Source organism: Myxocyprinus asiaticus, chromosome 38 (genome assembly GCF_019703515.2).
Source record: "Myxocyprinus asiaticus isolate MX2 ecotype Aquarium Trade chromosome 38, UBuf_Myxa_2, whole genome shotgun sequence".
Lineage (NCBI taxonomy): Eukaryota > Metazoa > Chordata > Actinopteri > Cypriniformes > Catostomidae > Myxocyprinus > Myxocyprinus asiaticus.
Genome location: NC_059381.1, coordinates 34499081 through 34746984, shown reverse-complemented (window position 1 = coordinate 34746984; position 247904 = coordinate 34499081). Strand labels below are relative to the sequence as shown.

Below are 247904 nucleotides of genomic sequence, written 5' to 3'. Positions count from 1 at the left end.
CACAGTAAGCATTGTCCTACATAAAAACATTGCAGTGAGTAAGCCATTTGGGGATTTTCATGTTGCCAACTAGTGGACCTGTCTCACTGAACATACACTTGCCTGATCGAGGAAACTGGGCGCCTTTTTCGTTTCGCTTTGTGCTGGTTCCGCCTAGCGGTTGGAATTTGTTTTGTGTAATATAATTTCTTCTGGACAGCTTGTGGATGAATCTGCTCATTTTGGGTACTTATGCCTCCTGTTGCCTGGAGTTCGTTCTGTACAATACTTCTTGCAGGACATTGGAGTGAGTTTGACTGCCTGTAGAACTGAATGGCCCATTCTTTTTTTGTTTTGTTTTTTGTGCTGGTTCCGCTAGAGGCTGGAGCTTGTTTTGTGGAGGAACACACCTTAGAGACAATTAAGTGGATGTATCTACACTTTTTTGTGTGTTTATTCAGCTTATGGGCTGGAGTTTGTTTTATAGATTATCTTCTGTTGTGTAATTATGTCTTACAAATTTTTGCATAGTAGCACCAGACTTGAGCAATCAGATGGCAAAGTTGTCGCGGAGGCTCTCATAGGCGTACATGCACTATTTGAGTTTGGAGGGATGGACGCCGGTTGGCGCTGTCGTGCGCGGGGTTAATTCACACATTTTTCTTTTTTCTTTTTGTTTTGTTCTGGGGAAAGTTCGGGGGTTGATTGTTGCACCAATGTGGAATGTGGTCTTTATAATTTTATTATTGACACACAATCTAATTTTTTTAATATGTCAAAATGTCAAATGTTAATATGAGTGGATTATCTCTCTACACGTGGAATGTGAATGGGTTGGGGCACCCCATAAAAAGAAGGACGTTCATTTATTTTCTTAAACGCAAGAAATATGATATAGTGTTTCTTCAAGAAACACATCTTTCCTCGCAGGAAGCTGAAAAATTTAGGAAGATATGGGGTGGACATGTTTTCTTTAGTGCTGGCTCAAGTAAGAGCAGGGGAGTCATTACACTGATAAGTAAACATCTACAATTCAAATGTCTCAAACAGATTAAAAATAAAATTGGGAGAATCATTAAAGTTTTAGTAGAAATTCTGGGGCAAAGGTTGGTTTTGGCTAATATTTACACGCATAACGTTGATGATCAGGGCTTTTTTATTGATCTTGAAGGGATGTTGCAAGCTGCTGGCTTGTCCCTCATTTCATCTGTTGTGGATTGCTCAATTGGAAACATCTTAGTCTCAGATCACGCCCTAGTGAGTTTAGAGGTGTTGCCACATACGGAGAAAAAGAAATTATATAGTTGGTGATTTAATGTATCCCTTTTGCAAAATCCAGATTTCCAACAAATGTTAAAGACTGAAATCAGTGTTTATATGGAGACCAACTGGTCCTCAGTATCTACTGTGGGTGTGGCTTGGGAAGCACTTAAGGCAGTTCTTAGGGGTCGGCTCATACAGTATGCCTCATTTACCAAAAGGAAGGGAATATTAAAAGTGCAGAGGCAGAGCTGAAGCGCCAAATGTCGTCTGATGTCCTCAGAGAATTGACCCAATTGAAATACAAATATGATACTATTTTGTCACAGAAAGTGGAGTTTTGGCTATTCAGGGCAAGACAGTCATACTTTGAGTCGGGGGACAAAGCAGTGAAGCTTTTGTCTAGCTATATAAAGCAGAGAGAGTCTTTTTCTATCATTCCCTCAGTGAAATGTACTGGTGGTGAAATTTTTACCTTGGCCATTGATATTAATAATGCTTTTAAAGAATTCTATTTTGATCTTTACAGTTCCACATCTTTGTCTACTGATGAAGATATCAGAAACTTTGTGGAACCATTAGAACTCCCTAAGCTCAGGAACGTTAAAACCAACTGTATGACAGGGGCACTCAACTACGGGAATTCGCACCAGGAGATAAAGTGCTTGTATTACTGCCCACATCAAGCTCTAAATTACTCGCCAAGTGACAAGGTCCCTTTGAGGTCACACGGCGAGTCGGAGATCTCGATTAAGAGGTTAGGCGAACGGACAGGGGCAGAGCACGTCAAATTTACCACCTCAACCTCCTAAAAGCATGAAGGGAGGCGGTCCCTGAATTGTGTGACTGAAAGGAGGAGAGCGCATCCCACAGGCCCTTATCAGCGAAAAATCAGTAGTGCAGTACAGCTACACAGCATCTTGTTCTCTCCTTTTAGGGAACCAAGGTTACATCAGTAACCAAGACGTTCCCTCTCAAGTCAGTCACTTCAGCGTTGAACCCGTTATCCGGTCAGAGTGCCCATGATAACCACCGTTGAAAGCACCTACAATGGGACCATGGAGCAATGGAAGAAGGTCGCCTGGTCCGATGAGTCCCGTTTTCTTTTACATCACGTGGACGGCCGTGTACGTGTGCACCGTTTACCTGGGGAACTGATGGCACCCGGTTGCACTGTGGGTAGACGACAAGCAGGTGGAGGGAATGTGATCCTCTGGGCAATGTTCTGCTGGGAATTCTCCTGGGTCCGGCCATTCATGTGGACGTCAATGTGACACGTGCTACCTACCTAAACATCGTTGCAGGCCAGGTACATCCCTTCATAGCAATGGTATTCCCTGATGGCAGTGGCCTCTTTCAGCATGATAATGCGCCCAGCCACACAGCACACATTGTTCGGGAATGGTTTAAGGAGCATGATGAAGAGTTCAAGGTGATATCCTGGCCTCCAAATTCCCCAGATCTCAATCTGACTGAGCATCTGTGGGATGTGCTGGACCAACCGGCTCCACCTTGCAACTAACAGGACTTGAAGGATCTGCTGCTAATCTCTTGGCACCAGATACCACAGGGGTCTTGTAGAGTCCATGCCTCGGCGGGCTGGCACTGTTTTGGTGGCATGCAAAGGACCAACAGCATATTAGGCATCATTATTCTTGTAAAGTTTAAAGTTTTACAATGTAAGAAACAGAGCAAAAAACAGATGGCACACAAAACTCAATATGAACTTCTGTTAAAGTTTTTGTGGTCACTAAACTTTAATGTGTAAATCCAATAAATTAAACTCTGACAATCGTGTTCTCATAAGGAAATGTGCAGTAAAAACAGAGAAAGAATTTGAAAAAGTGGCAAGCCGGACTGTTACACAACAACATAATGAATATGCAGAATACACAATTTTAAGCAAAAATATTTTTGAGCAAACAAGCAAGATCAAAATAGAAAGTACAATTTTGAATCACATTAAAAGGTCTATTTACATTAATATACACAAATAAGACTAATAAAATTCAGTCAAAGAATATAGGGTTACAATTTGGTGAGGCGTGGTTATACACAATCAATAACTGTTGGAACAATCATCAGCTAATGAAAAAAAAAGAAAAAGTCCAGATCAACATTATTATTATTATTTTTTAAATATCTTTTCATAATGATGAAGTATGTCTATAACAAGCCTTAGTGCACAAGTTCCAGCTGGTTAGATGCAAAAGGTAAGACACCACTGACATAATAGGCAATGCCAAGTGAGAGCAGAGCGATGATGAGGAGCAGCAAGAGAACTCTCCAGAAACCAAGATCTTCTACAAACTCCTGCCACGTCGTTCGGAAGCTGAACAGCACACCATCACTGTGATGTAAGTCTGGGTTGAGAAGAGAGTGGCTCTCCATAGCACTGCATCGGATAAAAACAGACAATAATAAGTGAGGACACTTACAGAGAAAAATAAAGTGTCCTGAAAGATACTAATTATCTTCCAAAGACAGGATTTTACCATTAAACTCCAGAGACAGTGGACATGTTTATAATGGAATACTGGAATACTACTACTTACTGTGCATTGTACACCATATACTGCCTACTATATATATTTTAAATAGTTTGTGAAAAATAATGCATTATGCAATGATTAACCTTATAAAAAGTAGCATGCTACATTGTTGTGATGTGACCTCACTATGTTTACTTCAACGAGTGGTGTCCAGTTACCATCTCAGATAATGAGACAAAGAGATGTTAAATACTGAGGTTGGCAAATGTAGTAAATCATCCGGGTAATAAATACATACAGAAAATGTGCATACTGTGTGTAGTGTTCATATTGTATACTGCAAAAATAGTAAGAGCAGTATGGTTTTAAGCTATTCCAAACATTTTCTTCACAGGCTTAAAGGAAAATCTGGAATTCTGTGGAATGGATCTAACAGAGCTGAGAGTACTAGACTCTTATTTGTAGATGAAAGCATGATCAGAGTAGCCAAAATATTAAATAAATGAACACACAAAATACAGGGGATTTGTTAGATTTTATGAATGACAAGCATTCCACTTGTGTGGAAATCTGAAGATCTTTGTTGAGGGGAAAAATGTAATAAAGGCTTTAAATGTAATAAAATGTTGTCCTAAATCTAATAAAGGCCCTGAATGTAATAAGATTTGGCCCTAAATGCAAATACCTTTGGTCCTAAATATAATTCAAGGAGTCTAAATGTAATGACTTATTTGGTTGTAGATGTAATAAATACATTTAATATAATCACCGCTAATAAATAATATGTTTGTAATGTTTAGTAAGGTTCTAAACATTTTTGGTCCTGAATTTTATCTTGAATTTCATTACATTTAGGACCAAATGTTAGTACATTTAGGGCCTTTATTACATTTAGTACCAGATGTTATTACATTTAGCCTTTAATACATTTGAGAACAAAAGTCATTACATTTAGGGCCTTTCTTACATTTAGAACCAGATGTTATTACATTTAGCCTTTAATACATTTGAGAACAAAAGTCATTACATTTAGGGCCTTTATTACATTTAGAACCAGATGTTATTACATTTAGGGCCTTTATTACATTTAGAACCAGATGTTATTACATTTAGGGCCTTTATTACATTTAGGACCAAATGTTATTACATTTAGCCTTTAATACATTTGAGACCTAAAGTTATTACATTTAGGACCTTTATTACATTTAGAACCAGATGTTATTACATTTAGCCTTTAATACATTTGAGACCTAAAGTCATTACATTTAGGGCCTTTATTACATTTAGAACCAGATGTTATTACATTTAGCCTTTAATACATTTGAGACCTAAAGTTATTACATTTAGGACCTTTATTACATTTAGAACCAGATGTTATTACATTTAGCCTTTAATACATTTGAGAACAAAAGTCATTACATTTAGGGCCTTTATTACATTTAGAACCATATGTTATTACATTTAGCCTTTAATACATTTGAGACCTAAAGTTATTACATTTAGGACCTTTATTACATTTAGAACCAGATGTTATTACATTTAGAGCCTTTATTACATTTAGGACCAAATGTTATTACATTTAGCCTTTAATACATTTGAGACCTAAAGTTATTACATTTAGGACCTTTATTACATTTAGAACCAGATGTTATTACATTTAGGGCCTTTATTACATTTAGAACCAGATGTTATTACATTTAGGGCCTTTATTACATTTAGGACCAAATGTTATTAAATATACTGTAGAAGTAATAAACACACTTAATGAAATAACTGTTTGTTCTAAATGTAACAAAGGCTCTAAACACTTTTGGTCCTACATTTTATTACATTTATGACCAAATATTATTACATTTAGCCTTTATTACACTTGAGACCAAACGTTATTACATTTAGGACCTTTATTACATTTAAAACCAGATGTTATTACATTTAGCCTTTAATACATTTGAGAACAAAAGTTATTCCATTTAGGACCTTTCTTACATTTAGAAGCAGATGTTATTACATTTAGAGCCTTTATTACATTTAGGACCAAATGTTATTACATTTAGCCTTTAATACATTTGAGACCAAAAGTTATTATTTAGGGCCTTTATTACATTTAGGGCCAAATGTTATTAAATATACTGTAGAAGTAATAAACACACTTAATGAAATAACTGTTTGTTCTAAATTTAACAAAGGCTCTAAACACTTTTGGTCCTAAATTGTATTATATTTATGACCAAATGTTATTATTTAGCCTTTATTACATTTGAGACCAAACATTATTACATTTAGTCTTTATTACATTTGAGACCAAATGTTATTACATTTAGTCTTTATTTCATTTGAGACCAAAAGTTATTACATTTAGGACCTTTATTACATTTAGAACCAGATATTATTACATTTAGAGCCTTTATTACATTTAGGACCAAATGTTATTACATTAAGGACCATTATTACATTAAGGACCAAAAGTTATTATATTTAGGACCTTAATTACCTTTGGGACCAGTTATTACATTTGTGTCAACAGCTTGAACATTTCATTTTCGGGTGCATTTTTGGAGTTATTTGAAATAAGTACTGGTTATAAAAACTCACCTCTCATTCTCAGCCATGTGCATCTTTTCTAGGCTAGAATGGGAGCCACGGTTGAAGCCCTTCACTTCCTGTTCCTCCAGCCCCTCCAGCAGATGGAGCGCGTCCTTATTCACTCCACGCCTCTTGGCCAGCACCAGCGGAGTTGCTCCATTGTGATTACTGCTCAGATATAAAAAAAAATAAAAATGTTGCATGAAGCATGGACTTCAACAAAACAGTCTCTTGTGCTCTTGTGAAAGATGCTTAACCTCTGGGAGACTGTCCTGTAGAAGTGTCCTGAAAGTCACTTTGAATAACTGCTTTAGCAACAATGGCAACACAAACAAAAAACTTGCATGTTATTGCCATAGTTCCCTTACGACTCAGTACACCTGCCACTGTGTTTATTAATACATATGGGAGTGCCTTCTTACATGGCTTAGTTGAAACCTCTCTACAATAATGCCAATATTCTAATATTGGCCATGGTGTTTCAGCCTCGCCTGTTTTGGAGCGAAACTGTCCGCTATAAAAACAGGTACACAAGCACCATTTCCTCAGGATTTCTTCCTTCAAGACAGTGATCATCTCTTGTCTAGAAACCCTCTACCTTTGCCATCAATATACACGAGTCCGCGGGTGGAATCTTCACGGGAAGACTTTCTGCTCCCCTGCAGTGCTCCGGCGAACATCACAACGCCTCGCCACTTCGCTGGTGAACGGGCCTCAGCATCATGATTTGTGTATCCTTACAAAGCAGTTGTATATTGTATATTGTGTGATATAAATATAAACATATTAATTTATATATTTATATATCAAAAAGAGTCACTTACGTGTTCGTGTCTTTTTAAAGATGTCGTTCTGTAAGTGTTCCTTGTGAGAGAGGCACATCCCACCGTCAGATCAGCATGAGAGCTGCGTTTACTGTCTGGGCCATGCCCACGCAGAGACAGCTCTCATGGAGACAGACTGTCCTCACTGTGAGGACATGAGTCTCAAGGCGCTTCGCTGGTGAAAAACCCTCGTTCTGAGGGACGATTCAGCCTCACGCGCCCTCCCACCGGCCTGTTCTGTGATACCCGAGGATTCACACAAGGAGGCACGGCGGGGCTGCCAGGTTGAACAGGATGACATTGAGGTGGCCCTCAATCTCTCCGTAGCGCATGTTTTCCGATAAGCTTTGTGTGAGACGAGCTCAGACCTTCTGAAAGAGCGGGCGGCCTCATCTCGTGCAGCAGTTCTGACGCTGGGGATGATATTGACAAAGTCATGTCTCTCGCTGCATCAGGCGAGTGGTCAGTGGATGATGCTGCCGCCCCTCCCCCTAGCAAGGGAGAAGAACGTGCATGCGCCACTGACAGGGAGATGCTCCGCATCCTTACAAGGGCAGTCGAAGAGCTTCACCTTGAATGGTCTCCCCCAGAGGAACCTGAACAGTCTCACCTTGATGAATGGTTCCTGCAGTCCGGTCGCCGTCAAACGGCAGCGTCCCGCAAATCTGCCCCATTCTTCCCCAAAGTTCATAACGAACTAAGTCCTGGCGTGCGCCCTTCTAGGAGTGCTCGCGCAATGACACCATCCTCTTTAATGTGGATCACGGGGAACAAAACGATTATGACCAATTACCCCCTGTGCGGTAGCAACACACCTCTGCCCAGCAAGTAACTTGGTGTGGAAATCATGCCCCATACATCCTTCCAAACCGTGTCGACAAATGTCCGCACTGGCGGGGAAAGCTTGCTCGGCGGCAAGACAAGTAGGTATTTCAAGCCAAGCTCCTCAGGCAAATGGACGAGCACGGCTTTGATCCAGAGACATTCAAAGAGCTCTGCACCACTACAGACTTAGAGCTGCATACCATGAAAGTCACTGCGCAGGCCATCGGCAAGTAGGGTTGGGGAGTAATGGAATACATGTAACAGGATTACATATTTAAAATACAAAATGTAAGTAACTGTATTCCACTACAGTTACAATTTAAATAATTGGTAATTAGAATACAGTTACATTCAAAAAGTATTTTGATTACTGAAGAGATTACTTTGCATTTTATTGTCATTTGTTTCATTTAATATTTAGTCCTTTCAGATGGAAAACATTTATACATATAAATGATGCGATCCAAAGTGCATTTGAACAGCAGTGAAACACTTTCTTATGATGTGTAACATTCATATGAGCAGACAGAGAAGTAAGTTTGAAGTAAGTCTGGAGCAGAAGAAATAGAAATAAACCTTGTGTAAATTGTCAGCTTTACGCTAAGCTAAAATGCTATTTCTAGCCATTTTACATGGACGTTACCAGACACGATCATATTTTTTTATCAAGAAAATTCACGCTGGATAATTTCTTTTTTTTCTAGTAAGACCTTTGATATTAGGGCAAAAATCATATTCTTGATAAAACATTTTGTATTGTTTTCTTGTAAAAATATCAAAAAATCCTTAAAACAAGATCAGTTTGATTTATCTTGTTTTAGAAACAACACTGCATAAGATATTTAGGTTTTTCAGAGAATTTATTTTTAACATGTGTATTTTGTCTTACTGTACTGGCAGAGTTTTTATAGTCAAAACAAGTGAAAAAATCTACCAGTGCTGAAGAAGTAATCCAAAGTATTTAGAATACGTTACTGACCTTGAGTAATCTAACGGAATACGTTACAAATTACATTTTACGGCATGTATTCTGTAATCTGTAGTGGAATACATTTCAAAAGTAACCCTCCCAACCCTGTCAGCAAGTCCATGGGCAACCTGGCAGTTCTGGACCGACATATATGGCTGACCCTCACAGAAATGAGTGATAAGGAAAAAGCCACTCTGTTGGATGATCCAGTGTCTCCAGCCGGCCTCTTTAACGGCTCTGTGAATAAAGTTACTGAGCGTTACGTCGAGATTCAGCAGCAGTCACAGGCTATGAGACACTTTGTCCAAACGGAGTACATCACAGCCAGTACGCCCTCGCTCTGTTTCAAGCCAACACCCGACAAAAAGCCCCATACCTGCTGCCTCACCGGCACCTGCATATCAGCACGTGCAGCAAAAGCGCTCCTGACGGGCACAACCTTTGAAGTGGAAAGCAGAGCCCACGGTTCCCTCCGGGTCTATTCCAAAAAAGGCTTGGTTGGAGACACAAAACATTGTTCCCCATCTCACCACTACTGTTTGCTGGGAAAGGAATATTGTTGTTCACAATATTGTTCAAAATGTTATTTTCTGTGTCTTGCACTCAAAATGCAACAAGTGCAAAAAAGAATACAGCACTCGTTGCAAATGCACGAGATGCTCATACATTCTCAATAAAGAGCCTTTCTCCTCTTCAAAGCACAAACATTATGCCAGCACAGAGACTTACTGCTTCAGCATCTAAACAGCTTGGGCCTCAATGTGAACTGGGCGAAGAACACGCTCCCCCCCAGCCAAAAAACTCCTTTTTGGGAGTTCGCCTCGTCTCCATGAGCGGGAACGTGCACGCGCACCTCACGAGTGAGCATGTTCAGGCGATTCTACAGTGTCTGTCTCAGTTCAAACTGGGGAGAACACTTCCACTGAAGATGTTTCAGAAAGCACTGGGATATATGGCAGCGGCATCCGGCACCTCTTCAGTGCTGGCTGAAGCACCGTGTGCCACGATGTGCTTGGCGCCAAGGTCGCATGCGCATCACTATATCCCGCCACTGTATAGCTGCTTTAGCACCACGGACAGGCATGTTGTCTTGCTGGGGCCAGTTGTCACTTGGCGCCTAGAGCTTTCGTCTGTATTTCTAGTCTTAAAGGCTTTTCAGTCAGAAATAGCAAACTGTCATGTCCTGGTTCGCTCAGACAACATGACAGTTGTGGCATATATAAACCACCAAGGCGGAATTCAGGAGACTTCATTCTCAAACTGTATTGAGGATTTGGGAAATATTTGGCAAAGCAGAAATCGATCTATTTGACACCCCTCTGGTACTCGAAGTCCCATGCCTCACTGGGAGCGGGCGCAATGGCACACAAATGGCCGGTGAAATGCAAATATGCGTTTCTAAGTCCTGGCGTGCGTCCTTCTTGGAGCACTCGCGCAATGACGCCATCCTCTGTCATATGTAAAGTCCGAGAGAACAAGGAAACGGTTTGATTAGTTGCACCGAAATGGCCCAACCAGCCGTGGTTTCCGGAAATGATAGAGATGCTATACAGCTCGCCATGGGAAATACCGCTGAGGAGGGATCTACTCTATCAGGCAAAAGACACAGTCTGGCATCCACAGCCCCAAATGTGGAACCTGCATGTACGGCCCCTGAACGGAGCACGCTAGAAGCGTCAGAACTGACGCGTTCAGTCATGTACACCATTTTACAGGCCAGAGCGCCATCCACGAAATGCCTTTACGTCCTTAAATGGAAGGTGTTCACTGATTGGTGTCTCTCACATGGCAAAGACACAGTAAACTGACCCATACATGAAATTCTCAAATTTCTTCAAGAGCGATTAAAAGCAGGACTCACCCCGTCAGTGCTCAAAGTGTATGTGGCAACTATATCTGCGTATCACGCACATGAAGCCGGCGCCTCTATAGGCAAGCATGATTTAATCATAAAGTTCCTTAAAGGAGCAAAACGATTAAACCCACCTCGGCCGGCTACAGTCCCGACTTGGGACTTAACTTTAGTCCTAAAAGCTCTCGCAGGGCCCCCCTTCGAACCTTTGGACTCTGTTGATTTGCGCATGCTCTCCGTTAAGACTGCACTACTGCTGGCTCTGGCCTCAGTAAAACGTGTCGTGACTTAAATGCACTATCAAGCGACAATTCATGTCTGGAGTTTGACCCCGGTCTTTCAAGAGCCACTCTCAAACCATGAAAAGGCAATGTGCCTAAGGTCCTAACCACCTTAGCTCTTTGTATGCTATGGAAGACACACAAAAGGAATGTCCGTCTCCAAGCAAAGACTTTCTCACTGGATTGTCGATGCAATTGCCCTGGTTTTTGAGTCACAGGGTAAGACTTGCCCAATTGGTGTTAAAGTACACTCAACTAAAGGCATGGCCTCCTCATGGGCATGGACGAATGGTGTGTCCTTACAGGACATATGTTTTGCAGCAGGATGGTCCTCTCAAAACACATTCGCAAGGTTTTACAACCTAGACGTAACGTCGCTCTCTTCACAAGTCCTCTCTGTTTAGAGCGCTTGCTATCCATTGACCAAATATATATACTTATGCTCCTCCCTTTTAGGATGAGCTCCTCATCTTTTCACAACCCCCTTCAATAGACCGTTGTAATTTACCATAAGCCACAAGCACCTACATTATAAATAAACTCCCTTCCCGACTGGGTTCGTGAAGGAGTTAATTCATACTATATGACTATAGTTCATATATTCATCCTGAGTGCTCTCCTCTTGGCCCAACACGAGGGTCACTCACTGCGGCATACTCTTGTCGGTCGCCGTCCCATGAGACTGCGGCGTCATGCTTCCTTTCTGGAAGGTTATGTTGTGTAGTGCGGCTTGATGGTATTCTGTTCCCCATATGCATTAATAAATGCAATGTCAAGTGTACTGAGTCATAAGGGAACATCTCGGTTACGTATGTAACCTCGGTTCCCTGAGATGAAAGGAACGAGACATTTTGAACACTAGCCGCACTACAAAACTCAGAGTTCTTGTTCTCATTCAGAAATTATGAGGAAATGGCATTTGTGCACCTGTTTTTATAGTGGACAGTTTCACTGCCAAAACAGGCGGGGCTCAATCACCATAGGCAATATAAGAATATTGGCGTTATTGTAGAGAGGTTTCAACTAGGTCGTGTAAGAAGGCACTCCCATATGTGTTAATAAATGCAATGTCTCATTCCCTTCGTCTCAGGGAACCGAGGTTACGAATGTAACTGATACGTTTTTTGGAAATATGCCATGATATGCCCTTTGTGTTATTTCATGTTAATGATGACTTTACTATTATTCTAAAATGTGAAATATAGTAACAACACATAATATAAACTTAGTATAGTATAAAGAATGAGTAGGTCCAAACCTTTGACCTTGGAAAACCATACAAATTCAGTGCCATGGTATTCATAACAAAGTAACATGGTATTACCATCTGATTCCATCAGCAAGGGCAAAAAGACACTGACCAGATGTCAATCTTGAGGCCGTTAGACACCAGGAACTGGATGGTGTCTACATGGCCACACATGTGCAGTGCAGTGTTGCCCTGTGAGTCAGTGGCCAGCAGATCAGCTCCGAACTTGTGCAGCAGGCGGCAGATATCCACGTTTCCCCGAGCAGCGGCCAGATGCAGTCCAGTCCGCCCACGGCAGTCCCGGGTGTTTGGGTCGAAACCGGACTCTAGTAGGCGTTTGGTGTGGGCCAGATCTCCGTCAATACAGGCCTGCAGCAGCGGCACGGTGGTCTGCAGCGAGTCGCTAACGAAGACGTACGACATTTTGCACTTGGTATCTGAGTTTAAAAAATAAAAATCACAAATTTGTTTAGTTGACATGACGTATCACATTACTGAAAGCAGTGCCCTCCAGTGTGACAAGCTATATTGCATCTAAAGCTATTTAAAACAACATTTTTAAATTATTATGCATGTTTTTATGACCGCATAATACTACATTTAAATACTACATGAAATATTTGTATTTTAAAACAAATACTATTTTTCTCACCACAGGACTATTGAAGTGAACTGAAAAATTAATAAATTGTTAATATTCTATTGTTAAAAGAAATGTTACCCAATACATTTCAAGCTAAAATCTTGAATAATCTGCTAAAACTACCACTTTAAAACTAGTTGGCACTACAAAGCAAGCCATAAATGTTTCACAAAGCAAACACGCAATATGAAAACGTTTATTATTATTATTTTTTTAAATTAAGATCAATATAAGTGTTTATTGAAATATAGTTATTAAATTATAATGGTAAAAATCATTTAGATCGCATAACAATGTAAATAAATAGCAGCTAGCCAGGCTAGCATACATCAACGAGAACACAAACAAACATGACCGTGATCAATAAAAGCAACATATTACATACTTTCCAAGACAGAAGATGGGTTAACAATACCTTAGAGTGATTTATCAAAAGTATCTTATAAAATCTGTTGCTTTCAGACCTTCTGATTCTTGGCTGCTTCGAGAAAACTGAAAATAAATTACGTAAAAAGATGGGGCGTTAAAAAAAACTACAAAAACCAGGATGCCATTCAATGTTTTGTTAACGTCATACTTCCGCGTCTTTGGCTAGAACTGGTCAATGTAGTTTGTGTGGTACTGTGAAATAATATGGCGACCTAGACGAAAACTGCATTCGCCACAATGCACCGCGCTGTGACTTTAAATACCGATGACAGCCCAGGATGGAGGCAGGTAGGAAATTTAAGGATATAAAATACAAAATTCATCATGATTTATCATTTTTTTGGCCGATGACGTTCAAGGGATGTTTTAAGTTAGAACACCGTTGCAACGAGTCGATGAAGGGAAATGATCCTAATATATTTTTCATGGAGAATTTCGCAACTGAGTTACAAGTTTTCTCATTGTTCTTCAGTGGCCTGTGTTTTTCTTTCAGTTCTTATCAGTAGAGTTCTAAGTCCACCTAATAGAGTTGTCTATCCTATTGTTTTGTTTCTGATGACCACAGTTATTACTCTGTGCACTGGATAGATCACTAGCAAAAATATACCATGGTAATAACATGTTTTTTGGCATGAACCATGGTAATACCATGAATATGGTAATCATACATAACATACCACACCATACCATAACATCAAAGTACCATGGTAGTACCATCTGAAACCATCACTGTGCCATGGTACAGCCTCAGGACTTCTTCGTAAGAGATGTTGATATGCATCAGTGTTGTTATACTACTGCCAGTCTACTTATTTTTGATGTGCTGATGATGTTGATTTATCAGGATTTTAGGATATAATGCAAATAATGACTGTTGACAGTATTGCTGCACTAACCTGTCTCCTCTTATTCCAGTTCTAGCCAAGTATGAGAATCAAATCAACGTGTTCTTGGAAGACTTGCCAGACACAGATGAGCCAGTATGGATCTTGGGAGCATGTTACAATGTTAAAACAAGTAAGACAGGCCAGATTTGCCTAATGCGATGTTGACATTTAAAGTTAGTTTTAATGTAGAACATGTTCATTTAATCGATTTACTCCCACCAGTCACATTTGTGGGTCTAAAAAGAGTTAATGATTTATTTAACATTTACATTTCATTCACAATATAAAATTGTACAATTTAAAGTATTGTTACATTAATTGAAACAAGTAAATATGCATTTATCCATGGTCAATCACTTGCTTGTTTCTCCACAACTGTCTTGTTTGCCTTTTTTTAAATTTGTATTATTATTATTTTTTAATATATTCCTTTATTGCTAGCAGTTTTCTGTTAAATCTTACTGATCAACTGACAATTTTTGTGTGACCAAGAATGAAGCACATACTTATACTATCCTTTTTTATTATTAATAATAACCTTAATTTTTTTAGGAAAGACATAAAGTTTGTTTCAAGTAAAATACATGTTATCACTTAGGATTCAATGGACTAAGACATAAAAAAAACTGTGCTCAAATTTTCCCCCTCGTTCTCTTTCAACGTTTCTCTTCTCACAGATAAATCGGAGCTGCTCGCAGATGTGCGATCACGACTGTGGTTCACATATAGGAAAAAGTTTTCTCCCATTGGTAAGTGTTTTGCCCTATTGTTGAGAATGCAATGGAACTGAAACACAACATAACCAGGGCTTGATCAGAAGTTGTTGATTAGAGAATGCTCAGGAAACTAAATGAAATCTAAATGAAAACATTTTCATTAATAGAAAATTTTTTTTTAAAAAATTTAAAAAATGCTTTATTATTGATAGATAGTTCAAGGTTTTGTCATCATTTACTGACCCTTTTGCTCTTAACATACAGTGCATTCAGAAAGTATTCAGACCCCTTCATTTTTTCACATTTTGTTATGTTGCAGCCTTATGTTAAAATGCTTTAAATTATAATTTTTCTTCACAACAATCTACACTCCATACCCCATGATATCTTTGCAAATTTATTAAAAAGAACAAACTGAAATATCACATTGACATAAGTATTCAGACACTTAACTCAGTACTTTGTTGAAGCACCTTTGGCAGCGATTACAGCCTCAAGTGTTTTTGGGTATGATGCGACATGCTTTGCACACCTGGATTTGGGGATTTTCTGCCATTCTTCTCTGCAGATCCTCTCAAGCTCTGTCAGGTTGGATGGGGACCGTCAGTGGACAGCCATTTTCAGGTCTCTCCAGAGATGTTTGATTGGGTTGACTAGGCCACTCAAGGACATTCACAGAATTGTCCCTAAGCCACATTTGCACTGTGTGCTTAGGGTCAGTGTCCTGTTGGAAAGTGAAACTTTGGCCCAGTCTGAGGTCCTGAGCGCTCTGAATCAGGTTTTCATTAAGGATATCTCTGTATTTTGCTGTGTTCAGCTTTCCTTCAACCCTGACCAGTCCCCCAGTCCCCCAGTCCCTGCTGCTGAAATACACTCCCACAGCATGATGCTACCACCACCGTGCTTCACCGTTGGGATGATATTGCGCAGGTGATGAGCAGTGCCTGGTTTCCTCCAGACATGACACTTGGAATTGAGGCCAAACAGTTCAATCTTCATTTCATCAGACCAGAGAATCTTGTTTCTCACAGTCTGAGAGTCCTTTAGGTGCTTTTTTATGTGTCTTGCACTGAGGAGAGGCTTCCATCTGGCCACTCTGCCATAAATCCCAGATTTATGGAGTGTTGTAGTGATGGTTTTCCTTCTGTAAGTTTCTCTCATCTCCACACATGATCTCTGGAGCTCAACCAGAGTGAACATCGGGTTCTTGGTCACCTCTCTTACCAAGGCACTTCTCTCCCGATTGCTCAGTTTGGCCGGGTGGTCATCTATAGGAAGAGTCCTGGTTGTTCCATTTAAGAATTATGGAGGCCACTGTGCTCTTGGGAAACTTCAATGCAACTGAAAAATGTTTATAGCCTTCCCCAGATCTGTGCCTCGACACAATCCTGTCTCTACAGGCAGTTCCTTTGACCTCATGGCTTGGTTTTTGCTCTGATATGCATTTTCAGCTGTGAGACCTTATATAGACAGATGTATGCCTTTCCAAATCATGTCCAATCAATTAAATTATCCACAAGTGAACTCCAATCAAAGTGTAGAAACATTTTAAAGATGATCCAGAGAAATGGGGTGCACCTGAGCTGCATTTCAAGTGTCATAGCAAAGGGTCTGAATACTTATGTCAGGGTGATATTTCAGTTTTTTCTTTTTAATACATTTGCAAAGTTATCAAAAATCTGTGTTTAGCTTTGTCATTATGAGGTATGGAGTGTAGATTGATGTGAAAAAAAATGAAAGCATTTTAGCATAAGGCTGCAACATAACAAAATGTGGAGTCTGAAAACTTTCTGAATGCACTGTATATAACTTTCTTTCCTCTGTTAAATACAAAAGTAGATGTTAAGGAGAATGTTAGTTTCAGTCACCGTTTGCTTGAATTGCACCTATTTTCCATACAATGAAAGTGAATGGTTACTGAGACTAACATTCTGCATAACAAGTGCTTTTGTGTTCCGTGATGGAAAGAAAAGGCAGAAACAGACGCTTCTAGCTACACAAGCTCGATTTTGAACATCGTTGCATTCTGAAATGTGTCAGACCGCAATTCATAACACAGCGCAAGTATGCATTGCATTCTCAACGTTGCCACAAGGGGTGCTAAAGTGGACATTAGTGTGAAGTGTTCACTTTTACAATGAGTTTTCTTTTTCAAGTCTACTACTGTCATGGCGGAGCAACAGTTTGAAGTGAATATTGTTAAGCAAGTAACAATACATTTATAGTAACTTACCTGAATACTAACACATCTAATCTACTGGCACAGACTTTTAAATGTAACTCTATCGCTTCATTGAGTACTGAGGTTCGTTACCGCTGCAGTAACGGAAGAACGCATGTTAAGCATGTTCAGCCATTGGTCCTCTGTGTACACATACTTGCGTGAGGTATGTGTCTGGCCAAAGTCATACGGGTTTGAAACAGCATGAGGTTAAAGGTCAACTATCCCTTTAACATAATTGTAAAAACTGAAACTAAACTAAAATATACGTTCCTGACTCCCCCCCCCCCCCCAAAAAAAAGAGAGAGAGAAAAAAAGAACATATATATATGTGTGTGTGTATATATATATATATATATATATATGTGTGTGTATATATATATATATATACACATACATACATACATACATGTGTATATACAGGGCTGGGAAATTTAACACGTTAATTTCTGCGATTAATAGTCAATTGCGTTTATCAAAAATAAACGCAATTAATGCAGTATCCATTTATTTCACTACCTGAAACTTCACTTATGTTTTTCCAGATTTCCTGTGGCTAAAATTGATATGTATAAATTTCCAGTAGGTACACGCTTGACTCGACTTGACACAGAAGCATAGAACTGATTGTGTGGAACAGTGCACGCTTATTCATTACGCTTATTCTTTCCCTGCAAGTGGTGAGCCAGGTGTGGGAGAGATATGGGCAATCTGCCGTATGTTTTCGCATCGCCCTAAAATGCTCACTCACAAAAAAACAAAACAAAAAACAAAACAGAAACTACGTGAGAGAGACTGAACCGCAGCCAGAGAAAATAATAATTTAAAGATTTAAAACTTCTGAAAATGAAACTTAATTTTTCAATATGTTTTATATCTGTTTGCATAATGTTTAATAATGCATTGGCAATGTACACCTTTAGTTTATTTTGCCAGCTTGATATAAATTTTATCTGCCCATTTGTTTCTATTATTAAAAAGGTTTACTGTAAAATACCAGAGGATTTTGCCCAACTTTTAATTACAGCATGTCCACTTATTTTATGGCATGTATACATATACTTGTATTAAAGATTTATACCTATAAAATTTGGTTTTAATTAACTCTATCCACAAAAAAAACTGAACATTTATTTTCAATAATTAAAATAAATGATGACTAACCAATTACTTTCAAGTTCTTTGAGACAAAGTATAAAGTAAATATATTTATAATTATATTTTAATGTTTTAATATAGGTCTCCATGTACCATGATTAATCGTGATTAATTACAGAAAACTGTGCAATTAATTAATAAAAAAATTTTAATCGGTTTACAGCCCTGATATATATATATATATTTATACACACAGGTGGCCAGTCCATCACAGCAGCCCTAAAATAGTAAAACTAAAACTAAATGTACTGAAAAGCTAAAACTAAACTAAAACAAACATTCATAGTGTAAAAACCTAGCTAAATTGAAAGGACAAATTAAAAAATTAAAAAGAAATGCAAACTAAATTAAAATTCTAAACTATATTAACCTGCTTTAAATGGCATTTAAGGGCCCTTTGCTTGTGTGTGGTGTGCAGGAGGAACAGGCCCGTCATCAGATGCAGGCTGGGGCTGTATGCTACGCTGTGGACAGATGATTCTCGCACAGGCTTTAGTATGCAGGCACCTTGGACGAGGTACCTAAAGGTTTTCCACAAGATGTGGAGACTTCTTATAGATAAATGGAGTGTTCGGAATAACATACCACCATACTACGTACTTATAGTATACTGTTTTAGCAGTGTGCAGAATGTATACTGTATGTAAGTATGTACAGTGTGCCGATTTTCGGTTTGCATGGAGTAACCGTATGACCTACTGAATTTTCCTAAATGTGCAGTAAAGAACAAGCACACTTCGCTAAGTGTGACATCATGCCCCACTACTGGGGCAAGTTGTCTCAAAGGTCAACATGTGTTCAATTAATAAACTATATTGCTTTTTCCTGGACAAGAACAGTGAACATGTTCAGTAGCTTTTTTGTAGTCAAGACTTTAAGGTATGTGTCTGCAGAAATTGACTTTCAAAAATAAACCTGAGAAATATTCACTGGATTTAAAAGTGTGACAACTAGCCCCGGTTTCTTCTATAATTATAAATGTTTTGATTGTATAATAAAGTGTATGTTTAATGTATCTGATTTGTTAAAGCGCTGTACTCCATTTTATATTGTAGACTGGCGATGGGAGCCAGAGAAAGCTCAGCCCAAAGAGTATCATCGTATCTTAAACTGCTTTCTAGACAAGAAGGACAGCTGCTACTCCATCCACCAGATGGGTAAGAAATATACAGTGGGATGTCTCAGTCAGCTCCCTAGTTCAGTAGTCAGGACACTGATCGGTAAGTCAGACATTTCTAGGGCTGTCTCAATTGCAAAATCGTTCCAGTACTCCCTAAATATTCCCAGAATGCACTGTAAAAACCAGGGAGCATCATTGCTCACTATGTTCCCTTACCACAACGTCGTTGTGACGAGGAGGGGGGCGTGGCCAGGCCGTGATGACTAATCAGTTGGAGAGAGATAAAGGGGGGGCTGGAGACGCCAGTTAGAGAGAGAGACGGACGAAGCTGTGTTTGCCTCTGTTTTGTAGTTTATGTTATGTTTGAGTTCAATTTGTTATTAAAGTTTTACGTTGACTGTTCAGCTGGTTCCCGCCTCCTCCTTGCCCATCTTAAGGACCTTTTTACATTGGTGCCGGAAATGGAGGAGCCACTGCTGTCCGCCAGGAAGCGGAGGAGCTGCTGATGTCTGCCTGGGGGGAGAAAGAGCTTGCTGCTGTCCACCAGGAGGTGAGGTCCAGTGGCATCGCCTGGCGTCGTGGAGGACCGCTGCCCAGCTGGTCGAGGACCAGGCGACAGCGTGTCCGGGGACCGGCTAGCCACTTTTTTCCTCTCTCTCTCGTTCTGTCTCTCCCGCTCGCTCTTTCTCTCTTTTTCCCCATCCTCCCTCCCCTCGTCTCTCAGTTTCCCAGGAGGCTGGGAAGACCAGCCGGAGGAAGGATGGCTGAAAGGGCAACACCTCCCCTCCAGGAATGGAGGGGGGGAGTAAGTCAGGCCGGAGGTCTCCCTGGCCTGAATCTGGTGGAGTAATGTGACGAGGAGGGGGCGTGGCCGGTCCGTGATGACACACGCCTGGTTCTGAGTTGACTAATCAGTGGGAGAGAGATAAGGGGGGGCCAGAGATGCCAGTTCGAGTGAGAGAGAGAGACGCACAAAGCTGTGTGTGCGTCTTTGTTTGTTTTGCAGTTTATGTTATGTTTGAGTTCAGTTTGTTATTAAAGATTTACATTGACTGTTCAGCTGGTTTCCGCCTCCCCAATGCCCATCTTAAGAACCTTGTTACAGTCGTCAACGTTCTGAAGTCTCTCAAGTCATTAGAAGACGAGCACAAGCGTAAACTATGAAGTCAAAGCCTTATTTTCTCTTTAAAAGAGATGTTGTTTGTAATGTCTTTCATCCATAATGACCATAAAATGGGAAAAATCTTTTAAATATTAGAGTACACTCCTTTATATTTTAATTTCTTTATTTACTGTCATTTATCTTTCATTATAACACTGTACGTTTGAATATCTTCAACAAAAATGCATTTATAAATGTAATTTATACAGCGATGTTGTTGATTAATAACAGCTGTGTTTCAGTGCGCAAGCTCGTAATCGTGTAGCAGGTGATTGAGTCATAAGTGTCCCAATGTTCAGTGGATGAACACCCTTACCAGTGCCTGAATACTGATTCAGGACATAGGGAGCTAGGGAGTGAGATGAGACACTCCCTAAATTTTTCCTTTCCCAGATTTCCGTGCTTACATTAAAGTATACAAGAGGCTCTTGTAAAAGTGATCATGTTTACCTGCACGTTCTTTAACCGATCCTGTTTAATAAGCCAACAACATTAAACGGCTTGAAGTAACGGAATACATGTAACGGGATTACGTATTTAAAATACAAAATATTATTATTATTTTATTTTTTATTTTGATCCCCTTTTCTCTCCAATTTGGAATGCCCAATTCCCAATGTGCTCTAAGTCCTCATGGTGGCGTAGTGACTCATCCTCCGGGTGGTGGAGGATGAATCTCAGTTGCCTCCGCGTCTGAGACGTCAATCCGCGCATCTTATCATGTGGCTTGTTGAGTGCGTTACCGTGGAGACATAGCACGTGTGGAGGCTTCACGCTTTTCTCTGCGGCCTCCACGCACAACTCACCACGCGCCCCACCAACAGCGAGTACCACATTATAGAGACCACGAGGAGGTTACCCCATGTTATTCAACCCTCCCTAGCAACCGGGCCAATTTGGTTGCTTAGAAGACCTAGCTGGAGTCACTCAGCACGCCCTGGATTCGAACTTGCAACTCCAGGTGTGGTAGTCAGCATCTTTACTCGCTGAGCTACGCAGGCCCCCTAAAATACAAAATATAAGTAACTGTATTCCACAATTTAAATAGTTGGTAATCAGAATACAGTTACATTCAAAAAGTAATTTGATTACTGAGGAGATTACTTCGCATTTTATTGTCATTTGATTCATTTAATTTTTTGTCTGCTTAGTTGGAAAACATCCATATAAATGATGCGATCCAAGGTGTATTTGAACAGCAGTGAAACACTTTTTTATGATGCATTACTTACATTCAAACAAGCAGAAAGAGGGCGCTTTCACACTGTTATGAATGAAAAGGAGGATGTGATGTTATACTATCAGAAGATGATGTTGTTGTGTATACTCTGTGCGGTTTTAATATAAGTTTGGGTCAGCAGAAACAGTTAACCTTGTGTAAATTGACATGAACACTTAAAGGGGGTCTCACACCGGACGCGTCTGGCGGAAGACATGCTGCATTCAAAAATTCGAAGCAGTTGTTTTCTATGACTGTACGCACACCGCTGCCGCTCGGCATCGCCCAGCTATGACTCCACAGGCTGCTCAAATTTCTGCCATGCCACTGAGCACAACTGGCATAGTTTTCCATGAAACTCGACCCAAATTATCATCAAAGGACATAGATCATTTACTCTATGTCTTTTAATAGATTATAGCCATCACTGGATGATATATTGTGTATATGTTTCTTTCATGTAGCCTACACAATGTGTTTTCAGTTACAAGAATGTAGTGGTTTGACATCTTGAATGAAGCCCATTCAATGATACAGAGAGAAATTGCATAATTAACGTCACCATTTCTAATCGTTCGGTTTGCATTGTTAAACCAGTTTCATACACTAACCTGCAAACTCATAAACGTCACTTTGTTCATTCTTAAATAAGGGGAAAACCTTGGTAACTTTTGAATGTACGGTCTGCCACCTGAACCGCATCGACGTGCCCTATGTTTGATACCTGTGCCCTGTCCTACCCACGACGCACCATTTTTACATGCACCTGTTATCAGGCACGATTATATTTCCCTATCAAGAAAATCCACATTATAGTATTATTATTTTTTTCTCTAGTAAGATATTTAAAATTAGGGCAAAGATGTACTGCAAAAAGCTTTTTTTGTATTGTTTTCCTGTAAAACTATCAAAATATCCTTAAAACAAGATTAATTTACTTTACCTTGTTTTATAAGCAACACTGCATAAGATGTTTAGGTTTTTGTCTGAGAAAATCTTTTTAATATAAGTGTATTTTGTCCTACTGTACCTGCAGATTTTTTGTTTTCAATTGTTATTAACCTGTTTATTGTCAAAACAAGTGAAAAAATCTGCCAGTGCTGAAGAAGTAATCCAAAGAATTTATATAATGTTACTGACCTTGAGTAATCTAACAGAATATGTTAGAAATTACATTTTACAGCATGTATTTTGTAATCTGCAGTGGAGTACATAAACAGGGTTGGGAGGGTTAATCGTGTACGGTCACAAACCACTTAAGAATAAACTGATCGACACGGGTAGAAGGGTCTCTCTGCGTCCTGCAAGACTGCTACATGACACACCCTCTACAAGCCACGTCTAGTACAAGTTACGCCCCCTTCAAATAACCGAGAAAAGATGAAGTCTTAAAACAGTTGGATGTCACATTCATACACTGTGCTTGTTGCGTTTATTAGGAGTGCTGCAGCAACCCTACACCTACACCTTTCCCTACCCCTTAACCTAACCACAAATATGTATGAAAATGAAGAGGAGAAGAAACTGTCTGCTTAGCTAATAGCAGAGATTATTTAGCAGAGACGGGCCACTTCTATTAAAATGAATGGAGGAAATTGAACGCTCAACCAAGAAGCTCTAGCGCAAAACGGTCAACGGATGAAGAAAGGAAGTCCCGCCTTACATTTAAAAGAGCCAATCACCTTTTAGATACAGACATCATCTGTCAATCAACTCTAGAACGCACATGCGCATTAGCTGCACAAGCCAGATAAATGCCTTTTTTAGGGTAATATGGGGTTAAGAATCACAGTTTATGATACCAGTATTGTCAAATTTGATTGCTGATTTGAAATATGTTCTTTGATCGTAATCTTGACCAACCGTTGCTGGAGTCTGGAATTAAGAGAGAGAAGAGGATTAGTGTCATACCTTGGAGTTGATGATCACCATCTTCCTCTTCCTCCGGCATTTAAATCCCCTCCAGCTGATTGTTCGCAGGTGACGCCGATCAGCGTCTGCATTCCACGGTTTATTGGCAAATGAGCTCCAATTCCAGGGCGACGCTGAAATGCATGGGATACTCGCCACATTCCCCCCCCTCCCCCCAAGCGACATCCTGGACCTGGAAGCACACAGAGGGGATGGGTGGAGAGAGTGAACTTTTACAAAGACCTGACCATCCTTTGAACATCCTGGACAAGACATCTGCATTGCCGTTGGCTGCCCCCGCTCGATGATGTACCTTGAAATGGAAGTCCTGGAGGGCGAGGAACCAAAGGGTTACCCTGGCATTAGAGTCCTTCGCTTGTGCCATCCATTGCAACGGGGCGTGGTCAGTCAGCAGAGTGAAGCTCCAGCCCAGTAGATAGTATCGTAGCTCCAGGACGGCTGGGGTCAGCTTCCGGCTGATGTACACTACGGGTGTTCTTCTCCCTGTTAGACTTGGGACAAGATGTCCCCCAACCCCGTAAGGCGTCTGTTTGTAGGAGGAAGGGGCAGCTGAAATCTGGGGCGTGTAGGACCGGAGCTGATGCCAGGGCGTTCTTCAATTTCTGGAAGGCTTCCTCTGCGGGGCGGCTCCATTGCACCTTCTCAGGCTGTTAGGGGACAGGCTATAGTGGAGAAGTGAGGTATGAAGCATCGATAATATCCGTTGCACTTCCTCCTCTATAGCCTGTCAGCGAGCCTCCGGGAATGGTAGGGACGCTGCCGCACGATGGTTCCAGGAGGTGTGTGAATTTCATGATGGATCATGTTGGTCTGCCCAGGGCAACTGGAAAACACGTCACTGAACTATCCGACCAGGGCATCTAATTCCTGGTCCAGCGTTTGAGGAGGTTAATATGGTAGATCTGCTCCGCTCGAGTTCGTCCCGGCTGCCGGATGCAATACATAACTGGCCCTGTCCGTTCCACCATGGTGTAGGGACCCTGCCAGGTGGCCAGGAACTTAGACGTGGCACAGGGATCAGCACCAGGACCCGGTCTCTGGGGTGAAATTCACGAGCTCGGGCAGGGCGGTCGTACATGTGCTGCTTGGCCCATAGGGCCTCTGCCAGATGTTTGCGCACCAGGGGCATCACTTTATCGATCCTCCCTCTCATCTCACGTACATGCTCAATTACTGTTCGGTGCGGTGAGGGCTGTTGCTCCCAAGCCTCCCAGGCGATGTCTAGTAGGCCCCAGGGCTGGCGACCGAACAGTAACTCAAAGGGTGTGAATCCAGTGGATGCCTGAGGCACTTCCCTGATGCCGAACAGCACGTAGGGTATCATGAGGTCCCAATCGTGCCCATCCTCGGTTACCACCCGCTTCAGCATCCGTTTTAGGGTCTGGTTGAAGTGCTCCACTAATCCGTCCGTCTGGGGGTGGTAAACCGAGGTGCGGAGTTGTTTCACCTTCAGCAGCTTGCACACGTCAGCCATGAGCCGGGACATAAACGGAGTGCCCTGGTCGGTGAGGATCTTTTTGGGATGCCGACTCAGTGAACAGCAGGAACAGCTCTCGAGCTATGTTCTTGGAGGTGTCTTTCCTCAGTGGCACTGCTTTGAGGTACCGAGTCACATAATCCACTATAACCAGGATGTGCTCATGTCCCCGGGCAGACTTCGGCAGCGGTCCCACCATGATGGGCAGGAGTATGAGGGGGCTGGGGGAAGGTCATCGTGGAGCCATTGTTTGGCAGACTGCGCAGCTCTGGCAATAGCGCCTCACTTCCGTGTCCAGTCCGGGCCAATGGAACTGGTCCCTAATTCATTGGGTGGTGTTCTCAATCCCTAAGTGCCTGGCCATGGGATGTGAGTGGGCCAATTCGAGCACGGTCTCCGTCTTCCAACGCAGCACCACCAAGAGGCGTTTCTCCTCCCCTCGCCTGTGAGCGACACAGTAAAGCAGATTATTTTCCACAATGAAGTGAGGAGAGGGGTGGGGGGTGGGAAGTCATGCCTTGCCGTTGATTACTCTGACCTGGGACCAGCAGTTTCTTAGGCGGTCATCCTCTCATTGTTCCTTGCCAAATGCGCCCCCCTCTGTTATCTGTTGGAAGAGGTCAGAATATATATTAGGAGCAATCACTCTCAACTCACCATCTCGCTCACTGTCAGTGGCCAGCAACACCGGGCGTCTCTGTGATCTTGGACGGGGTCCCCTGCGGCGTTGCCCCCGGCGGCTAGTAGGTTGGACCGCTTGAGCCAACAGCTGCTCGAACTTGGTGTGCATATAAATGGACTCGTTGATTATCAGGTTTAGTCCATACCAGCTTGAGTACATGCTGTCATTAAAGCAAAATGGGGAACAAATACAAAGAAATTCTCAAAATCATAAATTTTTTCATTTAAACTTTTCACTCAAATTGTTATGCTGATAATATAATTTGTATTAAAGTGTGTGTGTGTGTGCTCCCAGTCTTTTTACTTTAGCTGGGAGAACTCAAACAAGCCATTATTTAGCACAGAATAGCCCAACTTTTCAATGTCCTTTGCAAATATTTGGTTGTAAACATTAGCTCAGAGCAATCATTCTCACTGTATGATATGGGTGGACTGAAGTCAGTGTATTGTGTGTTTTGTTTGTGTAGCTCAGATGGGAGTCGGAGAGGGCAAGTCTGTTGGAGAATGGTACGGACCAAACACAGTGGCACAAGTGCTCAAGTGAGTATCATCTTGAAAAAAATGTTGTTTGAAATGCCCACGATGCATAATCATCAACTGTCCAATGTTGTAAAGGGATAATTCACCCCAAAAAGAAAATGCTGTCATCATGTACACACATTCATGTTGTTATAAACCCTTATGGCTTTCTTTCTTCTGAAGAACACAAAAGGAGATGTTTTTGCATGTTTTTTTGGTGAACTATCTCTTTAATACCAACCTGGACCCTTACAAAAAATCTAAACTTTACAGCAAATTTGCTGCTCGTTATTTTCGCATGCAAATGAGCTTTTGATTCGCCGCAAATGTTTGTCAGAAGTAGTGGTGAGCCTTTGGCAACAATGGACAATTTGCTTCAAGTTTGCGGCAAATTTGCCATGAACTCTATTTTCTAAGGGGTCTCATAGAAACACATTACTATACCTACATTTTTGCAAAATTATTTTTGCATGGCTTGTTGTATGTATCGCAGCAGTTTCCTGGTGTTTTGGACACTAGAGGCACTACAACAACAATGACAAGTAAAACGGCAGATTATCAGTTTATAAATACTTATTTTTCGCCACACTTTTACTATAGTGCATGACTTTTGATTTTTGATTTTAACTTTTGTAATACATAGCTTGTTCGATTGCGATCAAATTGCACAGTAGTTCAACTGATAGAGAATTGTACTTGTGATGTCAAGGGCTGGGGAATGAGTCCTGAAGAGCACGTGAGTCAATACATGAGCCGAAAGTCTCATAGAAGTGCCAAAAAATGACACGGTTGCTTCAGCAATTGCGTTTTTCATCTCACATACCTTTATGACACCACTGGTTAGGTTTAGGTTTAAGGTTTAGGGTAGTGTGGTAGGTAGTTTTTGTTGATTTAAAACTCGATAGAGCATTAACATTAAAAACCACATCTGTTAGGGAGAACATTTAACTTGCTTTTAGCACCACACAGTGGACATTTCACTTTAGAACTGCCGCAATACATGTAATGAACCATTTAATATAATTTGCAAAAATGTCACCACAGTCCGGGGATGCCATGCGAGAAGCAGACGTGTGAGACACGAGCTCTGCGAACTTTGCTAGTTTTTTATTATTTTCATGTTATAATCTGTTGAGATTCGATACACCCAGTTACATACTTACTCTTTGAGGTAAACATGGCAAAGAAGTCAAAATCCTCAGACTCTGGAGACATTAAAAGATATTTACGTGTTCAAGCTGAGGCCTCTGACGGGACTGCGAGATGGGGACTCGATTTGGATGGCAGGTCGGTAGATGAAATTCAGCGTCAACTGTTCAACATGTCGGTGATGTTGACGAAGGTTGTTGCTGACTTGGAGGATCTTGCTGTAATACGTCGATCGATTACGGCGATGGAAACAAAATTCTCTGAGTTCTTTTCAAGAGTGACAGAAGTTGAAAAATGAATCGATTATCTTGAGTCACTGGAAAGGGAATTATCCGCTAATCCGCCAGCGTCCAAAACAGATTTGGAATTAATTTCGGAAAAACTCGAATATTTTGAAAATATGAGCCGAAGGAATAACATACGAATTGTTGGAATACCTGAGTATGAAGAGGGCAGAGATATGGTGAAATTCCTGGACGAGCTCTTCCTGAGTCTGCTCGACATAACAGGCCACAAGCTGGAAATCGAGCAAGCTCACAGAGTCCCTGCTCAGAGATCTGCTGAGGGAGACAGGCCCCGATTGATTTTGGCCAAATTTCTGAGATCATCCGATAAAGATCTCGTGTTGCGCCAGGTGAGGAGCAAAGGGAAGCTTTCTTGGAAGAACCATAATATTTTCTTGTTCCCGGACTTTGCGAATTCGACAAGAGAGAAACGCGATCGGTTCAAGGAATGTAAGAAACTCTTACATCAGAAAAAGATCTCGTTTGCTATGATGTTTCCAGCCAAACTGAGAATAGAAACGAAGAATGGTCGCAAAGTATTTACATGTCCAAAACAGGCACTCTCCTTTATAAATACATTGGAGTAAGCCATTTGATGTTTCTTATATTAGTGGATTGACTCGCGGTATAGGTACTCTATTATTTGAGGAAGCTGGGTGCCATTTTTGTTTCTTTTGCACTGGCTCCGCCTAGCGGCTGGAGTTTGTTTTGTGGCATGACTCCAAGAAACTTTTGCATTGACGGAAGATCTTTTTTACACTGAAGTTTCCGGCCAGATCGAGAATGGACACTTTGGATGACCACAAAATATCTACATGCTCACATAAACGACATCTTTTATAAAGTTGACAGGCTGAGTAAGTTATGGTGTATTTTTATTTTTTTATTTATTTTTTTTTTTTTTTGCGGCCTCCAAGTTAGTTTGGCTCTTGATCATCCGAGGCACCGGGATGCCGGTTTTGTTTTTCGTGCTGGCTCCGCCTAGCGGCTGGAGCTTGTTCTGTTGAATATCACTCCTTTGGGCCAGCTGTGGATAAATCTGTTTGTTCTTTGTGCTTATTCCTCCTGCTGGCTGGAGTATGTTTTGTTGAGTATTTTTATGGGATATTGGAATGATTATGTCATCCGCTGAAATCATAACAGCTGGCTCACTGAACAATTGTTTGTCTGTCCGAGGAAACTGAACGGCTTTATATCAGCTGGAGTTTATTTTGTGGAGGAACACACCTTCAAGACGGTTCTGTGAATGAATCTACATGTTTTTTCTGTTTTTCTGCCTGTTGGCTGGGGTCTGTTTTACAAAGTATTTTCTGTTATGTAATTTTGCCTTACAAAAATTTGTATAGAAGCACCGGACTTGAGTAATCCGATGGCAAAGTAGTCGCGGGGGCTCTCGTAGGCGTACATGGACTCTTTGAGTTTTAAGGGATTGACGCCGGTTGGCGCTGTCGTGTGCGGGGTTAATGCGCACGTTTTTCTTTTTTCTGTTTGTTTTGTTCGGGGGGAAGTTCAGGGTTTGATTGTTGCATTAATGGGGAATGTGGTCTGTATAATCTTGTTTTTGACACACAATTTATTTATTTTTATTATATCAATATGTCAAATGTTAATATGAATAAGTTGTCTCTCTCCACATGGAATGTAAATGGGTTGGGGCACCCCATAAAAAGAAGGAAGGTTATTTCTTTTCTTAAGCATAAGAAATATGATATAGTGTTTCTTCAAGAAACACATCTTTCCCCGCAGGAAGCTGAAAAATTTAGGAAGATATGGGGTGGACATGTTTTCTTTAGTGCTGGCTCAAGTAAGAGCAGGGGAGTCATTATATTGATTAATAAACATCTACAATTCAAATTTCTCAAACAGATTAAAGATAAATTAGGAAGAGTCATTATTGTTTTAGCTGAAATTCAGGGGCAAAGGTTGATTTTGGCTAATATTTATGCACCTAACGCTGATGATCAAGGCTTTTTTATAGATCTTGAAGGGATGTTGCAAGCCGCTGGCACAGCTCATGATATAATATTGGGAGGAGACTTTAATCTTTTGATGGACTCAGTCCTTGATCACAGTGAAGCAAAAGTGTGTAAGCCCCCTAGAGCAACACTGACACTCCACAGGATGTGTAAAAATCTTGGTCTTGCAGATATTTGGTGACTTCTGAACCCATCTGGTAGGGACTATAATTTTTTTCATCAGTCCATAAGATTTATTCTAGATTAGATTTATTTTTGATATCTAAGTCCCTCATTTCATCTGTTGCGGATTGCTCAATTGGAAACATTTTAGTCTTGGATCACGCCCTGGTGAGTTTGGAGATGTTGCCACATACGGAGAAAAAGAAATCACATAGTTGGCGCTTTAATGTATCCCTTTTGCAAAATCCTGATTTTCAACAAATGTTAAAGACCAAAATCAATGTTTATATGGAGACCAACTGGTCCTCAGTATCCTCTGTGGGCATGGCTTGGGAGGCACTTAAGGCAGTTCTTAGGGGTCGGATCATACAGTCTGCCTCATTCACCAAAAAATCCAAAGCACGAGAACTTGTGGAGTTGGAAGAGAATATTAAAAGTGCAGAGGCAGAGCTGAAGCGCAGAATGTCATCTGATGGCCTCAGAGAATTGACTAGATTGAAATACAGATATAATGCTATTTTGTCGCGGAAAGTGGAGTTTTGGTTATTCAGGGCAAGACAGTCATACTTTGAGTCAGGGGACAAAGCAAGGAAGCTTTTGGCTAGATATATAAAGCAGAGAGAGTCTTTTTCTACTATTCCCTCAGTGAAATCTGCTGGTGGTGAAATATTTACCTCGGCCACTGATATTAATAATGCTTTTAAAGAATTCTGTATTGATCTTTATAGTTCTACATCTTCGTCTACTGATGAAGATATTAGAAACTTTGTGGAACCATTAAAACTTCCTAAACTGATGACTGAGCAAAGAAATTATCTTGATTCTGAGATAAACTTGGAGGAACTTGACGAGGTAATTAAGGCCTTACCTACAGGCAAAGCTCCGGGGCCAGATGGTTTTGCTGCTGAATTTTTTAGATCTTATGCTACAGAACTGACTCCACTTTTGTTAGAAGTTTATACAGAATCATTAAAGAATGGAGGGCTTCCTCCAGCCATGGCACAGGCCCGGATTAGTCTGATTCTTAAAAAGGACAAAGATCCATGTGTGTGTGGGAGTTGCCGACCAATTTCTCTGATCCAGCTAGATGTGGAAATTTTGTCAGGAATTTTGGATAGTCGTTTAAGTAAGGTTGTGACATCTCTTGTACATGTGGATCGGGTGGGGTTTGTTCGGGGCCGCGGCTCTTCTGAGAACATCGGGCGTTTCATTAGTATCATGTGGTCAGTGGCGAATGATCAATCTCCGGTCGCTGCCATTTCACTTGATGCCGAAAGGGCGTTTGATATGGTAGAATGGGATTATCTTTTTAAGATTTTAGAAATGTATGGGTTCGGGAGTACATTCATTGGTTGGATTAAGTTGCTTTGTGGACACCCTGTTGCAGCGGTGCGGACAAGTGGACTGATTTCAGATTGTTTTGCTCTGGATGGGGGCACTCGGCAGGGTTGCCCTCTTTCCCCATTGTTGTTCTGTCTTGCCCTGGAGCCATTGGCAGCTGCGATGGGAAAGGAGGATGATTTTCCAGGGGTGGAGGCGGGAGGTGTGGCGCATAAGCTTCTGCTTTACGCAGATGATATTTTATTGTTCGTCTCCGACCCCACTGGATCTATGCCTGCCCTCCACAGAATTGTTCATTCCTTTTCCAAGTTCTCAGGATACAAAGTCAATTGGTCTAAATCCGAGGCTTTGGCTCTGACAGCATGCTGCCCAGTGGTGGCTTTCCAGCCGGGCGCCTTTCAGTGGCCCAAACAGGGCATTAAGTATTTGGGTATTTTATTCCCAGCAAATTTGTCTGATTTAGTTGGAGTTGGTTTTGGCCCTTTGATAAAAACGTTTTCGAGCGATGTGGACAGATGAGCTTCATTACATTTATCGATGATTGGGAAGATTAATGTTATTGAAATGAATTGTATTCCAAAGTTCAACTACTTGCTACAGTCTCTCCATGTAGATGTCCCCCTCTTTTATTTTAAGCAATTTGATAGCATAGCGAAGTCCTTCATTTGGAATGGTAAATGTCCCAGACTACATTCCAACAAATTACATAGGCTGATTGACAAAGGTGGGTTAGGCTTACCCAAGATTTTGTTTTATTGTTACGCATTCGGTCTCAGGCATTTGGCTCATTGGTCGCTTCCACCTGAAAGAGCCCCTCCCTGGTTTTCTATTGAACAGGAAGTCCTTGCCCCTATTTCACCATTGCAAAGTCTTTCTATTAAACTAACCGGAGAAGTTAAGTCACACCCCGTTATTTCACATTTGCGCATGATTTGGACAAGAGTGGCCAGAGTATTTAATTCAGATGTTTATTTAAATGTTGCCTCAAGCATATGGCTGAACCCAAAATTATGTATCAATAAGTCCCCTTTCTGTTGGTCAGAGTGGATTGTGAGAGGGGTTGTTACACTCGGCGACCTGTATGAGAGTGGAGTGTTGAGATCTTTTGAGAATCTGGGTCATCATTTTGGGATTCCCAGATCTCAGTTTTATAGGTATTTACAGCTGCGCCACATGCTCTGTACTATTTTTGGGAGTAGCACACACCCCCCTAAAGCAGCAGATGCTTTGGGAGAGGTGATTACTGCTTTTGGAAAAGGTCATGAGGCATCAGTGTATTACTCCCTGCTGGTTCGGAGTCTGGGGGATGGAGCTTTAGCTTCTATCAAGAGATTATGGGAAAAAGATTTGAATTTAGTATTGGAGGAAGAAGTGTGGACTAGGACTCTAAAAAATGTCAAGTCTGCATCTAGAGATGCAAGGGTTCGCCTTATGCAATTTAAGATTCTACATAGATTTTACTGGACCCCCTCTAGATTATATAGGCTTGGTCTTAAAGGCACACCCAACTGCTGGTGTTGTCAGTCAGAAGTTGGAGACACAACTCATGCCTTTTGGGAGTGTGTTAAGATTCAAGATTTTTGGATGAAGGTGCAGAGCTATTTGTTTGATGTTTTGGGCACTCAAGTTTTGCTTTGCCCCAGACTTTGTATTTTGGGTGACAGAGCTGTCATAAATTTGGGGGACACATTTATAACAAATTGGGTTTTAAAAAGTGTTATGATTGGCAGACAAGTCATTATAAGGGGTTGGAAGTCCGACAGAGCACCATCATTTCTAGAGTGGTATACAGAGATGGGGAGGGTGGCAGCGTTTGAAGAAGGGGTATCTAGAGGATTGGGTAATTTAGACTCGTTTATGGAAAAATGGGGCAAATATTTGGCATTTTTGGAGGGCTCTCGGAGAGGGACAGTGGAGAGAGAAATGTAGAATTTATGTGTGTGAATAATTATATTTTAATAATTATTTAATTTTTTAATATTTGTTTTTGTGTGTCTATAATTATGTGGGACCACTGGGATTTTATTTTGGGTAGGATTGGGGGGGGAGGTAGTAATAGAGGGGGTTAAGTATTGATTCTGTTTGTATATGTTTTGCTTGTATGTGTTAATATAGAAATCAATAACAAATGTTAATAGGAAAAAAAAAAAAGAAAAGAAAATGTCACCACAGTCACATAATTTTCATGAAATCAGGCTGTTCAATATTTAATGTCACTTTGCCTGCAGGAAACTTGCCCTGTTTGATGATTGGAATTCTTTGGCTGTATATGTGTCAATGGACAACACGGTTGTAATTGAGGACATAAGTAAGTGTTTTTCTCTAAATAGAGTTTTGAAAGTAAGCCTTTATATGACTAATTATCAACCTTAATTAAATCTTTCATCTTTATTTCCTCACCTACTTCCTCTCTATCAGAGAAACAGTGTCAGCAGCCAGGCCAGGGGAGCAGACCCAGGGCAGGCCCCTGTGGCTGGGGTGACATCTCTATGTCCGGCCAGAGCTGTTCAGAGGGTCAGGAAAGGGCCCCTAACCCTCCTGCACAAGGGCCCCTGGACTGGAGGCCCCTGCTACTGGTCATTCCTCTCCGTATGGGCATCAACACCATCAACCCTATCTATATCCAGGCCCTAAAAGTACGACACTTATCTGTTTCTGTTGTTCAACAGAACAAGTGAGATAAGCAATCTTGATGGAAAAATAGGATGTTGATTCCTCAATAAATTACTCTTATGAGCCGGTTCTTTTGAATCTATACCGCGAAACACAGAGTGCATCCAGTGCAGTTCGATTCCTGAATGAATGACTCTTATGAGCCGGTTCTTTTGAATTTAAAGCGTGAAACACAGAGTGCGTCCAGTGCAGTTCGATTCCTCAACTAATGACTCTTATGAGCCGGTTCTTTTGAATCTAAAGTGTGAAACACAGAGTGCGTCCAGTGCAGTTCGATTCCTCAACTAATGACTCTTATGAGCCGGTTCTTTTGAATCTAAAGCGTGAAACACAGAGTGTGTCCAGTGCAGTTCGATTCCTGAATGAATGACTCTTATGAGCCGGTTCTTTTGAATCTACAGCGCGAAACACACAGCGACCTGTGTTGTTCGATTACTGAATGAATGACTCGCTCAACTGTGGCTCTTTGAAACTTTCAAAACATAACTCTGTTTGTTTGAGCATCCTGATCAGAAGGCAGTGGCAGACAGTTCATATACACACATTTCTTACACATAACTTCTTTCCCCAGGAGTGTTTTATGATGCCTCAGTCATGTGGTGTTTTAGGAGGAAAGCCCAACCTGGCCTATTATTTTATTGGATTTATAGGTAAGTTCTTAATCCCGATTCACACATTTTTGTTGTCTTAGAAAAATGTTGGAAATTGGAAAAGATTTAGTTTATCGTAGGGTAAAATTGTTCACTAGTCCATGTTCGCGTAGTGTGAGCTGAAGGCTGATAAACTGCTGTTGCGATGAACCTTTGACCAAATAAATAAAAAAATTAAAAATATTAAAGAAATCGTTCACCCAAAAATGTCAATTCTGTCATCATTTACTCACCATGTCGTTCCAAAGCCATATGACTTTCTGTCTTCTGTGAAACACAAAAGAGAAGTTTTTAAGAATGTTCATGCTGCTCTTATCCATACAGTGAAAGTGGATGGGGACCAAGGGGTGTCAAGGACAAAAAAGGACGTAAAGCAATATAAAACCACCATAAAAGCAGTCCGTATGATCCGTTTATATTCAAAAACTTCTGAAGGCATATGATTGCTTTGTGTGAGGAACAGACGTTATTAACTGAAGTCATTATTAACCGAAAATCTTGCCTAACAGTTGTGGTCACCATTTACTTTCATTGTATGGAAATGAGAACATGAGGGTGAGTAAATAATCAACAAGAGCCTTTCTGTTGGATAATTTGGAAATGAATGTTGTTGTTTACACATTGTAATGTTTGCTTTTCTGAATGAATGACAGCTGCTTTTGACTGTTTTTCTTGGTCAGATGATGAGTTGATTTATCTGGACCCTCACACCACTCAGCAGGCAGTGGAGTGTGACTCAGGCAGTGCGGTGGATGATGGGAGTTATCACTGTCACAGAACTCCTCACCGCATGAAAATCACAAGCCTGGACCCTTCTGTCGCACTGGTGAGCCCTCAAACCATGTCAATGTGTTTAGGATATGTGTGTGCGCATTTCCCCTCAGCCTACATTTACTATCTATCTATCCATCCATCCATCCATCCATCTATATATATATATATATATATAAATATAAAAATGGGTGTTTCTTCAACTTCAGGCACTTTTAGCACTGTAGATTTCAAGAAAGTAAAGTCTCTCAAATTCTCACATGTTGATTTAATTTGTCTACTAACAATGTCCAACAGTGTATGTACATGCATCACAGGAGATTTTTGTCACTTTTTTTGTCATTGGAAATTTTTTGCAGTGTCATATCCAGCACATTTCATATTCTGTATTGTGTTCAATAGTATTCTGTGGTGGAAATGATGCTGATGGAAATTACATTTTTAACGTTTTTGAGACAAAATAGCCGACTCCTTTGCTAACATTTTGTGTATCATAAATACACACACTTAAATAATATTTTCACACTTTGGAAAATATTATAACTCTAACCCTATCCTAACCCCTGTCACTTTTATGAACTTGGTTAACAAGTATACCAACTTTTGAAAAAATTTAATTAGGGGCAAAATTGTTTGGTGTGGTGGAAATGACATACATTTTTGAAAAATTGATAGAAATAATTTTAACAAACCATATAAATATTGAAATGGTTTGTTTTACACTTTGTTTTGATTAAACGTAATAATTTGTATTATTATAAATGGTTTTCATAGTTTAAATGTCTCCTTGGCAACGCGCTCAACAAGCCACGTGATAAGATGCGTGGGTTGACGGTCTCAGACGCAGAGGCAACTGGGATTCGTCCTCTGCCACCTGGATTTAGGCAAATCACTACGCAACCACGAGGACTTAAAAGCGCATTGGGAATTGAGCATTACAAATTGGGGGAAAAAAGGGGAAAAATCCCAGCTTAATATGCAGACAACTGTAAGTGAGCCATTCATAGGTTTATTTTCTCGGAAACTGTAAACACTGTGTCTCTGTGGCGCTATGAAAATTTATTTTGACTGACGCGCCCCAACAATGTTACTCAACCAATGGCGTCTATCTCTTTGTTTGACCAACGGCAGACAGGGGTGTATTCAGAAAGCTGTTTTGTAAACAAATTTTTATTTTTGCAATTCCGTTTGGTGATGCTAGTGTTGCAGAAAATACATACCGGCACTTCAGCTTTAACCTCGAGTGACCCCGGTTACACATATGTGGACATTGTATTTTGGCTTTGTTATACGCAACACATAATTTAAATTAATTTAAACTGACTGATCTCAGTTCAGAAGACTCTGTGCTGTCAGTAAAGGGTTAAAGTTTCGACGCACGGAGTCATGTGTCAAAAAAAAACATGGCGTCGATCACAGCAGAGTTTGTCTTTGGGAGAAATGCCAACAAAACTGCATCTGGTTACCTAAATAAAGTTGCACTATGTAAAAATGAATAAATTGCCATTATTGACTGAGCACATAAACAATCAGTGTTCAAAACAATGTTCTTATTTTAACCCAAATCACTACGGTAAGCCTATAAAAATGATTTGTATTTGTATTTTTATTGTGTTGGGTTCGATTTGGCACGAAATTGCTATATATGACTTCTGAAATTTACTTCTTTTAATTGTTATATTGCATATTTAAGCATATTATTTTTACGTTTAATGAAGTACATTTTATCCCCATCATTATTGAATCCTCGTTTTATGTTTTTAGTTTACGGTGTTATTGTGTGCATTGCATAGACATGCTATTGTAGAAACTGAGGCTGGACAATATAGTATAAAAATAAGTCTTCTATTGAACTCGTATCAGCCATATCACGAGTTTCACCTCTTAAATTGAAAATTGTAGTACAAACACATGAATAATCATATTAAGATCTTCTGGTGGTGGCTGAGTAAAGTCCCCTGTTCTCTATTTAAAAGTGCTTTGAGTGTAGTGTCAGAAAAGTGATTTAAGTGTAAAATTCATTCAAATATGTAAATAAGAGTGTTGTTTACCTTCATCAAAACAAGTAATATTTCCGTTTCACATTATGACTCTGGCTCCAGTCATGATAACACACAGGCGATGTCCAGGTAAGCTCAAATTGGGAGATTCATCCGCCAGAAGAGCAGTGCCAGAACACGACTGACGTAATGTATTCTTCCGCAAACTGCTTGCAATTTTAAATTTCAACCACAGATATTGCATGCGAGCACAAAGTTGCATAGTGCAGCTTTAAGGTTTTACATTGAAACCTGTTTGAGTCAGAAGTCTGATTTATAATTTTGAGTCTCTTGTTTCATCTGATGTGCCGTTTTACACTGCTAAACACAATGTACACTTATAAACCCTTTCCCACGGCAGGTACTAAAGCCCGTTTTAGGTACTTTTCTTCGCATTTGCACCTAATAGGCCCTTTCCCACCTATAGTCCTGGTACTTTTCCTTTAGCAACTTTTAGATGAGGACTCGTATGAGGAATGGGACACCTGAGGAGACTTTCCCCCATTGCATTCGCATTCACATTGTAACCACTGTAGTGACGTCATCTAATATCGACCATTTTTCTTCTGACATGGTTGGAACGTGCGATTCAATATCAGCAATACCGAAATCAACAACACCGGTGGAGGATGCCGGGATCGGAGTTACACTTTTGTTTTTACTGTTTTACATGAGCTTTGGCTGCATCTGAAAATGTAGGCAGGGCCGTGACCACAGTATACTTTGAGGGGGACAAGTTCCCCCCCAATTATCTGATATGGCCAGACTGTCCCCCTCAATAATTGATATTCTTGTTGCTGTTCTGCTGCAGTCCATTATGCACCACTGTCTAATTGTCATTAAGTTGTTGCAGGAATAACATAATGGTTTAAAAAAGTTTAATTTTTACCACGCTCAGTAGTCTAACACCGCTCGTCACTGTCATCTGAGATAGCCAAACAAATCGATGTAGGCAGGACTCAAGTTTAAGACGCTAAGCAGGAACCTTGCGGATTATCCCAACGCCGCACATCAGCAAGCAGTTCAGGTTAAGAGTGTTTGTGTCATGTGAGATGTATGTATCTAAATAAGCATGCAATATTTGACCACTGTTTTATGATTGAAATGTTGTACCGACTGACATTAATTTCCAAGGGTGCAAACTATTCACCATTTGGCGTTTGCACTTCAGCTTTAACCTCGAGTGACCCCGGTTACACATATTAATTCAGTTGGGATTCAGCAAACTATTCACCATTTGGCGTTTGTTTTGAATTTAAAATATGTCATGTACAGTACATGATTTGTATGTCATTCATACAGTTTACATACACTTAGGTTGAAGTCATTAAAACAAATTTTTTAACCACTCCACAGATTTAATATTAGCAAACTATAGTTTTGGCAAGTCGTCTAGGACATCTACTTTGTGCATGAGTAATGTTTCCAACAGTTGTTAACAGAAAGGTTTTTCACTTTTAATTGACTATATCACAATTCTAGTGGGTTAGAAGTTTACATACACTAAGTGAACTGTGCCTTTAAGCAGCTTGGAAAATTCCAGAAAATTATGTCAAGACTTTAGACAGTTAGCCAATTAGCTTCTGCTAGGAGGTGTACTGAACTGGAGGTGTACCTCTGGATGTATTTTAAGGCCTACATTCAAACTCAGTGCCTCTTTGCTTGACATCATGGCTAAATCAAAAGAAATCAGCCAAGACCTCAGAAAAAAAAAAATGTGGACCTCCACGAGTCTGGTTCATCCTTGGGAGCAATTTCCAAATGCCTGAAGGTACCACATTCATCTGCACAAACAATAGTACACAAGTATAAACACCATGGGATCACGCAGCCATCATACCACTCAGGAAGGAGACACATTCTGTCTCTAGAGATGAACGTAGTTTGGTGCGAAAAGTGCAAATCAATCTCAGAACAACAGCAAGGACCTTGTGAAGATGCTGGAGGAAACAGGTAGACAAGTATCTATATCCACAGTAAAACAAGTTCTATATTGACATAACTTGAAAGGCTGCTCAGCAAGGAAGAATCTACTGCTCCAAAACCACCATAAAAAAGGCAGACTACAGTTTGCAAGTGCACATGTGGACAAAGATCTTACTTTTTGGAGAAATGTCCTCTGATCTGATGAAACAAACAAAAATTTAACTGTTTGGCCATAATGACCATCGTTATGTTTGGAGAAAAAAGGGAGACCATTCCAACCGTGAAGCATGGGGGTGGCAGCATCATGTTGTGGGGGTGCTTTGCTGCAGGAGGGACTGGTGCACTTCACAAAATAGATGGCATCATGAGGAAGGGAAATTATGTGGATATACTGAAGCAACATCTCTAGACATCAGCCAGGAAGTTAAAGCTCGGTCGCAAATGGGTCTTCCAAATGGACAATGACCCCAAGAATACCTCCAAAGTTGTGGCAAAATGGCTTAATGACAACAAAGTCAAGGTATTGGAGTGGCCATCACAAAGCCTTGACCTCAATCTGTTAGAAAATTTGTGGGCAGAACTGAAATAGCGTGTGCGAGCAAGGAGGCCTACAAATCTGACTCAGTTACACTCAGTTCTGTCTGGAGGAATGGGCCAAAATTCCAGCAATTTATTGTGAGAAGCTTGTGGAAGGCTACCCAAAACATTTGAACCAAGTTAAACAATTTAAAGGCAATGCTACCAAATACTAGCAAAGTGTATGTAAACTTCTGACCCACTGGGAATATGATGAAAGTAATAAAAGCTGAAATAAATCATTCTCTCTACTGTTATTCTGACATTTCACAATCTTTTTTTTTTTTTCTCCCCAATTTGGAATGCCCAATTCCCAAGTTTTATGGTATTTTTATAATGATTTTTTTTCTCTTTGGACCTTGACAGCAGTGGTCAATATGAACTGTTTTTGTATGGAAAAGAGCAGCTTTAGGATTCTTGAAGAAAATATTGTGTTAAGATTCTACTGGGAGGAAAAAACAATGAGGGACAATTTGAGGGCAGTAAATAATTCTGAGTGTTTTCTTTTTGCTAGCCAGCTGACACAGTCATGTCATTTTACAGATACAACAATGATGAAAAGAAATTCAAATTATATTCATCTTTTCTTTGAGACAGCAAGAAAAGATGACAGAAACAGGTGAATTGCTATGAATGCAGACACAGTGTTTGTCTTGTGCTGTGTGAACTTACATGAAAATACATGTATCTTTTAAAACCAAAAATTATACAATTTTGGGCCTGTATCACATTTCAAGCCTTTATTCAGAAAAGTATTGCATTTAGTGCCTTTACTAAAGGACCAAATATTAAAGGACACCCATGACCCCCCCCCCCACCCCAAAATGGTTTGGTCCCCCCCCAATATTCAAGAAATGGTTATGGCCTTGAACGTAGGCAGCTGCCTAATTAGTTAATGGTTTAAACGTCAGTGTTTTTGGATGAATGGAACTCTAAAGGAAACTGGTCTCTGAACAGTTGCTATTGAATTTGGCATTCCAACCAAGTCAGAAAAAAATAATTGATACTAGATGACATCACTACAGTGGTAACTATGTGAATGCGAATGCATCAGGGGAAAAGTCTCCTTGGGTGTTCTGTTCCTTGTAAGAGTTCTCATCTAGAAATTTACTAAAGGAAAAGTACCATGACTGTAGGGGGGAAAGGGCCTCGAGTAATTTAGCAAATGTTTTCCTATATTCACAGTGCATTCACATTGAGAATCAATGAGTTCATCCAAAAGCTGAAAAATGTTGCATTCAGAGGCTTTATATGGAGTTAGGATAAAAATACTGTGCATTTCGAACTGTTCTGAGACCAGTGCAGACAGACAGCACACTGGAGGTTAAGTCATTCACTAAATAGGAAGCAAGGGAGCATCCTGTTTCAGGCTGTAGATGATGTTTGGAACACTAAACATGTTTGGCAGACATGGGACAATGAAAATCAGTACATAGATTCAGAATTTAATAATGTATAATTTAATTTTAACATGGTTGGCAGTGATTGGATGACGCTGGACATTACTTTGAATCAGAATTATTTATTCAGCTTTATAGGAATATATAGCTGTAATGTCTGTAATGTCTCAAAAACATGAATAACCAACACTCCTGGACACATAATACATTTTATGAGACTTTTAATGAGACCTTCATATAACAAATTAGTTTGTTTCAATAAAATTCCACCCCTGGAACATGAAAGTGCCAGAAGTTGAAGAAACACCCACATTCAATATATATATATATATATATATATATATATACACACACACACACACACACACTCACTAAGCACTTTATTAGGAACACTAATAAAGTTCCCGACGTGGTCCTCTGCTGTTGTAGCCTATCCGCCTCAAGGTTCGACGTGTTTTGCATTCTGAGATGCTAATCTGCTAGAGAGTGGTTATCTGAGTTACCATAGACTTTGTCAGTTTTAACCAGTCTGGCCATTCTCTGTTGACCTCTCTCATCAACAAGGCATTTCCATCTGCAGAACTGCTGCTCACTGGATGTTTTTTGTTTTTGGCACCATTCTGAGTAAATTCTAAGACTGTTGTGTGTGAAAATCCCAGGAGATCAGCAGTTACAGAAATACTCAAACCATCCCATCTGGCACCAACAGTCATGCCACGGTCTAAATCACTGAGATCACATTTTTCCCCATTCTGATGGTTGATGTGAACATTAACTGAAGCTCCTGACCTGTATCTGCAGGATTTTATACATTGCACAGCTGCCACACGATTGGCTGATTAGATAATCACATGAATAAATAGGTGTACAGATGTACCTAATAAAGAGCTCAGTGAGTGTATATATTAATTATAATGAGAGCGAGATATAACATCACTTATCAACTAAAAAATTAGAGAATTAGCCAAACATTTTCAGTAACAGGTGTTGAAATGTATCTAGTTTAGGTTTCATTGTTTTGAAATGGAAATCACAGTGTCCGTAAACGTGCGTGTTTGTTTGTAGGGTTTTTTCTGTAAGAGTGAGGAGGACTTTGACAGTTGGTGTGACCTGGTTCAACAGGTATGACTGTCACATACTGTTCCTGTCAGTTGTCCACACTTACAACCTGTCAATAACATGTCAGGCTCATATTTCACCCCAAAATAACAAGATTATATTGAAATCTATAGAAGAAAATGAAGTCATGTTATTTGTCTGTGATTTCAAGGAGCTTCTAAAGAAAAGAAACTTGCGGATGTTCGAGCTGGTAGAGAAACATCCCTCTCACTGGCCTCCGTTTGTTCCCCCCACCAAACCGGAGGTGCAGACCACTGGAGCAGGTATTGCTGAGTAACACTGCCAGAGCACTATGGCATTATGCATTAGTATTTTGTCTACTGATTATCCTCTCATAGCATTTTTTCTCGTTGAATATCCTGTGTCACTCTGAAGTACAGCATATTACGGTATTAAAATGAGTTGCAAATGCCATTTCATGTTGACTTTAAGAGACGTGGATGTGCTAGATAATTTGTGTTTGATGACCTAATGATCATTACTAACCTCTGCACTTACCTTCTAGAGTTCATTGAGTCCCCAGACAAGCTATTTGAGTCAGAGGAAGAGTTTGAGATCCTAAATGTGTGATCTCCACCCACTCGGCTCAATCAACCAACGAGAGTCCAGGATGAGGAGGCGTCAGGAGCGTTCCTCTGCTCCACACTGCACAAGTGCCTCGGATCAACACCAAGCACAACACGGTGACAATAAGCAAAAATAAGCAAAGGATAGCAACACCACAACGCATAAAACGATAGCCAGGCCAAGACTGTCTAAATGAGCTTGTGCTGTGCTTTTAACTGTAACAGGAATAAACCAAGCCAAGGATCCCTGTAGCAGCTTGTGATGTTTAGCCTCATTCAGAAGTCATTTAAGAGACTTGTGTTTTTAATTATTAAAAAAAACAGAGGACTGTCGAGTTGCATGTACTTTATCATACTGTATCATGGAGCAGTGAAGACCTGCATGAGGACGATTTCTTCACAACCTCAACACTCTCTACCTCCTGATCGCAGGAGATGGCGAATATGCAGACATCTTTTATTCAGTGTTATTCAAGGAAAAAATTGACAACCTTATTGGTTTAAAAAGTGCCTCTCTCTCTTTGACATATTTATGTATCTGTCTGGTAAGGGTGATGTTTTCTTTCCTTTTTACCATGTAATAATTATTTCACCCTCCCCTGCACACATGTAAATATGGCTTCAAATTAAGATATTTAAATATGTTTAGCAAGTTTTGGATTTCTTCTGTCACTTTTTTAAAAGAATAAATAGTGAAGCAACCTGAGTATCCTGTGTTCATTTCATTATGTGTTACTAGTATTCCTTTTATGTCTTTGTATCTATGTAAATGACAAATCTGAACAAGAATCTTGACTGGCCGATGTAAGAAATAAGAAAAAACATTTAATACCATTTAAAATTTGTTAATATTGTTGTGTATATAAATGTATATACAGTATATATACACTGGCGGCCAAAAGTTTGGAATAATGTACAAATTTTGCTCTTATGGAAAGAAATTGGTACTTCAACTGATCACAATGTATAATCAGGACATTAATAACGTGAAAAATTACTATTACAATTTGAATAAAATGTTCAGAACTTCTTAAACTATTTCAAAGAGTTCTCATCAAAAAATCCTCCATGTGCAGCAATAACAGCTTTACAGATCCTTGACATTCTAGCTGTCAGTTTGTCCACATACTCAGGTGACATAAATTCAATGAAGCTGTCAGCTGAGGACATGTGAGGCGTCTATTTCTCAAACTAGAGACTCTGATGTACTTATCCTCTTGTTTAGTTGTACATCTGGCCTTCCACATCTCTTTCTGTCCTTGTTAGAGCCAGTTGTCCTTTGTCTTTGAAGACTGTAGTGTACGCCTTTGTATGAACTCTTCAGTTTTTTGGGCAATTTCAAGCATTGTATAGCCTTCATTCCTCAAAACAATGATTGACTGATGAGTTTCTAGAGAAAGCTGTTTCTTTTTTTGCCATTTTTGACCTAATATTGACCTTAAGACATGCCAGTCTATTGTATACTGTGGCAACTCAAAAACAAACACAAAGACAATGTTAAGCTTCATTTAATGAACCAAATAGCTTTCAACTGTGTTTGATATAATGGCAAGTGATTCTCTAGTACCAAATTTTCAATTTAGCAAGATTACTCAAGGATAAGGTGTTGGAGTGATGTCTGCTGTCTAGATTTGATCAAAAATGACTTTTTTCAAATAGTGATGGTGTTGTTTTTTTTACATCAGTAATGTCCTGTCTATACTTTGTGATCAGTTGAATGCCACTTTGGTCAATTAAAGAAAGCAAAATCTGTACATTATTCCAAACTTTTGGCCTCCTGTGTATATATGCCTATATTTATTAGTTAATATTATTAGTCATTTAACTCAGTTGTTCAGAGTAAGATCATAATAAAAGTATTTTTTATTAAAAATTAACAAAATAAATATATTTTGTTTATTATTTTATATAATACATGTATTTATGTATACTGTAAATATTTATTAATTGATATGTATAAAATGTAAATGTCCAAAGAAAGGTCTTCCAAGCAAGAATCATATACAGTATAAAAAGAATGATTGTATTTAAATAATATCTAAAATACATAATTATCAGTAGTAGTTATATATAATATTTGTTAATATTTAGTTGTAAATTTTGTTCAAAAGTAGTAGAAACATTATATATATATATATATAATATATGAAGCATTGAAGATCCAAGCATGGTTGCATATCTTCAAATGCTCAATTTGCCCAGTGGCGGGCAGAATCTCTAACCACAAGCTACAGGGCATTCAAGAAATCTTTCACTGGGTGCAAGAAGTGAAAATGCAGGGTCTTAACATGTCCACAGCAGTGTTGCATCATACTGCAAATGATAAATCACAAGCACACACATGACTTACAGTCAGGGATACCTTGGCACTTTTTTATTGCAATAGCTCTATTACAAGCAAAAAAGCAATCTGATAAATATACACCAAAAATAAAATATAAAAATGTAGAACTGACCAAAAAAAAAAAAAAAATCCCAACACCCTCATCCTTAAATACAACCAAAGGAGGTGCCATGTAGCATGTTTGACAAGAGAAGAGATATCAAAAATTACAATATTTAAAAAGGAAGACGGCGCTGATAATGGTCTGCTTCAGTCGATATTACCAACATGTTTCAGCCCGATCACAAACTTTCATCACAAGTGAGTACTGACCAAATGAACTGTGAATCTTCAACACAGACTCCGTCCATTTTGATTTTTTTTTTTTTTGTCCAATGCTTCTGTTCAGTCATCGAAAAAAGGCAAACAACTTGGCACAATTCCAAACAATATCAGTATCCCCAAACTATAACCTCAGTGGAGCCCCTAGTAAAAAAAAACACAAGCTTGATTACTTTTCCAGGCTGTCACGGTAGTTATTGTGTAGAAAAAGTCCCAAGAAACGGTATACTACGTGTTTTTTCTCCATTTCACATTTTACTTACATTAAAGCAACGCAATATCATGACACAATAGCATGACACAAAAGCTAGTCAAATAAAGAGAAGCAGCCACAGGTGGGCTGCTACCGAAAACGAATGGAGGAAAAGTCACTGACGTACGGCGTCGTCCCAACATCATCTGGACTACTACTGTAAAGCTTACACATCATACTACACAGCTTTCAACCACAATCTCGACCCAACATCTCTTTATATAAAGCTTTCAGGTACAAGCAAAAAGGGACTAATAATTCTTGGTAATAAAAAAAGGCCCAAGAGACGAGGGAAAACAGGTGTTTCGAAGTGATATAGACACTGAAATCCCCCTCTCAGTGAGTACTATATTCGTACAATTGCAATCACCAGCGATGCACTATACAAACTGTCCCGTTAACAGTGAACGTCAATGCATTGGATTCAATAAATAAACACAATAAATAAATAAACAACAAACAAACAGGGTGTATCATGTAGGGAATGCAGAGTACCGTGATTTATACATTTGAACCAGTGTCCTGGCATAATGTGGCAGTTTGTAAGACTAGTTGTGAAACGCTCAAGAAGTAGTAAAAGTATCTTTTTATTTTGTCCAATGGCTACATCCAGGCCTAAAAGTACTCCAAATCTAAGTAAACAATGCTGCATTGCATTTTAAATAAACCATAAGAGTCTTTGTTTATGGAAATACTATTTCGCATCTCAATTGACCTCAAAGTCGACAATACGTTGTTTCCCAATGGCATAAACAGGAGGTAGCATATCCAAGTAACTTAAAAACACTGTGTTATCTAAAAAGTGCTCTTAGAAAAGTCTTTATACTTGTTTCGAAGCTTTGCATTGAAACATTCCAATGTTACATCATTCAGATTCACAGACACTACGGCAAGCCCTTTTGACATATATTTTCAATTCAATTTTCACTAATTAAAATGCTAATTCTTGATATCAGCAATGGAAGTACTAAAAGTGAAAGTGCTAAATTCTTGATATCAAAAATGGGTTTTTCGTCGAATAATGATGTAATTTTTGATATCAAGAATTTAGCACTTTCACTTTTAGTACTTCCATTGCTGATATCAAGAATTAGCATTTTAACTAGTGAAAATTCAATGAAAATGGAATATCCACTTATAAGTTTTGCTTTCTGTAACTGCATTTTCACTAGTAGAATTTCACAATCTGTCATTCAATCCTGTTCCAAAAGCAGTTACAGATATCTATAATTGTTTTCTTACAAGAACTTCCTACTAGTAAAATTGATAATTTCATAGATTTTTTAATAATTGCATTTTTACTAGTACAAATATCCATTCCTGATGTTAACAATTGAATTCCAACTAGATAAATGTAATTTCAGATATCTATAATGTTATTGAAACTAGTAAGAAAAACTTCTACCAAATCTAAAATTTTGAAATATATTTACAGATATCAAAAAATAGCATTTTCACTAATTGCAATTCCATTGTAATTCAATCAGATCACTGTGAAACTGCAGTTACATATATACAAATTTACGTCATTTGCTACTTGAAATTACATTTTTGAATGGGTATTTCTGCGAGTAATGACATCATTTTTCATATCAAGAATGAATGTTTTTACTAGTGCAAACTAATATAAAAACTATTATAAAACTAATATAAAAAATAAGCACTTTCAATAGTAGTAATTCCATTGCTGATCTTAAGAATTAGCATTTTCACTAGTAAAAATGAAATTGAAAATGTCTATATTTCAAATCCTTCACGATTAAATGTTAAACGGGCTTGCCATACAGACACTCTTGTAGGGAGATGTTTTCATGCATCAAAAACATCGATTGAGATGATATTATAGACTGTACAATTAAAAAAAAGTGGTCTTCACAGAAGTGGTCCGTGCGGTAAATAAAACCCTTTTACAGGATATGCACTGCATGTGTAGGCAACTCAATGCTCCCTGAAATAATATTAATTGACATTATATAAATAGAAATCAACTGTAACGTGTTAAGGAGTGGTGGGGGGTTACGGGAAGGTACCCGACTCATTATAAAAAATGATTTTCAATATACAAGCTCCTATTTACACAGATCTATCCCATTTTGTGTGGAGAAACGTAAACCTGTAACGTAAGAGCTATGGCACGATTTAATACCGTACACACAAAAATATAAGTGCTAGATGTTTGGAGCTCACAGTTCTGATGTAGCGAACCCGCTCTAGTAAACAAGACCAGAAAACATTATTGTTCCTTCAAAAACAGACCAATGAAACCAGTTGTTGAGGCAGTTATGTGGGAAATACAGAGCATAAGAGGTTGTGCAGTCTCTCAGTATTGGTTGTCGGAGGTCTGAGGAGGAGGCAGCCTTCTCTTCGGTGTTCCAGAGTTCATTGGATTCTGTATGTCCTGATTCCCCTGGGCATCAGCATATGACTCACTCAATCTGCAAGGGTGAGGAGATAGAACGCATGTTATAAAACACTTAAGCCTTAGATGTATATATCCATTTTCAACACTTGAATTAAAGGGACAGTTCACTCAATTTTAATTTTGTCATCATTTACTCCCCCTCATATGTTAGGCAGAATGACAGCCTCAGTCACCATTCACTTTCACTGTATGGAAAAAAGATGCAATTATAGTGAATGGTGATTGAGGTTGTCATTCTGTCTAACATCTCCTTTCCAAGGAAGAAAGGTCATAAAGGTTTGGAACAACAAAAGGCAAATGATAACAGAATTTTCATTTTTGGGTGAACTATCCCTTTAACACACAGTTATACCCCATTTTCTGTCAACTTTCTAATAATCCACATCAATTGAAACTCAATAATGCTTTTTTTTATCACACACATTGTCAGCTTGCTTCTATTCAGCTCTCGACAGTTGGCTACAGTCATACTGACATCCCACAAACTATTTGGACTGATTAGGATGTAGGTAACAACAGATCAATCAAAACACTCTATGCGAGCTTGGGTGGGGCTTGATTGGGATCCAGATCTATTTTTTGCCCATTAGGGTTCTTATGCTATTGACACCAAATATCTTATGCAATTTTGTTGTAAGAAAAATATAACTATCAGTTAGAAATCAAGAGGAAGATGATGTTTAGACAGTAAAAACGGTCTACACACATTATAAAATAGTACACACATATATATATTTCTTTAGTATCACCAAATTGTTAGAGGCAGAATCTCGGGCTCTTATTAACATACATAGGTTTCTAAGAGAGAAATACTGATTTAAGCCATTTTTCTAAATGTATACCAACTCTTAAAGGCACCTTTTATTAAAAAATGAATGACTCATTCTGGCATCATTTACTCACCCTCACTTCATGACTTTCTTTCTTCCGTGGAGCACAAAAAATGATGTGAGGCGGAATGTTAGCCTCAGTCACCATTCACTTTAATTGCATCTTTTTTCCATACAATAAAATTGGTGACAGAGGCTGTCGATCCCTAAAATTATGCCTAACATCTCCTTTTGTACTCTATGGAAGAAAAGAAAGTCATACAGGTTTGGAACGGCATAAGGATGAGTAAATTAAGAGCACATTTTTATTTTGTGGTGAATTTACAATTTTAACCATTGTAAACTAGCTTATATACTAGCTTAGAGGAATTTTCCTTTTGTTGTTTGATAATAACAGGACAGATAATATAATTCGAATAATTTAAGTAAATTGGCTGAAAAACAGGTCTTTTGCTAAATAAGGGTTAGGTGTGTTGGAAAAAGACACTTTTGAAAGAAATCATAAGCAATCCTAAGCAGAATGTCTTTAATAAGACAAGGAATTCAAATCATCATTAAAAAACAAAAAACATTTTTACAAATTTTTAGATCTTGGTGGAAGGTTTCTAAGTACTTGTCTGTCAAAAAATGCATAAGTTTTGCCTTACAAAAGCAAACTGGTGTGAAGACAAGCGTATGTAATGGAGCGTGCGGCTTTCTTTAATTTCAAACTTACACATCGTTGCTCTGTGTGCATGAAGTGCTCCTTTTCCCAGTGCTAGTGAACAACAAAATTTCAAATAATTTTCAATCTGTTCAGTTCAGAAAAAGAAAAAAGAAAAAAATAATGTCTTTGAAGGCAAAAGCAACACATGTCCGTTTTTTTTTCTCACTACAACTATGACATGCAACTATGTCGTGCCAAATGGATGATTCTCTTCCAAAGACTCTCCTTGGGACTGTAGAAAGACTCTTTTAATTTAAACAACAGGGAAACAATTAAGGTGGTGCAATTCACACATATTAACAAAAAAGTTAATAGCAGTTACTATATATCACATATTGCACCCTACACTAACCTCTGGTGTCTCCAGTCTCAGTATTTTTGGATTTGTACAAGACAAACACAGAACAATGAACACCGATGCAGAAGCTTTAAGGGTGTCAGTTGCCATCATTGATTTTGTAGCATAAGGGGAGACAGAGATACAACCAACCTTTTGAGGCAGTGGAATCACCTCCAGACACGGAGAAGTCTATACCAGCATAGGCTTCACTTCCTTGGAGGTTACTATGAGCTGGGTGTGGAGTGGGGGTGTTGCGCGTGTCCCTGGGCACTTCTCTCATGTCCAGGGCGATATAGCTGAGGTAGCTGGATGAGGTGTTCTGGTGCATTCCTCCTGTTGCGGAGTTTACCGAGTCAGGAGAGGCCTCTGTGCGTGACCACACGTTATCAAAGGAGGTGGAGTTCTGCCACCTGCTAGCTTCGGGGAGATTCTGGTAGGCCGAGGGCCTGATGATGCAACCGTTAACAGAGGAACCAGATGAGGGGATGAAAGTCTCTGAACTGTGTCGTCTCCTGCCCTGCGGGTCCACCCTGATAACCTTGGGCTGCGTTTGGCCAAGCGGGAGCCATTCGGAGATACAAAGATGCTGCATCATTCGCAAAGGACTGTTGGCATCACCACATCCACCATGCATCTTCTCAGGATCTAAATTAGTCGATGCCTGGCCGTAAGAGCATCCTAAAGGCCGGGCATAGTTTGGGGGGTTCCACGGAGCAACAAGAGAGTGTCGAGGAGGGCGGTCTTTCAGGAGGCTGTCCATGTTCAGACCCAAGTAGTCATGATCGGGTGAGGAGCAGCACAGCTGATAGCAGGGCTGGGAGGGGGGCGGGGTGGAGGGGGAGTTGATGGAGGGTGGCGAAACAGTGGCGTGAGTGGGTCGGTCCCCAAAATCCATTTGGATGTACTCACCCGGACTAGGAGGGCTGGGGGTCTCAGCAGGGGACATGGGAATGTATTCCGTCTTGCCACGTTTCTCTCGCGATGGGGCTTTGTAAGAGCGCGGAAGAGAGAAGTAGGAGGCGTGGGATTTCTGGCTTTCAGGTGAGGCCTGGGAAAAGCCTTCAGCCATGGTGATTTGAGACATGTCCATGTAGTCATCATACTCAGCCTGCTCCCTGCTGGATGGACAGTCACCAGGGAGCATCATCATGTAGCCATATCGGTCCGCTTGCTGCGAGGAGCACGGGTGTATCTCCATGGTGGAAAGGTGGTTTGCTCTGGGTTGCATAGGGATGTAATCTGCATTGCTGTACATCTTGGGAATGTAATTATCGTCTTTTGGCAGTTTCTTTTGACACTCAGAGCTGAGCAAGGGAGGTTTGTTTGGGTGATGTAACTCAGAGTAAGACTTATAAGCTGACTTCAGCAGACACGAGCAAACCTGACGCCGTTTGGACTCCACAGGGTTTGATTCATCTAAAGAAGTTTGCGTGGCTTTCTGCTGCATGACGCCCAAGCCGCCACCCGGCTTTGGTTTGGAGGAATGTGCTAGCTTGAGGAAAGTCCTTTCCATGTAACTGCTCTCTTCCTCAAAAGTCCTGGCTCCATCTTTATGCCAATCCATGGCCATGTACTCTGTCAGCCGGTAATCATCCCTAATAGGAGGGGTGTTGCCATGGGATTCGGGGGTGGTGCAGCTCGCATGAAAGTACCTGAATTCACAAGGGCTGGGACAGAACTCATCGGACGAGTTGAAGCCGCCGTCACTAGGAGAGCCACAAATGGATGAGCTAGAGGGGCGAGTGTGCGTGTCAGAGGCTGAGCCGTGCCCGCTGCTGCTGGACACACTGATGGGACTGGTGGCAGACAGGAAGTGAGATACGGGAAGCGAAGCCGAGCGGGTGTGCTGGGTCGAACCAGGCGAAGCGTGGGCACAGCAGCTGCCGGTCTCTTCGCGGCCCACACTGAGAATAGGCGTGTTCAGGTGCACCAGGCTGCCCGTTCCAGAGCTCAGGGCCCTGTCCTGTGTGCCTTCGCCCTCACTGGACGTCCGATAGCGCTGACCCCTCCCTCCTTTACTCTTCCCTGTTGGTGGCGTGCCCATAACTGAATCGGTCCTGGAGGGGCGCTGCAGCCCAGTCTGGCTGGGGGGAAGTTTGCCAAGATGCTGGCATGTGGTGATAAACGGGATGGGGTTTGACCCGGAGGACTGGCTCTTGCTCCGCGGTCTAAAGTCGGGAAAGGCCTTCAGGGCCTTCATAGTGTCCAGAATTGTCTCATGCATGTTCTGCGCCACCACAGAGTCCTCAACTTGTACCCAGATTTTACCAGGGCCAATGGAAGAGGAGCGGCCCACCTCAATAAAGAAGAAGCTCTCTGAGTGGCCGCAGCGGCGGATGTTCATTAATGGCAGGTTCACAGCGGGTGTCTCCGAGTTCAGCTTCACAAGGTGAATAGTCTTGGCGGAAAGGCACAGATGGTACACCCCCATTAAATTCTTGGTCTGACCCAACCCTTTGGGTTTGACGTTCACCTGCCACACCTCCTTGAATATAGTACCTGGTGAAATCGTACCGTAACCGTCATCAAGTTCGTCGGTGTCAAGCAGCCCCTTTTTGCCCTCCGTCATTAGTTCGGTGAGGGCCAAATACCAATCCTCTTGCTCCTGCTCATTCTCCGCCACCACAGAAAAATACTCATCTTTAGTATAAAGGGCAATGAGGTATTTGTTTTTAGCATCAGCCCTCTTGTTTACCGTAAAACACTGGGACAGGTAAATGACCCTCTTTGCTGGGCATGCGATACCGGAGGCAGCAGCTTTGAGGGCACTTCTGAATTTCTTTTCGCTGTCGTAATACTCCAACCGACTGGGCCCCAGATTGCCGGGGCCCCTCAGTACAAAGAACCGCTTGTGGCCATGTTTCTGTTTTCTCAGATAGCCACACTTCCAGATGTCCCTGTCCACGCCACCGGAACACACGGCGGCAGCAGCCAGGGCAGCAGCAGTGGTGTCAGCGCTCAGGACGCGACAGAAGGCAGAGTCATGCACCTTATACTGGAGAGGTGGCAGGTTTTTCCTCAATACAGCATCTTGAGGGCTCTCATCCGGGAACAGATGATGCACTTTGAAGTGGTAAGGCGGATGGTATCTCCTCTGTGGCTGAGAATGAGAGGAGGCCGTTAAGTGCATTGGCAAACGGGAGCCGCTGTTATTGATTGAGGTGGTGGAGGAGGAGGAGGAGGCGGAGGATAGAGGCTCCCTGGCAGCACAAGAGATGTCGCCGTTGGTCGCGCCTGATTTCGTGACAGCGCGACGCGGTTGCGCCTCCAGTGTCAACATAACGCCGTGATTCGGTAAATGTGGCCGATCTTCCATGGGACAATGCGCTGAAAGGTCACTTTACCTCCGCTTTACGCCGATGTACGGCCCATTTTGTTGGCTGTAGGTTTGTAGCTCCAATAGAATCACTGCTTCAAGTATTCCGCGCTGCCTTCCGATGAATCGCCCTGGGAATTATTCAGCACGACGAAACGGTGCGTCTTCGCAGAGCCACCATCATCGCTCGCTGCCATTATAAACCTTTATTTCCCCGCGTCACTCATGGTGTCTACACATCACTACAGCCCAGCGAAAACATCACATGACGCGCACGTCAACGCGCGGCGCGGGGTGAACGGCGGCAGCTGGCGCTCCTGATTGGTCCGATAGCGAAAAGCTCCGTGACTGACATTGCTCTAGACCAATGAAAGCCGTCGAAGCAGCAGCCGCGTCCTGTCGATTGGACGGGGAGATCTCTCGTCTGCCTCTGTGTGCAGACAGTGTAGTGCTGGAATAAATATATTTGTAATGAGAATGAAGATGAGTCCAGAGGCGAGAAATACAATGAAGAATGGGATGAGCTATGGATCCAGATTGCATTTTATTCACTGATATTCACTCATCGGTCTCTCGCGTTGGTAGAAGGATTATTAATGAATGAATTAATTATTATTTTCTATCTATCTATCTATCTGTATCTATCTATCTATCTGTCTGTCTGTCTGTCTGTCTGTCTGTCTGTCTATCTATTATCCGTCTGTCTGTCTGTCTATCTCTCTATCTATTCTAGATACCACTTCATGGTTGACAATCACAATATTCCCTTCTGACATGTCAAAACTGTTTTTTTTTTTTTTTTAAGTGCCTTGAAGTGTATATTGTTAATCTCTCACAAATTGAAGCACCTATACTATTATTTTGATCTTCGAGACGATGGAGAGAAATTTAAGTTGTTTTCCCTTCTTTTTGTTGTCCTCCTGTCTGCTGTATATCAAAAACATTCATCAGGATCATACTGCCCTCTCCTGATAATGTGATTTCAAGTGACTGTACATTGAATTATTATTATTTATCACTTCTATGTTGACACCCATGGATGCTCCACACACAGCCATGAAGGTCTTCTGTTTTTTTTTTTTTTTGGATACTACACACTGACTTTTTAAAAATATAAATAATATTTTAATACAAAATTGTTTCACTGCTTATTACTTTTAAGAAATGATAATAAAATATTATTCCAAATTACTTATGCCAACATTCCTTTTTTCCCCCAAAAAAATTCAGCTTTTAATGATAATTATTATTATTATTTTATTGTCTCTGGATGGACCACTTAGACATTTTTCTTTTTATGTACTTCTAGTTGAACAAATATAAAGACATTAACAGAAGACTTTGTATAAGTTTCATCCTGGTCTTGAACATATAATGATCAAGAAATATTCTTATTGTAAGGATATTATTTCATTTAAGCTTTCTTTTCATTATGCATAGAGAGATAATGTGGCTCAATTTGTTGAAGGAGAATCAAACAATAAGAATCTGTAGCTCTTAAATATGATCTTGACCCATATCCTCTTGTACTTAATGAATTAACAACTAACCAGCACGTGATCCTCTCAATCTTACTAAATCCAAAAGGCTATTTATAGACATCCGAGGCAAATTCACCTGAAGATCCTCTTACTAACAGAACTGATAGTCTATGAACTGGATTCTCTTGGATTGTTTGGGTGTGCTGTCATGTCTGTAGGTCTGAAAACAACTTGAGCAATGTATCTGGTTAGTATGTCTTATTTAAAATACTTTAACCAGCATCTAGGGTGGATTACAGACCAGGCCAATTATTCAAAGTTATACACTGCATAAACCTTCATGCATTTTGTTTCCAAATACTTTGGGGCCCTCTGTATGTGTCCAATACGTTGCTCTATCCTTTATGAGAACAGCCAGACTTTAGTTTAATGGCATTTGATTGCAGGTAAATGATTGATGTTTCCTCAGGAAAGAAGACAGATTCTGAGAGACACACTTCCATGATCTTACACTGGTCAAATGAGATGTTTTATTTCTTTTGTAGTTCTACTACAGTACAGTACACAGTCAAGACTTCTCTAATGTCCACAGTGGTACTCGCATCAGTGATGGTGGATCAAGACATTTTCCTCGTTGCATTCAATGAGAGACAGCTGAGCCACGTGTCGGGCAGTCGAGAGCTTCCTTACCACCTTCTTCAGAAGCCTCTTGAAGTCCTTGTGCACCTCTGGCCTGCAACACATCAGTTCAGAAGGCATGTGGTTTTGCTTTGAGTCTGGGCTGCACCATCTATTGCAGTGCAAAATAATAATTGTCTTAATCTGTATTTTTGTCTTGTTTTCCAGTCAAAATATCTGAACATTCTTAACCCTCCTATTCTGATGAAGTAGGGCTGCTTACTTTGCTGTTCACGGTCATTTTTGACCTGACACATAAAGATAAATAACATGACTTGAAAATCATGTTATGACAATTATAGCCAGTAGATGGATGCATTGTTCTATGCAGCCCCTTACTGTGTAGTAAATCTAAATGTTACCACACGTTTTGCATTTAGATATATATTTAGACATTATAAAACAATAATTTGCATTTTTTTTTTTTTTTTTACTGTTTTGAAGTGTCATTTTTTGCAGTAAAGTCGCATTATGCTTACAGTCAAACCTGACCTGGTGTTACCAAGAGAAGACATAAAATAATAATTTAGTTACCAATCATTTATTACTTAAAACTTAAAATAAATTAAAAAATAATGTCAAGAAAATGAACAGAAATGAACAGCAATGGTCTGTGAAAATTCAATTAGTGCATAAAACAGAAGGCTCAGACCTTGTTTTTGTTCTCTGTGTGTGCGTGCGTGAGTGTGTGCATGCGTGAATGTATGCGTGCGTTGTGTTCTTCCTTCTGTGTTAGTCTCTCCCATTTATTTCTATATCTGTGTGTGTGTGTGCTGCATTGTGGGTGTGTTATGGTCTTACCGTGTGTTTTGCACTGTGGCTGATTTATAGATTTTATAAACATAAAAACATAAAAAAAATTGCTCTGTGTTATAGTATCAACAATTCATTTTTTGTAAGTGTAAGTGTGTGTGTTGGGGGCTATGTTTTGCACTCTGAATGTTGTAAAGTCTCACCACTTAATTTCAGTGTGTGTTTCTTCTGCAATGTGGGTGATTTATATAATGTATTTGACAAATAAAAAAAACTGCTCTGTTTTTCAGTCTTTCCCAATCATTTCCTATGGTCAGTCAATTTTGACCATGAACAGCAAAGGTGTCGTTTTTTTATTTATTTATTTATTTTTTTTTTTACAACAACTTAGACTTATCCAATCAAGTCTAACATTTTTTTGTGTGTTCAGATGGCAAGTGGAGGAAAAGTCACTAAGTCATGTATCGCTCAGATAAACGAAACCATTTTTATTACATCAGAAAATGTATTTAGTTAAAAAATTATCGAACAGAATAGGAGGGTTTAAACAAGAAACATTTACTTGAGAAGCAGAATGACATAAGATATGGAGCGTTGTTTTCATAGAAATATGATTTAATGAGGTTTGTGTTTAAAACAAGTAAAAAGTTGCCTGGGCAATTGATTTTTTATTTTCTTGATTTAAGCATAAACCTCAATAAATTTTACTAGATTTCTCAGAACAAATACTTCATGTCATGTCATTATGCTTCTCAAATGTATCTTGTTTTTAAGAATTTGTATTGAAAACAAGACAAAACCACTAAGAAAATTTTTTTTTTTTTTTTTTTTTTTTTTGCAGTGTAGGCCTAAATTGCAGAACTGTGTAAATTAGGCAGTCAATATTATAGAGGAAGTGGGAAGAGTGGACAGTTAGATGGAGGTGAGGAGAAGAGCATCCACAAGGGGTCCTTATTGAACAAAAAGCATCTTGATTATTTCATGAAAACCTAGGTCAATCTAGGCCAATGACACATAAGTATGTCCAAGGGCTTATTTACACTGTCACTTCATGCATCTTTATTGATCGGTTTGCTATCTGACTTGGTATGTTCATTCCATTTACACTTGGTCACATAAATGTGTCTTTTGCAAAGTGGATAAAAATTAGATTTACTGGTAACACTTTATAATAAGGTTCCATTTGTTAACATTAGTTAACATGAACTAACAATGAACAACACTTCTTCATTTGTTTTTTTTTTAACCGAAAATAATAATAATAATAATAATAATAATAATAATAATATTAACAATAATCTAAAAGGTTGTGCCATAAATTACCTTTATGATGCCTTTATGTGCTTTTTGGAGCTTGAAAGTGTTGAACCCCAATGACTTGTATAGTATGGTTATATTCACATATCATATCTCCATCAAAATATCTTCGTTTCTGTTCCGCAGAAGAAAGAAAGTTATCCGAATCTGAAACGGCTATACCATTATCCCAAAATGATCATCTTGTATCATCCTAAGAAGGTTTATTTTGTGATAATGACCGGCTGACTGTACATTACATTTACATTTATTCATTTAGCAGACGCTTTCTTTGTAAGCAACTTACAAAATGAGGAATACAGCAAAAAGTATTCCTCAATACAGCAAAATTAAATACATTATCCCACTTATTACATGTCTACTTACCAAATAAATAAAATAAGATGGACATGAAATATTGACTTAGTTGAAATTATTATTATTACTTGTAGAGATTGCAGAGTGATTCAAGAAACAGAACAGGAGCTATGTAGAAAACATACATTGCCCGGATGAGGCTTCAGTTGTGAATCACAACATTACACACTCTGATTTGAAAATTGAACAAAAAGACAAAGGCACAAGACTGTGTACTTACCATCTTTCATGAGGTAATGAACTACAGTACATTCCCATGAAGCACCGCAAATGACTTAATCAAATTAAAAACGATGGAAAAATAAACTATTTATTTAAAGTTGTTGATTATAGGGGCCTGGATAGCTCAGCGAGTAAAGACGCTGACTACCACCCCTGGAGTCACGAGTTCGAATCTAGGGCGTGCTGAGTGACTCCAGCCAGGTCTCCTAAGCAACCTTTTTGGCCCTGTTGCTAGGGAGGATAGAGTCACATGGGGTAACCTCCTCGTGGTCGCTATAATGTGGTTCGCTATCGGTGGGGCGTGTGGTGAGTTGTGCGTGGATGCCGCGGAGAATAGCGTGAAGCCTCCACACGCGCTATGTCTCCATGGTAACGCGCTCAACAAGCCATGTGATTGACGGTCTCAGACGTGGAGGCAACTGAGATTCGTCCTCCGCCACCCGGATTGAGGCAAGTTACTACGCCACCACGAGGACTTAGAGCGCATTGGGAATTGGGCATTCCAAATTGGGAGAAAAGGGGAGAAAGTCAAAAAAAGTATAGAAACAATATATTTTAAGTTTATTGCAAAATATTCAGATATATACAAATATATAAATAGTTTGTGACTCGATTGTGTCATTCAGTCAGTCAAGCGAATGGGAGGTCGCTGCAGAGCAGCTTTCACTCTGTTTGTTTGCCACGATTATCTGATTGGTGGATCTCTGTTTAGGATTATGGGTAGTGTAGTTCCACACTAGGAATTCCGCTATTTAAACACATTTTTTTTAAAAAACAGCTGAAATATTGTGGACTGATGGCTTCAAGAGAAGCATTCACTATTGATTAACAACCTCAGAGCTCACAGTAGGTCTGTCTTTAAAGTTTTATAAGTTATCGTAAATAATCAATTCCCCTATGGATACAATTAATGAGATTTTTTACTTCCAAAACCAGACTGTTGCGCTCTATAAGGTTGGATAGATGACAGAATTTTCAGTTTAATGCAAACTTCTGTGGAAGATGCAAATTTTGATTTCACATTAAAATCCTCTTGGCTCATTAATCTGAGGAAGCACTTGTTCTCTCAATTTGAATGGGCAAAATGCTTCAGCACATCAATGCCATTCAAAAATAAAATACTGATGTGAAGATGGCTGGGAAATAATGGTATGACTATTTCTCCAAGACACGAAGTGGAAGCCATGAATACCATTTAATGTTATACATCGTCCATGCATAACACTACCTCAGTTCTTCATGGCTAGCTGTGCCTCAGCTTTCTTCTGCTTGTATCTGGCTATTTCCTCCATCTGCAGGCCGTGCGCCATTTGTCTGAAAGATACATTGAAGACGCCCAATAAACAAGCCAAACACAGCACACAAGCACGTAAGTCCAGAGGCGACCCACTTCACTCCTTGAGAGCCACACATTGATTCAACTCCAATTCATCTCCCTGTGGATATAGATGATTTTTCTGTCTATAAACTGACAAGTATTCAGTTGTGCACCAAGAACCAGACCAGGTAAGTGCTATCAAACTGGTTTACAGATAGCCTCCAGGAGCAAGGCTGGCCACCCCTGTGTAGGACTTTAGTGCAGGTTTCTTACCCTGACTTGAGGTTTGGTGGAATCGGCAGTGGTTTGGTGAAGCCCTCTTTGCCCACTAGCCAGTAAGTCTCCTCCATTCCTTTGCCCTGCCATGAGAATGAGTTAGAGTAATTTAAAAATGTAGTATCCAGTTATCACAAGATCAGTAATAAGAAGGAAACCTTCCTCACCTTAAGTTCAGTTTTTCCACGGAGTTCGACTTTATAGCCCTCTTTGAGCTCCAGAAGTATCTTAACAGTGCTGTGACCGACATGAATTCGATATGCTGTGGACAGCAGATGATATATGAACACAAACGGCCAATTAACTTTTTGCTTCCCATACTGATGGCAATTATAAACCTATGTGGTGCACAAAACACTGCAAATGATGCCACTGCATCTGTGGAAACATTATTTTTAAGTATGTGGTGAGACTGAGGTACCAGACAAGGAATTGCTTGTTTCTTTTAGTAAGCCACACATGCAGTTGTTTGTATGTGATTAGCCTTCAGCGTGCCTAAAGACCCAAGTAAGTGACATCAAATTTTGTATTATGACTCTGAAAATATTCAGTTTCATGTTTGAGGCACTTAGTAGCAAGTACATTAGATATCCATGAACAGATCTGTATATTCTCCTTTCTTATTTATGCCTGTGGAAATAGTAAGCACTTTCTGTATTGTATTGTACTTAGTCTCTACCAGGGTGGGGCAAAATTCAGACTTGGCTCTCTTGCAATTCTTGAGGTGGAATTTGAATTGAGTTGGTCATGCCCCACAGGAAGTTGAATTTGAATTGGAATGATAGGAAGTGGAATTTACTGAATTGCATTTCAAAGAAATTCAACACAGTTATTTATTTATATAGTCTATTTATTTCTATGTTGGTAGAATTACATTTTTTACCTATTAGACAAAATATTTCTCTTATATTAAAATTAATGTAAAAACCTAATCTTTCTCTCATATCTAACCTATTAAAATTAACATCAGAGCAGATTTAAATTGTGCCATACAACACCAGAAATGGTCCACCACATTGTTTTCAGATAGCTTCATTAAAATAAATAGATCAAAATTTGTATCAATTGATTGTGTTATATATTTCGTAAATTAAAGCTTTCCAGAAAATGAGGTCCACCATTGTCCATAAAATAAAAATGCATTAAATATAGTGAAATAAGTGTAATTCAAATGTCAATAGGTGGCACTTCAAACATTATTTACTATAATTTATTATTTTTATTTTGTTTATTATATTATTCATGCATAAAAATGTAAAATGACTAACAATCTTCCATCTTTGTAACAAATATCTGAGTCTTTACATATTTCCCGGTATTTATTTTTGAGTGTTTTCTGTATAATTATATGCAGAGACTGCCGCAACATTATTTAAATCTTTTTTTTTCCACACTAGTCTATTGTTTTGGTAACCATGCCGCTAAACGGTACTTAAAAAAACTACCAACTGTGATTGATGGCATTATACATCAGTCAGACTGTTTCTTCCAGTTGAACTGGGTGGATCTTGGCCAGAATAAGCTGTAGTATAGACCAGAACGTCTGTCGGCCCCACGAGACTAGTACACAATAGACTGAGTGACTTACGCATCCCAGTGGACTCCATTCTGGAGGCTGTGTTCACTGTGTCTCCAAACAGACAGTACCGTGGCATTGTGAGGCCCACCACACCAGCCACACATGGACCTAGAGAACAATCGGAGAATGCCTGAATGAATCAACACAGTACAGAAGAAGCTCTTTGGCTGAGCATGTGACTGTTTTAGGCAGAAGCTATTTACACTAAGTGCAAATAAAGATAGATGCTATGTACACTAAGGGTAAATTCAATGAATATGTTTGGAATAGCATACTACTTTTCTATTTATGTAGTATGCATGTATACTGTGTGCAATATCCACATTTGCTGTATTGCTATTATGTTTGCTAAAATGTGTAGTATGCAACCAGAGAACACAATGCAATGCAGTCAATCTGAACTTCCATTTCTCTTTCTTGACTCTTTATATGATCAGTCTAATTTCACAAAATTAAATAAAAAATACCCATTTTAATATTTGAGAGGATAACTGGAGACCATTCACTGAATTAAACATGCAACGTGATGAGGTCATGTGACAACAATGTTGGATACTACTGAAACATTATTGTTGTATAATGCGTACAGTTTCACATACTATTTGTAAAAAAAAAGTATGCAGTATACAGTTTATACTGTACAGTGTGTAGTACAAAGTACTGTAGAATTCTATTCCGATCATAGCCGCTGTCTTCAAACAGGTTTGATTTCTTCTTAATGGTACATTCAGTAATGTTATGTTCGGAATAGCATGCAATATACAGTGGCAAGAACAAGTATGTGAACCCTTTGGAAGTAGCTGGTTTTCTGCATTAATTGGTCATAAAATGTGATCTCATCTTCATCAAAGTCTCAAGTATAAACAAACATAATGTGCTTAAATTAACAACACACAAAATTTTTTAATCTAATGTCTTTACTGAACACATACCATTAAACATTCACAGTGCTGTGGAAAAAGTAAGTAAACTCTTGGATTTAATAACTGGTAGATGATGTTTTCATGTTGGTATGTGGTGCCCTTTTTATGCCATACATAGTACTGGGTGTTCTTCCCAATCAATTCAACCTTAATTTCATCAGTCCACAAAACATTTTCCCAGTAGTGTTGTGGAGTGTCAAGGTGGTCTTTGGCAAACTTAAGGCATGCAGCAATGTTTTTGTTGGAAAGCAGCAGCTTCCTTCGTGGTGTCCTGCCATAGACACCATGCCTGTTTAATGTTTTACGTGTAGTACACTCATGAACAGAGATGTTAACCAGTTCCAATGATTCCTTCAAGTCTTTAGCTGTCACTCTAGGGTTCTTTTTGACCTCATTGAGTATTCTGCGGTGTGCCCTTTGAGTCATTTTGGCTGAACAGCCACTTCTAGGGAGAGTAGTCACAGTACTAAATTGTCTCTATTTTATAGACAGTTTGTCTAACTGTGCACAGATGAATATCTCAGTTCTTCGAGATAACTTTGTAACTCTTTCCAGCTGTATGCAATTCTTATATGCAACAAGTCTTCTGAGATCTCTTTTTTGCAAGGCATGGTTCACGTCAACAGATGCTTCTTGTGCATAGCAAACTCAAAACTTTGAGTGCTTTTTATAAGTCAAAGTAGCTCTAACCCACACCTGAAATTTAGTTTCATTAATTGGATGCCAGGTTTGTTAACTTCTGACTCTAATCAGCTTTTGTTGACCACATTAGCCTAGGTGTTCACACACTTTTTCCAACCTACAAAGTGAATGTTTGAATGATGTATCCAATATGTACAAGAACTATACAATAATTTGTGTGTTATTAGTTAAAACAGATTTAGTTTGTTCATTATTGTAACTTAAGATCAAACCAGATTTTAAGACAAATTTATACATAAATGCAGGTAATTCCAAAGGGTTCACATACTTTTTCTTGCCAATGTATGGCAGAAATAAAAAGAGTATTATGGTAGTATGTTATTCCAAACATAGCATAAGTTTTGTGTATGTTTTGCAGGCCAATCCGTCAATAGGTCTTGGACTTTATACTGACACCTTGTGGTGTGGATGCAGCATCATCCAAAAACAAATGGATTTTTTGGTTACCAATGCTGTTGTACAAACAGGCTATTTACACTCAGCCATGATTAATTTATCCCAGGGGCAAAAGTATCCGATAATAGGGGGATTCTCGAGATAAAATAAGTAGCATTCGGCTTATGATCTCAACATGATATATGTAAAATAAAACAGCTTTTTACTAGACTAATGATAAGACTGGATTCTTCAACTCATGTGAGTGTACATCATGTTAAAGATATTTTTCAAGAGTGCTACTCATTTCTTATATGCAAACCTTTTTAATAGAGCTGTCAAAGTTAACAAGTTAACGCATACGATTACTACAAAAGTTTAACACGTTCATATTTCTTAATCGTGAGTAACGCATTTACTATTAATACAGCATAAACACTGGTGAGAAGGGTGGAACCTTTGTAATATGTCCGCCCGGAGTCATTACACTGACGCACACACCACAAACACACACAACACTGATTTCATGTCAGTGATGAAATAATGGGGAAAGGATGTCTTAAAGCTATTTGTGGTACAAAACAAGCCCAGACTGCTCTTGTGACAAAAATTAAGTACTTTGTAGTACTTTCCTCTGTAAGGCACAAATTTAATTACCACAAAGGCATGTCAAGTCTTAACTATCACGAAAATGCAGACTGAAAAGTTGTTTGCAAGGACTTTTCATGTGGAGTTCAAAGCAGCGCTTGACGTCGGCACTGACGCCCTGACGTGAATCATGAACGTGGCTTCATGATTGCTGTATCAAAGCGGATAGCCACAGTCTGCTGGCTGATTAATATTGGGGAGGATGAGATTTTAAGAGATTTAATGCCCATTGCAATGAAAAGTCAACCTATGGGGAGACTAGTTCTTTCAATTAGTCAAACTCCCACTTAGACTTTGGGAAACGTTTCATGTTACTCAAATTTGTGCTATTTTACTGCATTTCTCTCTTTATATTGTGGAAAGCTTTGTTTGGAAAATGTTAATACAACATTATGGTTACATATTGTTTTGTTTTCATTCCTAAGAAGGAAATAAATGCATTTTGACAGGAAAAGAAGAATATTTTGAGTAAAAGCTCAGCACTTTCAAAATCTTTGATTAATCGCTATTAACTATGAAAAATAATATGATTAATAACAATTAAAAATTTTAATCAACTGACAGCACTACTTTTTAATAATGAAAAAATTACTGAGTTCACCTGTAAGAGAAAAAAAAGACACAGTGGACATTAAAGATTTATTTGTTGAAGTATGTAATGTTTAACACATATCCATACAAACATTCTCAACCACAAGTACACTGACCAGTGTGCAGGCCTATGCGAATACGGACCGGTACGTCAGGCATGTGTCTCATCTTAAAGGTGCCAACAGCACTGAGGATATCGAGTGCCATGTTTGCTATTTCTGCAGCATGCCGGTTGCCATTAGGAACAGGCAGTCCAGAGGCAACCATGTATGCATCTCCTATCGTCTCCACCTGAACAAAAGCCAAATCTGTGTTGGTGAGACTGCACATAGTACATTTATAAGTCTCACTCTGTTTTCAACAATTGTATGTATGTTCTATAGAATTATCATATTAATGTGAGTTTGTGTGAATACATGCGATTGGAAATCATGTACTTATGATAATGTAAGCAGCACCTATTGTTATTTATATTTAAAGGTGCACTCAGTAATTTTGGACTTACAGTGACACTTAGCGGTTTGGATGCAGCATCATTTAAAATCAATAGTTTTCAGTTTCAGATGCCATTGTAGAAATGTATATTCACAGTCAGTCATGATTGCTTTAATCAGTGAGTGAAAGTGTCAAATAACAGGACGGTTATTGAGATTAAGAGAGTAGTATTCGGCTGGTCATGTGATTCTAACATGGCAGCCCCCATGTGCGGACCCTCTCCATGTAGAATAAAACAGCTTTTATAAGGTTACTGATATGACTGGAGTCTTTATTTTAATGTGTGTGCTCATGATTTCCTACTTAAAATTACAATTACAAAAAGTTAAACTTTTTTAATGAGGAAAAAATTACTGAGTGCACCTTTAATTTACTGTAATTTTCAAAGCATATTCACATATGAATGGACATAAAATGATGCAACAAATATCTGTGTTTTACTGTTTATCTCAGTCTACAACAGTGTGGCAAGTATCAAGTACCTTATAAACATCATGGTTTCCAATAATAGCATCAAATAGGGTGTACAGGTCATTGAGAAGGTCAACCACCTCGATTGGCTCACTGTTAGCAGAAATTGTGGTGAATCCCACAATGTCACTGAAGTACAACGTCACACCATCAAAGTACTCTGGCTCGACAGTGCTGCCGAGCTTCAGTGCTTCAGCAACGGACCTTTCAGAAGAGAAACAGACCAACAACTGGAAAATCTTAAGAAAAACAAGATGGTTGTGTTTGTTTTTTTTCCAATATTCATTCACCCTCTTGTCATTCCAAACCTGTATGACTTTCTTTCTTCCATGGTACACAACTGAAGAATTGGATTAGTAATTTTTTCCATATAATTACAATGAATGAGGACTGAGACTTTTTTTAAATTCAAATCATTTATATTGGTTTTGTGACCTTGATCGACCAATTTATTGAAAAGAACTCATTCAATATACAGTACTGTGCAAAAGTCTTATTTAACAAAAAAATTTGTCTTAAGATGGTTATTTATATCTTCAGCTTTAGTGTGTCAACAGGTAATATACATTTTAGACGAAAAGATTAGAATAGAAGAACAGGGAGCCCTGCAACAGATGGCATGGTCCCCACAGAGACCCCCACTGAACATCGTGTCTGTCTGAGATTACATAAAGAGACAAAAGCAATTGAGACAGCCAACAACCAAGAAAAACTGTGTCCAGGTGTACCTAGGAAAATTGGTGCTGTTTTGAAGGCAAAGTTGGTCATGCCAAATATTGATTTAGCTTTTTTTATGTTTACTAGACTTTGGATGTGATGTTTGGGGTGATGTCTAAATTTTAGTGTGAATAATGACTTATATTTTTATCAAATGTTATAATATGGCTCCAGAAGACTGCATTTATGATACTTGTGACACATATATTATGTTTTATGGTGCTTTCTCATCCTTTTTGATGCTTGAAACCTCCAGAGACTAGGGATGTCCCGAAACAGATCCTGTTATCGGAATCGGGTCCGATACGTGCTCATGTACTTGTACTCGTGCTTGTAAAAATGCTCCGATACCAACTGACCTACGAATGTCATTACGTAAACATTCGGCGCACAAATTAAAATCATGTTATGTCCTAGTGTGATTATTAACCCGCAAAGGCTGCAATTTAATGAGATAAATATATAGTTTGCATGTGCTGTGTGTTTTTAAAGTGAATTTGTGGAGCCGGTGTTGTGCCAACACATTCTGCTCATACTTTTTAGAGCTCCTTGTCTCATTCAAGGAACAACATCATGAGCATTGCATGCTCTGTTTGTAGCAGATGACAGGGAGCAGAGTGCTAATTCACTTTGTAGCGCAAGGCACATACAGACTACATATTTATTTAATAAAATGGCAGCCTTTTGTGGTTTAATAATCAACATTGGGTCACGTAGCAACCTGCTTTTTCAGAGATGAGAAGCTACCATCAAAAACACACAGAAACTGAAAGGGCTTTCAAATAAAATTTTCCGCCAAAATAAAAGCGCCATTTAAATGGAAAAAAGTATGAGAAAAATATATCACTGCTGTATAGCTATGTTATATTCACTGTAATACTACTATTACTACTACTACTAATAATAATTGTAATAAATAAATAGTAATTGCATTATAATTATGCTGTGAGGTTTTGTATAAAAGCACCACATTTGATAATAATAACACAACACAATGTTGAAAATGTATTGTTCTATCTTCATTTCATTAACATTTTTAATTCATTCATTTATTTAGACACCATTTTGATGAAAGAATTTAAATAAACTGTTGATATGAAATTCAGAGAGAGAGAGAGAGAGAGAGAGAGAAAACTTGGGCAGGATATATCAGCACTCATACTCGTTCTCAAAAGAAAAAAAAATTATTGGGACATCCCTATTAAAAATGTTTAAAGGGGTCATGTCATGAGGAATCAAACTTTCCTTGATATTTTGACATATAAGGGGTCTTTCTACACTAAAAACATATTGTAAATTTCATAATTTAATCCCCAATGCAATAAAAGCATTTATTGAAACCAAGCTGCAAATATGCCTCATTCTCTACTTCTGTGACTTTCCTACATCACTAGGGGGCCTATCAATTCATGACCGCCTCTACAGCGAAAAAACATCAATGCCTACTTTATGTCATTGCATCCTTGGTCCCGCCTACTGGTGCTCAGTTTGTAAACGGAAAGCTTAACAAACAGGCCTAGTGTGGCCTAACTATTCCTGAACACCAAAGGGCACCAATATGGACTATTTTCAATTATTTCTGTATTTAAACATGCACAGACAGACATCTTTGACCGCTTGATACATATCTAGCGCCGCTTTTAGAATCCACTCTCTGTCATTCAGCTGCTGCCTCTTGCTGTTTGAGCACAAGTGTGTCTTGGACGCATTCTTTCGCCCATCTGTGCTACTTTTAATTGTTGGTGGATGAAAACATGCACTGGATGGACGTCTTTGACAGTTTAGATGCATTTCCGGCGATGTGCATTTCAGTGCAGGATGAAACTGTAAACTGGATGTTGATATGTCGTCAGCGTATTTCAGCATATATTTTAAGTTTTTTCGGTCATAAAATGATTCAAGCTTTGCAAAGGAACTGTTATTGAAAGATGGGGCAGTTAAAAATACTTGGACCCGATCACGAAACAGTAATAAACAGTTTCATTCATGAATATTTCATGACTGTTTGATAGTTTATGTTGCTGACACCCTGTTTACACCGGGTGCGTCCATTGACGTGATGCGATGCAACAGCTTGAGACTGTATACAACGAGTGTGTCGACACAAACTTTCTAAACCACTTATTTGTGTTGTTGGCAGTAGTAGCACCAGCGGGTGCAAAATGGAACGGCACATCTGTTTACTGTCAGCACAATGCGACACGCTGCAACGGACGCTTCCATGGTAGACAGCATCATTGATTATAATGGGTTCTATTGCTTTTGAGTCTTGCGTCTGGTGTAGACAGGGTGTGAGTGTGAGTGACAGTTGTGCATGAGATGAACAGTCAGGGACGGATTGATCACCGGGATGACTGGGCCATTGCACAGGGGCCTCTAACCCCGAAGGGCCCTGAGCTCCAAATTATTTATTTATTTATTTTGAGATACCTATTATAAATCCACATAAATGTCAACTTTATGTGAAATACCATTTGTTCTGCCGAATGCGTGCTGGACGACAGCAGCGCGAGCACAGGCACTCGAGTGTGCGCTCATGGAATCTGCATCTCACAGGTGCAGCGCGTTTATTTGAAGGACTACAGAGAACAGCGTCTGATTTACAAAACGCTTCCAGACACAAAGATAAGGTGCCCTGACTGTGTGCAAAGCTGATGGTTTGAATTCATATAAGCGACAGAATTTGTGCAACAGTATAGAAGACTTCAAAATGTTTAAGTCCTGCATGCATTTAATGTTTAATTATAAAGAGAAAGGTGCCTTAATACCCTAAATATGTGCACGGTAATCTTTTGTAATATTTGGTTAACCGCGAGAGTTCACAAATGGTTATTGTGTTATTTGTCAGGAGTCAGGACTCAGGGAATGAAGAACTTTTATTGCCATGGATGCGTCAATCATAATCTCAGATAGCAGGGAATAAAGTGCACAGTGAGCTATGAGCCTAAATAACACAATACATATCTTCAAATGATAAAATCACATTGAAGCCAAACAAAAATAATCTCACTGCCTGCAACATAGGTCTATTCTTAATAAATGCGTAATTCTGCCCAGGCAGGTTCACTTTCCATGAGGCAGTGAACGCTACGGATTATAAGACTTCTTCGGGATGATTTGATTTTAAATGATTCAGCATTTAACTTGTGTAATTATTGTCTGCACACCAGAGCAAAAGTGGGAAAAAACACTGGTTCACCATTTATCAAGTGCTGAAACTTTGCCAGATGGAAAACAATCTGGAATCATGTGTAACAGTCACATTAATTCCTCTTTGCAATCTGAACTTCATCAGAATGTTGATTTATGTCACCAGCGCTGAAAAAGCTTGATGCAGCGCAACAAACTGTAAAACAGAACGCAAGTGTCTTGAGATGCGATTATAAATATTAAAGTTCTTTTAAACTTAACAGTGAGTTGTGGCACAACGATCAAAGATGTCCGTCCAACGCATGTTTACATTGCCACGACGCACGTGTGAACAGCCCCTAACTCGCCCTATAGCCTACTTGAAAAACTGACCCGAACCTGGCCCAAAACCTGTAGGTTTGTTGGGTACTGTTGGACTCAGATCGGGTTGAAGACCTCTAAACACATGCAGAATAACCGAATAGTGATTCGGTATTTGAATACCGTGGACATCCCTATTAATGCATGATTTTGGATCGGTTCATAATTAAAAAGTACATATAACTGGCTGTGTAAGACATTGCTCCAAACTTTTCTTCCAGCAATTTGAAAAATCCAACCAAATCTGGCAAGCATCCTGTAGTGCAAAAAAGTGAACATAGTCATGTGACACGTCATGGGGGGCCTCCACGGTGTACCAGCACATGGGCCTCTCAGTTCTTAATCCGTCCTTGTGAACAGTTTAATATATTCGGATGCAATGTATTAGATGTGCGTTATGTGTAAACCCTGAAATTTAGTTTTATAATGTTGTGGAGCTTGTTCATTCTCTTCCGTTTGAGTTTCAAAAATGGTTGTATTTGTGGGGCTGCATAATGTTAGCCAATCATAATAGTGGCCATTTACGTTGAAGTTTTAAGCAGGCGCTTATGCAAAAAATGAGCTTTTCAGACAGAGGACCAGAGACAGGGTGCAAAATGATCATATATAACAAAATTCTGACTGTTTTAATGTAAAAAACAAAACAAAAAAACGTTACTAACATTATCAATGGACCTCAGGGAAGATAATAAAACTATATATAAAAAAGAGCATTTCATGACCCCTTTAACAAAGAGATAAAAAATAGAAAATGTGTGTATGAAATGCTCACGGTGGCAGCATCTGTGTGAGCAGCTTCTCTGTCTTCTGCTTCTCTATTTCCAGTTCTTCTGTCCTCTCACGGATGAGCTCCTCCAGGTTAGAGGAATACTGCTCCAACATGCGCAACATGGAGTCTATGATGTTAGTCTTCTTTCCCTTATTAATGTTCCTAAACTGAGGTCAAAACAATGTCAACACTTTAACCCTTTCATAAAACCTAACATTTTGTTTCAGTTGGTTAATACATTTTTTTTTAAACGTTTGAGCTCTTAACAAAATCAGAATATGTCTCAGATAGGTTAGAATCTGGTAGACTCATTAGACGTTGGCATTTTAGCTTCATTTTCCTGCTAAGCTGTGTTTTGAACGGGGTAGCTAGTTTCTAGCTGGTCATTAGCTGGTTCATACAGGTTTTGATGGTTGACCAGCTAGATTAATCTCTTGGACTAATTTTGACCAGTTAAGTTTTACAGTCACATATACTGTATTGACACGCAGCCTTCTGTAATGTTCAGGAGAGAGAAAAATCTAAGAATTTCTGCTCTTAACAATGAATGAACTTGGGAAAGATTTAAGTAACAAAGCTATGGAGTTACATTTGCTGGTTCAAAATAATGTAAATGATGCCACAACCTAAATACTATTCAATAGCAATGATTAACATACGATGATTTAACCATAGACATTTATTTAATATAATCACTTTTAGGTTCAGCTCACTGGTTCCTCTTCATGCACCATTGTTGTCATTGCCAAGGGTCGTCACAATTTCCATGTTAGTAAAATGTTTAGCTCTAGATTTACATTAATATATATATATATATATATTTAATGACTAAAAAAGTGTCATTTTAAATTAGAATATTTTAAATGCTTGTTTTATCTAAATAAAAAAATAACTACAGTTATTTGCAGTTATTCCCCATTATTAAAAGTTCACTCAGTATTTTTTCCTCCTCATTTAAAAAGTTTTACTTCTATAGAAAAGAATAGCAATTTTGAAACATTTGTATAAAATCATGACCACTCGTGTGAGATGAAGAGTTCAGTCATATCAGTAAATGGTTTTATTCTACATGGGGTAGGGGCGCCTCATGGGGGCAGCCATGTTAGGATCACATGACCATCTGAATACTACTTGCTTAATCTCAGTAACTGTCCTGTTATTGGACACTTTCATTCATGGATTAAATTAATCCTGGTTTACTCTGCATAGTGAATTTCTACAATGGCATTGGTAACTGAAAACTGCTGTGTTTGAATGATGCAGCATCCAGGACACTAGGTGTCAGTGTAAGTCCAATGTAAGCCACTTCGACCTACTTCAAAAAACGACTGAGTGCACCTTTAAGGAAATGTCAAAAGAACATTTGGGTTTTGATGGTAAATTGCTTTTTTTTATTATTTTATTATTATTATTATTTTTTTTTTTTTTAAGTGGAATGGCTGCATTTAATCTAAATAATATTTGAAATGTATATGACTTTTATTGATGAATGGATGTGTAGTTAAGTGACTGATCTCAAAAGTATAATCAGAAGGTGCAATAAAATTAGTATCAACCTGCTCATAGATGTCATCAAAGTTGGGTCGTTTATCTGGCTGCTCATTCCAACACTGTCTGACCAACTGAATGCACTCCATGGGCGCATGATCAAGACTGACTACAGGTCGACACAGAGGAGGAGGATTCTTAATCTTCTGGATGATTTCTGTAGGTAAAATTAATACATTTTAAAGAGGTATACACACACCAGACATGTTTACAAGTCTCAGTCAAGTCTAAAATCTTTTGTTTGCTACTTAAAGGGGTCATGACATGCATTTTGTAAAGTCAGAATTTAAGAACTGGCTTTCTTTTAATTCATGATTTGGAATTTGAATTGAATTGGGCACGCCCCACATAATTAGATTGGATTTGGAATGACAGGAAGAGGAATTTACTGAATTGCAATTAGAAGAGATTCAACACATGCAGGGTTTCCATCCATATATTTTAATGCATAATTTGGGATATCACATAAAAAATGCTTGATAGAAACACCAAGATGCGAATAAAAACGCTCTCTTGAGTTGGATACATTTTTATTCAGTAAGAAGACATGGTCGTAAACTATAATGAAAACACATTTACTAAATAAATTCCAAGATGTGCATCATAATATCATCACCAATATTATTGCACATCATCTCAATGTTGCTCTGGCCATTCTGAGAACGAAACCGCTTATTACATTTCACCTCGTGTGACCCCACGTCCTCCTGCATTAACAATATCTTCATTCTTCACTATACACTATGTATAATTTAATTTAATTTAAACTGACTGATCTCAGTTCAAGGAACTCTGTGCTGTCAGTAAAGGGTTAAACTTTCGACGGATGGAGTCATGTGACAAAACAACATGGCGTCGATCTCAGCGGAGTTTGTCTTTGGGAGAATCACCAACAAAACTACATCTGGAAAGAAACCTCATTAAGTTTTTACAATGAAACCTGTTAGAGTCAAAAGATTAGAGCCTCTAGTTTTATCGGATATGGCGAAACGCCACGCTGTTAAACACAAAAGCTATTTTCTCCCAAGAAGTCCTATATTCACAGTACATTCGCATTGAGAATCAATGGATTCATCCAAAAGCTGAAAGATGTTGCATTCAGAGACTTTATGGAGGTAGGATAAAAATACGGTGCATTTCGAACTGTTCTGAGACCAGTGAAGACAGACAGCACACTGGAAGTTAAGTCATTCACTAAATAGGGAGCAAGGGAGCATCCTATAGCTTTCCTATAAAGCCAAGTGCATTCACTCCTAACATCTAGTCAAATGTTCAGTTTCAGGCTGCAGATGATGTTTGGACCACTCAACATGTTTGGCAGACAAGGGACAATGATAATCAGTACATAGATTCAGAATTTATCATGTGTAATTTTATTTTAACATGGTTGGCAATGATTGGATGATGCTGGCCTTTACTTTGAATCAGAATTATGTATGCTAATTTCAGATTTAATGTCTGTTATGTCTCAAAAACATGAATTACCAACACTCCTGGAAACATCAACAATTTGATTAAAAATCAGACTTTCTATAGCTTGGTATCATATAAAACTTCACAACATAGTCTCGCTGTCCACATATGTGGACATTCATTTTTAGGAAATCTATTTGCCTGACTACAGTCACAACAGAGGAATTTCATTAGCTTTGTGACAAAACATAATTTCGTTATTAATTGTAACTAATTATGCCTAGTTATTCACTGACATGTAGTATACATTTCTCTTCAACTGATTAGAAATATTTTTCTAAAACTAAGTTTAATAAGAAAGAAAATAGCGCTTGTCAAGCCATTTCATGGGGTCTTCAAGTCAACTTTGTTTGCAAGCTAATGTCCTTGTGCCCTGGTTTTACCATGTGCAGGAAGATTGAGCATGTAGAATGGAGGACCTCTGAGCACCACCTCCTGAACTATGATGGAGAAGCTGTACACATCACCCTCTTGAGAACCTCCCCGGATGGGGTTTGGACCACGCAAGATTTCTGGAGCCGTCCAAAGAAGCTCTGCAACAGACCTTTATTTGTCAATGGCTGGTGTTAATATTTTTGGGAATTCACTAAGAATGATTGCATCAACTGATAGCATGGTTTATTTGCATGCACTGTTTGCATTATTTTATTTTAGCACATAATGTAAGGTGGGTAACGGCATTAACAAGGCCTGAAGGCCTAGTACTGAATGCAGTTTGCATGGCAATTAAAGGAATAGTTCACCCAAAAATGAAAATTCTTTCATCATTTACTCACCCTCATACCATCCCAGATGTGTATGACTTTCTTCCTTCTGATGAACACAAACACATTTTTTTAGTAGAATATCTCAGCTCTGTAGGTCCATACAATGCAAGTTACATTACATTTACATTTATTCATTTGGCAGACGCTTTTATCCAAAGTGACTTACAAAAGAGGAATAATACATCATCATAAGGAGACAGTGGAACGAAAAGTGCTGCATTACAAAGTTTCACTTGCATCAGAATAGTAGTACCCAAGACAGATTAGAGTGCAACAAGAACATACATTATTTTTATTTATTTATTTATTTATTTTTAATAATTTAAGTTAATGGGTACCAAAATTGTTAAGCTCCAAAAGCACATAAAGGCAGCATAAATGTAATCCATAAGACTCCAGTGGTTAAATCCATGTCTTCAGAAGTGATATGATAGGTGTGAGTGAGATACAGATCAATAATTAAGTCTTTTTTTTACTATAAACCTCCACTTTCCCTTTCAAATTTTCCTTTTGTTTTTGGTGATTCACATTCGTTGTGCATATCGCCACCTACTGGGCAGTGAGGAGAATTTACAGTAAAAAAGGACTTAAATATTGATCTGTTTCTAGTCCACACCTATCAGATCACTTCTGAAGACATGGATTAAACCACTGGAGTCTTATGGATTACTTTCATGCTGCCTTTATGTGCTTTTTGGAGCTTCAACATTTTGGTGACCATTCAATTGCATTGTATGGACCTACAGAGCTGAGATATTCATCTTAAAATCTTGGTTTGTGTTCAGCAGAAGAAAGAAAGTCATACACATCTGATATGGCATGAGGGTGAGTAAATGAGTAGATTTTATTTTTGGGTGAACCTTCCCTTTAAAAGTAACTTATATAAGGATTTAAGTTATCATGCTCTTCTCCATCATTTGATCATTGTATTGCTGCCATGATCAATAGGAATTACATACAAACTTCTCTTTTAAATAAAATTCTGTTCACAGCCTGCCTTTCAGGGGCAGTAATAGTGCAAGTTTTGTGAATAAAGTGCAACCCGCATAATTTACATATTAGTGCTGAAAAAAAGACAATGGCTTAGTTGAAATCCTCATGGCACAGCGCTATTTAAACGCATTTCCTGCCTCGTTAAACTGAATTTCAGGTTGTTAGTGACTAAGATGCAGGTTTTTGCTCTGAAATATCCCTCACAAAAGTGCCACAACTTTTTAATGAATTCACCCCTGAATCTGTGTAAAATTCCTAGGTGGTCTGTATATTGGATAGAATTCCTACCTTCCGCTGGGGGATCCATGGATGGGAATTTCTGGGTGTCCAAAACCTGATTGTAGCAGTAGTCTGTGATCTTCAGCACAAAGCGTCCATCCACAACACAGTTACGGGACTTGAGTCGGCCATGACACACATCCCTGTGATGTAGGTACTTCATGCCCTAGTACAAATGTGGATGCAATTTAAAATGTAATTCATTATTTTGGGATTTATTTTGTTATAAAGTCAGTAAGAGCATGCTGAAAGTCAACATGCAATGGCATTCGCAACTCATTTTACTTCTCAGTGTGACACAAGAAAAAAATCAGGGCAGGACTTGATTGTGAAAAATGGGAAGCTAAAAGTCAAGGTCAAGTTGAAATATCTCAATATTAACACTTCTTTTTCAAGTTTATTATTATTTGCTATATTGCTGTAACCTTCATTACATTAAACGGCATTAAATTACTGTCTAATCTCTTGCCAAGATTTATGAAGGCTGCATTGCATACAACAGTAGCCCAAAACAATGCCCAAATTGCTATTTTGCTATTGGTTAACTGGAACGAAAGTGTTTGTAGCCTACAGTTGCCGAAAAGTCATTTCAAAAGTGGAGCAAGTTATTACATTTTGATGAAAGATTACGAAGACTGATAAGTCATGTAAGACCAGAGATGTGTTGTAGAAAGTCAAGTCTGGAATCTGGAATACCGTTCTCAGCTTGTTTTTGTTGTGTTGCCTACATAGAGAATATGCCATGCAGTCACACACAAAAATATTTCTTTATCAAAAATAATAATTGTTAACACTTTACAATAAGGTTGTATTCGTTAACATTAGTTAACTACGTTAGTTAAAATGAACTAACAATGACCAATACTTTTACAGCATTTATTAATCTTGGTTAAAGGTGCTGAAAGTGATTTCAGCCATTCTACTTTCACGAGACTGAGTTGTTGGATTAGCCATGCCCCCTCTTTCCAAAACCCGGAACTCCAAAGATAACAGATTAGCTTTATTGAGACCGACATTGTGCAGAAACGATTGTTTAAAACAACAGCTGCAAAATAGCGTCCTCAACTGACAACTGTTATGAACAACATGGCATAAAAATGCATATTACCTCAATAATTTGCTGCAACTACAACACTATGAGAACACGCAAAATAATTGTCAGGCAGAAATATGAAGGTAAAATAGTGCCTAAATGATTTGCATGAGCAGAGGAAGATTTGTAAAATCGTAAATGAAGTTACAAGCATAATAGAAAAATTAGCATGCACAGAGTAAGATTTGTGAAAGCGAAAATCAATTGCAAGCGTAAAAAACAATATTAGCAATACTTTAATGCTTTGCATTAAAGTCAGAGTCGTGTGGATTACTTTTATGCTGCCTTTATGTGATTTTTGGAGCTTAAAAGTTCTGGTCACCATTCACATGCATTGTATGATTCAAAAAATCATAATATACAGTATGTTGTGTTTTGTAACCTTTTTACTAAACAGTCTCACTTAATCATGTTGGTCACATTGCACATTTAATAAGCAAAAAATTCTTCACCACCTTGATAAGATCCATAAGCAGTGATGACTTGAACATCCAGTCCAGTTTGACATCTTCACTTTGAAGTAAGTCCTCCAAACTTCCACGAGAACAAAACTCTGTGACTAGAGCAAATACTCCACAATCATAGACGCACCCCAGGAATGAATTCATGTTTTCATGACGCATGTCCTTCATCTGTTATAACAACCATTATGGTTAGGAAATATGTATTTATCTTGGCATCAATTGGCACAGTAACCGCTGACTTTTTTAGCGGCCATGGTTCCGGAAGTATTTTTCCCATTAATATTCTTCATAGGGAATTCAAATTATTATTCATAAAATAGTTGTAAGCCATGAACCAAACCAACCAGCTCTGAGATGCATCACAACATTACAAACATTGATTTGAATCAAAAAATTATATAACAATTCCGAAAAACTATAAACTGTATAACAGGCTGTTAATGTTATATATACTGTACACCGATGAGCCAAAACATTATGACCATTCACAGGTGAAGCGAATAACGTTGATCATCTCCTAACAAGGCCACATCATGTCAAGGTCTGGGTAGATTAGATGGTAAGCGAACAATCAGTTCTAGTAGTCAACATGTTGAATGCAGGAGAAATGTGCAGGAGTAAAGACCTGAGCGACTTTGACAAGGGCCAAATTGTTATGGCCAGATGACTGGGTCAGAGCATCTCTGAAACGGCAAGGCTTGTGGGGTGCTCCCAGTCAGCAGTGGCACCTATCGACAGTTCGAGGAGGGACAAACCACAAACCGGCGACAGGGTGTTGGGCACTCAAGGCTCATCAATGCGTGAGGGCAACGAAGGCTATCCAGTCTGGTCCAAACCGACAGAAGGTCTACTGTGGCACAAGTCACAGAAAATTTTAATGACGGTTACGTTAGGAATGTGTCCCAACACACAGTGCATCACACCCTGCTGCATATGGGGCTGTGCAGCCTTAGAGTGGTCAGAGTGCCCATGATGACCCCTGTCCACCGTCGAAAGCACCTACAGTGGGCACGTGAGCACTGGAACTGGACCTTGGATCAGTGGAAGAAGGTCGCCTGGTCCGATGAGTCCTGAGATCTCAATCAGATTCAGCATCTGTGGGATGTGCTGGACCAACAAGTCCGATCCACAGTGGCTCCACCTCGCAACTTACAGGACTTGAAAGATCTGGTCTTGGCGCCAGCTACCACAGGCATAATGTTTTGGCTCATCAGTGTATATATGTATATATATATAGAGAGAATTTTACATAAATAAACATACCAACTCAAAGACATCATTGGTCTTTGGATTAATAACCCCAAAGTTTCCAGACGGAAGTTTCTTCAACCAAGCCCAGTCACCCTTTTAAAACAATAACAGATACAAAATTTACCAGGCAGACTATTTGTAGAAACAAATTTAAAATGAAGAGAAGATCAACTAATTTACCTCATAAATGACCACATTGGAGTTTTCATAAGTGGGTGTGATAGCACTGGAGACTGATATAGTAGACTTCATTATGCTGTCTGCTCCTGAGACGTGTCTGACTTCAGTTTTACTGTCATCAAAGCTCACCTTCTAGAAAGATAAATCAATAGCATTAAAACATCCATGAATTTGCTCTTTTATTTGGACATTTGGGACTGACATGATGTCATCAGCATTAGACTGACCTTATGACTAAGGGAAGGGATGATGAAAGTGACATCATCCAAAGTTAAGAGGACCTTATCGGGACCTTTGACCTTTTGACTTTGAATGAAGTGGCGTCTGAAGACATAAAGGAGATTTGAATACAGCGCAATTATACACTGATACACAATTTAAAAACTAGATTTTTACTCTACTATTCGGTAGAAAATGCGAGCGCCATGTTAGGGTAGTTGTGGGTGGTTGCCACGGCGTCCTGTGTGGTTGCTAAGATATTTTGGGTGGTTCTTAGCGCCTTGCACCGAAGTAACTGCTTGGGTGTTCTGTGTGGTTACTAGGTAGTTACTTACTGGTAAAGAAAATAAAAAAACTCCCCCAAGTTTCTATTATAATAATATGGTTTTCATGTTAGATTAAGGTATCATTCATGTCTATAGCGCAGTGCTGGTCGAGTTCCACACCAAAGTTTAAAATTATGAGTTTAGCTTAATACAAAGTTTAAAACTAATATGAACAATACTAATAGTGATGCTTTCCTTAGCAAACACCACTAAAAATGTCAAGTTCTGTGCAACTTTGTTTCAGAATTAAATATAGAGTCATAGCTTATGTGTCAAAACCCCACATATGTTTGACAAATACCTACCGAATGAAATATCCGAGACAAGTAATGAGGAATGTTACTAAAAGTGCAGACATGAACACTTGGAACAATAACAGAGGCTCCACACCTGAAACAGAAAATATGGCATAAACATTTTTCTTTTTATTGATGAAGGCATCCTTAATATTTATTTAATTAATCTTAAATGATTTTTGTCTGTCACAGTTTAATGAACAAATTTACCCTTGACCCTCATTCACATCTATCGATGACAACAGGTTTTTACAGATGAATTAGGCCCTGTAAGTCTAATCTTGATATCAAATTCTTCTTTTCCTAAAGCTCTACAAAAACTACTGCTTTAGTAGCTTTCAAATGCTGTTAGCATAGGCTAGCAAACATTAATTCTGTGAGAAAAGAAATATACTGTAAGCAATGTTAGCTGTTCTGGAATTTCAGCCAAAATTCCAAAAGTTCCCCCTCTTTCCAAAACCCTATAAAGTTACTGTTGTACCATCAAATAATTTTTAGCCCAAGATGGACCACTTGTATTAAAATGAATGGGAGAAATTGGAACGGCTAATATGGTGGATGTAGAAAGGAAGTCCCGCCTTACAGGTAAAAGAGCCAATCACCTGTCAGTCAATTTGAGAATGCGCATTAACTGTACCGGCCTAAAAATAGTGTTTTTAAGCATAATCTGAGGTAAAGAAGCACAATTTATGATACCAGTGTTGTAAGGTTTTACTGCTGATTTAAATATGTTCTTTGATCGTAATCTTGACCAACCGTTTTGGAGATTTCTTTCCCCTTTCAAGTAGATAGGAGCTGCTCTTTTATGCCACTTGTATCCATAGAAAAATGACTGCTTTAATAACTTTAAAATATTGCTAGCATAGGCTAACTTGTGAGAAAAGTAATGTGTTAAATGTGCTGTAACAAAGTCCCTTTCAAGACAAGTCAGTCTTCTTGGCGGCCATCTTTGGAATGCTCCTGTGCAGCTATTTTCGATGTAAACAAGCGGCATAAAAGTACAGCTCCTATCTACTTGAATGGGGAAGGACAGAAATCTCCAAAACGGCTGGTCAAGATTACGATCAAAGAACATTTTTCAAATCAGCAGTAAAATCTGACATCACTGGTATCATAAATTGTGCTTGTTTAGCTCAGATCAAGCTTAAAAACATTATTTTTTCAGGCTGGTTCAGCTAATGTGCATGCGTGTTCTCGAGTTGATTGACAGGTGATATCTGTAACTAAAAGGTGATTGGGACTTTTACCTTTAAGGCGGAAATTCCTTGGCTACATCCGTTGGCTGTTCCAATTTCTCCCATTCATTTAAAACCAGTGTTCTGTCTCTGCTAATCTGTCTCTGGCTGTAAGCAATGTTAGCCGTTCTGGAACTTCTGTCAAATTTAGCCACTAAATTATCCACGCCCTGTTTTTCCAAAACCCCACCTTACAAAGTTAGTGTTATAATCAGAGATGGAGCAGGAGAGCAGCAGCATGTTATCTCAGTGTTTTCAAAGTTGTGAAAAGCAAAATAGTGTTCTCGCACAATAAGCGATCAACAGACAACTACTTACTAAGCTGTAAATGCTGATTAATTTAAGCGAATGACCACACTCAGATTTCTGCTTACCATATTTGGACTACATAACACACAAAATTATTAACAGACAGAAATACCTAAAATTCTTATGACTGGCTATTTAAACAACGAATCTGACAAGCGCTGTCACATAGAGACAGGTGTGATATTTCAGGACACCAACTGCAGTGATATCTGTCAAATCATATGGACATTTTCAGTGTGTCATTCTATATAAAAAAACAATTAAAAGCACATTTAAGATGGTCCATTTACCTCTAGTACAGAGAGCACCAACTGATGTAAACCAGCATCCAGAGTCAGCTTTGGGCTGAGCTCCCCCGGGAAAATGGATTGGCCTGCCTAAATATCGAACCATGTTTGCCTGTAAATCCACAGTGTAAGTAGGATACAGCTCCCAGGAGTGTCCGTCTGTATCCAGAACAACAAAATCGATCAAGCTAGCTCCAGAATCATTGGTGCGGATCCTCTGACTGAAACCTTGGAATACCATATTACCGGTGTTGCGAGCCAGGCCGGCCCCCGAGAGCCAGGTCGCAGAGTCTCGCACATTCTGCAAAGTGTTTGCTATGAATATGATGGAAGTGTAGATGGTGCCAAAAAGAGGAGATACCTGCATGAGAAATTGATGCTACAGATTAGTTTGACTGCATTTTAATATTGTAACAATATTTCGTACATTTTCCTGAGAAAATGTGAGTGTTGCTCCCCAGTACCAAATTCGCAGACATGATGCTATAAGGTTGCTAAGGTGTTCTGAATTATTTTTGCACATTGTTTTCCGGTTGCTAGGTTAGTCTTGGTAGTTGCTAGGGTGTTTATGGTGGTTGCTCTGGCTCAGATTCCTCCTTCAATATAATTATATGATTTTTCACCCGTTCATTCAGTTGCTTAGAAAAGTAACAGCACACTTTTCCTCAGTAAGCCTACATTTTTCAGCAGCGTGACAGTGGCTCAGCTATTTTCACAATAGTGCAGCTTTTCCAGTAACAAGCTACATTTTTGAACGAGAATCGATGTACCGTAACAAAACGCTATATTTGAGGGAGTAAACAAACACATTAACCTAAACCGTCCACTATCTCTCATGTAGCGCTGGAAAATTAAAATAATTTAAAGGGATAGTTCACCCAAAAATGAAAATTCAGTCATTGTTTACTCACCACTGTGTCGTTATAAACACATATGAATTTTCTTTCTTTTTCTTAACACAAAGGGAGAAATTGTGAAAAAAAAAATTGTGCTCAGTGATGTCATACAATGGCAGTTTATGGTGACCACCTCTTCAAGCTTCAAAATTCAGAAGACATAAATTATTGTATGTGACTGATGCCTGGTTCTGAAGGCATACCATAAGGTTTGGTAAGAAACAAACCAAAATCTAATGTACTATTTAGTGAAATTCTTGACTGACCGTTGCCGTCCTGTGCACGTTCACGAGGGTGTACGAGAGCAACAGAATACACAGCCTCCGCTTGCAAGATGGGCTTTCAGATGAAAACTTGTTTTGTTTATCTAAAAAAGTTCCGCCACAGTGAGAGTAACAACAGAACACAACACAGCTGCACAAAAACCAGAGAACAGAACTTACTAAACACTTCTGAATAGTTTGAAGTCGAAGAGATGCATTTCAATGCCCAGCCTTATTTGTTTGAACCGGAGTACTCTGAAATCAAACTGAGAGAGATGGAAGAGGCTGATGCTGTCAGGATCCTGTAACCATTGTCAGTCATGTTTATTGTGGTGACAGGATCCAGACACTTATGTTCTGTGTCTCTGTGTGAGCGCACGGCTTTGGTTGTTTTCCTTGCCGTGTGCTCTTCTGTCTAATCTGTGTTCCATGTTCTGAGTGTGGTGTCTGGATCCTGACTCTTCGGTCAGGTTCAGTCTTGTTTCTGAGTCGGGATCCAGACACTCATGCTCCATGTCTTGTCTTTTGTTGGAGCACATGGCTAATAATGGCTTCGTTGCCATGTGCTCTATTGTCTTGTTATTGTGTTTGTCTTGCCATGTGCTTCCCTGACTCCACCCCCTTTTTTCCCTCATTACTCTCCCTCGTTTAGTCCTTGTTTATGTAATTAGTTTCTGCTCCTCATGTGTCTTACTGCCTATATATTGTGCCTTCTTCCCACATGTCTCTGACAGATTGTTTTGTGCTATTGTGTATGCTACTTCCTGTAAGTTGCTATGTTTTGTTTCAGTTGTCCAGTTGGACCTGTATTGGTTTTGTTTTAGTTTGCTGGTTTTCTCCTTCGTGGGAATTGATTTATTTATTTTTTGTTAATAAAAGCTCTCAACTTGCCTTCTGTGTTTTGGTCCTTTCTCAACAAACCGTGACAGATGCAGCCACATAAATGCACTCAGAAGCTCCAGTCAGAGTATAGGAAACCACAGTGTTTTGGATGTTCGCTTACCAAAAATGAATATGAAGCATTGGAGAAAAAGGCGGGAGGAGCGGAAATGTCTATCACGTCTTCATTCTGAAATGGTGTGTATGTGCAGTATGACAACTCCGACTGAAGAGAACGAGACCTCGGCAAACAATTGGTAGGTGTGACACCCTCTGCCCAAATCAAGTAGTTTTCAAGCAGCTAGTGAGATGTTAGCTTAAATATAATGTTATGAGAACAGGCTCACCGGGGCGACAGCACAAATAAAAACCAAGCGATCGACAGAATATCCTGTCGCACGTCTCGGTGGTTAGGATGTCAGTTTGCCTCTGGTTAGGACACCGTTTTACTGTGGCTGCCTTCAGCCTCTTCAATCTCTCTGTCTGATTTCTGCTCTGCTTCAAACAAAGCTGGGCACAGAAATTAATCTCCTCTCCTATTTTACTAAGTTGGTTGTCCGGTTTGTGTGCCATTGTATTCTCCTTTGTGAATTTCTCTGGTCCGGTTGCACCAACAACAAAGTGGTTCTCGCTTGAACACCCCATCTTTTGAGTGGGGGCTGCGCAAACTGTTGCTCTCATGCACTCTCACGAACACGCACAATACAGGGGTGAATAAATAGTGACTGAATTTTTGGGTGAACTATACCTTTTAAGTGACTGTTCTATCAGACACTTCATGTAAGTGAACAGTTATTAAACAACGATTCACCTATATTTAGGATTGGGAACTCAATTAAAGTAAATTAGTTAATTCGGACGGTTCGTGAATGAACTAGTTTACATGAATAATTCACTCTGTTAAGTGCTGCTGTTTATCATTATATTCTGATAGGGTGTTCTAGTTTATATTTAAAATTTAGTTAAGTTATGAGTAGCTTGTAGCTTACAGTTTCAAATTAGCTTCCCCAACACTGCGGTGAAGTCATCAGAACTGAAATAATACAAATGAATGTGAATTATGCAGTAACCAAAAATGTTCATTAAATCAAAGTTGTCTTATATTTGACCAACTGTACTGAAGACACTTGTTGGCTGTTTTTCCTTAACTCTCTGCCCCAACTTAACCATTTAAAAAAATTAATGAAATCATGTTTTGTAAAGAAATTCATGTACACATTCTTGCTTCTGTCAAAAAAATGAATATGCCTCATGATCGGAACAATTTAAGGACCTTGAAAAACAAATTTGTTTACGTGTGTCCAAACTTTTGACCTGCAGTGTATGTATAACACTTCTAGTGTGTGTGTGTGTGTGATAATGTTTTACAAATATTTGATTTTGCAAAATTTTACAATATTCTATATGCGATACCTGGTAAGGCTTGACAGAATCAGGTAGGCCGGTAGTCTTCACTGCCTCTTGGTATGCTCTGTAGAAAGAATTCTCTGATGAGTCCATGCTAATTGTAAGCACTGCATCGTAGGCCCGTCGTAACTTGCTATTGCTGTGTAGGACTGGGTAGTTGACGTTCTTATATGGCAGGCTATAGAGAAGTGTGTCGTAGGGCACGAAGACCACAGAGCCACCTGCCAAATGCATGTCCAAAGCCGTCTCGAGCACCAACCTCTGCGTTATTCCACCAACCAAGACAGAATGCATGCAGAGGATCACCACTAGAGAAGGTGATGCAAATATCAGCTATTAAAAAAGTTTATTCTTTTTAAAAAAAAAATTTTTTTATCCTTTTTCTTCCTATTTGGAATGCCCAATTCCCACTACTTAGTAGGTCCTCGTGGTGGCGCGGTTACTCACCTCAATCCGGGTGGTGGAGGACAAGTCTCAGTTGCCTCCGCTTCTGAGACAGTCAATCCTTGCATCTTATCATGTGGCTTGCTGTGCATGACACAGCGGAGACTCACAGCATGTGGAGGCTCATGCTACTCTCCGCAATCTATGCACAACTTACCACGTGCCCCATTGAGAGCGAGAACCACTAATCATGACCATGAGGAGGTTACCCCATGTGACTCTACCCTCCCTAGCAACTGGGCCAATTTGGTTGCTTAGGAGACCTGGCTGGAGTCACTTAGCACACCCTGGATTCGAACTCGCGACTCCAGGGGTGGTGGTCAGCGTCAATACTCGCTGAGCTTCCCAGGCCCCATAAAGTTTATTCTTGAAACTTTCCATACAAAATTAGTTGCATATGACAAAATTCAGATTCATTGCAGGCACTCTCCAAAAATAGGCTATAAATTAGAACCTGAAAATAATTTTTCAACAAATAGTCAGTGAAAGGAGGTGCTTCAGAAAATGTTTGTGATTTGTGTTACTGTGTAATTTTCTACCAATAAACATTCACTATCACTTTGGAAGGACAGGCTACTTTGGGAACAGATGTTGGTTTTTGATTATTGACAGTTAAATTTCCCATAAATCAAAGTAAAACATTTAATCTTTTTTATTTATTTTTTTACATTATCATAGGTAACGATGTTGAATGGTTGAGCCTGATGAATGCAGTAACCACATACTGTATATTGGTGTAAAAACAATGAGAAAATGGAAAAAGTTTCCTATTATGCTGTAAAACGAGTCCAAATGATGCTACTTCTTGAATGTCATAATTTTAAGGAATGTTGTATTTTTGTAATTGGGGGGAAATCATGCGGTAACAGGGTTGCATGAAAACAGACTGATCAAACTGAATTCAGCAAAATTCTGCTGCTGAAATCAGCCTGTGATTACTGAAATTTTAACCGGTGCCCCCCAGTGACAAAAGCTGGAACTGTTGTTGAAGTGATATGTCCTCAGGGTGGTGCCAAAAGCAGGATGTATTTTTAGTTGTAAATGATATAATACAATTAACAGGAAGGCATATTTATTAACTCTACCCCAAACCCAGCCCTAAGCCTAACCGTCTGTGGAGTAAAAATGCAATTTTAGAATGAAAATATAGTCACCAAATTGTGCTCACCATCGTTTGTGAACACAATTACTTCCTGGTTTCCATGGGATCAGAAACCATGTCTCAAAGACTGCTTATGCAACACTCTTAAGCCCAGTTCACACTGTACAATTTTCACTACAATTCTGCTGTCTAAGACAAATTTCAGGAATCCAAAGGGATTTCTGTTGTCGTATGGTAAAATTAGCAGTCTTGCATCATTTAGTGTGACCCGCTCACTGATGGTCGATTAATTGCCCTAACAATGGTGTTTTAGGGCTGGGCGATTAATCAAATTTTAATTTCAATTACGATTTTGTCTTCCAACGATTATGAAAACAAGATAATCGAGATAACACGATTATTGTGCCGCATTCCGTTTTGCACCCCGGCGTTATATCTTTATAGCATACTTTATTAAAGTTCAAATAATAAGGAAAAGGGTTGTGAAAATAAACTCCAAAACTGGCATTTCTCTGTGCGGTCAGCGCCGCATCTATGAGTTGCGTGAAGTGACCAGGAAAGAGATTGAATCTTCTCCTGGCTGATGCACACTCTGGCGCGGGACGCTCGTCACTTGCGCTTGTTTGTTGCAGCTAGATTATAACGTGATGGCTCACGATGTAGTGAATCATAATATATGTGTCACGTTCACTGTGTGTATGTTATCATGAAGAAAATCGGCCATACGCAGCTCTATTAAGAAGAGAAAGTTTGTGTTTTGTGAGTTAAAGATGGATCAAAGTGAACATAATGGTGAGAAAGTGTAGTCTTATCCCATTATACACTGGAACAAAATATGTTTTTGATTAGTCTTTTTTTTTTGGCTTATTTTCCAAAATACCATCTAAAACTCCTTTAAAACAATGTACATTTACTATACTGCAGAAGAAAAAATTGCTATCAGAGAATGTTGAATACAATATTTGATCAGGACTCGACATTAACGTTTATCCGGCACAAGTGGATTTTTGAAGGGGCAAGTGAAAGAGAATTTTACTTGCCCGACCGGACAAGCAGATTGATTAAAACGTCAATAACGAAAAAAATAACTGGCTATATTTGTGATAGCCTAGGCCTGTGTCACTTATTAGAAAGTTCATATTCTTATTCTGCTGTTGAAAGTAAACCAGAGCATGTAATTTTATAATTCACAAGTGATCTAGTAACAGCTGCGACCTGTTTGATTGACAGGAGCCGTATGTGTGTGTGTGTGTGTGTGCTGAACATGCTCGTGTGTTCTGATCGAAAATGCTAATGCACAACTGAACGGTCAAATACATGTAAAAATTCTGCCATAATGCCTGTCTTGGTGAGGTGAATACTCTGTGTTTACATGAATATGTAAACACATAGAGTTACGTCTAAAGTGAACGTAAACAGCGGAGAAAAAAGCAAATCTGTATTAAAATGTCGGACTTGTAAGTATAAATGTAAGCTAATAGTCCTGCTGCTGTCTAGTGTGTCATTATAATAATCAAACAATCATAACAAGAAAACGAGAAAGCACTCACTGTTCTTGACTGCGTAACTTTAGTAGCTTTAAAAAGTATTAATGTATTATAATCATACAGTGAAGACCAGTAGTAGTTTTATGTTGTATTTCATTCTGAATGTTTACTTGGATACTTGAAACTGCTGTTAAAAACGGTTAAAGCTGTTAAAAAAGCAATGCATTTTCTTAATTTGTATTATTTTTAATCTATTTCTATTCATTGCTGTTTTTTAATGTTATTTTATTATTGACTGTTTATTAGTCTTGAATAATTAAGAACTTGAAACCATTCTTCTATAATTAACATATTTGTTAGTGTTATTTATTGTTGTATTGAAGCTGGTATTGAGAATCGTCAAATTTCACTAACGACTACTGAAATTTTGGTATTGTGATAATGTGTATCCTTTATTGTACATGGTAGATGTTGCTGCAATAACATGATGAAAAAGTAGATCTCATTCCATAAACTATGATCACCCCTGCTGTAAATGATGGTGATGGCGGTTTTTCTTTGACTACCATACGTGACATAAAATAATTATCATGTGACAATAGTCTCCCCCCCTACCCAGTGCAGTTTACATTTCAAGCTCAAAGAAAGTTTTTTTTTTTTTTTTTTTAAAGTTCAATAAATGCATGATGTTTCCAAAGTCAATGAGTAATCATGTTAAATAATCGTGATCTCAATACTGACCAAAATAATCGTGATTATGATTTTTGCCATAATCGAGCAGCCCTATGATCTTTAGCCTCCGACTATGTTCTGAAATTTTGGGTCTTGCAGTGCTATTACTTATACGATGCCTGACTAATAAAGAACCAATAGAAACACAACATCTGATGAAGCAGTCAATGCTTCAACTACAATCAACAACAATAGACCATATTCACAGTAGCTCTTTGATTTTGGTACATGAACATAAGAAAGCAGCATGTCGATTTACAGTGTAACCATGTTGTTGCAAAATGTTTGCCATATATACAGTATATTCATCCCAGATAGCGTGTGTGATGCTCTGGGCAATGTTCTGCTGGGAAACACTGGGTCCGGCCATTCACGTGGATGTCAGTTGAACACGTGCCACCTACCTAAACATCGTTGCAGACCAGGTACACGCCTTCATGGCAATGGTATTCCCTGATGGCAGTGGCCTCTTTCAGCTGGATAATGCACCCTGCTACACTGCACACATTGTTCGGGAATGGTTTGAGGAACATGATGAAGAGTTTAAGGTGTTGCCCTGGCCTCCAAATTCCCCGGATTTCAATCCGATTGAACATCTTTGGGATGTGCTGGACCATCAAGTCCGATCCACGGCGGCTCCACCTCGCAACTTACAGGACTTGAAAGATCTGCTGCTAATGTCTTGGTGCCAGATACCACAGGACACCTTCAGGGGTCTTGTAGAGCCCATGCCTCCGCGGGTCAGTGCTGTTTTGGCGGCGCGAAGAGGACCAACAGCATATTAGACAGGTGGCCGTAATGTTTTGGCTCATCAGTGTATGTTTAATAGACATATTGCAGATGAGTGTACAGTACGTGTGCTATCAGGGATATATATATATATATATATATATATATATATATATATATATATATATATATATATATATATATAGATAGATAGATAGATAGATAGATAGATAGATAGATAGATCTGTTTCAGTTAATTTTTTCCTCGCAGCAGCCATATTTGTAACCATCAGTAGGAGGAAGCGATGGCAGTGAATGGAAAAACACCAGTGAAACGAAGGTGAAGACTTCTCAGGTAGTACAAGGAAAAGTCACCATTTTAAGGGGGAACAATTGTATTTATTTAAAGCTAGCTACTTTTCATGATTGGTTCATTTTATGGTAGATAAATTGTATGTTAGCAACAAAACAACATGGAATTTATTACTCTAATACCATACTTTAAAAATGTCACCAAATTGTACCATTTCCGTGGAAAATGCCTACAATTTATCACTTTTAGTGCCTTGGTTTTTCTGAAATAATACATTTACTACAGTAATAATACAGTTTTAGGTAACATAATCCCTTTTAGATCCCTGCAAAAAGGTAATGTCTGTAATTGATTGGCACAGATTTATTATACTCATTTAATATTTGTATATTTAAACACTGAGTAACTGATACGTACTGCGCAGGTCTTCCATCTTCCTGATCTTGGCCAAGGTGTGACGTACACTTGCAGGGTCATTACTAGTAGAGAGTACCATCCTAACTGGAAAACCATGGTTGCGTAGGCCATCAGCCACCTTGTTGGCCGTGTCTACCCACATGTCTTCAGCTGACGCAACAATAGCCATGTTTGCCCAGCGAAAGTGCCGGGAAATGGTCAGCAGGACCCATACGGGGGAGGGCATGGTGCGGACAAAGGTGGGGTAGCGCCATGTGTTCTCCAGTTCATAGTTCACGCAAGCCCAGGAGAATAGAGCCTTATTCCAGTTCTTAGTAAGCAAGGATGCAGCTTCACAGTATCCGGGGTTCAGTGGACCCACGAAAGCTGAAGCTCGGGTGTAGTAACCCATGAAGCCCTTCAAGGCCATGGAGGTCTGGCAGTCTTCATCCAGAATTACATAGTCGAAGGTGGTACCCAGGGACAGTGTGGGGTCTCGGTTTACCCTCTCTACCGCTAACTGAGCTGCAACTCTGGGCATGGCCTTTGCAAAAAGAGGGTCGCAAGACCATGGTCCTACCACGCCGACTTTGAAGACCGCATCCCTGCACATGCAAGGCAGATTGAGGGTGACCAGGAGGAACCAGAAGAACCAGGCTCCATGTGGCAGATGAGGCGTCTTAGCCTCCTTCACCACCGAGATTAGCATGGCCAGCCAAACACACAGTGGATAAAAGTGGTTTTGCGGCTCAAGCACTGTAAACTTGAACTAACTGCTTTCCCAATGTCCAGTTGTCCTGTGGAAAAGAGCAAAATGTTTGCTCACTGGATTTATTTTAAAAGAATATTCAAGGTTCAATACAAGTTAAGATCAATCACAAGCATTTTTGGCATAATGTTGATTACCACAAAAAGATTAATTCGACTATAGCCCCTTGTTTTCTTAAAAAAGAAGCAAAAATCGAGGTTATAGTGAGGCATTTACAATGGAAGTGAATAGGGCCAATTTTTGGAGGGTTTACAGGCAGAAATGTGAAGCTTATAATTTTATAAATGCACTTACATTAATTTTTCTGTTAAAACTCATGTATTATTTGAGCTATTAATCATTGTTTAATCATTATTTATGGATGTTTAGGGTTTTAAGGTTTATAGCATTTTGTCGCCATAGCAATGAAGTTGTAAAATTGGATATAAATTTACACAGAAAAGGTTTGTAAGTGATTTTATCACTCTAAAATCATATTAACACACACATTGTTTACGTCTTGTGGCTATACTTTTAAAACAGTGAATATTTTAACGTTAAAAATTGGCCCCATTCACTTTCATTGTAATTGCTTCACTGTAACCCAGATTATTTATTTTTTTTAAAGAAAAGGAGGGACAAGTATTTTTATACAATGTATTTTTTCGGTGGTAATTAACATTATGCCACAAATGCTGTTGATTGAGCTTAACTTGTATTGACTTGTATATTTCTTAGATAGCATTATTTCTAGCCCCATAATGGAATATTTGTAATACTATTCCAATCAAATAAACAGGATTCTGATGTGTAGATAAATATCAGCTTTAATCTTGGAGGCTACAATTGTTTTTTTCATGTATATACCCAGTCACCTTCATTTTTTAAATCCATCACAGCAAATTAAACCTCAGAATCACCTGTGAGACATTTAAAGGTTTAATACAAGTTAAGCTCATTTGACAGCATTTGTGGCATAATACTGATTACCACAAAAAAGAAAAAGAAAGAAAAAAAGTAATTTTTACAGTCATTTTAGGATTTGTTGACATTACATCATCATGGCAATGAAGTTGTAAAATTTGCTATAACTTTACACAGAAAAGATTAGTAAGCGATTTTATTACACTAAAGTCATGTTAACACACATAGTTGCTGGGTTTCCATCCAAAATGTTTTGCATTTTTTTAAGTGCATTTCAAAAAATTCAAATAGGAATTGTTGTTCGTTTCCATCCACTACGTAATGTGCATTGTCATGAGGGAGGCACTGAATGACCTCTCCTTGCTTTGAGGACAGTTTTATTTGCAAGATTGGAGCAAGTATCTCATTTTATTAAATGCATCCACGAGACACCACAGAATAAGTGTAATATCTGATATAATAGCTGCAATGCACACACACACCGCCAGTCGCCGCATACCTGGGAGCGCCCGCTCTCAAAACTGTTCTGGCGGATTTCGAGGACCCACTTTATCTTAGTATACTTCTGAATGACAAGCACTATGTTCAAAGAATTGTGTGCCAAGGTCGGACCTTTCAGTGGGATGGTCACATCAAGCTATCGCACACTCATAACACATGCACGAATGGTCAAAACACGTCATCGTTTTGCGAATAAACCGTTTCCATCACCTTAATGCGCATTTTAACTAATGCAAAACTCTAGAAAATCCACCTCCTCCTAGCGCATTAAATTTTTAGCAAATTTAGAAAGTTTATTCGCATATCAAGCGTTTCCATTCAGGATTTCTATCTTTTGTGTCTATACTTTTGAAACAGTGAATATTTTAACGTTTATGGATTGGCCCCCATTCACTTCCATTGTAAGTGCCTCACTGGAACACAGATTTTTGCTTTTTTTCAAGAGAAGGAGGGTCAAGTCAAAATACATTTTTGTGGTAATCAATATTATGACACAAATGCTGTCGATTGAGCTTAACTTGTAATGAACCTGCAACATCCCTTTAAGGTTTTTTTATGCAGTGATAGCTAAACAAATCGACATACTGTATCAAATGGTTTTTACATTTTTTTATATGGTTGCCCTCTAGAAAGCTGCTCGAAAAAATTTGAAAGCGTGTAAAAAAATGTATTAATGAAGAATTTCTAGAGCAGTTTCTGCAAAGGAACAGTATAAATTAATAAAAAAAATAGAAATAAATGAATAATAAAATTATTTATGGTACATTGCTTAGGGGAGTATTTTTTTTGGGTGAACCATACCTTTAACAAATGAAAGTCAAAAAACAAAAAGGTACAACTTAACATCACTTGCAGTGCCTTTTTCTAGCTGTTTGAAGAGTTTGAAGTGTACTGTATTATCGTGGCGCAGTCAGTTGTACATGTACTGTATATGACATCTGTAGTTAAAGGAAAGTTTCAGGGCCCGTATTCACAAAGATTTTCTTAACACTAGTAGTTCTCCAAAGAGTTCCCCGCTAGGAGTTTTTGCTTAAAACCTATTCACAAAATTGCTAAGAGCAGGTTTTACTAAGGAAATCTTAAGATAAAAGTAAGACAAAGTTGACCTCATTGCCATGGATGACGTCATGTTTAATGAGCTCGCTTTTTTAAAATAGCCCTCAGTGATTGGTAGACAGGGAACTGCTATTTGTCAGCTAAGACAGACAACGATATATATATATATATATATATATATATATATATATATATATATATATATATATATATATATATCACACACACTAGGCTACATAGATAGATAGATATAGTTTGATAGATAATTTTACTAATGGATGACAGAAATTCCCAATCCATCTGTGCTACACAGTTTTATTTTGATGTGGCCAATGAGTGCAGAGTTGTCAAAACCCTTATCTCTGGTGTAATTGTTTTTTTGTTTTTTTCAGTTGTGGGAGAGGTACCTCTCTTACTATCTCTAATTAGTTTACAATAATAAAAACACCCTCGTGACTCAGGTCAATGTCAACATTATAATATTTATAATATTATAATATTAAAATACATTGATTCAATTGTGATTCAGGCGATACCTATTTAAACGGTCAATGGCCACGTTTACATGCACCCTCATAATGCGATTATAATGCGATTAAGGCAATACTGTGATTAAACTGTAGCTCATGTAAACAGAATATTGTGATTATACTTATGATAATTGCAGTAAGATATGTGGAGTACTCCTATTTTAATCGCTTTATCCACCTTAGTTTTCAGCGAAACTAGGGCTCCGCCATTATCAACCTTGAATGTGGACCACTTCCGGTATCAGCCACTTCCAGCTATTTTAGTGATACAAAAATACTGTATTATGCTGCTTTATATTACAAACTGGCAATAAATGTCGACATAATATTATCATGAATTAATTTTTATAAACTCATTGGTTTTAAGCGCATATAGTTTTACCGTTTATCGCATTAAATAAGAATGAATTAAATCAGGCGCTGACAGGACAGTCCTCCACAAAATATACACAACCAGCAGAGAGGAGTAAGCTGCCGGGAAAATGCTGCTTCAACTTTCTTTGCATTAAAACTGCATCTTGTTTCATCTTGGCAAAATAATAAACACATTTTACTCTCCGTTCTTGTCAGAGAGCATTCTCTTTTTCTTATCGGTGTATAGTAAACAGACACGCATATCAGTATTCAGCATGGCTTATGAAACATCGCTTTTGGAAATAATAAATGAATAAAGGCATCATCGGAGGTTATGCAGATACATACAGTATGAATGGAGGTTTACATGGAGACAAGAAACACTGCATCGCTACGATCTCGGTAAAGTAAGAAGCAGATTTTATTATCGTCTCTTCAATACAACACACAGCAACAGGTGAATGATTTACTTACTCTTTTACTATAAATGCTGACATTAGAAAATGATCCGACATTGGCACTTAATTCTGCTGTATATCCTGTGGTTGTGTGATAGTTTATAAGCCCATATTACTAGATTCTGGTATTATAACCTTCTAGTTATTTACACTGCAGTCAATGCCAGCGGAACTTTGCCACATTCGCTGGAAGTGCAGCCGCTGCTTACTTCTGCGTTGCAAAATAAGGTGGATACTGGCATGTAAACACTTTAGTAGCATTTTTTCCACACCGACCAAAGTGCATCTGCACAAGTGATGTTCGATTCTTGAACGAATCGTTCTTTTGAGCTGATTCTCAGCAAGTAACCTGTCAAGCTGGTTCACAACATTGAACTGAATCAAACTTTAGTTCCGTGTTGATGATGCAAGACACACAGCTGAAGTAAATGTACTGGCTACGCAGCACATCGAACTGTCCGAATCGAAAAGAACTGAATGTGCCGGTCCGATGAACCACGCGTTGGATGTTCACATTGGCTGCGTCAAAATGAAATTATCTATGGGGTCCTACGCCAAACATTTTTTTTTAATAAGGTCATAATAAGCTGAGGTTATTGCTGCTTCAAGGACAACAGCGGGCAGTCACGTGCACTTCATCTTTATCAGCACACTTGGTTGTGATTGGTTAATGTTGTGTCTATACTGTACACCTATATAAACAGAATGGCAAAAGGTCTGGCAGTTTATTAATTCTTTCCTTAATTAAGTTATTTTATTGTGTTTTCTTGCATGCAGATATATAAATCGTAGTGTACTATAGGTTCGGTTTGAATAATTAGGGCCCAAGCATTGAAAGTGCGGAAGCCCTATTGTTCTTCTAAGGATTATTATTAGGGCCCAAGCACTGATAGTGCGGAGACCCTATTGTTCTTCTAAGTATTATTATTATTATTATTATTAAGGCCCAAGCACTGAAAGTTTGGAGGCCCTGTTGTTCTTCTAAAGATGATTAGGGCCCATGCACTGAAAGTGCGGAGGCCCTATTGTTCTAAGGATTATTTTTATTATTATTATTTTCAAAGTTTCCAGGGCTTTTGGGGCACTTAACATGCTCAAAAACTCACACACGCATCAGAGTCATCGCCCATTAGGGCTTGGCAAAAGTTCATACATGAGTGTGTAGAGGGGGCTCTGTAGCACCACCTAGAAGATGGGCATGGTCGGGGGGCTCTGTAGCACATCCCTTTTGAGCTACAGTCACCAAACTTTGTACATATATAGATCTCATCAAGCCGGACAACTTTCACGCTGATAGTCATAAGCACCGCCCAACAGGAATTCGGTCATTTTGGATTGTTTGAAAAATGCATGCTCTGGAATTTGAAATACTCCTCCTAGTATTTCATGTTACAGATAATAATTGTGGGCGACATCATGCAAAGACATTGATGATGCTAAATTACGAACAGATTTTTTATATATCGAACAGTGTTGCCATGGAGATGCGGGCTGATCACATTGATGTGGCTATTGTGGGTCACGGTCGTAGCGCCACCAACTGGTGGAAGGTGGAAGTGTGGCACTTTAAACAGACTTTGAAATATCCCTCTTATGTTTACCTGAATTGCTTAAATTGTTTTTTTGAATAATGTCAAGACAGTGCAGATTTAAAATTCTGAAGGGATTCTTGATATCTTGATATCATTGGCAATGCATTTAATGTCATTATTCCCTTTTATGTATATTCACATGTTTTTTAGGTACTTGGCATGCTTGAATTTTCATGATATTTTGCACACACGTGAGAGTTGTCGGCCATTAGGCCTGGGCAAAAGTTAACACATGGGTGTGGCTGGGGAGCTCTGTAGTGCCACCTTTTGACAAAAGTTGTGGGGTCAGTTTCTTCAATGGTCTCCAAACTTGCTACATATTTTGTTCTCATCAAGCTAGACAACTTTCAAAATTACAGTCATTAGCTCGCCCAACAGGAAGTCAGCCATTTTGGATTGAATGTGCATTTTTTTAAATTGCAGGCTCTGAACTTTTAAATACTCCTCCTAGGGGATTCATGTGACTGGTTCCAAATTTATGCAACATCATGCCAAGACATTGTAGATGCTAAATTGCGAACAGATTTTTTATATTTTGAATGGTGTCGCTATGGCGAAGCAATACATTTATGGTGAAAAATGGTAAAAAGGAAGTGCCTTGTATCTTCTGTGTGCATTGTGTAATTTTGATGAAAATTCAGCTGTATGTTTGGTAATGGAGGCTGATCACACTGATGCAGTTATTATGGGTCACAGTCATAGTACCACCAACTGGCAGCAAGTATGGCACTTTTAACAGACTTTGAAATAGCCCTCTTATGTTTACATGAATTGCTTCAAAATTCTTTAGAATAATGTCAAAACACTGCTGATGTAAAATTGTAAAGGGATATTTGATATCTTAAATACTGTTGCCATGGCAATGCATTAATTGTTATTATTCCTTTCTTCCTATATTTGGGTGTTTTTGAGGCACTTGGCATGCTTAAAATTTCATGAAATTTTGCACACACATCAGAGTCATCAGCCAGTAGGACTGGGAAAAATTTCACACATGGGTGTGTGGGGGGGCTCTGTAGCGACCCCTTTAAAATGGGCATGTAACGGGGTCTCTGTAGCACCCCCATTTTCACCTAGAGTCACCAAACTTAGTACATATATTGTTCTTATCAAGCCTAACAACTTCCATACTTACAGTCATTAGCTCACCCAACAGGAAGTCGGCCATTTTGGATTTTCTGAAAATTGCAGGCTTTGAACTTTTAAATACTTCTCCAAGGGGATTCATGTGACTGGTACCAAATTAGTGCAACATCATACCAAGACATTGTAGATGCTAAATTGTGAACGGATTTGTAAATTTTTTGAATGGTGGTGCTATGGTGAAGCAATAAATTTATGGTGAAAAATGGGAAACAGGAAATGCCTTATATCTTCTGTGTGCATTGTGTGATTTTGATGAAAATTCAGCTGTATGTTTGGTAATGGGGGCTGATCACAAGGATGTGGCTATTATGGGTCATGGTCATAGCGCCACCAACTGGCAGCAGGAAGTATGGCACTTTTAACAGACTTTGAAATAGCCCTCTTATGTTTACATGAATTGCTTCAAAATTCTTTAGAATAATGTCAAGACACTGCTGATGTAAAACTGTCAAGGTATATTTTATATCTTAAATAGTGTTGCCATGGGGATATGCTCTGTAACACCCCCTTTAAAATGGGCATGTAAGACGACCTCTGAAGCACCCCCATTTTCACCTCCAGTCACCAAAATTGTTACATATATAATTCTCATCAACCCGGACTACTTTCATAATTATAGTTATTAGCTCCGCCCAACAGGAAGTCAGTTATTTTGGATTTTTCAATATTGCAGTCTCTGAACTTTTAAATACTCCTCCTAGGGGATTCATGAGACTGTCACTACATTTAGACAACATTATGCCATGACATTAAAGATGCTAAATTGTGAACAGATTTTTGATATATCAAATGGTGTTGCCATGGCAAGCCATTCAATTAATGGTGAAAAATGGGAAACAGGAAGATTCTTCTGTGTGCAATGTGTGATTTAGATAAAAATTGAGATGTATGTTTAGTATTGGGGGCTTATCACATGGATGTGACTATTTTGGGTCACGGTCATAGCGCCACCACCTGGCAGCAGCAAGTGTGGCTCTTACAACAGGCTTTAAAATAGTCCTCTTATATTTACCCAAATAGCTTCATAATTGTTTGGAATAATGTCAAATACCAAATGCATGTGTCCACCTTGCATTGTTTTCCGAAAGCCACCGGGTGGAAATGGAACCATGGTACTTGGGCTCGTCATTGCTGCTTGCAGCTATACTTTTTATTTGCTTTTGTGTCTTTTCAATAATCTCCTGGTTATTTTAGTGTTGTACTGCACCCAGAGCCATTGAGCTCAGTGTGAGCCATGCGGCAAAAATAGGCACAAAGCCGAAACTATCCGCTCACTGCCGCATCTGGGACGCTTCTGGGACGCGTCACCTCGCGACTCATGCTTGCAGTGTAAATGGTGTGATCTGTTAATATGGGTGCTGAAATGAAAACGCGATGTGTGAACCCACCGTAAGCTTCTTTAATGACAACCAAAATGTACTGGAAATATTCTTATGACTAGTTTTATTAAATAAACTTTAAGACACGTATAACATATCCGCGTTTGTGCATCAGTGTCTCTATTGGGTGCTTTAGGTGCAAAACTGTAATGTAGGAAACGTATCCAAGATGTTATCAGTATCAGTCGTATTCGACATGCAGGATCACAGAATGAAACACTGATGACAATAAACGGCATTATTATTATAACTTAACTGAATAAAATGTAATAATCAGCAATGTGCATTCACATATGGCTTTATTTAAATGTTTGAGTGTGAAAACCATGACTGAGAATGTTAGAATTACGTGCTAGAGATGTCATTACATGATGACGTAAAAGAACCGCTGAATCGGTTTTTGAACCGGTTCATGGAAACTAACTGTCCGAAAGAATCGGTTTGCGGAAATGAATCGGACTTCCCATTCCTAGCCTGCACCAGTGCTGCAGATGGATCATGTTCCACTCAAGCACAGGTTCGAAAACATCGGAAAAAAAAGCTGCACTTAATTTTCGGCTTCATTTAAAATGGCAGTTCCATGCACTGTTTTCCAGCACTGGTGCTACCCCACCTACAGCCCCACAGCAAAAGAAAACATATTTCCCCGAGTTGTGGTTGTACGGTTGCAGTCTGAATTGAATGTTGGGGAGATAAAAAGACCATATGCTGGTAGCCATTATCATAATAATATTTTAATATATTGTGTTTAATGTGGAATGACGACAGCAGTCATGCTTTGGATCGTTTGTGTGTCACTCTTAGGGAGTTAGAAGTGCTCAGGAGGACTTCTAAGCTGTCATGGGTTTAGGACCTACTTTGCTTCATGAATTACTCTTAGATGAAAATTTATCTCACTAATCCTAAAATTAGTGAGTGACATGCTCCTAATTTTTAAGAGTTGCTCCTAAATTTCCACGTTAGGAGATACTTTTAGCCTTAAGATTTTTTTGTGAATACGGCCCAGGTTCAATGCAAGTTAAAATCATTTGACAGCATTTGTGGCATAATGTTGATTACCACAAAAAATAATTTTGTTCATTAAAAAAAGAAGAAGCAAAAATTGCGGTAACAGAAGTGAATGGGGCCAGTCCATAAACATTAAAATACACATAAAAAGTATAAAAAAGTTTCAAAGGTATAGCCACAAGATGTAAACATTATACACATTAACATGATTTTAGTGTGATCAAATCAGGGATTTACTGGTGTAACAATGTATACCAGATTACAGGTTTTACCGGCATTACGGTATCACGACTGCAAAGTTATAATATTGGATATAACTTTTCACAGATGAGGTTAGTAAGCGATATTATCACATTAAAATTATGTAAACACGAATAATGTTTATGTCTTTTAGCTATACTTTTGAAATGGTGTGCATATTAACGTTGACGAACTGGCCCCATTCACTTCATTTGTAATTGCCTCCCTGTTTTCAAGATAAGGGGAACAACTTGGGATTAACAGTTGTTAAATTATCTCGTAAATGCATTTTGCACACTGTACTGTCTGTTATCATTAGTTTGGTATACTTACTATGTAAGGTGTGAAAGTTGTACTATGAGAAATGCATAAACTGCATTGCGACCCATAATGCAGGTGAAGTCCTTTTGTCTTGCAGTATTCCATTAAGGAAAAAAAAAAAACTCTTGCATCTACAAGTATGAGCTCTTGTTTGTTTTTTTGTTTGTTTTTTTAACAAAAAAGTATTAATATACAAAGCAAGGAAAAAAATGAAGTACTGTCTTTCGCATGTAAGGTCAGACTTTAGCAGGTGTGTGATGGCACTGCAGATTTACTGTGCGACCTGAAGATTATATTAATTCCTTCTTATTATATCTGCCAGCTCTCCCTCTTACATCTCTCATATTCAATGGCTCAAACTTCCTGTTTGAAAGTAGTGTTTAAATTACTTGCAGAAATGTTGTGCAGAGTTCAAGCCTATAAAATGTGGATTTGTCTCTTTAAGCATTAAATAATTTAAATGCATCCAGCGTCACAGAGTAGAATGCTATAAAACGAAAACAATTAGTTATTTCTGAAAAGAAATTTAATATACTGAACATGTGCAAATCTACAGCAATACATTTTTGAAACAGTCATTGAAATACAACAGCAATAGGCTGTTCGATAAAATGCTGAACTCATTTTGGAAGGCAAGAAGATAAGAGCCCAATCACAACAAATTTTATGTTTCAACATTCAGTAACATTATGGCAAAAACTAACATTTTCTCAGGAAATACTATTAAAACATTCATATTTACTTTTACATATAAAGTTATATTTTAATTTACAAATGAGTAATCGTAATTTACATTGTTCTGCTCTTACTGACTATGATGGAAAAACATGAAGATATGTGGGTTGAACAACTTCTAAAAATTCTACTTCAGATGCTATTCAAAACAAAAGCAAATATTTACTAGCCAATTTTTGATAATGATTATAACTGCTCCACAAGCTTTTAATGTGGCATTACAGTGACAAATAAATGTTGGATATAAAAAAACTATTGGGAGAGTTCATCCAAAAAACAAACAAACAAACAAACAAAAAAAAGCTTAAGGACCATGTGACTGTACATAGCTATTTTTGCAATGGGTCATGTTTGCTGCAATGTTAGCTGTTGGTTTGGAGCTTCTGAGGAGCTCTGTGGCTGAGATTCTTTCACCGCAACCAGCCTTGGCACTTCTCGTCCTTCTCAGGAAAGCCATGAAGTTGTCATTTTGAGAACTGATTTTGGAACCTCCTCCACCAAGTGTCTGTGTGCCAGGATCACCCTGCTTGTTTTCAAAGGAGTCTTTACGACCCAGGAGCTTTCTTTTAGATCTGCAGAGTGGGAAAACTATTTGAAAGAGTACAGAATGTGGAAGCCAACTTAAAAGCAAAACAAGAAAACACTGGAAACTGGAAACACCTTTGTAAGGAATGTACTGCATGGTCAATGAGCACGTTTACTTGTGCAATCTTTTATTGATTTTGCTTAAGAAGCCGGCAGAATGTGAAGTCATGTATTGTAAATGCCTTAAATGGCTTTCTTTTATCAGGGAAGGATCATAAACAGTATAAGCAAAAATGCCCACGTAGCTTTTTGCCCATTTCCCCGATTTCGTGTTGCATGTTAACACCTTTACCAGCGTTCTAGCAGCTTATTCAGTGTGCGCAAGTGTTGTGTGCATGCCTGTTTACACTTTGGCATCAAAACCAGAGAATAACATGATGATTTAAAATGTCATGTAAATGCGGTTATCTTGCATTGTCAGATTTTTAAAATAAACTGCTTTATGGTAGTTATCAACATAATGTTGTGCATGTCAACGTACTCACTGTGATTTTGTAGCAGTACTAGCTAACCTGTGGATGATGGTGAACAAGTCCTCTGTTGTGTGAGATTTGGATTTGTAAAGAAATACATCATCTTCCTCTCCCACCAATTGTAGAGGTCCAAGGTCTGGCATATGGTCACTTTTTTCTACATCGTATGAGGGATGATCTGTTGAAATGAATAATAGGATATTATGAGTCTTGGAGAAACCAACTAATCATTATGGCATGTAGCAATTTAGCAAATCAAAAGAAAAGATTAAATTCTGTCTAACTTCTTGCCCACTACAGTTCTCTCACCTGGTGCCTTTGAGTGTTGTTGTTGTTCAACGGCCACAGGGTACGTTGGAATAACACCATAGAGAGTTACATGATACTGACTCGCAGAAGTTGGAGATTTTGGAGACTTGCAGAGCTTAGACGGAGACTGGACATTGTCCGAGTTCTTCAGGGCAGCTGAGTTATCTGAAGGTGAGTTGTCCACACATGGAGTCTTTGCCAGAAGTGGTGTTGGGGCTCTTCTCTTTTTCTTCTGAAGTTCATGTGGGTTAGAATGGGAGGTTTTGTTGAAGGGAAGCACACTTGGGTCCTGTGGCTCAAGAGTGCATGGGGGTTGTGGCCAATGGGGCTCCCTTATTGGTTCCAGAGACTGTCCATCAAAAAATTGCTGCTGCTTCAGATGATGTCCTTGTCCAATACTGGCAATATTTGGGGATGGTACGGTCACTGCAGGCTTTGCTTTGTTAACCATTGCGTAAATGCCTTCCTGTCGTTCACTGGCTATGACCGTTGAGGGTTCTGGATCTGAAGCTGTTCCAAAACATGGCTGCACCATGGCATTGTTTGGCCATTTGTTTCTCTGGGGCTTTGGAGCCACGGGTGGTTTGTTTCTTGGGCTGTTTGTGGGACTTAGAGAGTTTCCACCCCTTTCAGCCCCCTCCTCGATAACCTCTGTCGTAGTTTCCCGTGCATTCTCTAGATCAGAGCTACTGACTGAACGTAAACGCACATTGTTCAGGTCTTCCTGAGTCACAACTGGCATGATGAACATGCTGTTACTCAGCCTTTGCTTTGGTCTGGTGGCTTCTGTGCTGTCTGAGTAGCGACGGTTTGCTTTCGGTTGAACTGTAGAAGGTTCTGGATCATGGGTGCACTGTTGAACCTCAGAAAGCTGAAGAGATAACCTTGCATTTCGGTGCCTTGCCCTTTGGCCAGGAATTGCGCTGGAAGGCTTTGGACACATCCTGCAGCCCAACTGAAAAGGTCCCATGTTAACTAAGGTCTGGAATGATTGAGTGGGTGTTTCACATTGGCTTCCATAGCCACTTGATGGAGAGTTTGACCCAAAGGGTTTGGATGGAGAAGGAATGGATGGCTGGGAGGTAGAGGAGTGAGAAGAGGATGGGGAAGTGTTTACTTCAGAATTACCAAAGGTACCATCATTTGTTGGAGCAGCCACATAGGGACCTAAGCCAGACTTGCATGGTTCACTGGACCGTAGCTCATTTAGTGCTCTGTGAGAAGAGATAGACGGTTTCAGTGCCACCTTTCCAGGTGCTTCGGTTGCAGGAGTTGATTTCTTGCACTTACCAGCTTCTGGTTTAGATGTTGGAATAAGATCTGGCAGTAGCATGACATTCTGGCCATCTTTTTGGAAGTGTGCCTGCATTTTATGTTCAGAATGCTTCCCAGCTGCGAGCATTTGTAATGACACGGTTCGTACCGGCGGGGCTGGTTTGCTTTTGGCCTTCCTCAGGACAATGCTTCGGGACCTAGACCGTGGCACCGCATCCGGAAGGCGATCTCCCCGCTTCGCAGAGGTGCTGTCACTGCCACTATCCTCCGAGCTGCTGCTGGGATATGACAGGGCATAGCTTACACACCGGCGCCGGGTCACACATGGGTTGGAATTGACGGCTGTGGAAAGGGACAAGGAGCGTCTGTGGACCTCTATGTTACTGGTTGGTCTACTCCTATGCTCCTTCTTCAGGGTGTTTACACAATCTTTATCCCCTCTTATCACAACACTAGAGTTAGTCTGTGATGTCTGGCTTGGCTCTTCTGGATCCTGGAACTGTGGAGGGGGTTTGATCACGTCAGGTGCCATCAGAAATGAGTTCACATTATCATCCCACTCAGGTGAGAAGGTTGAAACATTAGGGCCGCACCAACCCTGGGCAGAACAGGCCAAGGTGGTGTGTTCCATCTTTGATTTTAGTTTAAGCTCAGCACTTTTTTATAAATCAGTTGTCGAGAGATTCCACAAAATAACTTTTAAGTTATTCTTCAGCATATTCTTGGAGATACACAACCTTAGGCAACAGAAAAAATAATTCATTTTAGTGAGATGTTATACAATGAATCCAAAAATTTAATCTCTCACTCAATGGCTCACTGATGCTCAAAATACCACTTGGTGACATCACTTGCCAAATGCTTCAAACAGAGTGGACTAAAACTGCAGGAAGGGAAAATCAGCCCATCTTGGTCTTTGTTTGGCACATGAGTGGGTGTTTGCCATGGCAACAGTTACCTGTTCATCCATATAGAGACAGAATTCGAGAGAAATCTCAACTGTATTTGCACATGCGTTTGTGCTCTCAGAAGCAATCGTGAGTGGAGAAGGAAAACTGAATGGAGTTACATGCTAAATGGGAAGGATGATTGCTTACAGAGTACCAAAGTCAGTTCTACACTTATGTTCTCTGTATTAAACATAGGATGGCACCATATGATGTATTTTATTACGCATTTAAAATATGTTCTAAATTAGAGAATATACTGTATTATTTGTGTGTGAGAATTAAAAAGGCCCTCATCTCGACAATTTTCTTTTAAAAAGTGATCAGAAACAGGATGACATATGTTCCTTGCTAAAAAAACCTTGCATATGGTCCACCAACTAGACAAGCACCAAACCAGTACTAAACAGTATAAACCAGAGTAGACCAGCATTGTTGGTTAAGAAGGGTTGCTATCTTTTCTTTAAAATGCAGGGGGAATTCACTAAGAATGTATTTTGCCCGATAAAAGCGCCATTATTTGCACACGCTGTCTGCTCTGGTTTAGTGCCGAATTCACTAAAGGGATTTTGCACCTGTTGCGGGCCAATTCTGAGCACTGTATCGTGAAGGATATAGCATTCACCGTAATCTGACAAATTCTGGTTGGACTGTGCGGCGTCACTCCACTGCTGTGATCCAGACAGCTGAATTATCTCTTTAACATGCCAAAAGTGGGCTACAGTACAATGCGCATTTGGATATATGCCTGGTTATAATGCTCCTTTGCATCATTTGATCATTATTTGATTAATTAATACTGCCATGATTATAGAAAATGTATAAAACAATAAAAAAAAAAGAAAATTATTTTACCGCCTGCTTTCATTCACTGGTAATAGTGTGATGTTAATTGTGCCAGGCAAACAGTGAAATGAACATATGGATTCAAGAAAAGTGATGATGTCATGCTACCTTATTGCTGGAAGCATATTAAAAACAAAATTCAAAACTCTTCCTAAGGTTTTTAGGAATAGGCCATGAAGAAATTGAAGACGCTGTGCACATTTTAAAAATCCAATGTGTATCAATTCCATCCATTGGATTGATTTAAAACAGACTCAGGCCACTGTTAATCATATCTTAAAATGTTACACCATGTCAGAACATCAGTAATATTTGTCAGATTTCTGTAAGAAGACATTCAAATACCTTAAAGGGATAAATCCTTTCATTGCATCTTTTTCCATCCAATAAAAAATGAATGGTGACTGAGGCTGTCATACTGACTAACATCTTTTTTTTTTGCTCCATGGAAGAAAAAAAATTCATATGGGTTTGGAACAACAGGGGTGAGTAAATGATGACAGAATTTAAATTTTCGGGCAAACAATCCCTTTGAGAGGCAAACCAAAGCCTTGAGGAATACAAAAAAGAGGAATCGAATCTAAAACCATAGTGAATTAATATTCTACCCAGCGCTCGTGAAGGTTTGCAACAAAATGTGACGTACAGTGTCAAGAGCTTCTTGCTGATGTTGAATTAATGATCACTTTTAAAAATGATGACAAATGTTCTATATTCTATAAATGTTCTATATATTTGGAACCCCAAACTCAGGGAACCTGTCGCTCTACTGTAGCTATATTTATAATAAGCAGTGGTCAGAGTGAAAGTTGCCATGAAAACTATTGCTAGGTATCTTTCAGATCAACAAAACACAGGAGGACATCTTGCCATTCACGTGCACTTGCGTGTGCATTCACAAATGTGTGACGTTGTTCCATTGCAGCACTGCAGCCTGAAAATAGAGGTTTTGTAACCACTCTGATGTGTATGATACATATTACAAGCTGTGCTGTTGGAATAAATGCGCAAAATAAAAAGCTAATGCAAAACCAATTAAATTAAGCTGATGACTGTCATTATGTAAGCAAAAGGGAACATCATAAACCTAAGAAGCGACAAGTGGCATTGCCAAAGTCAGAGATGACTTTGTCAAAATATAGAGTATTGCTACAAAGGACAAACACCATAGACACTATGTGCATGAAATAAACAAACCTTTAAATACAGTAAAGAACAATTCTCAGTGATCTTAGGTGATTGAACCCAAACGCCCTCAAAACATCCCATATTCTCCCCTTCGTCTTACCTTTCATTCGGCTCTGGAGACTGAGCTATGTCTTCTGATGCTGTTCCCACTCTCTCTCTCTCTCTCTCTCCAGCTCTCCACTCAGTGTTCAACGGATTCACATGCTGTTACCATGACGATAGGAAGTGGGCTGCTTGCTTCCTCTCTGAGTTCAAGTTCGTTGGATGCTGAGTGAAGAGAGAGAGAGAGAGAGAGAGAGAGAGAGAGAGAGAGAGACATATTACATAAACACCAAATCCTCAGAGATGCTGCAAAATTCACAAGGCTGCTGTCAAAAACAGCTACATACCACCTCAGAAGTCAGAATGTGCAATGCCAGCACAGTTCCTCAGCTAAAACAACACAAAATGACATTTGCACTTAAATCCATAAAGCGACACAAAACACACTGTTACCTTCATTATGAATCTAGATGAATGACATTGAGTAATATGTTAGCTACAGCTATACTGCAAGTGCTCTTGTCTTAATCAGTCATAGACAAATCGATTACTATTAACAGAACATAGAGATGGTGTGTTCACAACATTTGATATATTAAGAATAATGTAATGCGGGGCCTGGGTAGCTCAGCGAGTAAAGATGCTGACTACCACCCCTGGAGTAGCGAGTTCGAATCCAGGTCGTGCTGAGTGACTCCAGCCAGGTCTCCTAAGCAACCAAATTGGCCTGATTGCTAGGGGGGGGTATAGTCACATGGGGTAACCTCCTCGTGGTCGCTATAATGTGGTTCGCTCTTGGTGGGGCGTGTGGTGATGCCGCGGAGAATAGCGTGAAGCCTCCACACACGCTATGTCTCCTCGGTAACGCGCTCAACAAGCCACGTGATAAGATGCGCGGGTTTACGGTCTCAGACGCGGAGGCAATTGAGATTCGTCTTCCATCACCCGGACTGAGGCGAGTCACTACACCACCACGAGGACTTAGAGCGCATTGGGAATTGGGCATTCCAAATTGGGGAGAAAAAGAGGAGAAAAAAAAAGAATAATGTAATGTAATATTAAGTCTTTATAAATGAAGAAACTGCCTTAAAAAAACTAATAGGACCAATGCATCAACAAACTACAGTATAAACTGTTCATAAAGCATAGCATTGCAGTACCCCGCTGGGGAAGCAAAAAAAAACAAAAAAAAAACAACAAAAAAAAACCTTAAAAGGTGATTAGCTGGTCTCCTAAAATGGCTAGGCTGGTCTGTTTTGTTGGTTTTAGATGGATTTGGGGCTTTTGTTTGCTGATCAGACTGGGAAACCAGCTGGTCAAACAGCTAAACCAGCTAAACACTAGCTTGGCCAGACTGGGAGATGAGCTAGACTAGCAGAAGATCAGATTAGCCAGGCTGGGATACCAGATAAACCAGATTAAGACAAGCTTGGCCAGACTGGGAGACCTGCAAAGAGATAAAGATCAGCTTGGCCAGGCTGGGAGACCAGCTAGACCAAATGAAGACCAGCCTGGCTAGACTGGGAGATCAGCTAAACCTGCTGAAGACCAGTTTGGCCAGATAGGGAGAACTACTAAACAAGCTGAAGACCAGATAGACCAGATAAAGACCAGCTTGGCCAGGCTGGGAGACCAGCTAGACCAGATGAAGACCACATTGACTGGGAGACCAACTTAACCAGCTGAAGACCAGCTTGGCCAGGTTTGGAGATCATCTAGACCAGATGAAGACCAGCTTGGCATGGCTGGGAGACCAGCTCGACCAGATGAAGTCCAACTTGGCCGGGCTGGGAGACCAGCTAGACCAGATGAAGTCCACCCTGACCAGGCTGGGAGACCAACTTAACCAGCTGAACACCAGCCTGGCCAGGTTTGGAGGTCATCTAGACCAGATGATGACCAACTTGGCACGGCTGGGAGACCAGCTAAACCAGATGAAGACCAGCTTGGCCAGGATGGGAGACCAGTTAGACCAGCTAAAGACCAGCTTGCCCAATGTGGGAAACAAGCTTGACCAAATGAAGACCAGCTTGGCCAGGCTGGGTGAACAGTTAGACTAGATGAAGACCAATTTGGCCAGGCTGGGAGGCCAACTAAACAAGCTAATGACCAGGGCTGCGTTTCCTGAAAGCATCGTAAGATCAGCTAGACCAGCTGAAGACCATTTTTTGCCATGCTGGCAGACTAGCTAGACCAGCTAAAGACCATCTTTGCCTAGCTATTAGACCAGTTAGACCAGATTGCCCAAGGTAGCAGAATAGCTAAACTAGGTGAAGACCAGCTTGGCCAGGTTTGGAGATCATCTAGACCAGATGAGGACCAGCATGGCACGGCTGGGATACCAGCTCGACCAGATGAAGACCAGCCTGGCCAGGATGGGAGACCAGTTAGACCAGTTAAAGACCAGCTTGGCCAGACAGGGAGACAAACTAAACAAGCCAAAACCAAACAGACCAGATAAAGACCAGCTTGGCTAGGCTGGGAGACCACCTTGACCATGGCTAGGAGACCAGCTCGACCAGATGAAGACCAGCTTGGCCAGGATGTGAGACCAGTTAGACCAGCTAAAGACGAGCTTGCCCAAGGTGGGAGACAAGCTAGACCAAATGAAGACCAGCTTGGCCAGGCTGGGAGACCAGTTAGACTAGATGAAGACCAGTTTGGCCAGGCTGGGAGGCCAACTAAACAAGCTAAAGACCAGGGCTGCATTTCCTGAAAGCATTGTAAGCCTAAGTAGATTATATCAAACATTGGTTTCTACGATCTACTTAGGCCTAAAATGCTTTTCGGAAACACTGCCCAGCTGGTCCAGGCTGGGAGACCAGGTAGACCAGATGTAGACCAGCTTGGCAAGGCTGCAAAAACCAGGTAGACCAGCTAAAGACCAACTTGGCCAGGATTGAAAATCAGCTAAACCAGCTGAAGACAATTTCTGCCAGGCTGGGAGACTAGCTAGACCAGCTGAAGACCAGATTGCCCAAGGCAGCAGAATAGCTAAACTAGATGAAGACCATCTTGACCATTGTGGAATATTTTTTATCAAGTTAAATATAAATTAATCAAGTATAATCAATGTAAATATAGCCATTTTTGTCTACAATTATTTCTAATGGTTAAGCATGGATTTTACTGTGTGTGTGTGTAGAAGCCTGTGTAAATGAGGCCCCTCAAAATGGAATATGTGATCACATATGGTACTCATATAAGGTAATCTTGAGTCTCATGTTTTGACACTAGAGGAAATATAGGATAAGTTTCTCAAATAGTTTCATGTTCTCTAACAGTCTGAAGACATAGAACAAAATGTATGGGGTGTATTGGTCACGCCCTAGGTGAATATGTGTATATAGGCCTGTTTGAATACAGAAAGTCAGTTGTGCTGGGAGCAACTCGGCTTTGCTATCTCTGATAATAAAGTCTATCTTCTGGCATCAAAACCCTAAGTGATGTTTCACAGAGGTGGCAGAAGCCACAACACCATCAGCTAGATCAGCTGAAGACCAGCTTAGCCATGCTGGGAGACAAGCTAGTCCAGAAGAAGACCAGCTTGGCCAGGCTGGAAGACCAGCTAGATCACATGAAGACCAGCGTGGCCAGGCTGGGAGATCATCTAGACCAGCTGAAGACCAGCTTGGCTAGGCTGGGAGACCAGCTAGACCAGCTAAAGACCAGCTTGGCCTAGCTGCAAAACAAGGTAAACCAGCTGATGACCAAATTGGCCAAGCTGGAAGACTAGCTAGGGCAGTTAAAGACCATCTTTTCCAGGCTCGAAGACCAGCTTGGCCATGCTTGGAGATCAGCTAGACCAGCTGAAGACCAGCTAGTTCAGATGAAGACCAGCTTAGCCAGGCTGGAAGACCAGCTAGATCAGCAGAAGATTAGCTTGGCTAGACTGGGAGACCAGCTAGACCAGATAAAGACCAGCTTGGCCATGTTTGGAGACCAGCTAGACCAGCTGAAAACCATCTTGTCAGGCTGAGAGACCAGCTAGACTAGATGAAGACCAGCTTGGCCTGGCTGGGGTACCAGCTAGACCAGCTTATACCAGCTAAGACCAGCAAACCACCATTTCAGCAGGTTAACATATCAAAACAGCTCAGAAAAGAGACAATAACAGTAAAACATCTCATGTGCATCACTGCAGATATTTCTCTAACAAGTGAGTGAGTGAGTGAGATGGAAGTCAGATCGACTCAGTTTGAGAAACCCTGAGAACCAGGCGTTTACCATTGTTGTGCAATTTCCACATTTTAACAACAGAGGTGGTGCATGAGTGCATGTTTGAAGAGGTGTGAAATATATAATCATTCTGTATTACACAATTCAGTTGCATAACATGTCCAGTTGATAGTGAATCCCATGTGGGAATATTCAGTAGCATTGCTTAAGTGCCCAGTAGGAGCATACCCTGTCTAGAGAGCTTAGAAAGGGAGGTACTGTTGTGATGCATTTACTATAAGAAAAAGGATTAAATGAATTATTTACTCACCACCACGTTGTTCCAAATTTGTAAGACTTTCTTATATAGAATACGAATGGAGATTAGGCAGAATGTAAGGGACTGACAGCCTCTGTGAATTGTGACTGCAACCACACACACACACACAAAAGTTACATCAATTATATCCTCAATGATAAAGACATTTGATGCTCATATTATCATAAACCAATGCCATGCTTATTATATTGACCTTTTTGTTTCAGCTAAAGTCTAATGTAAATGCATAAAACTTTAAAAGCTATAAGATAATGCATTATTGCACTGCAATGATGCCATGCATCAAGAGAATATTTTATAAGAGATAATCAATTTTTGTACTATATTGAATACACAAAAAAATTGTCCAATTGTGCATGTTTTATCTTGTAAACATATTACTCCTCATTAACATCATTATGAAAGAATAGGAGAAAATAATAATAATGTTTGTGTGGGTGTCAGTGGTCAGTACCTGCAGGCGACCAATGTTCTCAGCTTCAGTGAATTCCTAACTCTCTCGACTGGGATGCCTTCAGTGTCAGCTGTTTAAGTGCATGTGCTTTTCTTTGTGCATGTGTATCCTCATGTCTGATTATGACCCACCCCACACCCCTTCACGCTCTGTCCCACACCCCACCCTCGACCATTTCTCATAAAAGTCACACCAAACCCACAGATAAAGCATGAGGCACTCCCTTTAAAAAGAGGAAGCTGCTTTGCTCAAGCAGATAGTGACAGGAAATACAAATCTTGGTTTCTAGATTGCTAAATTGAGCTGATGCAATGGCCAAGGTCAGCGAAAGTACTGTACCAGGGAGGGATTGCAACATGCCTTCTTGGGCACCAACCGCACTGTATGAACTGAGGGCAACACCCAAGAAAAACAACTTCCCCTTGGGTGTTTATCTAATTTAGTGTTAATTTAAAAAAAAAAAGGAAATTGTCAATCAAATCTGCTCAGGTGATCTGTGCATCTTACTAAATTTTAATTCAGTAAGTAGCTTGATAAAAAAATATGCAATGTAAGCATTGGAGAAACACAAAACATGAAAGCTTTGACAAAAATAATTCAACCACTTTCTAGAAGATTTCACATGCTGTGTTTTTGTTTGTCTGTGTTTCATAAAGCGTATGACAACCAGAACTGTTTCATATGGCGGTGATATTTCTATAAATGGACAGCAGGTAATAAAATAGGTTGCACGCACTGTTGTATGCAGTGCTTGTCCAGTCAATGCTATTAAAGGGATAGTTCACCCAAAAATGAAAATTCTCTCATCATTTACTCACCCTCATGCCATCCCAGATGTGTATGACTTTCTTTCTTCTGCAGAACACAAATGAAGATTTTTAGAAGAATATTTCAGCTCTGTAGGTCCATACAATGCAAGTGAATGGTGACTAGAACTTTGTAGGTCCAAAAAGCACATAAAGACATCATAAAAGTAATCCAAAAGACTCCAGTACTTAAATCTATATCTTCAGAAGCGATATGATTGGTGTGGGTGAGAAACAGATCAATATTTAAGTCCTTTTTTACTATAAATTCTCCTCCCTGCCCAATAGGTGGCGATATGCACGAAGAATGCGAATAGCCAAAAACAAAAGAAGATGTGAAAGTGGAGATTGACTCAAATATTGACCTGTCTCACCAACACCTATCATATTACTTCCAAAGCCATGGATTTAACAACTGGAGTCTTATGAATTAATATTATGCTGCCTTTATGTGCTTTTTGAAGCTTCAAATTTCTGATCACCATTCACTTGCATTGAACGGACCTTCAGAGCTTACGTATTTTTCAAAAAACCTTCATTTGTGTCCTGCAGAAGAAAGAAAGTCATATACATCTGGGATGGCATGAGGGTGAGTAAATGATGAGAGAATTTTCATTTTTGGGTGAACTATCCCTTTAACCTGCAAAGAAGTGTATTAAAGCAGGGTTTACAATTGTACCGTTGGAAATCTCAAAACCTGACCACCTAGGATTAATTACTAACTCTGGGTAAAGTATGAACAATGTTAAACATGAAGTGAGACAACCCAGGATTTCGTTAACAAAGGAGTTAAAATTAGTTTGAAAATTCCAATAGAAATGTATAGAAGAGGAAAATCTATAGTATATTGAGTAAATTGCACTCCTGTGTGTAAATATTGGCCTAAAATGAAACCTTTTGAAATGGTGCCACAACATTGGGCAAACTCTGCTCCCATATTCCTCTTTAAAAGGCGAAAAATCTAAATCAAATGAATGCTAAAAATATTCATTTGATATTTTAGACGAATGCTGAAGTGGATGAGCTGCGATTATAAAATGTTCATTTCCAAAAGATGTTGCTCATTAATAACTAAAAATGCTGCTACAGTTGTTTTGCAGTTTTAAAGATTTTAACATTTTACTGATATAATAGGGCTGCCACACTGGGAAATTGTTACAAGGGCCATTTCTCACTGACTATAAGGTTTTACATGTTGGTTTCTAACACTTTCAAACCTCTCTTAAATTAGAATAATCCTCCAAACTAAACGTTCAATATCATCATATTTTTGTAGCCTAATAGCTAATGGATAAACAAATGAGCACAATAAAACCACACTAGCATATATTCAGGCAACTATATGGGTCATTGCTACAATTTTGTGACTATTCACCTTTGAAAAATTGAGCTATACTTTTATAGGTATCTTTATACTGTATTTTATCATTAAAGGGACATGTTCAAGGTTTTATAAATCATACAGGTCAAGCTATATGACAACAATTTCAGATGTCCATCGGCTGCATCAGGGTGGACAATACATTCAGTGGGTAAAATTAGGTCCATAAAAGATATCCACACTGTAAAAAAAAATTATAAAAAGTCTGGCAGCAAAGTTTCAGATGGATACCGTCAAATTACAGTAAATAACCATACCACAAAATTACATGCAATAAACTGTAAAAATACAGAGCAGATTTTACAATTAAAATGAATTACATTACAGTATATTATTGTCGATAAATGTTCATTTAACAGTGAAAAAACAGATATGTCAAAATACATTAAAACCAAACTACCTTTCAGGTTAATCTCTGTAAATTTAGGGCTTTTATTGGTTGCTTTATGAAACTGCCCAGTCTATCTACAGTAATTTCCCATTAAAACAGATTTTTTCATGTATAATAACTAAGAAATAATGTATAAAAACGCAATAAGTACATAAAACCAAAGACAAATGTCTACACATTTACAGTATTAATCAGTCATTTTACAGAACGATTATATTTTAAAAAGTTGACTGGACAGTGGAAAAACAAGCATAGTACATCAAAAATAGCTACATTTTTAGGCCAATCTCTGTAAATAAAGGGTATTTAGTAGTTACTTTATGCAACTGCACCGTCTACCTACAGTTATTTCCTGTACGATTTTTGTTTCTCCACGTAAAAAAACTACAACAATGTTTAAACACAGAATATGTACTGTACTTTTAATTTATAGTATTAAACAGTCATCTTAATGAATTGCGAACAAATATTTATTGTTAAAAATTTTCATTGGACAGTGGAAAAACAAGCTTAGTATGTCGGAACACATGAAAAATAGCTACATTAAAAGGCAATCTCTGTAAAGGTAGTTTATTTTATACGATTACCCGATAAAGTGTTTTACTGCCAAAATATTAGTTTCAATTATTTTTTTTTATGTGAAAAAACCAGGAAATAAGTAGAAATACTTAAAGGAATAGTTCAATATTTTGAACCCTGGGCCCAAATTACATGTTTTCATGATCCCTATTAGTAGAAACCAGAACTTCGCTAGCTCCCTACTCCATCCATCCGGTAACACCGGGAAGCCCCCTTATACTCTACTGTATGAGCATATGAGACAGTCATTGAAAACTATGATAAATGCTTTTCAAAACATGACGCTCACAGTATAATCATACCGGTGTCAGTACGTTATTTGCAAAAATTAGAAACAAGCTTTCTGTCAATAGTTGTGTGCTATTTGGATAGGACATTTTTTTCTCAAAGATGCACTTCCTTCTCAGCTGGTGTAGGCACCACGAGAGCCAGAAGAATCCAAAAATAACTGCTGACAGCAAGTCAGACAGCTTTTTTTTTTTTAAACAATTTCTTCAAGATAACATACTGACACCAGTATGACTACACTGCGAGCGTTGTGTCTTGCAAAACAACAATCATTGTTTTCAAAGACACCTATGCCCATGCAGTAGAGTAGGAGGGGACTTCCCGGCGTTACCGGACGGATGGAGCACTGAGCTAGCGAAGTTCTGGTTTCTACTAATAGCGATCATGACCGAAAACATGTCATTTGGCCAAGAGTTCAAAATACCAAACCATTCCTTTAATAACTAGCTACATTCAAAGATAAATTTCTGTATATTTACACAATCAGACATTTTAAGGATTTATCCAGTTTTTACACATTCAATGTTTAAATAAAGGTTTGAAGATGTACAAATGTCAAGAATTATAGCAAAATACATCCCCAAGTAATTCATACTGACTGCAAATCTCTATTTACACAATTCGGCTTTCGTTTTGAAAATGTCCAAATGCTCAAGAACTCAAAGTACATCACAAGTTGCTTTTGAAAGCAAATCTCTTCACATTTACAGTGTTCAGCTAACAATTAATGGATTTACATCAGCAATCCACAGTCTTTACACATTTAAATGCAAGTTTTACAAGTGTATAAAATCTAAATAGTAAAATTATAGTACAGTTGACTACTTTAAAGAATCATTTTCTGTATTATTTTAGTACATGCTTAACCACACATCACATATGTCAGAGGGTTTAAACTCAGGGGGTGTTATTTTTTTATATATTTTTTTCTCCCTTTTTCTCCCCAATTTGGAATGCCCAATACCCAATGCGCTCTAAGTCCTCGTGGTGGCATAGTGACTCGCTTCAATCTGGGTGGCGGAGGACGAATCTCAGTTGCCTCCACGTATGAGACCGTCAATGCAATGCAAATCTTATCACGTGGCCACGGAGACATAGTGCGTGTGGAGGCTTCACGGCATCCACGCACAACTCACCACACGCCCCACCGAGAGCGAACCACATTATAGCAACCACGAGGAGGTTACCCCATGTGTCTCTACCCTCCCTAGCAACCGGGCCAATTTGGCTGCTTAGGAGACCTGGCTGGGGTCACTCAGCACGCCCTGGATTCTAACTCGTGACTCCAGGGGTGGTAGTCAGCTTCTTTACTCACTGAGCTACCCAGGCCACCCTAGGGGGTGTTATTTTAATTTATTTCATGGTATAGTGGTGAGGCACTTTAAAGGATATGGCCAGTGTACAAACCCCATTTCCAGAAAAGTTGGGACATTTTGTAAAATGCAATAAAAACAAGAATCTGTGATTTGTTAATTCTTTGTACTTTTCACTGACAAAAGTACAAAGAAAAGATTTCCAATGTTTTCACTGACCAACTTAGTTGTATTCTGTAAATATACATTTTTAATTTGATGCCTGCAACACACTCAAAAAAAGTTGGGACAGGGGCAAAATAAGACTGAAAAGTTTATAGAATATTTGAGTTACACCGTTTTGAAAAATTCCACAATAAGCAGGTGAAGGGTGTCATGATTGGGTATAAAAGGAGCATCCACCAAAGGCTAACCAATAAATGGCTAACCTCTTTGTGCCAAACTTTGTGAGAGAATTGTCAAACAGTGAAAAAATAACATTTCTCAATGCAAGATTACAAAGAATTTAGGTCTTTCACCATCTTCCGTACATAATATTCTGAAAAGATTCAGCGAATCCAGAGAAATCTCAGTCTGTGTAGGGCAAAGCTGGAAACCAGATGAGTCCACATTTCAGCTTGTTTTTGGGAAAAACGGATTTCGAGTTCTCCGTGCCAAAGACGAAAGGGACCAACCTGACTTTTATCAGCAAGAGGTGCAAAAGCCAACATCTGTCATGGTATAGAGGTGCATCAGTGCCCATGGCATGAGTGACTTGCATATGTGTGAAGGTACCATTGGCGCGGATGCGTATATTGGGATTTTAGAGAGATATATGCTGCCATCAAGACGATGTCTTTTTCTAGGAAGTCAATGGTTATTACAGCAAGATAATGCCAGGCCTCATTCTGCACGTGCTACAACAGCGTGGCTTTGTAGACACAGAGTGCGTGTGCTTGACTGGCCTGCCTGCAGTCCAGATCTGTCTCCTACTGAAAATGTATGTCGCATCATGAAGAGGAGAATCAGACAACAACGACCACAGACTGTTGAGCAGCTGAAGTCTTGTATCAAGCAAGAATGGGCAAAAATTCTACTTGCAAAACTGCAACAATTAGTATCCTCAGTTCCCAAACGATTAAAAAGTGTAATTAAAAGGAAAGGTGATGTAACACAGTGGTAAACATGCCTCTGTCCAAACATTTTTTTGAGTGTGTTGCAGGCATCACATACATACATATATACATACATACATATATATATATATATATATATATATATATACAAAATACAAGTTGGTCAGTGAAAACATTGGAAATTTTTTCTTTGTACTTTTGTCAGTTAAATAAAGGTTCAAGAGAATGAACAAATCACAGATTCTTGTTTTTATTGCATTTTACAATTTATCCCAACTTTTCTGGAAATGGGGTTTGTACATTTACACTTATTGTCACTATGACCTTTGAAAAGAGCAAAATCTACAGTGCATTTCAGCTATGGCCCATATAGCCACCATCAGAAACACCTTATATTATGTAACTAATTGAACTCAACTGTATTTCAAAAACCTGTGAAAACAAGTCACAGACCTATATTTTTTCTTTGATCAGCATAATTCATCATTACACTTTTATGGGAAACAAATTAATGAATTGTCATTGTAACGATAAATTATGCAAACCAAAGAAAAATTGCAAGTTTGTGACTTGTTTTAATTTTAGAATACCATGGTGTTCAATCAGTTACATGATATGAACAGTGGCGATTTCTCAGGGCCAGCAAAGCCTTCACTGCTGGCCTAACATGCCAAATAAATAAATATTTTTCATCCTTTCATTCTCAATCACCTTTTTGCCTATGTATTTTTAATTGCTTTCCACTCTTAACTAATCTACAAACAAATAGAGAAAAACGAAAAGTTTATCCAGTCAGAATTTATTCCTTGATGCTTACAAGCAAAGTGTGACAACTGTTTCACAAATTGCAAGCCCAAAGCCGAGCTCTTTAGCCGAAGCAGCGCATGAGTCTGAGCTCCACCCCGTCAGGCCTTCAGAATTTCTACAGAATCCCTCAACAGTGCAAATGAATGGGCAACTAAAATCAGATTGTCAGATTCATGAGCCAATCAGATTGATTTATTTGTTCTTGGTGGGTGTGATCTTTAGGATATGTCCTGGTCGAGGCCTTCTAGCTGGCCTTGAGCGATGCAATCACGCTTTAAGTGATGTAATTTGAAAGCAAGCGCGAGATCTTGCTGACGAGTCGACTGTCACTGCCACATCGCCACTGAGAAAGAGATCCTTACGGATTTAAAAACACGAGATGTTTTGCATGATCGTGTGATTGCTTAATTTATTAATCGGGAAAGGAAGACTGATTTTCACTTCAAGCAAATTGGTAAGTGCTTTTTGCATTGTTATAGCAACATCAGGAGTTTTCTAAGTGTAAATTAGGCTGCTGGAGCATTCAGTGTCGGATCAAGTTTTGAAAAGTAGTCAGATATTACAACTTTCTACTAGGAAAAGTGCAATGGAATGCATCTTTAAGTCAGAATTACAACTTGTAGGCTCGTGCAGAAATTATCAACTCCGATTTCGCCGAGATGCAGGGGCATGATGTCACATAAACATGTCGCAACTCAGGGAGATATACAACGTAAGTGATAAACATTCACTTTATTAAGTAATATCGATAAATGAGTTTGTTGATATTAAAGCTTGTTTAACAAACGCTTGCAGAAACAGGTGTATAAAACATTATAATCTCTTTTGATAATCGTACACCTGAATTGTTTATCAGTTGGGTTGCTAGGAGACATCTCTAATGAGAGTCAAACCCTTGCTAAGCTAACGGGAGCATTGCAGTTCCGAATATCGGAGAACAGAATGCATTTATGGTTGGAGATATGAAGTATGAATATCCCACATCCAACTTGAATGGAACGCAGCATAACCATGTACCCTGACGAAACGAAATTTATTGCAAGCAACATTTAAATCACAAATTTTATTAGATAGATTTTTCCAGGTATTATAGACCTCCTTGGTCGATTCATATGAAAAATTATGATTTTGAATGTCTGTCCGGGAGACGTTCATTTCTCAAAACAGTCATGCTGCAGTTAAAATTAAGCTTGCTTGATCATTAAGTGTCGTTTCAAATTCTGGCTTTCATGCGTGTTTTTAAAATGTCAATTGGTATTACTAGTTAGCTGCGACATAATGTATGATGCCCAAAGTCATAGGGTGTCTTATTCATTGTGAAACTGTGTTTTCTTAATGGCATGAATCACACTGAAGGCCTAGACTTTAATTGCACGGCCCGCCACTGGATATTAAGTATTTCTGGTGGTGGCGAGATGGACCATAGTTGTTAGTAACAGAAAAGCAATGCAGTTTTTGTTCTTTTCACTGGCCATTTTTACAATAAATAAAATAAAAAATTTCACCGGCTTTATCCTTTAATGTAAGTCTAATTTATTGATCTTCTCCAGCAGCTGCTCCTATGCTCCACAAGTAGGTATCGTTGAATAACCCTTCATACACATTCAATGCATGGCAAAACTGGAAATAGAAACCAAGTGGATTCTGTTAAAATCCACTCAGACTGAGTGGATTCTGTTCTGTTCTTTTTTCACCTATAAATGGTAAGATTAGCCTACCATTTCCTTTTTACCGTCTACGTACTGAGTCAGTAATGTCTTTGCTCTAGCAGGGGGCATGTCACAATTCAAAAGGTGGCCTAATTTGACATGATTATAAGAGTCTTATTAACTTATACTAGCAGAATCTGCCTTTTGTCTGTTTATGTGCAATAAGAGTCATTTTGAAACCTTTTCCCCAATGCAATGAATGTGTATTGGGAGGCTATACTCTGTTCCACAATTGTGAAGTACAGGAGCAGCTGATGAAGACGATCAGCAATATTTAGACTTATGTCATGGCCACTACACTCCACAACCCAACCTTCAATAAAGTTCAATATCACTTCAAGGGAAGTGGCCAAGTCCTGATGTTAATAAACCAAAGGTATGAGGCTGTGCCCAGCAATGAGAACAGGTTGCAGATAAAAAAGCCTGAAGACAAGGTAATGAAGATGTGATCAGACGGTGCGATTTCAGCAATCTTTGCATTCAGTCACAAGATAAAATGTTACTATCAGGAAGTGACAGGGGCTCTTACTGTGATTAAAGGAATAGTTCACCCAAAAATTACTGCCAGGGGAGCTTTCTTCCAAACAACTTCAGTAAATGGAGTCCAGCCTTCGGCTTCAAAAAGGACAACAAATGTCCATAAAATGACTCCATACGGCTCGTGTAGTATAATCCAAGTCTTCTGACACCATGCGATTGATCTGCGAGTAGAAAAAATAATAATTTTGATCCACTAATTCATGAAAATCTGCATTGAATTTACTTCCTTATAACCAAACCTCGCAAGATGGAGGTCTCACTGTTGCAATACCAAACCTCGCGCAGCCACAGTGGCCCCACAATATCAAATGGATAAATAATAATGGATTTTATTGGATAAAGGATATACAGCATAGATCAAATTAAATTTTTTGCCACTCTCAGAGTGATCGTATGGTGTCAGAAGACTTGTCCAACTTTGACTATGCTAATTTCAGATTAAAAACAGTCCACTCTTTCCACACCTGGATTGCCATGGTCATCTGCTATAGATCTCCACACGCACAGTCTTTCCACATGACCTGAAATCACAAAATAAATAAATAATTTGAAATACTCTTTATTCCATTCACACACACCAGCATATGTTCCACAGACACAATGCAAAACCTCAACAAGAAATTCAGTTCTAATGAGGGTTGAAAAGTGAAGGGGGTTAGCCCTAGCAAACATCTCCTCTGTGCTTCCGACTACGGTCTGGAAGCTGAGCAAGAAAGGCTAAAAGTAACGTTACGTTTTTGGCTGCTATGTAACATTAGCTATTTTTACAGGAAGCAACGTTATTTACTTGACTTAGCGGCATCATATTACTACCTACTTGTCCAGTGTTTGGAACGTCAGGTACAAGCTTAGACTAAACTGGTGCACAACTTTGTCCTGTACACATACATCTTAATTGTTAAATTATATTTCAATTTTCACAGGCTAAAGGGAGAGCATCTGGCCACTTGCATATGTGTGAGCATCAATGGACCCCCCACCACCCAATTCCCCTATAGAAGAGCCCTGGAGCTCTTCTACCAAATGCCCAGAAAAATAAAATGCTCACAGGCAGGATGTAGCCTATGTCACCAAGTTTTAGCTTGAGAAAATCGGTGCAGAAGCCATTATTAACATTTTACTTCATTTTAAATAAATGGTGTAAATCATGTTGTGTGTCATTTCATTCTTTGATATAAATTTCTACAGTTAAATGCCAAAAGCTCTAAATTAAGTAAATTAAGACAGAAAAGGCAAACATGAATAATCCTAACTATGATGATCATGAGGTCACTTTATTAATTTTAAGCTATTCCGAAGCACGTGAATACGGGCCGGCGTCGCATGCTCGTGGACACCACTGCTGAAAAAAAAAATCTAGGAGAAACCCTTAACACATTATTAGAAATATCAATTGATAACAATTGTGTCATCTCTTTTTTGTAAATTATCTCTTCATATGTTTATAATGCAATGAGCTTTCAGCCCCTGCATTCAGCTGGCTTCTAGTAAAATGTATACTAACATACTAGAACGAAACGAAGAATAAAATTAAATAAGAGTAGAATAAATAGAATAAAAAACACTTTGAATCCCCATGTCAACATATTGGAGAAAATATAAAAAAAATTTGTTATATGTTATCTAAAAATTGCTAATTGCTCCTTTAAGCTCATACTGTATTTAACTTTTACCGAATGTGTTATATCCATTTTTTTTTTAATAACAAATATTAATAATTAGGTTATGTAGGTAATATATATCCCAACCAGCACTCTAGTCCAGAAGACGGCAGTAATGCACCATAAAGTTGCCAACCCCATAAAACTTTGTAAGACAATGACAAACCTTTATGTGACCTAGTGCAAGTTCAGTTGGACTGTCTTAGCACCAAGGTTATATTTTCTTAACTCCTTATGAATTCTCCTTTCTATCTTTCCATGACTTCATGACATTTTCCATTGAGGTTAAGGGATAATTCTGGTATTTGTAAACCTGGGCCCTATTTTCCCATGTTTTTGGGTCGAAATGATTAATTGGGACCAAAATGTTTGCAATCGATCCAATATTTTGCGAGAACATTGTAACCAGCAAATGCGAAACGGCTGCAATGTAATCATGCGGGGCATGTGTACATACTACTGGATTCATGAATTATTGTTTTTGCCGTTATCCTGCCATGCTTTCGTGTGTACTGATGCCAGGTCAACAAAATAACTTTAGCCCCCACTCTGTCTGCAGCAGTTCTATCTTTTTTGTCAGGTAAAAGTGCTTTGGTGTAGGATTTCTTCTTCTGTTTGACTAGCAGTTGTCATCCCGGTGAAATCGGTCACTGCAAACACGATGGTCTGCAAGGTGCAGTGTACAGACAGGAGTGTTTTCATCCATTTGCAGCACAACTAGCCACAACTTCAGCGTGTCCCTGTCCCCCAAAGTCTGTGAAAGCTTTTCCTGTGATGCACTTCATTTTGTTGCCACAATTCGGAATTGTGCAAACTTGAATCATTGTTTGTTTTTTTAATCTTTTAGATAATAGTAAACTACGCTTCCTGTACTCCAACTCTATAACGTTACTCCACTCTTCCCCAGACGGATCTCATTTACACTGTTGTCTTCCTGCAACAGCTCACCTCCCGTGAGATTTCAGAGCGAGACTTCTCCTTGAGAAATACTTCTGTTACATGTTAGACACACGTCTATCTCTGTAGGGATTCTTTCCATAATGTTGTCAGACATTTATAATAACAATAATCAAGAATCACTGAGCCCATCAGTGCCAAAAACAAGCACATTTAGTGGACGTACTCTGAGTATATGTACACGTGCCCCGCATGATTACATTGCAGCCGTTTCATGGTTATAGTGTTCTCGCTCAATATTGAACCGATTCCAAACATTTTTGTCCCAATTAATCATTTCAACCCAAAAACATGGGAAAATAGGGCCCAGGTTTAAAAATACAGGAATTATCCTTTAAGGAAAGTAGTTAGGAATTAGGTTGGCAAGCTGACTAGCTTCTAGTACTGCCATCGCAAGGACACACGAAAGAATCTTGCTCTGGTGTGCCTCGGTTCAGGTGTGACCAGGGCAAAGTAATGAAAAGCTATGCATTTACATTTTTTTTTCTTCTGATAATCTCTTAGTTATACCAACACTGTTGTTGTGACAAAGGATTGGACTTCTAGGTGACGTAGATTAAGGTCTATATTTACAATATGGTTCCTAATTGTCTATAAGCTATCCAGCCTTCCTCCAAGTTAGATTTTACAACAGATAAACAGCTTTTATGGCAGTAAACAGCTGTTCTACTTAGGATTGATAATAGGGCAAATGCAACAAATGTGAAAATCATCTTAGCATACATTCAGTGTGGGCAATACATACTGTGCGTGAGAAACTGTTGTCAGATGACTTCAAACTGCCTGTTCACTCTCACCTGGCTGTTGGGGCCTCCTTAAATACCCCCGATTATCCACCTATGGAGAAACAGGCATTTGTTTAGACAATCCATGCAAACCTTTTGGCCTTTTCCAGACAAACATACATGAGAGACAGAAATGTTCATTTCTAATTTGAAAGTTGCTTTTTTTCTTATCACACATTACAGATAGAACCAAGGTCACCCTAAGATGCAAAACACTATAAATCTATGGGAATCTGTAATTAAAACAAGCATACAAGTCCACCATCCAAACTTGAAGTTTGGCCACTAATGTATTTCATTAGCTTAACTGTAGTGTCTAAAATTTAACATTAGCTTGAAAGCAGAAAATCAGTGAGAACAAGGGTGTTTTTGCATGATAATGTAATGATGCACTTAACATTAGCTACATTACTGCACTGCATTTATAGATCAGTTAGCTTTAGCCATTTAGTTTTCCTTTAATTAATCTTGGTTGACCATCAGCTATAAAGTTGCAGCAGGATGGGTATCGTAAGGATTTTATCAATACTCCTTATCAGTTCGGTTCTTTATCGATGCTCTTATCGGTTCTTTTTCATTACTAAATGAAAATATATTTTAATTTCAAAAATAATAATTTCAGAACAGGATTAGAATTTGTTTATATATTTTAAATATAACTAAATGTTGCTTCTAGTGCAGCAACAGTAATGTTTACAACAGCAAAGTCACTATATAAACTCAATATCTCACTGGAAACAAATCTAAAATGTCAATAAAATAATATTCCTGACATCAAAATACTGAGTGAAGTTTAGAAAGAATGAAGAACACAGACAACAGTCAGTATCATTCATTCCTCCTGTTCTCCTCCCTCTGCTGCTGATGTGTTTCATTGCCTGCATGTACCGCTGGTAGAGAGGAGAGGCTGGTTTGTCTCAGCCAGTAGCTAAGTTTACAAGAATCTGCCAAATCTGCCTAAGACAGCGCTACAGGGAGACAGGAAGGACAGCTGATCGTCCTCGCAGTGGCAGACCACGTGTAACAACATCTGCACAGGATCGGTATATCCGAATATCACACCTGCGGGACAGGTACAGGATTGTAACAACAACTGCCCGTGTTACACCAGGAACGCACAATCCTTCCATCAGTGCTCAGACTGTCCGCAATAGGCTGAGAGAGGCTGAACTGAGGGCTTGTAGGCCTGTTGTAAGGCAGGTCCTTACCAGACATCACCGGCAACAACGTCACCTATGGGCACAAACCCACCTTCGCTGGACCAGACAGGACTGGCAAAAAGTGACACTGACGTGTCGCGATTTTGTCTCACCAGGGGTGATGGTCAGACTCGCATTTATCGTCGAAGGAATGAGCGTTACACCGAGGCCTGTACTCTGGAGCGGGATCGATTTGGAGGTGGAGGGTCCGTCATGGTCTGGGGCGGTGTGTCACAGCATCATCGGACTGAGCTTGTTGTCATTGCAGGCAATCTCAACGCTGTGCGTTACAGGGAAGACATCCTCCTCCCTCATGTGGTACCCTTCCTGCAGGCTCATCCTGACATGACCCTCCAGCATGACAACGCCACCAGCCATACTGCTCGTTCTGTGCATGATTTCCTGCAAGACAGGAATGTTAGTGTTCTGCCATTGCCAGCGAAGAGCTCAGATCTCAATCCCATTAAGCACATCTGGGACCTGTTGGATCGGAGGGTGAGGGCTAGGGCCATTCCCCCCAGAAATGTCTGGGAACTTGCAAGTGCCTTGGTGGAAGAGTGGGGTAACATCTCACAGCAAGAACTGGCAAATCTGGTGCAGTCCATGAGGAGGAGATGCACTGCAGTACTTAATGCAGCTGGTGGCCACACCAGATACTGACTGTTACTTTTGAATTTGATCCCCCCCTTTGTTCAGGGACACATTATTCCATTTCTGTTAGTTGCATGTCTGTGAAACTTGTTCAGTTTATGTCTTAGTTGTTGAATCTTTTTATGTTCATACAAATATTTACACATGTTAAGTTTGCTGGAAATAAAAGCAGTAGAAATTGAGAGGACGTTTCTTTTTTTGCTGAGTTTATATATCATGCCATATTAGGATACTACTGGTTAGAACAGATATTGTTTAAAACAGACCTGGTGAAAACAACTTAGATTCCTGGACAGTTTTTGTATTTTTGATGCCCAAAAGTGAAATAGGCCTGTGGTGATTCCAAGCATTTCTTTTGTATGTGTTTGACTATAAAGGAACCCAAGGAAATAGGCAAGGGTAAACTATAATCTGACTATTAATTTTAATGTTTGCTTCAATGTCGAAATATGCATTTCCTGAAGAATGCGGGTGATTGCTAATCAACAATGCTGATGGATGCTGCTGCAGTATAGTTCAATTCAATTCAATGGGGCTTTATTGGCATGAAAGTTTGGAGAAACAATGTCGCCAAAGCTTCACAATAATATGTTGTCCAAATATTTGGACAGTACACAATAACAGTAATATAAACCTTAATATAACATTAAGATAGATATATATTGATTATGTATGTACAGTATATCATATGCTTGCATGCTGTCGAAGAGTGACCACATATTCTGTTTTCTTTTGGTTGCCATGATTTTTTGTGTATTCCTTTTTCGACTGCCAATTTGTGGTCACTGAGCCTATACTTAGTTAGGATCTGTCTCTGCTTTTTAACTCTGACAGTAGAGATATATTCTGACAATTCATAATCTCTTTTTAGGGCCAGATAACATTCTAATCTTCTTTGGCTTTTAGTTTCTTCTTTCCAATGTTCCAAATAGGTTTCTTTACATTGCATTATAATTTGGTTTACTCTGATTGGGGTTTGGAAAGCAGTGTTGTTGTGAGACTGGTCATAGTGTGTCTGATGGGGGCATTTAGTCTCAGGACCAACTGACATAGGGGCTCTTTTCTGGGCTCAGCTCTTGGGTTTGGAGGGCTTTGGAATGGAGGGTGTCTAGGGGGCTGGATTTAAGGTGATTAAAAAATTTGAGTGCTCTCGTTTGAATGTTGATTGGGTATCTGCCTAATTCTTCTCCACATGCATTTGTTGGTGTTTTTCTGTGTAAGTGTAAAATGTATCTGCAAAATTCTGCATGTAAAGATTCTGTTGAGTGTTTGTCCCAAAGGGTATAACTATGATGACTTAATGGACCCCACACTTCACTATATAGTGTAATGGGCTGGTTGACACGATTAAATATTTTAAGCTTTCTATAAGTAGAAGTGGTTGCTAAACTGTTACAAGGTGATTGCTATGCATTTAGTGGTTTCATTTAGTGTTACTTGGTGGTTGCTCTGTGATTTCAAGTGGTTGCTAAGGTGTTTGTAAGTGGTTTGTAGGTTTATGGCAATCGGGAGCAGACCATAATAAGCAATACCTTGCCCGTAGCAATCACAGGACAGACCATAATTACAGTGCAGAGCCCATAACAACCATAAGATCTCCCATAATAATCAATATCTAGCACACAGAAACCAGGGAACATCCCATATTTATCAATACAGAGCCTATAGCATGCACAAAATATATGCAGCACATCAAATGAAATGACCTTAATTACTATCTCATCAATCTGTGGCCTTTACAAAGCAGATTTACAGAGCAAAATTTGTGAATTAGCCTTTGATTCAAAGCACTGTCACAACCTTGTATGTGGTAATTCTCACAATTTGTCACTGTATTAAATAATTCAAGCATTTAAAGGTGCAGTATGTAAGATTCAGAAACCCTTGTTATTAATGACACCTGTGGCTGTTAAGTGAACTGCAGCCATCCACCTGTTGCTCGTGCTCGTGCACACACTCCATAGGGACGCGAGCGAGCATCGGCCAAAACAATGATGTAAAGTACAAAGAGAATGTGATTCACCGGCATCATGCTAATAGATGAGGTAGCATAATTAAAATTATACAGTTATGATTGTTTTACTACAAACTTTGAGACTAAATTAAAATTACTTATCAGCTAACATAGCATACTGATACACACATACAGCTACATACTACCGAACTATACCAGACAGTTTACTGTTGCAGTGCAGTTATGATGCACTATTGTATGTTTTGTATGTCATATGTTGTACTACAATCAAGAAACCAGCAGGCAAGATGAAGTTAGCTAAAATTACACACATCAATCCTTATGGCACTATATTTCACATGCTTTGCAGTTATTTAAGCTTACCTGTCCAATAAGAAGAATGCCAATTCAGGGTTGGTTTTGATCCCCAAAACCGAACGAAGGTTGCCCTGCCGATGTTCGCTCTAGTTTTCGCTCAGCCACGATCACGTTCCTGCTTAGCCAGACGGGATTCAGTAGATAAATGTTTTGGCTTACTCAGAGTTTGTGTAGGAGTCAGTGTTGTGCTGGGAGCCAGACGTTTGCTGGATTCCATCTCTAAGATAACGTTACCTAGCGTTGCATTTTGTTGCCGCTGTTGAATAGCGGAAGATAAGCTATTACTGAGGCAAGGCTCTCGGGAGCGCGCATAAACGTCACATCCTTTGGATTTTCCTGGCAAAAGTGACCCGCTCCCTTTGCATGAAAATCAGTCGACAGGCTTTAATAGGCAACCTAGGAAGGGCTCATTTTTTAAGTTGCATTACAAGCCATACACACATTGGCAAAAAAAAAAAAAAAAAAAGGCGAATATTACATGAAAATTGTTACATATTGCACCTTTAAGAAAACCAATTATGAAAAAACAAAGTGCTATTTTTTTTTTACAGGGTACAATGACAACTAGTACCCCTCCACAAATTACATAAATCCATAAAGTCAAGTTTCTGTAATTTTTCATTCATTTCTTTGTTATCACGAACAGGAAAAATCTATAAAATATTACTTCACATTTTATGTAAAATTACATTTTTGAATCTGTAAATGTACTATAAACTGCCATTAAAAAACATAATACTGATGTAATCACAAATTATGGTTAATTACCTGTCATTTTAAAGGGTAAAACTTTAAATTACGGCAAATATCTGTAAACAACAGGCATTTCATTGTTTTATGGGGGGGTAGATCTGTAAAAAAAAAAAAAAAAAAAATCCTGTAAAATTATTACTATTATTTATTATTATTATTATTATTATTATTTTATTTTTTTTACAGTGCAGCTAACATATTTGTAAACTCAGTGATAATCTTATTTATGTTAGTATAAATGTATTTAAATTTTAAATGTAGCCTACATTACATTTTCCTATACCTTGCCATAACAGGGTGGACATGTTATGCCTGACCAAAAATGACTATCAACACGGAATTAGAAAACAGAGCAGCGTAATATCACAAATAGTCTTTATTCTTTAAACGCCTATTAAATTTGTAATCGGTTGAAATTAAACATTATAAATACCATAACTTGTACAGGCACTTAAGTCACAAAATTGTAGAAATCACCCATAAAATGAAGGCAGATGTTAAACGAAAGTTAGAAGCCAACATGTGTTCGATTAACTGTGACTTTCAAAAATAAATCTATCCAGAGAAATACTTACTGAAGTGAAGAAAATAAATAAATAAATAAATAAAGTCACAAAGCCAACATTTGCCGATTCACCATCCCCAAAACAGAGTGACTGCTCTATGTGGTTGAGTGTGCTGCCATCTGCTGTCAACTCCATAAACAACATCAGGACCATGGTCAGCTCTGTCTCATCATTCCATACGGAACCAGAAGTTTTTATGTTGCTAAAACATCTGGATTAGCACTACCATACTAGGTTTAAGCCTCTTAAACACATGTAGGCCTACACACGTCTACATTTAACACCACTACGGAAGCAAGATATAAAGTAGAAACTGCGAGATATAATGTGTGAGATATATATTGGCTTATGTATCGACTATATTTCGCAGTTACTTTATATCTTAAGTTAGAATAACCATTTTTATTTTTCCTCTGAGTTGAGATCAAGGCACCATACTGTGTCTGTATGTTCTGCAAAGTCTTTGTAGTTCATAGTAGGCTTCTTTTCCTGTATATTCTGTAGCCTATTTATTTGACTTATAAACAGGATGTAGATCGATGTGTCGATTTTTTGTCACCTCTTCATTGTGCCTTCTAATGCCCATCCTGTAGCCTTCATCTAACTGTTCAGCAATGCTAAGCTTCCCAAAAAACTGTAGCCTCGTAGCATTGTCTAGATGGCTGCGGCTACTTTCATGACGTTTGCATTTTTCAGAAAGATGTTTTAAGTCTCGTACCCACAACGCTTCGGTGCCAGGACTTTGATATAGCATACAGGGAAAACAATAAAGGCATTACTTACACCGCATCCAGCTAGTCAACTCCGTTTACCATAACACGAGCTGGAGAAAGCGCGGGTGAAAGCTCTTCCTCGATCACTTGACGACTGCTGAATTTGTAAATCTGAAGCAGCCAGAGAGTAGCCTCAGGTCACCTGCTTGCCAAAAGTTTAAGGACCTACATACACACTCATTTGGCCGGCGCCCTGCACACCGGAAGTATAGCCTTTGTATTCACACAGAAATGAACCAAATACATTTTTTGATAAAAATTAAATTAAATTAAAAATATTAAATAAATGCTAACACATGCATAGTATGACCAAATGTTATTTCATAATTATTTTGCAATATATAATTAACTTATGTAGTTTAACACGTTTAAGTAGCCTTCTTCTCTGGATAACTTGAAGGGGGCGGTGCCACAGCGCCCCCTATTGACCAGCCGCCACTAACTAATTGGTCTATAATTCCCACAATGTTGGGGGTCCTTACCTTTCTTGTAAATAAATGTTATTAGTGAGACTCTAAGAGAAATGAGAGAGAGTTTAGAATTCCAAACATCATTATAAGTTTCTAATAATATAGGAGCAATAATTGTGTCAAATGTCTGATAAAATTCAACTGTGTAATCATCTGGCCCTGGAGATTTATTATGAGTAAAGGACTGAACAATGACACGATGAACAATTTGGGTATCTTTATACCTTCTTTATACCAAGCTATGCTCGAAATCAGTCTTAGAATCACCAGTAGGAACCTCATTAATATTATACAGGCATACCATTGGTCACATGCATTTAAACCATTGTTAAACATAAATCAACCATTATGGATAAATCTATCATTTTCTGTAAAATCTAAACATTAAATTGGGGTAAATGGAAACAAGTTGGTATTGCTTGTATAAAAGATGTGGTTAGTGATAATATTTAATATAAATGATTCCATTTCAACAATTAGTAGAGGAGAGATCGTTGCCCAAATTTTTGTTTTGAATTTGCGTATGGCAGTGAATTGACTTTTACTTATGATGATGATAATGGTATTAATAAAAGGCACATATTCTGTGATTTATTAAATAAAGAAGCATATATTGAATTTGATAATTGTGCAAAACAATGGGCATCTGAGCTACAGTGAATTCAATTTAAAATCAATATGCTGAAATGCGAGTTACCCGTTCAGAACGGTAAACAATAAACTACTGAAATTTAAGATTCTAAATCGTCTTTATTGTACACCAGCTAAATTGTTGAAGATGGGAAGACATGATAATGGTTTATCTAATAAATGTTAAAAGGAGGAAGGAAATCTACTGCACTTACTCTGGAAGTGCAAGTTAGTACAACAGTTTTGGATAAACACAACCCAGACTGTACTCAATTATTTAGAAATAAATCTGCCATTAACAGAAAAAGCATGTATACTTGGTGATCTTTCAAATTATAAATGTACTGCACATCATAAGTATTTATTTGTAATTATTTGCATAATCAATAAAAAAATTATATTGAAAAAGTGTGTAGATTAGGATATGCCTTCTTTTAAAGAATGGGTTATGGAAGCTGTTAATCATGTTAAAATTGAGAACGTTGCATATAGTTTAAAGGGTAGATTAAATGAATATGGGATAATGTGAGACTCTTCGAGAATTATTTGAGTAATTTGGGTAAGAATGTCTAATTGGGTTGTTTTGATGTGTGTTGTATATTTATTGTTCACTGCTATTTGAAAGGACTGATTGATCTATGTATATACTGCATGTGTACATTGCTGATGTTTTAAAGAAATGTTATTTTATATGATTATTGGAATACAAATTTGTATATGCAAGAATATATGCGTACCAATGCATTGGAGCTTTTTTCTTCTTTTTTTTTTTTCCTTTTTTTCCAAGAAGATGTAATGTGGTTCTAGCTTTTCAAATGTATTTATCTAAATCGGCGCAAATAACGAGTGGGATGGCTGCTTTGGTGTATTCACATGGGAAATAAAATTGTCTTCTATGCAATTTATGTAAATGCCTTCTATGTAATTTATTAAAGGAAACAATATAATAATAAAAAAAGACCTCTCTCTCCCCGTCAGAAATATCCATATATCTGAGTTCTGTCTGATATTCAAAACCAGTCAACATCAACAGCTTGTTATGTTAACTCGCTCTTCTACCAGCTGGGGAATATAGCAGACGGAAGGAAACGCATTGATTGTAAAAATGAGTTTACTGAATAATCTTAATTGCATCTTAAATAACAGTCTGACTTCGTCTGACCAGCAGAAATTCAACAAATGTTATTAAATCAAGCAAAGTCAATGGACAATTACTTCTTCAGAACATCATCCCATGACACTGAAGACCTTGAAACTGAAACTCTATCTCTAACTTGTGGAGACAATATAGTACACAACATAAAATTAAACAGTATGAGAATTAACCATATAAAAAGTAAAACTGATAATTGTATGGAAAAAAAAAAAAACCATGAATTAAGACAGATGTATTTTTGCTCTCTTTATGTAACACACACACACACATGCAGGTTTCTTTGAAAACTGAACCTTTTGTCATGGAATGTGTTATGTAAGTTTCAATCAAAATGATCAGAGAATGTCATGACCTATAGGTGGTAGCTTTTTATAGCTCAGTATATCAGTTCATCCCTCAGAATGACTTAGAATAGCCTACAACACCTTCCTCTAAATGCTGATAGAGGGAAGTACAGTAGGACACAGGAAAAATGACTGAATATTGTTTTAAGTATAAAATATCTACATCTAGTGCCTGTATTGTCCATTAATAGTCTTTAAACTTTCCAGCTTACCAAGTTAAAAACCAGCTAATTTCAAGAAGTTGACGTCACGCGAGGTCGTCACGTGGGTCAGCACAAGCCATACGGTCGGTCTGTGGGATGCCTGTGTTTTGGCACGGAGTTCCCGCCATATCTGACAGGCTGCATTTTTCTAAACCACAGACTCTGAATCACAGCTCCACAGACCGAGTGCTTGACGTCAGTTGTACGAGTCATCTCAACGACCAATCAGATGCAAACAAGCAGGTGCCGCTGTCTGTGAACTGCCAACACGTTAATGACAACCCAAGGCTGAACGATCCCCAGGTAATAAATCTTGATACCAATACACGGGAGAACGAAGATGCGTGAGAGCAAATAATAAAAAAAACAGAACCACGCCGGTATAGTTTGTTCTAGTCACGTCTCCATCTTTACACCTAAAAGATGCGCCCTGGCTCGGGATGCCTTTCTGAGGATCATCATTAATTCTTCATCCTCACTTAATGGAAGAGGGATGAAGACACGCGCCTGTTCTGTGGTCGGTGCCAATTTTTTTTAATTATTATTATTTTATTTTTTTTACAATTTCTAAACATTGATCTATTATTAACAGTAATGGTGTCACAAATGCTACATAAATATTCCCAATAGTTAAAGAGCTCAGAAGTGGAAGAGCTACAGACATATGAATTAAGATCGACGCGAGCGGTAGGAGGACTAAAAATGGAATGTGTCTATAAATAGCTCATTCACTCCACTCATCATTGTGCTATAAACTATGTATTAAACGTGCTCGAGTGGAAAGAAAGCTTACTGTATGTGACAATATAGAAATCAGTTTTATCTAATTAATTGGGTTAGTATATGTTTACTACTGGCAAACTTTCTAAGAAAATGTTAACTTAAATGGGGCAGTTTTGTTTTGTTTTGTTTTTGTAAGGCAGGCATGAGTCAGTGTATTTTGATGTGATTAAGTAGATTGTGTCTGGCTGTATTTTCTCTATCTATCTGTCTGTCTGTCTGTCTGTCTGTCTATCTATAGTCTACTCTTATCTCTCTGACTTTCTCCCTTACAGTGATTCACTCTCCTGCTGCATCAATGACTAACCTGCTCCAGAACACCTCTCTTTTGAACTTGGATGTGTTGGAGGGAAGGAACTCGTCTTCTGCCCCATCCTGGGATCTGGAGCCGGAGCCCATCGTCATCAACCCGTGGGACGTGCTGCTGTGCGTGACAGGTACGCTCATGTCCTGCGAGAATGCGGTGGTGATCTCTCTGATCGTCTACACGCCCACTTTGAGAGCACCCATGTTCGTCCTCATCGGGAGTCTGGCATTCGCCGACTTTTTGGCCGGCCTGGGCCTCATCCTCAATTTCATTGTCACTTACATGATCGATTCAGGTTTTGTTTCGTTACTGTCTGCGGGGCTCCTCATAACTGCATTCTCGGCCTCTGTGCTCAACATACTGGCGATCACCGTGGATCGTTACTTGTCACTGTACAACGCCTTGACGTACCACACCGAGCGCACGGTGACTTTCACCTACATCTCACTGATATTTATGTGGGTCATCAGCGCCACACTTGGCTCGCTGCCAGTCCTGGGCTGGAACTGCTTGGAGGACGAGACCACATGCAGCATCTGTCGCCCGGTGAACAAGAACAATGCCGGAGCACTCGCCGTGTCCTTCCTCCTCGTATTTGCTCTCATTCTGCAACTGTACCTTCAGATATGTAAGATCGCTTTCCGGCATGCCCAGCAGATCGCAGTTCAGCAGCAGTTCATGACTACCTCACACTCGTCTTCCACAACGAAAGGGGTATCAATCCTTACCACGGTCTTGGGCACCTTTGCTCTGTGCTGGATCCCCCTCGCCATGTACTCGCTGGTGGCGGATACTCGATTCCCTGCTATCTACACCTATGTCACGGCTCTTCCAGCCATCTGTCACTCCATCATAAACCCCATGATATATGCCTTCAGGAACCCTGATATTCTCAGATCTTTGAGAATTGCTTGTTGTGGGTGCATGCCTTACAGTTTCACCATGCGAACCAGGACACCCAGTGATGTGTAGCATGTCCAAATTGAAGCACAATTGTGGGAGTGGCCTCTCTGTAACTCCTAAAAGCACATGTGGTTTATAATCCAAAAATTGTAATCCAGTTTATTGAGAGAACACTTTTTATTGGGGTGATTTGGTAACACTTTACATTATAATGTCCACGGTATGCATGTTACAGGTTACTGTATCTAATTACTCCAGTAACTGCAATAATATTGTGTCACAGTAAAAAAAATGTAAAACCAAAAGTAACTTACTTGCAACAAATAGCCAGTCCATCCGCAAAATTCTGCAATGCATAATAATGTAAACAGTTTCTACAGTAAGACACAGTTGAAAATACAGCAATAATACTGTGAAAAACATTTATAAGCAGTTTCACAAAAAATTAAACGAATATTTCAACAAAAAATAAAAATGTTGTCAGTTTACTTACCCTCATGTTGTTTCAAACATGAATTTATTTTTTCCGTGGAGCAGACGAGGTACATTTTTTAAGAATATCTTGGCCACTCTTTTCCATATAATGAACGTGAATGAGGACTTGCACTGTTAAGCTATGACTCTATTATAGTAATAATAATAAGAAAAAATTCCAAGCCATTGCAGACCAAATTTTAGTCAATATTAACCTATTGTCTCCTCAGTGAGCTGTTAACCTCTTATACCGGAGTCAGTGAGTCACTTATTTTGTGAGCTGCATCAATCGATTCATTGAAAAGATCGGACAAATAAGAACGATTCATTCACAAATCGGACAATGCTGAAGAAACGTCATACGGAACGAAATAAGCATGATTAAATGATGACAGAATGTTTGGGTGAACTATTCCTTTAAGTACATGTTGTTCACTAGTTTTACACAATAACATGATCACTGTAATATAAAGTGTGACCGGCGATTTCTATAGTGATGTTAAGTTGCATAGATACAGTATGTAGTGCAAATATATGTTCTCTATGCATTGCCTTGGATTTAAACAAATCCGATTTAAACTCGGATTATGGAACTATGTGGTGATGTCCAAATACAAATAATGTTATTATTATTATCATCAAAAGGGGATATACAATAATCCAGTTGTAGCATACATACTGTATTACTTTGTTGCCTGTAAGCACTCTGGTATGCTTGCACCTTTTCATTTTTTGGCCTTCATACTTGAGCGTGTTGTTGATTTACATTTGGCATTAAGATGATTTACATATCTACAGTTTGACCATCTGGCTCCGACATTTGTACATCAACAAACCTAACATTTTCAAAATCACATCTCCAAAGAGATGTCTTTAGGTGCGTTTCAGAACCACAGGCAGTGTGGACTACGGACCAACTGATTGGTGCATCTTTCTTGCTCCATTAATGTCGAAATGAACACTTCTTGAGCTAAAACTAAAGCCAACAACTGCCTTACAAATATTCCCAATGGCGCATTTAGAAGAACCCATGAAATCAAAATGAGAGTTTTGTTACATTGAGTCCATGAGTTTGCTTTGAGGCCATCTATGTGCCAGTGTACTTCTAGATAAAAGCAATTAAAATAAGTCTTTCTCTTTCTGGAAAATGGACCAAAAATATTGATGACTCATCTTGCACTACACAGATCGTTGTCCAATCAATTCCTCTCTTAGTGCGCAACAGTCTGGTTCCGGAAGTAAAAATCACATTATTTTTTTCCATTGGGAGATGATTTTCAACAATAACTGATAAAGCTTCAAAGACAGACCTACCATGAGCTACACTACCCATGATCCAACAAACTGCACCAAAAGAGCTCTGCAGCGACCGCCCATTCGCATGACATACTGTGAATGATGCAATCTAGTCGATCTTCCTAAACTCTCAAACTAATTACAGTATATACTGTATTTGTATGTACACCGATGAGCCAAAACATATGCCATATGCCTAATATGCTGTTGGTCCTCTGTGTGCCGCCAAAACAGTGCCGACCCACCGAGGCATGGACTCTACAAGACCCCTGAAGATGTCTTGTGGTATCTGGCACCAAGATATTAGCAGCAGATCCTTCAAGTCCTGTAAGTTGCGAGGTGGATCTGCCATGGATCGGTCTTGTTGGTCAAGCTTATTCCAGAGATGCTCAATCGGATTGAGATCTGGGGAATTTGGAGGCCAGGGCAACACCTTGAACTCTTCATCATGTTCCTCAAACCATTGCCAAACAATGTGTGCGGTGTGGCAGGGCGCATTATCCTCCTGAAAGAGGCCACTGCCTTCAGGGAATACCATTGCCATGAAGGGGTGTACCTGGTCTGCAATGTTGTTTAAGTAGGTGGCACATGCCAAATTGACGTCTACAAGAATGGCCGGACCTAGTGCTTCCCAGCAGAAAATTGCCCAGAGCATCACACTCCCTCCACCACTTCCCACAGTGCATCCTGGTGCCATCACTTCCCCAGGTAAATGGCGCACACGTACAAGGCCATCCATGTGATGTTAAAGAAAACTGAACTTATTGGACCAGGCGACCTTCTTCCACTGCTCCAAGGTCCAGTTCCAAACCCTCGCGTGCCCATTTTTGGCACTTTCGACTGTGGACAGGGTTCATCATGGGCAATCTGACTGGTCTGCCGCTACATAGCCCCATATGCAGCAGGGTGTGATGCACTGTGTGTTGTGACACATTAATCCTGTAACCATCATTAAAATTTTCTGTGACTTGTGCCACAGTCGACCTTCTGTCTGTTCGTACCATACGGGATAGCCTTCGTTGCCCTGGTGCATGGATGAGCCTTGGGCGTCCAACACCTTGTCACCGGTTTGTGGTTTGTCCCTCCTCGGACCACTGTCGATAGGTACTCACCACTGCTTACCGGGAGCACTTCACAAGCCTTGCTGTTTCAGAGATGCTCTGACCCAGTCGTCTGGCCATAACAATTTGGCCCTTGTCGAAGTTGCTCAGGTCTTTACTCCTGCCCATTTCTCCTGCATTCAACACGTCGACTACTAGAACTGATTGTTCACTTACCATCTAATCTACCCAGACCTTGACATGTGGCCATGATTCACTTCACCTGTGAATGGTCGTAATGTTTTGGCTCATCAATGTATCTGAGTATTTTGCAATAAACGTACATTATGTTGATTCAATACTTATAATCAACAACTTTAAATCAGTAGTTTTTTATATTTTCATTGTTTTGTTTTTTTAAATTGATTACACCATTCATTTAGGGGGTTGTAGTTCATTCCCTCATGAGAGATGTACACAGTCTTGCACCTTTGTCTTTTTGTCAGATTTTCAAATACTTTTTTGCGTCAAATCAAAGTTTGTAATGTTGTGATTCACCTGGTTGGTTTGGTTCATGGCTAAAGGTGCGGTTACATATAACCTTTGCATGGCGAAATTCCGCGAGCGAAGATGGTGTGGGCAGATATTGAGCGCGTGAATGCAGTACTCTGGCTGAGGGAAGTTAAAAAGAAACTCGCCACTAAAATAATGTCTTTGTCCATTGTGTATATTCAGTTTAGCTGTGTACGAAGCACCACCCACTCAGAGGTCACTGCCAAACCAAGCAACTTCCTATTGGTCAACGCGGCGAGCATTCGCCACAAAGTTCACCAAACTTGAACTCCACGTGAAATCCGCAAAGGAAAATTCTTCGCCACCGGAAGTTCATTGCGAAAAATTCACGATCACGTGGATTTTAGTTGAGATGACTGTATTTCGCCCGCGGAATTTTGCCTTGCAAATGTGTGTGAACGCGCATTAAGAACTTTTTTATGAAGGATTTTATGAAATCCCAATGGAAAAAATGGATAGGGAAAATATTTTCAGAACCAAGATGGCTGAAAAAGTGGGCGAACAATGTTGTGCTCTCTTGGCTGTTTAAGAAAAATGGGCAAGCCCTTCGATATGTCCAACCCAAACTTCCTGTTTCAATAAGAAACACATAAACACAAGGCAGAAATCTGTCACTCGTCAAGCGATTTTATGAGGTTTTTAAGGGTATTTTATTCTATTCCATTCTTGACTCTAAATGTTCATTGTCAGGAACCCTACCAGTGATGCATTGAGGATACTCAAACACATATCTCTGGCAAACGTGTTCAACTAAACGTAATAATGCATCATGTTTCAGTTCAAGTTATGTACTGTACATTATTTATAATATACAGAAGCCTCTACTCTGGACCTTGATGTTTTGACGATGATCTCCCAGGTGTATTGTCATAATACGAGTCACGTGACTTTATACTGAGATAAGCAGTGATAATTGTTTTCTGTAATAGTACATTATGGATTTTGTGTTTTATTTATGCTGACACCAGTTGAATGAAGGCCCCAAAGGGCCCAAAAATGTGTTGTGTGAATGTGTGGTGCAGTTTACCTTATTTGCACTTGTTTTGATCTATTGCCAGCTTCAAACAGTATTTTGTAATCATTCTATATTTGTAAATGAAAACCGTAATAGAGACAAATATTGTACATTTGTCTTCACAGTTATTCTAAGCAGCCTACTCTCGTTAACTATAAGGGTATCATACTGTGTAGTCCTGGGTTTGATGGGAAATCTATGTGCAATGTTTGACAAATCTTCTAGTGATTGTTGGTAGATGCAGCCAAAGAACCAATAACATGATGCTTAAGAGAACTGGATCACATCTACTGCGTTGTAGCCAGCATAATATATCTTCATTTCTGTATGTACTGTTTGTTTGCAAGATTTCCATGATTGTCTCAGACATATATAACTTTGTAAGACAATGATCCAGTTACAATGGTGTTCTGTGTAATGTTGATATAGACGTATATTTTTGTACTGCCTTTTACTGAATGTTTCACTCGATGTGTGTTGTTGTGTAATGTGTTCAAGCTATATGCTTTTGAGATGTGTCTTCTCTGATTGTGTACATAAATAGCATGCCACAGTGCTCATCAATCATTGTCTGGTATTCAAACCAGAAAAATAATGTATGGCTATGTTAAAAATGGAATACTAGCATACTTTAGTGTAGACTCTATGCTACCTTATTTTTTCTAAGTATGGGAAATAATATGCATAGTTTAACGGTTCAAACAGTACATTTACGCATTTGGCAGAAGCTTTTATTCAAAAAATGAATATTTTTTTTTTCAGGCTTAATCAGCCTAATTTGGGCCGGGTGTGCGGAATCACGACCTGGCCCCGCCCTCCGCCCTGCCACAGAGTTATAAGCCTTTAATTTTAGGCATGCTACTGAAACAGGAAATCTTTAAAAACACCTTCAGAGCTTAAAGGGTTAAGTTGTAATTCAAATAGCATGTTAAGTTGAAATGACATGTTTCAACTATAAAATGAAACGTTCATCTATTTAAAAAAAAAAAAAACATTTGTAGACTTGAATAAAAATACACATTTTTATTTGTAAATAAAAATAAACATTTTAGACCATTCATTAATATTTTTTTTTTTTTACTGTAATTACTGAGCCATGCCAACAAATATATTTAAGATTTTTAACCCTTAGAGTCGAGGTTTAATCCACTATGGATTTTAAGCTCAATTAGACTTATAATTTTAAGACTTAGAAACTGTAAATTAGATTCATTTAAGCTCAAGCTTGACTCTTTACCACAGTGGTAACCCCCAAAACTCCAACATCTAAATCTCAACATAACAGAATATTATACTAAAACATTTCCCCCTTTATTCAGGCACAAAAACACATAAAATAGCTCTTACCTTCAGAATGACTCACTACCCATACTACCCGTATGTGTCTATGGCAGAAATAGTATGAGTAGAATGGTAGTATGTCATTCCGAACTCAGCCTTACTCTCCCTAGAGTCTCATGCAAAGCATGCAGGGAAAAAAAATTAGTTAGTCACAAAAAAAGTTCACTTCACATATTATTAAATGCCGTAAACTTCATATACCAACCGTCTTGATGTAAAAAAAAAAAAAAATGTTTTTCACTTCATCTGTTTTAACATATATTTTTGTTTTTGTTTTGTTTTTTGGATTTTTCTCCCCAATTTGGAATGCCCAATTCCCAATCCCCTCTAAGTCCTCGTGGTGGCGTAGTGACTCACCTCAATCCGGGTGGCGGAGGATGAATCTCAGTTGCCTCAGCGTCTGAGACTGTCAATCCGCACATTTTATCACGTGGCTTGTTGAGCACGTTACCGCGGAGACCTAGCGCGTGTGGAGGCTTCACGCTATTCTCCGCGGCATCCACGCACAACACGCCACGCGCCCCACCGAGAGTAAGAACCACATTATAGCGACCACGAGGAGTTTAACCCAATGTGACTCTACCCACCCTAGCGACCGGGCCAAATGGTTGCTTAGGAAGCCTGACTGGAGTCACTCAGCACACCCTGGATTCAAATGTACTGTTAAACACCGGAGTAAGAACAGAAGCCACATGAGTCATCCAGGAGTAATGACCAATACACATGTAGAGACATGCAGAGAGTTACCCACACAAACACCATCAGGGTAACACATGTGACACTAAAATAATGCAATAAACACTAAACTACACCTGAACTACATAAAAAATAACATAGAACACCCTAATATACATTACTGATATCATAAAATAAGAAGAAACATTACAATTTCCATAAAATATGATGAAATGTGATGGGTCACGCAGGGACTATTGGGAACACTGAATTATTGTTCTTCATCATCATTTTAATAATAGTTTACCGTAAAAAGTATGGCTTCTCTTGTTAAACAAAATATAATTTTTCTACAGTTAATTAGAAGGTAAAACCATACTTTTAAAATTAAGGACACTTTTTACAGTGATGAAAATTCCCTACCCAGTTTCATTAATGCAAAACACAAAAAACATTTATGTTTTCCCAACACAAATGGATTAAGTAAACTTACATTTTACAAATCTAAGTGTATTTCACTTAGTGAAATTGCGTTGCTTTCATTTTAATGAAGTCAATTGAATGAGCAGTAATATGCATTTATGTTGGGTTTAATAAACTCCAGATTAATGTTGACTTGACTCAAAATTATTTGTTGAGTTTCTTCATTATTATGAGTACAGCATAAACTCAATATCTTGTGTCGCAAATTTAGCCTTTAATTAAAGTTCAAAACATAACTTCATAATCTGCTTTCTGAGCAATATTTGCAGAAAAATATAAATCTGGTGTGAATAAATTAATTTTTAGGGGAATTGTGAAATGAATGTTAAATTATACTCTATTTTCTCTATATTATATATACTGTATATTAACAATATATAGTAACAGTGCCAGCCCGCATATCAGAATAGCATTGTGAGATGATATTCTTCTCACCACAATTGTACAGAGCGGTTATCTGAGTTACCGTAGACTTTGTCAGTTTGAACCAGTCTGGCCATTCTCTGTTGACCTCTCTCATCAACAAGGCATTTCCATCCACAGAACTGCCATCCACAATTTTTTTTTTTTTTTTTACTTTCGGCACCATTCTGAGTAAATTCTAGAGACTGTGTGTGTGAAAATCCCAGGAGATCAGCAGTTACAGAAATACTCAAACCAGCCAGTCTGGCACCAACAATCATGCCACGGTCTAAATCACTGAGATCACATTTTTCCCAATTCTGATGGTTGATGTGAACATTAACTGAAGCTCCTGACCCGTATCTGCATGATTTTATGCATTGCACTGCTGCCACATGATTGACTGATTAGATAATCACATGAATAAGTAGGTGTACAGGTGTACCTAATAAAGTGGCCGGTGGGTGTGTATACACTGCCGTTCAAAAGTTTGGGGTCACTTGACTGAAATGTTTCTCATGATCTTAAAAAACTTTTGATATGAAGGTGTATGCTTAAATGTTTGAAATTAGTTTTGTAGATAAAAATATAATTGTGCCAGCATATTAATTTATTTCATTATAAAACTAAAATGTAATTAAAAAAAAAAAAAGTTTTTGAAATTGATGACTTGGACCAAATAATAAAGAAAAGCATAAGTGCTCAACATAGAAGGGAACTCCTTCAATACTGTTTAAAAAGCATCCCAGAGTGATTTTTAATGAATGTTAATTTATACTGCATTTTCTCTGTAAAAAGTATGTATGTAAAAATACATGTATTTTTTACAGTGTAACAAATACTGTCATAAAAGTAAATGTGAGATGGAAAACAGAAGAGGTTTTCAAGGTTAATGCTCTATCGAGTTTTAAAACTCTCATACGTAGCGCGGAGAAATCCAAATTATTTAAGTGACTCGTTCTTTTGGACAGTTCATGTAAATGAACCGGTTAAAATAAACAATTCGCCTATATTTAGCGTTGGGAACTGCAATTCAGTTTAGTGAATCGGTTCATCCGGATGGTTCATGTAACTGAACTAATTAACGTAAACGTTTCACTGAATCATTTTAAGCTCGTGCAGCCTTAAACGGACTTTGCTTTCTTTTTTGAAGAGAAATATTTAGTGAATTGCTACTGTTTATCAATATATTTCGTTCGATTTATGTTAAATATGGTGTTTCCGAGTTTTATTCGTTCATATTTAAACTAAATTCATATGGTTAATATAATATTGTCTCCTTTTGTTTTATGTCAACAATTAAATGTATAGCCTACAATTACAAAGTAGTTTCCCCAATACTGCCACACACACACACACACACACACTTAAACAAAACATCAATGCTTGATAATAAGGCACACATAAAGGAACGAGAGAGAGAGAGAGAGAGAGAGTCTCGTAAATGGCCTTATGTGACTACTGACATGTGGTAAACAGGTAGATCACTTCTGATGTTTGTCAGCGCTCTCCTCCGAGACGAGTCAGTGGAGAGCTGGCGGAGGTATATGGGACAGATGGAGCTTTGCTGATGGAGGGGAAGAGTGACGTCACAGCCTAGGAGGGGAGCTGGAGATATAAACATGATCCTGCCCGTCTCTCTCGCTCTTTTGCATCTGATCACTAATTTAGCATGCTGCTTATAGAAATACAATACACTTGTGTGATGCGTTCTCCACGGCACGCTCTGCCTTTTTAAAATCGAAATTATCTGGGACTTTCTGTGACGAGAGTTCGAGATTTCATGATATCTCTGTGCTGTTTATTCTTAAAGGATCACCAAACAATAATATTCCGTCATTATTTATTCACCCTCATGTTTTTCAAAAAGGAGGAGGAACACAAAAGGATATGTTAGGCACAGTGTAAGGCAGAATGACTCAGTCACCATTCACTTTCGTATGGAAAAAGATGCAATGAAAGTGAATGGTGACTGAGGAAAACATTCTCCCTTACATCTTCCTTTGTGTTCCAGGATGTTTGAAACTACATGAATATGAGTAAATATGACATTATTATTATTATTATTATTATTATTATTATTATTATTATTATTATTATTATTTATGTCATTTCCACCCCAAAATCAAAAGAAAAAAAATAATCATTTATACTTTGCACAAAGAAAATAAAGCCTATATTTAGGACCATTAAGATTTTGGGCATTCTGACATTACTATTAAACACCCCATATCAAATAAAATAATGAAAATCATACTGAAAATCATAATGTACTTTATCAGCATAGATTAAAGGCAGTACATCCATGTATATCAATACTTTACAATTAAAATGATCTATAATTATTTACATTAAACATTTACATTTACATCATGTGAAATAGAATATTCAAATAGAAAACAGTTATTTTAAATTGTAAAAATATTTCAAAATATCATTGTTTTTGCTGTATTTTGGATCAAATAAATGCAGCCTTGGTGAGCAGAAGAGACTTCTTTTAAAAACATTAAAAAATCTTACCGATCTAAAACTTTTAAATGGTAGTGTAGGTCTTAAAGTCTTTATGTAAAGAAAATGTATAGTCAGATTACTTCTTTTAACTTAAACATGATTTTGTGAATAAGCTACAAACAATACATTCAATCATTAAGTCTCCTCACATTCATTCTCTCTCAGGGGAGGGGTCTTTGTCTCCTCAGGTGTGAATCACATCAATATTCATGATCATCCACGCCTCCTCGCATATGGCCTTTCGAACACTAAAAGTGTCTTACAGAAGTTAAATGGCTATATTATTTTGTATGAATGAGTGATCAGGATGATTCACATCATTTTGTAGCAAAAACTCTAGGCTACAAGATCCAGTTCTCAAAAATCTTGTGAACAAATGTTTAGTATGTGATATATGGCCTTATTTCAGTGACTTTCAATTTTTGTTTTTTCAAAAACCACGCATAAATATTATTTTCTCAAAAATATAAACATGTACATACATGCTGCTCACATATTATTGTAGCCCAGTTTGTGCTGAATACAGTGTTATCAGATTTTAGCCATTAATACGTTTTTAAGCAGCTGAAAAAAGCACAAATGTCAAGGCATGTCAAAAGGTCTCCAGGGCCCAAAACACCCTCAGACCCCAGAGGGATTGACCGTTATGCTCTCTTCTGTGATAAAAGCGTGGATATATCTGCCTCCTGTCTCCTCGCCAGTGTGCAGCCCATAGAATGTCTATGAGACTGCCGAGTTATGCTATTCTAAACTTGTAGGCTTCAGACGGGCTCTGTCAATATTCTTTTGCTTTGTACCCAGAAGTAGAACAATATTTAATTCACTGCTTATGTGTAAACACTTCCACTCCCCTAAATAATATCACATCCTTAAATATTATAACAATCAAAGCATATTAGAGGAGAAATGTCATAGTAAAACATGGTTAAACAGAAAGTGCAGGGACAGATGTATAGAAAAACTATTTTAAAAACTACACAGACAGTGAATGCATATTCTGGATATAATAAAAGCTAAATTTAGGTAGAATTAGATATACCAAAAAATAATTAGAAAAAAATAAATATAAAAAAACAAGCATTACAGATAAAATGTTACAAGATTAGTGTTAAAAGTTACTAGAGTTAGAGGTTAAAATCTATCAAATAATGCAACTTAATTCAGTATCATGTTAATTATATCAATATTAAGTCACACATATTGACATGGGGACATACATGGCAGCATTTACTGAGAATAACCAATACATTTTAAAATTTTCAAGGAGGATGTTCCGGTTGCTGCCGGCACACTGCACGAGTGTTTGTAGCTTGCTAGCCTGCTTAGCATTGCTTATTCTTATTCTTTTACTTTCATCGTTTTATCCTTTGCCATTTTACCACGTGTTTCGGGTTCCCTATCTGTCACTCACTCGACGTTGTGTCGATGTAGTGACACTAGGGGTCATTCTTGGGAGCCCGAGACACCTCTGGTCTTTGATAAAAGGCCAATGAAAATTGGCGAGTGGTATTTGCATGCCACTCCCCCGGACATACGGGTATAAAAGGAGCTGGTATGCAACCACTCATTCAGATTTTCTCTTCGGAGCCGAACGGTCATGCTCACTGAGCTGAATTCCCACGACTGTTCATTCACCTCTGCTGGATCTGACAGTGCATTTCAGAGGCTTCTCCCTCCTCTTTCAGCGGCTTCACCCACCGCTCTCCCCTGAACCCTCGCGGCTCGATGATTGGTTCCTGGGCTCGTGGCGCCGTTCAAAGCCACGCCCCGCCCCCGTTCCTTTCTTCCCGGAAGTGCACGAAGAGCTGACAAGGTAGTGGGAGGCACTTTTTACTGCCCAGTCCCGATCTTTCAGATTCCCCGCCCTCACTACCCTCGATGGTGGGGCCGCCAAGGGCTATTCGGCAATCCCCCCAGTGGATAAAGTCGCTCGCGGTGCACCTATGCCCGCAGAGCGCCTCCACCTGATGCAGGCGCCCAAAGCTCCCGTCCAAGTCCTGTAGGTTTACGTCGTCTCTGGCGGCCAAGGCCTACGATGCCGCTGGACAAGCCACCTCCGCCCTGCATGCCATGGCTCTCCTGCAAGTCCGCCAAGGTGCTAAAGGAACTGCATAAGGGTAGTTCCGCCCCGGGATTGATGCAGGAGCTGCGCTCGGCGACCGACCTCACTCACCGGGCGGCGAAGTTCACGGCGCGGAGATCACTGAACTTGCAAAAATTTTGTCAGACACTGTAATATGCTCTGGCCCCCTCCCTACTTGTTGTGGTGACGAGGTTTATAGTAGATTAGTATCACTGAATGGGTGGATGTCTGAGTGGTGTCCGGAGAATATCATAGGATTTATAGACAATTGTAAGAGTTTTTGGGGTAGACCTGACCTGCTAAAGAGAGAGACGGACTCCATCCCTCCAAGGAAGGTGCCGTTCTCCTCTCTAGTAATTTGGCTTATAGTCTTAATAGTGATAGTATTTCACTAATTGGGGCCCAGGTCAGGAAGTAGACAAACTGGTTAATCCAAACGTCTGCTAGCTGCCTTCACACAGACGTCACACAGGTCACATAAACTACAAAACATAGGGACTGTATCACCTAGATCTGTGTCTGTTCCCCAAACTACCAAACACAAACCCCTCACTAAATCATTTAGAAAAAATGTGATTAAGGTCAAACTTGAAAAAACAAACATTTTAAGATAAACATCATATAAAGGTAGGGCTACTAAACATTAGATCTCTTTCTACCAAAACACTCATTGTAAATGAAATTATAACAGATCATAGTTTGGATGCGCTCTGTTTGACTGAAACCTGGCTTAAACCAGATGAATATATTAGTTTAAATGAGGAGGTGTTGTTACAATTTACAGTGAAGTTTTTGGTGTTACTCAGAGGACAGGATATAAGTTTAAGTCTTTTGAACTAATAATGCTCAATATGACACCATTAGATATAAATAAAAAATCTCTGTCATCTTTTACCCTTGCTACAGTATATAGATCACCCAGGCCATACTCTGGTTTTCTTGGTGAATTTGCAAATGTTCTATCTAATCTAGTAGTTAATGTAGATAGAGATTTAATTGATGGTGACTTCAACATTCAAATAGATAATGAAAATGACACATTGGGATTAGCATTTATTGATATTCTCAACTCTCTTGGAGTCAGACAAAATGTGACAGAACTAACTCATCGGCATAATCATATGCTAGATTTAATTCTGTCATAAGGAGTTGATGTTGATACTACAGAAATTCTATCACAGAGTGATGACATCTCAGATCATTACCTCATCTCTTGTTTGCTGCGATCAGCTAATGTCACTCAGTCTACACCACGCTATCGTTCAGGTATACCTATTCTTTCAACCACTAAAGATAGCTTCACTAATAATCTTCCAGAATTGTCTCACATATTCAGTAAGCCAAAAAGTCTAGAAGAACTTGGTGTACTAACAGAAAAAATAAATACAGTCTTCTCTAGCACTCTTGATAGTGTCGCCCCCCTTCAATTAAAGAAAATTCAAGAAAAAAGTCCCAACCCATGGTACAATGGTCACACTCATGCTCTCAAGAGAGCAGGTTGGAAAATGGAGGTATTTTAGAGGTATTTTGCGGTGCATGGAAGGATAATGTCTGTAGCTACAGACAGACACTAAAAGCTGCCAGGTCAGCATATTTTACAAACTCATAGAAAATAACCACAACAATCCTAGGTGTTTATTCAGTTATTATAAAGCATCGACTGAACCAGATATTCCATTGCAGCACAATAGTAATGACTTCATGAATTTCTTTACTGATAATATTTAAATAATCAGAAATAAAATTGGAACTATGCAATCAACTGTCACAGCACCTCAGAAAACAGTGTCTCATAATTTTTCTCATGAGCAACTTCAATCCTTCGCTGTCATAGGTCATGAAGAGCTAACAAAACTTATCAAAAAAATCAAAAGCCACAACATGAATGTTAGATCCAATACCAACTAAGCTCTTAAAAGAGGTATTCCCTGTAATCTCAGAACCTCTTCTTAATGTTATTAACTCCTCGCTATCCTTAGGACATGTCCCAAGAAACTTATCAAACCACTTATTAAAAAACCACAGCTTGATCCTGGAGAATTGGCTAATTACAGACTGATTTCAAATCTACCATTTATGTCGAAAATACTAGAAAAGGTAGTGTCCTCCCAACTATGTTCATTTCTACAGAGAAATGGTATATATGAACAATTTCAGTCAGGATTTAGGCCCCATCACAGTACAGAGACTGCACTTATCAGAGTTACAAATGACTTGCTCTTATCATCTGATCATGGCTGCATTTCTCTTTTAGTGCTTTTAGATCTTAGTGCTGCCTTCGACACAATTGATCACGACATTCTCTTCAATAGGCTGGAGAATTATTTTGGCATTAGTGGACTTGCATTAGCATGGTTTAGGTCCTATTTATCAGACTGCTACCACTTTGTATGTGTAAACATGGAATTGTCAAATCAAACAAAAGTTAAGTATGGAGTGCCACAGGGATCAGTTTTAGGGCCTCTGCATTTCTCCTTTATACATGCTTCCCCTGGGAGATATTATCAGGAATCATGGAATAAGTTTCCACTGTTATGCCGACGATACCCAACTTTATATTTCTTCTAAACCCAACGAAAATTCACAATTCTCCAAATTAGCAGAGTGTATCAATGAAATCAAAGATTGCATGGCCAGAAATTTCCTTCTACTCAATTCCGACAAAACAGGTACTAATTATTGGATCAAAAACCTCTAAAAATAAGCCACTAAAATATAATTTGATACTCAATGGATATACTGTTATGTCGTCTTCTACAGTGAAGCACTTGGGTCTTATATTTGATACCAATCTGTCCTTTGAAAATCAAATTTCCAATGTTTGTAGAACAGCATTCTTCCACCTCAGAAATATTGCTAAGTTACTACACATGCTCTCTGTTTCTGATGCCGAAAAACTAATTCATGCGTTCATGACCTCAAGACTTGATTATTGTAATGCATTACTGGGAGGATGTCCAGCAAGTTCAATAAATAAACTTAAATTGGTTCAAAATGCAGCTGCCAGAGTGCTGACTAGAACCAAGAAATATGATCATATTAGCCCCATTTTATCGTCGTTACATTAGTAACCTGTTAAATTTCGTATTAATTTTAAAATTCTGTTAACCTTATACAAAGCTTTGAATGGTCTAGCTCCACAGTACTTAAGTGACCTTCTAAACGCTATATACATGATGTTCATTACGATCACAAAATTCTGGCATGTTAATAGTTCCTAGAATATCAAAATCCACAAAAGGAGGTAGATCCTTTTCCTGTTTGGCTCCTAAACTATGGAATAGTCTCCCTAACACTGGGATGCAGACACACTCACTCAGTTTATGTCTAGACTAAAGACTCATCTATTTATCCAGGCATACACCTAATTTATCCAACAACTCACAATTAGGCTGCTTATGTTAAGTCTGCCGGAACCAGAAACATTTCTCAGAAACATTTCTCATAATCTATAACTCTGCAATAAATTGAATGGCATCTACGCTAATATTATTCTATTTGTTTCCCTGTCTCAACCTTGGGATTCATATCCCGATCCTGCTCCATTCCTGCTTGGTGTCAGACTCCACTGCTACGTGTCTCTGAGTGATGACGACAAACTACAGCCGGTGCTAGCCAGACATCACTTCAGTCTTTAACGATGGACTTCAGAGGAATGAACTAATGCCAACTCCAACTGTAAGACATCAGATACTTCATATACCCCTGCTTGAACCTTGGACTTAGGATGGACCCCACCTATCCTCAACTAAATGACCTGCCGTTTGAACTGCGATGCACCTCATTGATCTCTGCCTGCATCACCTTTGTCTGGTGTAAATGATGAGAGCATTTTATTTTTATTAAAATAATAACACTATAGAATTGTAACTGTACATAGATATTTCAAGATGTACAGACTCACAATTCAAATTGTCAGTACTTTGTATTTTAGATAATTAGCATAGCAACAGATCCAATGAAAACATATGCAACAATTAAATGCTCAGGAAGCAATGAAGGTTGAGAGATTGTACTTCAATTTGTACATGTCATTTAAGAAAAATGTTATTTACAGTCTACTTAAAGTGTACTTTTATTTGGAATGTAAATGTTATGGACAGCGGCAATATGGTTACTGTCTCTTTAAGAGGGTTTTTGGGCATGATACAATATTGAAGGCACTCTGTACAGTTTGTTTCGTTGAGTTTAATCTTTGTAAAGTCTCATTATTTTCGTATTGTGTCGTGCTGTTGCATCTGTATTGATTTACTTTAAGTATTCTTTTATTTTGTTACAAAAAACTATTTTGTTTATTCTGCAATACTAGGAATGAGGATTTCAGAGATTAATTAATCTTTACAAAGAGCAGAATAAACTTAAACCATTTCAATATTTATTTTGTGAAAATGACTTCTATGAATTTTCAGAAATTATGACTTTAATTCCCAGAGTTGTGGCATTATTTCCAACACACCAAACAATTTGACCCCAAATAAAGTTTTGTTTTGGTGTACTTGTTAAATCATATTTTATAGCAAGCTTGAGATAATATATGAAATATGTTTTAACAAGACTTTACTTTCTAGAAGTCCTCAGTGCTAAAAGTGTCAGAAGTTGAAGAAACACCCATTAATATTCTCAATTTCAAATGACAGGCAATGAGCACAAATTATGAAGACATGACGCAGGAAATCACTTTCGTTTTATTTGTTACTCATACATGCATATTAGACAAAATTCTTACAACGTGACAGACGGCCATCGAAACATACAAATACGGCAATTTCATCTTTCAAGCAGTGTTACAAAAATCTATACAACAATAAATTGTAAAACACCTTGATAATTCTTTTAAATTACAGAGAATTATGATAAATTATATAGTCTATATTTTTACATAACAGAAAAATAGATGTCATTGTCTGGCACTCCACACCACACACACACACACACACACACACACACACACATTCACACACACTCACATTCACACACACATACACACACACACACATGTTGGTGCAGCTATCATTATGAGGACTCTCCATAGACATAATGATTTTTATACTGTATGAACTATAGATTCTATCCCCTAACCCTACCCCTATACCTAACCCTCACAAAAAACTTTCTGCACAAACACACACACACACACACACACACACACACACACACAAACACACACACACTCACATTCACACACACATACACACACACACACAGACAGACACACACTCAAACACACACAGACAGACAGACAGACACACACACTCACATTCACACACACACACACACACACACACACACACACACACACACACACACACTGTTAGTAAACTGCAAGCAGTGATAAATGAATGACCACAACTGTTCATTAAAGGGGAAGTGTGTCATTTCTGAGCCAAACAGGTTTTCAAAACACTCCCCAGTCAACATTTTGCAACAAATGCTGTCGATTGAGCTTAACTTGTTTTGAACCCGGAATATTCCTTTAAGCCGGGATAGGAGAGAGTATTTTAACATCAAAAGAGTTACACAGATCACCTTTAAGAAATAATACAAAATAATAATAATGAAAACATCAATACATTTACTCACTGTTAAACTGGGATATAAATATTCATCACAACACTGTCCACAATTGAACAAAGTGACAACGTTTTTGATAATGGAGAGCTGTGATATTGACAGACAAATGTAACTAGTACTTTGAGTAGAACAACTTTCAATATTTACTAAAGCGATGATTCGATTGTCCATACCAGAGATCCAGCAAAGAAATGAGTGTAAAGTTAATACAAGTGCTAATATCACTGTTGACAATTATTTTGGTGTACCACCAACTGTAGATGTATTTCGCTATATTCATGATTCTCTGAACCGATACCAAAAGATACAGTATAATCAAAATCACATAAATATTTTTTAATACATATTTTCCTGGCAAGTCTGAAAGAAAAAGCTAACAAGTATAATTACATACTTTTATTATGAGATACACTGTTTGGACAGTTCCTGTGCTTACCTCACCAAACTTTCTTTCAACCTGGTCTCATAGAATCACGTTACTATACCTACATTTATGCAAAATGTTTTTTACATGCATTGTTGTACGTATTGCGGCAGTTTGCTGGTAAAATGAACACTAGAGGCACTAAAACAACTTTCACACAAACCACGAGTAAAACGGCAGCTTATCAATTCATAAACACTTACTTTTCACCCTGTTCTTCACACAATGCTATCTTATTACATCTAAACACTTTTATTAACGCATGACTTGCATATAACGCATTACATAACCAACTACATTTACAAGCTTGTTCAAGCATGTTTAAATTGCTTGGTTGCTGAACTGAAAGAGCAGGGTATGAGTCCTGAAAAGCATGTGAGTCCACATGTGTGCCGAAAGTGTCATAGGCCCCATTTTCACCTTGCATTAGCATGCGTTTTCAGTGATCGGATCGCTATCGGATTGCTCTTGGCCGCACTAAATGGCAGGTGTAAATGCACCCAGGACGCATTATGAATGGATCGTGATCAGATCACTGAAACCACATTCGGAGCTGGTCAGGAACGGATTCTGACCACATTCAAAGAAGGTGTAAATGCAAATTTCAGTTTTTGTTATTCGGATAAAGCTACGTAAGCAATTAATTATGTGATGAGCTTGCGCTACAGTCATCCGTTGTTAAAGCACTATGTTGTGGGTTCTTGCCTTTTTCTTTTAATTTTGCCATTGCAATGTGAGGAACACAACAGACACTGCCATCTTGCAATCTTGTCACCTGAACTAAACAATATTCCACAAATCATTCCATTGGAATACACTTGGAATATCTCGTCTCTCTCCTCAAAACCCCCTCGCTCGCGTCTCTTTGTTTTCTAATCATGCGCATCACACGTGAAACCAGGCTTCACTCACGCGTTTCCAGATGAGAAGCATTTTTAACACTTACAAAGCGCCGGAACGCAAGATATATATCATTATATTTGCTTCAGCGACCCGAAATGTAGCTTTGGCGGCTGCCAAAAAAGGTTCAATGAAGGAAAACCCCTGACTGTTAAAGTGATAGAAAGCATTTGAATTATCCATCGATGTTTTTAAAATTAGCTAAAAGACAGAGAATTTTCAGTTACCACAGACTCTAATGTAATATGTAAGTAGCGTTTTCCATTTGTGTGGGATCGGATCTCTATCTGATCACAGTGGAGATGCATTTGACTGCAAGGTGTAAATGCAATCCAGCTAAAGAATATCTAGATACTATCTGGATATGAAATGCATGTTAATGCAAGGTGTAAATGGGTAAATAGTAGCACCACAAAATTACGTGGTTCTGTTTCTCATCTCACTTTCGATTAGGTTTAGGTTTAAGGTTTAGGATAGGGAGGTCGGTTTTATTGATTTAAAACTTGATAGAACATTGACCCTAAATACCTCATCTGTTTGGGAGAACATATAACTTGCTTTTAGCACCACTCAGTGGACATTTAACCTCTGAACTGCCGAGATGCGCATAATGAACCATGTAAAGTCATTTTGCAAAAATGTTGCCACAGTAATGTCATTTTCATAAGATCAGGCTTTTAAACAAATAATCATCCCTCTATTTCTGCACTTGCCTGCATCCTTCCACTTTGTATTGCACAAACTCTTTTTCCTTCTCTCTCTCTCTCTCTTTTGCTCTCTGTCTGTCTCTCTCCCTCTCTCTCTCTGTTATGGCCTCTTCAGCATTCTGATACTCTCACTCTAGTCCCATACACCCGAGGACCATCTGACTATATGAGGTGTGTGTAGGTGCAGGGTATGGGAAATAGCAGCATTAGGTAGGAGAACGGTGGCACTTCAGTCAGACCACTCGTTCTCCTCTGGCTCAGAGTCCTCGTCTGATTCACTGTACTCCACGGCGATGCGTCGGGACAGAATGGTGGCCACGTCGTTACCCACCGGCTCTTTTTTGGCCTCCTGCTCTCTCTGTTCCTGCACCTTTCGCAGCTGGATACCTGCAGGAGAAGACAATTCATTACGCCTGCAATTACATCTTAGTAAAGGAAGTTGCTACCTACAAAGCAGTGACAGAAATGATTAATAATTAAATAGATTATAAATGAGAAATTATAGATACAAAATAATTTGTGTAATTTTATTCAGTTTCACTGGAAAAATTCAATTGGTCAGCTTACCCCCAGATGGCTTATCTTTCCCAGTGATTAGGAGCAACTTACCCCTAACCTGGGGCAAGTTGAGCCACTGACCATATGTTTGTGGCTTTCTGTCACAGATTTATTTGTCTAATATCAAGTGATAGCAGAGACATTGAAATAGAGGAACTCTGTAAAAAAAGTTGTTGACAGCTAGTTGTATCAAGGTACTTAACATACTGTATTAAGCTGTGATTCTATCAACTTGTACTTAAGTTGAATTAACAAGTGTATTTGTCACCTCAACTCGATTAACAAAGTTGTCTGAACAAACTAAGACTTGCCAGCTTCCAGTATGGTTATTGTTGTAGGCTTATTTTATTTGCTATTTGCAGAGATTATTTGTGCTGCTGTTGTTGTTTTTGTCATTACTGTTGATTAATAGTAGTGTGGTAATGTTAAGAGCTCATTTTTTACTTGATGTTTGTTAAGTATATCACCATTACTGAGGTTTGTGTGTCAAGTGTTGACATCTATGTGCCTCCAAAACAAATTATTACATGTGTAACCTGTGTCTCTCAAGAAGGGACCATTCTCTAGTGCAAAACTTGCAGGGTTTACTTGACAATTTAAAGTTAGGTTCACTGAAGTTGTTATAACTTACCCCAATTTAAGTTCAACTAACTAAGCTAATTAAGTTCAGCTAATTTAACTGGAGTTTCAACAACTACATTCAATCATTCAAAAAATAGTATTTTCACTAATTGTAATTCAATTGTTGATATCAGAAAACAATATTTTTACTAGTAACAATGTAATTATTGGTATTAAAAAATGTACAATGCTGATGATGCGAATTTTAACTAGTAAGAAATTAATTATAGATATCTGTAATTGTGTTTAGAAATTCTACTAATAAAAATCCTGTAACAGATATCAAAATTATGTTTTTTCTAAAAATGGATATTTCCGTGAGTAATGAGGTTATTTATCTTACCAAGAATTAACAGTTTTATTAGTGCAAATGTAATTACTGATGTATAATTATAGCATTTTCACTAGTAGTAATTCCATTGCTGATTTAAAGAATTAGCATTATAACTAGTGAAAATTATAGATATCTATAATTCATATCCAGCACATGATTAAATGTCGAAGGGCTTGCAGTATTTCAACTCAAATCAATTTGGGAACTTTCATGTCTGTTTAGTTATTTGCCATAAGTAGCTATGTAATAAGACTGTGTAATAAGTCCTGATCACCCAGTAAGGGTTTATTTTGCAATAATGTCCAGCCAGCTGACTGAATATTATCCTTTACATATTTGCCCTTTGAAGTATATGTGTAAAGGAAGATCATAAAACATAAGTTTTAACACATCAACAATCTTCTCTCTGTCTATTTTGTATCTTCTGTAGACAATTTAGTGAAAAGGGAGAACACAACATGCATCAAACAGCACTCTAAACTCACTAACCTCTGCGGATGGCAGCCAGCAGGTCGCTGCGGGCGTCGCTCATGGGGATGAGAGGCACCTGGCCCTTCCTGGGTAGAGTGGACTCTCCAGACAGATGTGTGACCCGGGCTGGGGATGGGGCATGGGTGGGCAGCCCTGGTGGAGGAGGAGGTGGGGCCACTGGTGGGCCGCCCATTACAGGATGTGAAGGGGAGGGGGCGTAGGCAGAGGGCGGAGCTGGTGGAGGAGATGGGCTGTATGGGCGTGAGAGAGCGGCTACTGTACCCGGAGCCAGTGACGGAGATCCAGATGTGCTGTCAAAGGCGGTCTGAGATGACGGGATGAGCGGAGGAGGTGGAGGAGGTGCAGGTGGGGCAAAATGTTCAAGTATTTGATGACCGCTGTAAAGTGTGGGACATGATGTTAAAGGAAATTTTACACATTCTATTCTTTACATCCTATCATTGACTTAATCATTTTAACTAAAGGAATAGTTCACCCAAAAGTTTAAATTCTGTCAGCATTTATTAATGTTGTTCAAAACCTTTTTTCTGCGGAACACAAAAGGAGAATTTTTGAAGTCGTTATTCAGCGCTATGCGCCACGACCGTGTGCAACGACTTATCCAAATGTTCTTGAGAGTGCTAATTCTAAGAGCAATTTTCATGCCAGCGCAAAGTGCAAGTGGACGTGGGTGGGAGTGTTTGCGATATCTGTGGGTGTGGGTGCGCAATGTGAGGGTGTATTGTATGTTAATATGTAAGTGGCTCAAAGCACAATTTGCTGTTTTCCTCAGAAATATGTAATTGTACTAAGATGTTTACATACCACCTCTTATCTCAGCGCAAAGTCTAAATTCAGTTCCTGCACTTTCAGTTTGGAGATTTCACAGCAGGTGATAATAAAGTGTCACGGAAAGTGTCAGGAATGAGGACCCAAAAGCAGGAATGAGGCAAAATAAAGATTTATTAAATAAACAATACAAACAGGGAAAACAAAACACTCACAAGGAAGAAAACAACTGGAGAGGAAAATAACAAAGAACTTAAAAACTGAAAGACAAAATGACAAACCAGACTGAGGATGAGCAAACAAAACACAGACTGAACATGGGAAACAAAATGATCTGAAAAACACAAGAGGAAAGGGAGCACAGTATATACAGGTAATGCACATGAGGAACAGGTGAAGACAATTAACATAACAAGGACTAGACCATGGGTGAGGCCAGAGGAAACGAGGGGACAGAGTTGGGAAAACACAGACTCAGCCATGTGCACATACACACCACAAACACACACTGACAGAAAACAGACAGGGAACAGGGGCAGACGGAGCAGGATCATGACAAACCCCCCCCCCCCCTTGTCATCCACACCAGGCAGGACCGATGGACTGGACCAAGAAATGGGCAGGGGACCATGAGGGCAGAAGGCCGATCGAGGAAGGGGTAGGTGGGGGAGACCAGGGGAATTAAATGGTCCAGGCTGAGGGGCAGACGACAGACCAGGGAAGCTGGGTGGGGGAGACCAGGGGGATGGTCTAGGCAGGGGACCAGAGAGTCCAGGCAGACAAGGGGACCAGGGCAAAACCGGAGGGGAGCACTGAGACCAGGGTTGACCAGGAGACCAGGGTGGACCAGGAGGCTAGGGCGGACCCGGAAGAGAACCCAGAGGCCTGGATGGACCGGGAGGCCAGGGTGGAACCGGAGGGGAACCCGCAGCCACTGGGTTCAGCACCGGATAATCCTTGACCACGGGGCAGATTGGGTCAGTGGTTGCTGGGCAGAGGTCAGAGGAGATAGTGGAGACTAATGGGCAGTGGGTGAGGTCAGAGGCGGCACAGGACAGGTCAGACCAGGCAGGGACCCCGAAGGGCTGGACAGACTGGGCAAACTGTTCGTTGGTGGCCTCAGGGAGCTGGACTGACTGGACATTGGCGGCCGCTGGGTAGAGGGTGAGGTTCGTGGTGGCCGCTGGGCAGAGGGTGATGTCCGTGGCGGACGCTGGGCAGTGGGGGAGGTCCGTGTCAGCTGCGTGGGGTCAGACTGGCCATCAACCACTGGCGTGGGTTCAGACTGGGCGGCAGCCGTTGCCGTGGGGTCAGACTGGGCGACAGCCGAGGACTCGGGACCAGTCTGGGAGGCGTCCGCAGGGTATTGGACAGTTTGAGTTGCAGCCGCAGGAGACTGGACTGACTGACCAGTGGCTGCTGGATAGGGGTCAGTTTGGGTGGCTACCGCTGGACAGGGGTCAGTTTGGGTGGTGACTGCTGGACAGGGGACAGTTTGATCCGGCTGAACGGACTGGATGGCGGCCGCTAGTGAGAGGTCAGACCGAGCGGTGTCCACTAGTGAGGGGTTCGTCTGAATGGTGGCCACTGGGGACAGGACAGATTCGTCTACAGCCACAGGGGACTGGACAGGTTTGTTGGTGGCCAAAAGAAACTGGACAGACTGGGCAGTGACCGCAGGTGGACAAACACACCACAAACACACAGACAGAAAACAGACAGGGACCAAGGGGCAGATGGAGCAGGGTCATGACATAAAGTTCATGTCCAAATTCTGAAAGTACAGAACATCAAATGACATCCCTTCAATCACTGTTTAAGCCTTTGTTGAAGCTAAAAATGATTAGATTTGTGTTAAACATTCTAGAGGTCATGGTTTATTTTTTCAATAATTATTATTATTTTTATTGTTATGTTTATATGTATTATTATTCTTGTATATTTACAATTGTATTTATGATTTAATTTTGATTTTAATTTTCCCCCTGTTGTTGTAGAATGATTTGTAAGTCACTGAAAAAGGGGCCGGTGGAAGAAGTTGGAGAGACGAAAATGTTTGGATTTAGTATGATTTTTTTTGACCACTTCGTTATTCGTTAAGTGTAATTTGAATTTAGAAATATTTTTGGTTCAACTTTATTCGTGTTTCAAGTGCACACCGATACAACCACTGTTAATACTAGCCATGATTTGTGCATCAGTAGATGAAAATGATTCATAATATTTACTTAACTTAATGGAACATACATCCAAATTCTGACGAGAATCACATTTTCCATGCGTATAAAAGGAGCGTGTCGCTGTCATAGAAATATGCCTGACATTCATCAAGGACGAAGTTAATGCACAAAAGAACGTAATTTTCAATTCTTCTATTTCATTGCATACAGTTCATTTACATTACCAACTTCTTATTAACGTGCTGTCTTTATTTAAATCGTTGGTGCTTGCGGGAATGGACTGTATAATAGGATGCAGATGGTGGAATAACCTGAGAAGAACCTCAGAATTAAATTGCACATGACCCATCCCATGTGCCTTGTGCGGGCAATTTCACCAAACCCTCTTGTGCCTAGACTTAGCGCATGCTTGCATGAAAATACCAACACTTCATGGCCATGCCCATTTACTTTGCTCCTATGACTTAAGGCATTGCCTTGCGTGTAACGCTTGCACTCTTAAAATAGGGCCACATATCTTTTTAAATTTACAGGATCTTAAATTTAACTGAAACTGGGCAGGGGATTTCTATTTCCCAGCATTCTTTGCATGGCACTCAAAAGGGAGACAAAATGTACAATAAAGTGTTATATAATGTGTCTTTGTGCAAGATGAATGTAAAGGGGGAGACTTATTAGTGTTTAATGTTTTGTTGTGTTATTTAGAAGAGTTTCTGTCATGTTAGAGTTTTTGGGGGTTATCATTAGAGTGACTAGTGAAGCTTGAGCTAAGGTTGAGGACAGGTACAAGTTATGTATGTTCTATATTGCTTTACTCATTGAGCAATTGCTATGCTAATCAAAGCATAGTGTTACCAACTAGTGCAAGCATTCACTGTAATATCTAGTTCTAGCTAGTTTTCCTCAACTTGAAGTATTTAAGTTGAGATTACTTGTTAATTTAAAGTTCAGCCAAAGAGTTAAATTTAAAGTTAAGTGCCATCAGGGGGACCTGGGTAGCTCAGTGGTAAAATACACTGGCTACCACCCCTGGTGTTTGCTAGTTCGCTAGTTTGAATCCAAGGGCGTGCTGAGTGACTCCAGCCAGGTCTCCTAAGCAACCAAATTGGCCCGGTTGCTAGGGAGGGTAGAGTCACACGAGGTAAAGTCCTCGTGGTCGCTATAATGTGGTTCGTTCTTGGTGGGGCGTGTGGTGAGTTGAGTGTGGTTGCCACAGTGGATGGTGCGAAACCTCCACACGCACTATTTCGCCGTGGCAACACACTCAACAAGCCACATGATAAGATGCATGGGTTGATGGTCTCAGACATGGAGTCAAATGGGATTTGTCCTCCACCACCCAGACTGAGGACTTAAAAATCACATTGGGAATTGGGCATTACAAAGTGGGAGAAAAAGGGGAAAAATCCCCCCCCCCAAAAAAAAGTTAAGTGCCATCACAATGTAAGCTTACTCAATATTTCAAGTTAACATGCATATTTAGTGCTAAATTAAAATCTGAAAGTTCTATTAACTTAAACTTGGGAGTTTATAAATGTAAAAAAATGGGATTTAATTGATTGCCTAAAATTTTTGGAGTTCTGCTAACTTATTAGGGTTTATAGTGTAGGGAAAAAAATAAACATCCATTATGAATTAATCTAACATAGGGACCTACCAATTATTTGAAGAGTGTTCAAGCACAACATTTATTGTGTTATGATATCTTGTGTTATATGAGATCAGTATTTATGTCCTCATAAAGGTAAAGATGCCCTTTAAAGTCAACTCCAAGGGCAAAAATAGCCTCTTAATAAAAGGGGTAATATTTGGTTAAAACAAAACAAAGCTAGAGTATCATATTACTCCAGTAGACTAACACATGAGTCGCATGGACAACTTTTATGGTGCTTTCATTGAATCATAAAAAGTAGTCCATAATTTCAGTTCAATTTTTAAAATAAATATACTTCTTCAAAATTTCTCCTTTTGTGTTACACAGAAAAAAGAAAGTAATAAGGGGTTGGAACAACATGAGGGTGAGTAAATAATGACAGAAATTTATTTTCTTTTTTTTTTCTTTTTTTTTGTGTGAAATAATTTAAACTACCAACAACATGTTGCTCAGAAATAAATAGAAAATGTAGCTTTGTAAGTTTAACGCAAGGTCTCATTATTCAATAGAGCCAGGGCTTTCAAAGGGGGGGGGGGGGGGTGTTCCTTTAATGTGCATACTAAAATATTCTATATATTTAAAAATGTATTTCTAGTTATAGTTGTTCTATTTGTTCTATAGCTATTTGTTATATTTATGGTCAAAAGGAACAACCTCTTATTTCATCTTGATTTGTTTGCTTCTATAGACCATAAAACCGTCATTAAACAAAAGTAAATCTGTATTTGTTGGACAATACAGTGCATGTGTGATTAATTCAGGACATGATAAAAGATGTAAAGGTGGTTCAGGTAAGAAACTAGATCAGCACTAATAATGTTTTTTAATGTTATGAATTATAGTTATTATACAGTAAAAGTTTTGTAAAAATCTAGCATTTTTAAATGAGGGGGTCCTTGAGTTGGCTGAGAGTATGGGTGGGTCGGAAACTTCTGTGCTAGGGGTGTCAAAATGCATTGATTCATCAATCTGACAAAGAAAATGTAATGCATCAATAAAATAATTAAATAATCATATATAAGCAATATCACATGCCACAGGGAATCACGGCCATGCTTTTATTCAGACAAACAGCATGATCGAAATGTTCATTTTAGGTACAATATGGCCAATTATTTTACCAATATCTGCTCCCTTGACAAATATAATCCCAAACGAAGCCAAAGCAGGATCAACCGTTGTCTAATTCTATTTAAAAAAGTCATGAGACACAAAAATATACTTTTGGAATTTGTCTTTTGGAGACTTTTGAAAATTTCTTATCTATATACAATTCGAAACCTATTTTCAGATAAGATCGATTTTTATAATCAAACTGAATTGGACATTCAAATTTCAGATTTTATGATGCATAGCATCGTTCAGTAAATAATCAAATCAAATTGTTGTCAGAGCAAACCTTTACACCAGTAATATTCATTATATTATTAAGAGACTAAACTGTTATGGTTGTAAATGTATGTGTAGTATTGATGATGCATGTTAAGCTGGTAGTGAAAGGCATGCCTGTATTCTTTGGCAGCTGTTGGACGTGGTCCGTTGAGGGAGGAGTCTGCCGGTGGGGGTCCGTGATGCGCCTGCATGCGGCCCAGAGAGTGCTGTCGGGCTGCAGAAGATGCGACTGAGGCGGGGGGCCGGTAGGCTCGGTCCAGAGACTGAGTCTGTGCAGGGCCTGATTCTTTCCCATCAACCCCTGCTCCGCCTGCCTCCAGTGGGTGGTTTGGACTGGCCGGGTACGAGTGCTCATCTGACATGCCAGATCTGGATTCCATCACACAACACAAAATTTACACATGCAAAATATGGAGACTCTATACTGCACATACTGTATATTTGTATAAAATTGTCCAGAAGAGGGCAGTGTAACATTTGTAGTCGAGGGAAATCTTAAAGGGATAGTTCACCCAAAATGTAAATCCACCATACAGTATACAGGTCACATTACCCACCTATCAGGTGACAAAGACCCCTCCGAGGACATGCCGTGGTAAGGAGATGGTGTTAGGCGAGTGTCCGGGCGAAACTCCTTGTCATACGCCATCATATTCCACTCCTGACGTCGGTTCCGGGCTTTACGGACTTTCTTGACCTCACGAGTGGGATCCTCCGTATGTTTTTGCTCTTGCTAAGGCAGAGACAAAGAGGTTTCTATAAGCTGAAGCAATATATAACTTTGCAAAGCAAACATATTAGGACTGTAAATGAATGCTGACCTTTCTGATTAAGAAAGTTACATTTGGGTTATTCCATGTCAAACCAACAAAATCTCAGAAACTTCCCTGGCTGAAATTTTTTACATTTGTTCATACTTTTTCTGAAGAAAGACACACATAAATGATGATGAAATCCAAAATATTAAAAGCCATTTATCAATATTTACTAGTAATCCATTATTTTGTAGAGGTCAAAATGACCATTTTCACTTGTGATTATGGAGCAAAACTACAGGCCAAAAACATAACCTTAGAAAGGTGGCAGCAGCATTATTTTATTTTTACACAGGGATTGGTAATGGACCTCCATTACTAAAATCAGTTGACTTTAGCACCCCTTGTTGCATTACAGTCTACACAGGATGCGAGCGATGTTGTGTCGCACCGCAACGGCTTGAGGCCGTCTACAATGGACTTGTTGAAATGAACATTCTAAACTGTTTAATTGTCTTGTTGGCAGGAGTAGCGCCAGTGCGTGCAGCACAAAATGGCTGTTTACAGTCGGTGCACCGGTCATGTTTGGTGTAGACAGGGTGTAAATGATTAATCTGTTTCTATGATGCTTTATACTGTATAATTTAAACCGCCAATGTCTTTCACTTAATACTTCCACTTTCTTGTTTTGTTGGCTGCTGTCACAACATACACTCTCAGATGAGCAGGATTAAAGGGCTTATACTCAGTCTGTCTAGATGAGTCATGCAGTAAAAATGACGGAGCTATTGATGAAGAGAAAAGAACTAGTGAGAGAAGAACAGAGAAAGAGAGTGATAGAAAGACAGATCAGAGAGGGGTGTGAAAACATTATGAGGGTATAGGGCTCATTGTTTAGTATGTTCTTAGTAGTATGACCCCCCCAACACACACAAACAGACACATAAACACCTTTTGCCTTCGTTTCTCTTTCCTCTTGTTTTCTGTGGCTTGAAGCATTTTTTCCTTCCAGAGGTTGAAGAAATAGGAGGGATCTGTATAGAATTTGAGCCCGTCCTTTTTGTCATCCCTTTAACACAGCAAAAAATAGCAGAACACTAAGTTAAAAAGATCTCGGATGACTTTAACTTAATTTTTGGGCTGCTGCCCGCAATCTTTCTAACTAAAATCTAATTTATCAGAGAACCACCCAAATAAAAAAATAAAAAACTCAAATTATTCATAAATAATACTGTATGTGTTTATAATCTCTTGATAAACAGAATTTGTTTGGAAAAAAAAAACATTGTAAACATGTCATTCTGGTTCTGTTCACTCAACCTCACTTTGAAAAGTCTCATTTTATTCCACTAGGTGGCAGAAAGCACTAGAAATTTTTTTTTTTCTCTATCACATTCCATCAAAATACAGATCTGAAATGTAGGAGGCACTCTAATGCATTTTAGCCCTCAAAGTTGTGCCCATCCATAGACCTTCAGTTCAAGCACCACCCTTGTTGTTTCATTGAATATCTTGGCCTCTGAGTGGACTAGAAGCTCAATGTAGGTGTCATTTGAAAGCTGAGGTCCTTTCCTTTGCGATGGTATAAACATTTTCGTCATCAATAGTCGAAAACATTATTTCTGATTATTTGTTTTGCATGCTTTTCCTTCTAGATGGCATATTTTGTTCTGGACATCTAATATATAATATTGGATTATTCAGCCAAGCAAGCTCACAGACAATTTTTTAGCTATTTGGGGCTTACAGCAGCAGTTATCGGAGCATAAAAGAGACATTTGTATTTGATGACTTACAGAAATACTATTTCACTTTGTGATTCTTTTGAAAATCTTTCAAACTGTGGTATTAGGGCAACAAAATAAACTCTACAGTCACATTCCTGAGAGTGAGAGCTTTCATTTGATATATGACTTGTCCATTTATGTGCTATGTGAAGGACTTATTTTTATATAAATATGTCTACCCCATTACCTCTTGGGGGTGCTAATTTTCAACGCAGGCCTTATTTTGTTATTTTAAGTAACATAAATGCAGAATTGATGGTTATCTCTGAAAAGTTCAGATTCTAAGCTTTCATATGATAACCTCATATGCCTGACTTATGTATACGGAGACCTTATTGATTTAAGTGTAAACTTTTTTCACAATATAGCGCCCCCCTAGAGTTTAAGGGGTTAAGACATCTAACTAAAGAACATGTGAGTCTGTGAAAGCAGCAGTGGCGGGTATCTTCACCTATAGGGTGTAAGGATGTTCAGAGGGGGTGGTTTGTCACAGCGATGGTACATCTCCATGACAGGGTTTGGTATGGAGTTTCTGGACACCACCTGCTGGTCTTGGATGGTGGAACTCTTGAACGCCTTTCGCATGTTGATGTCCTGTAGGGACACTGTAGCGCAAATACACACACACTCAGCAGTCAAACACTACAGCAGTTTTTTTACTAGGGCAATTTTGGTGTCCATTTTTACTGTCAATTTTTACTGTTAATGTATGCAATTAATTAAATATGTATGACAGCATGCAGTTTTGATTAGTTAAAAAAGTGTCTTGTCTTTTTTGCTGTTTAAAGTCTAGGGCTTTAAACAAATAGTTGACCCAAAAATAAAAATTCACTCACCTCATGACAACCTCAGTCACTATTATCTTTCAGTGCATCTTATTTCCATACAATGAAAACAGTAATATTTTACATTAATGTTTCCTTTGCTAAAGGTTTATAAAGGGGTTCATTAACAGTGTTGGGTGTATTCTGATTACAAATGAATAATTACAGTAATCTAATTAAAAGTAGTGTAATTAATTACATTTTAAATTCTTGTAATCAGATTACAGTTACTGACTTTCAATTACTTATGAGTAAATTGCTTGGGTTACATATATTTCTACAAAATATTATATATGTAAAACATTTAAAACCTGAATTATATTAATATGTATATCTGTTTGCATTTCTGTGAAAGCTGTGCGACACTGAACAAGGAGAAATATTGAAATCAATTTGACTTTGTTGAGCAGAAAAACAAAATGATTTCTGTGAAAAGTGTTTTAGAGAGTAACTTAAAAAACTGTAATTAGTAATTAGTAATATGAATACTTTTTGATAAGTTATGAGTAGTCTTTAAATCATTTGTAGTGGATTGTAATGGATTACTTTCTTTAAGTAACTTACCAAGTCGGTACTAAAATAAAAAAGATGTAACGATACCAGCGATTCTACAGTACCGGTAGTACCGAGCACCACGTCTTAGGGCGTTTTCACACCTAGTCCGTTTGAGCACACCAAGTGCTCTCGGAGCGGTATAACGTATATGTGAACAACCCAAGAGGTCTCAGACCCCCTAAAAGGACCCAAAAGCGAACCGTACTCAGACCACCTTGGTCTGAGTATGGTTCGTTTGTGGGTCCTTTTGTGCTTCGATTGATGTGTGCGATGTAAAAGCGAAGAGGTACCAGTCCGCTTTGCATTTTATGATGCTTGCCAAACATAGCTGCATTACATACTTCATATTTCAGTCACAATTCACTGTCCACATATGGGAATTTTAAGCAAATATAGATATACCATGATTACCATGATGTGTTTTTGTGTCTCATATTCCGTTCTTGTATTATCTGAGCACCTAAAGTGAACGGACCGGCCGCATTCAGAGCAGAGCAGCGCGTTAAGATGAACTGCTTTAAAGTGCTCTGATGGGCGTACCATACGAAAATACAAGCAAGGATTTTTATAGTTTCACTTTAATTTTATTTGTGCAATGGCAAATGTTCTTGGCTCATACACACAATGTAAATAACATGCAAGAGGAGACGCTTGTTTTCTCCATTTCTCCACAACTTCATGCGAAATAAGGGCTTCTAGGTTTTATCGGAGAGCCTTAACATAACATGAGAGAGTGAAGAATTTAGGACAGAAATACAGTATACATTATTACTATTGCATAATATAATATCATTGGTGGTGTTGTCTGGGATTCATAAATTATATAACATATAAAATAATACTTTTAATGAAATTCTATCCTTGTGCAATAATTTTTCATGAAAATTCAATATTTTTTAAAGCCTTAAAAATAATCATATAGTGGGAGCCTGGGTAGCTCAGCGAGTACTGACGCTGACTACCACCCCTGGAGTAGCGAGTTTGAATCCAGGGCGTGGTGAGTGAGTCCAGTCAGGTCTCTTAAGCAACCAAATTGGCCCGGTTGCTAGGGAGAGTAGAGTCACATGGGGTAACCTCCTCGTGGTCACGATTAGGGGCTCTCGCTCTGAATGGGGTGCATGGTAAGTTGTGTGTGGATCGCGGAGAATAGCATGAGCCTCCCATGCTGTGAGTCTCTGTGGTGTCATGCACAGCAAGCCACGTGACAAGATTGACTGTCTCAGAAGCGAAGGCAACTGAGACTCGTCCTCCGCCACCCGGATTGAGGTGAGTAACCGCGCCACCATGAGGACCTACTAAGTAGTGGGAATAGGGCATTCCAAACTGGGAGAAAAAAAATAAATCATATAGCCCCATTTTATTATATGATTTCAAGTTAAATATCAATAAATTACTACTTAAGGTGTAAGCCTATCTTTAATAAGCATATGTACACCTTAAGTATGCTTATTGTATGACAATTGCTTTTCATAATAATCAGAATTATTTATGAAAAATTATTGTCTGACAAATTTCATAATCATGACAGCCCTAGCTGCAATGTGGTCTGAGTTCTTAAGGAGCTGTGGTGTGAACAACAAGGGGTCTGTGACCACATTAATGTGAAGAGGGCCAAAACAGTAACTGAGTCCTCTTTTAAGTCCACTTACATTGTGAACACCAAAAGCACTGAGGTCATTTGCAGCTGGTTCCCTTTCTGGTTCACTTTAACCGAACTGGGTTTGGTTCACTTAAAACGTACTATATGTGAAACCACCCTTACTGACACACGACTGCTTTCAAATGCTCACACGCTTTTTTGAACGTGTGTTCTGTTACTCCTTTTACACTGAAATGCACAACTAATCAAATTAAAATTGTGATGTGTCCTAGTGTGATTATTAACCGCAAAATGCTGCAGTCTTAGTCTTTATGAGCTGCATGAGCTTTAAATGAATGTGTGAAGCAGGCCGCTCATAAACTCCAAAGACTATGAGAATCATTCGCGTTGTATGAGAGATGACAGAGCAGAGCACTAATCCACTCTGAAGTGTTATTTTTATAAAATGTATATAATTAAATCACAGCATTTTCACTTTAATGATCATTCTGAGCCATGTAGCGAACTGTTTATCTGGAGAGGTTAAACTTCTGTCAAAAATACATGTAAAAATAAAAGCACGATTGATAATAAAAGCTAAACACCTGAAATTGAAGAAATTGCAACAGAAATATATTATAACTTTATAGTAAAATGTAATCCTCACTGTATAAATATTATTAATAATAATAATAATAATAATAATAATAATACATAATGATTAATTAATAATGTAATAATTGTAATAATAATACAAATTAAGCAATATATCACAAGCAAGAGTGATTTTTTACTGAATAAAAGTTTGTTAAAAAATGCAGTGGTATGTTGATAAGTAATTGTTCTATTGTTTTTACTTTTAAAAGTTTTTAAAAGTTTTTAAAAGTTTAAGGAAAAATTATTGATTAGACACTTTTTTGATAATGAATTTAAATGAAACTTTAAAACATAGAATTCTGGAAAAATAATTTAAAAAAAAGGAAAAAAGATTTGAGGAAAAAATAAAACAGATTTCAGCAGGACCCTGTTTAAAAACAAACAAGTGTTAAAAATTGTGGTGATATGGGCACGGCCGAGCGACATCTGTGGAGAGAGAGGCCGGGAGAAGGAGAATGGTAAGGATTGACACCTGTGGGAAATTATCTCTAACAGCTATTCTGTGTATCAGTGAGAGCTGGAGGGGGATAAAAAGGGTGTCCAGACTGCCGGAGGGAGAGAGAGACACGCAGCAGTGTTTGGGTGTGCGCATGTGTTTATGTGTTGCTGAAAAGCAGAATTATTCGTGTATGTACTGAAAAGTATAGGACATAAAAGACTTACATTGACTGTTAACCTGGCACCTGCTTCCTCCTTCACAAGAGAGCTAAAGAACTTTCACAGAAACACTTAAAGGAAACATGCATATCTTTTAATGTATTATCTACTTTAGGCTAAAGGAGTGTGTTCAATAGCACATTATCCATTGTCATTACCATGACAACACTACACTTAAGTAATCAGTAATGTAATCTCTGTTACTTACCCAACAATGATTATAAATCATTTAAATGCAATTATAACAACATACATAAAAAGGGGAACTTTCATCCAACACTTGCCAAATAGTGGGCATTTTAACTTACATGTTATAAATGCTTAATAAATGCACTTATTCACATTTTTTTTAACCAAAAAAAGAATATAAAAAAATTGCCTAATTCATGATTTTTTTGAAGAATGCACAAAATATAGACTATTTTAGTGAGATTAAAAAGAGGGATTATGTAATTTTGCCACAGTTTGCTTTCTGTTCATGTTAATTACTGTAATGTCTTGACTCACTTGTGATATCACTTTCCTTACCTAGTCCTCTGCAAAAACACTTTTAAGTTCTTCATGTCACCCATTCTGAAATTTTATGTACAGGTTTCTAATGCTGGCAGCTACTTAATAATGTAAATGCTTAACAGCTGTTCACTTTACATTAAGGTACATTTTCATAGGTTACTATGAACAAGTGTTGTTAAGGCATTTAAAATGTGAGGTAAACTATCGGACAGGCAGGTATTGCATGAAAGTCAACCTTTTAACGTATGTTGTTATAATCGTATATCAATGACTTATTACGCATTTGTAAATAAATTATTAGTCATGAATGAACCTTTTTATAATCCCTCAACAACGGAACATTAATGTAAAGTGTTTCTATTAAAATAAATGGTGATTGAGGCTAAAATTCTGCCTAACATCTCCTTAATTGTACCACAGGAGAATCATACAGGTATGAAACAATATGAGGCTGAGTAAATGATGACAGAATAAAATTTTTTGGATGAGCTATCCCTTTAAGTATTAATCTCAGTTCCCTTTCAAGATGGTCATCTTGACGCTGCGTCATTGCTGACGCTATGGGTTATCTCCACAGGCATAATACATTTCTGAAACTCTTGAAAATCTCGACAATTTTAATTGGCAGATAGCGCTTTGTGCTCTGCCTCCCTGCGCTTATCATCGGGCATATATATGTTGACACATCGCTATCTCCTCAGAATTTTTTCCTTCAGGGTAGCGATAAATCTCTCGTATTCTGCACGTCACTGGACTTCTCTACTAGAATCGCTGTCAAGATCTGCACCCTTAACAAAAAGTGGATCAGAGTTTTTCTTCTACTCGATTACACTTCGGCGTTGAACGACAGTGTGTGGAATTTCCACATGGAAAAAACTTGAAACGCTTGCTACCCGCCATACACCTTCTGCGGCTCCTGAGGGACCGCACAGGCATGTGAGGATGGGATATAGAGCACAGAGAAATTGAGGAAGTTGAGGCATGCAATGCTCGTTGAGATTGATCATTTTTATTGCGAGTGCGTGATTGTCAAACACTTTACTCTCGGGTTGTTTCCAAGGAAGCTGATGCCATTCCCCTCTCCACCTCCAGATCAATCCCAGATCATAGGTGACTCATCATTCAAGGTGACACGGTCACTTACATTTTGTCGTATTACGCCACTGTCTAGCCGCGTTGACCATTTGGAAAATGCCCATATTCCAACAGACGGGCGTGGTACTCGTTCAAGTATCCAGATGCAAAGTAGTCATGATGGATGCTTCCAACACAGGCTGGGGAGCACTTGATATGGATGATATGGGATTGGTTTGGGGAAGCAGTGATAGATATATTTGCATCACCGGAGACAATAAATTGTCACCTATGGTATACCCTGACTCATGTTCTGCTGGGTCTGGATGCTCTAGCCCACAAATGGCCAGCGGGATGCAAGTATGCATTCATTCCTGTCCACTTACTTTGCCAAGTATTGTTCAAAATTTGGGAGGACGAGGAAACTGTACTGCTAGTTGTGCAGGAATGGCCCAACTGCCCATGGTTTCCACAGTTAATAGAGCTCTTGAATGCCCCTCCGTGAAAGATTCCATTGAACATGGATCTGCTCACACGGGGGGCACGATTTGGCATCCACATCCGGAATTGTGGAAACTTCACGTCTGTCCCCTGAATGGTGCCCGTTTAAAGCAGAAGGGCTCTCACAACCAGTGCTTGACACTATATTACAGACCAGAGCCACTTTGATGAGACATTTATACACTTTGAAATGCAGAGTGTTCGCTGGTTGGTGTTGCTCTCGAGGCAAGGACCCTGTATATTGCGCTGTACAGACCATACTTCACTATCTATAAGAGCGCTTGGACACGGGTCTTATCCCATCTAATCTTAAAGTGTAACCTGCCAGAGCAACCTGGGTGGTCTGTCAGTAGGCAGACATCCTTTGATTGTGAAATTCTTTTGTAGCGCGAGGCAGTTGAGAACATCTCGCCCCATTACTGTTCTGGTTTGTGATTTAGTGCTTGTGTTAAAAATACTCACAGGCTCGTCGTTCGAGCCATTGGATAGTGAGTTGATGCATACTCTCATTAAAGACTGCAGTGCTTCTTGCTTTGGCTTCAGTGAAATGTGTCTGGGACTTTCAAGCACTACCGGTTGATGACTCTTGTTTAGAGTTTGGACCGGGATTGACAAAAGGCGTTCTCAAACCTAGAAATTTTGACCACTCCCTTCAGAGGGCGAGTTATTACCCTTCAGGCATTCTCTCCTCCTCTGTTTGATTAGGGTGAGGCACAGAGGCTGCACACTCTATGTCCTGTAAGGGTGTTACGTGCATATGTTGATCATACGAGGCAAATCAGGCTATCAAATCAGCTCTTTGTGTGTGTCACAGGTCGCTTTAAGGGTTTGGTCATTTACAAACAAAGGCTTTCACATTGGATCATTGATACCATTGCGCTCAAATATGACTCGCAAGGCATACAGAGCCCTATTGGAGTTATAGCTGACTCCATTAGAGGCATGGCCTCTTCATGGGCATTATCTAATGGTGTTTCCCTTGAAGACATCTGCCTAGCTGCAGGTTGGGCTTTCCACAGCACTTTCGCTCGGTCTCCTCTCTCTCTTCCTCTCTTCTTATGGTGAGGAAGAGCTAGACTGAGTATTCTGCTGCTTACTACCAGCTTATTTGTACATGGTCATTCCATAAGTCAGCTGTCACCTGAATTTTCACTACCCATTCGGTTAGTGCCTTCATAATACATATTCACAGATGTCAGTGATTTAAATCATCCTGTGATGCTGTGCTACCTGAATCGGCTAGCATCATCACCATGAATATCCTTCTATTCATAATTTTGCTTCTCCCTTCTTATTATGATATGAAGAGGAGATTCTGTGGGTGTCTTTAACTACCCTGTTGGCATCGTTGTGCATGCAAATCAGTGGCACAGCATGATGATATACATTCCCCATAGCGTCAGCAATGACGCAGCATCGAGATGACGGACTTGAAAGGGAATGACTGTAACCATGGTTCCCTGAAAGAAGGGAACGAGACACTGCGTATGCTAGTTGCGTTACTGAATCTTCACTACCAGGGCTGAGTATCGCTCTGTACCCTTCAGTAGAATATTCTGAGGAGATTGCCCAACAATGCGCAGGGAGGAGGAGGACAAAGCGCTATCTGCCAATTAAAACTGGCGAGATTTTAAAGAGTTTCAGAGATTGGTTACTCCTGCAGAGATAACCCATAGCATCAGCAATGATGCAGTGTCTCATTCCCTCCTTTCAGGGAACCATGGTTACTGTCGTAACCTTATCGTTATAGTGCCATCTTGTTGAACCAAGGAAGTGTGTTCTCCACAAACTTTGCCTCCCCGTTAATTAAGTTCCCTTGTCAATTGCCTCTTATTCAACCAGACAACTCTACTGTGCTCTAATGTAACAGTTAGCATCTAGACATCACATATACTGCTAATTATTGCAGCTGCAGAATTGAGCCCCAGCTGTTCAACTCTCCTCGCTACACAGCTTTCTGCATTATACATGCTCAAATTAAGTCCCTCCACAAGTATACAGTGCTACCAAAAGCCCTGTGTTTGTATCCTGTTGTTCATTCATGCTGTCACACAGGATCAGGTCAGCAGTGGACATGTGTTTGTATATGCAATTCATTTTCACATACCCTCTTCCACGGTGGAGTCCAGCTGTGTGACCTTCACTGCTAGCAGGTCGACGCGCTCTTGTAAACTGTTCATGCGCATGTAGAAGCTGATGGCCTCTTTAAACAGCTCCCCAAAGATGTCCTCCGCATGCCGACCTGAACCAACAAACACATGGAGCCCTAGCGTAAGGACAACTGACCATATTTCAAACAATCATGTACAAGGTCATTTTTACACCCAAAACAGTTCACCCAAAAATGAAATCATGTACTCCCCTTCATGTCGTTGCAAACCAATATGACATACTTTATTCTGATAACTGTAATTTGATAACTTTATTCAATTCAACTACATGGTACAGTATTTGTAAAGCATTAGTTTATAGTTAATTAATCATTTATAAATCATTGTTCCAACACTATTAATATATCAACAGGCTATATAGAAATAGCATGTTATTCATTTATATTTACTGTAGCAAACCTTTTTACTATTGTTTAATAAGTTTATATATAAACAGGTTGATGTTTTTTCAACCTTAGTAAAAAACATGTTAACCATACCTAACTAATGTATTTCAGTTAATGCAAACCAGTGGTAAAGAAGTGTTTATGATAAAATTAAGAAGGCATAAATTCATAGTTAATACATAAATTCTATATACATTTCTACTGTATATATGTAATGAATTGGATATGCATATATGCTTAAATTATTTGTTTATTACCATTTTAGGAACACTTAGTAATACAGCAATTAATGCTTAATAAAGGTTGTAATGAAGCACTGACTAGTTCCTAGATAAGTATTTTGCGAGATCTAATCCAAAGTAAGAACTATATGTGGCTATTTAAACATTTATTAATGATCCATTACTCTTAAAAGTTGTTTACTAATGATAAAAAAACAATACAGATCTGCTTATATATTAACTTATATATTAACTATATTAAATTGTTTGCTACAGTAAATATAAATGAATAACATATTATTTGTATATACTCTATTAATGTATTAACAATTTCATACTGTTTGTATATACTCTATTGATGTATTTACAATGTAGGAAGAATTATTTATAATTAATTAATTAACTATAAACTAATGTTTTACAAATACTTTATACCATGTAGTTATTATAAAGTGTTATCTCCATGTCTTCTGAAGCCATACGATAGCTTTTGTAAGAAACAGATGGGAATTTACACAGTTATTCACTGATGATCTTACCCTCCATTGAACTGTTACTGTTAATCACTGTGATCAAATCACTGAACCACTGAGTTGAACTTGAGAACCGGTACAGTACAATTCACATATGAAAAGATTTAACTGTAAGCAATGATTTGTTCACGAATCTGGCATTACTGCTTCCTTCATGAATTTAAATGAATACACCATGATGATTTAGAGCGGATGTCAAGATTATCAGTGAATAACAACTTAAATTTCAGTTTGTTCCTCACACAAAGACTTTGTATGGCTTCAAAAGACTTGGAATATAGCACAGAAGTCATATGGACAACTTTTATGATACTTTTAGCTCATAATAATGGCATGAAAAAGAGAATTGAAAACCATTTGCAAAATTTCTCTTTCTGTGTTCCATAGAAGAAAGAAAGTCATATGGTTTGAAATTTCATGAACGTGAGTAAATGATGACAGACTTTTCATTTCTGGGTGAACTACTCCTTTATTACTATATATTAGACTCCTTGAAAACATTAAATCTAGATAGTCAGTTGGTGTAAATCAGTGAGAAAAGTTGACTTACTAAGTCCTCCCAGTTGTTTGATAATGGCTGCCAGTGTGCTGTTGGTGACACACTCCAGCTCATTGGTTACCCCGTCAGGCAGAGCTCCTCTGCACAGATGCCTGGGCTCGATGGTCCTCTTCACAAGAGGCATGACTGCCCTCAACTACTGTACACACTCACCTGTCTGGAGATAACAGATGGGGCCTTCAAAACATAGTTTTAATCAGAGTAGGGTGGGGATGTTAATTTATTATTACATTTATAGAAATATATGGGATTTCCACAACAACAAGAGCAAATTAATAGGTAATAGGTTTCTTTTCTTATGTTAATATTTAACTTCTGAAACCTATCTTCATCCTCCACAATATTAACAGCGGCAGATTGTGGCTATCCACTTTGTTACAGCAACTGTGAAGCAGCGTTTATGATTCGCGTCAGCATCAGTGCCGCTTTGAACTCCACAAGAAAAGCGCTTGCAGACAAAAACATCTCATTCTGCGTTTTGATGATAGTTAAGACTTGACGTGTTTTTGTGGTAATTAAAACGTGCCTTAATTAAGCTTGTAAAGACTCCGGGCGGACACATCGCAAGGTTCCATCCTTCCAACTGGTGTTTATGCAGATTTATGCTGTATTACCTTAAATGCGTTAATTGCTATGAAGAAAAATAAATGTGTTAAAACATTTGAAATGAATCTCAGCTGTAAATTAAACGCTTCGCATCGGGTGAATTGTTGCCTTCACATCGTGCGTTAAAATCGTTTAACAAATACCTAGCAGTGGATTACACCGTACATGCATACATGCGACTTCCACTACATAAAGAGCAATGCTTAATTCAATGAATAAGTGACAGGTTTATATTTAACCTATTGATATTTTTAGTATATATAATTTATGATACATTTTAGATGACAAATTATTACATGCATTATACTGTATATTTATAAGATTTTATACATCTAAAAGAGAAAGTTAAACATGAACAACTTTCAATGCAGAAATGACTGCTAAAAATATCGGCTTAAAAAAATAACAAAAGACAACAAAACTTTATATATATATATATATATATATATATATATATATATATATACAGTATATACACACACTCAGAACTTTATTAGGAACACCTGTATATCTACTTATTAATGCTATTTTCTAATCAGCCACTCGTGTGGCAGCAGTGCAATGCATAAAATAACGCAGATACGGGTCAGGAGCTTCAGTTAATGTTCACATCGACCATCAGAATGGGAAAAAGAAAAATGTGATCTCAGTGATTTAGACCGTGGCATGATTGTTGGTGCCACAGTGGCTGGTTTGAGTATTTCTGTAACTGCTGATCTCCTGGGATTTCCATGCACAACAGTCTCTAGAATATACTCAGAATGGTGCCATAAACAAAAAACATCCAGAGAGCGGCAGTTCTGCGGATGGAAATGTCTTGTTGATGAAAGAGGTCAACAGAGAATGGCCAGACTGGTTCAAGCTGACCGAAAGGCTACAGTAACTCAGATAACCGCTCTGTACAATTGTAGTGAGCAGAATAGAATCTCAGAATGCGCAACATGATGAACTTTGAGGCGAATGGTCTACAACAGCAGAAGACCACACTGGGTTCCACTTCTGTCAGCCAAGAACAGAAAACTGAGGCTGCAGTGGGCACAGGCTCACCAAAACTGTACAGTTGAAGACTGGAAAAACGGAGACTGGTATATATATATACTGATTACTGCAGCATGGAAAAGTAGAGAGAATTTACAAAATACTCAAGAGGAAAAAGACATACCTCCAAACTGAAATAAGAGGCAGGCAAAACATCACACACGGCTGCACTTTGAGTGCCTCTCTCTCTTTCTCTCTCTGTGTGTGTGTGCATGATCATCAAATTTGTGCTCAGCTTATCAGAATAATAATATCATCATTTAACATTTATAATTCTCCATCCAAGCTTAAAATAACCTGGCATGCCTTAACTATACTTTCCACTATAATGTATTTCCACATAAATGTAATTTTTACTACAAAAGAGTGTTTCCAAGGGTTTTTTTTTTTAAAACTACAAAAGCAGTTTCTGTTGCTCTAATGGTAGAGCATTACACTAGCAATGCCAGGTCATGGGTTTTATTCTCAGGAAATACATGAAGTGGTGAAATGTATGCCTTGAATGCAATGTTAGATGCTCTGCATACAAGCATTTGCTAAATGCATAAATGTAAATGAGAGGGTGGTAGATACAGGGTGTAGATAAAATGTGAATTGAACACAATATAAACTCAATAAAATTATTTTACCATATTGTAATAATAATTATGTGATAATTTATAGCTCAACTGTCGTGGGGGAAAACAACTATTTTCTGTTCTCTCTGAAAATAATTTTTGTTAATATATTTAGGAAAATATTTATATATTTTGATTTTAAAATATACAAAAAAATATTCTTATAAATCTATTTTAGATACTATACAGTATATAATCCAGATATATTTCAGGGTATAAAACTATGCTTAAACCATGGCAGTGATCATTATAAAGTTCTATTCTTGCACAAAAAGATTACAACGGATTTCATGTTTTAATTTAGATTTAAAATTATTTTCTGGTAAATTTTTCATTACTGCAACACGTCCAAATTCAAATTTAGGACCATTAAATGTAGTATAAACAAAATAAATAATGTTTTAAGTAATGTATGTTGTAGCCAAGACACAATAGTAAATAAAAATAATTGATTTTACGTTCCAAACATCATTATCTGAATAATAAAATGAAATGTCCATCAACCCCTTTTTCTCTACTGAAACACTTCTCTACTGTTTTTTTCTATTTTCAGTTCTTTATGAAATGCATTTTTGTTCATTTATTTTGTCCAATACTTACATATTTTTATTTTAAAATATACAAAAAGATATATTCATATAAATGTATTTAAAAATATCTATCAGCAATATACAGTATTTTCCTGATATATACAGTATATATATTTTTGATACAAAATCTATATTTTTTGCCATATGGGCTCATTCAGAAGACTATGGCCATTTCCATGACAACCACCCAAGGCCCTCTCTCATGCTCTGTTGCATACTCGACCTTCTAGAGTCAGCACTGTGATATGTGAGGAAGTGTGTTAGTCAGAGACTATTCTTCTCTAAACACACACTCCTTTCTCGCACTCATCATGTTATGTTTGCTTTGCCGTTTCCATCAAAACAATAATTAATTGAATGTTAGTTTCCACATTTTTATCCAGGGCTGAAAATTAGGCTGCAGCGCTTCCTGAGGCTGTGAACTCTTTTGCAGCTGTTGGAATGATGATATTTGGCATGGTGAAATGTATGTACAAATGCACATAAACATCCTCTAGGGGGGAACCACAATCTGTGGCACACGTGACATGGTGGCCTCATTCACTAAAGCCCATTTCAACAGAATACTCACTATGTTATTTCAGCTGTGTGGGTAGCCAAGCAACTAGCCTGATGAGATGCATGTGTGCTTGTGAACATATGCTTAAAGAGAACTCACCCCTCTTTATAATACAGACCATTGGCTGAGGGTGATTTTTGAAAAGTGGACTTTAAAGATGAAGCTTTTGGTTAACAACACAGAACTAGAGGTTGGCTTGAAAAAGCCTAGTCTGAAAGTCTATTGATAAACAGAATGCTTAGCTAGGTATTGCTAACATGTTTTAGCATGTTGCTAGCATGTTTTAACACTTAGCTAGACATTGCTAGCATGTTTTAGCACTTTGCTAGGCATTGCTAGCTTGAGACTGAGTCAAATGAGCCAAACAGGAAGTTTCTACAATGTTCTGGTGCAGAGATATGTGTTTTGCTACTTGGTTGCTAGGGTAATTCCATGTGGTTGCTAGGCAGTTGCCAGGGTAATACTAAGAAGGCTGCTTGCTGTCCTGAGTTATACAAGCCAACAGTGAAGTCTCTATGATATTCTGATCATGAGATACCCATCTAAGCGATTTTGAATGGAAGTCAATGGGGTTTGGTTGCTAGAGTGCTCTAAATGGTTGCTAAGGCATGGCTAAGTAGTTTCCATGATTATACTTGAAGACTGATTGCTCACCTAATTAAAACAAGCAAACTCTCATGTATCTAGGACATTCTGATCCGAAGATATCACATTCAGCTATTTTGAGTGGAAGTCAATGGGGCTGGTTGCTATGGTACTCTATATGGTTGCTAGGGCATGGCTAGCCAGTGGCCATAGTGATTATTATTGGCTGCTTACTAATCTGACTCAAAAGAGCCAATCCCCAAGTGTCTATGACATTCTGTTCTGAAGATGTCCTTCTGAGCCATTTTGAATGGAGGTCTACAGTGCATCTGGAAAGTATTCACAGCGCTTCACTTTTTCCACATTTTGTTATGTTACAGTCTTATTCCGAAATGGATTAAATTAATTATTTTCCTCAAAATTCTACAAACAATACCCCATAATGACAACGTGAAGGAAGTTTGTTTGAAATCTTTGCAAATTTATTAAAAATAAAAAACGGGGGAAAAAAAATATCACATGTACATAAGTATTCACAGCCTTTGCTCAATACTTTGTTGAAGCACCTTTGGCACCAATTACAGCCTCAAGTATTTTTGAGTATGATGCTACAAGCTTGGCACACCTATTTTTGGGCAGTTTCTCCCATTCCCATGCACAGCCATTTTCAGATCTCTCCAGAGATGTTCAATCGGGTTCAAGTCTGGGCTCTGGCTGGGCCACTCAAGGACATTCACAGAGTTGTCCCGTAGCCACTCCTTTGTTATCTTGACTGTGTGCTTAGGGTCGTTGTCCTGTTGGAAGATGAACCTTCACCCCAGTCTGAGGTCCAGAGTGCTCTGGAGCAGGTTTTCATCAAGGATGTCTCTGTACATTGCTGCATTCATCTTTCCTTTGATCCTGACTAGTCTCCCAGTCCCTGCTGCTGAAAAACATCCCCACAGCATGATGCTGCCACCACCATGCTTAACTGTAGGGATGTTATTGGCCAGGTGATGAACAGTGCCTGGTTTCCTCCAGACATGATGCTTGCCATTCAGGCCAAAGAGTTCAATCTTTGTTTCATCAGACCAGAGAATTTTGTTTCTCATGGTCTGAGAGTCCTTCAGGTGCCTTTTGGCAAACTCCAGGTGGGCTGTCATGTGCCTTTTACTGAGGAGTGGCTTCCGTCAATCCACTCTACCATATAGGCCTGATTGGTGGAGTGCTGCAGAGATGGTTGTTCTTCTGGAAAGTTCTCCTCTCTCCACAGAGAAATGCTGGAGCTCTGTCAGAGTGACCATCGGGTTCTTGGTCACCTCCCTGACTAAGGCCCTTCTCCCCCGATCGCTCAGTTTGGCCAGGCGGCCAGCTCTAGGAAGAGTCCTGGTGGTTCCAAACTTCTTCCATTTACGGATGATGGAGGCCACTGTGCTCATTGGGACCTTCAATGCTGCAGAAATTTTTCTGTACCATTCCCAAGATCTGTGCCTCGATACAATCCTGTCTCGGAGGTCTACAGACAATTCCTTAGACTTCATGGCTTGGTTTGTGCTCTGACATGCACTGTTAACTGTGGGACCTTATATAGACAGGCGTGTGCCTTTCCAAATCATGTCCAATCAACTGAATTTACCACAGGTGGACTCCAATCAAGTTGTATAAACATCTCAAGGATGATCAGTGGAAACAGGATGCACCTGAGCTCAATTTTGAGTGTCATGGCAAAGGCTGTGAATACTTATGTACATGTGATTTTTTTTCCCCATTTTTTATTTTTAATAAATTTGCAAAGATTTCAAACAAACTTCTTTCATGTTGTCATTATGGGGTATTGTTTGTAGAATTTTGAGGAAAATAATTTATTTAATACATTTTGGAATAAGGCTGTAACATAAAATGTGGAAAAAGCGAAGCGCTGTGAATACTTCCGGATGCACTGTATGTTGGGGGTTGCTAGGGTGCCGTAAATGGTTGCTAGGGCATGGCTATTCCATTTCCAAGGTGATACTTAAAGACTGATTGATAGTCCGAGTGAAATGAGTCTGCCCCAATGTCTCTACGACATTCTGATTGGGAGATATGATCCCACAGAATTCAGTGTCTTGTCATAGTATGAAAAAATGTATTGTTTTCATGGGCAAGGCCCTTGTCTTACTATGCTTATGGGGCATATTTGAGCCGGTTTTACCCCCCCAGGGGTACATCTTACCCCCAATCTCATGTAATGCTCCAAAACTGCTTGCTAGGCCATATTAAATGAGTCCACCCACATGTCTCTACGACATTCTGATCTGGAGATATGATCCGTCAAAGTTCGTCACAATGCAAAGTCTATGGGATTTTTCGGACATTTTTTGCCCCCCAGGGGTGCACCGTAACCCCCATCCCTTAGAAAAGTCATAGCTCAGGTGTCATCAATAGGCCAGTCAATTTGAAACCTAATTCGTGGGTCTATGACAAACAGTGTGGGATGAGTTAGGTGCCAAAATTTTGTACGGAAGAAGAAGAAGAAGTATGTGAGATGATAATAGTGATGCTTTGCTTCACAAGCACCATTAATTATAATAAGCTTAAACAGAAGATCAGTAGGTTGGCTCTTTCAAGCCAACCTAATAAACTAAAGGCATGAAGTAACCAAATAGCCCACATCGAAGACTAAACATTCAGCTATTCTGAAGAGTAAATGAAGCGTGCAATGTAAAGAGACTCCGCACTTTCAGTTTTACTGTTTCTTCCACTGGAATTCAAAACAGGGGGAAAAAAGGCAAAAGGTTCACAAGTGTAGGTGGCACAAGGATGAATCGTTCATTTCTGCAGAATTTCTTTTCAATATAAATTCCCTACATTGTGCCAAACAATGTAGTCTAAATATCAGTGTAACAATCAGTATAAATATAGGTTAAGTGTTACAAGATTGGCTGTTTTAGCCATGCAGTGACTTTATTCTGTAAAAGACCTACTGGAAAATGCCTTACCTACAGTGCAAAAGATACAACGCTTCATATTTATTTACCAACCTATACTTGTAGGCAAATTTCATGTATACACTACTAGTCAAAAGTTTTGATGCACTTTGATGCAATTTATGTTTTTCACTGTACCTTTTAGGGATTGAAAGGCTCAAATGTTTGAAATTTTAGACAAATATAAATTGTGCCTAAGCATGAATTTCTTTACAAACGAATATATTTTATATGAATTAATAACACTTTACATTAAAGGTGCTGAAAGCGATTTCAACCATTCTACTTCCACGAGATTGAGCTGTTGGATTAGCCACGCCCACTCTTTCCAAAACCCCGAACTCCAAAGATAACAAATTAGATTTATTGAGACCGACATCGTGCAGAAACGATTGTAACAACAGCTGCAAAATAGCGCCCTCAACTGACAACTGTTATGAACAACATGGCATAAAAATGCATATTACCTCAATAATTCGCTGCAACTACAACACTATGAGAACACGCAAAATGACTGACAGGTAGAAAGCATCATTGTCCACGGATTGCTGACACATTTTTATTTGCATTTTACAGAGTCTACAGCTGTCACAGAGACAGGTTAGATATTTTATGACACTTGTTTCATTAATATCTTTCAGGGAGAAGGAAAAGTTTTTGCATAACTTTCCATGAAAAAATCAGTTACAGCACCTTTAAGGTTCCATTCGTTAACATAGTTAACACATTAGGAATCAGTTGAACTGACAATAAACGACATGTTTTTTAGAGCATTTATTAATCTTTATTAAAGGTGCTATATGTAATATTTGTACTGTACTAAATCATAAAATGACCATATGTCATTAGAGAATTAGGAAACATGCTAAGTTGAAATACTGGCTTCTCCAATAACAATGCTACAGCCAGTATATTCTACTGTGAAGTTTCCATTCTGGGCCGGAATTTCTGTTTATGTTTTAGCCTGTGTGATCCCGCCCACTGCCCACTCACCAATTGTATTTCGACACCGCCGGGTTGCCAGATTTGAACAAGTTTGCAGGCAAACAGCACTGCGTGCTGCAGCCATGGAAGCCAGCAAATGAACTGGATCAGAGATAACAGATTCCACCCGACCTAAAAAGCCTCGCCATCCGTCTAATAACCACCATGACCAGAGGCGTAGTAAAACAAGGATAAATATTGGAAATGCCTTTGGAAGATGGAGACAGCTTAAAGCCCAGAAATCCTTTAAAACGGATGCTGAGTTGGCTAATTTGCGTGTCAACATTCTGGCAACCCGCATGAGTTTCGAGTCTGTGGCGGGACAGACAACTCTCCAATATTTCGAATTTGGACTGCAGTACCCATTTCAAACGCTTGTTGTCAGTCTTACATATAGCACCTTTAATGTTAGTTAATGAAAAAAAAAAAGTTTTTTATAGTTAGTTCATGTTAGTTAGTGCATTTACTAATGATAACTTATTCAACTTTTGATTTTAAAAATGTATTACTATATGTTGAAATTAACATAAACCTAGATTAATAAATGCTTAGTAAGTATTGTTCATTGTTAGTTCATGTTAACTAATGTTGTTAAATAATGTTAACAAATGCAAACTTATTGTAAAGTGTTACTGATGAATTGGATAAATGAGTATTCATGGGATCATTTTGAGATTTCAATCATCGATAATCCATTGCATACTAATTACGTCTCTAAAATTACAATCAGATTACTTTACTGATTACTTAATCGAAAAAGTAATCACATTACTCATTACACCCTTTAAGCTCTGAGGGTGTTTTTAAAGATTTCCTGTTTCAGTTGCATTCCCAAAATTAAAGACTTAAAACTTGACAAAAAACAAACAAACACACAAACAAAAAAGATATCGATTATGATAAATTCTGAGATTCTCAGCCTGAGAAACTGCTGGAAAATCACACACAAAAATTTTTTTTTGCCTAAAATGGACTTTTTCTTATTTTCTTATCTGGGTATAAATAAGGTGGCTCCAAAAAACTGCTTTTGTTTTTTTCCCAAACTTGTCACCTGTAACTAAGTAAAATTTTGTGTTGATTCAACAAAGCAATCAAAAGTTATATCATTACAAATATAATTTATCCTAGTGTCCAAAAATGTCTCCATGTGTCCAAAAGCCTCTACAAACAAATAAAAACATAATAATTGTACAGTCACAAGACTGATTTGTTTAATACTCGGACATGAACTCTCATCAACATGGCAAAAAAAGAGCAAATGTAGGGCAAGTGTCCTGATTTTGTAGTAAATAACGTCTTTTTGCTCCTTACACAAAGCTATCATATGGCTTCAAAAGGCTTGGAATATAGCCCAAAAGCCATGCTTTTTTTCCAATTTGGAGCTTGACAGTCCCAGTCGATAAAATGTACACCTTAATATAGTTCTACATATTTGGAAAACAACACAAGGGTGACTAAATATGAATATGAGTAATATAAATGACAGAACTGACATTTTTTAGTAAACTATTCCTTCAATAGAGAAGATTATTTGTCTACACAGCTGAAGTTTCTCTCACTTCTGAGTGTACATATGCAGTGTGCCTCTACAGTCAGAGGCAGGGAGCACATTCACGAGAGGAAACAATGGAAACACCACAACTATGCTGGTGGCAAGACATGCTTGGGTTCTTCACCAAAAACACATTACGTAATCTACACCCTGGAATGTGAATTAAAGCCTGCATTCCCTCACATGCAGTTGCTTTCAATTTTGTGACAGCAGAAGGATTTGATTCACTGGCATTTCCCCTAAATTGAGGAAGTATGGTGGATTATGGGATGGGGAGCTATAACAGTATTTTGATACAAAAATAAAATAATGTAAGTTATTACATTTAAAAAAAAAATAAATGTAAGTCTCATAATCTAAATGTAATTGTATGTCATGAATACATTTGCAACACAGCTGAATGATGAAGTTTATCCTGAGTGTTGCTGAATTGAATTTATTGACTATTTAATAAAGCAGCATATTTTTCATGAAATGAATGAAAAAACAAAACAAAGCTAAGTAACCAAAAAATTTAGATTACAAGTTAGTCCAACCCGGTCTCATGACGAGTTGTAAAAATAGTAAGAGATAATGAAAATATTAGATATCGTATAAGTTGGCTTGTATAAACTCGTACAACATTTACTCCCAAAGAGAAAAATAAATGAACCAACGAATGATGCTATTACGATTTTCTTAAGTTTAACCCCTAACACAAACTTAAACCTAACACAAACCCTAAATCTAACAATGATATTAATAAGAAAATAACTCTTGTGCACCACCGAAGAAAGAAAACATTGGGATTTGCACCGAGACGAGGGAAGCATATTATAGGTTGTTAACATCAGTCATTTGAATTGCATAAATAAATATGGAATGAGTAACCCAATTTGTACATTGACATTTTCTTTTTTTAAATAAAGTGTTGAACAGGAGGTTAGCTAAAATTTTATTTGCCAGTATTGTATCGATTTGAAATTCTGATCGTTGATCGGATGGTATCTATAGAAATAATCTTCGGACTTTTCAAACGAAAGACAAGACGTACAATATCTTACGATTTCCCCATATCGTACAAATTACTACCAGTTGTCATGAGACTATGTTGGAATAAAAGTCTGATATTTTCGTATGATCCAAGTCAAATGATATCTTAGATTTCGCCATCTTATACGAATTATTACGAGTTGTCATGAGACCGTGTTGAATCAAAATCAAACCAAATCAAATCCCTTTATTGTCACTCAACCATATACACAAGTGCAATAGTGTGTGAAATTCTTGGGTGCAGTTCCGAGCAACATAGCAGTCATGACAGTGATGAGACATATACCAATTTACAATAAACATCAGATTTACACAACACAATTTACATATCTAATATACACATAATTACACAACACAATAATAATATACAATGTACAGTATACAATACACACAATATAGAATACACATACACACAATATAGAATACACAGTATACAATAAAAATTGCATATATAAAATATACAGTAGGTTATATGTGCTGTATTGACATTCAGGCTGTCGGTTGATAGTCAGTTGCCAGTGTGTTGTTAAGAGAATATAATTTATGACAGTCCAGTGTAAGATTAATAGAGTGCAGTGCTGATGTATATTGATTGTGAGAGATCAAGAGTTCAAAAGTCTGATTGCTTGGGGGAAGAAGCTGTCATGAATTCGGCTGGTGCGGGTCCTGATGCTGCGATACCGCCTGCCTGATGGTAGCAGTGAGAGCAGCCCATGGCTCGGGTGGCTGGAGTCTCTGATGATCCTCCGAGCTTTTTTCACACACCACCTGGTATATATGTCCTGGAGGGAGGGAAGCTCACTTCCGATGATGTGTCTGGCAGTTCGCACCACCCTTTGCAGTGCTTTGCGGTTGAGGGCAGTGCTGTTGTCGTACCAGGCAGTGATGCAGCCAGTCAGGATGCTCTCTACAGTGCTGGTGTAGAACCTTGTGAGGATGTGGTGGTTCATTCCAAACTTCCTCAGCCATCTCAGGAAGAAGAGGCGCTGGTGAGCCTTCTTCACAATGGCCTCAGTGTGGATGGACCATGTAAGTTCCTCAGTGATGTGGACACCGAGGAACTTGAAGCTGCTGACTCTCTACACCAGTGGTCCATTCATCATTGTCAGTGATCAGACCTACCACCGTCGTATCATCAGCAAACTTAATGGTGACATTGGAGCTATGTGTTGCCACACAGTCATGTGTGTATACGGAATACAGGAGTGGGCTAAGAACACAGCTCTGCAGGGCTCCAGTGTTGAGGGTCAGTGATGAGGAGATGTTGCTGCCCATTCAAACCAACTGGTGTCTGCTTGACAGGAAGTCCAGGATCCAGCTGCATTGCAAGGTGTTTAAGCCCAGAGCCTGGAGTTTCTCATCAAGCTTGGAGGGCACTATGGTGTTGAATGATGAGATGTAGTCTACAAATAGCATTTTCACAAATGTGTTCCTTAAAACTACTTAAATGCTTGAAAGCACTGTTTTTGCATATCCCAGCTAAGCTAAGCTGGGGTCAGAGCGCAGGGTATCATCCCATGATACGGTGCCCCTGGAGCAGATGGGGTCAAGGGCCTTGCTCAAGGGCCCAACAGTGGTATCATGGTGGTGTTGGAGTTTTGAACCCCTGACCTACTGGTCAGTAACCCAGAGCCTTAACCGCTGAGCCAGCGCTACCCCCTCATACTCCAAGTCATACAACATCTTACAATTTCACCATTACATACTAATTATTACGATGTGTCATGAGACTGTGTTGTACAAGCCAAGTCATCCGATTTCATACGATTTTGCCATCTCGTACAAATTATTACGAGATGTCATGAGACTGTGTTGTACGAGCCAAGTCATCCGATAACTTAAGATTTTGCCATCTCATACAAATTATTACGAGGTATCATGAGACTGTTTTGTATGAGCCAAGTCATACGATATCTTACGATTTCGCAATCTCGTACAAATTATTACGAAACGTCATGAGAGTGAGTTGCACAAGCCAAGACATATGATATCTTACGATTTTGTCATCTTGTACAAATTATTACGAGGTGTCATAAGACTGTGTTGTACGGGTCAAGTAATCCGATATCTTAAGATTTTGCCATCTCGTACAAATTATTATGAGTTGTCATGAGACTGTTTTGTACGAGCCAAGTCATATGATATCTTACGATTTTGGCATCTCGTACAAATTATTCCGAGGTTTCATGAGACTGTGTTGTAAGAGCGTAGTAATACAATATCTTAAGTTTTTGCCTACTCGTATGAATTATTATGAGTTGTCATGAGACTGTTTTGTACAAGCCAAGTCATATGATATCTTACGATTTTGGCATCTCATACAAATTATTCCGAGGTTTCATGAGACTGTGTTGTATGAGCAAAGTCATATGATATCTTACAATTTTGCCATTTTGTACATATTTTTAAGACGTGTCATGAGACTGTGTTGTATGAGCCAAGTAATACGATATCTTATGTTTTCGCCATCTCATACGAATTATTATGCGCTGTCATGAGACTGTTGTACGAGCCAAGTCATATGATATTTTACGATTTTGGCATCTCGTACAAATTATTATGAGGTATCATGAGACTGTGTTGTACGAGCCAAGTCATACGATATCTTACGATTTCGCAATCTCGAACAAATTATTACGAGGTATCATGAGACAGTTGTACGAGCCAAGTCATATGATATTTTACGATTTTGGCATCTCGTACAAATTATTACGAGGTATCATGAGACTGTGTTATACGAACCAAGTCATACAATATCTTACGATTTCGCAATCTCGTACAAATTATTACGAGACGTCATGAGAGTGTGTTGTACAAGCCAAGACATATGATATCTTACGATTTCGCCATCTTGCACAAATTATTACGAGGTGTCATAAGACTGTGTTGTACGAGCCAAGTAATATGACATCATACGTTTTTTCCATCTTGTACGAATTATTATGAGTTGTCATGAGACTGTGTTGTACGAGCAAAGTCATATGATATCTTACGATTTGGCCATTTCATACAAATTATTCTGAGGTGTCATGAGACTGTGTTGTACAAGCAAAGTCATATGATATCTTACAATTTTGCCATTTTGTACACATTTTTAAGAGGTGTCATGAGACTGCGTTGTACGAGACAAGTAATACGATACCTTACGTTTTCTCCATCTCCTATGAATTATTATGCATTGTGATGAGACTGTTGTACGAGCCAAGTCATATGATACCTTACAATTTCACCATCTCGTACAAATTATTACGAGGGGTCATGAGACTGTGTTGTACGAGCAGTCATTCGATATCTTATTATTTCGCCATTTTGTACATATTTTTACGAGGTGTCATAAAACTGCGTTGTACGAGCCAAGTAAATCAATATCTTATGTTTTCGTGATCTTGTACAAATGACTATGCATTGTCATGAGACTGTTGTATGAGCCAAGTCATATGATATCTTACGATTTTGCCATCTCGTACAAATTATTACGAGGAGTCATGAGACTGTGTTGTATGAGCCAAGTCATTCAATATCTTACATTTTCGTCAACCCGTACAGATTATTACGAGATGTCATGAGAATGTGTTGTACGAGCCAAGTCATATGATATCTTACAATTTGTCATCTCGTACAAATTATTACGAGGTGTCATAAGACTGTGTTGTACGAGTCTAGTCATCCTATATCTTACGATTTCACCATCGCATACAAAGATTTGTGAGTTGTCATGAGACTATGTTGGTTAGTCAAAAACTTGGCATTAATATTATTTGGCATAATTTTTCAGATTCCCTCGATTTCCTGCAATCTCCAGGTGTGCCAAAAGGCAACTGGCACCTGCCCGAACTAACCACATCAGCCAACCTCAAAACTAAGATGATGAATAAAAAGAATATTATATGTGCACCTCTAAAATGTAACTATAATACTTCCTATGATCTAGCCTAATAACAAATACGAACTTTTATAAAAGAACTATAGGAATATACACCCCATAAACTTTTTTCATCTCAGGAACTTGCTAACAGTAAATTTGGTTTCTAAAGCCTTCGATTAATGTCTACTCTGGGGGTTTTGAGCCACAGTGTAATTTAAGTTGATGGAATAGTCAGGATATTGTGCATTATTGATGTATTATTTATAACGTCTGACATGCATATATGATATCTATGTCCTCTAAGCAGCAGCCTGGACTTTATTTATCAATGAAATACCCTGAATTATTAATGAAAACGGAAATACAAAAAAAAAAAAAAAAAAACTGCAAGGTGGATAAGAGGATGTTCAGTCACTTTGGGACTAGAAAGGATATTAATATAAATTCTATAATGTAAAAAGGACCACTTCATTGCTTAAGAGTTTCAGACTTGAACACACTTTCTGTAAACCAATCACCAGCTGACAAAACCTTTAAGATATGATTTCCTGGTGCCTTTTTTATTTGATTCTCAATCTATTTTTCCCCCAACGACCAATGTGTAGCCCTTAACAGAAGTTTATTGACTCTCTGTGGCTGCTGAATATGATTACGTCACTCATTCATTCTACTATATTGGCATGACATCACTCATTCACACCACAGTATGGGCATGACGTCACTCATTTACCACTGTGCTGGCATGTGATGTGATAACAGGTGTATATATGGCCATCAGGAAAATGAAAGCATGAAATGATGATATTAGCAGTAATGTACTGAATTACCCTGACATACTGATTATAGATTAAAGCTTATTATAACAGATACGTTTACAAATGATGCACACTGCCAGCGCCGTCATATCTAAGCATCTGTCATTCATTTGAGTATTTTGAGGCAAAATGACACATTTTAACTGCGGTTAAAAGGCATAATCTCAAAACAAGTATATGAAGTCATTTAACGCAAGTAAACTTTGAATTGTGCGCTATTTAGCAAGACGTCTGCAAATACGCTTCACTTACGAATAATCGTTGTTGCCTCCTCGTGGTCTTATTTTACGCTGTCGTTTCGCTGACGTCGTTTTCAAGGAGCTATTCGGTGTTATATGCTGTTAAAGGCGCTCATTCGCGGTGCCATCGTTGCGGATGTGTTCTTGCGCGCTGGACGGCGGAGGTGGTGCTGAAAACTCGTTGCCTTGGAAGCGTCGCTCCTCTCAGCACGCGCTGCAGCGACGACTCCACTGCGCATGCGTGCGAATGATTCACGGACCACCACCCTGTACGTGTACGAGGGAAACACTGAGACATGATGAGTCAAAAATGAGAATCAAAAATAGGCTACACCAGCCTGAAAAGGTGTGTATCACGTTTAATCATAAAAACAAGATATAGACGTCTGATATATAGTATTAAACCCTCTCTGTCTTATTTATTATGCTAATTACCCAATTCAACCATGACAGGACTGGCTCTTTAACTGTTTGTCAGGCTTGGAACAACGAGGATCCTCTTGTGGCCACCGTGGGAAAAAGTTTGAGTGGGGGAGAGCTATTGTTGGATGGTGAGTATAAGAAGCCCCATTCATGGTGCTGGAAGACAACATCATCCAAGAGCTCAGTACAGCAGCTCTGTCACACACCTCTTTAAAACTCACCCATCACCCTCTTGTGCTTTTCAACCCATGTTTCCGGAATACATTAGAATGCAACACAATAAGACATTGCTTATTTAAACAGAGCAGTGTGTTTTGTTTGTTCCTGGCAAATGCAGCCTGGGAAGTTGTGTGAAATGTAGTAACAGCAGGATACTGTTTTATGTCATGATAAAATTATTTTTATTTACTTATTCAATTTATTGTAAATTATTTGTAAACAACTTTTTTTTTTCTTTTTTTATGGTAAAAAACTTTAAATAAAATTATTATTACTTACATTTGATACATTCATATAATTTTTAACCTGAAATCTTGAAGTTAATTCACATTGTTATTTGTTAACTATCCCTATCATCCCTATACTAAATAGTATATCTAATAGTTGTAGATAATATATTTTCTGAAAGTAGTTATTATATATTATTATAATTTACTAGGCTATATTATCCAATAATACTGTAATATAATAATATAACATATATATATATTTAATATTAACATATAGTATCTAATATAATAATATATATTATCTAATAATAATACAATAAAACTGTAATATAACTATAACTATAACTATAACTATAACTATATATATATATATATATATATATATATATATATATATATATATATATATATATATATATATATACACACTGGCAGCCAAAAGTTTGGAATAATGTACAGATTTTGCTGTTTCGGAGGGAAATTGGTACTTTAATTCACCAAAGTGACATTCAACTGATCACAAAGTATAGTCAGGACATTACTGATGTAAAAAACAACACCATCACTATTTGAAAAAAGTCATTTTTGATCAAATCTAGACAGCAGTCATCACTCCAACACCTTATCCTTGAGTAATCATGCTAAATTGATCATTTGATACTAGAAAATCACTTGCCATTATATCAAACACTGCTGAAAGATATTTGGTTCATTAAATGAAGCTTAACATTGTCTTTGTGTTTGTTTTTGAGTTGCCACAGTATACAATAGACTGGCATGTCTTAAGGTCAATATTAGGTCAAAAATGACAAAAAAGAAACAGATTTCTCTAGAAACTCATCAGTCAATCATTGTTTTGAGCAATGAAGTCTATACAATACTTGAAATTGCCAAAAAAATCTAAAGATTTCATACAAAGGTGTACACTACAGTCTTCAAAGACAAAGGACAACTGGCTCTAACAAGGACAGAAAGAGATGTGGAAGGCCAGATGTACAACTAAACAAGAGGATAAGTACACCAGAGTCTCTAGTTTGAGAAATAGACGCCTCACATGTCCTCAGCTGACAGCTTCATTGAATTCTACCCGCTCAACACCAGTTTCATGTACAACAGTAAAGAGAAGACTCAGGGGTGCAGGCCTTATGGGAAGAATTGCAAAGAAAAAGCTACTTTTGAAACAGAAAAACAAAAAGAAAAGGTTAGAGTGGGCAAAGAAACACAGACATTGGACAACAGATAATTGGAAAAGAGTGTTGTGGATCTTAACCCCATTGAGCTTTTGTGGGATCAGCTAGACTGTAAGGTGCGTGAGAAGTGCCCGACAAGACAGTCACATCTATGGCAAGTGCTACAGGAAGCGTGGGGTGAAATGTCACCTGAGTATCTGGACAAACTGACAGCTAGAATGTCAAGGATCTGCAAAGCTGTTATTGCTGCACGTGGAGGATTTTTTGATGAGAATTCTTTGTAGTTGTTTAAGAAGTTCTGATAATAGTAATTTTTCACATTATTTATGTCCTGTCTATACATTGTGATCAGTTGAATGCCACTTTGGTGAATAAAAGTAGCAATATCTTTCCATAAGAGCAAAATCTGTACATTATTCCAAACTTTTGGCTATATATATATGTATACAGCTCTGGAAAAAATTAAGAGACCACCAGTTTCTCTGGATTTACTATTTATAGGTAAGCACCCCCAGTTCATCACTGATCCTCCACCAAATTTCACTGTGGGTGTGAGACACTGTGGCTTGAAGGTCTCTCCAGGTCTCCATCTAACCATTAGACAACCAGGTGTAGGATCTGTGATGATCTGGGGGTGCATCAGCAAAGCTGGAATTGGGCAGATTTGTCTTAGTGAAGGACGCATGAATACAAGGTTATCCTGGAAGAAAACTTGCTTCCTTCTTCTCTGACAATGTTCTCCAACTCTGAGGATTGATTTTTCCAGCAGGACAATGCTCCATGCCCCACAGTCAGGTCAATCAAGGTGTGGATGGAGGAGCACCGGATCAAGACCCTGTCATGTCCAGCCCAATCTCCAGACCTGAACCCCATTGAAAACCCCTAGAATGTGATCAAGAGGAAGATGGATGGCCACAAGCCATCAAACAAAGCCAAGCAGCTTGAATTTTTGCGCCAGGAGTGGCATAAAGTCACCCAACAGCAGTGTGAAAGACTGGTGGAGAGCATGCCAAGACGCATGAAAGCTGTGATTGAAAATCAGGGTTATTCCACCAAATATTGATTTCTGAACTCTTCCTAAGTTAAAACATTAGTATTGTGTTGTTTAAAAATGAATATGAACTTGTTTTCTTTGGATTATTCGAGGTCTGAAAACACTGAATCTTTTTTGTTATTTTGACCAGTTGCCATTTTCTGCAAATAAATGCTATAAATGGCAATATTTTTATTTGGAATTTGGAAGAAATGTTGTCAGTACTTTATAGAATAAAACAAAAATATTAATTTTACTCAAACACATACCTAATCCAGAGAAAGTGATCATTTTGCAGTGATCGCTTAATTTTTTCCAGAGCTGTATACACTCATCAGTCACAACATTAAAACCACCTGCCTAATATTGTGTAGGTCCCCCTTGTGCTGCCAAAACAGCGCCACCTCTCTCATCAACAAGGCATTTTCATCCACAGATCTGCCGCTCACTGGTTGTTTTTTGTTTTTGCCTTGTTGATGAGAGAGGTCAACAGAGAATGGCCAGACTGGCTTGAACTGACAAAGTCTACTGTAACTCAGATAACCGCTCTGTACAATTGTGGTGAGAAGAATATCATCTCACAGTGCTATTCGAGATGCGGGTTGGCGCTCTTTTGGCGGCACGAGGGGGACCTACACAATATTAGGCAGGTGGTTTTAATGTTGTGGCTGATTGGTGTATATATATTATTAGAAAATATAATACAGTACTTCTATTATATTAAAGATTGTATTCTAATGTCCAACAGTGCAAATCACTGCAAACCACCAACAATTTCAATGCAGCTTTTATTTGCATTAGGTAATAAGTCAAAGTAACTTCAGAATGTCATGTAAGATTTCATTTCGAAAATGTTTGTTCCACATTTTCTATCTTTAGCCATAAAAGACTTACGTATATAGTGCAAACATGCCTCAAACCAAAGTAAGAATGTAATGAAATTATCTAGATTATAATGTTACATTGATATATAGAAATGCTCCTTTTAGATATTTTAAGAGTACCCATAAAATCAGAAATATGCACTGAGCACAAACACATGAATTACAGGTATTATTTCTCTCTTTTTTTCAGTTACAAAAAGTTCCCATCAGTGTACAAGAATACAAAAATACAGTCAGTGTAGATCTGTGTGGCATCATAGCATCATCATCTTCATTGTAGTAGCCCACTAACCACACATTCATATCCTCATCTAATGGATCTCACCACTTGGTGGAGTTGCAGCAGTAGAAATTGTACAGTTTTGTATTAACAGCAGGGCTTGTTCTAAACAGTCTTTACCTGAAGTACAAGGCAAACATACTTGGTCCAAACTGATTAAGGAGAGTACACAGTAATATGTGCTGTTAAATTGGTTGTGCATTAAGAATGGGAAAGAAAACATAGTAGTGTGTTTGTTTGGGAAAAGATTGCTCTTCTCTTTAACATTAAGTAATGCGGTTAGCATTTTCTGTCACATGCATTCAAGTCAAAACATTGGTTAAGAGAGGCTTCACAAGTCATAAAGTTACAGTGATCCAAAAACGATGTGTTTCTATAACTATAATGAACATATGTTCTTAACCCATGCTTAATCGCAGCTCATGTACACATTTTGTGTATCACTTAAAAAAATCTGATCTTGAATCCTGAATGCAAAGGTTTATATAAAATAAAATTGTTACATGTTTAAAAATATGATCATCTAAACACAGAACGAAAAACAAACATAAACCGTGTTTATTATTATTTATTGAAAATAATTTGTATACATTTTTCAAAAAATATGACTGCCCCACAGTTGTGGCGTCATTTCCACCACACCAAACAATTTTGCCTCTCATATTTTTTTTTCCTCCAAGTTAGTGTTCTTGTTTACTAAGTCAACAAAAATAAAATAAAATGTTAGCAATGAACTGGAAAAGGAGTCAGCTATTTTATGTAAAAAAAAAAAAAAAAAAAAAAAAAAAAAAAAAGTATTTTCCATCAGCGTCATTACCAGCACAGTTATTACACACAATAAAGAATTTGAGATGTGCTGGAAATGACACAGTGATGGGAATTTTCATGAATTTCAGAAAAAATGACAAAAATTACATGAATTTTGCAAACGGCGCATGTTCATACACTGCTGGACTATTTGTTGTTAGTAGACAAATTAAATTAATTATTGAGAGTGTGAAAATGGTTGTAACGAGACTTTACATTCAAGAGATCTACAGTGCTAAAAGTGAAGCTGAAGTTGAAGAAACATATGTATTATTCAGTATATATATATATACACACACACTGGCGGCCAAAAGTTTGGAATAATGTACAGATTTTGCTGTTTCGGAAGGAAATTGGTACTTTAATTGACCAAAGTGGCATTCAACTGATGACAAAGTATAGTCATGACATTACTGATGTAAAAAACAGCCCCATCACTATTTGAGAAAAGTCATTTTTGATCAAATCTAGACAGCAGACATCACTCCAACACCTTATCCTTGAGTAATCATGCTAAATTGATCATTTGGTACTAGAAAATCACTTGCCATTATATCAAACACTGCTGAAAGATATTTGGTTCATTAAATGAAGCTTAACATTGTCTTTGTGTTTGTTTTTGAGTTGCCACAGTATGCAATAGACTGGCATGTCTTAAGGTCAATATTAGGTCAAAAATGGCGAAAAAGAAACAGCTTTCTCTAGAAACTCATCAGTCAATCATTGTTTTGAGAAATGAAGGCTATACAATGCTTGAAATTGCCAAAAAACGGAAGATTTCATACAAAGGTGTACACTACAGTCTTCAACTAAACAACTAAACAAGAGGATAAGTACACCAGAGTCTCTAGTTTGAGAAATAGACGCCTCACATGTCCTCAGCTGACAGCTTCATTGAATTCTACCCGCTCAACACCAGTTTCATGTACAACAGTAAAGAGAAGACTCAGGGGTGCAGGCCTTATGGGAAGAATTGCAAAGAAAAAGCCACTTTTGAAACAGAAAAACAAAAAGAAAAGGTTAGAGTGGGCAAAGAAACACAGACATTGGACAACAGATAAATTTCTGCATCAAAATTCAGAGTAAACAATTTAGCAGTGAATGACTTTTTCCAGTCATTAACTACTTTGCACAAAATGGCCTTTTATGAATTCTTTGTTTATAATATCATAGATTTCATTATAATCTATTCTAGGCCTATTTAGTTACAGATATATCACATAAATGAAGATATCGCGTGAAATATGAGTTGATGTATATTTGATTTTATAGGTAACAGCCTATCTAATTTTCTTTATTTTAATAAATTTATTAAATTGAAGTGTTTGACATAAAATGGTTAGTAAGAAATACAGTATGCCCTTATTAAAAATCACCCTCCTTAAAATTAAAACCAGGGGACAAATATTATTATTATAATAAAAATAAAAAATAAAAATAATAAAATAAAAAGTTAAGGTGTGACACTCACATACTCTGGTCTAGAACCAGTCTGATCTCATGAAATTTAAGTGACTATGGTGACATTGCTTGCATCTCAATCGGAAGGCTGCAGCCTCATTAGGCTGGATATCTCGGCGGCCACGTCATCAAGCACCGTCAAAGGCTGTCTCAATTGTGAGGACACTTGGAAGGCAGCCTTGTTTCTCAGCCTTCATTTGCCATATTTTGGAGGATGTACCAGGTGTATCCTTCATGGCCTAAAATCACCCACAATCCTTTGCACATGTCCCAAATTATTTAAAAAAAGGCCAGAAACGAGTCGCGTGACCACGGAGGCCGAAACCTTTATGATGCAGCTTACTTTTTCTCTCTCTTTAAGTTTTTATTTGCATTTACACCAATGACAATATATATTTAGAGTAGTTTAGACAATACAAAAAATTAGAAGATACAAAGCACAAAAAAAAAAAAAAGAACTAAATCAAATTAATAAAAGGGCAATTACATGAACTTGAAGGGTTTAAATAAAAATTCTAAGATCAGTGTTGCAAAATGTATTATATAAAGGCTTTTTTGAGTGACTCTAGCTTTGTGAATAAAACATTTTGCTAAAATAATTAAGGGATAAAGGACATATTTCTCGTTTTCTGAAGTATATGAATTTTTGAAACAAAGTAAAATATCACATGGTTCTAAGCTTCTGGTTTGCCATGCACACTTACTAGACCATCTCATTCTAGCACTGAATGCTGAGGAGGAGCATAGCCTACAGCCTGAGAAGGACTAGGCTGCAGCCTTCCGTTGGAGAAACACACATTTTTACAAAATGATAATATGGCACACCATTACTTCCTGTCTGAGGCAGAGACAGCGCTCAACACTCTGGAGAAGTGCACACACACCAGGCGAGTTCTTCCTTTTAAACTGCCAGACAGAGCGCAGCTGAATGGAACAGAAAGCAGGGTCTTCAAAACTATTTTCAGCTTATTAAAAACGTGTGGTGATGGCATCTCCGGTCAAGCCAGCCACGGTTTGAAAATACACGGTTCAGCCAGCCAATATGAAAATAGTGGTGCGCGCTTATTAAAATAATTATGGTAACTTGAAGGAAGAGCAGAGAGATGCACTTTCTGATGAGCCATCTTTCATCGAGTTGGCCAGCGAGTGTTCACATAATGACAAAATATGATGCAATATATTGTGATTATGCCATTTTGTTTTTACTTTTGGTAACAGACTACATTTTAACGGCCTATAATAATAAATATGAGGGCCACTGGAACAACAACAAAATTCAATGTGGCAGCCAAAGACGTCTGACATACACTACCAGTCAAAAGTTTTGAAACACTTGACTGAAATGTTTCTCATGATCTTAAAAATCTTTTGACCTGAAGGTGTATGCTTAAATGTTTGAAATTAGATTTGTAGACAAAAATATAATTGTGCCACCATATTAAATTATTTCATTATAAAACAAAAATTTAATAATAATAATAAAAAAAGAGTTTTTAAAATTCTAGGCAAAGGGTGAGTACTTTGAAGATGCTAAAATATAACAGTTTTGATTTATTTTGGATTTTGTTTAGTCACAACATAATTCCCATAGTTCCATTTATGTTATTTCATAGTTTTGATGACTTTACTATTATTCTAAAATGTGAAAATGTTTGAGTGTTTCAAAACTTTTGTCCGGTAGTGTAAATGTACATAGATTTGCAAATATACTGCATCTATATACATATCTATGTGCCCCGAAGTAATCACTTATAGTACTTGAGAAGACAAAATGACCAAAATGCCCATCCCTATAGACCTTAAACCTAAATCTAACCGATAGTGTCATAAATCAATGGGAGATGAAAAACGCGATTGCTGAAGCAACAACGTTATTTTGTGGTGCTTCCATGACAATTTTGGCTCACGTGTCGACTCAAATTACTAACTTTTGTGTAAAAAAATATACCCTCATAAAGGTAAAAATGCCCCTATAAATAAATACCATGGTTGGGGGTGTGTGTGTGTGGGGGGGGGGGGGGGGGGGGGGGGCAAATATTTCTGACACTGATTCAGTTAACACTAAAAGGCATGCAGCACTTTTTAGAAGAGGCCAAGTGGTTGGAACAGTCAAAAGTGGTGCTAACCTAACATATCTTTCTGTCTCTTTTTTCATTAGTTTAAATGTCCAATTTCTTGGCATGCTAACTTCCATTTTGGTCAATGCTGCTTCTCTCATTCAGTGCACTGGTGGACGTGACTGACTTTACTTCACAATACGATGTTTCTTCTGCGGCACGTCTTTGTGATATTTGCAGTGCAGGTAGCGAGCGAAGGCTTGACGATACGTCTTGTTGAAAAGGGTGTAAATGAGAGGGTTCACTCCAGAGGATATATATCCCACCCACACAAACAAATTAATAAGCATATAGAAATACTTGCTGCAGTTTTCCTGACAGATAGCGACCAAAACATTGGTGATGAAGAACGGACACCACATCACCAGGAATAGAAAGAAGACAACGCCCAAGACTTTGGAGGCACGTTTCTCATTTTTGATAGCTTGCATCATGCCACGTCTGCCTTGGCCTTGTGCTTTAAATAAATGTTTGCCAGGTCCAGATGTAGGCTTCTTGTTCACCGGGTCATTGTCGAGCAGACTTGAGTCACTTATCTCAGCAGAAGAATCTTTGGAGTGGCTTTTTCTCTCTGTAGGAAAGGAAGTGCTGTGCTGCTGAAGAACTCGCAGGGTGAGGTAGTAGCAGACCACCATGATGACCAGAGGAACGATGAAGGCCACGAACGAGCCGACAAGGACGAAGCGAGGCTCGTTCAGGGTGCAGGTGCTATTCACAAACACCTTCTTCTTATCCTGAAAACCCATAACTGGGATAGGCAGTGATAACACTGAAGGAGGGGAAGAAGAGAGAGACAGAAGAGAGCATGTTTTAATACCTGGGTTGTCAAGCGATTACAAATTTTTATCTAATTATTTACATCATGTGACGAAGAACTAACTGGACTATTTTTGTCTGAAGAGCAAGTTCATCAATATTATTTACGTGTTTGTTGAACTGTTGTATAAAAGCAATATGACACCTGCAATTGTGCTGTTGTTCCATATATCAGCGCGGCTTTGATTACCTGCTGACTCTTGCCTACAGCCAAATCACAGCTGTGCTGATATACAGTCCAACAGCAGGAGGCCTCAATTTTTGTATCACTCTGCCTCTCTGTGTTCATGGCTTTCCAAAAAGTGGTGTGGATTTTCATTCATTCTTCATTTTGATTTCATTCAATGATTCGTTCAGTCACCATTTCTGAAGATTGAATATGTAACCAGTAGGTGGCATCTTTTATGTTATGAGTAGGGCTGTCGATTTAATGCGTTAATTCAGTGCGATGAATTATATAAAAAATAACGCGTTAAAAAAATTAACACAAATAATCATGCCCCCGGACCGTAATAAGAAATATTCCTCTTCCATATGAGCAAATCAAGCTTGAAGTACCACCTGTTTTCTCCAGGGGGCAGTAAGCGAAACTTGCTGTATAGGCAACACGCAGCTTATACTGACAGAGAACACACCACGCTTACAGAGCGCAGACAACACAAGATGAGGACGGACGTGTTCTTGCGTTCAAACACAGCTTGATGGAGCGCAAATCCGAAGGCAGGGATCTCAAGATGTGTTTTTCTAAGTTTCTAACTTTGTTTAACATGACGCACAGCGACCTGAAAATGGTATGTTTGTGACACAACGCAACCGAGACACTCCAAAAGCGTCCGTCTGATGCAGGTGTACATTGACACGTCCTTAGAAAAGCCCTTATTTGAGTTGAATATGCCAACAATTTTAGATTTGCTACCTGTCTGAACAAGCCATAGTTAGACTTGAAAAACAGCTAAATAAACTCCTGCAGACTTTTTGGGTTTCAAAGCAAACCATAATAAGGCTTTCAAAGGGAGCTGTGCAGAAACATCAAACTTCATGTGTCAGAACTGCTAAAAACATGATCCAATATGAATGCTGAATGTGGCAGAGCCATGCGGTGTAAGGGCCTGGTACAGCAGTAATGGCTCTTACTGTCAGTTCCTATTAGCACTGTTTCTCCAGGTAGAGATGTCAGACAGTGTCTCTCACAGCCCAAGGGAGCTCGCATGAACAGGGTCAGACTGTTTGCCTGGCATTAGCTACAAGACTGTGGCATCACATAAGACAAAAACATTTATTGATCTCTCTAATTCTTATTTTTAAATATTTCAAATTTTTCATTCTAAATCAACCTACAGTTGATATACTTTGATAAATCTATGAGTGTTTTCAAATGGGGGGGGGGGGGGGTTATTGCCGAACCAATTGCATTAGTGCGATAAAATTAGTTTTAGTTTTGCAAATTGCTTTTGTACTCAGCTTCATAGCTTTACCACATTTGTATGGTGTTTGTAATGGCAAAATTGCCATAGTAATAACTTTTTAAGTGGCTTTTTTTATTTCACTCAGAAACAGACAAATAGCAAGTAAAACTCAGGGGGAAAAAATCAAATCAATTCTGTGTGACATCCAAAAAAATTAAATTTAGTCAGAAGTAATCAAAATGTAATCCAAAAGCAATCAGATTAGATTACCATAAAAATCCAAGAGATTACGTTACTGACTACAATTTTAGTCATGTAATTTGTAATCAGTACCAGATTACAACTCAGAAATAATCTACCCAGCACTGGCTGTGTCAAGCGTTATTTAACATCAAGGAAATTCTAAATTCGTGGTTTTTGTGAGGCCTATATTCCCTGAGCTGAGTTGATGATTGAAGATTATTTTTATTTAAAGTCTAATTTAAAAAACCTTCTTCCTATCCCATTTTAATGTGTAGAGACAACTAGGGTGAAGTCAAGAAGTCAATAAAGGAGCCAAATGTACCTGAATTCACCCTATAAGTAAGCCATTCCAGACTGATGTCAATGTGAATTCCCCGACAATAGGTAGAAAGATCTTCTGCTGAATTCAGTCTGTGCTTACCTAAATTTAAACCTCTGCCCCCAGTGGCCAAAAGCTGGAAGTGTTGTTGAACGTATGGGCACGTGTGAGCTCCAGTTTCCGGGTGAAATGTCCACAGAGTGGTGCCAAAAGTGAGTTATAAAGCGAGTTGTTTTTAGTTGTAAATGATGTAATACAGTGAAGAGGAATCCATATTTTATTAACACTACCCCCCAACCCTAAACCTAACCGTCAGTGGAGTCACAATGTAATATTAGAGGGAAAATGCAACCTTTGAACTACGCTCAGCATTGATGGTGTGAACTTGATTACTTCCTGGTTTCCAATGGACCAGAGCTCATGTCTATGAAGATGATTATGGGCTTATTTACTGAAAACTAAGACATTTTGCATCTGTTTCCTTTCAAGCAAAGGCTATAAAATACTATTCAATGCAATGTTGTTGTCATTGTAGCTGTGAACAATGTATGCTTCATTCTCACCTATAGATACTGTCCAGACAGAGATGATCTTAAGCATGGCTTTACAATGTAGGTTGCTGCGGCTGTATTGGATTGGATTACGGATGCCGATATAGCGGTCAAGAGAGATGGCGCACAGGTGCATGATGGAGGCTGTGGAGAAGAGCACATCCAGGAAGATCCAAATGGGACACAGAGCTTCAGGGAGAGGCCAGGTGTAATCTGGAGACAAGTTGCACACACACAGTTTGGTACTGAGTAGAACGAAGTGTTTACACTGCAAAAATAATTGTCTTAATCAGTCTTTTGTATTTTTGTTACTTTTACAGTAGAAAGAAATATCTAAACAGCCTTAAAACAAGACGCATTTACTTGAGATGCAAAATAATATAAGACATTAATTAAATCATGTTGTACCTTGTAATAGCTAGAAAGTTAAATTTCTTTCCTAAAAACTTGAAAATGTGAAAACAAATTTATTTTGTCTCTTTTTGTTACTGAACGTTCAAGAGATGTGCTAGCTAGACTATTCAATTGTTCATTTACTTAATTTACTTAACCCTCAGAGACCCAGCGTAGCAGAATTGTAACGTTTGTTAACAGCAATTAAACAATACCTATTTTTTTTGAAGTAACAACATTATTTTTTGCAGAGATGAGTATTTTAAGAAACCATTTCAGCTTACATAGTACAAGCTGTTTCACACAGCAATATACTGATATTAAAATATATGAAAAACTCTTTAAGATCAATTAAGTATGTAGGTTGTTGAAAAAGATCTTTCGGTTAGTACTTACTGTACAGGATGCTGATTAGTGAGGCTGGCATGACCAGGAAGCCCACCAGCATGTCTGCCACGGCCAGAGAGCAGAGGAAGAAGTTGGTTGCATTGTGCAGCTTGTTTTCAATGGACACTGCCATAATCACAAGTATATTTCCTGCAACGGTGAGGAATATAAAGACCAGGATGAACAGGGCTGGCCAGTTCTTCCCTGTGGGTTGTATGACCTCTGACTCTGAGAAGTTGGATTTGAAATAGCTGTAGTTGAAGTCCAAAGAGACATTCCTTTGGGTATCACTCAGTGAGGCCATTGTGGTAAAAGCGGTAAAATCAAAGTCTGAATGAGCCTTTAGCAGCTGTCAGTGATGTTGTGTAAAATCAGACATCAGCTGACTTAAGCCCGTCTTCGTTTCAACTGAATCCTTTTGTGGTAGTGTGTGCTCCACCTAAACACAAATGAATAGTAAGATTTACTTCATTTTTATATCGCACGTTTTTGCACACAGTTTTTCTAAGTCAATTTTAATGGTATAAAATCAAGTAAAATCTACTTAAATTCATGACAAAATATTGATTAAAATGAGTAAATTTAGCTTAATTGTTTTAGTTAATACTGTAACTTTCCCTTACAAATCTGATGTACATTTAGTCAAATTTAATTAACATTTTATAAGAACACATTTTAAAGTTTCCTTATAAACATGTTTTATCATGTACCACATGACATACGGAAGCCTTCCTTAATGCATATTATCTAGTCTATTAGACAACAACACCTTGCAAGAGAAGGTTGTTTTTAACGGACAATGGTATTTTGGATGAATATCAGTCTGGCTTTAGACAACAGCATAGCACAGAGTCTGCTTTGTTCAAAGTGTCAAATGACTTATTACTTTCTGTTGATTCTGGCAATTGTGTTATTCTAATTTTGCTGGATCTCAGTGCGGCATTTGACACTCTTGATCACGGCATTCTTCTGAAGTGCTTACAGCAGTGTGTTGGGATCCAGGGTTGTGCACTAAATTGGTTCACCTCTTATTTATAGTACAGGACTTTTTCAGTGGAGATTGGAAAGTATTCTTCATCTCGTGCACCAGTCTCATATGGGGTACCACAGGGCTCAATTTTGGGTCCAGTTTTATTTTCACTATAAATGCTCCCTTTGTACACAGTTTTTCAGAAATATAACATCTCATATCATTGTTATGCGGATGACACTCAGTGCTATTTTCCCCTACATTCAAAGGATATTTCTAGTTTAGTGTCTGTTTGATTGCCTCAGGAATATTAAAAGTTGGATGTCAGCCAACTTTCTTCAGCTTAATGAAGCAAAGACAGAAGTCTTAGTTTTTGGCCCCCCTGTGTTTCCACAGAGATGGTTTTCAGTAAACTAGGACTGTTATCTAGTAACTTTCATACACACGCTAGAAATGTAGGTGTTATCTTTTATTCAGCCTTGAATTCTGACAAACAAATAAATGCTGTGGTCAGAAGCTGTTTCTATCAACTCAGGAATATAGCTAAAATGAAGTGATTTTTTTCACTGGCTCCCAGTCCATTATCGTATCTAGTTTAAAACTTTATTGTTTGTTTATAAGGGTCTGCACCGTTTGGCTCCTCCATAAATCTCTGATCTTCTCTCCTATCATCATACACCCAGACACCTACGGTCATTCAACAGGTTACAGTTGACTGTTCCCAGGTCACGCCTCAAATTGAAAGGTGACAGGCCTTTTCAATTGTTGCTCCACAGCTCTGGAATAATTTGCCACTGAAGTCCGCGCCCACGTATGATGGTTTTAAATCGCTTCTTAAGACTCAATTATTTTTTGCAGCATATAGGCATAAGCAGGTGTAGTGGTATTACTTTTCGTGCTCTGTTTGTGATTGTGTTTTTGTACAGCACTTTGGCCAACTTTTGTTGTTTTTAAATGTGCTTTATAAATAAATCTGACTTACTGACTGACTGCAATACAGGTGATAGCAAAAAGATACAGGGCTGCACACACAAACCTCAAAACACTATGACAGTAACAATCAATTTTTTTTATAATGTTTTTTTTTTTTATTATGAACTGGGTATTTTGAGTAGAATATAAACTTTAGACTTCACAAAACAAGAAGTTACAACAAAATCAACAAAGGTGTTAATAAACTTGCAAACAGTGAATTCATGTAAGCCCATTAATTATTCAAGTATGCTGGGAACACCAGCTTCAAAAAGTTAAGTAAAATTGACTTCTTTTATTTACCTGTGAAATTTACTCAAATTAGCAAATAAATATGACAAGGTTTTCTACTTTAGGATTGATACATGATGACACATTGTAAAGATAACAATCAATCATAAAAAATATAAAATAAGCTAGAGCATTATTTATTCATGTGTGAATTGAGTACAAATGTAGTTTACTTAATATTTTCCAAGTTCACACTTAAACTAATTTATTAAATGTGGAAAGAACTTAATCTTTTCTCATTCTTGATTGTGCTTTACTTCACCGCAAAAAAATAAATAAATTCAGTGCAAACAATAATAATGTTTAGATAAAAAGTCAAAGTGTCAGAACAAACAACACGTCAGAACAAGGACTTCCAAGAATACAGTCTAAAACAATGTTTAAAAAAAAAAGTTTTTATCCCCATTTCTCCCAGTTTGGAATGCCCAATTCCCACTACTTAGTAGGTCCTCTTGGTGGCGCGGTTACTCACCTCAATCCGGGTGGCGGAGGACAAGTCTCAGTCAATCCATACGTCTTGTCACGTGGACTCACAGCATGTGGAGGCTCATGCTACTCTCTGCGATCCACGCACAACTTCCCACACACCCCACTGAGAGCGAGAACCACTAATCATGACCACGGGGAGGTTACCCCACGTGACTCTACCCTCCCTAGCAACCAGGCCAATTTGGTTGCTTAGGAGACCTGGCTGGAGTCACTCAGCACAATTCAAACTCATGACTCCAGGGGTTGTAGTCAGCGTCAATACTCGCTGAGTTACCCGGGCCCCCAGTCGACAACAATGTTGAGATAATTCTACAGCTGTAAATTCAGCATAGGAATTTATAAAAATGATTTGATTTGTTTTTTGTTGTTGATGTTTTTCTCTCCCATACATTTCAGGAATATTATATAGAGTATATAAAGATTCCAAAGACAACATAAAAAAAGTCCTCTTTTGGATGAAGTTTAGCTCTTAAATTTTATGAGGTTTTCTAGAGAGTATAATTTTAACAGGATTTTTTTTTTAATATTCTAAAGGGAAAAAAAGTGATTTTGTAAACTGGTGGTTACCTTACCATGTACGCTGAAAAATTATATTTTATATAACAAGACTATACATGCAATTTAAAATTTAAAAAAAATTAAAAAATATCAGAAGTAAAAAGTATGATTTGCTTTATAGTACCTTATGGTAAAAACAAGACAATACATGTACTTTTACAAAGTCACGAAAACAATCACATTTGATTATATTTTATTGAAATATTCATGTTTCTTCTTACTTTTGATATCAGTTATGTATATTAGGGTGTTTAATGTAACATTGTATGTAGTTTAGTTAATGTTTATTGCATTATTTTAGTGTCAAGTGTGTTATACATATAGTGAAAGTAAATGATGACTGAGGCTGTCATTCTGCCAACATCTGCTTTTGTGTTCCATGGAAGAAAGAAAGTCATTCGGGTTTGGAAAAATGTGAGGTGTATACAAGATTTATTAGACAAGAACATGAAAAAGAGAGAAATTATAACAGGTTTTTACCACTGCTAATAAAACTATCCACAAGAAAGAACTTGTCTTTTGACAACTGTCTTCATTGAAATAAATTAATTCTGAGCAAACACAAAGAGCAATTTTCAGAAACACTGATGAGATGGAGTCATCGCTGTGTCACATCCAAATGAACTGGACTACTGGCATTTTCCCTGCTTCTCCCCCCAAAAATAAAGTTCTGTTAACACAAATGTACCTTTTTGTGACAACATGCCCCACTATATGGAACCTGGAACGAGTTGCAAAACAATAAAAAAGTAAAGTATCCTAAAGTAATCCCTTAAAATATTCCTTAGTAAAAATGATACTTTTTTAAAAGCTTTTTTTGTTAAATGTAAACAATATGAAATGCAGTACAACAAAATGTAAAAGGTAATGTACAAAAATGTCAAACCATTGTGTTGGCCAACAAGTATTGTTATTATAATTATTTTTATTTTAATTGTTATTAAATTGTATAAGTGTGCTTCTTCATCTTTGGGCACTTTCATTTCCCAAGGTTTGATCTGACCCTATAATCACTGAGACATAGTCCTTGTAACAGCTTCCCTATGTGACAACAAGCCCCAATCTCCCCTAGTGTATATTGAGGAATTCTGGAGAAAACACCCACCTGTGTGTTATGATGGTACTGGAGTCTGTTTCTGATCTTCTGATGGGTGTGGAAGATCTCTCTCTTGTCAACAGTGACTGAGACTGAAGCAGTTTCATCAGTGTAGATCCGTTCTCGATCTTCTGTTAAGTAAATGAGGAGAGAAATGTCGCTCAGCTCACACTTTGTTTAAGGTTTTCTTTCAAGCCTGGCCCGTTGAACTCATCTTATTCTTTTGAAGCCTTTATTAACAAATATATCACATGCAAGTGTGTAACAAATATTGACACATGCAAGTGTCTGTTTAAAGTCGAGTAGGATGACTTATCAAGTTCTTTTTGAAGAAGGTTTAGATGTGAAACTTCATATCTTTAGCCCATCCCATGATATCTTCATACCTGTGCAATGTAGAAGATACTGGGACAAGGCCAAATAATCTACAACACAGACAACAACTCTGTCACACTACCATCTCAACCTTCTGTTGAATTATTCCTTAAAACCAAATCTTTGTTTCAACGACCTCAGTAGAATGATTAATTTAACATAGTCACTAATGGCATTAAAGATGTTACACACTTACAGTGGTCTTAAAAGTATTTGGACACTTAAAAGAGTATTCCGGGTTCAATACAAGTTAAGCTCAATCGACAGCATTTGTGACATCATTTTGAACATAAAATTGTTTTGACTTGTCCCTCGTTTTCTTAAAAAAAGAAGAAGCAAAATAATGGAAGGGGGGTCATTGTTTAGAGGGGTTAAAGCTTTGATTGAGCTTAACTTGTATTGATCCTGAAATGTTCCTTTAAGCCACACTTAAAAATGTTAAAATGAAGATAAAAAAGTATCTTTATATTTATTCTTAGGCTGTTAAATGTAGCTTGCTCTTGTTGTTGCTTGACATTTAATTTCTCTTGTATTGTGATGCACTGTGATTCTGGATTATTATTAATTTTTTCTCACCTAGACTTAGACAGATGTAAATAGACTTGGCTTGATGTGATTTTATTTTCATGTTATCACTGATAAAGCCCTTACTTGTAGTCAAATATATTTCTTGTTCTTCCACTGTTTGCCTGTGGCAAAAGATGACTATTAAATGTTACTAAAAAAACAACGGATTGCAACATCCCTTGCATAATACTGTAAGAAATAAGGAGGTGTAATAGTGATTAAACACAGGACATCTTTAAGGATAGTTCAGAAAAAAATGAAAATTCAGTCATCATTGACTAACCCTCATGTTGTTCCAAACCTGTATGACTTTCTTTCTTCCATGGAACCAAAAAAGGAGATGATAAGGCCTTTTCACACCAACAGCGACGTGATTTTGAGAGGCGAATCGTCGGCGAATGGACCTTTCCCATAAAAAAGCTAAGCGAATAGGTAGCGCTAATCTACAAGCAATTTTATCGCAGTACAATAGGTGGCTCAACGCACCTTTGAGCTGGTCCGCCCATCACCGGCAAGCAGACAGAAAAAATAAAACACATCCCTCTACCAGCCGAAGCAAGGATGATGAGAGTGTTGTTGATTTGCTAAACGAGAAAGAAAACTTTTGAGATACTTCACAAACTATTTCAGTTCACCTGATGGACAAGTTGACTGACAGTATTATCATGTATACACAGTCTGAGGGGTGATTAGAAAGAATCAAGTGTAAAGGTCAAGTGAGGCAAAAATTTACTTTTTTTCTTATTTATTTTATTTGACATTAAACTCTGGGTGTAAATAAGGTAGCTCCGAAAAACTGCTTTTTTGTTTCCAATCATGTCACCTGTATTTAAGAAAAACTTTGTGTTGATATGACAAAGCAATCAAAAGTTATAGCTTTACAAAAATTTCTAAAAATGTCTTCATGTGCCCAAAAGCCTCTCCAAACAAATAAAAAATGATAATTGTACATAAGAACTAATTACACATGCAAACACAACAATGACTAAAGGTTTGCATAGCATGCAGACATGATTTTAGTAATGAGATTTCACAGAATGAGTGCCTTTTGGCTCATTGAGTCTGTGTTGTGTACTTGGCGCCATCTTCTGGTGGCCATATGTAACATTGTCCTTCATGTGGATTATCTAATGATCTATGTATCCGATTACCTTGTGTGTGGGCTCGTTTGAAAGATAATCACCTCCTCTAAAAATGGTATGTTATATATATATATATATATATATATATATATATATATATATATATATATATATATATATATATATCTTATATTTATTTATTTATTTTTTGTGAAGTTATAAGTGAAAACGCAGCATATAAGCAACACCAACAGAATTGTCAAAGATATATACTTATTACTCGCTATATTTTTGTCTGTGAGTAAAACAAATAGACTTGTTGTATTCTACTCTTTGAGAGCTTTACAACAACATATGACACATGGATATTTGATGAGACTGATGTTTATACTGAGTGCAATAATGTGTACATAGCAGATGTTTTTATAAATTATGAAAATGGAACACTTCTGATTTGTCTGCAAATTTTGGTCATAATGCCTGCATGCACTGGAAAGTAGAGCTTCTAAGCTTTCAAACACTACCTATTTTGTGTTGATCAAGACTGTAGTTGTTCATATTTTGACGGTTATTTTTTTTCTTGCAGGTGGGCCGGGCCAGCCGGCAGGCCCATCAGAGTTTAAAAGGTTAACGGATAAAGCATGTTATCATTTGGAACAATATTAATTATGTGCCACTGTCACCCATACTGTATATACTTGTGTTAAGTGCATTTGTTTATAAATCACTGCATAATGCACACTCATAATGACTGTTAAAACAAATGTTTGACTGTATCTTATTGCCATGTACATCTACTTGTGTTATATTTGCTCATAATCCTGCATGTTACTAATTAAACGTAATGAAATTTAAAGAGTGCGAGCAATAAGTCAAGTTATTTTTATTTGTATAGAGCTTTTCACAACACGCATCATTTCAAAGCAGCTTTACAGAAAATCATGCTTTAACAGAAAAAGAAGCTGTAATATATGTAATGTCTGAGAGTCATAACTGTGCGGTTTGATAAAAATAAATAAATAAATAAATAAATGTTATTGTAAATAATATTTGTATTTAGACCACCAGTGATAAATAACAGAAATAACTATTTTGTTTTCAGTATTCAAAGGCACAAAGAGTGCACTGCAAGTCACAGAAATAGTATTAATATTATTCATATTTGGTGAAGAAAAATACTTAAGATATGTAAATGTGTTATTTAAAAAGTGATACAAAGGCAAAGATGCCGTGATATATATTATATTAAATATATAAGATATAAGAAAACTCACGTAAGCTTAATAGCAAAAGCAAAACAATACAGCTATATGGAATAAATTATGAAGACAATCCACATAAGAGCAGATCATTTTTAAAGGGTGTGCAAGACAGTGATGCAGCAATATAATTTACATGTAAAGAGAACCCATATGAGAAATTAGTTTTTTTTCAGATTTTAAAATCGACACACTGACCATAAAAAAAAAGCTTTGCTTTGTCTCCGCGTGATTCGGCGAGAATGTTCACTCCAGGTGAGAATGGTGGAGAATTAAGAATCCATTGTTATGATTCAAAATGTTGATTGCGGCGAGAAATCGCGCCGTACATTCACGTTTGGTGTGCAAAGGCGTTTAGGCAGAATGTTAGCCTCAGTCGCTATTTAATTTCATTATATGGCAAAAAAGATGCAAAGGAAGTGAATGGTGACTGAGGTTAACCTTCTGCTTAAAAAATGCTTTTGCACATGGCGTGAAATAGGCCTTAGGCTCTCATTATGAATATGAACAGATATTTTAAGTGGAATTAATTAAAGTGGCATCGGTAACACTTTATATTAATGTTCCCTTTTTCAGGTATTATAAAGGGGTTTATTAATAATAATAATAATAATAATAATAATAATAATAATTTCTTACATTTATATAGCGCTTTTCTAGACACTCAAAGCGCTTTACATAGTATAGGGGGAATCTCCTCAACCACCACCAGTGTGCAGCATCCACCTGAATGATGCGATGGCAGCCATAGTGTGCCAGAAGAGAGTAGAGTTATAGAGCCAATTCAGGGATGGATGATAGATAAGGGCCAATGGGGGGAATTTGGCCAGGACACCGGGGTTATACCCCTACTCTTTATGAGAAATGCCCTGGGATTTTGACCACAGAGAGTCAGGACCTCGGTTTAACGTCTCATCCGAAAGACGGATAACTAATAATTCATTTACAAATGCATTATAAATCATTGACATGCGGTTATAACAACATGCACAAAAAGGATGACTTTCATGCAGTAACTGCCAATACTTAGCCATATACCTTACATGTTATAAATGCTTAATAACACTTATTCATCATTAGTAACCCATGAAAATGTACCTTAATGCAAAGTGGACAGCTGTTAAACATTTATTAAGGAGTTGCCAACATTAAAAACCTGTACATTAAAGCTCAGTATGGTTTAAAGGCCATCTGGCTTTATTATATGATATATACTGTGAATGAGCATGAAGACCTGAAAAGTGATTTTGCAGAGGACTTAAGGTAAGTAGGAATAGTTAAGTTGAGACAGCACTCAGAGTAGCACCATTCTTTTGACATCAATGTGACAAGCAAAGTGAGGACGCTAGTGAGTCAAGACAAGTAATAAATATAAACACAAGTTAGTAGTAAAATGACATAATCCCTCATTTTAATCTCACTATAATAGTCTATTCTTTCTGCACTGTGACATAAATCATGAATTAAAGGTGGAGTAATTCATTTTAATCCAATACACTTTTTGTCAAATTCTGTGAATATCTCTTCACGGTCCACTAGCTGTCCGTTCTGTGTGTGTGCTGAAAAAAACATCTGGTGTTTGTACACAGCCCTGGCTCTGTAAATGGGAACATAAACAAAGTGGATCGGAGCGATCCACACAACACTATTGCGTGTGCATGAATTTGAAGGGCGGAGCTCCTGAAGGAGCACTGAAGAGAGGGGTGAGTTTGTTTGGCTGTTGAGTTCAAATGTCTTTCTCAGGAATCACTTACTCCACCTTTAAGTCATTTTATGTTTTTGATTAATGTATATATATATATATATATACACATGTATTTATTAAGCTTTTATAACATGTAAGTTAAAATGCTCACCATTTGGCAAATATTGGATACAAATTGCCTTTTTCATGCATGTTGCGATAAATGCATATACATAATTCTTCTAATTCATTTGTAAATGACATTAGTCAGTAATGAATCTCTTTATAAAACCATTAACAAAGGGAACATTCATTTAAAGTGTTACCGAAAAATCAAACCTCATTGTTTCTTATGCATTTCATGGTCAAACATCATGATCACGCCTCAAACTTGTTTCTTCTTGCGACATGATATTTGGTCACAAAGGACGTTTGGTGACTATGTACCGGTACTGCCCTTTGTACTGAATTCAGCCACTGATACAGTCATTAAATTATTTCCTTTTGTGTTCTGCAGAAGCGAGAAAGCCATACAGGTTTGTAATGGTATCAAGGTGAGTAAATGATAATAGAAGTTTCATCTTTTGAACTGTCACTTTAATTGAATGACAGCAAATATTTCACTATGCCACAGTGCACTTTTATGCAAATTTGAATGAACCCTCCGGCAAGAAACTAGTTTAGTCAGCTCAGCTTACATAAGAGTTAACACAAATGCAAAGTAGCACTTGTGCTCACCACTGTCAAGGAAATAGCACAAATTCACTAAACAAATATTTAAAAACAAATATTCTGAGTTAAACTTGTGATATTTGCAGGCAACATATGCACATAAAAGCTAAGGAGGAACATTGCTCTAGAAAGTTACTGTACTGTAATGATCTGTTAAAACACAATAAATCATGCAAAGGGATGAAAGTCCCTGTGCATTGTATGTAGGTATTAGTTGTGGCAATATTATCCTTTCATGACACCTGTTTGGGAACATTGGGACATTATCTCAAAAGAAGCAAAAAAGGATGACTTCAGGAGTTTTTTTTTGGGGGGGGGGGTAAATTGTAATTTACAGTGAATATCTGACTGCATTTGACTGCATCTCCATCACATTCAAATGGTCAATGGGAAACAGATGCAGTTTTAGAGTTAAAGTCTCAAATGCATTACTTGCTGTCTAATTGATCTGAAACTTAATGAAGACTTGAGGAACATTTTCCGCACTTACAGTGGTAACGTCCCATCAAGTTATAAATCTACACACCTGAACATTAAATGGATTATTTTTCATGCTTCCGACAATAAGCGTATCCTTTGCACTACGTTATTTTGTGTTGTAGCATTGTGTGTTTCTTTCTAGCCGAAGAAACTAAAAGAGCCACTTGCTGCAGGGGGGGCAGTGGTGGCTCAGCAGTTAAGGCTCTGGGTTACTGATCAGAAGGTTGGGGGCTCAAGCCCCAGCACTGCCAAGATGCCACTGTTGGGCCCCTGAGCAAGGCCCTTGACCCTATCTGCTCCAGGGGCACCATATCATGGCTGACCCTGCACTCTGACCCCAGCTTAGCTGGGATTTGTGAAAAAAAAGAATTTCACTGTATATGTGTAACACATCAATGGAAAGGAGGCAAGAACCAGCTTGATAATATTCATAATAGTTTAATTATAAACTGAACCAAAAAGACAAACACACACAGGTGTCAGACAGCTGTCCATAACTCTCTCTCTGTCACACTGCCATCTCTAGTCAGCCCTTATCCCTCTCGGGCTAATCAGCCTGATTAGGAGCCAGGTGTGTGAATCACAACCCAGCCCTGCCCTCCACCCTGCCACAATGTGCACAAAGCCCTGCCCTCCACCCTGCCACAATGTGCACAAAAAAAAAAAATGTAGAATGTGTAATAAATAAAATTATAATTATAAAATTGCTTAATGCATCTTTTTTAAGAAGCCGTTCTGCGAGTGTCTTCCTAGCGATTTATCCCTCTGTCAGGCACGGGCGTTCTTTGATTGCTGAAGCAGCACTCACTAAGATTGATTGTGTTCATTGTGAGCACATAAAACTCAAAATGCATCGCTCTCAGCTTGCTTTCTTTAGAAATTTGACTGCACGAGCGAGAGAAGCAAGTATAATGCAGCATGGAGAGTTTGAGGATCATTTGTCAGCGGCTTAGGCCTTGCGTCTCTCCTTTTCTACATCTCAAGCTGCTTCGCCTGTTCAATATGCCTCTGACGATTTGGTGCCCGCTCTGGTGCGCTGTGATTGATACATTTGGCGGTGGAGATGATGTTACGAATACATTGTCACTGGCCTTCCATTAGTGAGACATGTCAAGCACAAGTGAGCTGCTTACTGTAACGTCCCCAGGCAGGCTGTAAAATGGAAGAAATTGGCCTCTGAGGCTGAGTTGCTTGAAGTTTCTTACTTGAGCTTCGACCGGATGAACACTGTTCACCACGTTGGTGTGCAGTTGTGAGCTGGAATAGTGAGTGTGATGGTTTCGGCCTGATTTTACTGTTGTTGGTGGCATGCCAGAAGACTGCCATGTTGCAGCATGGAGTGGTGGTGGTGTAGTGGGCTAAAGCACAGAACTTGTAAGCAGAAGGTTGCCAGTACAATCCCCACAGTCACCACCATTGTGTCCTTGAGCAAGGCACTTAACTCCAGGTTACTCTGGGGGGACTGTCCCTGTAATAAATGCACTGTAAGTTGCTTTGGATAAAAGTGTCTGCCAAATGCATAATTGTAAATGTAAACAAAAATTTAAGCAAAATCCAGTTTGTGGGGGATGCTTGTTCTTCATTGACTGTCTTTGCTGTTGTTAGCGGCATGCCATAAGAGTACCATGTCGCAATACAATGATTTAAGGTGTACACAGTGTTTCTTCTGGCCCTCAAGGGTGGAGAAACACCTCTGTGTCCCTAATGTAGCCCTCTTGCTTTCCCACTGTTCTGAGCCGGGAACGAGCTTGTTGCATGACGCAGGTCACTTTGATGCCAGTTTTTACTGTTGCTGGCAACTAACAAGAAGACAGCAAAAAGATTTAATGTATACACAGTGCTTTCTTCTGGCCTCGAGAAGGCCCAGAAAAATGCCACTGTGACTGCATGGGCAGCCCTCTCATTTTCCCCACTGTCGCGAACCAAGAACGAGTTGCGGCGTAACGTAGGTCACTTCAATGCCTGTTTTTACTGTTGTCGATGATGTGCCAAAAGTCTGAGGACCTTGGTGTGTCTAGAACAAAAACAAAGGACCTTGTTGCATATGCGCAAGGCATGCACACTGGTTAAACCCTGCCAAGCGGTTTCTTCCACGTTCCCAGGACAGCACTTGTTCTTTTCCCGCTGTTAAGGGCCGGAAACAAGGACTCGACAACAGTCTCATGACTATTTTCCTGCTGTTGGCATCTTGCCAAGGGTCTGCCGTGTTGCAATGCACACAAAGCTCTTGTTGCATTTGCATGAGTTTTGCCAGTTTGAATGACTCAATTGCATTAAGCAGCTGCCCCCTGATGGTGGGTGGGGTGTTGACGTTAGCGTTTCAGTTCAAGGTCCTTCCCTTCGGATTGTTCCTTGCTCCTCGCACATTTACCAAATGTGTTGATACGGCACTGGCTCCGCGGAAAATGAGCGATTTCCACATATCAAAGTACCTCAACGATTGGCTGCTATTAGCACAATCAGAGCAGTTGGCATGTAAGCACAGGCATCTGTTGCTCATGCAATTGGAGCATTTGGGCCTCAAAATCAATTGGGCAAAGAGTATCCTGGTGCTTAGTCGGCAGGTTTCCTTATTAGGAATAAAACTTGACTCAGTAACCATGTCGGCTCATCTAACCGACGCTTGCATTCAGTCTATTCTCCAATGTTTAACAAAGTTCAAGCTTATAGTAGCTTTAATGCTGTGAAAGTTCCAGTGGGTGTTAGGACTGATGGCCACCTCGGCCGCCATCCTCCATCTGGGATTACTGCACACGAGACCTCTCCAGTGTTGGATCAACTCGAGGGTGTACAGTCATATGTGGTGACGCAGTCACTTACGTCTATTTGTAACACAACGCTGTATAGCCGTGCTTATAATTTGAAGAACACCTTTGTTTTATCAGGAGGTTGTTGCACTGTGCCAAGTGGCAAGATGAAAAGTTGTCACGTCAGACACATCCAGCTTGGGCTCGGTCATCCAGTTTTCAGCACCTGGATCGCTGTGCGAACCTCGTGGCATATAAACTGCCTAGAACTGCTTGCAAACCTCTTAGCTCTGGAAGCCTTTGGGGCAGACATGCAAGGGTTTCATAACTCTCTATCCACACTGAAAACTTAGGTCGCTGCTATAGCAACAGGACATGACCTTTTGGATGGTTTCTCGCTAAGCAAACACCCTTTTGTCAGTAAGTTATTAAGTGGAGCTAGTCAGCTGAGGGCCTCTCGCCCCGCTACTGTCCCAATCGGCGATTTAGCGCTGGTGTTAGAAGTGCTTACCGATCTCCTGTTTGAGCCATTACATGCGGTAATCATACGCATACTCTTGCTAAAGACTGTGCTGCTGCTTGAAGTTGGCCTCAGCAAAAAAATTATTGGGGACCAACAGGCCATGTCAGTCAGAAACTCTTGTTTAAGTTTGGACAGGGCTTGTCGAAGGCAGTCCTTAAGCCTAGAGAATGTTATGTGGCAGAGGTGTTGGCCACTCCCTTCAGGGCTCAGTTTGTCCCCCTCCAAGTGTGACAACCTTCAGGGATCAGGTTGTCAACCTCTCCTCCTGTGTTTGGGTCAGCAAGGCTAAGAGGCTGCACAAGCTTTGTCTGGTAAGGGCATTGCATTCACTTGTTAAACCGTATGAGTCAATTTAGGCTGTAAGAACAGCTCTTTGTTTACTTTGGAGTTTACGCAAAGTTGGCCATCTCTAAGCACAGACTTTTTCACTGGGCAAGCAGTGTCCAGTGGGTCTTAAAGCTCATTCTACTAGAAGCATGGCTACCTCCTGGGCTTGGGTGAAAGGGGTGTCTCTAAAAGACATCTGTCTAGCAGCAGGCTGGGTTTCCCCAAACACCTTTGCCAGGTTCTATAACTAGGATGTTTCCTTCCACTCTTCCCAGATTTTGGCTGCAAAGAAGGGTTAATATGTCCATGTTTCACTACCCTGCTTGACTAGTGTTATTGTTTGTTGTGTTTTTGCCTGATTTTATAACCTTTGCATTCTCTCTCTTTTTTCCCATTGTGAATGCGAAAAGGAGCTAATTTTCAATGTTTTTCATTACCTTACCATTTGCCATTTGCTTTCACTTACCATTTGTCAATGTGAATGGGAGTTTGTTTTCAATGTTTTTACTACCATGTCAGCTAGTGAGCATTGTTCTGGTGCATCTGAATCAGTAGCAAGGCATTATTGTATACGATTCCCATAGTGTCTGTTACTGACACAGTGTTGAGAGACTGACTTAAAAATGAACATCTCAGTTACCTGAGAGGATGGAACAAGACACTGCATGGGAGGAGTTCCCATGCTACTGGCATATCATCTTGTTCCCTTCTTTCAGGGATCATAGATTACACTCATAACAGAGACATTTTCAAATATATTTTTCAAGGTAATCTTTTTTTTTTTTTTTTTTCTTTTATGAATTTTTGAGTCATGAATATCAAGAAATGTCCTAGGGGTAGTCAATTTGACCTGAACAGAATCTGCCTTTTCATAGAAATGTCAAAAAACAATATTTTATGATATTTTATAAAAAAACTTCACACTCAGTCATGAGAATCCTGTCTGTTTTATGTTTTTTTGAAACAAAATGGCTACCTGCATGTTGGTTACACCACCTCACGCCTAATTTGGTGGACAAAAGTTTTTCAAATAATAATATTTAAAAACAGCATTGTCTCACTGCTTGTTTTCTTTAAGATATAATATTAAAAGAGGATCCCACACTAAAAACTTTTCAAGAATTTTAGCTTTTAATGAGACATTTATTTATTTATTTATTTCACTGTCTCCAGATGTTAACACCACATTTTTTACTTTAAGCCCCTGAAAAAAATTCCAAAATGAATTTTAACTCAGAAATTGAAAACATGTTTATTATAGTAGAGGTGTATTCAAGTTATTGTTTTGTGTGACTTGCATTGTTTATGTATTTCTGAATAACTTAATAGATTCGGACAAAAAAATTGAGAATCACGTCATTGATCCTATGTTTTTTAACCATTTTAGTCAACTTGTTTTCATTTAAATAGCACTCTGGTGTAAAAAATACATTTGTAAAAGTACAAATATTAGAACAATGTTGTTTAAAATAGGTTAGTTTTGGACGGAGTATTGTTAGGGTGGCCAGACGTCCCATTTTTCCCAGGACATTCCAATATTTAAGCACTTTTTCTAGTGTCCCGACTTATTCTGAAGAAATTGTGTTTTGTCCCGTATTTCCCCTCTCCTAAAATTTCTCTATCGCATATGTGGCTTTCTCAGTCACGTGAGAACTCTAATCAAAGGTAGCCAAGGATATGGCTTGTAAAACCAATAAAATCACACCGTGTTATTTGAAGTACATGATTGGATTAAACTATCCAATCACAATCCCCTATCAACAGATATCCTGTTAGTGAACTGATTAAAGAGTCAGTTTGAAAGAGCACACAGATGAAATTGTGGCTGGAAAAATGTCAAGGAAGCATGCATGTACATTTAATGAGGATCTTCAAAAAGATATTACATTTCTAAAAAAGGAGTCACAGACAGAGCCTAGTAAAGTGAGGTGTGAGATTTGTGGAGCTCGCTCTTCCATCGCCCATGGAGGCCGCACCAACATCGCGCAGCATGTTCATACAAAAAAACACGTGGATGCTGCTAAAAGTAAGTGTGCCACACCAAGTGTTAGCGATTTTTTTGTGAAGCAAAGTTCCGAATCTGACAAGGTGCACGCAAGTGAAGGACTTTTTGCTTATCATTCTGTTGTGCACGGCCATAGCTTTGCACATTCATGACCTGAGAAAAGTCTTGTAGGCCAGGCTGGAGGAATCATTCATACTCTATGACATTAAAAAGCAGTTGGATGCCCTGGTTGAAGCTGGTGACATGCGAGTGGATGACTACTGGAGCTGCCACTGCCGCAGGCAGCTTTCACTCGACCTGCCACCGCCAACGACAGCTCTCACTCAGCTATCACTCATCCTGCCACTGCTGCAGACAGCTCTCACTGGCTCCGTCACTGTTTTAAGCATCTTCCTTGTGATCCATCACCGTTACCCGCTCCTCCCTCTCGATCCGCCACCATATACACACATGCACATGTACTGTTTCCATACACTAGGATATTTAATATGCATATTCTGTTGCCTCTATAATCCTGCTTTTTTCTTATGCACAAAAAAACTTGATCCAACCTCACAATGTACAGCCTACATCGCTTCAATATATGCAGATGTGCAATTTGCACAACAGTAAAAAGAGATGTAGTTTACTCTTTAGCATAGTTCTAGCTCACTGCGAATTGTAAATTGTCTGTATGTATTTTCTGCATTGTTACTGTAAAGCGTTACTGTAATCTAATTACATTTTGCGATAAACGCAGTAATGTAACGCGTTACTTTAAAATTATGTAATCTGATTACAGTTACAGACATAAATACAATTACGTTACTTGGATTACACATTTATTGCTAGGACCATAATATGAATTAAGTAGAATGCATTTTAAAATGTATTACGTTCCTATGTTAGTACTTTTATGTGTGTTGCTGTGTCAGCTAATGGGCATGCGCTCTAACAAACCACCATGGCATAGAGGACACATATCGAGGCGATGGCAGATGAGTGAGCTGCGTTACTATGGACGCAGCGGAGTGTAGTTGTTTATTCAAATTGAAAACAAAAGTAAAGCATTTCAAGATTTCACACTCTGTGTCAGCGTGCTCCCAGCCCTGGCTGGAGGAGAGAGGCACGCAAGGTTGGGCCAGCAACAAATCCTCCTCAAATCTCCGCGCTCTACCCCTTCCTCACAAGCCTCCCTCAGGTGTCCATCTGCAGAGGAGAGGGGATCGGTTTCGGGTGTATATGGAAAACAGCCCTCGTTCCCATCTGACAGAAGGATATATCGCTCACAAGGTGGAAACATTTGCGGAACGGCGTCTTGAAAGAGCAAACGGCTCTTTTATGTTCTTTATCTACTGTACACAATTAAACACAGACACAATGCAAAAGCGTTACAGATGCACAAGTGATAAAGGATACTCAATTTGTCCAAGCACAGGTAGAAATAATCCACTCTCTGTAAAGTTGTGTAAACACACACATGCTGCACATGTACACACACAAGCAGACATTCTGTACATGCACATATACACATGCATGATGCAAAACACAAGCAAACCTGTATATTCACACCGAAAATAAACAAGCATTCAAATGCACAATGGATTTACTATCAAAGCAGTTTGCACATGTGTTTTCAGAAATGTTTCAGTTCATTAGTATTTTTTTCAGGTAAGCAAGCATACTGTACACATACACGCCACACATAGCTAAGAAGGTTGTAGATAGCAGGGACACACACACACACACACACACACACACACACACACACATACCTGAAGATACTACTACAGCATATTTGAGATAAGAAAGTTAAGTTGCATATTTAGAAATGCATTGGATCTCTTTAGCCAAGTTGCTGTCTTTATCATATTGCTGTAATTTTGTTATTGTTTTCAGTCAATATTAAAATACTAAAAGAGCTATTAGTGACACATTTGTTTTTTTCGCAGGTTTGATTGGTTTTAGAAAGTAACTTTAAAGTAATTAGTAATCTGATTACTTTCCCAACTAAATAATCAGTAATGTAATCAGACTACAATTTAGGGAGAAGAAATCTGTAATCTGTAATTGATTACTTTTTGAAAGTAACTTACACAACACTGCTAGGCTTAAAGAAGCGCAAATAACGATGATATAGCGATGAGAGCTGCCTGTGACGGTGAGAGGTTAAGTAGCCAAATTCATCCTTGTGCGGCGGTGGCAGGTCAAGAGCTGCCACGGAAAGATTTTAACCCCTACTGTGATTTCTTTTGTGCAGTGAGAAACTTTTATTCAGCATTGGTGGATTACCTCCAAAACTGGAGCCACTCATTGGAGAACACAGAAAAACTTGAGTGGGCCCTACTGAGAGACATCCCAGAGTGGAAAGGCATTCAGAGCAGCCTCGAACACTTCTACTCCAGATTCCCCGCTCTCAGTTTGATTGATGAAACCACGCTCTTTAATGAGTGGGCTTGCGCGAAAAGCATTGTCACTCGTCGCATCACTGAGTGAAACATGAAAGAGACCGCCGTGTCTGAGAGATGGACAGACGTTTTTCATGAGCTGGAGAGCAAGACCATCAACTTCAGAGTCTTAGCTAAGGTTGTGGAGTTTGGTTTATGCCCGCCTGGGGCATCTGCATCTGTGGATCGTGTTCTCATTAATGAACGCAGCATGGACACAGGATAAATCTGGACTCAGTGTAACAGTCATGAAGACGATGCTTTTTGTACGTCTTAACTTTGGACTGGACTGCTCTGCATTTTACGATAAACTCTTGAAAGACAAGTGCACACTGAGAAAAATTGCTGCCAGCGAAAAGAACAAGGTGACAACAGTTACAGATGCAGATGCACCCACTACTTCGCATTGATCTGCGGAGTAGAGGGTGCATCCGGGTGCATTGAGGAATCTGGTCACCATAAGTATTGCATGTTGCTCTGCTGTCACTACTTGACATGTCAACTATGCAGATACTGTAACTGTAATATTAAAGCCAATTGTATTTCATATATTGGCTTTGAGTTCTTGCTATCCTAAATTCAGTTGTCCAAGCAAGATTCAGAACACGTTCTGCAGAGCCTATATTTAATCAGTTTCATCGTATAGCTGTTGTAAGTTAACACAATAAAACCACACTGGAATATATTCAGGTGAGAATTAACAATGAAGGTAGATTTGAACTGAAAGACTGAACTGTGGAACTTCTCAGCACACGCCTTTGAATAAATCTCAAGTCGGGGCAAGTTGTCACATGCGTTTTGACCATGTTCAATAGCATCTTGCAAAGACTTTAAGGTATGGCAACTAGCCCCTCTCCCAAACTTATATTATATTCTGTTTAAATTAAATCGCTATCTTTCAAGTTCATTTATTCAGGAAGATCGAAATACATCGAGACATGCACGCGCCTTGACGATAAATGATGCATATGCTCAAGCTTAGAGAGCGAAAAAAATGTGTTAAAATAACACAAATAAATCGTTTTATAAAACAGGACTATAAGACAAAATGAAAGTAAGATCTCAGGAGCCATATCACAAAACATCCTAACTTTAATCCTATCTTGTAACCAAGGCGACTTCAAGTTCAGGATGTAAACATGTTCTTTCTTGTCAGATCTTAAGACAGATGGGCAAAAAAAGGCACTAATTAATTCCCAAAACAAACAAGCAAACATAAAATCTCGTACCCTTATACTGCGTTCATCCTGTGTCAGTATCCAGTGTATTGAGCTCTTCTCATCGCGCTTATCCAGTGAATTCAATGTTCTCACGCAAGTTTCTTTTATCAGCGCTGAGAAAAAAGGTGTTGCCGAATGACAGACGCAATGAAGGCTGATCGCTGTTTCAGTATCATCTTGAGGTAGAATGGAGCAGAGTTTCACTAATGAAATGTAGTTTGTGTATGTATACACAGAGAAGTTGTCACAATGGGTGATCAGTAGGATTATGTCTGGGCCACTGTTGGTGAAACTTCTACAGAAGCATAATTTCCAGACTGCTTTTTCGGTTCTTCTATCGTTTTATATCGAAAATATCTAACAATGTATCAGTTTAAATGTCAGAAGTCCTCTTTCGTGTCAACACTCAGGTTAAATAAGCCAGTGAATCTCTGTACAGCAAAACCATCATTGTAAACAAAGAAACAAATCATCTTTCAAAAGTCCAATTACACAAATGGGTATTTTCTTTAACAGTAGTTTTGTATGTTGGCTTCAAACACCTACTTCAATATGGAGGGCCAAATTACTCAAAATTAAATCACTAAATAAATCTTTAAATACATAGTGAATTTATTCAGTTCATGATTAAATAAATGATATTCATATTTTAAATAATCAAAGGGATAGTTCATCCAAAAAGGAAAATTCTCTCATCATTTACTCCCCCTCATGCCATCCCAGATATGTATGAATTTCTTTCTTCTGTAGAACCCAAATGAAGATTTTTAGTAGAATATCTCAGCTCTGTTCGTCCTTAAAATGCAAGTGAATGGTGACCAGAAATTTGGAGGTCCAAAAATCATATAAAGGAATTCATGTGACTCCAGTTGTTTAATCCATATCTTCAGAAGCGATATGATAGGTGTGGATGAGATACAGATCAATATTTAAGTCCTTTTTTTTTTTTTTTACCATAAATCTCCACTTTTACATTCTTCTTCTTTTGTTTTTGGCGATTCGCATTCTTCGTGCACCTATTGGGTAGGGAGGAGAATTTATAGTAAAAAAGGACTTCTCACCCACACCAATCATATTACTTCTGAAGACATGGATTTAACCACTGGAGTCGTATGGATTACTTTTATGGTGCTTTTATTTGCTTTTTGGAGCTTCAAAGTTCTGGTCACCATTCACTTACATTGTATGGACCTACAGAGCTGAAATATTCTTCTAAAAATCTTCATTTGTGTTCAGCAGAAGAAAGAAAGTCATACACATATGGGATGGCATGAGGGTGAGTAAATGATGAGAGAATTTTAATGTTTTGGTGAATTATCATTTAAATTCATAGTGAATTAATTATATGCACCATTAAATTGGTACTGTACATAAAATCAATTTCATTTAAACAATAGCTCTCTGTCTCCATTTTCTTTTAAGAGCTTGCTTTTGGGATCTTTTTCATTTTAGCAAGAGCATTAGCGACACGCCAATCAAAGCGGGTGGGTGTAATCAGCACTCCTTTGAGATTTTCTCATTGGCTCAGAATGCCAGCACTCCAAAGTCAATGAGAGTGCGAAATGTGGGAAGTTTGATGAAGAGTGACGAAGAAGCATTCGAGACAGAGGCACATGCTGAAAGACGGAGGCATCAGAGTCAAGGTGGCAGCTGTCAGATCTACTTAGAACTGCATCAAATAAATTTGGACATACTGCTCAACGCTGTAAGCCAATGTTACTGTCATTGACAGCAATAATTTCAACCAACATCTCCCTTACCTTTTCAATATGGGTTAAAATGTAGTTCTGCCCACACAGATCCACACACCTCACGCAAGTGGACACATATCATTAAGGCTGTTTTTAATGGTACGCAGTAATTAAGAGTTCCCAAGTCATTGTCAGAGTTGAGAAGAGGTAGAACGGGGGCGGCACAAGTGCCACCAGCTGCCTGCACTTGCTCTTTATTAATCAGTATCCTTCAGTATTGGAGTGGAGTATTCTCGGAAAATGCGCATATGCATTTATTTATATTTTTTTGTATATTGAATTGTCACATGCATTAAATTGTCACATGTTTCACAACTGGGAAACATGAATGTAAACTGAATTTGAACCGTTTCAATTGCATTGATTGCAATTTGCTTTTGCAGACTTCAATGACGTTGTGCAGCCATGCTTGTTGTTTATCTCATCACGCAGAGCTGGTGCACAGGTCTCAACAACAATATTTCAGAGCAGAGAAAAGTCTTTACATGTAGGTTAGGTGAAAGCTAATAAAACTAACAGCAAATAACAATAGCAACAATAAAATTGCTTTTATTTTTCCATAAATTTATCTATAAAGAGTTTAACCACAATTAAGTGAATCCCTAGTTGTTATTCCTGTGTTATTTATGAGCTTTCCAACTGTAATTGCACATACATTTGATGTTTTTTGATCATGTACTGATAGTAATCATTGAGGGCAGGTAGAAAGAATGTGTTGATCTGGCAGGTATAATTCCAAATGAATAGCCATGCGTCTCTCTCTTTCCGCCCTTTTGCCTTCCTCACTGAGCTGCCACCCTAGGCAACTGCCTTGTTTGGCTATTTATTCATGCCAACCCTGAATAAACCGAAGCTCTTATCACCAACATCCACCTTGTTTACATGTTAATAATACAAATTTTATTTAAACAGTGATATAAGATTTTTGTCATATTGCCCACTTCTAAGTTATTCATTCAATAGAGATCATTCATTCCCTATTTGACTCAACCACAAGTTGTCACTGTGGCCTCCAAACTTCACTCTGGAGCACTCTGAGCCCCCTCATTACCATATGGACAAATAAATGTGGAAATAAATAAATGTGGAAATAAATGTATACATAAATAAATGTGGAAATAAATAACATATAAATAAATGTAGAAATGTGTGAATCAATCAATGTGGGAATAAATATATGTATAAATAAATAAATGAGGAAAGAAATACAAAAATGCATAAATAAGAAAATAAATGTATAAAAAGCCATTTATGTCAGATTCAAACATGCTTCATTTAAAAAAAAAAAAAAAAAAAATTCCAAGCAGAGTGGCAAGGAAAAGTATGTGAACCCTTTGAATTAGCTGGTTTTCTGCATTAATTGGACATAAAATGTGATCTCATCTTCATCAAAGTCACAAGTATAGACAAACACAATGTAATTAAGATAACAACACGAACAGTTATAATCTTTCATGTCTTTATTGAACACATCCCATTAAACAGTCACAGTTCAGTGGAAAAAGTAAGTGAACCCTTGGATTTAATAACTGGTACTTTACCATTGGGATGATGTTTTCATGTTATGCTTTGCCCTTTTTACGCCATATGTAGTGCTGCGTGTCCTCCCAAACAATTTAACCTTAGTTTTATCAGTCCACAAAACATTTTCCCATTAGCGTTGTGGAGTGTCAAGGTGGTTTTTGGCAAACTTCAGGCATGTAGAAATGTTTTTGTTGGAAAGCAGCAGCTTCCTTCGTGGTGTCCTGCCATGGACACCATGCCTGTTTAATGTTTTCAGTATAGTAGACTCATGAACAGAGATGCTAACCAGTTCCAATGAGTCCTTCAAGTCTTTAACTGTCACTCTAGGGTTCTTTTTTACCTCACTGAGTATTCTGCGGTGTGCTCTTTAAGTCATTTTGGCTGGACGGCCACTTCTAGGGAGAGTAGCCACAGTACTAAATCGTCTCCATTTATAGACAGTTTGTCTAACTGTGGACAGATGAATATCTAAGCTCTTCTAAATAACTTTGTAACCCTTTCCAGCTTTATGCAAAGCAACAATTCTTGATCGTAAGTCTTCTGAGATCTTTTTTTTTTTTTTTTGCGAGGTATGGTCCATGTCAGCAGATGCTTCTTTTACATATTTTTTCTTGCCACTGTATATCTGTTTATTTTTAATATTGTCACATTCGGTCCTCCATAATGTTTAGGGCCATTAAGATTTTTTACATTGTAACAATTGTGCACATTTTACCACCCTATTCTCATTCCCGCAACATAATTTTTATTTATTTAAATTGTTTTAAAGTATTTATACATCATTATAGTACTCCCTTGGTATTGCCTTTCATTTTTGCCGATAATAAAAAAATAATAATTGCACAACAGCATCTTTTTAAGGCATTTACTAGATTACAGGGTTTACAGGCAATGGGTTGTAATAACAACAAAGTTATTATATTGGACATAATGTTACACAGATAAGGTTAGAAAGAGATTTTATCACTCTAAAATCATGTTGACATGAAAAGGCTATACTTTTGAAACAAAAATGCAAACAGTCCAGCTTTGCTGTCCTTTTTAGAATATTCTAATCTGCAAAATGGAGACTAGTTTTTTTTAGTACCACCTCAGTGTTCTTAATTCTGGTAAGAGGAGTGACTGGCTTTGACATATTCAGGACATTGGGTTTGTGTCCTCAGTGTCCAAAAGAGTCAACTGAGACATGGACTAATGGCTTATGGCACTTGCTGACAGCGCACATAATGCAAAAAGACATGTGCAATAGGAATATGAATATGAGACTGGCATCACAGCAGATTGCAGTTTATGATATGACATCTTAACCACAAATTGCAATGTGCACATGTAGGGCTGAGCAAAATGCCACTCTCTTTACTGATGCAAAAACTCTTTAGTTTGCAGATGAAGGACTGTGAGAATAACTCACCTTAGCTGACAGACACAGAGTAAATCTACCTGCACTTGAGCTCAAGTCACCACCATTTGGTTAGATCTTTCTACAATACATAATTTAATATTACTTCTACAGTATGTTTGATCAGATAATGGTACCATATTTGACCTCATTTTTCAGCCTGTGACATACACAGAAGTGTGATGCAGTCAATCGAGAAAACAATCATCTGAAAATAACACTTTAAGAAATACTTCTCAAACATGGATGACAGAGATATGTAACTATGCTTCTTCCCCCAGAGGCCTTCTGTTTTCTTTCAGCTGTCTTGGTATTTTCATTTCACCATAATGGTCTTTTTTGTGATGTCATAACAATGATCAGAAGGTATAAGAGGGAAACTTATCAGCTGATGGATGAGACAGTCTTACGTGGCCTTTACCGCAGAACAGTGCGTCAACTGCATTTTCCATTCTGCTGTTTGAGTATTTAATCGTATAACTTCACTTGCTCTAAAGGTTTTCTGATCACTCTTTTATTACTATTAATGTTGAAGGCTAAAGTTAAAACTTTTTATTATGCATTCATAATTTACTGAAGATACTGAATTAAGACTATACATGTTACGACCCTTGTACGTTTAGTTCTAAACCTCTGAGTTAGGTCATTCTCTCCCTTACTATTTTACAGTGTTACTTGAATATGTACGTGTAATCCTACGCTTTCCATCTACTTCTCAGAAGTACTTTTTTTTATCAATACAATTATATATTTACAAAAACATTAATTGGAGCCAGATTTATTTGAAGTCAAACAAATAATTAAATTAAGAACACATCATCCTTCAAGTGCTTTTTGTTCCAATTTTTGGTAAGTGCTGCTCAATAAAAGATGTCTTGTTTCTGCCTATATAATCTGTTCGTCACCATAGATAGAGTACACAGCAAACACAACTGTAGAATAGAACAAGGGACCATCTTTATTGGTTTTTTAAAAACAAACCTATTTAAAAATAGCATTATTTCAGTGCAACAAAATGGTTCCATTAAGAAATATTATGCTAAATAACATTGTAAAATATTTTTTAGCATAAAATCCTTAATGCTTATTCATATAAACATGCCCATAATAATGGCAAAATCATCAAGTGAATTATACACATTTTAAATGACACTTAAGGCATAAAATTACAATTTTATGCTAAAAATGAACATATTTAATCATAGCTTAACATATTTTGGTAACAGTCATACGAGTTTCTGCCTAATATGTGACAACATTATATCCCAATAATAAAAATAACAATAATAATATATTTTTTTATATTACAAAACGTCTTTATACAAAGTAATAAATTGCATATTTACAAATCAAACACAACCTTTTCAGATAACTGTTAATGCCTCTTCTAATGTGCCAGTATGCACCAATAGAATTTTTGCCACCTCAAAAAAGACTCTGCAAAAGCACACAAAAAAAAAAAAGTATTAAAGGTAAAGTAAATTTAAACAATAACAAAATCCATCTAGTCATCCATAAACAGTTCTCACCCTCATGACATTCCAAACCTGTAGGACATTCTTCTGTAGAATATAAGTACATTTTTGAAGAATATACTGGATTGGGATATATATCAATATAGATTTCCCAATTCGATTCACAAGCTTCTGATGAGATTCCGATTCATTTATATTTACACGAGTTATAATGTCCATTTTGCTTGCATATGAAAGCAATTTGACAGTTCTCAATACCAATTGAACCCACAACAAAATACTAATTTGAGTAAATATTGTTTCAAGACAGTAATAAAATAAGAACAAAGAAACAAATTACAAGCAATGGAACAAATTAAAACAATAGAACAAAGATACAAATTAAGAAAATGGTGCTTAAAGTTTGTAACAGCAGTATCAAGTATTCAAGTAAACATTCAGAAATTGAAAAAAAAAAAAAATTATGTTATGTAACATACTAAAATTACTGTTTTTTTTTTTTACTGTATAATTATAATGCATTAAAACTTTCAATCACTGAAGGTATCCAGCCAAAAGTGGTTTTCTCGTTTTCTTATTTGATTAATTTTAACGACATACTAGACAATAGCTGATCTTTTAGGCTTCATTAATGGGGGAAATAAAATTTAGGCTCCGACATGTCCGTGTGCTGCGCTCGCACTCTGTTTGTAACGCGCATGTCACCTTTAAAAAGGAGTGACTGTTAAATGTAAAATGCATTAGTTGCAATTTAGAGATTTATTTTATCATGTCAAGTTTATATGATGTTGTGTAAATGTAGCAGATTCTGTCTTAATTTAACTGATTTGGATTTTAGAAAAGTTGAACTTTATATTAATGCAATACTGTAAATGAGAAGATGCCAACAGTATGAATACCTTCGGTTTTAAAACCGAGGTATACCATGAAACCTTAACATCCTTATTAAAACTGGGGCTATCAAGCTCCAAAATGTCATTTTAGAGTTTGCCGATTTGCAGCCTGACAAGCCCAGTCCATTCAAGCCAAAAAGGCCATTCTTCTAAAATTCCACAGAACACAAAACAACATGAGGGTGAGTTATCTTATTTGCCAATAGTGAAACTAAAGCTCAATGATGCATCCAAAGTGATTTTGGCCAACATTGTATTCAGCTTAGTCAACATAAATCAGCATTAGCAAACTGTTTTACTTCTTTAATGTACATTTCTTAAACCATCAGTCACATACATCACCATTTCAATTACTGCCCATTAGTTGCAAAAAAATTCCCGCCCATTTGAAAGCTTGACCAATCATCATATAGAGACTCCCAGAGAGGCACGGGATCCGGACAGGCCCCAAAAAAATCGTGTTAAAGGCCTTTCGTCCAATGAACATCGATCTTTACAGAGTGTATAGTGTCAGTATACATTATATAGTAAATAATTTGAGAAATAATTATAGATTTGTTTTTGTGTCATGCATCCATTCACAACCAGTTTGCTGTGGTCTTAAATGCCATGTCTGTTTTCCTCACCCATCCTCCAAGGCCTTGGATTATGAGAGCCAGCAGAGACGCTACTTCTGGCACAAGCTCTACCTCTAGCAAGCTCAACTCACACACATAGTGCACAAACGTAAGAGTCTCCATATTCACACGGGCTACCTGCAGGATCAGTTAAGTCATGAAACATTTATATTATTGGGAGAAATGGTATTTATAGGTAAAGCGTAAACTATCGACAAAATTGAATAAAAGTGGAAGCCTATTGTTAGTGGTTATGTCTTTTGAGCGCTCTGACCTTTGCGTAGCGTCTGAGGAATCGGTAAGGCACTGGGATGTTAATATCAAAGTTGAGTCCCCTTAAGACGTTCATTTCCATGGCTGGGAGTTCCCGTCTTTTGTAGGCATCATCACAAATGTAGAGGAAGTCATCGAAACATGGAGGACACCGTTCCTGATGACACAATTGTGTCATTTACCCATATCGTCCTTGGGAATTTTTTGTATTTTCACTCAGAAATTAACATTTTGTCTAGAGGTCGACCGACATCGGTTTTGCCGATATATCGGTGCTGATAGCTACTTTTGGAACTATTGGTTATCGGCAGAAATTAACGCGATAGTTCGCCGATAGTTTTCCCCCTGTGGATGCCGTTGGAGGTTTCAACAAGGCATTTCCATCCACAGAACTGCCACTCACTGGATGTTTTTTGTTTTTGGTACCATACAGAATAAATTCTAGAGACTGTTGTGCGTGAAAATTCCAGAAGATCAGCAGTTACAGAAATAATCAAACCAGCCCATCTGGCATCAACTGCTGCATAAATCAAGTAATGAATTGACTGACTGGGTGCTAATTTTCAGTACATATGCCATGATACTTTCATTTGTAGAGGACTTTATTTGCAATTTGCTAAAAAAAAATTATAAAATGTTTTAGAAGAGAAGTCATGAAATTGCATCAAGTAAGATTTATTTATAGTAACTTACTATCATAACATTTACCAGACACTTTTATACAAAGCAACTTACAGTGCCAATCCCCCTGGAGCAACCTGGAGTTAAGTGCCTTGCTCAAAGACACAATGGTGGTGGCTGTGGGAATTGAACCAACAACCTTTTGCTTACCAGTTCAGTGCTTTAGTCCACTACACCACACCACTCCATCATAAAACTCTGAAAAGTTCTTACTGTATAGTAATATAACCTTACTATTGATGTTTTATTATATTTTGGATGTTAGATTAAAAAACAAATTCATGGTTTGAACAAACATACATATTATGGATATTTTTGGAGCTAGATTCCTTTATGACCAATCTATCCCACTGCGTTTATGATCACTAGTACCACTGATTCTACAGCATATTTGAAGCTTCCAGCATCAGAAAGTGCTCTGATTATTAACATTATTTATAAGAGCATTTTACCAATATTCAGTTTAATTTGGAATTTTTAGATCACCTAAAATATTGCCCAATGTTTATGGAATATCAGATCATTTGAAAGTTGGCTGGAAAATACTCCAGACTGTTGCAGACCATATACTTTCAGGTATTGACAGACAGCTCCTGACCTTTCCAATATGGCAGACACACCAAAGTATAGCGGTCCATTGGAACAGCTGCTAATAAGGAATCTACGTATGTATATCCAGGGTTGGGGAGTAACGGAATACATGTAACAGGATTACGTATTTAAAATACAAAATATAAGTAACTGTATTCCACTACAGTTACAATTTAAATCATTGGTAATTAGAATACAGTTACATTCAAAAAGTATTTTGATTACTGAACAGATTACTTTGCATTTTATTGTCATTTGTTTCATTTAATATTTAGTCTTTTCAGATGGAAAACATCTACACATATAAATGATGCGATCCAAAGTGCATTTGAGCAGCGGTGAAACTCTCTTATGATGTGTTACATTCATACGAGCAGACAGAGAAGTAAGTTTGAAGTAAGTTTGGAGCAGAAGAAATAGAAATAAACCTTGTGTAAATTGTCAGCTTTACGCTAAGATAAAATGCTATTTCTAGCCATTTTACAAGCACATCTTACCAGGAACGATCATATTTTTTTATCAAGAAAATTCACATTGGATCATAATTTCTTTTTTTCTAGTAAGACCTTTGATATTAGGGCAAAAATCATATTCTTGATAATAATTTTTGTATTGTTTTTTTTGTAAAAATATCTAAAAATCCTTAAAACAAGATCAGTTTTATTTATCTTGTTTTAGAAAAAACACTGCATAAGATATTTAGGTTTTTCAGAGAATGTATTTTTAACATGTGTATTTTGTCTTACTGTACTGGCAGAGTTTTCATAGTCAAAACAAAAAAAAGTATTTAGAATACGTTACTGACTTTGAGTTATCTAACGGAATACGTTACAAATGACATTTCACAGCATGTATTCTGTAATCTGTAGTGGAATACATTTCAAAAGTAACCCTCCCAACCCTGGGCATATCTATGGTTTATATGACAGCAGGGCTATATAGCCCCTAGCCAGCTAATACTTCTTAACTGGCTGATTTAATGACTGTGATTCATTTAGCTAGTTGACTGTGATTCATTTAGCTAGTTGTGTGTATAACTTTGCCAAACTCCTTGCGTTTTTAGCAACATGCACCTGAACCGATTGTCTATTTAGAACATAGGCTAAATATTGAAAATTACTAAAATGTTTCTTTGATAGAGGATTTTTTTTTTCTCTATAAATATCGATATCGGTTTATCACCCAGCCCTACTATTTTCCATACAATGAAAACAGACAGGCTGTCAAGCTCTAAAAAGGCAAAAAAAGCACAATTTTAGTCCCATACATGCAGGCCATAACAGCACTACAGAGATGAGCCAAAACATTATGACCACCTGCCTAATATGCTGTTAGTCCTCTGTGTGCCACCAAAAAAGTGCCGACCCAATGAGGCATAGACTCTACAAGAGCCCTGAAGGTGTCCTGTGGTATCTGGCACCAAGATATTAGCAGCAGATCCTTCAAGTCCTGTAAGTTGCGAGATGGAGCCGCTGTGGATCGGACTTGTTGGTCCAGCACATCCCACAGATACTCAATCGGATTGTGATCTGGGGAATTTGGAGGCCAGGGCAACACCTTGAACTCTTCATCATGTTCCTCAAATCATCCCAAACATGTGTGCAGTGTGGCAGGGTGCATTATCATGTTGAAAGAGGCCATTGCCTTCAGGGAACCCCATTGCCATTAAGTGGTGTACCTGGTCTGCAGCAATGTTTAGGTAGGTGGAACGTGTCAAATTGAAGTCCACATGAATAGATGGACCGAGGGTTTCCCAGCAGAACATTGCCCAGAGCACTTTACTCCTGCCCATTTTTCCTGCATTCAACACGTTGACTACTAGAACTGATTGTTCGCTTACCATCTAATCTACCCAGACTTTGCCATGTACCCTTGTTAGGAGATGGTCAACGTTATTCATTTCACCTATGAGTGGTCAAATGTTTTGGCTCATCAGTGTATATTCAAGTTTTCAGGAACCATATGATTGTTTTGTGAGGAACAGACCAAAATTAATAATTATTTCCTTAAAATCTTCCCCTTTGCCGCAACTCTTAAATCTAATTTGCATATGTGCATATTCATTCTAGGCATGTTAAGACGTGTTGCTTTAAGTCGATCTTAATGGTTCCCACATGTCTCGAACTCGAACGTGATGCTCAAAGTTTGAATATGAAGCATGAATGAGATTTGAGAGCTAAAGCAAAGGGAAACTTTTCGCTAAATAACCTAAATTTCAGTCTTTTTCTTACACAGAACTATCATATGGTCTCAGAAGACTTGGAATACAGTGCACAAGTCAGATTGACTTTTTTAAAAGTACTTTTTTTATATATCCCTTTTAGATCTTGACAGCCCCTGGTCACTGTCTGCTGCCTTCAAAATTAATTTTGTGCACCATGGAAGAAAAAAGTAATTACATGAGGGTGTGTAAATAATGATTGTATCCCTTTAAGACGAGCACACAAAATATGACCTTTATTAAACCTGTAAGGTAATCAAAGGATGCTTTAAAATAACATTACCTAGAAAAGATGCATGCCATCTCCTGTGCATGTTTTAAATGCACAACATTCTAGTTGAGTTACATTGGAAAACAAATGTTCACAACTAATGTCACAGGTAGTGATCTGTGATCTTCACTGCCAAATACAAATACAGAGTCTCGTGGTTCAGCTCAAAGTTTTCATTCACATAGAGGGGGTACAGTTAGAATAGAACCATAAAATAGGACAAATATGAGAAGGTATATAAATAAAAAGTAAAAAAGTAAACACCCACCTGTAGCTCCACCATCCGGTCAATAAGAATGGCTCGCATGTCTTGGTTCAAGTCTGGCTGATTGTGCATGTAATCACTTAAGACAAATTTCTCCTGGAAAAACAAAGAATTTTAATTTTAAACTAAATTTGAATTCCCAGCAATTATCTTGTAAAGAAAATTAAGTTTAACTCATGTTGATGTGGTGTGAGAACCTGAAAATTGGTGAAGGGCCATGTATTTTTAAGACGATCAACTATACATACAGTATATGTTAAATAAAGTGTTTCAATTGCATAAAAATTCATTTATTTATAAGATTTTCTTCATTCTAAGTCTCATGAAGTCACCTAGCCCCATTTCATTATATAGTAAAGGAGCGGCCAGGATTTGAGTTCCACAGAAGAAAGTCATATGGGTTTGGAACTAGGAGGGTGAGAAAAGAACAGAATTTTTTATGTTTGCATTAACTATTTCTTTAAAATCTGAAAATTTCAAGTTAGGATCTAAGCAGAAAAGATAGGATTCTAGAGTTAAGATGTTTCTGTGGTCTCTTGAGTTGAATCACATCTTATTACTGATTATGATAATCAAACAGAAACTTTTTTGTTAAAACTTGTTTGTTCTTGGCTTGATGGTAATGAGAGCAGTATTGCAGACAGCAATTCTTTGTAATAAAAGAATTACAAGTTGCTATACAATTAGGAAATTATTTAAATTGTACACACAAATACCAAATTAACTGAATATATATATATATATAGATGGGAAGTTAAAAAGTCTGGGTAGGGGACAGGTTTTACAAGAGCAGGTTTTACTAAGGAAATCTTAAGATAAGAGTAAGGTGTAGTTGACCTCGTTATTATGGATGATGTCATGTTTTATAAGCGTGCTCTTTTAAATTGCCCTCATAGGCCAGAACTGCTATTTGTCAGCTCTGACAGACAATGATATACAGCTCTGGAAAAAATTAAGCGATCACTGCAAAATGATCACTTTCTCTGGATTAGGTATGTGTTTGAGTAAAATGAACATTTTAATTTTATTCTAAAAAGTACTGACAACATTTCTCCCAAATTCCAAATAAAAATATTGTCATTTAGAGCATTTATTTGCAGAAAATGGCAACTGGTCAAAATAACAAAAAAGATTCAGTGTTTTCAGACCTCGAATAATGCAAAGAAAACAAGTTCATATTCATTTTTAAACAACACAATACTAATGTTTTAACTTAGGAAGAGTTCAGAAATCAATATTTGGTGGAATAACCCTGATTTTCAATCACAGCTTTCATGCTTCTTGGCATGCTCTCCACCAGTCTTTCACACTGCTTGTTGGGTGACTTTATGCCACTCCTGGCACAAAAATTCAAGCAGCTCGGCTTTGTTTGATGGCTTGTGGCCATCCATCTTCCTCTTGATCACATTCTAGGGGTTTTCAATGGGGTTCAGATCTGGAGATTGGGCTGGACATGACAGGGTCTTGATCCGGTGCTCTTCCATCCACACCTTGATTGACCTGACTGTGGGGCATGGAGCGTTGTCCTGCTGGAAAAACCAATCCTCAGAGTTGGAGAACATTGTCAGATTCCAGCCTTGCTGAAGCACCCCCAGATAATCATCGATCCTCCACCAAATTTCACAGTGGGTGCAAGACACTGTGGTTTGAAGGCCTCTCCAGGTGTCTGTCTAACCATTAGACAACCAGGTGGAAGATCGGTGATGATCTGGGGGTGCTTAATACTTAAGTATCTTTAAAACCAGGTACTTTTTACTCAAGTAATACTTTAATGGATGACTTTTACTTAAGTAATACATTTGTGTGGTGTGGTATGGAAATTGATTACTTTTCCCACCACTGCTTTTGTATTAAACATGCATTTCTCACTATGCTGGATGGAAACATTTAAGCACTTCTTTTAGGTTGTTTTTTTATTTGTAAAATAACAGACAACATTTGGAATTATCCGTCAAGGTTTTTAAAATTCGGTAAATGATGGAAATATTTCAGTACGCAAGCTCTTAACTTTCATTCGAACCCCCTGCAGCTCCCTCACGAGCCCCCATTTGTGAAACCCTGTCCTATGAAACAGAAAATTAAGAATCACCCTTCATGGCCCAGCAGGCAAAGTAAGAGCACATCTCTCCTTTAGTCCCCAACCCATGAGCACATAGAAATAGTGATGCTTGCTGTCGCAACTTCAATTAATATTTCTCGCCTCTCTGCTTTTAAGGTAGTCAGAAAAGTCTTTGGCATATTCAGGGCTCATTAAACAGTCACCAGCATGTTCCTTATCGATGCCAAACTCCTCAGGTACCTTGGCAATAACAGAGAAAGAACCAATCAAGAACAAAGGCAGTTCTTTTCTTGGGACCTCCCTGTGGAGAGGAGGGCATCCTTTTAACCTTATAAACATCTTCCTGAAACAAACAAAGACAACAGATGATGATGATGATGATGAGAAACAGAAGTCATTCAAAAACCTCTTGCATTATGCACAATATGGCATAGCATAATATAATAACAAATTATGTAAATTGCTGTCAGTGAAAATATATCAGCAGAAGAGGGGACATATCCAACAGCATCAGTGTTTATTGTTTCTCACCTGATTCTGATTACTGTTTGTCTTTGATCTGGTAATAGAGGACTGTTTTTAAATCCCTGACGAGGCATGTCTGATTCCATCGAAACACCTCAACTCTTTCAGTACAAAACAAATTATGGAGTCACGGGTTCATCATTCACCCTACAGCCAAACGAAATATCTTCTTTCTTTAACACCAAATCTGGCACGGTAGACGTGTAAGCCTGAAGTAAAACCGGTAAGTTCAGTTACTGCTTCTCAATTATAAGGACATCAGTGCCAAACATTGATAAAACAAACATTCAGTGCGTGCCTTCATTTGATACACTCAATGCGAGCTCAATTCAAAACACAAGGAGGATGCATAATTCTGATTGGTCGGTCACAGTGACACCTTAGCCAATCAACATCTTACCATCGACCTTGAGATATCTTTTTTTTTTTTTTTTTTTTTACGTCACATATAAGCCAATCATAATGCATGTTACATTCAGAAACATTCCGTATGTTATTTAAAGGTGCAGCAGTATATTGTCTTCTTGTCTTCACTACAGTATCAACCAAAATAAACTTTTCTTAAACAGTTTTTATTTTAATATGTGGGTGATTCTTCAATTAGGGGAACTTTTATGATCCCTAGGATGATTTTAAATACACAACGGTAAAATAATAATAATCATTTTAAAGAATAGACTGTGTTCAAATCAGGAAAATTCTACTACACATGTTTTCCAAAGAATTTTAAACACATATTCACATATTTACTATTAAAACTGTATTTATGAGATGAGTGCTCGATGCAACGGTGAGTTGAACCAAGTAGCTCCCCAGAGACTTGAGCTATCACATTGTGTTCTTGAGAAAGACACTTAAAGGAATAGTTCACCCAGAAAAATCAAACCTCTGTCATCATTTACTCACCTCATGTTGTTCCAAACCCATATGACTTTCTTTCTTCTGTGGAACACAAACATTTTTAGGGGAGGATTATAAGTGAATATTACAACTTACATTTTGGTCTGTTCCTAAAGGCCAAAGTATACTTCAGTTGTCAGCGTTGCTGATCGGAACATGCACAGTATGCGTGACGTAAATTTCATCATCTGTGAAATTTACGTCACGCATACTGTGCACGTTCCGATGCACAGTATTGCAAGGACTGCTTTCTCGACACTCGGACAGTCCTCGTCTGTGCGCATCATCGGCGCATGCGCCTGTTGTTCACTGTACTAGAAGAGTGTCACAAAGCAGTCGAAGTGCGTATACGTCAAACGCGTTCGTATCTGCTTGCGGTCAAACAAGTATACTTTGAAAGGAAACGCGGTCGACAACGTGCATGCGAGGTGACCAGGAATGCAGAAAAACTAGGTACACAAAGCTATTGAATGCCTTCAGAAATTTTGGAATATAATGCACAAGTTGTATGGACCATGCACTTTTATGATACTTTAATGGTGATTTTGTCATTTTGGAGCTTGACAGCCACAGTCCTCATTCACTTTCTTCATTAAATGTAAAAGTATAAAAGGCAAATATATTGATGATAAAAATATTTTATATTCCATGGAAGAAACAAAGCAATACGGATTGGAATTACATTAGGATGAGTAAATAATAACATTTTCCTTTTGGATTGAACTATTGCTTTAACCAAAGGATACCCCAGAGGGACATTAAAGATGTATTCAGTAATTTTTTCCTCATTAAGAAGTTGAACTCCTAAAGACATGAATTGTAATTTTAAGTAGGAAATCATGAGCACTCACATTAAATAAAGACTCCAGTCATATCAGTAACCTTATAAAAGCCGTTTTATTCTACATGGAGAGGGTCCACACATGGGGGCTGCCACGTTAGAGTCACATGACCAGCTGAATACTACTCGCTTAATCTCAGTAACCGTCCTGTTATTGGACACTTTCACTCATTGATTAAAGTAATCATGACTGACTGTGAATATACATTTCTACAATGACATCTGAAACTGAAAACTATTGATTTTAAATTATGCTGCATCCAAACCGCTAAGTGGCAGTGTAAGTCCAAGATAACACAAAGACCAAAAAGTTACTGAGTGCACCTTTAAAATTGTATTTGTGGTGACATTCTCTGCTTTCCCTCCAAAAGTGACATTTGGGTGCTGTTACCATTAACGTCTTCTCTTTCTAAGAGTACAAGACTGGTAATGACAAATTAAAGTTTTTTTCCACATGTCCATGGGGTTAGCAATGTACAGTGCTGTGAAAAAGTATTTGCCCCCTTCCTGATTTCTTCTATTTGTGTGTATTTTTCATACTAAATTGTTTTAGATCTTCAAACGAGATATAACATAAAACAAAGGCAACCTGAGAAAACACAAAATACAGTTTTCAAATATACAGTAGATTTTTTTTATTGAAGCAAAACAAAGTATCACCCATGTGAAAAACTAACTGCCCCCTTAATTTTAATAGCTGGTTGTGCCACCTTTAGCAGCAACAACTGCAACCAAACGCTTCCAATAACTGGAGATCAGTCTTTCACAACGCTGTGGTGGAATTTTGGCCCACTCTTCTTTGCAGAACTGATTTAGTTCAGCCACACTGGAGAGTTTTTGAGAATGAACTGCCCGTTTAAGGTCCTGCCACAGCATCTCAATCAGGTTCAAGTCAAGACTTTGACTAGGCCACTCCAAAACTTTAATTTTGCTTCTTTTGAGCCATTCAGAGGTGGACTTATTCCTGTGCTTTGGATCATCGTCTTGCTGCTTAATACAGCTGCGCTTGAGCTTCAACTCACGAACTGATGACCGGATGTTTTCCTTTAGGATTTTCTGGTAGAGAGCAGAATTCATGTTTCCCTCAATTATTGCAAGTCGCCCTGGCCATGAAGCAGCAAAGCCTCCCCACACCATCACACTACCACCACCATCCTTGACCGTAAGTATGATGTTCTTTTTGTGGAATTCTGTGTTTGACTTACACCAGATGTAACAGGACCCTGTCTTCCAATCAGTTCCACTTTAGACTCATCAGTCCACAGAACATTCTTCCAAAAGGTTTAAGGATCATCAAGGTGTGTTTTGTCAAAAATTCAGACGAGCCTTAATGTTCTTCTGGGTTAGCAGTGGTTTTCGCCTCGCCACTCTTCCATGGATGGCATTTTATGCCAGTGTCTTTCTGATAGTGGAGTCATGAACAGTGTCCTTTATTGATGTGAGAGAGGCCTGCAGTTCCTTGGATGTTGTCCTTTGATTTTTTGTGACTTCCTGGATGAGTCGTCGCTGTGCTCTTGGAGGAATTTTGGAAGGTTGGCCACTTCTGGGAAGGTTCACTACTGTACCAGGTTTTCTCCATTTGGAGATAATGGCTCTCACTGTGGCTCTTTGGAGTCCCAGAGCCTTTGAAATAGCTTTGTAACCCTTCCCAGACTGATGTAGTTCAATCACCTTTTTCCTCATCATTTCTGAAATTTCTTTCGACCTTGGCATAGTGTGCTACTGGGTGAGACCTTTTAGCCAATTTCATGCTGCTGAAAAAGTTTCATTTAGGTGTTGATTTGATTGAACAGGGCTGGCAGTAATCAGGCCTGGGTGTGTCTAGTCCAGCTGAACCCCATTATGAATGCAGTTTCATAGATTTAGGGATTTAGAAACTAAGGGGACAAATATTTTTTCACACAGACCCAGTTGGTATTGGATAACTTTTTTGCTTCAATAAATAACATTATCATTTAAAAACTGTATTTTGTGTTTACTCGGATGGCCTTTTTCTTCCTTCTCTTTCTCTTTTATTTATTTATAAAGCGCAAATAAACACAATAAAAGTTGACCACTGTGCTGTACAGAACCGGGTTTCAAAACAAAACAAATAGAATAAAAAATAAATAGAAAAAAAATAATTACATTGTCACATTTTTTGATTGATTGTGCTGTAAAGAAAAAACAAAAAACAAAAAAAAAAAAAACAAGCAATAAAAATAAAAAGTAAATAAGAAATAATTACATAGTCAATTTATGATGAATTAAATGCCAAGGTAAAAAGGTAAGACTTTAACTTATTTTTGAACTCATGTAAGGAGGTGGCAGATCTGACAGAGGTAGGCTGTTCCATAACTTAGGGCCAGCAATCACAAACGCACGGTCACCTCTCAGCTTTAATCTTGATCTGGGAAAGGACAGGATGTTTTGATCAGCGTTTGTTTTATGTTAGATTTTGTTTGAATTTTTTTAAACAATTTCGTATGAGATATATACAAAAACAGAAGAAATCAGGATGGGGCCAAATAATTTTTAACATAATTTTTTGTAGGTAATTCATCCTTATTGAAAGTCTTCTGTAACAGTAGTGGTGATAAATGTATGTGAACAACAGCGCATTCTCGTGGTCATTTGCTGCTATTACGAATTTCGTTCCACTAGCTGTTTGAAAGCATAAACATGGGGTTTAACAGAGTGATTAAAAGCGTTACTTAGTTCATAGATGTCCTGTTTTAAATGCTTTACATCTTATGACTGCATTTCTTGCAACAACAACAAAAAAGGATTGTAGTTAATAAACATTTGCTTGGTTTTGTCTTAAGCTCACTTGAATTTGTTTCAGATCATTAGACATGACGTTATGGTGCCTACGCTTTCCAAAACCAGTCTGCTTACGAGGTGCCTTCATAGACAAAAAACGCTGCCTGTGAAGTCATTATTGGGCAATGAGGCAGCAAGGCAGCGGTTTTAGTTTTCAGATGTGACCACTGTCTACAAAACCTGACTTTTAGATCATTTTAGGCCATTTTTAGCCCAAAAAGCAAACCTACTGACTTTGAATTGTGACCTACTGTAGGCCACAAAGTCCAGTGTTCTATAAATAGACTGGAGGAGAGATGAAGCTTCCAGAGGAGCCTTGTGATAGGATGCGCAAGTGCATTTACAATCACTGAGCACTTTATTAGGTACACTTGTGCACCTACTTATTCATGCCATTATCTAATCAGCCAATCATATGGCAGCAGTGTAATGTATAAAATCATGCAGATACAGGTCAGGAGCTTCAGTTAATGTTCACATCAACCATCAGAATGGGGAATAAAGTGTGATCTCAGTGATTTCGGATGTGGAAGCATTTTTCACATTTGAATTATAATGATTGTGCATGCAGCTTCAATGACCTCGTTTTAATTGAGAGAATAGATGGAAAATGTGTAGTCTACAACAGTGATTCTCAACTGGGAATGCAAAACAAAACAGGGATAAGGGCTGGTAAAAATATAGATTTCCCGATTAATCACAATCTTCATTTGAACGATCTCATCACTGAGATCCTTTCACTATGTGTTGAGGGTAAAAGCTTCTTTTGATTCATTTTGCGTATTTGTGTCCAAAGACGAGATCCATGCATATTTGCCATTGATAATGTCTCTTTTAATCTCCTTTTTGTTCTCTACAGTCAGTTGTTGATCAGAACAACAAAAAAGAAACATTTAATTCTAATAAAGAATCCATGCGTCTTTTGTTAATATGTGCTCATCCACCAAAACAAATCACAGAACAACCGGAATTCTAAAAGAGACAGTGCCGTTTTAGCACTTGTACTACATATCAATGTAAATACTTGTAAATAGTACAAGTTAAAAGGTCAAAAGAACACAAAAGTATAATTCAGGAGTCTAATAAATTATTCCATGAGACTCATGATTGTTATGAAAGCATACGATAAGGTTTGGAGATAAACAACCTGAAATCTAATGTATTTTTTAGTGAAAATGTTCACAGACAATTGATCTCCTGTGTGTGTTCATGATAGGACATGAGAGCAATAGTTCACGCAGCCCCCTCGTGACATTGGGGCGTTCAAGCGAAAACTCAAACGGGGTACTTGGAAATCAAACAGAAACATAGAGGAGGCTTCAGGCAGCCACAGTCACACCGTGTTCTAACCTGATGGCAAACGACACGTGATAAAAGGTATATTTTCTACGGTAATAAGAGTTTTTGTCCTAACCAGCTGTGACAAGCAACAGTACATTTTATCAATCGCTTTTTTTCTATTTTCGGCATCACGCGTGTAACTCCGTCTGCTATGAACTGACACCAGTCCAAAAACTTTCAAAAAAATAAGGCTGGGTATAGAAATGCATCAATTCTTTGACTACAAACTCTTCAGACATGTTTAGTAAGTTCTGTTATCTGTTTTGTGTGCAGCTGTGTTGTGTTCTGTTGTTGCTATCGCTGTGAAGGATCTGTTTTTAAATAAACAAAACAAGATTTCGCTTGAATGCCCCAATGTCACGAAGGCGCTGCGTGTTGCTGTCATGCCCTATCATGAACGTGCACAGGAGATCAATGGTCAGTGAACATTTTTACTAAATTATACATTTGAATTCGGTTTGTTTATCTCCAAACCTTATTGTATGCTTTTGTAACAATCATGAGTCTCATGGAATAATTTATTAGACTTATGAATTATACTTTTGTGTTCTTTTGAAGCTTGAAGAGGTGGTCACCATAAACTGCCATTTATACACAATTTCTCCCTTTGTATTAAGAAAAAGAAAGAAAGTCATATAGGATTATAACAGCACAGAGGTGAGTAAACAATGACTGAATTTTCATTTTTGGGATCATTAGTGTGATGTAATTGCGAGTTTCATGGGTTTTATGGCCCAGGGATAAAAAAAATGAAAATGTATGAATAAACATCATAACAAGCAACTTTCTCTTTTCATTTTGTACATCAGGGATATTACAATATTAATGATAATAGTAAATATATTTAGCCTTTGGTACACATGGTTTTGTGCCAATGAAGGGGTACTTGAGCATTATGATGGTGCTGTGGGGTACTTACATCAAAAAAAGTTGAGAAACTCTGCTCTATAATATATAAAGTAAAAACATTAGTCACACAGCGTAACAAGAAATAAACTAGTGAAATCATAAAGTTGATTAAAAGTGGTAAAATAATGTTTTATTCCAACATCTAAAAATATACACTTTCCCTTATACAAACATTTTGTACAAACCTTGATAAGGGAAAAAAAAGCATACCCATGTCCATTTGTCAACAACCCTATTCCATTCCTCCAAACATCATCTCACCCCAAAACTTATGCCATTGGTTGGGCCAAGTTGACTTGATTATATGCTGTCTTCCATGAAACATGTTAGAAAGATGTTAAGCAGAATGTACATGTTACCTCTTTCCATACAAAGAAAGTGGATGGTTATTTACACTGCCAAAATAATAATAACAAAAGGCACAAACAGACAAAGGACCAAAAAAGGCAACACAACAATATAATAAAAGTAGTCCATACCACTTGTGCACTATAATCCACATCTACTGATGCCATTAGATAACTTTATCTGAGAAAACAGACCGAAATGTAGGTCATTGTCTTACCCACTGCTTTAGCTCTCAAATTTCATATGCGGTTAAGCATATTCAAACTTGCCACATTACACGTGAGAAGTAGTTTTTGTGTTTGGGTTAGGGGTGGTTGGGATTAATAAAATATGCATTCCTGTTGATTTTTTTCTCACCTACACCTATCATATCACTTGTGAAGAAATGGATTTAACCACTGGAGTCATATAGATTACTTTTATGCTGCCTTTATGTGCTTTTTGGACCTTCAAAGTTCTGGCCACCATTCGCTTGCATTGTGTGGACTTTCCTTTTAAAGGAATAGAGCCTTTGACACTATAGGTCACGACATTCTCTTGAATAGGCTAGAGAATTATGTTGGCATTAGTGGACTTGCATTAGCATGGTTTAGGTCCTATTTATCAGACTGCTACCACTTTGTATGTGTAAACGAGGAATTGTCAAACAAAAGTTAAGTATGGAGTGCCATAGGAATCAGTTTTAGGGCCTCTGCTTTTCTCATTATATATGCTTCCCCTGGGAAATATTATCAGGAATCGTGGAATGAGTTTCCACTGTTATGCCGATGACACCCAACTTTATATTTCTTCTAAACCCGATGAAAGGTCACAATTCTCCAAATTAGCAGAGTGTATCAATGAAATCAGAGATTGGATGGCCAGAAATTTCCTTCTACTTAATTATTGGACCAAAAACCTCTAAAAATAAGCTACTATTGATGTACTGTTACATCGTCTTCTACAGCTTAGAACTTAGGAGTTATACACTGATGCCTCCTGACCTTTTTCCAAAATCAGTAATCACCACTCCCAGAGTATCTGCCACTTTAGGAAAGTGTATGCTACTCCCAAAAACAGTACAGAGCAGGTGGCGTAGCTGTAAATACCTAAAGAAATGAGATCTGGGAATCCCAAAATGTTGAACCAAATTTTCAAAGGATCTCAACACTCAACTCTCATATAGGTCACCGAGTGTATTAACCTCCCTCACAATCCACTCTGACCAGCAGAAACGGGACTTATTAATACATTATTTTGGGTTCAGCCATATGCTCAAGGCAACATTTAAATAAATGTCTGAACTAAACACTCTGGACACTTTTGTCTATACCAAGTGCAAATGCGAGATAATGGGGTGTAACTTAACTTCTCAGATTATTTTGATAGAAAGGTTTTGCAATGGCGAAATAAGAGCAAGAAACTCCTGTTCAATACAGAACCGGGGGGGGGGGGGGGGCTCTCTCAGGTGGAAGCGACCAATGAGCTAAATGTCTGAGACCGAATGCATAATAATAAAACAAAATCTTGGGTAGGTCTAGCCCACCTTTGTCAACTGGCCTATGTAACAGTAACAAGGCAGAGCGACAGTGTGTGTGAGAGAGAGAGAGAGAGAGAGAGAGAGAGAGAGAGAGAAAAAGAGGAGACAGAGAGAAAAAATTGCTCGCCAGTTCCCAGATACGCCGTTGCCTGGTCCTCGACCACTCCTCCACCCTCTGCCGGACGACAGCCGCTCCTCCGGAGCCATGGACCAGAGCGAGTCCTCCGACCCCTGGCAGATGGAACACCCCTCCGCGTTCTGGCGGCCGGTAGCGAGCACCTCCGCCCCTGGCAGCGGCTCCACCACTCCAGGCGGCCAGCAGCAAGCCCCTCCTCCCCTCACGGATGGCGCCCGTTCCTCCAGCCCCTCTGCATTCTGGCGGCCGGTAGCGAGCCCCTCCGCCCCTTGCAGCGGCTCCACCGCTCCAGGCGGCCAGCAGCAAGCTCCTCCTCCCCTCGCGGACGGCGGCTGTTCCCCCGGTGGACGGCCGCGGCTGCTCCATTGGGTGGACAGCAGTGGCGAGGACTCCATGACAGTGCATCCCTCCTCCTTCCCAGGTTTTGGCACCAATGTAACTGGGTTTAAAATGGGCAAGGAGGAGGCGGGAACCAGCTGAACAGTCAAAATAATGTTTAATGAAAACTTAAAAGACACAAACACAAACATAAACACACACGGCAGCTGCGTGTGGCTCTCTCTCTCTCGAACTGCCGCATCCGGCTTGGCCTTATCCCTCTCCACGTGCACGCTCACATCCCGGCCCCACCCTCCTCCTCGTCACAGCAACTTACTGAAATGTAATCTGGGATGTTTACCATTCCAAATGAAGGACTTCGCTATGCTATCAAATTGCTTGAAATAAGAGAGGGGGACATCTACAGGGAGAGATTGTATCAGGTAGTTGAATTTTGGAATACAATTAATTTTAATAACATTAACCTTCCCAATCATCGATAAATGTAATGAAGCCCACCTGCCCACATCGCTTGAAAACCTTTTTATTAAGGGGTCAAAATTAACTCTAACTAAATCACACAAATTTGCTGGGAATAAAATCTCCAAATACTTAATGCCCTGTTTGGGCCACTGGAAGGCGCCCAGCTGAAAAGCCGTTACTGGACAGTACGCTGTCAGAGCCAAAGCTTTGGAACTAGACCAATTGACTTTGTATCCCGAGAACTTAGAAAAGAAATTAATAATTCTGTGGAGACAAAGCATAGATCTAGAAAGGTCGGAGACAAAT

General features: G+C 38.4%; 9 protein-coding genes and 1 long non-coding RNA gene across 17 annotated transcripts; 2 read left to right on the top strand and 8 right to left on the bottom strand.

Annotated features, from left to right (window-relative positions):
* Positions 1–2961: 2961 nt before the first annotated feature.
* LOC127429367 (ankyrin repeat domain-containing protein 46-like) lies at positions 2962–13541 on the bottom strand. The gene is made up of 4 exons (XM_051678359.1): positions 13374–13541; positions 12428–12752; positions 6324–6482; positions 2962–3634 (listed from the first exon to the last, which is right to left on the bottom strand). The coding sequence occupies exons 2-4, from the start codon at positions 12736–12738 to the stop codon at positions 3418–3420; spliced, it is 687 nt and encodes a 228-aa protein (XP_051534319.1). The 5' UTR covers positions 12739–12752; positions 13374–13541; the 3' UTR covers positions 2962–3417.
* Positions 13542–13623: 82 nt separating this feature from the next.
* On the top strand, positions 13624–43817 carry LOC127429354 (cysteine protease ATG4A-like). Its single transcript, XM_051678336.1, has 13 exons — positions 13624–13675; positions 14303–14404; positions 14952–15023; positions 18788–18886; positions 19425–19526; positions 26428–26500; positions 33620–33699; positions 33810–34027; positions 34636–34714; positions 35395–35540; positions 42492–42548; positions 42697–42808; positions 43051–43817. The coding sequence occupies exons 1-13, from the start codon at positions 13666–13668 to the stop codon at positions 43113–43115; spliced, it is 1215 nt and encodes a 404-aa protein (XP_051534296.1). The 5' UTR covers positions 13624–13665; the 3' UTR covers positions 43116–43817.
* A 1651-nt stretch (positions 43818–45468) lies between these two features.
* Positions 45469–54733, bottom strand: LOC127429335 (insulin receptor substrate 2-B-like). Of its 2 annotated transcripts, XM_051678305.1 has the most exons (3): positions 50478–54733; positions 49997–50038; positions 45469–48464 (listed from the first exon to the last, which is right to left on the bottom strand). In XM_051678305.1, the coding sequence occupies exons 1-3, from the start codon at positions 53641–53643 to the stop codon at positions 48460–48462; spliced, it is 3213 nt and encodes a 1070-aa protein (XP_051534265.1). In that variant the 5' UTR covers positions 53644–54733; the 3' UTR covers positions 45469–48459. The 2 variants fall into 2 exon arrangements, with proteins under 2 accessions (XP_051534265.1, XP_051534266.1); XM_051678306.1 differs by lacking the exon at positions 49997–50038.
* A 907-nt stretch (positions 54734–55640) lies between these two features.
* LOC127429332 (retinal guanylyl cyclase 2-like) lies at positions 55641–100701 on the bottom strand. 3 transcript variants are annotated; one of them, XM_051678300.1, is made up of 20 exons: positions 100463–100701; positions 90215–90990; positions 84997–85298; positions 81792–81906; positions 81549–81704; positions 79724–79808; positions 79101–79197; positions 78874–79005; positions 78706–78786; positions 77434–77610; positions 75895–76051; positions 74230–74379; positions 72382–72530; positions 70829–70992; positions 65841–66033; positions 64980–65154; positions 61634–61732; positions 60213–60307; positions 60043–60128; positions 55641–55857 (listed from the first exon to the last, which is right to left on the bottom strand). In XM_051678300.1, the coding sequence occupies exons 2-20, from the start codon at positions 90900–90902 to the stop codon at positions 55728–55730; spliced, it is 3231 nt and encodes a 1076-aa protein (XP_051534260.1). In that variant the 5' UTR covers positions 90903–90990; positions 100463–100701; the 3' UTR covers positions 55641–55727. The 3 variants fall into 3 exon arrangements, with proteins under 3 accessions (XP_051534260.1, XP_051534258.1, XP_051534259.1); XM_051678299.1 differs by adding an exon at positions 59680–59765 and having other exon boundaries at positions 55711–55857; positions 81549–81906; XM_051678298.1 differs by having other exon boundaries at positions 81549–81906.
* On the top strand, positions 83787–142228 carry LOC127429361 (G-protein coupled receptor 12-like). Of its 3 annotated transcripts, none has more exons than XM_051678349.1 (2): positions 83787–83840; positions 134267–142228. In XM_051678349.1, exon 2 carries the CDS (start codon positions 134290–134292, stop codon positions 135268–135270), a length of 981 nt encoding a protein of 326 aa, XP_051534309.1. In that variant the 5' UTR covers positions 83787–83840; positions 134267–134289; the 3' UTR covers positions 135271–142228. The 3 variants fall into 3 exon arrangements, with proteins under 3 accessions (XP_051534309.1, XP_051534308.1, XP_051534307.1); XM_051678348.1 differs by lacking the exon at positions 83787–83840 and adding an exon at positions 94727–94763; XM_051678347.1 differs by lacking the exon at positions 83787–83840 and adding an exon at positions 133547–133728.
* On the bottom strand, positions 100959–111936 carry LOC127429338 (NHS-like protein 2). 2 transcript variants are annotated; one of them, XM_051678311.1, is made up of 6 exons: positions 111803–111936; positions 111340–111434; positions 106909–107075; positions 102553–104564; positions 102256–102421; positions 100959–101757 (listed from the first exon to the last, which is right to left on the bottom strand). In XM_051678311.1, the coding sequence occupies exons 4-6, from the start codon at positions 104456–104458 to the stop codon at positions 101490–101492; spliced, it is 2340 nt and encodes a 779-aa protein (XP_051534271.1). In that variant the 5' UTR covers positions 104459–104564; positions 106909–107075; positions 111340–111434; positions 111803–111936; the 3' UTR covers positions 100959–101489. The 2 variants fall into 2 exon arrangements, with proteins under 2 accessions (XP_051534271.1, XP_051534272.1); XM_051678312.1 differs by having other exon boundaries at positions 102283–102421.
* Positions 117950–130595, bottom strand: LOC127429380 (uncharacterized). 2 transcript variants are annotated; one of them, XR_007895269.1, is made up of 5 exons: positions 130419–130595; positions 128323–128431; positions 124095–124186; positions 121196–121252; positions 117950–120892 (listed from the first exon to the last, which is right to left on the bottom strand). It is a non-coding gene; the product is annotated as an uncharacterized LOC127429380 (long non-coding RNA). The 2 variants fall into 2 exon arrangements; XR_007895268.1 differs by lacking the exon at positions 128323–128431.
* A 9517-nt stretch (positions 142229–151745) lies between the features above and the next one.
* On the bottom strand, positions 151746–191083 carry LOC127429342 (actin-binding protein WASF3-like). The gene is made up of 9 exons (XM_051678320.1): positions 190908–191083; positions 175459–175624; positions 173705–173839; positions 165689–165842; positions 164402–164519; positions 163253–163428; positions 162810–163064; positions 156699–157078; positions 151746–155083 (listed from the first exon to the last, which is right to left on the bottom strand). Exons 2-9 carry the CDS (start codon positions 175589–175591, stop codon positions 154926–154928), a joined length of 1509 nt encoding a protein of 502 aa, XP_051534280.1. The 5' UTR covers positions 175592–175624; positions 190908–191083; the 3' UTR covers positions 151746–154925.
* An 8384-nt stretch (positions 191084–199467) lies between these two features.
* Positions 199468–223580, bottom strand: LOC127429355 (5-hydroxytryptamine receptor 2A). The gene is made up of 5 exons (XM_051678337.1): positions 223466–223580; positions 208039–208160; positions 203663–204092; positions 202886–203086; positions 199468–200307 (listed from the first exon to the last, which is right to left on the bottom strand). Exons 3-5 carry the CDS (start codon positions 203955–203957, stop codon positions 199667–199669), a joined length of 1137 nt encoding a protein of 378 aa, XP_051534297.1. The 5' UTR covers positions 203958–204092; positions 208039–208160; positions 223466–223580; the 3' UTR covers positions 199468–199666.
* Positions 223581–231242: 7662 nt separating this feature from the next.
* Positions 231243–235489, bottom strand: LOC127428786 (G2/mitotic-specific cyclin-B3-like). The gene is made up of 4 exons (XM_051677381.1): positions 235421–235489; positions 235260–235339; positions 232421–232487; positions 231243–231545 (listed from the first exon to the last, which is right to left on the bottom strand). Exons 1-4 carry the CDS (start codon positions 235487–235489, stop codon positions 231360–231362), a joined length of 402 nt encoding a protein of 133 aa, XP_051533341.1. The 3' UTR covers positions 231243–231359.
* Positions 235490–247904: the final 12415 nt, after the last annotated feature.

Excerpts from the sequence above, each read along its gene's own strand:
- LOC127429367 (XM_051678359.1), bottom strand. The coding sequence starts at position 12,738 with ATGTCGTACGTCTTCGTTAGCGACTCGCTGCAGACCACCGTGCCGCTG. Across the intron at positions 6,483-12,427 it reads GGCCTCAAGATTGACATCTG|TAATCACAATGGAGCAACTC; the intron begins GTCAGTGTCTTT and ends ATATCTGAGCAG. Across the intron at positions 3,635-6,323 it reads CACATGGCTGAGAATGAGAG|TGCTATGGAGAGCCACTCTC; the intron begins GTGAGTTTTTAT and ends TATCCGATGCAG.
- LOC127429354 (XM_051678336.1), top strand. Across the intron at positions 26,501-33,619 it reads ACAGTGGCACAAGTGCTCAA|GAAACTTGCCCTGTTTGATG; the intron begins GTGAGTATCATC and ends CTTTGCCTGCAG. Across the intron at positions 42,809-43,050 it reads GGTGCAGACCACTGGAGCAG|AGTTCATTGAGTCCCCAGAC; the intron begins GTATTGCTGAGT and ends CTTACCTTCTAG.
- LOC127429335 (XM_051678305.1), bottom strand. The coding sequence starts at position 53,643 with ATGGAAGATCGGCCACATTTACCGAATCACGGCGTTATGTTGACACTG. Across the intron at positions 50,039-50,477 it reads TGATTCCACTGCCTCAAAAG|CACTGGGAAAAGGAGCACTT; the intron begins GTTGGTTGTATC and ends GTTGTTCACTAG.
- LOC127429332 (XM_051678298.1), bottom strand. The coding sequence starts at position 90,902 with ATGCTAATCTCGGTGGTGAAGGAGGCTAAGACGCCTCATCTGCCACAT. Across the intron at positions 81,907-84,996 it reads ATTCTGTCAAGCCTTACCAG|GTATCTCCTCTTTTTGGCAC; the intron begins GTATCGCATATA and ends TTTCTCATGCAG. Across the intron at positions 66,034-70,828 it reads CTCACACAGATGCTGCCACC|GTCCGTTGCTGAAGCACTGA; the intron begins GTGAGCATTTCA and ends CTCTTCTGAAAG.
- LOC127429338 (XM_051678311.1), bottom strand. The coding sequence starts at position 104,458 with ATGGAACACACCACCTTGGCCTGTTCTGCCCAGGGTTGGTGCGGCCCT. Across the intron at positions 102,422-102,552 it reads ACAACACTCAAAGGCACCAG|ATCATCCCTCATACGATGTA; the intron begins GTGAGAGAACTG and ends TCATTTCAACAG. Across the intron at positions 101,758-102,255 it reads AGTACTGCTACAAAATCACA|ATCTAAAAGAAAGCTCCTGG; the intron begins GTGAGTACGTTG and ends CCCACTCTGCAG.
- LOC127429361 (XM_051678349.1), top strand. The coding sequence starts at position 134,290 with ATGACTAACCTGCTCCAGAACACCTCTCTTTTGAACTTGGATGTGTTG.
- LOC127429342 (XM_051678320.1), bottom strand. The coding sequence starts at position 175,591 with ATGCCTCTTGTGAAGAGGACCATCGAGCCCAGGCATCTGTGCAGAGGA. Across the intron at positions 157,079-162,809 it reads ACAGCTGCCAAAGAATACAG|CGGTCATCAAATACTTGAAC; the intron begins GCATGCCTTTCA and ends CACACTTTACAG. Across the intron at positions 155,084-156,698 it reads GCTGGCTGCCATCCGCAGAG|GTATCCAGCTGCGAAAGGTG; the intron begins GTTAGTGAGTTT and ends CTTCTCCTGCAG.
- LOC127429355 (XM_051678337.1), bottom strand. The coding sequence starts at position 203,957 with ATGGCCTCACTGAGTGATACCCAAAGGAATGTCTCTTTGGACTTCAAC. Across the intron at positions 203,087-203,662 it reads ACTAATCAGCATCCTGTACA|ATTACACCTGGCCTCTCCCT; the intron begins GTAAGTACTAAC and ends ACTTGTCTCCAG. Across the intron at positions 200,308-202,885 it reads TGTCTGGACAGTATCTATAG|TGTTATCACTGCCTATCCCA; the intron begins GTGAGAATGAAG and ends CCCCTCCTTCAG.
- LOC127428786 (XM_051677381.1), bottom strand. The coding sequence starts at position 235,489 with ATGCACAATCAGCCAGACTTGAACCAAGACATGCGAGCCATTCTTATT. Across the intron at positions 235,340-235,420 it reads ACCGGATGGTGGAGCTACAG|CTCTATGTGAATGAAAACTT; the intron begins GTGGGTGTTTAC and ends TAACTGTACCCC. Across the intron at positions 231,546-232,420 it reads TACTAGTGATCATAAACGCA|GAACGGTGTCCTCCATGTTT; the intron begins GTGGGATAGATT and ends TTGTGTCATCAG.